Source organism: Cryptomeria japonica, chromosome 3 (genome assembly GCF_030272615.1).
Source record: "Cryptomeria japonica chromosome 3, Sugi_1.0, whole genome shotgun sequence".
Lineage (NCBI taxonomy): Eukaryota > Viridiplantae > Streptophyta > Pinopsida > Cupressales > Cupressaceae > Cryptomeria > Cryptomeria japonica.
The window spans coordinates 596,703,061-596,991,418 of record NC_081407.1 but is presented as its reverse complement, the minus strand read 5'-3'; the positions used below and the strand labels follow the sequence as shown (position 1 = coordinate 596,991,418).

Genomic DNA, 288,358 nt, shown 5'->3' with positions numbered 1-288,358 from the left:
ATTCAATCGTAGCCTGTACCATTTGACAACGAACAAAACTAATTTGAAGGAATTAAAGTCACACTCAAGTATATCATCCAAAATGCCATAGTATCAATTTTGAGACTATTGAGGATGAATGTCATTTCTCAATGAAATATTTGTCACCTCAAAGACTGCAGTGATGCCAAAATCACAAGTTTTCTTCATGTCATCCAACTTTTTTATGCGAAATTTATGACCATTGTAGCACATAGCGTCGTGGTGTTTGACCTGCGATATGTCAAACATGTAAAATTTATTGCATTGTGAGTTGATAAACATATGGGTGATTAATAAATTTATACGTACCTGTTTATCTCTTAAACCATATGCTAAATCAATTTCCCTTTGCGTAACATTGGAATCTCCATTATGATGTGCTTCTTTAACCAATGAAGCCACACCTTCCCATGTCAACGTGCGTCTAGAATGTTGACAATGTTCAATCCATACCATAATCCAATCAAGATTGTTTGCAATATACAAATGTAGTGCATCCCACTCTCGACCAACTGTACAAAAAATAAATAAACGTCTTACAATCAATTTATTTTGAAGATTAAGAATTAATTAACTACAATAACATCTTATAATTACCTCTCACTTTCCTCAATCTACCTTTCCCCATCAAGTACTCCCCTTTGAATTTGTTAATGGTGTTGGGATCCCAAATATGATCCACGTGGATCTTTGCTGCAAACTTAGGAAGATATTCAGAAATGTACACCATAGTCTAGTATACCATATATCCCTCCACCATAGAACCCTCAGGATGTGCTCTTTGTCTAACCAAAGCCTTCAAAAATTTCAAGTGCCTCTCAACAATCCACATTGACCTAGTGTGTACAGGTCCACACAATTCAATCTCCTCAACTTGGTGTATGAGGTAGTGTTCTTGTGCATTGAAAAAAGCTAGAGGTAGACACTTTTGCATTTCACACATTAAATGAGGAATTTTTCTCTTCCAATATTTTATATCGCCTTTATGGATTTCTTTACATGACAACCACCTACAAGGTATTCAAGACGCAAAAAAATATATTACATAAGAAGTAAAACAAATCACAAATATAATATCTATACAACAAACTAAACAAATATCACTACTTACCTTATTTATTTTCCAAAATCATATATGACTTGCTTGACATTATTGTCGAAGTCGTCTGGGAGAGATAGAGGTAGAACGTACTGCAACAATTATAAAATTATCTTTTCATTTTTTTGTAACATAATGAAAAGTACACGTACGCTCAGTACTTAAATACATACTAAGAACACAAGAACATGAATTACCTTAATGAAGGTATGCCAATCATGTGTTTTCATCCCTAGCCCAATTCACTTTTCTTTGATATGAGATTGTTTATGTTCGCAGCAAATCCTGTGGGAAATCGAATTTTTCGTATGACTTCTTTTATAGCATTGCTTTGCTGGTTCGTTAATAACCAAGGAAGCTCACTTATATTAATCTGGTCTCCATGGCTATTTGATTGAATGACATTTATCATTGCATGATTGGAATCCTAAATGTCACTACATATTTTGACAATTTTTTCTTTGTCACGCCTTCCATCCAATATTTTCCATAATATCTCTATTATATTCTTTCCAATATGCATACTATCAAACAAATGAACAATTTGTAACTGCTCGTAGTAGGGCAACCTACTAAATTGTCAGGGATAACTTTTTATTCCCTTAGGAAGGTGGTCATTTATGCCTTCACGACCTTCATGATCATCAATCACATCATCAGTAAACAAAACAAAATAGAAAAGATGTTTTATGACAAACCAATAGATGGAATGGCATTGCCTTGACAATTAATTCTATTATATTCCAACTTCCACAGGTGAGGTGTCATTCTTCTTGGCTTTGATGTATTCTCTTCTTTCCCATTGAAAAGATGTTTTTCAGTATTTCGATACTTATGATTTTTGTGGAGAAAGTGCCTATACAAATCAAACACTTGCTTTCCTAAACTTTTTGAATGATGAGATTTCATCTTTGGACCACAAATAGGACATGCAAATTTTTCCTTTGTTTGAAGACCTACAAGATAATGTATAATTGGATTAAATATGATAATTTTTTGAATTATAATGTTCATGCACAACTTAAACACTATAACATACCACAAAAATGTGTTAGCCCCGGGGCATCATGTATTGTCCATAGAAGCATCGCATGGAACTGAAATTGTCTTTGTCCTATTGGTCTAGAGACGTCATAGATAGTGACACCATTCCATAACTCCAACAACTCATCGATAAGAGGCTCGATATATACATTCATATCTTTAACTTGGTACTTACCTAATCGAATGAACAAAAACATTACATAATTATTATGACCATTTTATTGCAATATTTATAATTAAATTTAGATGACTATATTTAAATGATAAAATACCTGGAACAATCATTTCCAACATTATGTTCTCCCTTTTTATTGACATCCATGGAGGAATGTTATTTTTGATAACAAAAATAGGCCACACTGAGTAAACAGATCTCATCTCTCCAAATGGATTGACACCGTCTGCTGCCAATGAAAGCCTGAGATTACAAGGTTCTTCTTTAAAGTGTGGCCACTTTTCCTCTATGTCCATAAATGCTAAACCATTTGTAGGCATTCAAATAATGCCATCTTGACTTCTATTGCGTGCATGGTAATCTATAAATTGTGCCAAGCTAGTGCACTTGAATAATCGTTGCATACGTGGAATAATGGGAATATAGCGAAGAACCTTGCGAGGAACCCTTTTTGTTATTTGATCTATTCGATATCTACTGATATGACATTTAGGGCATTCAGTTCAAAATTCATGTTGTTTGTGATATATAATATGATCATTGGGACAAGCATCTATTGCTTGATACTCCATTCCAATATCTTTCATAACGACAGATAATTCTCGGTATGAGCGAGGTAGAATATTTGATGGTGGTAACAAAAACTCACCTATCAATCTACAACAACAAAATATAATTTGTTATAATAAAGAATATTAATGGTACAACATGATTCACAGTTTATTATGACATATATGACATGCCTTAACATATGTGACATTGTTATGTTGGATAAACCATTCATAACCTTCAAGTTCACCAACAACAATACATCGAAGAGAAGAGTTTCCTGTGAGCCTTCATAAAGGGCCTCAGATGCCTTCTCAAGTAGAGGGACATCATGAACAACATCAAGGTCATCTTCATCATCATGATCAGCTGCGCAAGTACTAAATGAGTCATGGATCAATGTATTTGTACCATCATCTTCAATTGTGTTTTCTGGCTCATGGTCCTCATCTTCCATGGGATCATTATCTTCAGCTTCGATATTCACACCTCCATGTTCATCCACTTTGAAAACCATATTCTCAGGGTTGTGTTGATCCATACCATGTGCTCCGAGGTGCTCGACCTATATAAAATTGATATACATAAATAAACTGTGATCATGATCTCATCATCACGTGATTTATTATGTATATAAATTGTCAAAATGATATAATGAAAAACTTGCCAATGGATGATAATCATGTCCACCTTCGATGTGACCATCCAGCCTACAATGTTTCTTCAATGTTTTGATTAGAAGTCTTCTAGTCTTTAACCCCTTACAAATTTTGTACGGACAATAACATTTTCCATCACCTTTTCTTTTCAAGTTAGACCACAATCTAGCAATTGTCTCCTTATTTTGTTGTTCGTTGATATTGTCTGACATGGTCTTTCTTCACAAGCAAGAAAATAGAAATTATTGTTTGACATGGTCTTTCCCTTAGGAGCTGGCAGATCCTGCTTCCATACTTTAATTCTATTTTCTCAAAGGACAATAATAAAAATCCATGCATTGCAAATAGATTTTTACACCTTTGTTGGTTGTGGTGGCATCACAAAGAGTTTCCATCAATAAATGAAAAACATGATAATGCTTTTAATGCAGTAGCAGAAGTCTATCTCTTATTCAATATCTCTAGTGAAACCCCCATGATCTTTTGTTGGAGTAGAATTTGTTATATTCTAGAAAGGGTCTTGTCCTTTGTTGATGGGATATTCATCTACCTCAAGAAATAATTGTTCTTATCTCCAACAAGAAGTGGAACTAAATGAAGATCTAGCACCATGAAATTACTCCTCAAAAGGATTACTATAGTTAGTTTTGGTAGATAATGATCTAGGTAAAATACTAATGTGGCTTTACAAAACATTATGTACTAGCTTAGCATACTCTAACAACTTTGGTGCGACATGCTACATCCAATTAAGTCTCCATCGGTATCTCTATTGTGTTTATGGATTGGGATTCAATGTACTCTTTTTATACATAGATTTTACTTTCAACTGAGGAGGTTTGTATGTACTTACTTGTCTTTCGATTGTATCCCTATTTCAATAATTTCTTCTATCAACTAATCATTTGTTGTAAGTTGTACAAGTGGAAGCTTGAACATGCCTTCCATGCTAGCCTTGTTGATACGTTCAACACCATCTTGTGCAAAAAATCTTTAGAACTCCATTTTTCCAAATTGAAGAGTGAGTAGTAGGGGCAATCTAGGACACTTACAGAGGTTTTGCAAGAGAGATAAATAGACCTAAATATTATGGCTTAATAATGATCAATAGGTAAACAGATAAGAAACTCTCAATATCAAAATGACTTTCTCAATTGTCTTTACTAGAAATGGATAGATCTTCTAATAATGGCTTTATGACTATATGTCAACTTTAGACTCAATCCAAGAAGAGCTATAACTAATATGCGATATCTAGATTTATGATCTCTATAATATAGCAATCCCATAATTATGTTTCCACGCATCTATACCACAACACAAACATCATGTTAGTGTTCAGCCATAGCAATTGATATCCTAATTATAGAATGTGAAATATGCACATAACTATGAATAAAGATTAAGAAAAACAAAGAAAGATGCTTATTGCAAACATAAATGACTAATGGACAAGAATTGAATTCATTGTAGATAGTTTTGAATATCAAATTCACTTATTTGTTTGCATTTAGTAACTCATGTACTTGTGGCCAACCATTTATCTCTTTCATAAATTAAACACTTATTAATAACATTAAATGGCCGAGTAATTATGTTTTAGTTGAAATTGAAAATAAAATATTTTATTTCAGGACAGCTCACACTATTACCTATCATATTTTAGATTCTCGGTTTTGTTAGTGGTGGTTTGATGTCTTTGGAGCTGATCATTGCATTTCTTTAGTTAAGTTTGCTAGCCTACTCCCAGCCTGTGCCAAAATGGGAGCTTTGGAATAGGGTATGGACATCCATCAAAGCATAAAAGATAGAGGAATTTTGTTAGATGTAGTTGCAACTGCACAAAATGGATTTGTTGAGAAGGCTTTAGAAACTTTCAAGAAAATGCAATCGGCAGGTGTAAAACCAAATTCCATGACCATTGCTACTATCCTCCCTGCCTGTGCCAAAATGGGAGATTTGGAATAGGGTATGGACATTCATCGAAGCATAAAGGATAGAGAAATTTTGTCAGATGTTGTAGTTGTAACTGCCTTGGTAGACATGTATGCAAAATGTGGAAGCATAGACAAGGCACGTGAACTATTTGATAGAATGCCTAAAAGAAATGTTGTTTAATGGACTGCAACGATTGCTGGATATGCACAAAATGGATTTGTCGAAAAGGCTTTAGACACTTTCAAGCAAATGAAATTGGAAGGCATAAAGCCAAATTCCACAACCTTTGCCAGCATCCTCCCTGCCTGTGCAAAAATGGGAGCTTTGGAACATGGTATGGACATCCATCAAAGCATAACAGCTAGAGGAATTTTGTTAGGTGTTGTACTTGCAAATGCCCTGCTTGACATGAATGCAAAATGTGGAAACATGGACAAGGCTCATGAATTGTTTGATACGATGCCGCAAAGAGATGTGATCTCATGTGAACAATCAACACGTGCGTATACAGGAGGAAGGGATTGATGATACAAAATTGAACGCTCGCTCCTCAATCACAGTTCTATGGTTTTACGAGATTAAACTAAGACAATTAACCACCACATGTATATTTTTTGCAACATGAAATTAAAAACTAGGGTAATTTGAATCTACCTCCTGCGTGGGATTGCCTTCGACGCGAGTTTGATGTTCTTGGGGGTTGAAGTCACCACAGATGCCTACGCGGGATTGCAATTCACAAATGAATTCCCCACCTCTTTTTTTATTTTGTAATGGCCGCTGTCATCGGAATTACGATGAACTCGAGCACTTTTTTGAAAAAAAGAAAAGTCTCATTGCTAATGCCTTCTTCGTCGAAACCAAATGGGTAATTTCCATCGGAATTACGAAAAATGCGGGCATTTTTTCAAAAAAAAATCAAATTTGGCCACAATATACCTTCTCCGTCGGAAACCTCAGTCGAAAATCTAGTCCAAATGTATTAGTGTAAGCATTGAATGAGTCTTTACCTACATATTAAAATAGAAATCATATCAACAAAAGGACAAAGGATTGTCCCACCAGGCGTGCCAAATGAAATATACAAAAATCTAGTCTGAGATCTTATGGGAGAAGATTCAGATAGATTAATTGTCGAACAATGAAGTACCTACAATGAACATACATGCAAAATCCAATGTCTAAGCTAGGACACACACATGCATGCAATGAGAATTTGCCTCCATTGTACTCCTATCTATAGAGGTCTTGTGTTTAAAATGGATTCTCTCAGAAGCACTACACAACATGCTATGAAGAATGAAGATTTGAAAGATGAATGCAAATTATATGAAAGCTATAGTGTGAGAAAACAATAAGTGCAAGAGTGCAAAGATGGATTAAAATACTAGATGGTTGAAATGAGAGAGGGGTTGGGCCTAAATAGTTGTCCTCGGGGATAAATAATGCATCGGGATGAATATGGGATAATAGGAGTTTAGTGGTATAAGAGAAATGAGTGGTAAGGAGAGAAGATAGGTGGTAATGGGAAATGGTAAGTGGTAAGGAGTGTTTATTGAATTTGTTTATTTTATATAACTGGAATGAAGAGAAGTGGATAAATGATAATAATGAAATATATGAATATTAATAATATAATGGAGAACTGAAAAAATGAATATATTATACTATAGTGAATAATATGAATAATGGATAATGGAAATATTGGAATAATGATATGGTATTATGGATAATAAAAATATTATATGACAAAGATCCACCTGACGATGTAGGAATAATTAAGATTAATTAAGAGGACATTTTAATGGAAGTTTTTTATGTTTGCAGTTTCCTTTATCCAATCCAAGTTTAATGTGTCCACATTTGATATAGCAAGACCATTATCCAATGAAATTGTCTGTGTTGTCCCTCCTAAGCATATGTAAGTCCCTCAATTGGAGTTGTACAATAGAAAAGGTGATCCCTTGACTCATGTGAAAACATTTCAAACTTTGTGTAGTAATTTTTCTCATGACCAAAGACCTATGGCTAAATTTTTTAGTCAAACCTTTAGGGATAAAGCTTTGCAATGGTATTGTTCTTTGTCTCCTTATTCTATTACATCATTTTAACAATTATCTAATTCTTTCATTCAACAATTTCACAATAATATTGGTCGTAAAATTACTTTGACTAATTTGAATCATTGTAAGTAAGGAGCTAAAGAGAAAGTGATTGCTTATCCTATGCCTGATCATGATGTTCAAAAAAATTTTATTGCTAATTTACAAAAGGATATTAGGGATAAGATTCTATTTTTTGAGTTTATTTCCTTTACGCAATTGTTTGTAGTGATTCATAATTATCAACATCAAGTGATTCAATTTGAATCATCTCCTTCAATGTCTTTAGTTGATACAAATGGGAGTGCTAAACCATCTTTTATGAAGTTTAAACTGAACAAATGATACATCAAGATAAATAAAAAAAATCAATACTCAAGTGGTAGCCATGACATTAGGTGTGGCCCCTTTATCTAAATACTTTAGAAAACAATTTTCTCCTCTTTTTGAGACTTTGCATAGTGTAATATCAAGTTTGATAAATACTAATTTGTTGAAACTTCCTCTCATCAAGCTAATTGATATCTCAAAACCTTTTCCATCTTATCATGATCCCAAAGCCTTTTTCCAAAATCACCATCAACCTGGTCATGATACTGAGAAGTGTTATACTTTAAGGAGTAAGATTCAAGACTTCATTGATAATAATACGAATTTGTAGCTCCTCCTAATCAAAATCTCCAAATTTTCACCAATCCTTTTCCTTCCCACTCCACTAATGTTGTTGAGTCTGAGTCTCTTTTCTTTTTTCCCGATGACCTTGGTATTAAGTCTAATAATGTTGTGAATCTTGTTCACAATCTACACCTCCTAAGGACCTATGCATTACCTTTGATCCTAGTGAGACTATTGTTGCACCTAATGGCCCATTGTGCATATCATTGCAAAGATCAAAGACAAACTGCCACAAGGAGTACTCATTGATCCAATTTGTATGGTGAATGTGATCGTTGAAGAATATCTTTACATTTTACAATTACATCAAGTAACATATGATAAATTTGATGTTATGGTCAAGGTGTATGATGGTTTCTCTTTCCCTATGATTGGTTCTATTACCCTTCCCATCGAGGTTGGATCTAAGAACTTAGATGTGACTTTTTCTATCATTACTACATAGGATCAATTTTGTGTGAATTTGGGACATCCTTGGATCTCTTCCATAAAATATATCCCTTCTACTATTCATAAATGTTTAAAATCCCCTCATAATTGCACTATAATGACAAAATTAATCATAGCCTTTACCAATCCACTATGAAGCATGGTAATTTCACCCTTGATTACTTTTGGCCTAAACAAATTAAGCCTCTCAAGACTCAAAATGGTGTCCTTTTTCTATCTTATCAAAAGTGGAAGAATGAGATGATCATATCTTTGAGTAAGCCTAGAGACCCTAGACTTATTCCTCATCCTCATGATGGACCTGGTATCCATCCCACACCTTTTATTTCTCCTATATATGTCGCAGTCCCTCTTCCTATATATTACAAAGGAAAACACTTGGCATCTTCTATGTCCCAACCTAATGTGGTTTCTTTCGTTCCTCCTCCTTTAAAGGAAGAAAATAAACCTATGTCCGTTGATCGTCAACCTTCACAACCCTTGACTAAAATGAAAACGAATCATTTTGCAAGAGAATGCTAACAAAGACATCATGCTAAGGATCGTGAACTTTCTTCCCAAACCATTTCCTCCCACAAGACACCAAATGTTGACTTGATCCCATTTTCCAGCCTTCGCCTAGCCCTAGGGAGGAAGTTCAACCTAAACCACCAAGATTAAAAGTGCTTAAGAAAAATTATGGTTCATGCTCTTTTCATGTTAGAGATCCTATTTTCATTAATCTAGATGATGAAATGTATGATGATATTGTCCATACTAACAATGTTGATTATAATTATTCTCATGATATGTATGAGCTTTTTGATGTTAATCGTGATTTATCTTCACATTTTTCAAAATCATTAACCCTAGCTCCTAGTGACAAACAAACTGACTCATCATTAGAGAATGGTCCTTGTTTGAAACTTTCAGTAGCTCCGTCTACCATGCTCAAAGGGGATCCTCTTGCATCTTGTCCACTTTCCCAAAATAATATTTAGCAATATTGGGAGGTGGATGATTTTCTTGATTAGCTTCATTCATTCCATAGATCCTCTCTTGTTTGTTTGCTTGTTTGTGATGTGTTTCCCTCGTGATGTGTTTTTGTGTTATGTTAGGTTCTCTTTGGATGACCCTTTTCACTCTGTTGGTGCAAGGTAATAGAGAGGCTAAATATGTTGTGACATTCTTCTATTTTTTATCTCAATTATTCTATATGTTGTCCCTTGTGTTGTCTACTCGGGGATGATGAAAAACATTGAGATCTCTTTTGGTCTCTTCCATGTTGACTCAAAAGACACATGTTCCCTTCTTCCATTGCACTTGTAGTTCCTCTACCTTTAGTGATTAGGTCAATTCAATATAAATATTCATGATATATATTATTTATCATAACAACATATTGACCCTATAGATAGTGGATCCCTTATATGCTTTTATGTTTTGTGACCATTATCCTTTGATTTGTCCTTTCTTAGGGGCATCTCATCATGGTAACATGCTTGTATTTTGGATGCATTCTACCTTAAAGCAATTGCTCTCGATAAGGCATATGAAATCAATTTAACATGGGGGAATACACTCTACTCAATATTACACTTTATGCACACACCATGAAATGTTTTGATACCCAAGTTACTTTGCAAACTGAGCCTTTTTCTTTGTAATTTGGTATTTTTCTATTTCATGACACATAGTAAGCAAATATTACTAGGCAAGTAGTATTTTTTTCTCTCTTTCCTCTTTCTTATGATGTTCCTTTTATCTTGATATTAGAGTAGTAAGATCCTAAAATCCTCGGGGGCTTGGTGCATCTTTTCTCTTTGATATCTTGGTGGAAGTTTTCAATGCAAACCTTTGTACTTTATTGTGATTATGATTAGTCTCATACTCTCACTAAACTTGGGGCTAAATGTAGCACCCTAAATTGTACTCACCTACAATTTTATCCTCACTTAGGCCTCACTTTGGAATTTTGTCCTCCAAGAATTGATTGCAATATTGATTTTTCTCTCACCACCCATCTACTTCACATTTTCATCAATTTTCTAGCTTAGCCCTAAATTTGGAGTCCTGATTTGCAGGAGTAGAATGTATGACACCCTGGTCCCAAATCAGGTCCAAGGTATATACGCCTTGGGCTTCTTAAATTGGCCCTTAATTGGATCCCTCTAATGGTCATCTTTGGTGAGAGGGAAAACTAGCCTTGTGTTGGTCTATTGTGGAAATTCAATAGAATTTTTGACAAGCAAGTATAAAAGGACATCTACCTCTCTCATTTTAAACGTAGCGAACCTCATTCAAGATCTGGATTACACACTATCAAATTCAAGTGAGCAAGCAATCATATTTTCATCAAGAATTGGAGTAGAAATGAATTCAAGATTCAAGCATTGGAGATGACATTCATGATCTATTTTTTAAGAAGATAACCTACATGAAACCCTAATTCCTTTGTGGAGACAAATAAAACTTCATTATGGTATATCATTAGTGTTTCAATCATTTTTCAGTCTTTCCCTCAAAAGGAAAATATTTTACTACAATCTTTCATTTACATTTTCAATTCAATTTCATGGTTAATTCCAAAACTGGGGTTTGACCTAAGGGAAACTCATATTCCCAACATATTTCACCTTTTCACTATGTGTAGGAATGGGTACAAAGTTGTAGCTAGGATGATGATAGAATTCACAAAGATGAACATGCTTGACTTTCAATGATGGGAAATTCAAAGGACCATGGCAAATTGATACTACCTGGTCCCAAGAAATCAACCTAAACTTCTAGGAACATATCCGAAACATATTTTTTAGCTCAGATCTAGGTTAGTGGCTTCATAGGACATCTATAGCACTCCTTGTGAGAGCTTTCCTGTAATCTTTGTGGTAATGTATAATGGTCCATCAGGTGCTTTACTAGTATTCTTAGAATCAAAGGTAATGCATGGTTTGGTTTGTTCAAAAAGGTTAACAACATTGTTAGGTTCTATATGCCTGCATCATTAGGAGTAAATGTAAGTGGCCTAGATTCCAGAACATTATCAAAATGAGAAGCCAAAGGATTAGTAAAGATTTTTAAATTTTTATTAGGAGGTGCCATGGATTTATTTCCTTTATCATTCATGTCATCCATAGATATGGTATTGAAATCAATAAGGTCTTGGATCTTATGCCTTGATTTGTAACACTTTTCAGTATCATGGTCGGTTTGATAATGGTATTGACACAAGGCTTTATGGTCAAAGAAGTAAGTAAAGGCTTAGAGGTGTCTATAGGTTTGATGGGAGGAAGTTTTAACACATTCTAATTCATCAATCTAAGCATTATAATATGTAAATATTCAAAAAGTGGATTTAATGCTTTTCTAAAGTATGATGATAAAGGGGCCACACCTAGTGTTCTGGCCACCACTTGTGTGTTTATATGATTGGAAGAGTTGTCATTGATCTTGATGAAGCCTTTGTTTTTCTTTTGAAACTTATTGAACTATTACCGAGCACTCTCATTCTTATCAATCAAAGTCATTGAAGAAGAGGATTCAAACTGGCTCACTTGAAGCTAATAGTTATGAAGCACTACACACAATAGTGTGAAAGATGAAAATTAATAAAATAGAAGCTTATCTCTAATATCCTTTTGTAAATTCGTAATGAAATTTCTTTGAACATTCACCATCAAGGACAAGACATAATTTTTTAATGCAAATTTTTATATCTATAGGCCTTTCTCCTTGTAGATTAACCAAGGAAGATCCCTTCATCACTTCTTGAATCAAACTTTTCAAGATATTATTCATATCTTTTGATGTAACATTTATTTCCAAAAAATTTGAAATACTTGATTGGTGGAGGTCTTCCATGCCATAATCCATAAGGAGTTTTAGAGTTATTGACCCTCACTTGCACCATGTTAATAAAAAATACATAAGTATGTACTATCTCTTTCCAATATACATTAGGCAAATTAGCATCTTTCAATATAGTTCTATCCATCTCTTGAACCGTCTTATTTTTGTTTACAACTACCCCATTCTAGTGAGGGGTCCTAGTGGTAGACAAATGTTTCCTAATGTCATGATCTTCACAAAAAAATTTAAACTTGTTTGAATTAAATTCACCTCCTTGATTAGACCTTAGACACTTTATTTTAGCATCTTTCTCATTCTCAACCATAGATTTAAAAGCTTTAAATTTATCTAGAGCTTCTAACTTTTCTCTAAGAAATGTAACCCATACCATTCTAGAGTATTAATTAATATGCAACTGAAAGTGTCTTTCACCACTAAGTCATTGAGTCTTGGTTGCTCTGCATAGGTTAGTATGTATCAGATCCAAAGGTTTTTTGGTAGAGTAATCTTTGTTCTTGAACTTGGTCTTTGTCTACTTTCCCATGTGACATTCCTTGGATAACAGGTTTATATAGGTTTGACGATCTTTGGCATATATACGGGGTTTACATAGGTTTGATGTGATAATATGATGAAACAATAAGGATCCGGTCAACTACTGAGAGGGGGGTGAATTAGTAGATAGAAAAAAACTAAACTTTCACCAAACTTAATCCCAACTCGTAAACAACTTGCAAAACTAAAGTGGTTTAGATATTGTATCAAAAACTACAACTGCACTGTCAAACTTTACTAGTTGATCAAAACATCAATGATACAATGTAACAGATCTGAAACTCACATACCGTTTAACCAAAACATTAAACCACTTTACTAACATCAGTAATAGCTCATTTTAGATCACTTCTGCTCATCTAAACATATCTAAGTTTCTTTACCAGTTAATCATATCAAAACATATCCACAAAATCATTCACCACTTGACACAATGATTTTTCACGTGGAAACCCAAATGGGAAAAACCATGGTGGGGATGAATACCCACAAGTATTCTGAACTCTTCTGAAGTTCATCCTGTTAGGAGCCAAGCCTTGTTAGAAGCTTATACAATAATGTCCTATTAAGAACAGATTTGGTTAGGGACCACGTGGTTAAGGGATTGACTACAATATCTTGTTAAAGGCAATACCCTATTAGGAGTAACCTCCGTAGAGGATTTAAAATCCAAGCTAATGGATCACTTGGTTAAAGGATTTAAACAACACCAAGACTGTTAAAGCTTACCCGGTTAGGGGATTTCACTATTGTAATGGTTAGAGAACAATAAGGTCTTTGTTGATATCGTAATAGCACTACCTTGCTTGATCAGATCCTTTTATGCTCCTATCTGCCTTCAAAACATTCTACAGACACTCCTTCTAGTTCGGCATCAATCACACTACCACACTTAACCAAATTGCCAACACAATTACAAAAACAACTCATCGGCCTTATAAGCAAATACAATAGGTCGGTAACACATCACAAAACCTACAAATCTCATAGAGATTACAAATATATCAGTTCAATCATGACCATTGGATTACATAGAAATCAACTATACATTATTCTAGACAACTTCAACTGCTCCTGGATCACCACACATCAAATCATGTAGCTCATCACGCGTTTTCCAATTCATTCTATGCATTTTCTCATTCCCAAGATAAACAATTATCTTCACATGCCAAAACCACTTTTAAACTCATCATGTACATCATGCTTACGTGGCATTTTCATATTCAATCACCATTCGATCATAGATCAACATAACTGATTCACCATTGAAGGGGACTCTAACAACATCATCAAATGCCTCAAGGGGACCTCTAAGCCCTCATGGTCTATCAATAATATTATAAAGGATGCTAGAGACCTCATTAACACTTTTGAGAAAATTTTCATATCTCATATCTATCATGAAGCTAATGGTTCTGCTGACTGGGCAACCAATGTGGTGGTCAATCAAGATGAAATGATTACATGGAAGGGATAACAAGGCCTCCAAGAGGATGTCAGATTAATCATCTTTAAGGATCAATACAATAGCACCCCAAAGATCATTAATGGACAAAATAATAATGAAATGGATTAAAAGGAGTGCTTCAAGCTATTATAATATTGTCAGTACCAAAATCCAGATTCTAGAAACTAACATTGGAATCCAGATTTTGGAAACTATCAACAAAATCTAGATTCTGGAAACTATCAGCATTGGCAAAGGGAAGTCAATAGCAGATTATTTGGAGGATTTGACCAAAACTATTGATAGAGCCAAAAATATAAGAGACTCATTCAATCCCAAATTTGAGCAAAATGAGAAAGACCTGATTGAGAGGAAAGAAAATGCCAATGCTATGGATCAAACAATGGCGGAAACTATCAGTAAAGTCAATCGTGGAGCAAAACTTAAACAATCTGAAGGCCTCAACTGGCAATACCAAAACCCTCATCAGCAATTCGGAGGAGGAGAAGGATACCCTGGAAATTGACCCTGACACTGAAGGCACAGGAGATGTTCAAGGACCCAGAACAAGAACCAGAGGTAAAAAGAAGGAGAAGAAGCCAAATAAGGACCTAGACGAACTTAAAGCTACTACGGCCAATTACGACCAACTGGTGATTAAGGCGGAGGACCTCCTGAAGGCTTTATAATTGTGCAGTGTTTTCCCTGGTTTCTTCTGTTTTATTGTTTCTTTCTTCTGTTGTCCTTTCTATTTACTGGCTTTATTGCTAGTCCTTTTGATAGTTGTTCTTTCATGGTATAGATACTCTTTGATGATCTATTTTAAACTCCTTTGTTAAAGGTTTCGGGTCCTTAAAACCTGTTTTTCCTATTAATCAGAACATAACTGATTCACCAAGCTCCATCGGTTAGGGTTTGGCATATCAACTGGTTAGGGTTACCGGTTGATCACTCTGCTTGAAATACCAATATCGATTTCAATACAACACCATTACCAGTTACTATTGACATCAATGACAACACTATAGTTCATCAATGCAATCTTCATGCCAACATGATAATATTTGGCATATCTCTTACCACATGTGTAGAGATGATCATTTCTATGTTGTGAAAGTTGATGTGACCCATCCTCTTGTGTCCTAACCAACATTCACTAGACTATGTGAACAATAAAATTTTATATTTATCTTCCTTTAGAAGATAAACATTTCCATTAGTTCTTGTTCCTTCTATAATTAGCTTTCCTGAGCTACCTTTTCTTATTTCACAACCTCTATCATAAAATGTGATATTGTATCCTTTGTCACACATCTAACTAACACTAAGAAGATATGTTTTAGTCCCTTAACATAAAGGACATCCTCTATCTTATGTTTTTCATCAATAGTTATATTTCCTTTTCCATAGATCTGTGTAGAGCCTTCATCTCCAAACTTTACTAATGCTCCATTCCACTTCTAAAGCTTGATGAATTTTATCTTATCACTAGTCATGTGATTAGAACTTCCACTATCAATTACCCAAGTATTTGGTTCTGATTTTGCATGGAAGTTAGTCCACACAATCATTGATTTTTCACTATTCTTAGTCTGTAGGGTACTAGATCCCTTACATTTTTCAGCATTACTCACCTTGTCATTAATTTCATAGCCATAAATATTGTTTCATCATTTTAATCATCACAACCCTCATCTTCAAATGAATAACTGCTATCTTTGGAATAAAGGCTTATTTTATCTTCTCTTTATAATTTCAATCTTCTCTTTATAATTTCAATCTTCTCTATTGCTATCTTCTTTAAAAGTACAAAATTTAGAAGTAAAATGACCAATTTTTTCATAATTAAAACATTTTAAAGGTAACTTACTCTTGTATTTTCTAGTGTCTTTCTTCAATCTTCTTACAAAGCTTGCTTCAAATTCATCAAAATCCTCACACTGATTAGCATCATCTTCAATCTTCTTACTAACTTTGAATGCAACTTCTCTTTTAAGAGCAACTTCACCAAACTCTCTCATCTCAAATATATTCAAAGCACCATATAGAACTTTATCCATTGTATATTTTCCAAATCCTTATATTCTTCAATATTAAATACCTTAGGACACTAAGATTTCAGAAGAGATTTGAGTACCTTTTTCATAACTTCATCTTCTTTGAATATAGCACCAAGACCTTTGATTCTAGGTACTACATCATCAACTTAGAGCATAAAATAGCAATGTTATATTGTGATAGGTGGATGGAAGTTGAGAATATGGAGGTGGAACATTATGGTATGTTGGTAAGGGAGATGGTTGGGAAACAAATGGAAGCCTAATGAAAGGAGGAATATAGGAGTATAAATTAATAGGATTGCCCCATGAATAATATGTGTAGGATTAGTATTTTGTGTAGAGGTAGTCTTGATAGAAGATGTATATGTGGACACATTAGGAAAGGATGTGGGCATAGGAATGGAATGCTCAACTTGATTTGTAGGATTAGAGTAACCAAGAGCTTTGACACAACTTTTTACTGGTATAACATTAGTATCAATAATATGAGAAATACCACGCAACACTTCCACACTAATTTGGCCACTTTGAACCATTCTCTTATGCCCTTCAATCAAGGGGATTGGCTCACTATTCAAGTATTCTTGACCCCATTGTTGAAGCTTATCCAACCCATGGTCAAGCTTGCCAATTGGATAATAGTAACCCTTATTTAATGAGTCTTTCTCATCATGAGAAGTGCAATGGGAATTGTTCTCCATAATGTTCGGTCTGTCTTGTGTAGGGATTGAGGATTTATCCCATGTTCCCATGGACTAGGTTATTCAAAAAAGGCTCACACCCCTTAGTATTTAAACTTTGGGAAGCCATAAGTCTATAACTTCTTCTCACTAAGATGTTGGATCTAGGTGAAAGGGTAATAAAACTCATGTTTAAAGAAGGAAAAATTGAGTGGATAGACTTGAAATTCAAGCTAAATAGATGATTAAAAAAAGCATTTTCCTTATAAAATAATTAATTAACTAATAAGATGCTCTAAATAAATGATAGATGTGATAATTAAATGCTTCTAAATTTGAAAATAACCTATAATAGAAATTAGATCTAAGCATATAAATTAGAAATTATACAACCCACAAGCCAATTTTATCAAAATAAACTAGGGTTTTATGAATTGAACCTCTTGAATTAATGTAAATTAAGTGCATAAATGACATTTTTTAGAAATGAGTGCAAATATGAATTGATTAAATGCATACAAATCAAATTTTGAAAATGAAAATCAGAATTAATACAAGCTCAATGTCAGGTTTACCAAAATGTAATGATGGGAAACATAGGGTTTCACAAGTTGGGCTGTGATTCCACTTATTTCCACCAAGTACAATAAAGGGAGACATAACCCAATAGATCCAAACCTAACGAGGAAAAGGGATGAATACTTATTGAATTCTTCTCATTTTTATTTTAGTTGAGGGTACTTAAGAGATTTGAAATTGAAAGCTAGATCTAGGATATTTGATAGGAATTTGACATAAACAATAAGATAGAGGTACAATATGTAGACTCAGAGGTAAATTTGGGCAGAAGAAATAGAAATGAACACATGCCTAAAAGTTTGGCTTGAAAGTGCATGATTAAGATGCAAAAATTGAGTAGGTCCCTAACTATCAGATGCGGACAAAGAGGAAACTTTCAGAATATCAAAATGTCACTCAAAACGTATTCCATAAAGCTTGTAAAAAAATCACAAGACCTAGATACAAAAATTGACCTAGTCCTTCAATTTCTGCTCCTACGAAAGTTAGATCTGATCATAGTTGAACTATTTGTTGGAATCTCTATCCGTAGCTCTTGAATGTGTCACCTGCACACAAAAATAATTGAAATGGTGTTATTGATAAGGGTTTTCCTTAGTTCAAACCCCAAAAATTAAAATTGAAATGGAATTTGACTAAATTGGAAAAGCTTTCCTTTTGAGGGCAAGGCTAAATCTAAATTGGAATGCTTGAATCAGAAATTGATACCTTGATGAATATAGCTTTAAAGTCTTCATGCATAAGTTTATAATGTCATATGCAATGTATTCATAATGTCTTGATCATGGATGCCATCATGAATGCTTGAAATCTGAAATTGACATCTCCTTCACTACCTTGATGATGCTTGATTGCTTGCTCACCTGAATTTGCAAAGGTGCAATTGAGACATTGATAAAGGTTCTAAAATGAGGGGGTTAGGATTTCTTTTATAACTAACTACACCAAATATGTTCAAAATTTTGAGGTAGGCCAAAACAAAGAATGTTTTCCCACCTCTAAAATGCGACCATTACAAGGTCCAAATTTGAGCCCCCTTTAGGGAGGACCATGGCACCCAAGGCATCCTAGTCCTACTAATCAGGGATCAAATTTGAACAATGTCCCATAGGGGGACAAAAGATATATATATTAGATGAGTGTGAGTATAATCAAAGCAGAATCAAGGCATAGAAGGCTAGAATACAAAAGTGATGCCTAGGTGAGGATAAAATTGTGCAGGGTTACAATTTACGATGGTACAGAAAGTGATGTTAGGAAACTAACACATGTCATTACACCATGGTTTGACTTAGTGAATTCCAATTGTGTGAATCAAATCTAGAGGAAGAGACAACATAACAATGTCAAATATCTCTAGAAGTGACCTAGAGAGTCAATACTATATTTTCAAAACCTCCCATGAGAAAAGATTCATAATAGCTCTAGAAAATAAATCATGGAGAGTATGAATGCCCTTTTGTGAAATTACAAGGCATAAACCCAAGAAAAATGAGCCAAAGGAATCCCTTGAATCTAAATAAGCGATGACCACTAGAGGTTGTGTTGGTTTAAAGATAACCCATCTTGAAATCCAAAATTAGCCCACCAAATCCAGGACTTGATGACTTCCCAAGTACACCAAATTCTTTTGCTAACAAAAGTTACCTTAATATGAACCACATATTTCATCACCAAAAGGGTTTGAAGATCAATCCACTTCTAAGTAGGCTAATTGGCTAGGAAACTAGAGGAGATGTAGTGCCTGAGAAGAATTTTCCAAGCCTTATTCCTAGAAATAGCACACAGAATCCATTTAACACATAGAGCCATCTCTTTCCACTATGTGGAAAGAAGCCCAAGGGTACCCAAGTCTCATGGGAGAGAATACAAATCCTAATAAATATGGTTAAAAACCTTGTGGTCCTTCGAAGAGGCCCACAAAACATCATGAAAGCTTTTCTAGCTTCCTATAATGGCCCAACATAAAGAATAGTACACATGAGTGGTTGTGAGAATTTCAAAGAAAACCTAAAATTTACTAGCTAGTGAAAGTGGCTAGATGATCCAACATGAGATTTTCTTCTCAATTCTCATCAAGACTACATTCAAAAGGTCCACCAGAGAAGCTTGAAAGGCAAAGGGAATGCCTAAACACTAGAAGATATCCCCATGACCAAGTCCACTTCTAGCCATAGATAAGAAGCCACAGAGGCATGAGAAGAATGGATTGACTATAAGACAAAGTTTTATGCCACTAGATGGTTAACCAGAAGGCAAACAAAATATGTCGAGGCATTGAAGGGCCTCTTTGAAATTTTTCTCCTCTTTAATAATCATGAGAAAAGAGTTATACACAAAATGCCCAATAACCAACTAGGTAAATGAATTAGGCAAGACAATTCCGCTAACCCTCCTATAGGAGATAGATCTTTTCAACAAATAACCAAACCATTCCATAGAAAGAATATATAGAGACGTAGCAAGGAAACACACTTGCTAGATGGAACAATAGAACCCAAAAGCATGAGACTAGTGGCCATTATTGGTAATGCATGCAGAGGAATTACCAAAACTCTTTTTCATAGATTGAATGAAGTGAGTACCAAACCATAGAGAACCCAACATAGCTAAAATGAAGGGCCATTCATTTCTATCATAAGCCTTGGCAAACTCAATTTTCAGAAGAAGGGATTGTTTCTTAGAGCATCGGGCCCATTCTATACCTTTCCAAATGGGAATGATATTATCTAGAATGAATTTTTATTTAATAAAACTAGTCTACTTGGGATGAATAATTTAGTGAAGCAAATGACAAATCTTCAAAGCCAAATCCTTAGACATTTAGTAGCATGATCGAACACCAATTATAAATATCCTTAGGGTCTCCTAGTGTAGGTATGAATTTGATATTTCCCTTGTTGGTTAGTTTACCTAAAGAATGGTTATGAAAAGCTTCAAGATAGACCTTATGAACATCGGAACCCATAGAAGGCCATAAGGCTTTATAGAACTTATAGGAGAAACCATCACATCCTAGAGCTTTGTCATCAACCATGGAGCTGAAAGCCTCTTTCAGGTCCTCAATGGAGATCAATTTCTTGTAGAATTCATGTTGAGCCTTAGGAAAGTTACATAGGACAAACTAGATAAAATATAGGATATCTCTATCTTGCTTTGGTGAAGTTTCCTAAGCAATGAAAATCTTTTCATAATGGTGAGCAAGAGCTTGAAGAATTTCTAGTAACTGATCATAGAGCATCGTCTAGATTTTCTTACTTTTTTATACCTAGTGAAGAGTGATGATCATGTAGAGCTCTAAAATAATTCCTTAGAGGCTTGGTCACCCACCTTTAATGAGTGCAATATAGCTTTCATTTGAGCCCCTCTATTGACATGATTGTAAACAATCTTCTTCTATTGGCAGAGTTGAGCCATATAGACTTGAAAACTAGGAGAGAATGGGTTGGCAACAAGCACTTCCATGAGTCTCAAAAGAACCTAATGGAGTGTATTCCATCTATCCTAGAGGCTAATCAGAACTCTTACCTAATTGCTATCCCTTCCAATAATGAGATTCTGAAAGTTGTCAACTCCTTTGAAGGTAACAAGGTGCCATACACGAATGGTTTTCCCATGTTCTTTTTTCAAATATATTGGCATATTGTTGGAAATGATGTTTCCAAAGCTGTGAAAGAGTTCTTTGGTGCTAAAAGAATTTTGAAAGAGATAAATGGCACTTTTATTGCTCTTATTCCCAAAAAGATGGGAGCTGATTCCATGGATCTTTTCAGACCCATAAGCCTATGCAACTCTCTATACAAGATTATCTCTAAGGTTCTAACCTCTATAATCCTAAATTTGCTTCCTTTATCATTTCTCCTCAGCAAAGTGGTTTTATCCCTGGAAGACAAATCTTTGATTCGATAATTTCGGTCCATGAAAACATTCATTCTTTATCTAGTGCTAAAAAAGAAGGCTTTCTTCTGAAGCTTGATTTATCCAAAGCCTATGATAGAGTGGATTCGCATTTAATGATGAAAGTTCTCTCAGCTTTTGATTTTTTCTCTAGAAGTATTAGTCTTGTTAGGCAATTAGTCTCTTTGGCTTCTTTTTCTGTCTTAATTAATGGGTCTCCTTCTCCTTTTTTCAAGTCCTCAAGGGGACTTAGACAGGGAGATCCTCTATCTCTAGTTATTTTTATTATCATGGTGGAATGTCTGGGGAGATACATTGGAAAACTAGTTGAGAAGGGGGAGTTTTGTGGATTGAAACCATCTTTAGTGGATCAAGTTTGCTCCCATCAATAGTTTGTGGATGACTCTATAATTATGGGGAAGGCTTCAGTGCAGGATTCTAGGAGTTTAAAGAAAACTTTGGACAGTTATGGGTCAGCTACTGGGCAACTTATTAATTGGTCTAAAACCTTTGTTTATTTCATCTATACTCTAGAGAGAAGTGTTGTTCACCAAATCTGGTTAACCCAAGAACACCTACAATCTTTTAATGAAATAGCCAATTTCAGTCTATAAAACACATCACAGCTTGGACAACATAACATAGGACCCTAATTGATCCTCCTGCACTTTAGGTTCTGCTAGACCTAGGGGGGGACACCCTTTTGATGCATTAAATACAACAATCACAAACATATGACTGCATCAACAATATGCAGATAGATCATTCCACAAACTCACCCAATTTAGAAACACACTACAGATTGGCTAGATCTATATAAATCATAGATGAAAATAGAGCTTGGAATGAAAAGAAAACACCCCTAAACATAAAGGGAAATAGATTTGTCTTTAATTTGAATTAATTTGAAACTATCCCCAAATCTACAAGATCAGTGCCTTATTCACTGGGCAACAGAGTCACACACAGAACTATAAATGTGCATCCTAGTCACAAATTGGTTCTCCTTAAATGATATTCCTGCATTAATACCTTATACTAATGCATTACTCAATCCATTCACAAGATCATCAAATCTGGGACACATTCCATTATTCATGATTGATCATAGAGTTTAAAACCTTCATTGAAGGATACCCACAAGCAATCACACACCTCCTTGAAATTGACAAATTTCATCCTCCTTGAGGATTGAATTCATAATAATGAAATACATATACAAAGACAATATTGTAAGAAGTTACTCATGTCTGACACAAGTAAGGTCTGCAACTAGAAAACCATCTACTATCCTGCAATGTAATCTCTATACCCTGAAAAGATCCATAGAATTGTACACATTTGGGTCAAGAATTTCAGAAAATGGAAGCCATGAAAACTAGAGCACTTTCTCACAGAATTCTGGAACCCTTACAATGAGAAGAAAATTGGAATAAGAAGGAAGAGGGAAAAGATTAGATCTCATCAAAACAAGCCAAGTGTCTCCTTTGTCCCTAACTGCAAAAATATCTTCTTCATTCCCATAGAAATTGCTCTCGAAATATCCCATATCTATTAAAAGTAACTCCATCACTAGATTCCTCATTTTGAGGGCTTTCCGATGATATAAAATACTTCATATTTTGGAAAAAACTAGACCTCTGGGAGAATTAATTCATTTTTATGCCTCCATCATTTAAATTTTTTGAATTTCTTGTATAGTTTCAACTATACATTTAATTTTAATTTTTCACCCATTTTACATTCCCTGCATCCTGCCACTTGGTGACCTGTGATTCATTGATGGGACCCATTGGGTGCCACCTGGGATGACACATCATCTTTCACCATGTGTCCACCTCGTCATCGCCACTGGACTGCTTGGTGGACTGCTACATCAATTTATATGATATTCATAGCTCTAGGATGGTCCGCGTTGGCCCAAGATGGAAAAATTGTCGATGAATAAATATGTAAGGTGTAGAACCACAAGGTCGGCCTCCGCCAAAAGAATTCTTCTGGAAACAAAATATAATGAGGTGAAAACCTAAGGAAAGGTCAGCCACAAGCCAACGAATGTTTGAGGATATGAAATTAGGCTCCACAAGATTCTCCATTAGCAGATAGGTCCAAGCGGCGTTGGTGTTTTGTGCTAGAAAACCATCTCACATTATGGAAGCAATAACTTGCTGGAAAAAAGATTCAAACATTCCGTGAAATTAGGATAAGATAGATGAACATGTCCACCAACGAAAATCTATCTCCACCAGATCTGGTGAACAAATGCTACAAAATGTAGAATGAAATGCTAAAATTGCAAGTTGAACTGAACAGAAAACAAAATAGAAAAACAAACCGGAATGTAAATGTTTTTGGGTGATGCAAGATTGCCAAGAACCAGGGATTCTCTTGCATCAGACATCTGGGGTTGATGAAAAGTGAGCCCCTCACTTTGTAGGGACTAGGGGAAAACCAAGATGGTCTACCTTAGTCTGAGAAATCCATGATGATTCTTCAACTGGTCTACCCTTCCACTTCACAAGATACTCTTGGTATTGTTTACCTCGGGTGCTATGCCCAATTCTATTATCCAAAATGTCTTCAATCTGGTCCGTTACCAAAGATTACTTTAGTGGCGAATATTTGCCAATGGCGAATATTTTGTACCGACTGGGGGTGGCCATGTTGCCAGAACATTATCAATTTCCGTCAAAGTCACGGCCCAATCGCCATATGTTTTATGCAATTAAATGTTTCTATGCGATGATTTCGCCAATACAATATACGGTGGACACACGGTAAATTTAATTTTTTTGCCTACACTCTCTGAGGTTGCCTTAATAGACGACCATAATTCGCCTATAGGCATGTGAAGATTTGTTAGCCAGGAGGACCCAATTCACCTGACATTTCATTGATGCATGTCTCCATTCACCCCAACTTTCGCCAACTATATTGTATTTTCCAATTATTTGGACGACTTATAATCGCCTCAAAAATTACATGTCGTATTTGAATGACCTATAATCGCCTCAAAAATTACATAAGTCATGTTATAGTTACGCAGGATTTGCCAAATATTTGTATACCATATAAAATTCCCATGGAATTTGCCATATAAGGATTGGTATAAATACATGCAAAGATCAGATCTATCTCAACACAATCTGGTGGGTTCTAGGCTCTGAATTCTAATCAATAGAGAAGTTTCAAACCAAGGAAAATCATTGTTGTTGACTGCATTGGCGACTGCTAGTGACCTAAAGGTGAACGATCTATTAGGGGTCCCACAGATACTGAGAGTGGGGGGTGAATCAGTATCTATCTGGTAATAAGAATTTCTTAAGTTAAAACATGCAGAACATAATATAACAGTGTACTGGTATGCAAGAAATAATGCAATAAACAAAATCAAGAATATCCACATGAAAAGTACACCATAACACAAGATGTTTAAAGAGGAAACCCGGTGTGGGAAAAAACTTGGTGGGATTTTTGACCCACAATATTCACTCACTGGCCAATAAGAGAATATTACTTACAATAAGGGCCTGCACATGCAGAAAGGCCAACTACCTAGAGCTCACTGTTGAATGGGAAGTCACACTGACTTACAATAAGGATTATACTAATCCAATGACTTGTATTGCTTTACAATAGAATCTTCAATGCCAGATTCAGTACTAGTTCCTGCTCTGTTCTTTACATATACCCTTGACCTATATTTTGCACAAAATATTACATAACAAAAATCCTATTGGCCTCTGTGCCGGTATACTTTCTTTCTTCTGTGTCAGTGCCAGCGTAGAGTGTTCTGCTCATGCCGGTGCACTATCTTGTCAATGTAATGCTTTGCCAGTATAATGTCTTGCCAGTGCCATAGGATTGCAAGGTTGCCATCAATGACAAAACCTTCAATCACATACAATGTCTCATTGGAGTGTGCATATGCCAACAATCTCCCCCTTTGGCATTGATGGCAACACTCATGAGAAATTTCAAAAAGTATCAAAAATGTGTAGTCCAAAAAAATGTTACCAAAAATGTTTACCAAAAATGTGAGAGCTCCCCTTGAGCATATGATTCCTGTGTTTTGAATTTTCTCATTCCACTACTCGCCCTTTGGCATCAATGACAAAGGTTGTCAAGATGTCAGTAGAGTTTGTAGGTTCAGCTATCCATAAACTCAACCTTGTAGCTGGGTGGTTATATTCTGAAAAAGATCTCCCAAAATTAAGTTTATACTATCCATAAACTTCTTACTATCCTTTATTGTTGTCTCTGTTCTCTTCATTGTACCGGTGAGATTTTGCAAATGCTCTACCAGTGTTTTGCTTCCCTGTGTTAATGCCTCAAAAATTTCCTTCTGCGGAGATGCTAAATAGTCCAATCTTGGACTTAGTTTAGATCTCAAATGTTTTGCTTTATTTATTGTCCTTTCTTTCTCCCTTTCCAATTTGAGTAGTTCTTCCTCAAAATTTGCTATCTTCTCTTCAAAAATTGATAGTGTATCAGGTGAGTTGACAAAGTTGTCTACAAGTCTATTTATCTCATCCTATGCCTTGCTTATTTTCTTGTCAATATCTACAGTCAAAAAGTTTGTTTTACATGTATCTTTATACAGATTTTTGTATTCTAAATTTCTCTATATTTGTTTGCATTGTTGAGTTCATTTTTATTCAGTGGCGACCCATAAGTGCCAAGTAGTCAGGACTTAGGGGGATATTCAGACCTCAGACATCTAGATTGTAAGTCGTAGGGCCAATGAAACATTTATTATACATTATAGTCTATTATTGCTTCTTCAACAAATTGATATTTTTTTGGCAGCCTTTATTTCATTGGAGATGTCAAACAGGAAGAGGGGTAGGAAACCTAAATGTGGGGAAGGCCATGAGAGGCCAACAAAAAGAAGAACGTTGTCTTCGTACTTTGGCATTGGAAGAGATTGTGGTGAAAATCAGGAAGGTACATCATCACAAGTATAAGTACAAAATTCGCTACCTACACCGCATGTTGAAGACAGCGACAAACTTGATATCTCAAATCAAGATGATCTTGAAGAAGATTATCTGGTAGATGTCCAAGTTAGCTGGAATTATATAATCAACTTGGATGATAATACCATTGATGATAATGCACGGAAGGGGAAAAGAAAATCCATATTAAAAAGGGGTGAACCACAATCAAAAAAGGATCAGAAGTGGGATATGTCAATGAGGAATTTTCAAATTAATTGGGCATCAAAGTATCCATTCATTGAACCAGTAGAGAATCCAATTGAAGATGAGCCTCCAATAGAATGCAGGTGTAAGATTTGCACTTGGAAACATAACAAGGAAATTAGGTTGCAACTAAAATTTGACACCATAGAAAAGCATATGGGTAAAGTTTATGAAAAACAACCTAAGCCTATAAACCTAAACCAAAGGAAGAATTTAAATACCGTGAGCTTCGACGATTTATCTACCAAATGGAAAAGGCTAATTGAAGATGAAAGAAGCAGATATCGTATATAAATAGTTGAATCTCTTGATTGTAATAATTACTTCTCTAACCGTATTAATTTCTTTAAATTTTTTTAAATATTTCGTATCTCTGCAAATCTTTCCCATAAATGCACTATTGTGCGAAAATAGAAACAACTATAAACCAGTACCAAGTTGGCAAGTATCACATTGGAAGTTGTGGGGACAAAGTGGATTGCAATTAGTGAATAGATATATATTAAATGAACTAAATTATCGATCGTGATTCGTGACATTTGATACGTGTGTATTGAATCCAATTCCATTCCATGCACTTTCTGGTGAGCTATGTTCTCTTTAGAAAATTGGGCTGAAATAAAAATTCATCCATTGATCTACGATCATCGAATGGTTTTAAATCATTGATAGATTTTAGGTATGTGTCACCCTTCACGTGTCAAAGAGGCTGCACTTATTGATACATCGTGTAGAGTCCAGACTTAATGTGATGTACTGATGTGATGTGATGTATTGATGTGATGTGATGTGCCTTGTCTATTAATGGCAGTGAATTCATGAAATCGCCAATAAATTATATATTTTTCCATAAATAACAAAATATTCGCCAAAACAAATTAAATAATTTTCAAGCAATGGATAAAAATCGCCAATACATTTAAATAATTTTTCCTTCGGAGTAAAATTTTTCGCCCATATAATTATATGTTTGTTCCTTTTAACAAAAATTATTCGCCTCCCACAATATATATTTTCCCCATAGAACAAGGTATTATTCGCCAGAAATTTATGAAATTTTCGTACCTTAGAAAATAATCGCCAATACAAAATAATTTTTTTCCCTATTTTAAAAATAAATTTTGCCATCAATATGAAATTCCCCCCCGAAAATAATGTCTGATTCGCCAGGATTTTACACAGTTGCTCGGGGGGTGGTTTCTTAAAGTTATCCATGTTCGTTACCCTCTGGGGCATCTGTTTCTCCAAGTCGACTGCACTATCTTCATTGAATTATGCCTCATGATATTGAAGTAGGTCTACATTGTTGAATATAGGTGAAATACCCAAGGTATCAGGTAACTCCACTTCATATGCATTTCCAAAACTAAATTTCCTCAAGATCTTACAAGGTCCAAACTTTCTCATCTGCAACTTGTTATAGGTACCAACTAGAAATCTTTCTTTTCTCAAATACACCATCACTTCATCTCCAACTTCAAATTCCCTTTGTCTCCTATTTTCATCTGCTTTCTCCTTATACTTACTGTTCATTTCCTTCAAATGTTGTTTGACTTGATTATGTATTGTCTTCAAATGATCTGCAAATTATTCCACTTATGCACTCCTTTTACCCTCATTACTAATATTTCTTAACTCTGATATACCTCTAGGGTGTACTCCTATAATAATATCAAATGGTGTTCTTCTGGTACTCATGTTCACTGAATTGTTGTAGGCAAACTCTTCTTGTGCAAGAACCAAGTCCCAACTTCCGTTTTCTCTCCAACTAAGCATCTCAAAAAATTTCTCAAACTCCTATATACTACTTCTATTTGTCCATCATTTTGTGGGTGAAAATTATAACTGAATTTCAAATCGGTTTTCATCTTCTTCCAAAGTGTTCTCCAAAAATATCCAACAAATTTAGTGTCTCAGTCAAAAACTATGCTCTTAGGTAATCCATGTAGTCTCACCACCTTCTTGAAAAATAGGTCATCAATATGAATGACATATGTTGTCTTCTTACAGGGTATGAAATGTGTCATCTTTGAGAATATATCCACCGCCACAAATATAGAGTCATTTCCTCTTTGTGTCTTAGGCAATCTTAGTATAAAGTTCATGCTTATGTCCTCCCAAGGTCTCTCCAAAACTGTCAAAGGCTTATACAATCCAACATTCTAGCTGCTATATTTTACAAGTTCACAAATTCTACAGCTCTAAACAAACTTCCTAACATCCTTATGAATTTGAGGCCAAAAGTAGTTCTCACTAACCAAGGCTATTGTCTTATCAACACTAAAGTGTCCTGCTAGTCCTCCACTATGCTTCTCTTTTATCAGATTCTCCCTCATAGAGATCCTAGGTATACATTGTTGGATATTAAAGTTGTTGGAATGTGTTGTTGTCATTGATGTTAACATATTCCTGTATTCTTGTGCTTCGGTGTCGTAGAGAGTTGGTTTGGTTAGTATATTGCATATATGTTGATGCAAATTTAAAGATTAAGAGATTATTATCTTCAATTGATTCAACATGAGTTTTAGTCTTCCAAAAGGTGATTTGATCAAGTTATGAGGTCCAATGTGATGATTGATTTTTTTGTTGGTTCTATATTGCAAAGTTGTGATTTCTGGTTTGTATTGCCCTAAAATTGATTCATTATATTGAGAAGATTTTGGAGAGTGTTTGGGATGTTTATGTGTGTCCTTGGTCCAAATGGTTCATGATTTGAAACTTCACAAGCATATCTTTCAATTTTTCAGCAAGTTATGTTGGTGTTCTTGAGCTCCAGGAGGGAGATGATGATGATTCTATTAATCTGAGTTGTTGTGGTTGTTGTAGTGGAATTTGTGTTGCTTGTTGATGTTTTTTTATCATGTTTTATTTGTGTTGCTAGTCCACATTAATCGTTGTATGCATTATTGAAGATTTTATTGGTCGGGTGCTATTCTTCATGTTATATGATCTTTTGGCCAACCCAATGGTTCTTGCATGTTGCGGATGGTCTTGGTGAGATATTAAATGGTGTTGCATGTTCAAGGTTTTGATTTAGGTCCATGCTATGTCCTTTCTGACATTGTATTGGTTCGCATATCGATTTATGTAATTTTGTAATTAGATCTTATGAGTTGAGCTGAACTTAAAATTAAGGTTGATGGTTTGTATAAATAAGGGTAATAATCATGTAATATGTGTCTATGTTCTTTGAGAGTGTTATATGTGTGAACAGGGTGTGCGCACCAAGATGGTGCCAAAAAAGTTGACACGCATCAAAAAAAAGTTGAAAAACCAAATAACGTGTACATGGTTTTTGAATTTTAAATAACCTTTTACATGCTTTGGTTCATTTATGTCGAGCCTAAAGGGAAGGGACCGCGTATGTGGTCCCTTAGAAATTAGGACCTTGTACACGGTCTTAGTGTTTTAAGACCGCGTATGCGTTGTCTGTTAATATTTTTTATTTTTACACCGACTGGATCTCATTTTCAACCCGCGGCCGAAAGTAGTTTGGAGAGGCATTTTCTTATGAAACTGCGCACAGGCTCTCGATTTCCACTTCCCAACACCATGGAAAGAGGTAGGTTAATTTTTTTTGTTTATTTTGCATATTTGATCAATTTAATTTACATTTTGAATTTAAAATCACTGATTTCGATTAGTTTTTTAATTTTTTGTTACAAATATATCAAATTCTCAAAATCCAGAACCACAACAACATAAAAACCCACAGAAAAACCCACAACAAAACCCATAAAATACACCTCCATCTCCTCCTTTAGGCCGTACACTAGCTACACAAGAGCAATTTCTTAATCAGTTAGGGCAAAACACTACTAAAATAAGTAAACTGATTAATAAATTGAAAACAGCTAACCTTGAGCATCATTTATCCCTTGCCACTAGCCTAGAAACATTAGCTAGTGGTGCCACTGTAGTTTCCACTCAGATTACAAAATGGGGAAACTATAGGGATAGGTATCGTGCATTTTATAAGAATGGATTATCATATGAGGGAGTACAAAACAAAAACATAATTAAAACACAAATATGTGCTCTTTTTGTTGATCCTAGAACTAGTGAGTCCTTACCTCTTAATGCAAAGAGGTTTCCCATACATTGGTGTACCAATGTGCAGATGAGGAATCTATTTTGGAATAGGTGGTGGATGGTCTTTGATGAACCACCTTGTAATAATCATGAGGTCCCATTGTATTTTTTGAGGAAAGTATATTGTAAGTTTGTCCTAAATAAGAATCCTAATTATTTTGACATGAGAGAGTTCCATGGTAGAGGTGGCGGCTCTGCCCAAGATAGACCTAGAGCTTGTAGGGTAGTAGACCCATAGAGTCGTCGCCCCCTAGCACCCAAACCCAAGGTGCATGTGATTGTCCCAGTAGTCCTAAAAGAGTCAATGGAGATACAGACTCTTCAGGCAACCACAACATTGACTGATGCGATCATCCAGCATGGGACACAGTTAGCATACCCTCTTGTACCAGATGATGAACCATTAGCTAGGGCATCTGGCATTGGTCAACCCATTAAGCATGTGTATCCCACTCGCTCAAGCATATGCATAGGGATGGATGACAAGGCCACTGCAGATGGCTCCACAACCCATTCGTGCACGATTTGTGGGAGTAGATGTCAGACCAACACGATTGAGGATGTGGCGTTGACGAATGAATTGATGGATATTGTTTGATAGTTAGCCACAAACACAAGTGTGTTGATCTGAATTAATAACATTTTATTTATTAGTCACTTAAAATTTGTAATTGTAAATGAATTTTCATTTATAGATCAATTTAAATTGATACAAACAATATGAATTTCAGGATGCAACAATGACATCTAATATTCCTCCTACAGTTATTGCACCTACAACTTCGATGCCTGAAGTATAAATTTTGTAGCATGTTAAAATAGAATAGTACACTTTGAATAAAAAAAAATTACAAGATATACTAACTCTCTTTAATGCTTGACAATTTTTTATTTTGTAGGCATTGTCAAGGACCAAATGTCCTAGATTGACGATGTCATGCTCTCATCGATTGATTTTGGCCTACAGAGCTATGCGGTATCATATTTTGTACACCTTATTTTATGTATTCTTTTGATGGAATTTATGCAAGTCATTTAATTTTAGATTTGTTAAATTATGTTTAATATTATTTGTACTAATATCTCTTTTGTTAATATTGTTTTTTAAGGGTACCCCCTTCGTGTCTAGGCCCAGTCCTCAGCGAAAGAATTTCTCGAGGACACCTAAATGTGGGAAGAAGGTAATTGAACACATTTTTAATTGTACAATTGTTTGAAAAGGTTGAAATTGTCTTAGTTGGAATTTGTAGATTGATTAGTGTTTTTTTGTCTATTTTATATATAGTGGTCATTGAGCTTTGTAGATATGTTGAATGCACCTGATACGCCTGAGGATCGAGAGAGGGCGGAGGTATGTATCTCTACTTTATTTTCTTGATTTGATAATTGTATGCACGTGTACATGTGAACTTGTGATGAATTATAATCTTATCATTTTTCATATAGGAAATATCCATTGCTCCTTCATCAATGGCGATCCCTCCTCCATGTACCGGAGAAGCATCTCAAGCTCTGGTATACTTCTATTTTATATATTACATTAAGTGTTTTTAACCTACAATACTTATCATTATATTAATTGTATTTAATCTTGATCATTTTTTGTACAGGTAATAGCAACAACTGCTCCATCGATGGCGAGCCCTCCTCAGTCTATTGGAGAAGCATCTCAGGCTTTGGTACAATTTTGTTCTCTATATCATAGATTTTTAGTGTTTTTAATGTATATATGTTAGTACATTGTATTAATTGTATTTAATCAACGATAGCCCCCTTCATGGTTCGGCCATAACTTGGAGCCTTTGAAGAAGGTATTCAAGAGAAATCCTAAGGTTGATAAGGAGAAGACAAAGAAGACATCAAATCCAAGATTAGCAGATGAGGTAATCTACATTTCTATTGCAAAGAAATTATAGTTAAATGCATAGTTATGTTGATAATTGTGAACTATTTTCTACAAAAGGATTCTAACTTAGCTTTTGAATTGTGCTTTTGCAGCCATCTATAGAGCCACGTAGTGCATTGAAGAGGTCGATTTCGATGATCCACCACAAGCTTTATAGGATCATATAGTATTAGATGTGGCCATTGAATGACCAATACATGTAGATATATTCTACATTTGAATTGTATACTGATTTGGACATAACATACAAAATTTGTTCATTTTGTTGATTATCGTGCATTTTGGTATATATATATAAATGATTAAATAATTATTGATACAATTAAATGATTATTGTGTTGGCAATTTGGAAGAATTGATTATGTGTTGCATTGATGTTTTGTCATTGATGTCAACACTAGCTACTTTGGTTGTTTACCAGTATCTGGTTGGTCCTGGTAGGATGATTGGTTTCTGGTTGATAAGATCATGTTGATCTAGTATGCTCTGGTATGCTTTGGTCTATGGAATTGGTTTGGATTGGTTATTCATGTATTCCTGATGTGTATCACATTCAGTCAGTTCGGGATTTGATGATCTGGAAGCTATCACTTGTTCTAGTAAGCCTTTTGGCTACCGGTAAGGGTTTTACAGGCAGAGCTTTGTTGAAGATCTTTTGATGAATCCGATAAGTGGTGTTGGTGCAGCTTCTAGAAGGTTATCAGGATGTTGATGGTTATCATGTTCGTGTTCCAGTTGTTCGTGGTGTTTCATTTGGCTTATGGTGACCTATTATAGGTCTGTTGGTTATTCTGCTAGGTTATAGACCGATTTATGTAATATGCAGGTTGATGCTCCCAATGCGTTACCGGTTGGATTCATTGATTAGATTATGTTGTTTTCATCTTAGGCTGGCTTGGTTGATCTTTAGATTGTGGGTTTAAGTTATGAATTTATTGTATTATCTTTTAGGTGGCCAACCTAATTGTTTAGGTCCTTGGTTGGTATACATATGATGTAAGATCTCTTTGTAGATCATGAGATCATGTATGGTATGAGTTATGGGACTATCTATATGCAAACAATGTTGTAATCATATGAAAAGGTTTTGGTCGATCATAGGTGATCGAATTGGGTTTGTGGAAGAGGTTTAAGGCCTTCGATATTGAGCTTAACTGGAATTGTACTCAGGCATGGGAGATGCTATACTTGTAGTTCAATATTCATTCCGTATTATTGTCCGATGGTTTTTGTAGTCAGTGAGACTCCTTTTATGATGAGAAGTGTGATCTAAGCTATTGGCCTTCCTACATGTGGAGGCCCCTTATTGTAATATTTATTCATTTGATCAGTGGATAGATATTGTGGGTCTCCAATCCCACCGTGGTTTTTCCTCTTTGAGGTTTTCCACGTATAAATATGTGCTATTATGGTGTTCATCTTTGTGGTTGCATTGTTTCTTATTGTTATATGCTTTTATGTTTACCAATTGCTGAGTTGTTGTATTAATAAGGTTAAATTTCTTCATTCCGACAAAACATTGATTCACTCCCCCCCCCTCTTAGTGTTCTTGGATCCCAACATATTATTGATCGTTGTATTTGGTGGCTTCCCTTTTATAAAGTTAAATTAATATTTTCCTATGTAATCAATAATATAAATATAAACAACAAAAATCTATGATATAAAGCATTGAGATCGTGGAATATGATTTCATAAACTTTCTAAAATATTGAATTAACCCTACAAAACTCCTTGTCTCAATCAAAATGAAATTCAATGCTAATGGTCAGATTTGATCCATGGTAATGATCACTAGATAATTTTGATTCCTTTCATTTATATTTGTCAATGTGAGTGGTCTGATAGCACCCTCATGCTCGCAATGGTCATATTTCAGTTTTCGTATTGTTATCCATTGTTTTATCTAAATAAGGTGACTTAGGACCATTAATGATTTTTTGAAGTCATTTGTGAAATTTTGGAGTCATTTGGATAAAAGATGTAAAATTTTCTCATTTGTGAAAGTGAGAAGCCGAAAGTTACTTTCTTGTCTACAAATTCAAAAAAGATGGAGATGAAAATGGTGAAAAAAGTTTCTTTTGTTCCCCTCGGACATATTACTAGTGTTAACTTTAGCTTAGACACTTCTGAAGAAATAGTAATTCTCTTCTCTTTTCATTCGACCTTAATTTATGCCAAGAAAATTGAAATATGTTGTCAAAGTTGTTGTCAAAGTTGCTCACTTGTTGTCAAAGTTTCTCAGTTGTTGTCAAAGTTTCTCACTTGTTGTCAAAGTTGCAAGGTAGGCTAGAATTGATTCTATTCATTGTGGGAACAAACCAACATCATGAGTGCATTTGGGTGGGTAGGTTTACACTAGGCATGCTCCTATTGTGCCTCCCAAAGCATCGTAATGTCCAAATCCATACCCTACTGGTACAATCTCTCAAATGCCCTGAGTCCAAAAAGTTGTCAAGCTTTGAAAAATTGTTTCTCCCAATCCATAACACATATGAATGATCTGTTTGAACCTATAGGGTCACATGAGGCTCTTCTACAATGGCCTATCTTGGTTTCTAATGACTCAAAGCCATTTTCAAATGGTAGCATTTTTTCGTCTACTGCAAAAATCATTTATTGCAAGATAGGCTAGAATTGATTTCGTATGTCATGGGCATAAACCAACATCACGAGAACCTCCAAGTGGGAAGGTTTATGCTAGGAATTCTCCTATTGTGCCTCCCAAAGTGTCAGAACATCGAGATCCATACCCTACCGATACGATCTCTTAAGTGCCTTGAGTCCAAAAAATTGTCAAACTTTGACGAACTATTTCTCTCAATCCATGACACATATGATCAAACCGTTTGAACCTGTAGGGTCGCATGAGGCTCTTCTACAATGGCCTATCTCAGTTTTTGATGAATCAAAGTCATTTTTAAATGGTAGCATTTTTTCGCCTACTGCAAAAATAATTCCCTACTGGATACTCAATACCCTCTCTGTCAATGATTGTGGTTGTCAATTTTCTCTTAAATACAACAACACAAAAATTAATTTGTTCCTTCTTCATTGTTCTCTTCTGCAACAACTGCATATACATGACTTGCATATTTTAGAATGATAATTAATACCAAAAATAATGTTTGATGCAACAAAATGAGACAAACAATTCCTGCAATAAAATTAACCCAAAATCACCTAGTTCCCCTAGGTCGGATACACGATCGAAATCAACTAGTGCTTCCATCTGGTTCAACTACAGTTCTTTGGGAATTTGATAGGTATCAATGGGAACCAACAGTCTACAAGACCATTTGTCAACCCTCTCTTGTGATTCACATTCTTCCCACAAAAAATGCATACATGAAGAGAAAAAACATACAATTTGTCTAGTATAAATTACTGGTGAACTTGCATTTGAACTTCGAAATGAGTGCATGCCATTGGATCCTACAATTGTAAAACAATATTAATAGAATGTTAGATTCAGTGATCAACCAAAAATATCTATAAACCATTGATGTAGCTGCATCACCTAGTCCCATTGTAGAGTTACACCATCGCACAATGGTTGCTGCATCTGTCAACTCAGCACCACCTTCGTACTTCAATTCTTCTCTATATAGTGCTCTTTCTATGAATTCTCCTACACCATTGCGCTCTCCCTTTCCATGTCCAGCCTTTGTGAAATTCCTAAAATGGTGTACAACACTTGTCACATTCATTCTACTCAACCAATAGAACATCCTTGCATTCTTGAATTGTGAGGTACAATTATCTGACGATATTAAGTGTTGGTTGTATCGTATGTTCCTTTCCCTTAAACTATCATAGAAAATTTAAAAGCATCCTTGCACAAACTCTGAGGAATGTGTACCATCATCACTTATGTAGAAGTGATGCTCTCTTACAACTTTTCTATCCTCCTCTATGCTATCATTTGCATGCATGAATGCTATGTGTACAAAAATATAAACTTGTGTAGAATGATAATACATAGATTGCACTTCATTTTGAGGTTGTAGTGTATAATTTTCAGAAAAATCAACTATAGAGATAATGGTACCAAGAGGAAATGTGTCCTTGAATACTTGAATTGCACATCTAACCACCAAGCTCTATGTGTATGCATTATGTACTCATAAACTAGTTTCTCTTGAAATATTCTCATAAAATCAGCTACATGTGTCATTTTTCACTAATTCACGTCGTTCTCATGAAATCATATAAAAAAAAATTCACTTACTTCAACGTATAAAACAGTCACAAAAGTGCAGTAACAGTTGCAATGGGGCCTTCAACGAACTAAAAAACTTCTTTTGAGGTTGTTGAGTATGTTGGGCAACTAAAAGTATGTCCCAAAACTGCGTACATGGTATTTTTAGTAACCCTGTATGTGCTCTTAGCCCTAAAAATGTTCAGCAGGCCAACATTAATATTCCAAGCACCCTGTACGCACTTTTAACTCATCAAAACCCCGTACATGCTTCATGTAGTAAAGAAAATGTTAAGGAAGGGAGGGAAGGAGAGGGGGGGAAGGAGAGGGAGGAAGGGAGAGGGAGAGGGGGAGGGAGTAGGAGGGAGAGGGGAAGAGGGGGCGAAGGAGAGAGGGGGAGAGAGAATAGAAAGGGGAGGGAGGGAGAGGGAGAGGGAGGGAGACATGGATAACTTTAAGAAACCAACCCCTGGGCAACTGTGTAAAATCCTGGCAAATCAAACATTATTTTCTAGGGTACAAAAATTTCATAAATTTTTGGCGAATAATACCTTGTTCTATGGGGAAAATATATATTGTGGGAGGCGAATAATTTTGTTAAAAGGAACAAATATATAATTCTATGGGAGAAAATTTTTACTCCAAAGGAAAAATTATTTAAATGTATTGGCGATTTTTATCCACCGCTTGAAAATTATTTAATTTGTTTTGGCAAGTATTTTGTTATTTATGGAAAAATATATAATTTATTGGCGATTTCATGAATTCATTGCCATTAATAGACAAGGCACATCCCATCACATCAATACATCACATTGAGTCTGGACTATGCACGATGTATCAATAAGCGCGACCTCTTTGACACGTGAAGGGTGACACATACCTAAAATCTATCAATGATTTTAAACTGTTCGATGATCATAGATCAATGGCTAAAGTTTTATTTCGGCCCAATTTCTTGAAGAGAACATAGCTCACTAGAAAGTGCCTAGAATGGAATCGAATTCAATAGACATGTATTAAATGTCATGAATCACGATCGATAGTTTTGTTCATTTAATATATATCTATTCACTGATTGCAATCCACTATGTCCCCATGACTTCCAATGTGATACTTGCCAACTTGGTACTGGTTTATAGTTGTTTCCATTTTCGCAGAATAGTGCATTTATGGGAAAGATTTGCAGCGATACGAAAGATTTAAAAAAATTTAAAGCAATTAATACGGTTAGAGAAGTAATTATTAAAATCAAGAGCTTCAACTATTTATATACGATCTCTTCTTCTTTCATCTTCAATTAGCCTTTGCCATTTGGTAGATAAATCGTCGAAGCTCACAATATTTAACTTCTTCCTCTGGTTTAGGTTTATAGGCTCGGGTTATTTTTCATAAACTTTACCCATATGCTTTTCTATGGTGTCAAATTTTAGCTGCAACCTAATCTCCTTGTTATGTTTCCAAGATCAAATCTTACACCTGCATTCTATTGGAGGCTCACCTTCAATTGGATTCTCCACTGGTTCAATGTATGGATACTTTGATGCCCAATTTATTTGAAAATTCCTCACTGACATATCCCACTCCTGATCCTTTTTTTATTGTGGTTCACCCTTTTCTAATATGGCTTTTCTTTTCCCCTTCCGTTCATTATCATCAATGGCATTATCACCCAAGTCAATTATATCATTTCAGCTAACTTGGGCATCTACCAGATAATATTCTTCAAGATCATCTTGATCTAAGATATCAGGTTCACCGTTGTCTTCAACATACGGTGTAGGTGGCAAATTTTGTACTTGTACTTGTGATGATGTACCTTCCTAATTTTCACCACAATCTTTTCCAATGCAAAAGTACGAAGACAACGTTCTGCTTTTTGTTGGCCTCTCATGGCCTTCCCCACATTTAGGTTTCCTACCCCTCTTCCTGTTCGACATCTCCAACGAAATAAAGGCTGCCAAAAAAGTATCAATTTGTTGAAGAAGCAATAATAGACTATAATGTATAATATATGTTTCATTAGCCCTACGACCTACAATCTAGATGTCTGAGGTCTGAATGTCCCTCCTAAGTCCTGACTACTTGGCACTGACGGGTCACCACTAAATAAAAATGAACTTAATAATGCAAACAAATATAGATAAATTTAGAATAATATTATAACACTTCAAAAATATGATTACTCACCTTTAGGTCACTAGCAGTCGCCAATGCAGTCGACAACAATGATTTTCCATGGTTTGAAACTTCACTATTGATAAGAATTCAGAGCCTAGATCCCACTAGATTGTGTTGAGATAGATCTGATCTTTGCATGTATTTATACCAATCCTTATATGGTGAATTTCATGGGAATTTTATATGGTATACAAATATTTGGCGAATCCCGCGTAACTATAACATGACTTATGTAATTTTTGAGGCGATTATAGGATGTCCAAATACGACATGTAATTTTCGAGGCAATTATAGGTCATCCAAATAACTGGCAAATACAATATAGTTGGTGAAAGTTGGGGTGAATGGAGACACGTGTCAATAAAATGTCGGGTGAATTGGGTCCTCCTGGCTAACAAATCTTCACATGCCTATAGGCGAATTATGGTCGTCTATTAAGGCAACCTCAGAGAGTGTAGGTGAAAAAATTAAATTTAACGTGTGTCCACCGTATATTGTATTGGTGAAATCATCGCATAGAAACATTTAATTGCATAAAACATATGGCGATCGGGCCATGACTTTGATGGAAATTGATAATGTTCTAGCGACATGGCCACCCCCAGTTGGTACAAAATATTTGCCATTTCCCAGGTCGCCGACGTGAAAAATTTTCCATTGGCGAATATTCACCACTAAAGTAATCTCTAGAGGGAGAGAAAGGCGAAGAGGGAAAGAGAAAGGGAGGCAGAGAAAGGATGGAAAAGGGAGACATATGGGGGGAGGGAGAGAGGATGGAAAAGGGGGAGAGAGAGAGAGAGAGAGAGAGAGAGAGAGAGAGAGAGAGAAGGGGGGGATGGGAAAGTAAGGGAGATAGAGGAAGATAAAGGGAGAGCATGATGGTCATACTGTTTCCTATTACCCCTTAGGACACCATATGAACCCTTAGGTGTCATTATGGATCATATTGTGTTGTATGACCCCTTAGGATACCATATGATCCCTTAGGTGTCGTTAGAGGTCATATCAGGTCCTAAGGGGTCATGTGGTATCCTGTGACTCCTTATAACACCATATGACCCCTTTGGTGTCGTTATGGGTCATATTGTGTCATATGACCCCTTAGGATACCATATGACCCCTTAAGTGTCGTTAGAGGTCATATCATGTCCTAAGGGGTCATACAGTGTCCTGTGACTTCTTAGGACACCATATGACTGCTTAGGTGTCGTTATGGGTCATATTGTGTCGTACGACCCCTTAGGTGTCGTTAGAGGTCCTATCATGTTCTAAGGGGTCATACAGTGTCCTATGACCCCCTAGGACACCATATGATCCCTTACATGTTGTTATGGGTAATATTGTATTCTAAGGGGTCATATTGTGTTGTATGATCCCTTAGGATACCATATGACCCCTTAGGCATCATTAGAGGTCGTATCGTGTCCTAAGGGGTCATATAGTGTCCTATGACCCCTTAAGACACCATATGATCCCTTAGGTGTCATTATGGGTCATATTCTAAAGGGTCATGTGGTGTAATGTGGGGTCCTAAGGGTTTAAGGGAGAGAGAGAGAGAGATATGGGGGAGGAAGGGAGGGAGGGAGGGAAAGAGAGGCATAAAAAAGGGAGAGAGGGAGATCGGTGGAGAGGAAGAGATGTCACATGATATCGTTAGGGGTCACGTGGGGTCCTAATTGAGCCACGCATGTGTTAAAACACCATATGACCCCTTAAGACACCATTTGGCCCCTTGAGATATCATACATGGTCCGAAGAGGTCATATGGCATCATTGGGGGTTGTGTAGGGTCATAATGGGTCTGCACATGTGTTAGAACATCATATGAGCCCTTAGGACATCATCTGACCTCTTATGACATCATATGGTCTTAAGGGGTCATGTGTGTGCTAAGGGACCTTACATATTGTCATTAGGTGTTATGTGGGGTCCCAAGAGAGAGAGAGAGAGAGATGAATACAATGTACTATACGATATCAAAAGACAATATATATCAATATACATATACATGTACATACACATAATTTATCCAAAGATAATACACATACATACATATTATATATTGTACATGTATATATTATAAACATACATATATGTCTACATACGTCATACACATATTAAATACATATACATACATATTACATACACATGTTTCTATGTGTATATATATACATATTATATATACAAATATATAAATACATACAATATCTATATATTTTACATATTATACATATACATATATGTATGCACACACACACACATTAATATTTTTATGATGGAGTATCACAGAAAGAACCGCGTACGTGTTGTTTTATTCTTAAAACCGCATACGTGCTTCTTATTGAAAAAACACCCCATATGCAATTTTCTTAAAAAAACGTGCGCGTCTTTATACAAAAGAAATCCTGTATGCACTTTTGACTGTTTAGGCTCGTGAATAGAATTGGATGACAAACCTGCTAGTTGGAAGTTTGATTTCCCTCCATTTCCCTCCTTTTTGACATGTTTTGTTTTATCAACTTGGTTTCTCGACTTTGTCATCATCAGGTTTACACCTCATCAAGTGGGTATTTTTTAAATTGCCACCATTTTTTCACCCATCTTCTGATCTTTCTAACCATATGATTTTTTTTTTAAATTTGAACAACAAATATATATTATTATTGAATTTCTTTTACCAGTGTCTCCATAGTTCTTAGAGACATATGTGTACCATTTTTTTAATTACTTTTGATCTACTTATCCAAATTTATAAAACTTTTTATATTATTTTAGTGCACTTGATTCTCTATAATTTTTTTTTTTTTAAATTGCATTTTCGATTATTTTGGTGCAAGTAATGTTTCAAGCACGAATAGGTACCTGATTTTTCAGGATGTGCTCGATTAAAAAAATCATTAAAAAAATTACAAAAAAATACACAACTTCTAGTGCTCATTCTTAACTATCTTTTTGCCAAAGGATTTGTCAAAATACTAAATCTAACTATGACTTTTTTGATGCGCATGTCAGGCACTATGTTATGTTTTTAAGAAAAAAATCAAGGTCTATTTTTCATGTGTCAAGGATTTGACCCCCTTAATATTATCCAATTTTTTTTTAAAATGGTATTTTGGAAACTAGATTTAGAGTACTACAATATTTGTTCTTTGAGTATCTTCATATCTTGAGTGGATGACTCTCAACTTTCTCCTCCAAGTTCAAGTTTACCTGATTTCAAAAAAAAGTGTCCACTTATACCCCCTTTTTGGACACCGTCTTTGTGCACTTACCCACCAAGCGAATTGATCTTTTAGAAGTGTGAAAAAGAGTTGAGAAGAGAGTGACAGAGAAGATAGTGTGCTTAACCGAAATTGTGATGAGGCACTTGAAGATGTTATTCTTTCAGTTCATGTAATCCAGATTAGTGTCTGATCTTTGTGTAAGTTCTGATACTAAAAGTAAAGTACAGATGCAATAGCTAATAAGATGAGAGGGAGGGGGTGAATCATACAAACTTAATCTTCCATACAATCAATAGATTCAACCTCGGTAACTTATACTTCAGCAATATAACCAAAAACTGCTAAACATGCAAACTCATAAACACATAATCATCATAACACATATAACACCAGATTTAACGTGGAAACCCAAATAGGGAAAAACCATGGTGGGATTTTGGACCCACAAAGAAATATACTCTTCTAGAGTATGCTCGGTTAAAAACAAATCTTGTTAAAGATTACAAACACATTGCTAGATGTGACCCGGTTAAGGGATTTCCCTCAGATCTGTTAGGATCTTCACTTTGTTAGAAGTGACCTTGTCAAAGGATTTCAAACACTCATTTATAATGTTACCTTGCTAGAGGGTTTACAAATAAGACTGTTAAGTCCACTCGGTTAAGAGATTTTCTGTCACTTACAAAATAACAATAATAAAAATATATCTGCAACTTCACATCTAAAATGCTAAAGCAGATTCTTATTTGCTCAAAACAATCTAGTCATAGGACTTATCTTGTCCCTCTACTGGGCTCCCTACTCTGTTATTCAAATAGGTCTTCAAGCTTCTATGCTCGGTAATCACTATGTAGCATCCCCGTGCTTACACTTGCCCGCATACATTGTTTATCAACAATTCCTTATTTATAAACAATTGCTAACCGCTTAGTCTCCTTGATCACATTTCCCATGATCAATCTTAGTCGTCGGATCTTCAATCTTGACCAGGTTCAATGTATCCTTCCGATCTGAAAATGTTTTACCTTGCCTAGGGACTTGCATTCCTTTCTTGTAACTTGCACAAGGTTATTGCGGTTCAATTTACGCTGTAGATCTTCCTGTCGATTTTCCTTTGCCATAGATCCTTAACAAACTTCATGCACGACATACCAATCATTTATACATCTCTAGCTAATCATTGTCCTTCATTAAATAATGATTTTATCCATCCAATGTGATCTGTCATAACTCAGTTGCAACTCGGTAAATACTAAACTTTACTCGGTAGACATTCCGCCTTCATTAAGCGATATTGATAACCTTAGGGTTTACCGACTAGGTTCTTTGCTCGGTGACATAGTATAGTATTAACCTTACAATCAACAACATATGTAGGATATCAAAACAATCTAAACATCATGATCTCATCATTGTCTAACTCGGTAATAGTTGCCCATTGAATAACTTATTTCTCCCCTTATTCATCACATTCTTTATGTGTCTTTTACTGACATCTTAATTCTCTTCAAATCAATCTTCTCAAGATATGGCAACATCATACTGAATCAGATAATAAATTTCTTGACATCAATGAAAAAATAATGTTATAAAGATAGTTATCATCCTTTTTTAGTTATATCAATAATCTTCAACAACCTTCTCAATATCCTTAAATGAATATCAATCTTTCTTTCTACTGAAATGCCAACAATCTCCCCCTTTGGCATTGATGGCAAAACCAACAATTAAATGGTAATACCAACAAGATATTCAAATTGATTCGGATTCAGATTGTTGTTATACTTCTCCTATTATCCTTGAGCTGTTAAAATCTTCTGAAGTCTTCTCCCTTTTTCATTAGGCTTCTGAGTTGTTGTCTTTCATTTAGTCTTCTCCATTTTGCAATCTTCTCCCCCTGTCATTAGTCTTCTGTTATCTTCTTCATTTAGGATTTTACCATTTAGTCTTCTCCCCCTTTGACAACAATGCCAAAAATTAAAAGAACTAAATCATGATTTCTTCCTCTGTGAAGTGATTTGTCTTGTTGTGTATCATCTCAGTCTCAGTCATAGCAACTTGTCTCTATTCACTTTTTCTTGCACACCTTTAGAAAACCTTCTAAAGTGCATAAATCAGCATCAATCCACACATAATATTCTGTAGATTCATTGAATTGATGCTTTCACCGAACTCTGTCAGTGAGTAGAAGATAGGGGTAGGACCCCTAACTTGCTTCTGAGATACTCAAAAGTGTCCCTTGGCAATGGCTTTGTGAAGATGTCTACTAATTGCTCCTTTGAACTGATATATTCCAGCACAACTTTCTTCTCTTGAACTTCTTCTCTGAGATAATGATACTTTATAGATATATGCTTTGTCTTAGAGTGCATTACTGGATTCTTTGAAATGTTAATGGCACTAGTATTATCACAGAATATAGTTACTGGCTCGGTAACTTTCTCATTTATACCTTCCAACAGTTGTTTGATCCATGCTATATTGGTATAACTCAATGTTGCAGCAACATATTCAGCTTCTGTTGTTGACTGTGAAATACATCCTTGTTTCTTGCTAAGTCAACTCACTAGTCTTTCTCCTAAAAAGAAAGCTCTACCACTTGTGCTTTTCCTGTCATCTATGTTTCCTGCCCAATCAGCATCAGTATAAACTTTTAAATCAAAATCATTCCTCTTTTCATATACTAAGCCATAATCTTCTGTGCCTCTCAGGTATCTGAAAATTCTCTTGATTGCTGTCATATGGGTTTCCTTGGGATCTGCAGAGAATCTTGCTATAATACCTACTACATGTGCTATATCTGGTCTACTATGCACAACATATTGCAACTTTCCAATCATAGATCGGTAAAGTGTCTCATCAACAGATGCAGATTCATCATTTATCATTCTTTGATAGTTTACAGTTAGTAGTCATAGGAGTACTTATTGGTTTAGAATCCTCCATTCCAAATTTCTTCAAGATTTTCTTTATGTACTTGGATTGAGTAATGAAAATCTCATCTTTCATTTGCAGTATCTGTAAACCTATAAAATATTTTATCTCACCGATTAGTGACATCTCAAATTCTTTGCACATTTCATTTCCAAAGTTCTTGCATAGAGAGTGATTACCACAAAATATAATATCATCAAAAAATATGGCTGAGATTAGTATTCCATTGTCCTCATCACTCTTCATGTACATATTGTTGTTTTCACTTGTCCTTATAAAACCAATTTTGATTAAGTAAGAGTGCAGTCTCTCATACCATGCTCTAGGTGCTTGTTTCAGACCTTATAAAGCTTTGTTCAGTTTGCATACCTGATCTTTAGTCTTGTCTTCAACAAGTCCTTCAGGTTGTTCTATATAAACTTCTTCTTCTAGTATACCATTCAAAAATATAGATTTAACATCCATTTGATATACCTTGAAATTTTTGAAAGCAGCATATGCCAACAATGTTCTTACTCCCTCAAGTCTAGCCACAGGTGCAAAAGTTTCACCATAATCTATTCCTTCTTCTTGAGCATAACCTTTGCAAACTAGTCTTGCTTTGTTGCGAATGACCTCACCTTTTTCATTTAGCTTGTTTCTCAAAATCCACTTTGTACCGATTACATTTTTGTCCTTTGGTCTTGGGATCAGTGTCCATGTGTCATTTTTCTTGATTTGATCAATCTCTTCTATCATAGCATTTACCCAATCTTCACTGTTAAATGCCTCTTTCACTATTCTCGGTTCAAATTCAAATATCAGACATGTGTTATGTCTCAGTTTGTTCCTTGTCATCACTAGATCATCCTTATCTCCTATAATCTGACTTGATGCAAGATGTCTTCTGACGTATTTGGCTAATATAGGCTCGGTAGGTTCTGTATGATCTTCTTCATCACTCCATAACTGGACATTATCTTCATTTTCTTTAGCAGCATTCTCGGCAGGACTTCTCGGTTCAACATAAACAAATTCTTCATAATCTTCTAGTTCTTTAGAATTTCCTTCATCATTTCTTTCTGCAAATTCATCAATTTTCAGATTTGCACTTTCTACTATTTTGTTAGATGATTTGATTAGACATTTAAATGCTTTACTTCTAGAAGAATAACCAAGAAATGTTCCTTCCTCACTTTTCTGATCAAATTTTCTATTTCTGTCATCTTTGTGAACATAGCATCTACTTCCAAAGATTTTCAAATAACTTACATTAGGTTTTTTGTCATACCAGATCTCATATGGTGTCTTCATAGTTCCTTTCTTCAGTTGAACTCAGTTCAGTGTTTAAACTGCAGTGCTGATTGCTTCTCTCCAAAATGTTTGAGGTACCCTTTTTTCTATCATCAGGGTTCTGGCACAATCTACAATTGATTTGTTTCTTCTCTCGGCTATCCCATTTTGCTGAGGTGTTCTTGGTGCAAATACTTGCCTTTTTATACCATGATCATTGTAGAATAAGTTAAATTCATCAGAAGTGAACTCTCCTCTTCTATCAGATCTAAGACATTTGAGTTGTCTTCCTGTTTCATTTTCAACTCTTGCCTTGTACCATTTAAACATTTGAAAAGCTTCTGATTTTTTTTTAAAAAACATGACTGACATCATCCTTGAGTAATCATCCACAAATAATATGAAATATTTATCACCATAATAACTTTGAACTTTCATGGGACCACAAAGATCAGTGTGTACTAGATCTAAAATTATTTTAGAAGTGTAGGACTTACTTGTAAAGCTTGATCTTGTCATCTTACCCATCTGGAATCCTTGACACATAGCATTCTCAGGTTTTTCCAAACTCGGTAGACCTCTTACTCGGTGCTTCTTACTTAGTTTGATCAGATTATCAAAATTTACATGACAAAACCTTTTATGCCATAACAAGGTATCATCTATCTTAGCATAAAGACACTTGTTCCGAGTTGAGTCAAGATGATATGTATTACCTTTTGTTTGTGTCCCGGTAGCAGCTAACTTTCCATTCTTGTCATGAACTTTGACAATTCCTTTCTGAAATTCTATTTGGTATCCTGTGTTGTTTAGTTGTGCTACACTCAACAAATTGTATTTCAATCCTTCAACCTAGTATACATCATCACATTTAGCATTGTCAAGAAGTGTTATAGATCCTTTACCTTTCACAAGACATGGTGCATCATTACCAAATCTTACATAGCCTCCATCATAGTCTTCTAATTTAACAAACTTGTGTTTATCACCTGTCATATGATGTGAGCATCCACTGTCTATGATCCAAGAATCATTATTATTTATGTGAGATATTAGGGCTTTTTCTTCATACCTTTCTTCATCAGATCCATCTTTAATAGCCACATAAACAACTTCCTTTGTATCAATTTCATCAAATTTATCATCGTTGGATTCCTCATCAACTACTAGACATGTCTTTCTATCTCTCCTTATGAAGTCTCGGTGTCCCCTGTATTGGTTGTCTTTCTGCCTGTTATCTCGGTATTCTCTATTTTCACTAAATTCTTTGTCAGGGCAGTTAGAAGCCATATGTCCTATTTTATCACAATTGAAACATTTTAAAGGTAGCTTTCCTTTATACTTACCTTTTCTTCTCGGTAACCTTTTGGCTAATAATGCTTCAAACTCTTCTTGCTTCTTGATTTCCTCATACAGTTTGTGTACTTCTTCCATGTTCTTACAAAATCTTTCATTTGCTCCACTATGATTCCCTTCAGAGTACTTACTCATTCTATCATTGTAATAATCAAATTCACCAATATGAAAAGAACTGAATGCATATTCTACTTTATTTACCGAAGACCCACTGTTATCAAAATTACTTAACTCAAATGCATGTAGCTTACCAATAGTAGCATCCAAAGAAACTGGCATGTTAGGTGCATACCTCAATTCATTGATTGCAAAGACTCAAATAGCATAAGCAGGTAGAAGTGTTCTCAACAACTTACTTGTTATATCCTTTTCTTCAATAGTTCCTCCTACTCCTTTAATTTGATTGACAATCTCCTTTAACCTTGTACTGTATTGGGTTATGTTTTCACCTTCATTCATTCTCATGGATTCAAGTTGTCCTCTTAGACTGTCTACTTTTGCTCTTTGAACATGTTCATCACCGCCATACACAGATATGAGCTTAGTCCACATTGCTTTTGCATCATTATAGCCTTCTAGATCATTAAACTCTGAGTCGGTCAATGTTGATGTTATTTCAATCATAGCTTGAATATGTTCTTGCTTTGCCTTTATCTCTTCCAAGGTCATAGGGTTGGTGCTCAGTGCAATGTAATCATTCTCTAGATAATATGTTGCATATTCTCCAATTCCTGATAAATGAAGCTTCATCCTTTCCTGCCATGTGGAGAAACTTGACTTGTTTAGCTTCGGTGCATCCCTTTTATACATCTTCAGATCTTTGCCTCAAGTACCTTTAAAAATTTTCTTCTGAAGTCCAAAGCTCTGATACTAATTGTAAGTTTTGATACTAAAAGTAAAGTATAGATGCCAATAGCTAACAAGATGAGAGGGGGGGGGGGGTGAATCATACAAACTTAATCTTCCATAAAATCAACAGATTCAACCTCGGTAACTTATACTTCAACAATATAACCAAAAACTGCTAAACATGCAAACTCATAAACACATAATCATCATAACACATATAACACCAGATTTAACATGGAAACCCAAATAGGGAAAAACCACTGTGGGATTTTGGACCCATAAAGAAATATACTCTTCTAGAGTATGCTCAGTTAAAAGTAAATCCTGTTAAAGATTACAAACACATTGCTAGATGTGACCCGGTTAAGGGATTTCCCTCAGATCTGTTAGGGTCTTCACTTTGTTAGAAGTGACTTTGTCAAAGGATTTCAAACCCTCATTTAGAATGTTACCTTGCTAGAGGGTTTACAAATAAGACTGTTAAGTCCACTCGATTAAGAGATTTTCTGTCACTTACAAAATAATAGTAATAAAAATATATTTGCAACTTTACATCTAAAATGCTAAAGCAGATTCTTATTTGCTCAAAACAATCTAGTCATAGGACTTATCTTGTCCCTCTGTTGGGCTCCCTACTCTGTTATTCGAACAGGTCTTCAAGCTTCTGTGCTCAGTAATCACTATGTAGCATCCCTATGCTTACACTTGCCCGCATACATTGTTTATCAACAATTCCTTATTTATAAACAATTGCGAACCACTTAATCTCCTTGATCACATTTTCCATGATCAATCTTAGTCGTCAGATCTTCAATCTTGACCAGGTTCAATGTATCATTTTGATCTGAAAATGTTTTACCTTGCCTAGGGACTTGCATTCCTTTCTTGGAACTTGCACAAGGTTATTGCGGTTCAATCTGCGATGTAGATCTTCTTGCCGATTTTCCTTTGCCATAGATCCTTAACAAACTTCATACATGACATACCAATCATTTATACATCTCCAGCTAATCATTGTCCTTCATTAAATAATGCTTTTATCCATCCAATGTGATCTATCATAACTCAGTTGCAACTCGGTAAATACTAAACTTTACTCGGTAGACATTCCGCCTTCATTAACCGATATCGATAACCTTAGGGTTTACCAACTAGGTTCCTTAGGGTTTACCGACTAGGTTCTTTGCTCGGTGACATAGTATAGTATTAACCTTACAATCAACAACATATGTAGGATATCAAAACAAGTTAAACATCATGATCTCATCATTGTCTAACTCGGTAATAGTTGCCCATTGAATAACTTATTTCTCCCCTTATTCATCACATTCTTTCTATGTCTTTTACCGACATCTTAATTCTCTTCAAATCAATCTTCTCAAGATATGGCAACATCATACTGAATCAGATAATCAATTTCTTGACATCAATGACAAAATAATGTTATAAAGATAGTTATCATCCTTTTTCAGTTATATCAATAATCTTCAACAACCTTCTCAATATCCTTAAATGAATATCAATCTTTCTTTCTACTTAAATGCCAACACTTTGTAAGGCAGTGAGCCTTCCTAGAGTTGTATCCCTTTGTTGTTTTTGAGCAGTGAGCTCTAGGAAGTGTACCTAAATGCATGTGCATTGCCCATTGTAATATTTACACATACTACTGCATATTATTATCATATTGTAGGTATGTTCCCATCGTGGTTTTTCCCTTAACCAGTTTTTACACATAATTTGTGTGTTATGTGTGTTGTTGTTGTGGTGTTTATCTTTGTTATTATTATTCTTGATCAGATCTTAAGGTTAATTTATTTAAGTTTGGTAAAAATTGATTCACCCTCCCCACTTTTAGTTTTTGTGCATTGTTGTTGCCAACAATTGGTACCAGAGCTAGATCCTTTGCAAGAATATTGACCTCTTGAGGAGATCTGGGATGGTAACTGTTGTTTTAAAAAAGGAGAGTCCAAGATTTGATGGAACTAATTATACTATATGGAAGAACTAGATGGAGTGTCACTTGAAATATCTTGGAGAAGATTACTGGAAAATCACAAAGAATGTCTACAATGTACCTCAGAATGGTCTTATTACTGCAAATGGGATCAAGGATGCAGAACATAACATAAGAGCCAAAGAAGCCTTGTTGAGTGCCTTGATTGATTCAAATATGACTAATGTGATGGGATTGTAGACTGCTCATGAGATTTGGGATAATTTTGACCTTGTACGAAGGAGACAAACATGTGAAAGTCGCTAAATTGTAGAGCTTGAAAGGAAAGTATGAGTTGTTGAGAATGGGAGAAGATGAGAATATTTCATCCTTTATGGCTAAAGTGAATGATCTTGTACTAAACATCACATGTGCTGGTGGAATCATTGAAGAAGATGAGATTGTAGCTAAAGTGTTGAGATCCTTGCCTCCTACTTACAAACACAATGTTTCTACTAGTGATGAGATCCAGACTATGACAACTTTGACAAGAGACATGCTGGTTGGTAAGCTTGCTACTTTTGAATTAAGTGAACTTGGAGAATCACATGCCAAAACTAAGACTAAATTTAAATTTACTATATTCGAGAAGTAGAAGTATGATCCAGGAGAGAGTTAAACTAGGGTTTCCAGATATGAAAGGGAAATGAGAGATATGGAAGAATAGGAAAGAGAATTGGAAGATCTTGAAGCACTCATTGCTAGAAGATTGCCTAAGGGAGACGGTAAGTATGAAGGGAAGTTACCTTTGAAATTTTTTTCATGCAATAAGATAGAACATTTTGCTTCTAGTTGTCTGGAAAGAGTGTTAAAGTATGATAAACCTTACAAGCATAATCACAAGTATAGATATCAAAAGAAGTCTTATTATGTTGCTAATGAAGGTGTGATAGATGATGAGTTTGAGAAAGGGAATTCAGAAGATTAATTCATGGTCATTGCTATCAAGGAAGATGATTTGATACCTATTGATTCTACAAGCTACATTGTTGAAGAGAAATCTTTGGCTGCTAAGAATTAAGAAAAAGATGAATGGGTAATTGACAATGGTTGTTCACATCACATGACAAGTGATAAAGGTAAATTTGTGAATATAGAGAAGAATGATGACAGTGTAGCAAGATTTGAAGACAACAAAGCTTGTGCAATCCATGGTAGAGGTTCTATTTCTCTTGATGGTAAGCATAATATTGATGATGTTTTATATGTTGAAGGTTTGAAGCATAATCTTTTGAGTGTTGAACAAATGGTTGATAAGAAATATGATTTATAATTCAAGAAGGAAATGTAAAATATTGAATATGTTCGGTATAGAAATTGCATCAGGAACTAAAACTAAAGGTAATATCTTTCATCTGGATGTTGGTGAAAAAAGTTGTTTGATTGCTCAGATTGATGAAAGGTGGTTATGGCATAGGAGAATGTGTCATGTTAATTTTGACTGCATGGTTAAGATAAGTTTTATCCAAGCTGGTAGAGATTTGCCTAAGATAGTGAAGCCTACTGATCCAGTATGTAAAGAATGTCAATTGGGAAAGAAAACAAGAATTTAATTCAAGAGAAAACAATATACATCTAATGGGATATTAGATCTTGTGCATACTGATTTATGTGGTCCTTCTAGGGTGGGAATCTTGCAGGGTGACAGATACTTTATGTTGTTGATTGATGACTATTCTAGAAAGATGTGGGTCACTTTTCTAAGAGAGAAATCTGAAGCACTAAAAAAATTCAAAAAATTCAAATCTAGGGTGGAGATAGAGACAAGATTGAAGCTGAAGTGTCTAAGATCTGACAGAGGGGGAGAATTCACTTCCCATGAGTTTAATTCCTTTTGTGAAGAGCATGGAATCAGGAGATAATTATCTGCTCCACGAACCCCTCAACATAATGGAGTTGTTGAAAGGAAGAATATAACTATTTTGGATGCTTCTAGGAATATGATGATTGAAGCAAATGTTCTCCATATCTATTGGAGAGAAGTTGTTAGCACTGATGTGCACACATTCAACCGGGTGCATATAAAAGGAGATTCTAGTAAGACCCCTTATGAGTTATGGTTTGGTCTTGTTCCTACAATTAGAAATATTTAGAATCTTTGGAAGCAAATGTTATATCAAAAGAGATGAGGATATAGGAAAATTTGATGCATGATGTGATGAAGGAATCTTTTTGGGATATTCTACTAAGAGCAAGGCCTACCGTTGTCACAACAAAATACTAAGAAAAATAGTGGAAAGTGCAAATGTGAAGGTTGATGAGTGTCATGAGAAAAAAATCAGATCATATGGATATGAATCTAATGATTAGGATGTTAGTTCAAAGTAAGTACAAACTCGGAGCATAAAGAAGAGTGATTTGAAAGAGTCGATAAATCTTGATGTTGTTGGCGGTGAAGAAGTTAAAGAGACTAAAAATTAGAACAATCACAAGAGCCCCAGGTAGGTAAGATTAAATCATTTAGAGAATCATATTATTGGTGACAAAAATAAAAGTGTGATGACTAGGAGAAGAATTGATGCTGAAGAGACATGTCTGATTTCCAAGATTGAGCCTAAAGATGTTGCTGAAGTTTGTAAAGATGAAAATTGGGTAAAATCTATGGAAGAAGAGTTAAATGAGATTGAGAAGAACAATACATGGGAACTTGTTCCAAGACCTAAAGACAAGAATGTAATTGGTACTAAATGAGTATTCAGGAATAAAATGAATGAATATGTAGAATTTGTTAGAAACAAAGCAAGACTGGTATGTAAAGGATATTCACAAATGCAAGGTATTGATTTTGAGGAGACTTTTTCTCTAGTAGCTAGAATTGAAGTTGTTAGATTATTTCTTGCATATGCTTCTTATAAAAATTTCAAGGTATATCAGATGGATGTGAAGTCAGCCTTTTTGAATGGTGAGTTGGAAGAAGAAGTCTACATTGAACAACTAGATGGATTTTCATTGATAGATGAAGGAGACATGGTATGCAGATTGAAGAAAGCATTGTATGGACTTAAATAAGCCCCTAGAGATCGGTATGACAGATTGGATGGGTATTTGATGAAGTTGGGATTCTGTAAAGGTACTGCTGATAATAATTTATACTTCAAGATTGATAATGATAACATTTTGATTGTTGAAGTTTTTGTTGATGACATTATTTTTGGAGGAGATGATGATTTGAGTAAGAAGTTTGTTGATGATATGCAAAAAGAGTTTGAGATGTCTATGATAGGTGAGATGCAATTATTTTTGGGATTGAAAATTACACAAACTAATAGAGGCATTTTCATATCTCAATCAAAGTATGTGAAGGAATTGCTGAAGAAGTTTAGGTTAGGTGATTCCAAACTTGTTGGAACTCCTATGTTAATTGGATGCAAGATTACAAAAGATGATGAATCTTCAAAGGCTAATCAGACCTTGTATAGATCTATGATTGGTGGATTGATATATTTGACTCAGACTAGTCCAGACATTATGAATGTTGTATATCTTGTTGCAAGATTCCAGGTTGATCTTAAGGAAAGTCATGTTACTATTGTGAAAAGAATATTCAGATATTTGAAGGGAACAATTGCTTATGCCTTGTGGTATCCAAAGAATAATGATTTCATTTTAAGGGCTTATACAACGGTTGATTGGGCAGGTGATGATGATGATCGGAAGAGCACTACAGGTGGTGCATTCTTTTTGGGAAAGAAGTTAGTTTCTTGGACAAGTAAGAAGCAAGATGCTATTTTTTTATGTATTATAGAAGCCGAATACATTGTTGTTGCTAGCAATTGTATTCAGGTAATTTGGATGAAGCAGATGTTGAAGGATATTAGAGTTGTTTATAATAAGCCTATTGTTATATATTGTGACAAGTCAAGTGCTATCAATATTTCGAAGAATCTGGTGTTGCATTCTAAGACAAAACACATATCAATCAAGTTTCATTTATTGAGAGAGAAGGTGAGTGAGAAAGAAGTCAGATTGGAGTATGTATCTACAAAGGAACAAAATGCAGATATCTTTACGAAGCCTTTGCCTACAAATAAATTTATATATCTAAGAGAGAAGCTAGGTGTGATTGCCCCTCCTGATGTGAACTAGATGCATTGAGATGCATCAATCCGGTGGACTTCATAGTCTTATCCCAATATCTGGATTGATGAGTGGGTGTTGCTACTCAGAGGGAGTAGTCAGCATGTGGTTCAGTTTGTGATTGTGTGATGAAGGGTTATTAATTTTTGAGAGCCTTTGCATTGATGTCAAAGGGGGAGAAAAACATGTGAAAAATTGTCCTATCTATCTAAGGTAGAGATCTATGTGTGCATGATATCAAGCGGATATTGTTGGAGTTGATTTCTTTCTTTGCATTGATTGTTTTTCATATTCATATGTTGCCATGAATGCCAAAGGGGGAGATTGTTGGATATTAGAGTTGTTGGAATGTGTTGTTGTCATTGATGTCAACATATTCATGTTTTCTTGTGCTTCAGTGTTCCAGAGAGTTGGTTTGGTTGGTATATTGCAGATATGCTGATGTGGATTTAAGGATTTAGACATTAGTATCTTCAATTGATCCAACATGAGTTCTAGTGTTCCAGAAGGTGATTTGATCAAGTTATGAGGTTCGGTGTGATGAGTGGTTTTTTTTTTTTTTATTGTTGGTTTTATATTGATGACTGGTTTTTTTGTTGGTTTTATATTGCAGAGTTGTGATTCCAAGTTTGTATTGCTTTAGAATTGATTCATTATGTTGAGAGGATTTTGGAGAGTGTTTGGGATGTTCATGTGTGTCTTCAATCTGAATAGTTCATGATTTGAAACTTCACAAGTGTATCTTTCATTTTGTCGATAAGTTATGTTGGTTTTCTTGAGCTCTGTGAGGGAGATGATGACAATTCTAGTAATCCAATTTGTTGCGGTGGAATTCACATTTCTTGTTGATATTTTTCGATCATTTCTATTTGTGTTGCTGGTCCGCATTGATTGTTATGTGTGTTATTGAATATTTTATTGGTCTGGTGGTATTCTTCATGTTATACGAACTTCTGGTTGACCCAATGGTTCTTATGTGTTGCAGATGATCTTGGTGAGATATTTGGTGGTGTTTTGTGTTCGAGGTTTTGATTTAGGTCCATGCTATGTCCTTGTCGATATTGTATTGGTTCGCATATTGATCTATGTAATTTTTTAATTAGGTCTTATGAGTTGAGCCAACCTTGAAATTAAGGTTGATGATTTGTATAAATAAGGGTAATAATCATGTAAGATGTGTGTTTGTGTTCTTTAAGAATGTTATATGTGTGAATAAGCGAATTGATGTTTCAGAAGTGTAAAGAAGAACAGAGAAGAGAGTTGCAGAGCAAATAGTGTGTTTAACTGGAATTGTGATCAAGCATTTGGAGATGCTATTCTTTCAGTTCATGTAATCCAGATTGGTGTCCGATCTTTGTAAGGCAGTGAGCCTTCCCAGGGTTGTAGCCCCTTTGTTGTTTTTGAGCAGTGAGCTCTAGGCAGTGTGTCTGAATGAATGTGCATTCCCCATTGTGTAATTTACACATACTACTGCAAAGTATTATCATATTGTGGGTAGGTTCCCACCATGGTTTTTCCCTTAACCGAGTTTTCCATGCAAAATCTTTGTGTTATGTGTGTTTTTGTTGTGGTGTTTATCTTTGTTATTGTTGTTCTTGATCAGATCTTAAGTTAAGGTTAATTTGTTTAAGTTTGGTGAAAACTAATTCACCCCCCCCCTCAATTTTCTTGCATTGTTGTTGCCAACATACACAACTGGATTCCTCTAAACAACATCTCATCTTGAATGAAATAATCTAGCCACCTATTCCTATCCACCACAACAGGTTCTTTACAAGCTTTCCAAGGTTCTACAAAATCAAGGTCATTCTCATACAAGTTCTTCAACTCCTCAAAACCCAATACCTCCACTCACATCTCTATCAACAAGTTCCTCCTTCTACTCAAGGCATCAAAACTTTATTTGAATTCCCACTTCTATGCTTTAAAAAAAAGGTATAACTCTGCAAGAACTCCACCCATATCATGTGTCTTTGATTCAGCTTACCTTGACTGTTCAAATATTGCAAAGTTTGATGATCGGTACACAACACAAACTCTTTAAGTAGTAAATAATGTCTCCAATTCTTCAATGCTTGAATTATTGCATAAAACTCTTGATCATACACATAAAATCCCCTTCTGGCATCATTCATTTTTTCACTGAAATAAGCTACCAGTTTTCCCTCCTCACTTAACACTGCTCCAATTGCATTCCCACTTGCATCACAATCCACTTGAAATACTTTGCTAAAATCTGGTAAAGCCAACATGGGCTGCTCGATCACCTTCTGCTTCAACAACTAAAAAATCTTATTTTCTCTAGATGCCCACTTGAAATCCTTCCCATCTCCTCTCAACACTTCTATCATGGGACTACAAATTGAACTAAAATTTCAGATGAACATTTGGTAGAAACTAGCAAATCCATGAAATGATCTTACCTCTCCAATGCTTTCGGGTGTAGGCAATTCAACAATTTATCTTACCTTTTCAGGATCCATCTTCAATCCATCCATAGATATCATAAATCCCAAATAGACTAGCTCTTCCTTCATGAAACTACACTTTTTAATGTTTATCAACAACTTCTCTTATATCAACCTCTACAAAACTTGTCTCAAATGCAACATATGTTCTCCCTTTGTCTTACTAAATATCAAGATTTCATCTAAGTACACAATAACAAACTTACCCAATAATTTATTCAATACCTCGTTCATCACCCTTATGAAAGTACTTGGTGCATTAGTTAGTCCAAAAGGCATCACCAATCATTCATACAGTCCTTCATTTGTCTTGAATGTTGTCTTCCACTCATCCCCTTCTTTGATCATGATCTGATGGTATCCACTTTTCAGGTCTATCTTTGTGTAATATTTGGCTCCATTTAAACAATCTATTATGTCATCCATCCTAGGCAAGGGAAATCTGTATTTCATTATGATCTTGTTTATTGCTCTAGAGTCAGTACACATCCTTCATTCTCCATCCTTCTTAGGTGTTAATACTACTAGAACCGTGCAAGGGCTCAAACTTTCTCTGATCAAACCTTTCCTTAAAAACTCCTACACTTGTCTATTCAACTCCTCATTTTCTGCTAGTGTCATCCAGTGTGTTGCCTTGTTAGGCAAACTAGCTCCAGGAATCGGGTTCATACAATGATTGATACTTCTCATAGGTGGTAATCCATCAGGTATGTTATTTGAAATGATGTCTTCATATTCTGTCAGCAATTCTTTTATCTCTTCTGGTTGTCCTTCATGCTCCAAATTTTCAGCATTCTTAGGAACTAAAGAAAAACACATGTTCTCATGTCTTATCCCATCCAAGAATTTCCTTCTGTCTACCAAACAAATTCTAGCATCAATACAAACTTCACTCTTAAGAGGCTCTTTCAAGGGTAACAGAGTCCGTTTCATCCCATTTGCAACAATAGTGTATATGTTCTTCCTTCCATCATGTATTGGTTGCATATCGTACTGCCAAGGTCTACTCAACAAGACATGACATACATCCATAGATATAATATCACACAAAACTTCATCATGATATTTCAATTCTACAAAACATTGTTCACCTACTAGTACCGTATGATCATCCTGAATCCATGCTATCTGATAAGGCTTACAGTGCTTCAATCTCTCCAATTTCAGCTTACTCGCCATCTCCTCTGAAAAAAAGATATCTAAACTACCACTATCAATTATAACTTTACAACACGTACCAGCTACTTTACATCTTGTCTTGAACAAATTATTCCTCTGCAAAGGTTCCTGCTTATCTCTGGTGTGGCATAATGCTCTCCTTATCACCATCAATTCTCCATCTTCAGGTCTATTAGCTTCTCCAGTAGGTTCTTCTTCCACCAATGATTCTCTTCCACTATCCTTTTCCTTCTTACATTCAAAAGAACGATGTCCTTCTCCTCCATACTTAAGCAAGTTCCTATAAACATTTTATTATCCTATCTTCTGTCTTCCTTTCCATAACCCTCATTGTAGTAACCATCATGTTCTCTTCTCCAGTTAAAATTTGTATCATCCCTCTGGTATGAACTACCATCTCTTCTAGATTCCTTATCTTTGTTTTGATCCGCATAGGGTCCTCTTCCTCCGAGATAGGTCCTTCCTCCCCAAAATCTTCCTCCTCTACCTCTTTGCTTCTGCTCATGTCTTTTATTTAACTTATCCTCCTCTTCAAGGCATAATGGTAAGCTTTCTCAACACTCTACAACTTGATTAGACTGAGTTCATTCTATATAGACATCCGCAACCCATTCAAGTATCTAGTGACTTGTTCAATCTCATCATTAGTGTGTTCGGATCTGATATTCAACTTGTAGAATGCTTCATTATATTCCTTCACATTGGATTCATTCTAATTCAGCATCTGCAACTTTTAGAACATATTCACTTGATAATCGGCAGGCAAACATTTTGATTTCAACTTGTTAACCATGCACTCCTAAGATTTAATCTTCTCTTTACATCTCCTCTTTCTATCTACCTGCAAATGTTCCCACCAAAGGGAGACGCATGTGCTTTCAACTTGGTACAAACATATTTCACCTTTTTGTCTTTAGCCGTGCTCTCAAAATCAAAATACTTTCCCATCTTTGTAATCCAATCGAGCAATTCGTCTAACTCTAACTTGCCATCATAATCCGGTCCAGGTTAAAATATGGTCTGGTATTCTCTCGGGTCAAAACTTTTAAGAATCTCTCTTCTTCTGGATCAATTGCTGGTGGATTTACTCCTTCTCCCACCACCTCTTCTTCTTCATCATTGCTCACATCTTCAACATGTCAACCTCTTCTCTAGACTATTTCAGCAACTTCCAATCAAGCTACAATTCCTCTCAACATTTCCATCACAACAGGGTCTGTATTTCCATGTGCTCCACTACCTATAGCATTTCTCCGGACCATTTACGCAAGTCCTCTACAGCTATAGGTCGGATCCTCACTCCACTACCCCATAACATATAATTCTTACAGGACTCTACAATCTCCGGAACAAAAACTCGCTTTGATACTACTTGGTGGAGTCACGAATAGGAGAGTCCTCAAAGAGAACAGTCTGGACCATGTAACAAGAGTGACACAATGTGATTGAGGCAATGTAGAATCAAACTTATCTTATAATCAAGAAATTCAAATACAACTTGGCCAACAACATGTGGGCTTGCAGGCTTGGCACATGGGCCTGATTACAAACATGATCAAAGTATAATATCCGGGCTCAAGCAAGAATGCAAGCCAATTTTGGATCTCCTAATCTTTAAATTAATCTGCTATATCTAAAGATCTATCTTCCATATGCTTAATTACATCGATTTATATGATATTCATAGCTCTAGGATGATCTACGTTGGCCCAAGATGGAACATTTGCCGATGAATAAAGATGAAACATGTAGAACCACAAGGTCAGCCTTCGTCGAAAGAATTCCTCTGGAACTAACATATATTGAGGTGCGGAACTTTAAGGGAAGGTCGGCCACAAGCCAAGGAATGTTGGAGGCTATGAAATTAGGCTCCGCAGGCCACGAAAAATGATCCGCAAGATTCTCCATTAGCAGATAGGTCCAAGTGGCTCTGGTGTTCTGTTTTAGAAAACCATCTCACATTCCGGAAGCGATAACTTGCCATAAAAAGATCCAAACGTTCCGCAAACTTAGGATAAGATAGATGAACATGTCCACCAATGAAAATCCTGCTCCATCAGATCCGGTGAACAAATGTGGCAAAACGCATAATGAAATGTTGAAACTGCAAGACGAACTGAACAAAAAACAAAACAAAAAACAAACTGGAATATAAATGTTTTTGGGTGATGCAAGATTGCCAAGAACCAATGATGCTCTTGCATCAGGGCTTTACAAACATAGAAAAGAGGCCATACCGATTTTTGATACTAAATGATTTGTTTACTTCCCCGATGAAAATGGAATATCATATTCTTCCCATATGGGGTTCTGATCATTATTTTGCATTCTTAAGTCTAACAAGGGAATGCCTCCCCTTAAGGATATAGTTCCATTTTGAACAAATGAGACTAAGGAAGCCAAAAATAAAAGATTCAGTTAGAACATGGTGGACCAAAGTAAAAGTATTTAAGGGATCCAAGATGTTTATTTTTCATCAGAAACTACAACATATCAAAGGGAGATTAAAGATTTGGAACAAGGAACCATTCATAAACATATTTGAAGAGGAGTGATTGAAGAGGAACTGACACCATTGAACAAAAAAGTCATTGCATGTGGTTTGTTTTTGGAGGATTGTATCAAGGAAAATGAATTGCTTAGAGATAAATGAAATTAAGAATCATCCATGTGAAAAATTGGCTCACCTAGTGAAATTAACCTACCATTAATGGGCATAAACCTTTTGACTTACTTTTAAATATACTAATAACATTAATTTTTTAATTTGGTTTTTACTGCCCCCAAAACCAAAATTACATTTAAAACACTCATCATTCAAAACTAAAAGTTTACAAGTTGTAATATATAAGGTCATCTATTAAATTTATTCCAATTCTTTTTCAAATTGAAATCTAATTTTCTAAGACAAGTAATACATCAAAATTATAAAAGATTTATCCTTTAGAAGTTACAATATATTTTCAACATTAAAAGATTTATCCTTTAGAAGTTACAATATATTTTCAACATTATGCCTTTTGAGATTGGAAATTTATCATTGATATTCTACACTACAATTGATATAAGAAATCTAAGAAAAAAGAAATGGGGAAGAGAAAGGGTTAAATATTAAAGAAAAATTCAATATTGTTTTCATTCTTACTATGCATCATCATACAAATGCATAGGTGAAATCTAGGATAGTGTTCAATTTGACCCAAGGGACATCAACACAAATACAAGAGAACCAAAGGTTTTGCTCGTGAAAGGGAATGCACAAGAAGAATATGAGAAACCAGTTGGCCTCCTTTACAAAGAACTCCCATTTTTTGCAACATTAAACCCCTCTAGCTAAAAATGTCCAAAGTTAGAATGTTATTATGACTAACAAGCCAAATAAGAATGTTGATATTTGAAATGAGATCCTTATCCCAAACAAGATCCCAAGAAGAACTCTATAGCTATGGGATCAACTCAAGAAAATAGCTACATTTGATGTTGTAAGACCCATCCATCAAGGTAGATCAAACCAATTCATCCTCTATATGAACTTATTTGATATGATAGCCTTTAATAGCTCATTTTGAGATTTTAAGCTACTTCAATGGAGGGGTTTTTATAGGCTAAACTAATGGATTTCCAAGATGAAAACCCAAGTGTAGACTCAATATAATCCAAAAAACACTCTCTACAAGTTGTTTTGAATAAACTATTGAGCCTATCCCAAGGTTCCAAAGAACTTAAGGGGCAATTGTGAAGCCAAGTGTCATCTTAAAACAAAGCTTCGTCCCCCCTCCTAACATTCAACTTACATCACTTCCCTAAGTGCTTCCTACATTTCACCAAATTGTTCCAAAACATAGATTCTTGAAGGGGGACTCCAAAGAAAGGAAGTTAGAATCTTAAAGGGATACTCTGAAGGAAGCTACAACCTCCTTGTTCACCATATATTTGACTTTCATAGTGTGTCCACAGGTTATCTTCAATCATCAATCTCCAACCTATTTTAGGGGGAGGGTTTTACTCAGCTTTTATTTTCTTTGTATCTTTATTATAAATGAATAGGTAATTGTTGATAATATATGTAGCATCAGGAGGACTCACTCCTCTACATACGCCATGAAAATGGATCCTTATAATTATAATTTATGGTCACGAATCTATCATGAAATAAGTGCATTAAAGTTAAGATAAAGTCTTAACTAATCAAACGATTATTTTTTTTGATCGGTAAAGGCGGAGCCAGATTATATTAAGAATATATAGAATTTATAGAGCAATAGTTTTAGCAGAGTCCCAAAAAGTGCATCCAATTCCTTCTTTTAGGAGAGAAGGAATACAAGCAAACACTCCACATGAAAGTCTGAGAAAACCCTTAAAAAACAAGAGATTAAGTCTAAATGACATAAGCTTACTGCCCTGTTTACAAAGATTATAATGGAGTAAACAAAAAACCGCTCGAGAGACATAATAAAAACATAAGGGAGCTAGAGGGGCCTAGCTTGCAATTTCCTGTTGAGCTTCAAATGACGGGTACTCCTTCCTCGCTCGACTACGTCCTCTGCTCGGAGGGCGACCTCTACCATGGCCAATTCCATTCCCACGGTGACCCCTGCAAGCACGACCCCTGCTAGCCTATTCCAAATGAGGGTTTTCATCTTTTGGTTTTGGAGGCAAAATACCGTTGAGTCTTCCAAACTGAATAAGATCCTCCTCCCTTCCAAGGTCGTCTGAATTCTCTCCCCCAGAAACCGCCATTTGAGATAGCCAAGACCAACACCCGCAAAAACTCTGTGCCTATCCAAGTCCTTCCCTTTCAAGTCAAGCAGGAAGGGATAATACTTAATTAGTTCTCCATGAGCATTGAAGAGGATTCTATCCCTTGGTCGAGGGGCCCCAGAATCATGAATTTCTTTGTTTAGAATTTCCTGGAGCTCTTGAGTGACTTCCTCCAGGAAGAGCTTCTTGGTGAGGGACCAAACTGCCCGCTTGGCGAGTTTTAGGTCAAGCAGGGAGGCAATGAACCTTGAGGAAATGTTGGTGTTGTCCCGAGGATATTCATCTTTGTTGAGGTGACCACTGCCCAAGATCATCTACATAGCCAAAATGAGGGGAAAATCTGAGAAGAAGAGGAGATGCTTGAGCCTTAAGTCTATGATTTTCCTGAAAGAAACTTGGTGCGTAGACACCGAGAGAGAGAGATTGGAGTGTCTGCTCCAAAACAGCAAGTGTGTCTAGGATACATGCTCACAATTGCTTATCTATGATCAATTAGTATTCAAACTAAATAACATTAAGTTCACCCTTCTTAAAGATCAATAATCATCATGAAACATTGCGTCCGCACATGGAGAGACATTGATTGGGTGAATTGTCGTAGCCTTTGAGGAACTTCAATCTCTACTTAAGAGATCGATCGGGCTTTGGAAGGTAAAAAATAAGAAACATTTTTTACATTCATTGTTATAAATTAAGTGACACATATTCAATAGATCTGATCGATTATAATACTATATTCGATCTATTTACTCAGATCATTATCGATCTAGATAGACTTCAAGATAAAACACAGACCCTGCAATAATACCAACATCACAAGTGATATTTATTCAAACATATATTCTAAGTTTTAAGATCGATGTTGAATAAAGTATCAAGATAAAATTGAAACAATATATTCAGTATTGATATCAGAATTAAGAACATTTGCAGATCGATCATATTGAGAAGAAAAAATCTAATCCATTAAACTAAAGCAGAGATCGATCTTTAGATTTAATTGATATCATCTATTGATATCAGATTGTGATCAAAGTACAAGTAAAATTTTAAAATTACCTACTTATTCAAATGTGATCAAAATTTAACATGGTATCAGAGCAGGCTTAAGAAAAGATCAGATCAAATTCATAGAAGCAGGGTTATCCTCCATTATTGCCTTCGAGTTTGATTGCATCTATCAACGTCAAGATGGTGAATGGACTTAAAGTTGAAGACAGACTTGAGGGTGCATCAAACTTCATCTCTTGGAAGTTTAGAGTTATGCTTTCCTTGGAGGAAAACAAATTAGACGAATTCATGGAGAAAGCAGTACCAGAACCAACCGAAGAGGATGAGAAGCTTCAATGGAAAAGAAAGAACACCAAAGCAAAGAAAATGTTGGTTGACTCTATGAAAGATCACATTGTGCCAATTATCTCCAAGTTGATGACAACATATGACATGTTCAAGACATTAGAGGAGATGTATGAGATCAACAATATGAGTCGAGCTCTTGCATTGAAGCAACGACTTCACCACATCAAGATGACAAAAGGAGAATCCATCATCTCATACTTCATGAGGATTACCGAATTGAGAGATCAACTCTCTACCATTGGACACATTATAGATAACAAAGAATTAACCATGTTGGCACTTAATGGTCTTCCTTCATCATGGGAGTCATTTATACAAGGGATAAGTGCAATATAAAAAATCCCTAAGTTTGATCGATTGAAGACAGACTGCATTCAAGAAGAGTCAAGATTGGCTATGAGAGGCATTGGTCAAAGCTCTACAAATGAAGATATTCACGTTCTTGCCTCTCACTCCTCAAAGAAGAAGGGTAAGAAAGGACATTTCAAAAGGAAGAAAGATAAGGAATCCAATGGCGCTCCTACATTCAAAAGAAGGAAGAATTTTTCAAAAGTCCAATGTTTTAGATGTGACAAATATGGTCACTATGCAAAGGAATGTCCAACTAGGCCTATGCCTCAAGCTTCCTTTGCGAATGTTGGTGAGACTCTTCCACAAAAGGATTCAGATGGATTCATATTCTATTCAGCCCTTTCAAGTAATGTGCCTACTGACCACAATACTTGGTTAATTGATAGTGGTGCATCTCGCCAGATTACCGGATTTAGAGGACATCTAAATGATTTGGTGGAGACAAATTCAAATGAACAACTGATCATTGGAGATGATACTAGTTACTCCGTGAAAGGAGTCAGGGCCTCCTCTCTTCACTTAAATTCAAGCATTTCCTTGCAATTGAATGATGTACTATTCGTTCAGGGAATTAAGCAAAAATCTTGTCTCCATATCAGCCTTGAAAGACAAAGGATATCGAATTGCATTTGTAGATGGCAAAGTCCTTGTATGGCCAAAGAAATCAAAAATCAAGATAGGTCAAGTCATTGGAGTTCGTCATGGATGTCTTTACAGATTTTGCACTCATCCTCCTCAAGACTTACTTCATGACTCATCTAGTACTTGTGCGATTTGGCATAGAAGATTGGGTCACCTTCACTTTCGTGCACTACCTACAATGGAGAAGATGGTTACAGGCCTTCCAAAACTCAACCGGGAGCATGAAGGAACTTGCAAAGGTTGCACATTGGGTAAAAATACTAAAGGTACATTTGATAGTAGTGAAAGTAGATCCAAATGCATTTTAGAGCTCATTCATTCAGATTTATGTGGTCCTATGTCTTTTGCGTCTTTGAGTGGTTTCTTGTATTATGTTATTTTTATTGATGACTACTCGAAGAAGACTTGGATCTATTTCTTGAAGAGTAAAGAATTTGAATAGGTACTTATGGGATTTAAGGAATTCAAAGCTCAAGTAGAGAACATATCTGACAAGAGGATCAAAGTCTTGAGATCCAATAATGGAGGAGAGTACACCTCCGGTAACTTCCGTAATTTTTGCATTGAAGTCGGGATTAAGAGGGAGTTTTGTGTTCCCTATAATCCTCAACATAATGGTGTAGTGGAAAGGAAAAATAGAACTATTGTGGAAGCAACCAAAGCCATGATCCATGATCAAAATCTTCAAACTTATTTTTTGCGCCAAGGCTTCTAGAACTGTTGTCTATGTTCAAAATAGATGCCCTCACCGTATTTTGGAGAATAAGACACCCGAAGAAGCATTCATAGGGGTGAAGCCAGATGTAAGTCATTTGAGGATCTTTGGTTGTCCAGTGTATATACATATACCCAAAGACAAAAGGACAAAGTTGGAACCTTCTGGCAAGAAGGGAATATTTGTAAGCTATAGTGAAACATCAAAAGCCTACATAATCTATATTCTAGGTCAGAAATTGATTGAGTTAAGTAGGGATGTGACATTTGAGGAGGATGTTGCATTCAGAAAATCAAAGGGGATCCATAAGATGGACAGTGAAGATCAAGAGCTGCCTCAAAATATGGAAGATGACCATACTCCTGATATTCATAGGGAAACTCATGAACCTAAAGAAGATGATGATCCAAACAAGCCCTTGAAACCTACTGATGGGCCAACTGACATTGTGATTGGTAAGAAAAGACCTCTTTGGGCAAGGGAAATAATGCAAGAGGCTGCAAAACATTTAGAAAAAGTAAGATACCTCATAAGTTCTCTAGCTATGTTACATTGATGAGTCAAATCATTGAATCAGAACCTACCAGTGTTGAGGAAGCTACTGGTCAACAGGTTTGGAAAGATGCCATGATAGAAGAGTATCAATCAATTCTAAAGAATGATGTTTGGGACACTATACCTAGACCGGAAGGTAAATCTGTTATTTCTTCTAAGTGGCTCTTTAAGATCCAACATGTTGCTGATGGTAGTATTGAGAAATACAAGGCTAGGTTTGTGGCTAGAGGATTCTCTCAGAAGGCAGGAATTGACTATGAGGAAACCCTTGCTCTAATTTCCTGATATACTTCAGTCAGGACCTTCATTGCTATTGCAGCATCTAAAGGATGGAAGATTCACCAAATGGATGTAAAGACGACTTTTCTAAATGGTGTAATCGAGGAAGAAGTATATATTGAGCAACCTAAAGGATTTGTGGTACATGGGAACGAGTCTCATGTTTGCAAGTTGAAGAAGGCATTGTATGGCCTTAAATAGGCTCCACGTGCTTGGTACGAAAGGATTGATCGTTACCTGATAGGCTTGGGCTTCTCCAAGAATGATGCAAATTCAAACTTGTAATTCAAGGTAATTAATGGGGAAGCATTAATCCTAATTCTTTATGTTGATGAATTACTTATCACTAGAGAAGATCATCTTATTATCAAATGCAAGGAGTTAGCTTTTGAATTTGAGATGAAGGATCTTGGTTTATTGTAGTACTTTCTTGGGTTAGAAGTTTGGCAAAAATCTGATGGGATCATTCCAAGTCAAGGGAATTACACCATTGACATTCTAAAGAGATTTGGTATGATGGATTGTAAATCCATGTCCACGCCTATGGAGACCAACTTGCATAAGTGTAGCGTCGTAAATTGTACGCACTTGCTAAAGTGGTACAATTTCACACCTAGTTTAGCACCCGCCTTGGCGCATTTTGCATCTTGCATTACATTTCCCCTTTAGCACTTAATTAATCAAATTAATTAGGCCTAAGGTTCTATTTTATCATCTCCCACATCATAAAGTTGGGCCCTTTCATTAAGGTGTGCCCCTTTCATTTTATTCCTCCAATACATCATTTAATCATAAACCCTAATTAGGTCCTATTTTGAACTTGGGGGCTTGATTTCGGGGGTCAAAACATCTCGAAATCACCTGTAACTTTGGGATTCTCTCTAAAATCATCATATCCGACGGCCCTGAAAATTTGGTGAAAAGTTGTTGGGACCATGGCGCCCGGAGTGCACATGGTCCCGGACATTTTTCCCGAAATTTTAGGAGCACGATCCAATCATAAAATAAAGCTTAACCCCAAGAAATTGGCGGGATATTCAATCTCTAGGTCGGCCAAAAGGTGAATTTACGACCTAGGGTTTCATATATAAGAGCTCTCTTTCTTCATTTGAAAGGATCCGAATTTTGTTTTCAGGGACCTTCTATGCAGCGAAAGAGCAGATCTTTGAAGACTTCAACAACAATCAACATCCATCCATCAAGAATTCATCAATTTCATTCATTCATTTAGGGCTTGGAAGACATTGAAGAACAATAGGAGATTACCGACTGAAGATTGGCTTGTACCCCTCCCTTGAAGGTTGGGTATGATTTCATGTTGTTTTCATGTCTTTGCATAAGCTTCAATATATCATTTATTCATGCTTTAGATCATTTTTCATCTTGATTTAGAGCATTTACATTATCATTTACAAGCAATTAGGGTTTACTTTCTAGGTTGCTCTAGTTTGCTTTCTTGCATTTAAGGACCTTGCACACACACTAGGTCTGCACACACAATATATTTTACAATACAACTTGGCTATTCGTGGAGGTGGAAATCACTGAAGCGGGGGTTTGACTAAGGCAAAACCCTATATAGCCGCCCAAACACCTTTTCAGATATAAGTGCAGGTTTCGGGACTCGGACGACGCCGCAAGTTGCAGATCCGGGAGAAACAGACTGAGACTGACCTTCCCAACAAATTTCAGAGCAAAAGACCAGGACAGGGGCGTGGGGCGCCCTGGTCCTGCCAGGACAGGGGCGCTGGGCGCCCTGGTCCCTGGGACAAGGGCGTTGGGCGCCTTGGTCCTCCTGACAGACAGCATTTTCAGCATTTTTGACAGCTTTTCAAGTTGCAAAAACAGCAGTTTCCGGAGCACTTTCAGGGGCAGAATCAGGACAGTGGCGCCCGCGCCCCCGTCCCGAACATTTTCAATCAGATTTTGACTCCGGGTACGCATTTACATTCTTGTCTTGTCCTTGTGTTTACAGCTTTCCATTGTTTAAGTTCAATTCTGCAATCTTGTTATTAGTTCGTACTTGCACTTTGGGGTTAGGGATTGAACTTGCATCATTTTATCTTTCAATTGCAACAAAGGAATAGAAATCCTAATAGGTATCCCGTGGCTCTCTCTTCCACAAAAAGAAGTAGCCAATTGTGTGATACCTCTAGGCTCTTTCGTATTCCACAAATGTGTGATTGAAAGTGAGATTAGGGCATGTTTGCTTAGTGTCACTTTTTCTCCCACACAATAAGTTAAGAGAGGCTACAGCTATTTTAGATCTGGTGGATTCTACACTATACATGCAGATGATTGGGTCTTTGATGTACCTAGTCAATACTAGACCAAATATTTGCTATGCAGTAAGTGCACTTAGCCAATTCATGTGTGAACCAAAGAAAATACATCTAGTTGCAACAAAACATATTCTGAGATACTTGCGCGACACAGTTGGATATGACCTGAGATATTCTTCTGATGTGGACTTGAAGCTGCATGGATACACTGATTCCGATTAGGTAGGGTGTGTCACTGATCGGAAGAGCACCTTTGGTTGTTGTTTTAGTTTGGGTTTTGCCATGATTTCTTGGTGCAACAGGAAATAGTCTTTAGTGACACTAAGCTCTACAGAGGCCAAGTATATTGCAGCATGTGTGAGAGCACAAGAAGCGGTGTGGCTTCAAAAGCTTCTTGTAGGATTGTTTGGGCAATCCTTAGAGCCTACTATTATCTATTGTGATAATCAAAGTTGTGTAAAGCTTTATGCCAATCCCGTGTTTCATGACAAAACAAAGCATGTGGAGATCAAGTATCACTTTCTTAGAGACATGGTGGAAAGGAATGCTATTCAATTGAGATACATTAGTACTGATGAGCAGATGACAGACATTCTCACCAAGCTTCTCTCAAAGATAAAGTTTGTATCCTTTCCAGATAAGCTTGGTATGGTGGAGAATGATGCCCTAGCTAAGATTGAGTCTCAACATCATTGATATATTTATATTTTATACTAATGCATTCATCTCTTTGAGAGAGAAGTTTAAATTGTAAGCTCTTGCTAATGCATTTCTCTTTGAGAGAGATTTAAGGTGAAAGCCCTTATTTCCACCCTTTGGGATGAGCCATGGTGGATCCACCCTCTGGAATGAGTCAATATGGTGGATGTCATGTGTGTGACACCATGACAACATCACGTGAAAGAGTCTGTGAGGATTTTCTTGTACTTGTGTGTTCACCCTCTGGGATGAGCCATGGTGAATCTCATTGTGAGGTGACAATCTCACAATGATGAACACTTGTGCATTTAACTATCATTGTGAGGTGATATCTATTCTTTCACCATCCATGGGAGAAGCCATGATGGTTGACATCACGATGAGGTGATATCTTTCCTTTCCACATATGGGAGTAGCTATAGTGGTCAAACATCACGATGAGGTGATTAGCTTCCTTCATTCACAAGAGTGTAGTCATTGTGTTAGTCATCACGATGAGGTGATGTGACTTGTAGAGATTGAGAAGGATTCCTCCCTAGCTAAGAGGGAGTGTTGATAATATATGTAGCGTTGGGAGGACTCACTCCTCTGCATACGCCATGAAAACGGATCCTTATAATTATAATTTATGGTCATAAATCAGTCATGAAATAAATGCATTAAAGTTAAGATAAAGTCTTAACTAATCAAACGATTATTGCAATTGCTTATCTATGATCAATTAGTATTCAAACTAATTAACATTAAGTTCGCCCTTCTTAAAGATCAATAATCATCATGAAACATTGCATCCGAACATGGAGAGACATTGATCGAGTGAATTGTCGCAGCCCTTGAGGAACTTCGATCTCTACTTAAGAGATCGATCGGGCTTTGGAAGGTGAAAAAAAAGAAACATTTTTTACATTCATTATTATATATTAAGTGATACTTATTCAATAGATCTGATCGATTATAATACTATAGTCGATCTATATACTCAGATCATTATCGATCTAGATAGACTTCAAGATAAAATGCAAACTCTGCAATAATACCAACATCACATGTGATATTTATTTAGACATATATTTTGAGTTATAAGATTGATATTCAATAAAGTATCAAGATAAAAGCAAAAAAATATATATTTAGTATGGATATCAGAATTAAGAACATCTACAGATCGATCATATTAAGAAGAAATCTAAAACATTAAACTAAAGCAGAGATCGATCTTCAGATTTAATTGATATCATCTTTTGATATTAGATTGTGATCAAAGTACAAATAAAATTTTAAAATTACCTGCTTATTCAAATCTGATCGAAATTTAACAGTAATCAGTTAATTGTTATAATTCTCTATGTTGATAACATGTTGATCAATAACAACTAACAGATGGCTATGGTTTTAAACTATCAATTTTCTTTATAGTTTGATATGAAGGATTTGAAGGCAAATAAGTTAATTTTAGGGAGAAGATCAAAAGGGATAGAATGAACAGTTTTTGGGGGGTCAATAAGAGGAAGCATGTTAACTTCATTTTGTAATTGTTTGGAACGTAGGATTGCAATTTAATGTTTTCCCATTTGCATGTGAATAAAACAATCAATTAAGTACTATCATTTTATACCAAATCCAATAGTCCCCTATGTAAGTGTATTTGGTACTCTTATGTATGTTATGGTATACATCAAACTAGATATTTTTCAGTGTTGGGAGTCCTAAACATGTATATATCATATTTAGACAACAAGCATTAGATTGTAGTGAAGAGTTTCTTTAGGTATCTTCAATACACATCTTAGTGTTCAATTTGATATTGGGGAGGTCTAGACTTGAGCAAGAAAGTGGATGCAAAGACATTTATAGATTCTAATTGGAAGATAGATGTGTATATCATGAGATGTGCCATTTAGCGTGTCTTTGCAATTTTTAGTGGTGGGATTAATTAGATGAGCAAGAGTTACATTATGTTTTCTCTTTGACTACAAATATAGAGTATAAGACAAGTACTCATGCCTATAAAGAATAGTGGGACTTTAAAGATCGTGTTTTGATGTTAGGTTGAGATAGGATATAGTGTTGATTTAGTGTGATAGTTAAGGTACCACTAGGTTGGAAAAGAACCCTAACCTTCATGCATAGACAAAGCATATTGATATACAATATCATTGTGTTTGTAACATGGTAGATGGAAAATGGGCTATGGTTTAGAAGGTGGATACTTTTGTGAATGTCGTTGATGCATTGATGAAGCTCATGAAAACATAAAAGTTCAAGTAGTATAGGCTTTCCTTAGTGATCAACACTTAGCATTATATTACTATATTGAGAACCCCTTTTGGTTCTCACATATTGTGCATCTTACAAGTTCTAAGTTCAAATGAATAATATAATATTAGTATAATATTGTAAATAATTTGCCCACATGGAAAAAGATACCACACTTGGATGGAGTCTTGAGATTCCATTATTGTCACTCTTTGTCAAACATCATTGGTCTTATTAAAAGTAATTGAATAAGGGGTTACTTTATGGATTATGACTAGCATCTTTGATCAACTCTAAATGGTTGTATGCATAAGATATATGTAAGAGATGGGGCACTCACATAAGGCATTTGAGAGTTAAACTAAACTTCCTTACTCATAAGAGTCAACCAATCAACCAAGGAGTTACTCATCTAGGAGAAGTTACAGTTGAAGAAAGGCACATGGATTGGACTTGAACTAGTTGATCCAAGTATTCTCTTAGAGGTTTGAGCCCACGATTTGCTAGATCTTGATATCCTATATATTGAGAGGTTAGGATGGAAATTATATGTTTAGTTTTATGTAAGGTTATGCTATCAAAATTACTCCTTATTCAAAATGTAGATCTCTTGTGAATCACTAAGGCTATGTAAATCTTTTGTAGCCAAATTTGAAAAGGTAATGCATTCGATGTGTGCTTTTGGTGGGGTTTTCCATTAGTGGAGTTTCCCAAGGCATATTTTGTGTTGTGTTGTGTTTAGTTTATTTCTCTTCTCTTCTCATTATCTTTCTTGTGTTGTTACTCTATTGAAATTACTTTAAATCTAGTATACTTGTATTGTTCTCCTTACTAGATTGACTAGGAATTTGTCATAATTTTGCTTTCAATGGCTACGTTATACACCAAACAATACAAATTAAGTGTTGGTATCCTATATGATCTCCAACTGAAATATTTTAGAAAGTCATCAATTGCATTTGAATGCCTACATTCAAATTAACTTATTTTGTAACACTGTGTCTAAGGAGTTTCTCGCGTAGATCTCAATCAAATCTTCCAAAGGCTCTTGGATTCAATCCTTGGATTATGAAGGTATTCCCTTCAGATATAAACGATGTTTTAAACATGACATGTGGCTACTCAGTGTGGAGTTTGGAAAAATAAATCTTCGGCTTCATGGTGGAAAGATGCTTTTGCCCATCATTATATGGTTGTTAAGAAATTTGGCTCTCCTCGGAGTTTCTCCCAGGTGGTTGCGTAGGATCCTCTCTACTTTGTGACTTCTTCTCAATCGGCTCCGATTTTTGATGGTGGGGTTTCTACGACTATTGTGCCTCAGTGTTTGGCCCCCTCTCAAGCAAATTTGTGTCATATTGGTGTGGTTGTTGAGGCTGGTTCGCTTCCTCCCGCCCTTCTTATTGTTTATTCGATGGCGTTGGGGAATACTTTTGGCACTGTTATTGTTTGTTCCCCTGCTACTTCTAATTTGGTGGGTGGAGTCGGCCTACCTTCTCATGTTGGGGCCTTTTCTGTGATGAGTTCTTTTGATCGACAGGGGGTTGTTGCTAAGGTTGAAGAGGGTTGGATTACTGTAAAAGGAAAAAAACCCAAGACATATGGGCCTTCTTTTGACACAACTCTTTGTTCCCACAAGGGTGGAACTTAAAACAAATCTTGATTTTTCTTTTTGGTGGGTTTCTGGCTGGAGTTTCTCTGGTCTTCTCTCTAATCTTTGGCTGCTTGTTGGTTTTTTGGCAGCTTTTCTTTCAGGTTGTGGGAGCCTGTTGGTAATACCCATTTTGTGAACTTGGTCCCATTTTTGTTGGGCTTTAAGGTTTTATCTTTAATTTTCGCCTTGGCTGGATTTTCTGGTCTTTCTCTAGTTTTGGTTTAGGTTGTAGGAGCCTATTGTTAAAACCCATGTCTTTGTTTTGGGGAACTCTTTCCTTGGTTCGCTTTGTTTCTGCCCATCGGTATTACATTGTATTTGTCTTCTATGGGACTGTTTTATTGTTGTGATCAGTTTGGACTTAATGTCTTGTTAAGTCTAAATGGATCTTCTTTTGTAAAGGATTTTGGGTCCCTTCAAAACCTGTTTTTGCCTTAATCCAAAACTTATTTTGTAACACTTATAAATTAAAAATATTTAATTAGTATAGCTTGACTCTGACATTTAAGTTAATTTATATTGAGACACCTATATATGTAAGGGAGGTGGTGTTACAATATTTATATTATCACAAAACTTCAAACAATGTTACAACTCTCTACACTCCAAACTACTATTATAAGAACACCTGTCAACATTTAAAATATTAAGAATTTTCAAAAACCATTTTACCTATAACTATCTATTAAAGTAAGGTTGTTACCTAAAATAGTAGGGCATACTGTTGTTTTCTACTTAAATTTTCATTAAAATGAAATTTATTAATTCAAATAATTATTTTCGAAATTTCTAAATAAATCCATTGCAAGTGATTGTTTTTTTTTAATAATTTCTCATCCCTGATTCTGAGATTGTATGGATACATATCAACCCCCGCCCCCGTCCCCCCCGCGCCCATCATTGATATGATTTTCTTCTTACAAATAAATAAAATCCTGGAGCATGTGTTTTTGTTTACAGTTATGGATATCAATGCCTCTTAACTCTTAAGGCTCTTTGGCAAGCATTGCATGCATTAATTACATTTGATGGAGGGAAAAGTACAAAACTGCCATCATATACGGCTATATGTCTGAAATAAGTATGATATAATTTCTTTGTGATTGCCGAAACTAAGACCTGTGTTGGGATCTATTAGGTATGGTACCTACAATCCAAGAATCAAGTTAGTTCAGTTAGAAATCGACAAAGAAACTCATGCATTTTTGATAAATATATAGAATTGGTAAGAAAAAATAAAACAGTTGTAATGAAACTTAGGGCATGCGACAAAGATCTAGCCATTGATGTTAAGATTTCTTCCCAGACAGATGGAGAGAATACCTTGTCTGAACCTGCAAGCTGTAACAAAATTTGGGTTCTTGAAGAACCTTTTCCCACATTATGAAGAATGTATGGCAACTCCAATTCACAAAGGGCCTCTCGAACTAACCTTGAGTTCTGTAGTGCCAAAGAGTAAATTTTAAAAACAGTCAAGTAATTTGAATTTGTTCAATTTCGTTTTCAACTCAGAACAGTTAATCAATCACTAGTGCAAAGTGAAACGTGAAAGGACACCCATGCAAAGAGGAAATGTCACAAACTATTCAGTCTGCTGCGAGTTTTATCAGAATTGATCTTCATTGCTTCAGTAGTTTATTTGAATTGTTTATTCAACTTACTTATTGAAATACTCAGTTAATGTGCAATTGATTGAATTTAGTTTGAATAAAATCACACAGTATAGTGATTGAATGAATTTGCCGATAATGGAAGATCTATATAAATAGACGATTGGAATTAATTACAGATTTGATCAACCATCCAATTATGTTTGGTTGTATCTGATCAATTGTTAAAGTTCATTAACTACTTAATATGAGTTACTGGTTCAACTAATATTTTAAGTTCATCTACCACATCTGTTTGGTCTTCGAGTAATGATTTGTTTGGATTTACCTTTTGATTAATTTAACTAATGGAATCCTTTTTCCTAACTGATGAATTGGATTGGTCATGGAATTTATCCACCTAAATTTAAATATTAAAAAAATTAATTAATTTAAATAATTAAATAATTTATGAAATAAATTAGTTAATAAATAATCAAGTTGGTTTTGATGGAACCATAAACTCAGTACACAAAATAGAACAGTTAAAATCCAGCACAATAAGTTTCTAGACAAGACAAAAGCAAAACAACTGTAGTTTAGCTGCCAAGCTAGAACAAACATAAATACAACCAAGTTGCTAAGGATGAAACAACAATTGATATAGCCTAAACAATGCTGGATCCATCTCCATCAATCTTACAACCTTTACTCTAGTGTGTGATTGGAAGACAAATTTGGGAATGACATTTCTTCCAGCTTTAAACAATTGTCCAAAAAATGTTAGCTTTTAAGTGCTACACATAATTTCATCGATAAGGGTTTAGTGGCCCGAAGTGGGCTTAAGACTGAAGGATTTTATGGTTTTAGAGTGAAAGTTGCAGATGGTTTCACTCTCACATGCAATAGAATGATTTCCAACTTGACTCTCCAATTGAATGACCGTGTTTCAGGCTGATTACTAAGTAGTGAGTATGGGAGAGATGGATATTGTGTTGGGTATGAGATGGCTACATGAGATTGGGGAATTCTACTCAACATGCGCACTATGGAGACGAGGTTCGAGGTAGACAACAGGAAACATGTTTTGAGAGGGATGTCAAATGGGAGTCTTAGCATGGTTTCCTTGAGGAGGATGGAGAGATTGATTAGACATGATTAGGTAGATTGGGCTGCACAGTGTGTTTTGATGCCTACAGTAGCGGAGCAGAAGACGCTGGATTATCCTCCGGACATCCAGAAGCTCTTGACTAAACACAGTAAGGTGTTTAGTGATATTTTACCCGGTATACCTCCAGATGGAGGCATTGAGCATATTATTGAGTTGGAGGGTGCCATACTGGTTATCATTAGCCCATATAGGCACCCTAAGCAGCTTAAGGATGAAATAGAGAAAACAATTAAGGAGCTGATTGAGATGGGTCATCTCCAGCCTAGCAAGAGTCCATTTGCATCAGCAGTTGTATTGGTTAAGAAGGATGGGACTCTTTGCATGTGCATTGACTACCATGCCTTGAACAAGAAGACAATTAAGAACCGGTACCCCATACCTCACATTGATGAGCTGATTGATGAGTTACATGGAGCATGTTACTTCTCTAAGATTGATTTGAGATCCGGTTATCATCAGATACAGATGAGAGAGGAGGATGTGGAGAAGACAGCGTTCCGATGCCATTGTGGAAACTTCAAGTTCTTGGTTATGCCCTTTGGCTTAACCAACATGGACACTTCAAGTTCTTGGCTATGCCCATTAGCTTGACCAACACACCAGCCACATTCCAGTCCTATATGAACAGGGTTTTCCAACATTAGTTGAGGAGGTTTGTTTTGATCTTCTTTGATGACATTTTGATATTCAGCTAGACTTGGGGTCAATATTTGAGACACCTAGAGGAGGTGTTGAGCATTTTGGAGAGGGAGTCCAAATGCGAGTTTGGGATGATAGAGTTTCTCTACCTGGGGCATATTATCAGCTTAAGAGGAAGTTAGGGGTGATCCGAATAAGATCCGGGCTATCATTGATTGGCCTCCACCCAAAAATCTTACCCAGCTCAGGGATTCTTTGGGCTTTGTGGTTTCTATAGACGCTTCATCAAGGGGTTCTCGCAACAGGCAACACCTCTCATAGACTTGGTGAAGAAGGGGGATTTCATTTGGATAGAACAAGCACAATAGTGTTTTGATTAGTTTAAGCAATTGATGAGCTCGTGCCCGATTCTTGCTATACCCGATTTCACGAGACCATTTGAGCTACAATGTGATGCTTTAGGAGAGGGGATTGGTGCAATATTAATGCAAGACAAGCATCCTATAGCATTTGAGAGTCGGAAATTGAGGGGGCCAAAGCAGAGCTACAACATATACGACAAAGAGGTGTTGGCTATTATGCATGCATTGGCTAAATTTAGGTAGTACTTGGTGGGGAGCAAATTTGTAGTTAAGATGGATCATAACAACCTAAAACATTTCCTTAGTTAGTGGGACCTCAATGACCATCAGCAGAAGTGGGTGAGTAAGCTACAAGCTTACAATTTTGACATTGCTTATATGAAGGGCAAAAACATTGTTGTTGATGCCCTATCAAGGAGACTCCATTTATGCTCTATTGGGGAGATTGTCGATGATTGGCAAGGGTTGATTTCTGTTGAGTATGCTAAGGACACGTGGGCTGTTAGTATTATTGATGGGGCGGTATAGGATGATAGATACACAGTTGTAAATAAGATCATCATTTACAAGGGGAGGATCTTCTTAGCCCTAGGATCAGAGATGAAGAAGCAGATATTGAGAGCTTTCCATGATGCCCCTATGGTTGGACACCCAGGGTACTTTAAGACATATCGGCAGATACGGGAGAAGTTTAGTTGGAAGGGGCTCAAATCAGAGGTCCTTAGATATGTGCGTAAGTGTCCTACTTGTCAATGGAATAAATATGAGCACACTTTTCCAATAGGTTTATTGCAGCCCCTACCCATTCCAAGTAGGAAGTGGGAGTGTATCTTGATGGATTTTATCACGAGCTTGCCCAAAGCCCAAGGCAAAGATTGCATCTATGTAATGTCCCCTTCTCGTTGATGTACTTCCAGTGAGCCGTAGGCTATGTGGAATGAAGAATGAGGGTCAAACATTGATGAGGCGAGAACTTACTATTTTTAGTAAGTCAGGGGTTGGTTGTTTTGGTGATACTGTCCTACTGAGCTTTCCATGCTCTGTCACTAGGTGCGAAGATCATGCTTTTCGGAGCAGTAGTTCATGACTTACTATTTTTAGTAAGTGGCAGTATGGAGTGTTTCTATTTTTGGCAATGGACAAGGTCCTGATCCTACAGCAGTTCATTGGTCTTCCTTGCTCAGCTTCATCCTGGTTTTTGTTAATAATCAGTAATGGAGTCATAAGTGATGTAATTAAATATTATTTCCTTATCCTAAGGTTTAATATTTAATTAATTTGATTATTTTTATTACTGATCAATGACTTTGGAAATTGTGCATAACATGATGTCTCCTAAGTGCTAGGCGAATTGTTTATGCCTGGAAGGGGGACGCCAATATTAAAATGGGAGATGTTATTTTATTCAACAAAGTATTTGCTAAGTCGTAAATCGTGGTCCTTGCTTGCTTGGCGTGATTTTTGACTTGAAGTATGGCGCCATCCTTGGATCCACTTGGGTAAATGAAATGCAAATGGGAAGGATGAATTTGGGCGTATTTGTGAGCATTTGCATTTGAATTTGGTGGAGTAAGAAGTTATAAATAAGAGCCTTGGGCTCTCATTTTGTTATCTTATGAAAATTGCATCGTTATGCTACCGGTTTGGCAACTGAAAATCTGAGCTTCAAAGTGTGGCTTCCTAGCTAAGTCTCAGTTTCGTACTTGGAAGATAGTACCTAGCTATGTCCTGGTGTTTCCAGTGCTGTTGGTGAGTGAGTTTTGCAGATTGTGGAGTGTTTTGTGTGGGATTGGAGTGTTTTATGGTTGCTGGTTGTGGAGTTGCTGAAACTGTATTTTGCTCATACCTCTTGGCTTGGCGATTCTATCATTCTAGGTACCGGCTCATTCATCTTTACTACTACTGGCGATACATTTTGTAAGTTTGTGGCCCGTTTTATTGAGCATTGAATTTATTAGAGTTAATCAAAATTCTCTGGTTAGGTGTGGGGTTTAGGATGTGCATTGGGATGCATGCCAAATAAATGAGGGTGTTTTGATGGCTCACCTTGGGTTTGTTTTCATCGTTGCTGGTATAGTGTTGGTTTAGAACTGTTTTGGGGTGAATTGGGTATGAATTGAGAGAGATATGAGTGTTTTAGTAGGTTCATAGGCTGCTAGTTATGCATTTCCAGCCTGTAGTTTTGATGTTAGTAGAGTTTCATGTTTATTATCTCTGATGTTCAACATTACTCTTCTACTCTCACTCTCTTTGTTATTGTAAGGTTAAGTAGTAGTACTACTAACCCATTCTGGCTTGTAAACTCTCATCCTGCTGAAAAGTGGAAGAGACTAGCTTGCCGCCTACATCGGTTAATTGTAATTCAGTCCTCCTGCTGCATAAGCGGTCAAGTGATGATTGGTTGTAATGGTCCTCCCGCTGCATAAGCGGTCGAGTTGAATTTGTGTAATTCAGTCCTCTCGCTGAAATATTGCGGTTGAGTGATTTGTGTCTGCTGTATGCTTCTCTTGGCTGGTTCACCGCCAAGTTTCTTGCTTTCCTGCTGGATAAGCGGAAGGGGTTGGCTTGCCGCCCAGTATTGTATTTACTTTATCATTTCAGCATATTTGTGATCTAACGATCCCCTCTTCACTGTATGCTCTCACCTTCCCACATTGGGCACTTGGTGATCAGAAAGTGGAAGGGTTGTTTTTTCAGCAAGCTTTGAGTTTATGCTTTCTAACCTTAACGGGTTCTATGTTGGTTGATGATTCTGATTGGTCTTTAAAAAAGAAAAAAAATAATCGGGATATTACAATCTATCTTGTGGTGGACAGACTTACGAAGTTTGCACACTTTTTCCCGATGACCATTACATATACAACAATATAGGTGGCAAATTTGTTCTTTCGGGAGGTATTCAGACTTCATAGATTGTCTAGGAGCATCATCAATGGCAGGGACAACAGGTTCATGAGTCACTTTTGACAGGAGTTGTTTAGACTCAGCGACACCGAGCTCACCCTGAGAAGAAGTTACCACCCCCAGATTGATAAGCTAACAGAGATTGTCAATAAGTGGGTGGAGGGATACCTTCGGAATTAGTTAGCGGGGCAGCAAAAGGCATGGGTTAGGTGGCTCCATTTGTGCAAGTATTGCTACAATACAACCTACCACATGTCCATCCAGATGTCACCATTCATAGTACTATATGGGTATGACACGCCCAACTTATTGGATTTGCTATTTGGTGGCAGCAGAGTGCCTAGCGTCAAGGACCTATTGCAAGACAACTAGAATATCATGAGGCCCTTGAGGGAGAACATCCAGAAGGCACAGAACCAGCAAAAGTAGTATGCTGATCAGTGCAAGGTTGAGCATTCATTTGAGGTCAATGATATGGTATACCTTATGTTCCAACGTTACCATCAGTCCACTCTTAGAAAGAATGGTGTCGAGAAACTCAAGCCACAATATTATGGACCGTTTAGGATTATCAAGCGCATTGGTGAGGTGGCTTATGAGTTAGAGTTGCTAGCAAACGGCCAGTTACACAATGTCTTCCATGTGTCTCACCTCAAGAAGGCAATTGGGCACAATGTGATTCCTTCTACAGTGCTACCACCCCTTGATGAGGAGGGTAAATCAATTCTTGTCCCTAAGGCCATTATTGATGCTCGAGAGAGGAGATTGAAGAGGAGGGTTATCAAACAGTATTTGGTGAAGTGGAAGGATCTACTAATGGAGGATGCCACATGGGAGAGTAAGCAAATTTTGCAGCACTCGAAGTTTAGGTTAAATTAGTATAAATTAGTATAGAGTCCACATTCCAACAATGTTCAAGTAAAACGTAAGTCCCCTTGTGATTCCAACAATATCACATCATAAATAGTGAGTCTATCCACAACAATTAAGTCACATTTTTTGCATTGTAAACCTTGGAGTCATCTCATTTGATTACGTTGTATAAGCATATGAGGTTTCTTTGATCAAGAGAGGATAGAATGTTTGGTATTTTATTCTATGTTTGAAGTGTCCTAAAAAACACATCAACACTTACTCACCTTGGAAAATAAAGACAAAACGAGATAAGGGTTAAGAGATCTAATCTAATCCTATGGACAATGACAATAAAAATAAAGGATGATGTTGTGATAGTGGAAATTAGTGTTGTCCTCATTTTTGTTTTCAAAAATGAAGGACCATTACATGAAATTTTTGTGAAAAAATGAAAAAATTTACTCTATGGCACGCTTCCCGAGGCAGAATTTCGACTAATCCTTGGACTGGCTTAATCCTCAGTCCATCCTCGAACTACGTTTCGAATTTCGTCAAATTCTGGGTTCATTTGCTATGTCTTTCCTTCAGTCGGGTTTTAAAACCCCAACTGCAGGTGGAGAATTTTCTTCAAACTGCAAGTTTTAATGATATTCATTGTTTTGGTCTTTGTAGGGGAATTTTTGACCAATTACAAGTGCAAACTTGTAGTTACCCATTACACATATGAAGTTGCATGTTTGTTCCCACATTTGCAAGTTAATGCTCTTGTTTTTCCCACACATGTAATGCAGCTTCCAAAACCCGAAGTTCACTTGTGAGCCCATTTTCGCATCAATTTATCCCTTCCCTTGTCAGTCCGGTTTGCACACACGATCTACCAAATCAATGGATTAAGGCATGGGCCTTATTTTGCAAGAAGATTTCAAGAATGAAGGATGATACAAAGAAGAGATACAACAACAATTCATGGTTGAGAGCATAGAATGCTTTCAAGACAAAGATGGTCATGACATGAAAAGAGGAAGGCAGCCCGTTCCCTCTTGAAAAGCTAGTATTACCCCAAGCAAGAAGACAAGGATGCAAGTTCCCGTTCCGGTTCAAGATGTCTTTACCAATCTAGAATACTTCAAGTTCTAGCATCCTGAAGCGACATGAAGATCATCACAGACAAAGGATGATGCAGTTAGAGTCGTGTCTTTAGACACATGGAATAGTTTTAGTTATGCATTTGTAATTTCGTTTTGACAAGTTACATGTAAAAATATTTTTTGTAAAATGCAAGTTACACATTACTTGCATTTTTGTAATTACATGTAAGACAACTACAAGTTGTGTCCGATTAGGACTGTAGTTGGAATAAGTCTTAGTTAGTTGGAGTAACTCTTAGTTAGTTAATGAAGTCTCAGTTAGTTATTGAATGAGTCTTGGTGGTTGAGAGAATCTCTCAAGTTAGTTAGGATCCTCCCACCTTTTTCTCAAGGCTCCTCTTCTATAAATACTGGAGGAGTCTATTGTAATATTTATCTTTTGGAAAGCAAGCAAAAACTCTGCCAAATTTACAGCAAGAAGTCTTTGAGCTTATGAATGTGAATTGAAGGTTTTGGAAGAATAATAAAGAAGGATTACTCAAGTTTTGAGTCTTTGAGCCACATGTTTGAGTTTGAATCTTTTTATTTCTTCTATGCAAAGTATTTCTAAAGGAGCTTAGTCCAATCTGATTTGAAGTCTTTGAGCTGCAAGTAGAGAAGATTAATTAAAATAGGAAAATCTCTAGAAGGAGCAGCAAGTCTTTGAGCTTGCGTCTATTCTTGAGGAAAAGTTACTGTTTGATAAGAAATAGCAGCAAGTCTTTGAGCTTGCATTAGTTCTTGTCTTTGTGTTAAAAGAATAAATTATTCCAGTCTTTGAGCTGTTGTCGTTTATTCATTGTAAAATTTAGTATAGAAAAGGGTAGATAGGACTTCCAATAGTCAAGTCTTTGAGCTTGATATTGTTGTCTCGTCCCGAAGGAAGTGACGGAAGTCTTTGTGCTTTCAGGAAACTTCATTTCCTTTCTCTTATTTCACTTGAAAGTGGTTACTGCTGTTATTCAATCGCTATCCTTTTCTGTGAAGAGAAAAGGATATTGTCTTTCTTGAAAAAAGAAGAAAGATTGTTGTCCCATCCCATTTTATTTTCCAAGTTGTAGTTAGATAGGGGGAGCCTTCCCTTAATTAGGAGAGTTTTTACTCGTGTGCTGTGGTTGAAACCACAATTTTGTATATTTCCCCAAGTGTACAAAATTTTCAACCAACAGTTTTTTGGCGACTCTGCTGGGGATACGGATGCATTCGGAAGCCTCACGCTTTCGTTTGAAGATTAGTGTCTTGTTGGTAAAAAAAGAAAAAAAAAGGGAAATAACTTTTCTTGGGTTTCCTGCTGATCGAACGAGATCTGAAGTACTTTGTTATTTCTGTCTATATAAATTTGTTTGGCCCATCCGAGACACCAACATTTTCTTGGGTCTCTGCTGGGGACACGGACGCATTCGGAAGCCTCAAGCTTTCGTTTGAAGACTAGTGTATTGCCGATTTAAAAAGGAAATAACTTTTCTTGGGTTTTTGCTAGGATACGATACACATTCAAAAGCCTCACGCTTTTGTTTGAAGTATACCGGTATGCTATTCATTGTAATTCCTGTTCTTGCAGTTTCTCAAACTTTCACCAAGGATATGTTAAATGGCTGTTCAAGGTCCTTGGGGGAATGCTTTTGGTCCGTTGAATTTGACTCTGCCTTTGCATGCTCTTCCTGATGGTTCGAGGAAGAACTTTCCCAAGTTCTTTGGAGATGGACAACAACAACCTGATGAACACATTGCTGCTTTCTACATAGCATGTGGTGTTCATGGTGTTGAACACGAAGATGTATCTGTAAGATTATTTGTGGATACTCTCCAAGGTATTGCAGCTGATTGGTTTTATAACCTTTCTACTGGTTCGATTATATCTTGGGCCACACTTAAAGACAAGTTTGAAGAGAGGTTCAAGCCTGTAGAAGATGTGCATGCGTTGATAGCTCAGTTGGCTCAAACGAAAAAAGAGTCACATGAATCCATGCGAGATTTTGTGGCTAAATTCAATAAGTTGTGTAACAAAATTCCAGTTGTTGCTCAGCCTACCGCTGCAAATTTGAAGTGCTTCTTCATCAATGCTCAAGTGCCAAAAGTATGTTTTTTGTTGAGAAGGGAAGTCCCAAGAGACCTTGCAGCAGCACAAGCCTTGGCAATTGATATTGAAGATGATCTTATCCTTGCTGGTAAGATAAAGATAGAATCAAATGGGTCCAAAGAAATCTCTTCATTGGGATCATGGGCTACCAAGAGAACAGATCCTATGGTGCAGAAGTTGGCTAATGAGTTGATTGCCTTCAAAAGGCAAATAGCTCAAAGTGTATTCTCTTCCCCTTATGAAGACATTCCAAGGAGTCCATACCCAAATATTGCTCCTAGTTATGTAACTGGAAATCAAGATAAGTTTCCTTCATCATCAGAAGGGCTTGCTATTGAAGCACCACCAAAAAATGCAGTAGTGGAGGATTCTGAATTTGAACAAAGTGATCTTGCTGGTCTCTTCCAAGAAGATGAGGAAGCAGACGTAGCTGGCGACTCTCAAATCTGGTTTATGCAGTTCCAGAAAGCTGATGAACAAAAAGAATGGACCATGTCGGATACCATGGACAATGCACAACAAGAGGTTGAAGGTAATTCTTCCAAGGTGTCGGTAAAGGAGGACAATCATGTCATGGTATGTGAAAAGATGATTTATGAACATAAAGACAATTCTATTTTGAATTTTGGAAAGTTTGATGAGAGTTGTCATGAAGCAAATTTCAGCTCTCCTATTCAAAAGAGTAAAGAAGATATTGAAGAGGATACATTTTGGGATGAGATGGAACTATTTTGTTCAAGCTTTGATGTTAAACCGATATCTCATAAGTTAAAAGATCATGAGAAGCTTGAGAAAGATGAAAATCAAGAGTCTATTTTCGAAGATGGAGGTTTTGATATTGGTTCAGGTCCTCAAGAAAGTTCTATAGAAGAATTCTCTTTTTGTATGAGCATGCATGAAGGTCCCAGTCAAGTTGAAATGAATGCATTCGTGTTCCAAGGTCATGAACTTGGACATATCATGCATAAGAGATCTACCCCAAAACTTGATGAGGATCATTTCATGAGTACTATAGAAGAGTTTTGTTTAAATCTTGTTGATGATTCTCTCAAATCTGAAGTTTGTAAACAGCATACTGAGGAATGCAATGCAGTCATGGTTTCATTTGAATCACATGAAGATCTTTCTGTCCAGCATAAGGTTATGATTGAAGAAGCAGCTGATAAAGATGTAATCAGCAAGAAGAATTATGTTTTTGTCCCATCAAGAGGATGTCCAATCAGACATCTTTCTTGGTTGGAAGCCAATGGGAGGACAAAGGTTTCACTTGTTCCTGAGCCGGTAGATACACTTGTTGAAGAGTCCAAACATGCATTTTCAGCTAAGCAAGAGCAGTCTGGCATCAAAAATCTACTTTGGAGCAGCAGTACATATGATTCATTTCAAGAGGAAGGTGAATTTGTTCATCTTTTCCAAGAGTGTTGCATCAAGTTCTGGTGCAATCGATTATTCTTCAATTGGTTGTGGCTGCTCATGATCATGCAAGGTACTATAAGTTGTTGAAAAAAGGCAATTATTTTGCTGAGCCAGTGAATGGTTTCATTTGAAAAGTTTTCATTGTGGCTAGTTTAGGATAGGTAGGTTTCTATTTTCAATAAGTGCAGTTGCACAAGTTAGCGTCGTAGTTAGTTGCTTTGCGTCAGTCATATCATCCTTTGGTTGTCTGCGTCTTTTACTTTTGGTCTTTTGTCTTTTTGTTTTTGTTTTTGCTTTGATTGACTCTGTGGCCCAATGGATAAGAGGAAGGCACTTAGAGTTCTGGATTCTTTTCTTTCACAATCTTGAAGGATAAATGAAAGAATTCCCCAGTCAGAGCCAGTTGTTGTCCTCATTTTTGTTTTCAAAAATGAAGGACCATTACATGAAACTTTTGTGAAAAAATGAAAAAATTTACTCTATGGCACGCTTCCCGAGGCAGAATTTCGACTAATCCTTGGACTGGCTTAATCCTCAGTCCATCCTCGAACTACGTTTCGAATTTCGTCAAATTCTGGGTTCGTTTGCTATGTCTTTCCTTCAGTCGGGTTTTAAAACCCCAACTGCAGGTGGAGAATTTTCTTCAAACTGCAAGTTTTAATGATATTCATTGTTTTGGTCTTTGTAGGGGAATTTTTGACCAATTACAAGTGCAAACTTGTAGTTACCCATTACACATATGAAGTTGCATGTTTGTTCCCACATTTGCAAGTTAATGCTCTTGTTTTTCCCACACATGTAATGCAGCTTCCAAAACCCGAAGTTCACTTGTGAGCCCATTTTCGCATCAATTTATCCCTTCCCTTGTCAGTCCGGTTTGCACACACGATCTACCAAATCAATGGATTAAGGCATGGGCCTTATTTTGCAAGAAGATTTCAAGAATGAAGGATGATACAAAGAAGAGATACAACAACAATTCATGGTTGAGAGCATAGAATGCTTTCAAGACAAAGATGGTCATGACATGAAAAGAGGAAGGCAGCCCGTTCCCTCTTGAAAAGCTAGTATTACCCCAAGCAAGAAGACAAGGATGCAAGTTCCCGTTCCGGTTCAAGATGTCTTTACCAATCTAGAATACTTCAAGTTCTAGCATCCTGAAGCGACATGAAGATCATCACAGACAAAGGATGATGCAGTTAGAGTCGTGTCTTTAGACACATGGAATAGTTTTAGTTATGCATTTGTAATTTCGTTTTGACAAGTTACATGTAAAAATATTTTTTGTAAAATGCAAGTTACACATTACTTGCATTTTTGTAATTACATGTAAGACAACTACAAGTTGTGTCCGATTAGGACTGTAGTTGGAATAAGTCTTAGTTAGTTGGAGTAACTCTTAGTTAGTTAATGAAGTCTCAGTTAGTTATTGAATGAGTCTTGGTGGTTGAGAGAATCTCTCAAGTTAGTTAGGATCCTCCCACCTTTTTCTCAAGGCTCCTCTTCTATAAATACTGGAGGAGTCTATTGTAATATTTATCTTTTGGAAAGCAAGCAAAAACTCTGCCAAATTTACAGCAAGAAGTCTTTGAGCTTATGAATGTGAATTGAAGGTTTTGGAAGAATAATAAAGAAGGATTACTCAAGTTTTGAGTCTTTGAGCCACATGTTTGAGTTTGAATCTTTTTATTTCTTCTATGCAAAGTATTTCTAAAGGAGCTTAGTCCAATCTGATTTGAAGTCTTTGAGCTGCAAGTAGAGAAGATTAATTAAAATAGGAAAATCTCTAGAAGGAGCAGCAAGTCTTTGAGCTTGCGTCTATTCTTGAGGAAAAGTTACTGTTTGATAAGAAATAGCAGCAAGTCTTTGAGCTTGCATTAGTTCTTGTCTTTGTGTTAAAAGAATAAATTATTCCAGTCTTTGAGCTGTTGTCGTTTATTCATTGTAAAATTTAGTATAGAAAAGGGTAGATAGGACTTCCAATAGTCAAGTCTTTGAGCTTGATATTGTTGTCTCGTCCCGAAGGAAGTGACGGAAGTCTTTGTGCTTTCAGGAAACTTCATTTCCTTTCTCTTATTTCACTTGAAAGTGGTTACTGCTGTTATTCAATCGCTATCCTTTTCTGTGAAGAGAAAAGGATATTGTCTTTCTTGAAAAAAGAAGAAAGATTGCTGTCCCATCCCATTTTATTTTCCAAGTTGTAGTTAGATAGGGGGAGCCTTCCCTTAATTAGGAGAGTTTTTACTCGTGTGCTGTGGTTGAAACCACAATTTTGTATATTTCCCCAAGTGTACAAAATTTTCAACCAACAATTAGGGTTAGGGTTAAATTAAGATAATAAAACCACTAAATGACCTAATTAACCATTACATTAATGAGGGGACGAATCTAACAGATCTAGCCTTGATAGACCAAGATTCTAATCAAATTCCAGGCTCCTTTAATAGGGCTCTATCCTCCTTAAATTGAATTGATTTGGATTGTAGAAGATTAGGGCGAAATAGGTGATTCTATTAAAATTATCGGGCAGAAACAGTGAGCTACATATGTCATACAGAGACACCAACCTGAATCTAGGCAAAATAAGATGTCATGGATCTATTCCCAAAAGTTCAAAACCAGATTTTTTGGGACCAAGTAGTATCAATTTGCCATGGTCCCATGAATTTCTTGTGGTCGAAAGCTGAACCTATTTGTCTTTGTGAAGTATGTCGATCCTCTTGAATGCAGCTCTGTACTTGTTTCCTGCACACAGAAAGAAGGGGGAAATTGTTGAGAATAGGGGTTTGCCTAAGTAAAACCATGGTTTAGGAATTAACCTTGAATGAAATAATGCAAATACTGAAATAAATGTTGAAGAGATATACCTCAGATGTGCAATTGTTGATGATAATGCTTTTCTCTTTGAATGTAGTCACATATGTTATATGAAATGGCATGAACATAACAAAACCCTAATCACACACATGCTTGCATGATAATTGACATGACTTTACTCCACAATGCTTGATGATGAATATGCAACCTTGAAAATCTCTGAAAATGCCTAATTATGAATGCTTCATCTCCAATGGTCATGCGGAGCCCCAAAGATCAAATCTTAACGATGAGATAAAGCCTCGATCCCTTTTCAAATTGGGCCCTGATTGAGCGAGACCATGGCGTTTTGGGGTGCCATGTTCCAAACCAAGGTGTTCCCTAGTCCCACCACAATCAAGACCAAAACAATGTCAAAATGAGGTGGGTATCCCATGGTAGGACCCACAAAAGGTTGTTCATGGCCTCAAAGATGGAGAATAGACACAAACGGACCCGGAAAGGTGATGAGGATAGGACACGCTAAAGTAGGGGCACAAACATGAGGTGCAAATTGGTCCAGTGACAATTTACGACACTACATTTAACCCCCACTTTAATAGGAGTAAGAGCCTATGTAAATACTCGTGGTAAAAGTAGATGAAAGATGAGAGAAAAGAACAATTAAGAGTGCAAATAGGACCTTGATTGAGCGAGACCATGGCGTTTTGGGGTGCCATGTTCCACACCAAGGTGTTCCCTAGTCCCACCACAATCAGGACCAAAACAATGTCAAAATGAGGTGGGTATCCCATGGTAGGACCCACAAAACGCTGTTAATGGACTCAAAGCTGGAGAATAGACACAAACGGACTTGAAAAGGTGATGAGGATAGGACATGCTAAAGTAGGGGCACAAACATGAGGTGTAAATTTGTCCAGTGACAATTTAGGATGCTACGTTTAACCCCCACTTTAATAGGAGTATGAGCCTATGCAAATACTCGCGGTAAAGTAGATGAAAGATGAGAGAAAGGAACAATTAGGAGTGCAATCACAAGGAGTATAAGACATCACTAATTTCGAGGAACCAAGCCCCCAATCTTAGGATCTTAACTCACACAATCGCATGCAAGGGCACACAAAACAAGACAAACAAGGCAAAAAATATAAAACAAAAACAAGAAAAAGGCAAAAGACACACAACACAAAAGCTAAAAACCAAAACAAGACCTCAAGTCAACTAGCCGAAGAGACCTTGATATCAAAATGTCTCAACCACTAATATCATTCTTGAAATTCCATCACAAGAACACAAACAATCACATAAAAAGAGCAAGGGCACTCATCAAACCAAGAACTACAAATAGCAAAGCTATGAGCTTATAAAGAGAAGAAAAGGGAAGACATTGATACACATTCTAGTTGTGTTTTTCTAGTTGATCAATAAGAAGAGTGAAAGAAGACATATATAATGCATTCTAGTTGTGTTTTGCTAGGTGATCCATGTTGGGGAGGAGAGTAGGAATAGTCTAGTTGTGTTTTGCTAATTCCACTCATCCTGCTGTGTGTGCAACTATCTGGTTTCAGGTGTTAAGCATCCCCTATAAGAGTTTGTTTTCTCTGGTTTTGAGCATGCAACAACCTGTGTAAGACATGAAATGAAAATGCAAATGTGTGTCTGGCTTCGAGAACATCTCGTGTAAGAGTTTAAATGCTATGGTTTCGAGTATGTGTAAGCCTGTGTTAAACAAATATGTTTGGTTTCGACGACATCTTGTGTAAGAATTTGTTTTCTCTGGTTTTGAGAATGTGCACCCCGTATAAGACATATATAAATGATGTGTTTGGTTTCAAGCATGAAGCATCTTGTGTAAGAGTCTATTTGCTTTGGTTTCAAGAATGCAAACCACATTTAAGACATGCAAAAATATAGTACGAGGACGATATGTATGCCCCCCCCTTAAGATGTCAACATAGCCCTATGTTGATGTCTTAAGGAAGCTAGAAACAAGAATACTCACCTTCAACACCAAGAAGATGTCCTTTAGGCAATGATGTTCATAAATCCAAGCTAAAGAGGCAATACTCTTGAAAGCAAGGATAAGATAGTTGAAAAAGAGAAGGGAATCCTTGGAGGAGTAGAGATCTTTGCTCAAAAGACATCTACCTCCAAGAGGAGTTCTTGAACAAACATAACATTTTCTACTAAAAGAAAGGGGAACAAGAATGCATACCTTCCTCCTAATGCCAAGTGTAAAAGAGGTTGTAGTCAAGGATACACACCTCTTGCATAAGAGAGAATCCTTGAGAAAACAACAATTTCACACAAGGAATGACATCAAATCATAAGCAAACACCACCCAACAAAGGAAAAAGTGGATCCTTAGAAAGAAAAGGAAAGATCAATGCCCCCAAGTGTAGGGACAATGAGAAGGATTACAAAACCTCTAAGAAGAGATTATACATAAGGAAATGCGCTATGTACTCACATGAAGGAATATTCAATGCAAGAAAAGACATCAAGATATGCAAAATGCAACTCTAAAGAGGAGGTAATCTTCAAAGAATGAAAGATTAAGATGAAGGATCACATATCCCCCTAAGGAGTGATTACTCATAAGAGATGTACAGTTTCATGCAAGAAAGGACATCAAGTTATGAGGAATGCAACCCAAAAAGGAAATAGTGAAACCTTAGATAGAGAGATGAGATAGGACAATATTTTTGCCCTCCAAGCATAGAGGCAAGAATGAGTTATGATGCTGCCCCAAGATGATTGTTATTGAAAAAGCATCACCTCTTATGGCAAAGAGCCCCTAATGAAGTTAACTAATAATGTCATAGGGCGAGGAGCAACATGGAGGGTGAATGGAATGCTAAGGCACTACCCCTTCACCAAGGAAGAGTGCAAGATTGGTTGTAAGAGCTATGTGACATCTATCATATTGGTCTTGAACAAATGTTTTAAATGCTTTACAATTTCCAAGAGAATGAGAATAACTACAATGAAAAAGACAGTGTGCATCACCTTCCTTGTGCTTATGATTGTGATTAATTTTAACAAAAGGAAAAGCAACATTCTTATCATACTTCAATCTCCAAAAGATTCTAGTAGCTAATTTCTCTTGGTCGTCAATAGGAGTAGGTCTTGTCTCTTGAGATGTAGGACAAGGGTTGATAGAAGAAGATGGATTGTTTTCTATGATTTTCACTATGCCATTACCAATGAGTCCTTGCATTCCATTTTGAAAATCCGGACAATCATTGGTATCATGGGCATTAGTTTGATGATGTGAGCAAAAAGGAGTGTATGAGGAAGAAGCACCTTTAGATGGACAATAGAGTTTATGTCTTGCAAAGTACTCCTTAAGCTTTTGAACCTTGAGGAGATCATCCATAGGTGAATGATGAGGATGTCCTAGACCTTTGGTGTGTAGGAGGGTTTATAGGGACTTGGATTCCTTGTTCAAATTTTCCAATTCCTTGTCCTCTATAACCTTGTTTTGATATTATGTTATAGCCACTCCTATAAGAGCTTTTTAATTGAGTATTATAATTAATTTCTTTAAAATTTGTAGTGTAAGTATATCTATAAGGAACAAAGGGAGAAGTAGATGAAGAAGGAATATCCTTTGTAGGGAGATTCTCCTTTCTATCATCATGCATATCCTCTTTGATGGGTTGGGAAGGAAAATCCTTATCATCTAAGGCCTCATCTTTACTTAATGTTATGTGGGGAGATAGATCATGAATGAAATGCATAACATCATCTTCTTTACAAATTTTTTGATGATTAAAATAAGCTCTAGGAGAATAAGGGGGATCTAGAGAGATTGAAACACCAATATTTTGACTTTGCCCCCCTTGCACTAGGGTGTGTATGAGAAGAAGATGGTGCCATGTTGCTCTTCAATGTTGGCTTTCCATTAGAAAGATCATTGATAGGAGTATCGACTCTTTCTTCATTCACATGAGATACCCTAGGAGAGGTACAAGTATTAGATTTTTCATAAGCATCTCTAGGATTGTGATTTACAAAAGCTTTTATGTGATCTACATATGTAATGCATTTGCCCAAAAATATCACCTTAAAACAACATGCATCATGGATAAAAGCTTTGAGATTTAATTGATTAATAAGAAGCATTTTCCAAATTCTAAAAATGCAATATGCCGAAGTGTTATGAATGAAAAGAAGCAATGTAAAGTGAAAGAAACCATTATCCAACACGTGATTATGATAAATACAAGTGAAAAGCAATGTAATCATATGTGAAATGGCAAACAAATCAGATCTATTAAGTGCCATTATGAATGTCTAAGATCAGATCTGAAAACAAAAGTCACAAATTATGCAACCCACAAATCAATTTAACTAAAAATAAATCAGGGTTTTTATGAATTTAACCTCTAAATTTATGTAAATTTGATTAAAAATAAAATCTGAGTGCAAACTTGAAACATAACATGCCTACAAATCAAAAATAACAGTGTAAGGAGTCAGGTTCACCACAATGTGATGGTGGAAATTAGGGTTAGGGCTATATTAAGATAATAAAACCACTAAATGATTGAATTGATTTGGATTGAAAAAGATTAGGGCAAAATAAGTGATTATTAAAGTGACTGGGTAGAAACGGTGAGCTACAGATGTCATACAGAGACACCAACTTGCATCTAGACAAAATAAGATGTCACGGATCTGTTCCCAGAAGTTCGGCCCGATTTTTTGGGACCCGGAAATATCAATTCGTCATGGTCCTCAGAATTTCTCACAGTTGAAAGCTGAACTTGTTCGTCTCTATGAATTATGTCAATCCTCCCAAACACAGCTTTGCACCTATTTCCTGCACACACAAAAGAAGGGGAAATTGTTGGGAATAGGGGTTTGCCTAAATCAACAGTTTAGGAATTAACCTTGAATGAAAAAATGCAAATACTAAACTAAATGTTGAATAGATATACCTCAAATCTGCAATTGTTGATGATGATGCTTTGCTCTTTGAATGTAATCACATATGTTGTATGAAATGGCATGAACATGACAAAACCCTTATCACACACATGCTCGCATGAAAATTGGCATGACTTTGCTCCACAACGCTTGATGATGAATATACAGCTTTGAAGATCTCTAAAAATGTCTGATTATGAATGCTTCACGAATGCTAGGGAGTAGACATAGAATGCTTGTTGTGTTAGATGAAAACATATTGATAAAATGTCATTATATAGGGGCTTCTAGGTAAATTACCGATTATGCCAACCTCCAATGGTCATGCGGAGCCTTGAAGATCAAATCTTACCGATGAGATAAAGCCCTAACCCCATTTCAAATTAGGGCCTAATCGAGTTGAACCATGACGTTTTGGGGTGTCATGATCTAGACCAAGGCATTCCACGCCCTAGTCCCACCACAATCAAGACCAAAACAATGTCAAAACTCAAAATGAGGTGGGTATCCCATGGTAGGACCCACAAAAGGTTGTTCATAGCCTCAAAGCTGGAGAATAGGCACAAACGGACCCAAAAAGGTGATGAGGATAGGACACGCTAAAGTACCCTGGGCACAAACATGCAATGTAAATTGGCCTAGTGACAATTTACGATGCTACAGATGCTTTGATAGACGGATTCCATAATCAAGCCTTGCTTCGCCATGCGAGAACAGCTACACAAAATTGAGGCAATCTCCTAAGGGATACCGAAGGATTTTCATATCATGAACATTCATTCAAATACCCAAGACTACTGCAATTGAAGTGAACATTCACAATTGAATTTGTGCATAATGAAGTTCAAACTAACCATGCACTGCAACTTACAATCAGCAAATTACAAATGGTATGAATCGAGATTCCATGAAACGCCCTTGCATTTCTCCATTATGATCAATGAACTTCATATAAATTTGAGAAGTAACAAGAAACCTTGCAACATGTAGAAACAACACAAAAATCCACCATGCTTCAATGAAAATCATGTATTAACTCCAACAAGTCTTGGCAACAACTTTGAGCTTCCTCCTCCTACTCTACTGCTACTTTTATTCGCTACTGATCAACTATTAACTATCAAACCTTACAAATGAGAGGTTTGAGCCTTATATAGAAGTCTCTTTACAATTCAATGACTCAGATTGATTCGAGATCAATGGTCGAGATTACAAGATGAAACCTTAATTAGGGTTAGTTACAACTAACTTCCTTCGACCAATGAAAAAATTACATTATTTAGAACACATGTCCTTTTTTGAATTTGAACCAATAAGAAACGAGGTTAGGTATGTGAAACAATCTTCAATGCAGTGCCCTGTGTAGCTTGTTGATGAGTTAGGTCCATTGAACTTGGAGACTTTGACTTGGAATAACTTGATTGGTTGTTGATGACTAAGTGCCACATCAGCATGTTCATCTTGTAGATCGTCACGAAGAAGTGTTTGTGTTGGAACAATATCTCTTGATATTGAACATTTCCAATTGCCCAATGTGATGATGATAAATCATATTCCCAAATTGTATCATCTTTGTGATCAAGTTTCTAACTTTGATCAACTCTTTTGAAACTATCTTTCATTTCTTGATTACATTTCATCTTCATGTTCTGAAATTGACCTCCTTGTGATGTTCGTAATAGCATCTTTTCTTGATCTATCCAAGAATCATCATCATTCTCTTGATATTTCGAATGTTCCTGACTTTGGTCTGGGATTTCCAAAGGAAATTCAAGATTGCTATAAAATTTCTTCTTCAATCTTGCAATGTCCTTGAATTACTTATCCTTCATTATGTGGACTCCTTTGTTTATTCCTCATGGCTTGAGCTATGTCCATAGTCTTTGATGGCTTTGTCATTGACCCGGATCATCTTGTTCTTGTTGGATCTGTCCTTTGTCTTAAGCATCCCTACAGTTTTTTGTTCAACACCAACCTCTTTGAAATTATTCCTGCAAAAAAAAAATGAAAGTAAATGAAAATATTTAATGAAATGCAAAACTTATTTAGATAACAAAATGAAAGCTTAGCCCTGCATTCTTAATTCTTTCATAACAATCAACCTTCACATAAAATGCCTATTTGTGACTTTACGAATGTCAAGACCCTTAACAATTTGGAAATAAAGTTTTTAAGCCTGCAAATGCACTATTTTAGGTCTGATCTGCATTTGTTTGATCTGAATTTGACTTCTTGCAATTTTGAGGATAAAATATGCTTAAAATCTGGAAAATTTCCTTCGATATCTGATATTTCTTTTTCAATTTCGACTTCTTACAGAGTTTGATTTCTCCTCTTAAATTTGGATTTATATTTCTGTTCCTCTTCTACAGGTCTGCTCTGCCTTTCAAAATCAGAACTAGATTAAATTTGTGTTTGGATGTGCAGAATGAAAGATTGATCTCCTCTTTATATGGTTCTCATGATTTGCAAAGGAGGTCGGCTAGCACTATTTTCCTTCAAATTTGTTTTATTTTTTTTTCCCTCATCCAAATTACCTCTTCTCAAGGTCAGCTGAGCTACATCTTATTAGATTTTGCTACAAAGAGGCTGACTTTGAAATGTTTAATGATTAAAAAAAAACTTTGGATCGGAATTCCACCTCTCATGCAGACTTTTTATTGTTTGATCAAAAAGTTTCAAAGGGAAAAACAATGCTCATAAGGATAATTTGGATGGCTTTAATCCCCATTTTAAGGTGCTTTTAAGGATTGAAATTTCATCTCATCATAGGAAATTCAATTTGCATAAGGATAATTGATGATAAAAAATCCAATTTTAAGTAAAAAATGAGGACAACTTAAATGATAATAATGCGTATTACGGAATGGTTTTAAGGATTAAAGTTGTAACTTTGTTGCTCACAAGAATCTTGATTTGCATAAGGAAAATTCGTGACAAAATCTAGATTTTTCCCCCAAAAAATAAGGATAATTTAGGTCAGAAATCTAGGTCTCATGGGGTATTTGATTTTCATAAGGATTCTTGATTCAAAAATTCCCAATTTTATGCCCAAAATAGGGACAAAACCAGATCAGAAATCCATGTTGCATCCGGATTTTACTTGCATATCAATATGGATTTCATGAATTAACGTTTTCCTTGAAAGGAAAATCGATCCTATAAAATTTTATTACAATTCTGATTTTAAGGTGGTTTTAAAGACTGTAAGTGGATTGGAAATACACCTTCCATCTAGAATTTGCATAAGGAACAAAGGAAATTCCAAAAATAGGGATAAAAACCCATTGGAAATCCCTCTTGCACTTGGATTAAAAATGAGGATTTCATAATTGAAGGGAAAATCAATTTCCATAGGGACAATTGAAGAAAAATCCAAGAATTTCAAGAATTTGGTCAAAAATAAAGGATTTTTCTTTAATGGATTTTCAATTGGAAACAAGGAAATTAATCTCAATGAAGAGGGAAATTCAATTTCCATGTGGAATTATAAGACAAAATCCAAGAATTTAAGGAATCATTGATCAAAATCTGGATTTTTAAGGACAATTAAGATAAGTCATTGATAACTTGTCCAAAAATAAGGATTCCATAAAATTTGAATTCAAGGATTTGGAAATCAAATTAAACCTCTGATGTGGATTAGAGGGTAAATTAAGAATTATTCAAGGATTTGAAATAAAATCATCAAAAATTGAATCTATGAAATCTCAAAAACAATCTTCCATCTCACAAAAGCTTTACATTCTTAATTGAAATCCATAAATCAGGAATTCCATAACAAGATTTTCATCATACATCATAAAATATGGAATCCCCAAAAAAATTCCAACCACTGTACTGATATTCTGAGTTTTGAACTTGCTGTTTGAGGTTTTTTGTGGAAGTTTTAAGTGGTTTTGATTTCTATTTGTTCCCAAAGGATCATTTAGGGTTTATGCTTGCTTATTTGCCAACGAACAAGTGATTTTGAATGCAAAATATAATGAAATAATGGATTGATAAACTATTTCAGAATTCTAATTTTTATAACAGCACAATAATTACTGCAATTTTGAAAGATTTATTTCATTAGAAGGACAAACGACATACCAAGGCTCCAAAACCTAGCTTGGAAATGAGTGTTTTATTGGATGAATTCTGATCTACTACAAAACAATGGCGTCCAAGCAGAAATAATGCCTCCAATGAAGTTTATTTGCTTCAACTATAATTATCAAAAAAAATTATTGAAAGAATTGACACATCTGCTACTGATTCCTCCAGGCTCCCAAGCAAGATCACTGAATTTGCCTAATTTTCCACAAAGAATAGCTCATATCAATCACATATACCTAGATAAGTCTGATAAATCACTTTATTTGTTGATTGCTGATGCTAACAATGAATTTCCTTCCTTATTCCAACCTAATCACTGCTGTATGAAATATTTGATATCTCAGCTACCTCTAAAGTGGTACGGCTAGCTAGGAGAGGCCAGGTAGGTGTTGGAAAGGTTGTGGCTGCCTTTGATTGCTTCCAAATATTGATTCCCTTTCTGTTATAGGTCTGCAATTGCTGATAAAATCTGATAATTGTAGCCCAAATAGGAATTCTGGATGAATTCCTCAGTTCTGTGACTTGGGGTTTCGTCCACGCTCACCTGTCTTAGAGAAGTTTTCGTTTCCCAAAGATGATATGTTGCTGTTCTTATTGGCAAAGCTCCAAATCTCAAAAGATTCAATAAAAATATGATGAAAAGAATGCCAAAAGTTGTCATACAACTTCTTTTATACCTCTCAAAACCCAACGCCCAAATTAGGGTTCCAAAATATTAAATTTAATAAACTTTAATCAAGTTTATTCCCCTCCAATAATTCGATCTTCATGAAGCCTTTATTATTCATTAAGGGGCCATTTTTTATAAAAATAACTTAACACTTTGGTGCCTAGGGAAGTGTGCCAGGGGCCCACTTTATTATGTTTTATTATAAGGTATAAAGTGATTATAATAATTCACTTTATCATTATTTATTTAAATCCAACTTAGGAAATATTAAATATTTCCCAAATCATACATAAAAGGCTCATCTTGACTTAGAACTGAAATTTGACTGAAGACACTTGATCATAGATGATGTCTGCGTCATGCAGGCCAATTGACAGTTCCCCCTTAAAAATAGGGATCCTCCCTAAAAAATAGGAACTACCTCCAAAGTCTCCAAAATGATCCTGGAGGTCCCCTAATGCATCCTAGTCAACTACCAATCAACCCCTAAAAATAGGGATCCCTACTAAATCTAGGAAACTGTCATAAACTGCTCAAAACTGCTTACAAAGCCCCTGCAATGCTCCAAAGCCTCTGAATGAGTCCCCTATTGTAATGTCCCCTTCCTTGTGATGTTGCATTCAGTGGTCCATTGGCCTATTCCAAAGACCCGTAGGCTATGTGGAAAGATGAATTAAGGGTTCCCATGTTCCTTGGAATTCCGACCAAACTTGTCAGGGGTGGAAGGTGAACTTACTAGTTTTAGTAAGTTAGGGTTTGGTTGTCAGGAAGGTACAAAGTTGCTAAGCTCGCCAAGCTTTTTCTCTACTTGCGAAGATAACGATTTTTGGAGCATTATTTCATGACTGACTATTTTTAGTAAGTAGCAGTTTGGGGTATTCTATTTTTGGCAGTCCTGGATTTGGTCCTGTCCCAGCACAATTCAGTGATCCTCATTGTTCAGCCTCATCTGGATTGCGTTAATAATCAGTACTGGAACTATAAGCAATTTAATTAAATATTATTCCTTATCCTAAGGTTATTATTTAATTATTTTATCACTTATTGATGCTATGGGAGATTGTGCAAAATATAATATTTTTCCTAAGTCATGTCTGGGCGATTTATTTGGAAAATTAAAGGGAGACTTCATTCTTTATATTTTAAAGGATTTATAATGACAAATAAAATCATGGCCCCTCTCCTTGGCGCGATTTTGACTTGGGAAAGTGGGTGCCTCTTTGGGTCCACCATGAAATGAAATGCAATTGGAATGAGGCGAAATTGGGAGGCAATTTCATTTGAATTTCAGATGGGAAAAGCTATATAAACAGAGGGTGGGCTCCTCATTTGGCATCCAGAGAAAATATATTGTTATGCTGTCGGAATGACTCCAAACATTCTTCGAGGGTGAATACCTCCTAGACCCTTCCTTCCGGTTTCGAGTGTGAGACATCACTCCTAGCTGTGGTGCGTAGTTGTGAGCTTCTTGGTGATATTTTGGGTGTTGGCGAAGATTTGAGTGTGCCGCTGGTTTTTTTGGTATTGCTGGTGTGTGCCGGCTAAAAGTGTATTTCACTCATAGCTCCCTGTGTGTTGAGTGCATCATTCTGGGTGAGGGCTCGTTGGAAGCGTACCGAAGAGACGATAAATCTCCTATATTGGCATGGCATTTGGAGAACTCTCCGATTTTTAGTTGCACATCGAACTTTTCAGCAAAAACGCCATTTCCAGAATTGCATTGGGATGCGTGCCTTGCTGTTGGTGCTCTTCATTTGCAGTTTCGAGGTATTGTTTTGTTTACTTATGTCATACGCTTCATTTGCCTCTGATTTGACATGATTCTGTGGTGTTTTGAGTGAGTTACAAGCAATTTAGTGGGTTTCGGGATGGTTGGTTCTGCATTTTCCTTGTATTTGATTTCAGAACAGCAAGTAGTATTATTGGTGAAAATGTGTTAGGGAATTCATAAGATATGTACTTCACTCTATCTCCTTTCACATTTCTATCATTGTAAGAATTGCTTCAGTAGTACTGACCAATTCATTCTATGTTGTATTACCCGCTGAACAAGTGGAAGAGGATGACTTAGCCGCCTGTATGTTTGTAATTCAGTTTTGTCCTCCCACTGAGCAAGTGGTTGAGTGATATTGTCCTCCCGTTGAGATATGCGGTTGAGTGATAGTTTCATTTAAAAGTCCTCCCGCTAAGATATGCGGTTGAGTGATAGTCATTTAAAAGTCCTCCCGCTGAGATATGCGGTTGAGTGATAGTTTCATTTAAAAGTCCTCCGGCTGCATAAGCGGTAGAGTGATTTGGTTCTATTATGCTTTGTTGCCTTGGCTGGTTTACCGCCAAGTTTATGTTCTTCATCCCGCTGAAAAGTGGAAGGGGCTGGCTTGCTGCCCAGTTTTGTAATTGCATTGTAATTTCCAGTGGATTAGAAAGCTAACGAACCCCTTGTCACCATATGCTCTCACCTTCCCACATTGGGCTCTTGGTGATCAGAAAGTGGAAGGGTTACCTTTCAGCAACATTTGGTTTTCATTTCCTAACCATAACAATTGTTGTGTTGAATGTAATCATGGAAAAATTCAAAAAAATAAGAGGGAATTTTATACTGGTATCAGAGCTGGTTTTTCCTGCCAGCCTGTGAAGTTAGGGTAAACAGAGTTCTCCATGAGTGACAGAGATGTCTGCTACTACAACAGAGAACAGAAACGCCAGCAGTATCAGATCCCTACAGTGCCTTGTGAAGAGACTTTTTCAGAAGTCTTGAGAAACAAAGATAAGGAAGTTGATTCAGTAGACTCAGCAGATTCAATGGGGGAAAGATTTTTTGGACACAATGAAACAGCAATGGCTGTAGAGAAAATAGAAAAGAAATTTGACACAATGATGGACATGATGTCCCAGATGATAGCCACCTTTAGGCAGAATGCTGGAGGAGGGCATAATCATGATCCAAATCAGAATGAGTGGTAATAATGGCAGTACTTCCAACAACTTTGGTGGTTATGGGAATGGCAGCAACAATGGCAGCCATGGAAATGGAATGCCTGTTGGATCGGTGACTAGACCATTGCAACCTGTTTTCCTTCCAAAGGAAACACCGCCTCCTGAAGTGAAAGTTCTTGTGGCTAAGGAGATTCGGGCCAGCTTTGTGGAGTATGCAGCATTTCCCCAAGAGATTCGAAATGCTATGTCTCTTGACCAATACATGAATCAAAAGAAGAGAAGGGAAGGGAGATATGATAATAGTTACTCCACTCCCAGAGATTTCCAACAAGCCCTTGGGAAGGTCACTCTAGCACACTTCGATGGAAGCAGTGTGAGCACGGCTAGAGCTTGGGTGCAGAAGTTGGACAACTACTTGTCCTTGAGACCCATGCTCGAAGAAGAGGCCATCAAGTTCGCCACCTTGCACCTAGATGGAGCTGCTCATGAATGGTGGTACCATGGGTTGATCACCCTTGGTCACAACTTGATCCATACCTATGCTGAATTCACCAACAAGTTGATAGAAAGATTTGATACCAAGGATCCGGAGGTGAAGTTTAGAGAGCTAGCACAACTCAAACAGCAAGGTTCTGTGGACACCTTCATAACTGAATTTCAGAGTCTTTCGGTTATGGTTAGTAGTATCTCGGAGAAAAGACTGGTGGTCCTGTTCACTGAAGGACTCGAAGAGCCATTGAGAGGTTGGGTAAAAGCCTTTGACCCACCCACCTTGGCTGATGCAATTAAGAAGGCTAGAAGCATGGAGTTGGCTGCCCCTAAGTCTAAATTTCAATCAAAGCCTTTCCCATTTCGTAAGGACAAGAAGAAATTTCCTAATCAACCTAAGAAGTTCCCCTCCCTGGATGGATGATGAGCTCCGTCAAGAACTTCGGAGGAAGAATTTGTGTTACTCATGCAAGGAACCTTGGGTTCCGGGTCATAGATGCCATGGAAGGGGTAATGCTCGGCAAATGGAAGCATATTCAGCTGATGGATCAGATTCTGAAAATTCAGAACAGCAGCTTGACTCGAAGGAAAGTGAGTATGAAGAGGCTCCAGAAGGGCCTGAAAGTGATCAAGATGATAAGGGTATAGTTGCCCAACTCTCTAGCTTCCACAAGAATGAATCATTCAGAGTTCAAGGAGCATTGGGAGAGCACCGACTTGTTGCTCTAATTGATACAGGAGCAACTCACGACTTCATTGATGCTAGGATTGTTGCCAAGAGAGGTCTTATCACTAATGATGTTGAAGACTTCAAGGTCATGGTGGCTGATGGATCAACAATTTGTTGTAAACGGATGGTGTCGAACATGTCAATGAAGCTTGGTAATTATGAAGTCAAGGATGACTTCTATGTTGTCAATATTGGAGGGACCGATGATGTGGTCCTAGGCATTCAGTGGCTGCGATCTCTCGGTGAGATCACTCTTAACTTGCAAACCATGGAGTTAAAGTTCATGACCAAAGGGAAGAAGGTGGTTTTGCGAGGAATGTCTAATGGGGGTCCTTGGATTGTATCCTTGAAGAGGATGGAGAGGCTGATCCGTCATAACCAAGTAGAGTGGGCTGCAGAATGTGTGTTAATGCCATCAAACCCATTAGAAGACAAGGGCAGCTACACTACTGATATTCAAGCTCTAATCACAGACAAGAGCAAGGCCTTTGGAAATCCACCACTTAGAAGATCTCCTGAGTATATGGTCATGCCATCCCACTCATCTGAAGAAAGGAGAAGCTACCCTGAAGACATCCAGGCTTTAATTTCAAAAAGGAGCAAGGTGTTTGAGACTCCGCCCCCGGGTAGGCCGCCTGAGCGCGGTACTAAACACATCATTGAGTTAGAAGAGGGTATTAAGCCTATCATGATTACTCCTTACCGTTACCCAAAGAAGCAGAAGGATGAGATTGAGAAAGCCATTAAGGAGCTTCTGGACATGGGTTACATTAGGCCAAGCAAGAGCCCCTTTGCTTCGGCTGTTGTATTGGTGAAGAAGAAGGATGGGACCATGCGTATGTGTGTGGATTACCGAGCCTTAAATCAGAAAACCATCAAGAATCGGTACCCCATTCCGAGGATTGATGAGCTCATTGATGAGCTACATGGTGTCATGTACTTCTCCAAGATAGATCTCAGATCGAGCTACCATCAAATCAAAATGAGGGCTTCTGATGTGGAGAAGACTGCTTTCAAATGCCACTTCGGGCATTTCGAATTTCTAGTCATGCCTTTTGGTTTGACTAATGCTCCAGCCACATTTCAGTCCTGTATGAACAGAATCTTTCAGAAGCAGTTGAGGAGATTTGTGCTCATATTCTTTGATGACATTCTCATCTTCAGTAAGTCTTGGAAGGAGCACTTACAAAACTTAGATGAAATTCTTAGCATTCTGGAGTCTGAATCATTGTTTGCCAAAGAATCTAAGTGTGAGTTTGAAATGAGGGAGTTGCTCTACTTGGGGCACATCATCAGTGCAAAGGGTGTGAAGGTGGATCCCGAAAAGATTAGAGCTATCCTTGATTGGCCACCACCTGAGAACATAACTCATTTGAAGGGATTCTTGGGTCTATGCGGGTTTTACAGAAGGTTTGTGAAGGGTTATTCTCAGTTGGCTGCCCCCCTCACAGATCTCAAGCCTTCGAGTGGTCTGCAAAGGCACAAATAGTGTTTGATCAGTTTAAGGAAATCATGAGCTCATGCCCGGTTTTGGCATTACCAGATTTCACCAAGCCTTTTGAACTGCAATGTGATGCGTCAAGGGAAGGTGTTGGTGCAGTTCTGATGCAAGACAAGCACCCTATTGTCTTTGAAAGTAGAAAGCTTTGAGGGCCTGAAAGGCTATATTCAATCTATGACAAGGAGATGCTTGCCATAATGCATGCCCTTGTGAAATTCAGGCAGTACCTGGTGGGAAGTAGGTTCGTTGTTAAGACTGATCATAACAATCTTAAGCATTTCATGCACCAAAAAGATTTGAATGAAAGGCAACAGAAGTGGGTTAGTAAGCTTCAGGCTTATGACCTCGACATTGAGTATGTGAAAGGGAAGAACAACATAGTGGCAGATGCCCTTTCACGGAGACCCCATCTAAGCTTTATATGTGAGCTTACTGCTGATTGGAGGGACCTAATGCTTGCTGATTATGCCAAAAATCAGTTTGCAATTAGCATTGTTGAAGGCACTTTTCATGATGAAAAGTACAGTTTGGTTGATGGATTGATTTTGTATAAGGGAAGGATCCTTCTTCTACCTGAATCGAAGTTGAAAGAGAAGGTATTGCAGACTTTTCATGACATTCCCCTTGCTGGCCACCAAGGTTTTTTTAAGACTTACAAGCAAATCAGAGAGAGATTCTCTTGGAAAGGGTTGAAGAGAGATGTCTTGAAGTATGTTAAGGAATGCCATACTTGTCAGAAGAATAAAGATGAACACACAACACCCGTTGGTTTATTGCAACCATTGCCTATTCCCAGTCAAAAATGGGAAAGTGTCTCTATGGATTTCATCACTGGGTTGCCAAAGGCTAGTGGGAAGGATTGTATCTATGTGGTGGTGGATAGATTGACTAAATTTGCTCCTTTTTTTGCCATCACTAGCTCATTTACAGCAGCTCAGGTTGCTGATTTGTTCTTTCGTGAGGTGTTTAGGCTGCATGGGCTGCCTAAAAATATTGTGAGTGATAGGGACAGCAAGTTCCTAAGCTCCTTCTGGCAAGAGATTTTCAGGTTATGCGGTATTGTGCTAATCCCAAGCACAAGTTACCATCCCCAGACAAATGGACAAACAGAGATAGTAAATAAGTGGTTAGAGGGTTACTTGAGGAACAACGTTTCAGAACAGCAGAAGGCTTGGGTAAGATGGCTACATCTTGGTGAATACTGCTACAATTCCACTTGTCACATGTCCATTAGGATGTCTCCTTTTATGGCACTCTACAGTTATGAGGCCCCTAGCTTTGCTGATTTGGTGTTCGGAGATAGTAGAGCACCTCAGGCTAGGGATATGGTTCAACAGTGTTAGGACATTCTGAAGGCATTAAAGGACAACCTCCAGATTACACAGAACCGGCATAAGTTGTATGCTGATCAGCAGCGTATTGAGCGCTCATTTGAGGTTAATGACATGGTCTACCTAAGACTTCAGCCCTTCAGACAGTCTACTCTCAAGAAGAGTGGAGCGGAAAAACTCAAGCCACGTTTCTATGGTCCATTCAAGGTCATTAGGAGAGTGGGAGTTGTGACTTACGAGTTGGAGCTACTAGCAAGTAGCCGAGTACATAATGTCTTCCACGTGTCACGCCTCAAAAAGGCGCTTGGGCACAATGTGATAGTCTCTCCTAATTTGCCTCCTTTGGATGAAGAGGGAGAACTGGTGCTAGTTCCTGAGGCCATCCTTGATGTCAGGGAACGATTGTTGAGGAGCAGAACCATCCGAGAGTATTTGGTTAAATGCAAGGACCTACCGGTGGAGGATGCTACTTGGGAGAATGAGGAGGTCTTACAGTATTCTGGCTTGCGATTGCTTGAGGACAAGCAATTTTGGGAAGGGCGGATTGTAATGTCCCCTTCCTTGTGATGTTGCATTCAGTGGTCCATTGGCCTATTCCAAAGACCCGTAGGCTATGTGGAAAGATGAATTAAGGGTTCCCATGTTCCTTAGAGTTCCGACCAGACTTGTCAGGGGTGGAAGGTGAACTTACTAGTTTTAGTAAGTTAGGGTTTGGTTGTCAGGATGGTACAGAGTTGCTAAGCTCGCCAAGCTTTTTCTCTAGTTGCGAAGATAACCATTTTTGGAGCATTATTTCATGACTTACTATTTTTAGTTAGTAGCAGTTTGGGGTATTCTATTTTTGGCAGTCCTGGATTTGGTCCTGTCCCAGCACAATTCAGTGATCCTCATTGTTCAGCCTCATCTGGATTCCGTTAATAATTAGTACTGGAACTATAAGCAATTTAATTAAATATTATTCCTTATCCTAAGGTTGTTATTTAATTATTTTATCACTTATTGATGTTATGGGAGATTGTGCAAAATATAATATTTTTCCTAAGTCATGTCTGGGCGATTTATTTGGAAAATTAAAAGGAGACTTCATTCTTTATATTTTAAAGAATTTATAATGACAAATAAAATCGTGGCCCCTCTCCTTGGTGCGATTTTGACTTGGGAAAGTGGGGGCCTCTTTGGGTCCACCATGAAATGAAATGCAATTGGAATGAGGCGAAATTGGGAGGCAATTTCATTTGAATTTCAGATGGGAAAAGCTATATAAACAGAGGTTGGGCTCCTCATTTGGCATCCAGAGAAAATATATTGTTATGCTGTCGGAATGACTCCAGACATTCTTCGAGGGTGAATACCTCCTAGACCCTTCCTTCCGGTTTCGAGTGTGAGACATCACTCCTAGCTGTGGTGCGTAGTTGTGAGCTTCTTGGTGATATTTTGGGTGTGTTGGCGAAGATTTGAGTGTGCTGCTGGTTTTTTGGTATTGCTGGTGTGTGCCGGCTGAAAGTGTATTTCACTCGTAGCTGCCTGTGTGTTGAGTGCATCATTCTGGGTGAGGGCTAGTTGGAAGCGTACCGGAGAGACGATAAATCTCCTATATTGACGTGGCATTTGGAGAACTCTCCGATTTTTAGTTGCACATCGAACTTTTCAGCAAAAAAGCCATTTCCAGAATTGTATTGGGATGCGTGCCTTGCTGTTGGTGCTCTTCATTTGCAGTTTCTAGGTATTGTTTTGTTTACTTATGTCATACGCTTCATTTGCTTCTGATTTGGCATGATTCTGTGGTGTTTTGAGTGAGTTACAAGCAATTTAGTGGGTTTCGAGATGGCTGGTTTTGCATTTTCCTTGTATTTGACTTCAGAACAGTAAGTAGTATTATTGGTCAGAATGTGTTAGGGAATTCATAAGATATGTACTTCACTCTATCTCCTTTAACATTTCTATCATTGTAAGAATTGCTTCAGTAGTACTGACCAATTCATTCTATGTTGTATTACCCGCTGAACAAGTGGAAGAGGATGGCTTAGCCGCCTGTATGTTTGTAATTCAGTTTTGTCCTCCCACTGAGCAAGTGGTTGAGTGATATTGTCCTCCCGTTGAGATATGCGGTTGAGTGATAGTTTCATTTAAAAGTCCTCCCACTGAGATATGCGGTTGAGTGATAGTCATTTAAAAGTCCTCCCGCTGAGATATGCAGTTGAGTGATAGTTTCATTTAAAAGTCCTCCCGCTGCATAAGCGGTAGAGTGATTTGGTTCTATTATGCTTTGTTGCCTTGGCTGGTTTACCGCCAAGTTTATGTTCTTCATCCCGCTGAAAAGTGGAAGGGAAGGGGCTGACTTGCCGCCCAGTTTTGTAATTGCATTGTAATTTCCAGCAGATTAGAAAGCTAACGAACCCCTTGTCACCGTATGCTCTCACCTTCCCACATTGGGCTCTTGGTGATCAGAAAGTGGAAGGGTTACCTTTCAACAGCATTTGGTTTTCATTTCCTAACCATAACAATTGTTGTGTTGAATGTAATCGTGGAAAAATTCAAAAAAATAAGAGGGAATTTTACACCTATCCATACCATTGACCTACGGAAACTCGACTAATAGGTAAACCATTTGTCATCTGCCTGTCTCCTAGAAAGGGGACATTACACAATTCCTAAATTCCACTCTCAAATAAGGACTTTTATTTATCACAAATTTTAGAAATTTCCACAGAAATAAGGCCTTAGAATCAACATTCCATATCAAAATGAGGATTAGATGTTCAATTTGATCATCCTTATTTGAACTCAAGACTCCACATTATAATTCCAAATTTTCGCAAGGTTGAACTTTAATTCAGGAATTCCACATCTCAAATCCGGATTTTTACTTGGATTCCAAAATTTGAACCAGCACTTAGCATTTTTCACAATTCACTTAACTTGACAACACCTATTTGACTCAAGACTCTCCCTATCCTAGACTGACAAGACAAAACCCCTCTCACAAGCAAAGGCTAAAGGCCTAAAAGCTACTGCCAAGCTAAGACAACTTAAGCGAAAACACCAAGCCGGAAAGCAAAAAAGTTGTATCCCCATTTGCAATGGCGTGATGTGTGAAAACATCACGACACCACTAATGATTCTAAAGAAAAAAGTTTGGAACTATTTGTCAAGAACTATATGCCATGTTTCTCCAACTATCCTCACTACAAGATTGCTAATCTCTCTATCATTCACAAAATTGGGTATTTGATTAATAATACATGTCTTTAATCTTAACATTTCAAACAAATTTAGGCAAAGAAAGTCTCAAACTACTCCAACCCATTTACTATGCTTAACATGAGTGCTAAGCTTATAGTGACCTAGGCATGCATAGCAAGAAGAATGAGACTAGAATTTATAATTTATGCAAATGTTCTAAATTATATATACATTGTCTCTACACAATATTAAAATTATTAAAAAGCAACCTTATAAACCATTTATCACTTCAAAAGAAAAGTGAAAAATGAGAGCAGCTTAAAAATCTATTAATATGTGTAGGAAAATTTAGCATTTTGGTAAAAAAACTGAAATTTGGAACCAGCCAAGGTAAATATTTATTTACTTAAGATACATATGCTTATGTTCTTTAATACTTAGGGATTAACTAAACTTTCCTTGGGTGTTGAGCTTTATATCTCCATATTGATTGTATGCTGTATAAAAAACTACTCACTCTTAAGATACAAGGGCATAACTCTCATCATTATAACATAATTTTTTTTTATATTTCAGATCGTTTACAAATATTTGTTCATACGAGCATCAACTTGAGACCATTACATGACACTAATATTTGCTCATATCGAACAACCACAATCATGACACTAATACTAGCTCATTTCGAGCAACCACACTAGAATCAACCTATGGAAGACCAAGAGTCAAAAATTAGAATCCACTTATTAGAAACCACCAATAGCTCATTTCGAGCAACCACACTAGAATCAGCCTATGGAAGACCAAGAGTCACAAATTAGAATCCACTTATTAGAAACCACCTAGAAGCCAACTATGGAAGACTAAGAGTCACAACTTTGAATTCCATATTAGATGTCCCTTTGGACTTTGAACTTTGATCTCCACAATGAGAACTCAATGCTTTAACCAATAGAACACAACCCCTTGGACTTAACATAAATTTCAAAAAAGGGCATTATGAATTAAGGAATGCGCTATTGGAAAACAGGGATCCGGTTGAAGTTTCATAGTTTTCTTGGAAATGTAATTGCAGAAAATCATAAATTATACTCTAGATTGATTCTTATGATGTAAGACAGACAAGATGAATGGAAAGTAGATGGTTGGAGTAAACATCCAAGGAATTTTGCTGTTCCATAGTTTTCTTCGAAATGTAATTACATGAGAAAATCATAAATTATACTCTAAATTGATTCTTATGATGTAAGACATGAGATGAATGGAAAGAAGATGGTTGGAGTAAACTTCCAAGAAATTTACCCATCCTAACCTGGTTGTTTTCATAAGAAAAGAGTTCCAATCTCTTTGCAGCAATTTCTGGTTTGGCCCTTTCCCATAATGTCATCCCTCGACCAGCTCGAATGATGGTGGGAATCCATCCAGTAAACAAAGTGCTGCATCCACATAAACAACAATCACCTCACAAAACTTTCTCTCAAGATACTACAAAGATAAAAAGACTTTTAAAAAAGCAAGTCTGTCAAACATTGTGCAACAAAATAAGATGAGAGATAACTTGCAAAACAGAAATGATGAGATCCAAAACTAGTTTGGTCTTTGCAGAAACTTCAACAGGCTTTTTAAGAAAGAGTTGACTCTACCAGAAATTCAGTGTTTCCATCTAGAGGTCAAGTCCTTGTCCCATAGCATTAGATGTCATATAAGGTTAGTCAATACTTTGTAATATGTATCCATAAGCATTTATGGCTTATGTTAATGGTATATCTTACATCCACATTACTAGATATTTGTTTTCTTATTAGTTATTTTTCTTGGTCTTTGGCACAACCAATGCTTATTCATTGGCAGGTAGCAAAACATGTGTTCCAATATAACAAAGGTATTTTTGACTTTCACCTTGTCTATATGAACTCTGATTGGGCTAGTTCAGTGGATACTTGGAGATTCACTCTAGCTACTCTTTCTTTTTTGGATCAAGAGTTGTTTCATGGTAGATTAAGCTTCAGCATGTTGAGTTCTGTAGTTTTGTGTTCCACTAAAGACAAATACAAAGCAGCTGCTAGTGCTGGTTATGAAAGCAATATAGTTATGCTGAGTTTTGGGTGATCTTAAACTTCCTCAGACTATAATGACTCCACTTTTTTATGACAATCAGCATGTCTGAAGTTGGTGAAGAATCCATTTTTTCATGTTCACACCATGCACATCAAAGTTAGTAATGACTTTGACAACTGGTTGATACTACAGATATTTTTCTCTTATATTGCACATCTCAAGAGAATCTGTTGACATAATGACTAAACCTCTTAGTTATATTCATTTTGTTAAATATTGGAACAAAATGACATTGTCTCTAGTTTTTTTATAAAGGGCTTCTATATATTAGACTATACTTTGTTCACACAAGCATTTATTGTTCGAGTTGATGATGTAATAAAACCACATTAGTTATTTTTAAAAAGTAACTTACACAATGTAAGTTACAACCACCAATGTAACTTCATCATACAAAAATAAATATAAACATACATATATTGGACTGTGTGACGCACAATTCTCGCAATATCAGTGTGGTCATTAGCTTTTTTAGTTTTCATAGGAAGACATTTCCCTTGTATTCCTCTCCAATTACTTTTCATAACCCAAAGTCTTTTCACCCTAGTTCTCTCTTATAACTGATTGTTCTTTTTGAGTCCCACTGACCTATATTAGTTAGTAATTGTAAATGTATTTCAATTTTCAATTCAAGGTGCAAGTTATATTCAAAGTAATTTTCCTTTCAAGTATACGTTATTTCACAATATAATAAATCTGATTTCTTTTCTTTGTTGCAGGTGGAGAGAGAGCATTAATGTTTTCTATGTTCTCTCCACAACATTTTATCGGTGTATATATATCATGGAGGGGACTGATCAAGTGGTACCTTGACCAAGATACCCCTTGGTCATGTCCCTCCATAACCGATTGCTTAATCGGTGCCATCACATATGCAAATGAACCGATATCATTTCGGTTATCAATATAACTAGGCCGATGGTAAACGTTGGCAATATTAATCGGTGGCAATTAAAGCGGTTTAAACCCGATAACTTAAGTTAGTCGGTTATCAATTAATTTACCCCGATAACATTAGTTAGTCGGTGGAATGCATTAAGCCCGATCATTGTAAATTCGGTGGCTATTAAAGTGGCAACCCGATAATGAATTGGGAGGGTTAGAATAAGACCCAATCATTATCGGTTTATCAGTTTAATAGTTTGCACTCAATTTAATCATCAGTTTGCATGAGTAACATATTTGATAAATGCTGTAACAGAATAAGGAGAGCAATTATAACATAAATATCAGATAAGGAATAATCAGTGAGATCTGAATTTATCTATCGATGAGATAGATGATTGAATGGGAGACTTCATTTATCTCCCATTCAATCATTTATCTTACCGAAGCTATTATGTATCAACACTCCCTCTTAGCTTGGGAAGATGAATAACAGACAAAATGTCTAGCATCACATTTCTCTTGATGACTAGTATTCCTTATATAGTTTATAATCTCATTCTCCAAGGGTTCATATCATCTAAACACATGACATGAAGTATCATCAAAACATATGATACAAGTAACCATATCACCTAAGCACGTGACATGGAGTATCACCTAAACACGTGATACAAGAAATTCATCACCTTGTGATTATATGATATCACCTAAGCACGTGATATCAGTATTGCAAAACAAGCAATACTAAGGATTAACACATGAGAATAATTAAATTCTCAACTTATCCACATTGTGGTATGTGCACTAACATCTTTCCAAATGTTTTACCACAACATAATCATGGCACATCCATGACATCAAAAATCACACATGATAACTGGTTTGATCATTATAAGATCGTCACCTTATAATGTCTATATACAAGTGTTCACTATCTGAGAGATCGTCACCTCTTAGAAATGAACACAGGGGGTTGAACCCATAAAAGTCCTAATATGACAAAGAAGTTTACACATTAAACATCTTATTGATATGTAAGTACAAATTACAAAGCAAATTACCTTTCTATCATACCCAAGCCTTTTCTGAAGTGTTCAACCTTTACTCTGGAAAATGGTTTGGTAAGAATATATGTTGTCTGATCTCCTGTATAGATATATTCCAACTGAATCACATTTCTGTCTACCATATCTCGCACATAATGGTATGGAATCTCAATGTGCTTGGATCTGTCATGGAACACCGGATTTACTAAGAGTTTTATGCATCTCTGGTTGTCACAATGGATAACAGTAGGTTTCATTGGTTCACTGAATAATCCTACAAGCAACTTCCTGAGCCATACTACTTCTCGGGCAGCCATGGAAGCTGCAATGTATTTGGCCTCAGTGGAACTCTGTGCTACTGAAGACTGCTTTCTGCTGATCCAAGATATCATGGTTGAACCTAAACTGAAACAACATCCTGAGGTGCTTTTCCTGTCAGTCACACTTCCAGCCCAATCTGAATTTGTGAATCCGTGTAGATCTAGATCAACTCTCTCATATTTGAGACCAAGGTTTTGAGTACCTTGTAGATATCTCATAATGTGTTTTACTGCTATCAAGTGTATCTCCTTTGGCTCACACATAAACTGACTCAAAGCATTAACTGCATAACAGATATTTGGTCTTGTATTTACCAGATACATCAAGGACCCAATCATTTGCCTGTAGTGAGTAGGATCAATGGGTTGTGACTCTGTTGCTGCTTCCTTAAGTTTATGAAGATTTGTTTCCATTGGAGAGGTCATGGGTCTGCAGTTTATCATTCCAAATCTCTTCAAAATGTCCAAGGTATACTTTCCTTGGTTTAGTATAATGCTACCAGAATTTTGCCATACTTCTAAGCCTAGGAAGTAATGAAGGAGTCTGAAGTCCTTCACATCAAATTCTTTAGAAAAATCTTTCTTGCATTGATCTCTAAGGTGATCTTCTCTTGTGACTAATAAATCATCAACATATAAAATCAATATTAGCATATCACCTTTGTTTTGCTTATAGTAGAGATTAGGACCTGCATCATTCTTAGAGAAGCCTAGTTCTGAGAAGTAAGTATCAATTCTTTCATACCAGGCCCTGGGAGCCTGTTTAAGCCCATAGAGAGCTTTCTTGAGTCTACACACATGAGACTCTGCATCATGAATCTCAAACCCTTCAGGTTGCTCTAGGTATACTTCTTCTGAGATCTCACCATTAAAGAATGTTGTCTTAACATCCATCTGATGAACTTTCCATCCCTTTGTTGCTGCAATGGCTAAGACGGCTCTTACTGAGGTGTATCTGGCTACAGGTGCAAATGTTTCTTCATAATCAATTCCTTCCTTTTGAGAGAACCCTCTGGCTACAAACCTGGCCTTGTGTTTTTCAATACTGCCATCTGCAGCATGTTTGATCTTAAAAAGCCATTTGGAAGAAACAATAGATTTTCTAGTTGGCCTAGAAACAATTTCCCAAACATCATTCTTCATTATGGACTGATATTCCTCAGTCATGGCATCCTTCCATATTTGATGTTTAAGTGCATCTAATACATTGTTAGGTTCAACTTTTGAAAGATCATTCATAAGGGCAACATAGCTAATGAATTTGTTAGGCATTTTGCTTTCTCTGAAGGTTCCTGAAGGAGCAGCATACTTCTAAGCTTCTTCTACAGTTTTGGTGGCCCATAGTGGTCTTTTCTTGAGATTTTCTCTAGGTGAGTTTTGAGTTTCATCTTCATTTTCCTCAAGATTCTCCCTCTGAAGCTCAGGAGCAGGGTCTTCATCTGTGTTGGGGGTAGGGATATAGGCTTCAGGTTCTATTGAGCTTTGGGCTCTTTTGAAGGCCAAGTCTTCTTCAAAGATTACATCCCTACTCAGTTCAATATTCCTCTAACCAGGTATATAGATTCTATAGGCCTTGGAGGTTTCACTATATCCTACAAGTATTCCCCTTTTTCCAGAAGGCTCTAATTTTAATCTTTTCTCCTTAGGTACATGAATATAGACAGGGCACCCAAATATCCTAAGGTGGCTGATATCTGGCTTTGTTTTAGTAAAGACTTCCTCAGGGGTTTTATCTTCAAGATGAGAGTGAGGACATCTATTTTGTATATATACAACAGTGCTGGTTGCTTCTGCCCAAAGATTGGTATTTAGATTCTGATCAAGAATCATGGCTTTGGCAGCTTCTACAATTGTCCTATTTTTCCTCTCAGCTACCCCATTTTGTTGAGGGTTATAAGGTATAGTAAGCTCCCTCTTAATCCCAGTATTTTTACAAAAATCCTTAAACAAATCCAAGGTGTATTCCCCCCCATTGTCAGTTCTCAAGGTTTTAATTTCATTTCCTAAGTAGTTTTCTATTAGTGATTTAAATTCCTTAAACCTATTAAGGATCTCTTTTGATTCTTTACATTTCAGAAAGTAGATCCAAGTTTTCCTAGAGTAGTCATCAAGAAACATTACATAATACAAATATCCCCCTAAAGAAGGTACGGACATAGGTCCACAAACATCAGAATGAACTAACTCTAAAACTTTGCTTGTTTTCCTAGTACTATTTTGAAAAACACCCTTAGTACTCTTACCTAGGGCACATCCCTTGCATGTCTCTGAATAATATTGCTTTAACTTAGGTAGACCTATGACAAGGTTTCCCATTGATGACAAAGCTCTAAAATTTAGGTGACCTAGTCTTCTATGCCAAATTTCATTAACATTTGTAGCTTCATGGATTATGGCTAGGTTGGGCTCTATGCACAGCTCATACAAGTAGCCTTGTCTTTGAGCAATGGTTTTAGCTTTCTTGATAGATGAATTCCTTGGCCAGGCCAACACTCTGTTGTCCATGAAGATCACTTTGTACCCATTATCCTCTAGTGCTAATATAGAGACTAGATTTCTCTTGATGCTTGGGACATATAGTACTCCTTTAAGTTGAAATGATATGCTTGACTTCAATTTCATGGTGCAGGTTCCAACTCCTTTGACTGGATGTGTGGAGTCATCTCCGATTGTCACTTCCTCATCATTCTCCTCTATCATGGAGTCTAACACTTCTTTAAACCCTGTAATGTGTCTGGATGAGCCACTGTCAATCACCCAAGAGTTAACCTTGTTTGATGCTTGGTTTGTAAGTGCTGAGTAGAGTACATACTTCTCGGAGTCGTCTTCCCCTTTAGATTTTTCTGCTTTGGCAAATGTGGCTTGTTGTTTGGTTCTTTCCGGACATTTGGCAACATAGCGTCCAAATTTGTCACACCTATAACATTGAATATGTGAAAGATCCTTCTTGGAGGTGTTCTTGCCTTGACGACCTTTCCTCTTCCTAAATTGTTTCTGCTTGCTTTTTTTATTGGAGTTTGTATTTAGGACTTGAAGATCTTCAACTATATTCTTTTGTTTGATCCCTTTCTTATTTAACCTTGATTCTTCTTGGAGACAGTCTTCCCTTAGCCTTTCAAACTTTGGATATTTAGCCCTTGCATTGATGCCTTGGACGAATGTTTCCCATATACTAGGCAACCCATCTAGAGCAATGAGTGTTAATTCTTTGTTTTGGATCTCACATCCAAGGGTTGCTAGCTCATCCCTTAGGCTGATATCCGCATGAAGTAGGCATTGACTGACTCCCCTTTGATCATTGCTATATGATTTATTTCTCTCTTTAAAGCCAACGTTCTACTTGCATTGGATATCTCGAATGCATCTTCAAGTGCTTTGAACGTGTTGTAGGCCGTTTCATGTTTCCTTATGATGGGCATAATATTATTCCTCACCCCATCAACTATGATTTTGATGGCTTTTTCATTTCCCTCTATCCAAGTAGCTTTGTCAGGTTCAGTATCAGGTTCTGTAGTTTCAGCTTTTACAAATGATTCAACTTTATTTTCTCTTAGAATCATCTTAATTCTGAACTTCCATGCTGAGAAATCATCGCCTCCTCCGAGTCTATCTTCGAATCTGATAGTGCTGGCCATTTGGAGAAATGTGATGTTGGATATATGCTTGTCTTGAATTTTCCACAAAATTGAATAGCCTCAGGTTCAATTTAACTATAGCTCTGATACCATGTAAATGTATTTCAATTTTCAATTCAAGGTGCAAGTTATATTCAAAGTAATTTTCCTTTCAAGTATACGTTATTTCACAATATAATAAATCTGATTTCTTTTCTTTGTTGCAGGTAGAGAGAGAGCATTAATGTTTTCTATGTTCTCTCCACAATATTTTATCGGTGTATATATATCATGGAGGGGACCGATCAAGTGGTACCTTGATCGATCATGTCCTTTGGACATGACCGACCAAGATACCCCTTGGTCGTGTCCCTCCATAACCGATTGCTTAATCGGTGCCATCACATATGCAAATGAACCGATATCATTTCGGTTATCAATATAACTAGGCCGATGGTAATTGTTGGCAATATTAATCGGTGGCAATTAAAGTAGTTTAAACCCGATAACTTAAGTTAGTCGATTATCAATTAATTTACCCCGATAACATTAGTTAGTCGGTGGAATGCATTAAGCCCGATCATTGTAAATTTGGTGGCTATTAAAGTGGCAACCCGATAATGAATCGGGAGGGTTAGAATAAGACCCAATCATTATCGGTTTATCAGTTTAATAGTTTGCACTCAATTTAATCATCAGTTTGCATGAGTAACATATTTGATAAATGTTGTAACAAAATAAGGAGAGCAATTGTAACATAAATATCAGATAAGGAATAATCAGTGAGATCTGAATTTATCTATCGATGAGATAGATGATTGAATGGGAGACTTCATTTATCTCCCATTCAATCATTTATCTTACCGAAGCTATTATGTATCAACACTAATTAATAGTAAAATTACTTTTTATTTCATCTGAAGTAATATAAAATGTATTCTTTTAAAAAAGAAGTAATTAGTTGTGTTGGCCGTTAGCCTAGTTTGGATGCCCGTAGGCTAGTCGGGAGCAGAAATTAGGGTTTCCTATTTTCTAGGAAGATTATTTGGTGTTTTCAGGGGGTATATGTGGGAGTTTGACAGTTTGGATTCTGGATTCCTTCTAGGTTTTCAGAGAGCTTTGAGATGGTTCGACATGCATCTGCATTGAGTGACTTTTTCCAGACTTACTATTTTTAGTAAGTGCGATGGCTGCTCAGAATGTTGTTAAAATCACTTTGGAAACACTTACTATTTTTAGCAGTATGCTATTTTTAGTAAGTACTATTTTTAGCAGTTCTATTTTTAGTAGGATGTCAGCGGGCCTGTTCAGATGGCTATTTTTGGCATGTCAGTTTGAGCAGTTGGTCTTCCAACATTTTTTGGTGCTATTCTTGGCAAGGATTCTGCAGCTCAGCTCAGTGGCTATTTTTGGCAGTATTATTTTGGCAAGATCCTGTATTCACTCAGATGACTATTTTTAGCAGTTTAGTTCAGAGCCCCAACTCACTTCAGTTTTGGTGATTTCCAGCGCTTCAGTCTCCGACTCAATTTGGCAATAACCAGTATTTGAGAAGAAGGTATTTTTAATATATTAATACCTTAGGCATGAGGTATTAATATTTGATTATTTTATGGATGGACGACTTAGGAAGGGAGAAAATATTAATTTTATCCTAAGTCTATTTGGGCGAAATTTGCATATGACTTCAAGGGGGTCGTCATGGTGTTAATAATTAAATTATAACTCAAGGCAAGTGGGGTGATTTTCTAAGTATATTACCTTAGTAATATTTTTTATTTGGAAGTCATAGTTGGGTGCCCACTTTACACTTTATTTTATGACACATTAATTAAAAGGGGCGATTTTGGGTGAATGTGAATTGGGCGAACTTGTGCAAGGAAATGAAATGAAATGCAATGCCAAATGTGGATGAAATGGAATGGCATTTGGTTTGGGCGTATTTGGAGTGCATTTGAATTTGAATTTGGTTGGCAAAAAGTTAAAAATAAGTGACTTGGGACAATTTACACTTTTATGCTGTCGGATTGACTCCAGACAATCTTCGAGGGTGAATACCTCCTAGGGCTCTTGACAAACTTCGAGTGTGAGACATCACTCCTAGCTGTGATTGGATCTTCTGAATGTGGTTCGATTTTAGTGTGCATTTTCAAATTTTCAGTGTGGCGTGGATTTCAGTGTTGCTAGTTTTTGGTGTGGCTGTAGCTCGTTTTAGTTTGTAACTCTCAATTCGTGTGTCAGATCATTTTGGGTAGTGGCTCGTTTTCTTCCTATGCCATAGGCGATCAAGTTTGTAAGTTTGTAGAGCTTAATGTTGAGTATTTAATTTTTAAATGCAAATCGTACTTCTTTCTTAGTCGTACTACGTTGGGCTGCCTGGGAATGCGTGCATAAATTCATTTGGGGGTTTTGGGTGTAGTTTGTTGGTTCTAATCTCATCGTCTGTCTTGTATCTCTCATTTGCATCCGTTTGGGGGTCATTTCGTTGAGTGTGAATAGAGTTATGAGCATTTTTGTGAGTTTCTAGTCTGTTGGTTTGTGTGTTTCCAGCACTTGGGTTGCATATCAAAATCTGAAAAATTGTTAGTTTGGAGTGTTTCCTTGTGTGGAGTTGGTTTTAGAGTGTGTGAGTTGTTTGGAGTGTGTTTAGAGATAATTTGTGTGTGTGGGGAGTGATTTAGAAGTGTTTGTGAGGATTTTAATGTTGCTGGTCTGTATTTCCAACCTAATGTTCATTCAAATCAGATTTAGTTTTTTTGGAGTTGAAGCTGGTTTTCAGGGGTGTGAGTCTATGGGTGTGGTGTGAAGAGTCTTGGTAATAAGTTGCAGCTATTAGTTTGGGTTTTGGCATTTGAATATCCATGATGAATCATATTGTAATGCTTGTTAGTAGTACTAACAACAATTTATTTGAACTCTCTTAGTCCCACTGCATAAGTGGAAAAGGCTGGCCTTGCCGCCTAGTTTGGACAATGATTCTAGTAATTTTGTAATCCATGTTTGCATTGTAGAGCTGATTAGTGGTACTAGCAGCTATATACTTGGATTGTTGTTCTTTGGCCCTTTGCATAAGTGGAAGAGGTTGGTGTGTCGCCTTCTTATCTACTATAATTCTGTCCTCCCGCTGAATAAGCGGTTGAGTTGATTATAATCTCATTTTCAGTCCTCCCGGTGAATAAGCGGTGGAGTTGATTGCCATTTCATTTCTAGTCCTCCCGTTGCATGAGCAGTAGAGTGATTGTTCTTCAGTTGCTTGCATTCACCTTGGTTGGTTTACTGCCAAGTGATTTTTAATATTCTCCATATCCTGCTGAAAAATGGAAAGGGCTGGCTTGCCGCCCAAGCATTGTATTATTTCCAGTTATTTGAAGCTAACGATCCCCTCAACACCGTATGCTCTCACCTTCCCATATTGGGCACTTGGTGATCAGAAAGTGGAAGGGTTACACTTTCAGCATTATTGTATCTTGATTTCCTAACCTTAACAGGTTCTTGTTGTGATTGTAACTCGAAATAAATTGAAAAAATTGTGGGGATATTACAGTGGTCATTAGCTTTTTTAGTTTTCATAGGAAGACATTTCCCTTGTATTCCTCTCCAATTACTTTTCATAACCCAAAGTCTTTTCACCCTAGTTCTCTCTTATAACTGATTGTTCTTTTTGAGTCCCACTAACCTATATTAGTTACTAATTAACAGTAAAATTACTTTTTATTTCATCTGAAGTAATATAAAATGTATTCTTTTAAAAAAGACGATAGAAAAATTCAATATCAGGTGGAAGGATCATGCAAAAAGAGAGTTGTAACTTGACAGAATTTAGATTATTTAGAATAGCCAATAAACACTCATTAGTACAATATTGAGCACAGTGTGAGGAAGTAGAAAATCAAACACTCTCTTGGGAGTGCAAATTTGCAAGGTAATTGTGGAATTTAATATACTCCTGTAATTTTCCCAACATACCCAACACACTCTTGGAATGCAAATTTGCAAGGTAATAGTGGACTACAATATTCTCCTTAAGTTATTTTGGAGTTTTTGTTAGAATAGTCAATATAATGGTCACAAATGTAAAGCATATGTGCTCATAAAAGTATATTGACAGAAAATAAATGCACAACATTAAAAAATAACATTGTGCTCAATGAAAATCAACAATGACGGAAGATTCAGTAATTAACTCTGTTATTAATGATTATTTGAGAATTGGTTAGCCATCTTCTCACTCTATTTTGATTAATAAATGAGAATCAACCATGGATCATCCATCCAGCTAAACAAAAACAAAAAAATAACAATGTAGCTCCAACTAGCAAAGAGTACACTCAGGTTAGCAATACACTAACTAATTACATATAAAATCTCCAACTGTCTTAATCAACTCATCCATTCTATGCATAGTGAACCATTATTATTGTCCATGAACCAAAGGTTTCTGATGCAATTTTCCCATCATTCCATTAGGCTTTTGTATCCTGTCATATTATTCATACATGTCTGGTATGGCTTACCCAGCCACGGTAGCCAGCAAACCCCTTCAAAAAGATCAAAAATAATTGATGAAACACAAAGCTCAATCTTAAACTCCCAGATTTTCCAGGATCCATGATTCTAGCATTACACTTGCCAATAGCCAGTCTTTCAAAATCTTAATATTTCATCATCCAACTCAAGTTGTGTTAAATCCTATGATGCCAAATTCACCCAGAACCCTGATTGAACCCAAACCAGTCTGAACGCCAAATTTGAATGGAATGTTGAAGTTTCTAACCCTTGTGTGTAGCATTCAATGAAAGGAAATTAAAAGGAAAGTTATCAATGTACAATGTCACACCCAATTGTCCCTACCTTTCCAACTACAGCAGCACTGTGTCCACATGTTTTCTTCAAAGAAATATTCCCTTATCATTTGTTATTCTCTGTTTACTTTAGTTATGCATGTATGATGTTTGTTTTTTAAAGTTGTAAAGTTTTGAGTGAAAAAGAAATCCAGTTAAGGGACTTTGGGAAGGTTGAAATCATTCAGTATTAAGAGGTTTGTCCCTGCCACTTTTCAGGAGAACCTCAGACACCAAAAGAAGTCATTTTGTTACTGATGGAGGAAAGAAATTAGTGGAAAAATGAAGTGTGGCATTCCCTTTGGAATGTTACTGGTCATTGAAAACCGGAAATCATTAGGCAATCTTGTGAGTTAAGGTTTACACATATAGCTGAAACAACAAAATGTTTGTGACGGCTTCCTCTCTCTTAAAAATGTGTAAGAAGAATTCCATTGAATTGCCTGTTTCATTCCACCTAACCCTTGAATAGGATGGAATTTCTATATAACCATTAACATCCTATCGAAATGTATTGGTTATATGCAAGTCTATTCTTGAGCAAGTCAATTTTTCACTGTCCAATCAACCAGTTAAATAAGATATGTGCAATTAAAAAAATGCTATAAATACCTTTCTAAGAGACCTAGAGAGGGGCCTCTACCTTCACCATATTGTTGGAATAAGTATTTCACTATGTCACCTGTCAAAAATCAGACCAACCACAGCATAGGATTACTATATAATACTGTTACAGTAAAATCAATGCTATATTTTGTGCAATTTTAATACTTTTCTTCTGTCAGAACAACTTTGTTTCAACACAAGACAAAACCTTACATTTTCTAAATCATTACCCTATAGAAAAAAATCTTTCAAATACGCCTGCACCAAAAACTATCATTGTTGAGCATATGAATACATAGACAGGAAGATAATTGTATATAACTTATTTCACACCCAAAATATAAACACACACACTTGATTGTTAATGCCTTGTAAGATAAACATATGTGTATATATGTGTGTGTGTATTTATATATGTATATATGCATGTGTCTTTTTATATGTATATATACACGTGTGAGTGTGTCTATATCTACATATGTATATATGTGCACACACACACACACACACATATATATATATAGAGAGAGAGAGAAAGAGTCATCAGTTCTAGAGGATAGAATTATAATGCATAAAAACAAGGACAACAGATAATACAACATCATAGAAATCAGACCAGAATCTAGCCAAAGACTTAAGGAGTATACCACTTTCATAAAGAGAAACACCCGTATTTGGATCCACAAGATATGGGAACCTGCAAAAATTCATTTGTATTAAACTGTTTGTGGCATCATAGACTCCATAGCAGATAAATTTTGAATTTTCATGTTTGTGTGAGAACAAGCAGAAAAAGTCAGGGTTCTTTTGCTAACATTAAATAATTAGGTCTTTTGAAGATTAAAGATTCTGCTCCTTAACGCTGATAGAAAACTTTCAAAACAAGATTTTATCCATTTTATATGTTTCTTTAGAAAGTATATGTTTTATCTCAACAAGAAAAGAAGTAAAACGTACTGTTCCTTGCCACCAGAACTTCTGACCAGGTCCCGATGCATCAAAGAGCCTTTGGGACAAGGGTAGACCTACATATATTCAAATTGTAAAAGAAAAAGAAAATTCAGAAGTGATAAATTGAAACAAATAAGACTGATTATCAAAATAGAAGTAGAACACACAAAATAATACCACTCAATTATCAACATTGTTCAACTAGATGAAAATTATATACAATGGCCAAAAGAAGAACCCAGGCAGGATTGAAAACATTCTGAAATGGTCAGACTAAATGACAAGCTAGGAGCCTAATAGGAATATCTTCCGTGGTAAAATAAAGTACACATTTTTATAATGTATTAATTGTCAACAAAGTTAAACAAAAAAAATACTCCTAAGGAAGCCTGCAGTGTTGCACAGAGAACGAACTCAGCTGAAAGACTACACATAGGCCTTGCATATCTATTAATACTTCCACAGTGAAATAATGTTTTGGATGTAAAGATAAAATACTAGCATATTATTTATGAAATAAGAAACTTCTAACTTAATTTTTTTTCTAAGTTTACACAAAAAGTACAGAGGGAAATCCCAATTCTATATTTGCTTGTTTAGGAATTTGACAGGCACGTAGGTACATAGGTTCCATAGGACCATTTAATAAACTGACTAACCATTTCTACTCTTAAACCAATCAAAACCAGAAAAACATAGATGTATTAATCTTGATAAATCTGGATACTTTGAGGAATATTCGTAACACCTACCCCATGAATATGCTGATGCAGATACTTTGCAAAATTGTAGAGAATCGTTGTACTACTCAAATTTGACTTTGGAAAATTTCATAGTGAATGGACTCACAAGCTGGTCCTGAGTGAGGCAATACTGGAGCTCTATCTCATCATTTTGCAACTTCTGTTTGATAAAGTGCATGAACCTCAAATTTACTTGGATCTTCATGCATAAGTGGATCTTCACCATCCTCAGAGCACTTTGCTTTGCGTTGAACAAATTTGTCAGCTAACCTTATGGTATATCCATATCATTCTAGATTTTGCAAGCCAAATTGATTTTGATTGCTCAAGCATCAACATTCCTGTGAATGCATCAAATGATGGTGTAGTGAATGAACTACCCATAGTCAATCAATGGGTTTGGAAACTCGAAACAAAGGCCGCATACTCTGATGGAAGCTTGTCCAACAAATTGTAAACCAATTGTGCATCCTTCTTGTCAATGCCACAATCCTTGAGTTTTTCTCTTAACTCATTTGCTTTAGTTACATAGTCTTGGATTGTATCAAAACTCTTAGGATCCGAATTTGTGAGATCATTGTCAAGCTTATAGCACCTAATCTCATCAGCTTGGCCATACAATTGACCAAGTTTTTCCCAAGCATCTTTAACTGTCTTACACTTATCAATGTGAAAGATAAGATCATCTGATACATAATTCCTCAAAGTTCCAAGAACCATAGTAGTTTTAGTTCACCATTCCATTTGAGCATTTGGATTAGCCTTAGAATCTAATGGTGCATCAATAGTGGCATCAATGTAATGAGTTAGTCCTTTTTCCTTTAATTTACTCCAAGCATGTATTTTCCAAGATGCATAGTTATGTAGAGTTAGAAATGGAATTTAGGAGAACCCATAACTAAACATGAAAGAGCACAAGGGGAGAGAGAGAGAGAGAGAGAGAGAGAGAGAGAGAGAGAGAGAGAGAGGCACAATCACACTAGACATGCTCCCAAATCCACTCAATCGAAGAACCCCCCCCCCCCTCGAAAAAAAACAAAGATGATTTGGCACTTTTACTTAGTGCATGTACAAAAGGCCACTTGCGAACCAAGGCAAAAGCGGACTTCTAATTTCAATATTTACAACTAACTAAAGTAGGCTATAGCAGACTCAAATTACTGATGCAAAAGACCTAACTGAGATCTAAGCATTACATATGCCAAAATAGACCTAAAAAGATCAAGTTCTAAAAGAAATATTTCTACTCACAATGATGAAAAACTGATAGCACCAAAGCAAAGTGGATGAAAAAATTATGCACTTTCAAAAAAACAGCACCTGAAAAGGAGGTCATATGAGCATGAACAGAGCTCCAAAAGTTGCAGAAATGAGGATTGGACAAGTACAATTGTAAAAAGCTCAATTTTTTGGAAAATTTGTCCACCAAAATCAGAAAATAACCACACCACTGTGGAGTACATGAAAAATTAGCCCAAATCAAAAAAAAAATTGCACTTAAAAAGGCCTCAAAATGACCAAGCTGTGAGCCTTCAAACTTGGACTCCAAATCTAAAAATCTCAACGGAGAGGCATCTGAATTTTTTTTTTAAATGTTGATAGAGTGCTAACGTCAACAAAACACTAGCTTAAATTTGATGGTCAAATGGCTATCATGGCAAAAAATACCCGCTATGCAGATGCTGACGTGATTGCTAGCTAGGTGTATGGAAAAGTCTGACTGGGCAATGTACAGTTTGTGGCCAAAGGGCAATTTGTCTGCCATGTGGCAAATATCATTGGATGTGACTTGTCTTAGTCACTGGCATGGCAGAAATCGCACCATGTGTCGTCTTTAATTGCGCTGCTTTGATGACAAGGACAATTCTTGCTATGTGGGAAGAGTACCATGGGTCAATGGCCAATGATCAATTGCCGAGAGTGAGTAGACAAAGTTGGGAGAACAAAGAGCCAAGGGTCTGAATACCATCAAAATCTAGAAAGAGATGTCAGGGGTTAACCATGAAACACAAAACAAGTCCGTGAACACCGGAGAGAGCTGAAATAGGCTGCAATAACAGTCAATGCTCAATTCATCGCTGCCCCGACCTAGCACAGATACACTGCCTCCAATATCAAATATGAAATTGTCAAACCAATGAACAAGCAAGTTGTGCACTCCAAAAGCCAATAAGAAATCACCAAACCAATGTTTGAGACAAGATCGACCAAGAGAACAATCTGATAGGAATGTGCTTTCCACACAGGCCATGGTCTGCTAAAACATCAACCTGCCTTGACACCCCGCAAATCAGCCAAGAAGGTGAAAGTACAGGCTGCCTAATGCAGATCCATGAGCTCGGCAATGGAATCTATTGAAGATAGATCTTCTAGTCATATAATGCATTGGGCAAGGATCAACGCCAATGTAATCTAAGTGACCATGTTCGAATTCGAATTCGAGTTCAGCAACCATAAATTTTGGCATTGAATTTGACTTATACAATTTTATTTTATTTTTTAATATAAGTAATATATCCAATAAATTACCAAATAGTTTAAGATTGCAAAATAGATTTGAAATCATTATAAAAAGAAGTCACATTTATAAAATATAAACCATAAGAAACATGTGAAATCATGATTACGGAGATGTTTTTTGTCAAAAAGATGCAATCAAAAGTCGAAACTTTAGAACTTAAAAAAGGCTATAAGTCATCAAGAGTGCGAAGATGTCTTTTAGTCAAAAAAGTACAATCAAAAGTCAAGATTATAGAACTTCAAAAAATTTCCAAGTCATCAAGAGCACATGGCTGAGTTGTTGTAGCATCATCATCAGTGTCACTACCCAATTCATCATCCAAAAAGTCGGGCTCATCTACAACTCCAACTGCTGTCTTCTAAAATTTGTTGTTGTGAAGAAGATGAGGGGTCATTTGCTGATTTGTTCATGAAAAAGTTTAGATTGTTGCAAATGTAGACAAGATCTCCCAACTTTTTGGACAGCAACTTGTTCCTCTTTTTGGAATGGATGTGGTCAAAGCAACTCCAATTCCTCTCACAAGCTGATGAACTTGCTCCTTGACTCAAAATTTGAATGGTAAAGCATTGTGGTTCAGGAGTTTGTGCTCCATAGTTCATCCACCATCTATAGGCAGATACCTCAGCTCGTATCATATCATCTTGGGGTGTGTTGTGACCTTTTCACACATCGCCCCATTGCATATGGGGACCCCCTCTTTTTTGCCAGTAGTCTTAGGTTTCGGGCAATCTAGCTGCAGTCAAGTGTCTCGTTAGGTCAGATTGGAGTCATCATAGCTCTCGATGCTTAAGTAATGGATAGAGGTCAAGATAATAACCAAGGATGTTTCACAGTGCAACCGTTAAGTCGAGTAAAGGTTAGTCTTAGGTGTGATGAACAATCAAGTGAGAGAGTGGGCACCCTTAGGTTAGAGGGTAGAAGCGAGGATCAATCAAGAGGTGATGATCAATCAATTGAGATGAAGTGCTTGATGAAGATGATTCAAGGTCCAAGCGATGATGAAAAGAAAGAATACACCAAGTCAACCCTACGAACAAGTTATTGAACACTTGGTGAAATCGATAAGTGATGAGATCAAAGTGAGTTATCCATGACTCACCAAAATCCATGACCTTGAAGGTCTTGATGATGATGTTAAATGGAAGTGGCAATGATTGATTTTACCCCTATAAATCCTCCAAGTTTGCAAGCAAAAGCACTAAAATGATCAACTTAGACAAACGATCAAGCAACTCAAAGTGCAAGTCATTGAATTTATCCTTTAGTCACGAAAATCCACAACTCATGGAAATCCATGACCCATGGAAATCCACGACCTTGCCAAATCCACGACCTAGTGATGTCGACTACAACTAGTCATTGAATGCAAGAAATTCACGGTTGGGAGTTGTTGAAGGTGTTGATCGAGTGAGTTGCATCATCCTCAATTGTTGATGAGAAATCTTGAATGAAGATCAAATTGAGGTGGAGGTCACACTCGCAAAAGTTTATCCTTGAGTTTCCAAAATCCACAACTTGTGGAGGTCCAAGGCTTGAAGAACTTTGAAGGAAATGATGAGTGAGAGTGATGCTATCCTAATGCCTTGATGAACAATAATGAACATGCCTTGAAGTGAATTGAATGAAAGATCTTGATGTTGAAGGTGAGTGACGACAATCAATCAATGACTTGAGTGCATCCATGACTTGAGTTCATCCATAACTTGAGTACATCCACGACTTGAGTTCATCCATGACTTGAGTACTTCCATGACTTGCTAAAATAAATGCCTCAAGCATGAAGATGACAAGGTTGATCCATGAAGTGAAGGTGAAACAATGAACTTACTCAATCCTTGACTTAGAGTGAATTTAATGAAGATCAAAAACATGATGAAGGCGAAATAATTGAATAAGGGTTGAAGTGTACAAGCTTGAACGATGATTATGACTATCCTCCACTTGCAAAAATCCACGACTTGGAGGTGGAAGTGAGCAAAAAAATCCTCGAGTTTGTGAAATCCACGACTTGATAAAGGTGAAACAATGAACTTACTCAATCCTTGACTTAGAGTGAATTGAATGAAGATCAACAACATGATGAAGGCGAAATAATTGAATTAAGTGTTGAAGTGTGCAAGCTTGAACGATGATTATGACTATCCTCCACTTGCAAAAATCCACGACTTGGAGGTGGAAGTGAGCAAGAAAATCCTTGAGTTCACAAAATCCACGACTTGATAAAGGTAAGTGCAACATCATGATATTTGATCAAGTAAATGACTACGTGTGATGAAGAAGTGAAGTGATCAAAGCAACCATGACTTGGAGAGGCAAGTGAATTATCCTTGGGTGATGAAAATCCATGACCTAACAAAATTCACACCCTCAAGAAATCCACGATGCGACCAAGGGTTAGGTGGCAATGAGTAGTGCAAAGGCAAGTAAGTCGGCATTTGAAAAATAAGCGTTTTAATTCAAATTTGAAATAAAGGAAACAAGTTGGCCTGTATTGGAAGTTGAAACATTGCAAACAATTAAATGTGAAGAGTTGGCCTTTCATAGGGAGTCGAATCACCAAGGGTCACACCTATTGGATGGAGTGCTTATATATGATGGATTGAACATCTCATTTGCTCAACCATCCCAGCAATTTCCTTCATAAACAAAAGTGATTTTTCCATTTTCAATCAGCAGTGACTTTCCTCCATCAAACAGCGATTTTTCATCAGCATAAGGGAGACTTTGAGCAGGGATTTCCTTCAGCATTCAAGCAATTTTCGTTCTCCAAGCAAGACTTATCCTCCAATCAGCAATCAGCAGGCCTGAAGCATTAATGTGAGGGCGAATTCCATATCAAGCAGCAATTTTTATCAACATCACAAGAAGAATTCAGCTAACTGATTTCAATAATCAGCATCCAATCGAAATCCAAGCAACATTCAAGGCAATTTTGAGCATCAGCATTATTTAATTATCAGGCAGGGCTTACAAAGGTCTGATTTTTGTGATTTTGAAGCATTTTATTAAAAATCAGGCCTAACTGTAGGTAGGTGCAGGCTCAAATCAGTGTTGTAGGGTTTTGAATTGTAAAATTCCTTCATGATCATTCATTTTCAAGCCCTTAAATTGATGAATTCTGCTCTTAACTCACTGTTCTTGCATTTACATGATCATTTTTTTTATAGTAAATATCAGTCAAAGAGGGTTAGGGTTTGAGTTTGAACCTAGAATTATAGCAATTCATTAGATTGTATGTTGATTTTCCAAGTTTTTCAAGGGTGAATTACTCTCTTTGCTAATAATTTCAAGCCTTTGCACTTTAATATCCTCTCAAAACCCTAAGACGACTCTCACAAGTGAAAGATGGCAGCCCCAAAGACCAGAGGAGTTTCAAGGAAAACTCTCATCAAGGAAGATTCAAAGGGAGTGCTACCAGAGTCGAGGATCACTATAGGCTAAAGTTGGAGATAGCAACCTAGGCAAGTTCGACATGAAGAAATTCGAAGAACCATTCTACAAGAAAAGACCTTTTGGAGTATCAAAGAAGATGATCAAGAATGGAATTGTGCAAGCAGCTGGTTTTGCTCCAAGTATCCAATGCAATGAGCTGATAGTGGAGTGTGCCAAACACTACAATGCCTACACCAAACAGATAGTGGCACCTAATGGCAAAGTCCTAGCATATCTATTGGAGGTTGCCATCAATGAAGCATTCAACATACCTAATCATAAGAACATGATATACAAAAACAAGGAGCACAGATGATCTATGATAACGACTTGGAGAAGTGCTTGGGCATCATCAACAAATACTAAATATCAAAGGCTAGGTCTCATCCCTCAATGCCTAACAAACTTCACCGAGTGGACTTCAAGAAGGAATATGATGACTTGATCACCTTGCTCAACCGAATAATGGGAAGCCCTCAAACCTCTTACTTTAAGACTTGGATGTTTTACTATGTGGAAGCAGTCACAGCATATGAAGAGATGGTCAATTGGGTAAGGATCATAAGAAAAAACATTAATCAGCAGTTGAGGAGGCTAGAGCACACCGAGCAGTTCTACATGAGTTCCTATTAATGCATGGTAGCTTCGGTAAGATAAATGATTGAATGAGAGATAAATGAAATCTCTCATTCAATCATTTATCCTATCGATAAACCATCAAGAAAACTTCAAGCTATTTCATTTGATAATCCTTCCTCATTTATATATCAAATATACTTAGTCGATCAATATCGATAATCATGTTATAGCATGGCATATCGGTGATCACCGATGGCTATCGGGTTAACCATGTATAGCGATTTACATTGGATTTGTTCCTAGCGATAAACAAATAATGATTATCAAGTTTCTTTCGGGTGGCAAAGTATGCACCGCTTGGCATATATAACCTTTAGTCAGTGATCGATGTCGGTTAACTTAGACACCGATTCACATTGGTTAATATGCCACGCAAACATCGTTTGGCATACATTGTGAATACCGATTGGCATATACACTAAGTTACGTGGACCCCGATTAGTATCGGGCTGGTAATTAAAGAAACACCGGTTGATAATATATATCAAAGGGTGTGATTAAGTAGTGTCTTGATTGGTCACGTCCATAAGACATGACCGGTCAAGGCACTGCTTGATCCTCCTCTCTTGAATATATATATCATTTGATATTTGTGAAGAGGATATTGAAATCAATAAATATTCCTCTCACCTACCAAACAAAGAAGATAGTCAGAATTATAATAGAGATGGATAATACATAGATATAGAGAATATAAATTAGAATACATCTTGCATATTGAATTGAAAATTGAACAACGTTTACATGGTATCAGAGCTATAGTTAAATCGAACCTGAGGCTGTTCAATTTTACGTAAAATTCAAATCAAACATATATTCAACATCACAATTCTCTCAATGGCTAGTGCTATCAGATTTGAAGACAGACTCGGAGGAGGTGATGACTTCTCAGCATGGAAATTCAGAATTCAAATGATTCTAAAAGAAAATAAAGTCAAATCATTTGTAAAGACTAAAACTGCAAAACCTGACACTGAACTTGACAAAGCAATTTGGAGAGAAGGAAATGATAAGGCTATTAAAATCATAGTTGATGGGGTAAGAAACAATATCATGCCCATCATAAGGAAACATGAAACAACCTTCAACATGTTCAAAGCACTTGAAGACGCTTTTGAGATATCTAATGGCAGTAGAACCTTGGCTTTAAAAAGAGAAATAAATCACATAGCCATGATAAAAGGAGAATTAGTCAATGCCTACTTCATGCGAATATTTGCCCTAAGGGATGAACTGGCAACCCTTGGATATGAGATCCAAAGCAAAGAATTAACCCTCATTGCTCTATATAGGTTGCCTAGCATATGGGAAACATTCATCCAAGGCATCAGTGCAAGGGATGAATTCCCAAAATTTGATAGGCTAAAGGTTGACTGTCTCCAAGAGGAATCAAGGCAAAATAAGAAAGGGATCAAACAAAAGAATATAGATGAAGATCTTCAAGTTCTAAATATGAACTCAAACAAGAAAAGCAAGCAAAAGCAATTCAGGAAGAGAAAAAGTCATCACGGCAAGAACACCTTCAAGAAGGATCTTTCTCAGATTCAGTGTTACAGATGTGACAAATTTGGGCACTATGTTGCCAAATGTCCAGAAAGAGCTAAGCAAGCCACATTTGCCAAAACAAGAAAATCTAAAAGGGAAGAGGACTCCGAGAAGTATGTACTCTATTCAGCACTCACAAACCAAGCATCAAACAAAGTGAACTCTTGGGTGATCGACAGTGGCTCATCCAGACACATTACAGGATTCAGAGAAGTACTAGACTCCATGAAAGAGGAGAATGATGAGGAAGTAACTATCGGAGATGACTGTACACATCCAGTCAAAGGAGTTGGAACCTGCACCATCAAACTAAAGTCGGGTGTATCATTACAACTTAGAGGAGTACTATATGTTCCAGGCATCAAGAGAAATCTAGTCTCAATATCAACACTGAAGGACAATGGATACAGAGTAACCTTCATGGACAACAAAGTATTCGCTTGGCCAAAGAACTCATCCATCAAGAAAGCTAAAACAATTGGTCAAAGACAAGGCTACTTGTATGAGTTATGCACAGAGCCCAACTTAGCCCTAGTTCATGAAACTACAGATGCAAATGAAATCTGGCATAGAAGACTAGGCCACCTAAATTTTAGAGCTTTATCATCAATGGGAAACCTTGTCACAAGTCTACCTAAGGTAAAGCAATATCATTCAGGGGCATGCACAAGATGTGCCCTAGGTAAAAATACTAAGGGTGTTTTTTAGAATAGTACTAGGAAAACAAGTAAAATTTTAGAGTTAGTTCATTCTGATGTATGTGGACCTATGTCCGTACTTTCATTGGGGGAATTTTTGTATTATGTAATATTTGTTGATGACTACTCTAGGAAAACTTGGATCTACTTTCTGAAATATAAAGAATCAGAAGAGATCCTTAATAGATTTAAAGAATTCAAATCACTAACAGAGAACTACACAGGAAATAAAATTAAAACCCTAAGAACTGATAATGGGGGGGAATACACATCAGAATTATTTAAAGAGTTTTGTAAAAATTTAGGGATTAAGAGGGAGTTAACAATACCTTATAACCCTCAACAAAATGGGATAGCTGAAAGGAAAAATAGGACAATCGTTGAAGCTGCCAAAGCTATGATTCTTGATCAGAATCTAAATATCAATCTTTGGGCAGAAGCAACTAGCATTGTTTTATATATTCAAAACAAATGTCCCCACTCTCATCTTGAAGATAAGACCCCTGAGGAAGTCTTTACTAAATCAAAACCTGATATTAGCCACCTTAGGATATTTGGATGCCCTGTCTATATTCATGTACCTAAGGAGAAAAGATTAAAATTAGAGCCTTCTGAAAAAAGGGGAATCTTTGTAGGATATAGTGAAACCTCCAAAGCTTACAGGATCTATATACCTGATCAAAAGAATATTGAACTAAGCAGGGATGTGATCTTTGAAGAAGACTTAGCATTCAAAAGAGCCCAAAGCTCTCTAGACCCTGAAGTCTATATCCCCACCCCTAGCATAGATAGAGATCCTACTCCTGAGCTTCATAGGGAGAATCCTGAGGAAACTATAAGTGAAACTCAAAGTCCACCTAGAGAAAACCTCAAGAAAAGACCACTATGGGCCACCAAGACTGTAGCAAAAGCTCAGAAGTTTGTTGCTCCTTCAGGGACATTCAAGGAAAGCAAAAGGCCTAACAAATTCACTAGCTATGTTGCCCTTATGAATGATCTCTCTAAAGCTGAACCAAACAATGTATCAGAGGCTCTTGAACATCAAGTATGGAAGGATGCCATGTCTGAAGAGTATCAATCTATTATGAAAAATGATGTTTGGGAGATTGTTCCTAGGCCAACTAAGAAATTTGTCGTTTCATCTAAATGGCTTTTTAAGATCAAACATGCTGTAGACGGTAGTATTGAAAAACACAAGGCTAGATTTGTAGCTAGAGGTTTCTCACAAAAGGAAGGAATAGATTCTGAAGAAATTTTTGCACCTGTTGCCAGATATACATCAGTAAGAGCTGTATTAGCCATTGCAGCAGCAAAGGGGTGGAAGGTACACCAGATGGATGTTAAGACAGCATTTCTAAATGGTGAGATCTTAGAAGAAGTCTACCTAGAGCAACCTGAAGGGTTTGAAATTTATAATGCAGAGTAGACTCAAGAAAGCTCTCTATGGCCTTAAACAGGCTCCCAGGGCCTAGTATGAAACAATTGACACCTATCTCTCAGGACTAGGCTTCTCTAAAAATGATGCAGATCCTAATCTCTACTACAAAAGAAATAAAGGTGATATGCTAATGTTGATTTTATATGTTGATGACTTATTAATCACAGGAAATAATCATCTTATAGATCAATGCAAGAAAGATCTATCCAAAGAATTTGATATGAAGGACTTAGGACTCCTTCATTACTTCCTAGAATGTCCCCATTTTGCGAGCATCAGAGTTTGTAAGAATTAGCTTATCATTTGACCCTCGTAGGCTAACAATTATTGATAGAGGGCCTCGTGTGGCAGTTACTTGGTGATTAGAGACATTACTCTTCAGCTGGATTCAAGTTTTGGCCTTTGCACAGGTTTTTTTGACTCAGATTGGCACACTTACTATTTATAGTAAGTCACTATTTAGGGTTTCTATTTTTAGACAGGCATCCAATCACATGGAGAACAGGGAGAGTCGACTCCTGGCTCAGACGGCTTAGCAATCAGACAAGTACATCAAGAGATATTAAAGTTTAAGTGACTTAAGTGATTTATTTAATATTTTAATATTATTATAAAGTTCTAAAGTAACTTTATAATAATAAAGTCACTTAAATATAATAAAGTGCGTTAAGTGAATAATTTAATGTGGGAATAAATCTTTTATCCTACATTGGCCAGGAAGGTGTTTGAGCTCTCTTAAGGAAAGAATAAAAAGAAAGGCAAGAGTTCATTCTCGGCATCCAGTTGATGAATAGTATTTTGATTGATTTTTATTGTGGAGCCTAGGGCTTTCGCAATTTTCTTCTTTGATCATAGGAAACGGAAACTTCCTATTGATAGCAATTTTGAAGGTGTGAAATAACACCTGAATTATTGCAGTTGTGGGAAAGAATACTTCAGTTCTTTCATTTGTGCAAATTGGTGGATTTTTCTTCAAGGGTTTGAAGTTTATTGTTGAAGAACATTTATAGTTGGTTGTGAATCATCCTTCTTTGGCACATGGAGTTATATCATTCTTGTTGGGAGAGATTATCAACAAATTATTCAAGGTTTTAAAAGCAGATTGCAAGTTTCTTCATCCACTGCTACAGTACTCGCGTGAATAGTACCCGCGTGAATAGTGCCACGCTACAGTAACTCGTGAATAGTGAAACGCTACAGTGATGCGTGAATAGTAAAATCGCTACAGTATATTGCATCTTAGTTGAGTCTACTCAAGGGTTCTTCAAGGGTTTTAATTGCTACTCATTTCCAGATTAGTTGCTGCTGTCATGACATTGAAATTTGGGCAGAATTTATAATTGTTGGAGGCCGTACTATAGCAGCAGCAGCCACACATGTTGCTTCACAATTTACATGGTATTTGAGTTGCTACATTACCCACAACGTAGGCGCTTCATTGGATCAGGTTCTCTTGCATTTAATTTCAGTATTTAATAGACATTCGAAGTTGGTTGTATGCTGCCATTGTATTCAGACCTGGGTATTTTGTTACATATCATATTCAGCTGTCAGCCAAGAGTCTTGGCCCGTTCATATCTGTGGTAATTGGGACATCAATAAAAAGGAGTTGCATATGATATATTTGTAGTATTTATTTCAGTTTGCAAGATAACTGTTTGTCTTAATGTCCCTAGCTGAAAGTCAACATTTCATAATAGGAATTGCATGGCAAATGTTCGATAAAATGCTTATGGTTGTAGCTCTCATTTCCATACTCTAGTTTGCAGCATATGTTATTTGCACTTTCTTTATTCCTTGGTGAAACATCATTGAAAACTCAAGCAAAACCCAAACACTGAAAACATTGAAAAATCAAACAAAGGCAGAAAATTGTGGTTGGTTAGAGTCCACCAGGTGTGGGTTCTTACAGATTGGAAGTATGGCAGAATTCTGACAACATTATACTAAACCAAGGAAAGTATACCTTGGATATTTTGAAGAGATTCAGAATGCTAAACTGTAGGCCCATGACCTCTCCTATGGAAACCAATTTACATAAACTTAAGGAAGCAGCAGCAAAGTCACAATCCACTGACTCTACTCAATACAGACAGATGATTGGGTCCCTGATGTACCTGGTGAATACAAGGCCAAATATCTGTTATGCAGTCAATGCCTTAAGTCAGTTCATGTGTGAACCTAAGGAGATACACCTGGTTGCAGTAAAGCACATCATGAGATACCTACAAGGTACCCTAAACCTTGGTCTCAAATATGAGAAAGTTGATATAGACCTACATGGATTTACAGATTCAGATTGGGCTGGAAGTGTAACTAACAGAAAAAGCAGTTCAGGGTGTTGCTTCAGTCTAGGTTTAGCCGTGATATCTTGGATCAGCAGGAAGGAGTCCTCTGTAGCTCAAAGCTCCACCGAGGCAAAATACATTGCAACTTCTATTGCTGCTCGAGAGGCAGTATGGCTTAGGAAGTTGCTTGTGGGGTTATTTAGAGAACCTATGAAACCCACTATTATACATTGTGACAATTAGAGCTGCATAAAACTTTCAGTTAATCTAGTGTTCCATGACAGATCCAAGCATATTGAGATCCCATACCACTATGTGCGAGATATAGTAGATAGAAATTTGATTCAATTAGAATATGTTTGTACAGGAGATCAAACGGCAGATATTCTGACCAAACCTCTTTCCAGAGTGAAGGTTGATCACTTCAGAAAAGGATTAGGTATGATAGAAAGGTAATTTGCTTTGTAATCTGTATTTACATATCAATAAGATGTTTAATGTAAACTTCTTTGTCATGACAGGACATTTTGTATTTTATCCCCTGGGTTCATATCTAAGAGGTGATGATCTCCCAAGATAATGAATACTTGTATGGAGACATTATAAGGTGACGATCTTATAATGTCCAAACCAATTATCATGTTGGATCTCTGGTGTGTCATGGATGAGCCATGATTGTGTTGTGGTAAAACATTTATATGAGATGTTAGTGCACCTACCACAACTTGGATAAAGATGAGAATTGAATATTTTCTCATATGATTATCCTTAAGTATTGTGTGCTTAGACAATACTGATATCACATGCTAAGGTGATATCCTATCATCACAAGATTGATGTGATAGACATTTTGTATCACGTGTTTAGGTGATACTTCATATCATGTGATTAGGTGATATGATTTCCTAGAAAGTTGGATTGTGTAAAGAATGCTAACTATCATTTGAATTGCGATGCTTGATACACTGTTCTCATTTATCTTACCTAGTGTTGTGACCATTTCACACATCGCCCCGTTAGAATGGGGACCCCCTCTCTTTCGCTTTTGTTTTGCTTGTTCTTCTCTCTGCTTTTAGGGTTTTGAGTGAGTGAGTTGTCTATCTGGGCTAGGGCTAAACCTTAGGGGTTTCTTTTGGGTGTTATTCAAGCTGAGTCCAGTCAAATTTTGAAAGTTATTAAGTGTCCTCTCGAAGAGTTGAGACGATTGAGGTAAGGTAAGCCTTTCGGGGGAGTCAAGTAGGTCTTAGGTTAGGTTTAATCAGGATTTTTTAGGGTAAAATCCAATTTTGACTAAGTGTTAGCATTTTGAAGGTGAAAACTGCGTGTTCTTGCCTAGGTAAGTTTTGATCAAATTTTGGAAGTAAGATGATGCCTTAAACGGAGAAATCGCTCCTAACCCTTGCTGAGGGCTCAGGGCGAAATTTATCCTGAGTGCAATTTCTCGTTTTTGATGGGCTTGCTAACTGGTTCCTAACCTCGAAAATGACCTGACTCTGCCTTGTGAAGTGATTGGAGACTTAAATTTTATATAGTTTAGCCAGAAAGGGTAAAATCGCTCCTGACCCTTGCTGAGGGTCCAGGGCGAAAATGTTATTTAAGGCATTTTTGTCACTGACTTTTCTAATTTGTTTTGTGCAGGGTCTCTAGGAGGGATGATTGGACGTGGTTTGATGCTTTTGAAGATATTAAGGCATGAAAAATGATGAATTTTGAAGGCTAAGGGAAAAATCACTCCTGACCCTTGCTGAGGGCCCAGGGCGAAATTTTGATTTCCCTCATCTTGTAGTGAAAAAGGAATCAAGTGTTGGACATGAATGGAAAATGAATGACTTTCTCCACCTGCCTGAAGGAGTTTTAACTTAAAAATGATGAAGGATCTTGTTGGAATCATCGAAATCGCTCTTGACCCTTGCTAAGGGCCCAAGGCGAAAAAGCTTACTGGAATCATTCCTGGCCTTATTTGGTCGGTTTGAGATGTCAAAGGCATGGTGGAGGATGAAGCGAACATGATAAAGTATCCAGACTCGATTAAAGATGATGAGATGAAGGAGTTTTGCCCAGGAAAGGTAAAATCGCTCCTGACCCTCAGAGAGGGTCCAAAGCGATTTTCTTTGTGTGCACATTTTTCGACCTTTCTTGGACATGAATTTGTATTCACAACATGAAACAAGATGACATCTTCCTTAGCAAAGAAATTTTGAGATGAAAAGTGAAGTATTTTGGTCCAGATAGCAAAAATCGCTCCTGACCCTCAGAGAGGGTCCAGAGCAAAATTTTCAAATGTGTAATTTTCTTGCAAGGACAAAGCAATTTTATGATTGAAATAAATGAGGAAGGGTGTGTTTTGCCCGTTGAAGATAATTTGGAGGGCTAACAAAAGATGGATAAGCTTGAATTTGCAAAATCGCTCCTGACCCTCAGTGAGGGCCCAGGGCGAAAAATCTAATATTGAGCCTTTCTCTCCAAGTTTGGACAAATCTAAGCCAAGGCATGAGTTTGGAATAATGTTTAATTTGCCTTGAAGTGAAAAGGGATTGTTAAGAGTAAGGATTTTGAAGGCAATTACAAAAATCGCTCCTGACCCTCAGAGAGGGCCCAGAGCGATTTTTCATGATTCTCTCCTTTGTTTGTGGAATTAAGACAAAATCTTGCTTAGACAGGAGGAGAACGCGATATTCTACACCTTGAAGGTAATTTGAAGTTGAAGTGATCAAGAATTTGTGCGAAAAGACTCAAAGTTGCTCCTGACCCTCACTGAAGGCCCAGGGCAAAATTTACAAAACCAACAACTTCCCTTCAAGATTGCGCTAAGGCAAGGTTGTGCTAAGGTGGAAGGGTCCTCCAAAATGTGATGAACAAGGATTTACCTCCAAAACTTGATGATCCTAGTCTAAATTGCAAAAGTCGCTCCTGACCCTCACTGGAGGCCCAGAGCGAAAATCTTTGGAGCACCTATTTTGCCTTACAAAACAAATTAAACATGTATGGAATGGATGAAGGAGATCATCGCTTACCCCACAAGGAGAATTGACAATTAAAAGATGAAGGATTTTGAGCAAAATTGGGAAAATCGCTCCTAGCCCTTGCTGAGGGTCCAGGGCGAAATTCCTCCAAAAGACATTTTTGCCTTCAAGATTTTCGATGAATTTACTCAATTGTGCAAGGAAATTGATCTTGGAAATAACGATGAGGGTTCAACAATCAAATTTAGGTGGATTATAAGCCTAAAATGGAAAATCGCTCCTGACCCTTGGAGAGGGTCCAGGGCGAAATCTACATTTCCACCTATTTTCCTCATGCAAAATATCAAAATTTGAAGTGCAACACCTTAACTGGATATCGATTTACCTTCCAAGAGATTTTGGAGTCAAGATGCGAAGTTTTCAAGGCTAAAATTGCAAAATTGCTCCTGACCCTCAGAGAGGGTCCAGGGCGAAATCATCATGAAATTTCATTAAGCCTTGTTTTAAAAAATTAATATCCTCCAAATTGCATTAGATCGCCAAAATTGCTAATTTTGAGGCATTTGAAAAAATTAAAATTAAATTGGCATTTAATAAAAGACATTTTGGCATTTAATAAATTAATTTTAAGCCTTAAAAATCGAACTTCTATCTTGGAGGCATTTAAAATTAATTTTTTATTAAATCAAAATTAAATATGGAGTGCTTAAGGTCTTATATTTATTTATTTTGCCAAGTCAGCCCCTCCTTTTTGGAATTTTATTTATTTTTTAACCTCTTTTTGCCAAGTCGGCCTAGAGGGAGCAAAGGGGTGAGCGCTCTATTATTGGAGGTGTTTGTTCACAATTCAAATCATTCAATCATTGCTTCAAGTGCGAATTTGGAAGGCTGATTAAAGGTGCGAAATCTGGTTTGATTGGAGCGATTTTCTTTCAAGTGTTGGAGGCTAGAAGGAGGTGGAGTTGATTCTTGTGAAGGCTAAAGGAGGCGCATTTTATTCAAGGGAGAGCTTTGATCTACATTTTGCCTAGCGAAATTCACCTATTTTTGCATCATTTCTTAGAATTAGTACTCAAGAGGAGGTAAGGCGAAATCATCTTGACACCATTGTTGAAGATTTGAATTTTGAACTTTGTTTTGAAAATTCTAAGTTTGGCGTAGTTAATTAGGAAATGATAACTCAAGATTTATCATGAAGTTTCCTAATTAAAATCTTAAATCTTCCTTTCTACCCTATATTTCTATGCTTCAAGATATATTACTAATTATGAAATGTTGTGTAGGTGTCAAGATGGCGACTCCAAAGGCAGGAGCATCTACTAGTCGTCCAGCTCTCATGAAGGAAGATCAGAAGAACGAAGAATTGGAGACCAGGATCGTGTCCAAATGGAACAATATCGGAGATACCAACTTGGGAAACTTCAGTGTGAAGAAGTTTCGAGAGGTCCCCTACATTGGCAAGCCATCACCTGTCACAAAGAGGATAATTGAAAGTGGCATCATCAAGGCGGCCGGTTTCCCTCCAGCAGTCGAGTGTCATGAGCTGATGATCGAGTGTGCCTGCCATTATGACTCACAATCGAGATCGATCGTATCCAAGGAAGGAAACACTTTGGCTTACCTTTCAGAGGAGGCTATAAGTGAGTCTCTCCATCTTCCAGAGCATAAAGATATGATTTACAAAAGTTTAGAAGGAGCCAAGTCAATGTATGAGGATGATCCCGACACTTGCCTGAATCTCATCAATAAGAATTGGTTGCTCAAAAGTCATCCTCGCCTGAGCAAGATTCCCAACACACCACATAGGATCGACTTCCAGGAGGAGTACAGAGATTTGATAACTTTGCTCAATCGAGTTACAGGGGCTCCTCAGACCTTCTACTTCGAAAAGTGGATGTTCTACTTCATCCAAGTGATAGTCCAAGGAAAAGGAACGATTCATTGGGCTAGAATTATTAGCCATTGTCTGGATGTGCAATTGAGAAGGCTAAGACCTACTAAATCATTCCACATGAGCTCATATGTCATATATGGCCTGATCCGGAGTTTCGAATATGCTGGGCTACCTCACAGAGGAGTGATCGGAAGAGGACCCCAAGAGGTGAGAGTTTGTGACTCTTATGTTCATTTGCATCATCCTCCTAGAGGTGACTACAAGTTAGTCAATGACACCTTCACGATGAACATCACTAGGATATTGCAAGGTGGGATTCATAATCGACTATCTCTGGATGCAAAAGAACTTGTGAAGAAGTATGGTGCATGGTTCATCCAGTTTCAAAAGTTTACATATATCAGAATTCATGGGTGTCCTTCACCTCCCTACATGTTGTTGAGGTATCCGACAAACAGGATAGTGCTACTTGAGGTGACTAGACAGTTGGCAGCTTATGCAAAGGCATCCAAACACAAGCATGGACATGGAGTTCCCGTGCCCATCATATTGGGGAATTCAGTTGAGGTATGTCCTATTACTCAAGCCTTGGAGGATGCAGAGAAGGAATTGGCTTTATATTCATTCACATTCTTTGCCTCGAGGGAGAATTTTGATCCTCATGGTTATATGGAGGAGACAGTTGGTAAGAAGTACAAACACGAATTTCAGGTAGAGGACTTTTGGATGAATCTCTCAAGTGATTTAGAGGTTAAAAGAAAGATGCATTCCAGGCTACCCTTAGATCTTATCAGGAAATGCAAAGTTTATAGGGTAGCTGATCAAGCACAGGATAGCGGTAGACATCTCCAGTCATCTTATGACAGAGAAGACAAAGCAGTGAAGATAGATTGGAATGAACCTGAGGTTTTGGACTTGAGAGCTTTGATGGCTCCAGTTTTGTCATGTACTTGCAGATGGGTGGATCTACAACTTCAGAAGCTAAGAGAGCAGAACATACCAATGACTTTTACTTTGGAGGAAAGACCAGAAGAAGGAGGAGAGAGCGTAAGTGAAGACAATTCTCATCCTAGAGGCGCAAAGAGGAAAGAAAGACCTGAGAAAAGAGAACCCTCCAAGAAGAAGCAAGAGGCCAATCGAGATCGCTCATCAGGCACATCTTCTTGACATGGAAAGAAGGCAAGTCAAGCTGAAGGACAAGAGAAGACGGTGCCTGAGGTTGATGAATCTATGGAGTCCATGGTACAAAATGATAAGCCTGAAAAGGGGCAGACACCTCAGCATTCATCAAGTCAATCTCCCCAAGTTGATGAGCTACATGAAGAGAAGAATGATGATGAAGCGACATCTCCTCTCCGAGAAGATGAACCATTGCCTAAAGAAATACAAGAGAGACAAGATCTGCCATTCCGGATTGGTTAAAGGAGAGACTGACAAGGGTGATTGTGATTGAGGATGAAAAAGATGTAATTGACTTAGAGAGCCTTATAGGAAATTCTCAAGAAGTAACGGAGAAGAAGAAGGCCACTAAGATGTCCAAGGTGATCAGAGATGAGACAGGATCCAGGAAATTCCAGATAGCTACACCAGTAGTGGACAAGTATGAAGGTGACATTCTTGCAGAAGAGTATGATGTAGAAACATTTGAGCTTGGTCCGCTCACTACTGAACAGGCAATGGATGAGGCAACCGATTCATTTGAAGCACTTAAGGGCAAACTTAAAGAAGAAATGGAAAAGAATAGGAAGCTTGAAAGAGAGGTCGGTGCTTAGAGAGGTTACTTTAGCCATCTCAATCAGCCCTTGGGACGTCAGGATCCAGCAGTATCTCCTGTGCAAGCACTTCCCCTTGAATCAATTGGCGAGGCAGAAAGAGTCAAGAGCTTGATTCAGCTTATGAGCTCTTGGATTGACAAATCCAACACGGTAGATGTTGAATTTACAACAAGAATGATGAAAACAATCCACCGAGCTATCCAGGTCCTTGAGATCGTCCACAATCTAATGATAACTGTAGCCGCTTTTGCTCACACTAGAGATGTTATCATTCCTGTTCTGCAAGTAATCAGGCAAACACCAAGGAAGATCCTAGCACAAGAAAAGATAATGGATGGAGGAGCTCATAACCTACTTCAGTGGTCAACTCTACTCCAGATGAAAGAGGTTCTTTTCGAGGACATCAACACCAAATGCAATCAAGTTGAAGGCGTCATCCATCCAATTCAGGATAAGGTGTTTGAAGTGTTGTGTACCATTCTTGGCAGACGGATTGAAGTTGAGATGGATGTAGACCTCCAAGAGTTGGAAGAGAGAGTCAAGGTCATCTTTTGCAAAGATGACAATGTCATCACAGATGAGCAACGGGATCTAATGTTCACTACTATGCTCCTGATTGAGAAGATCAAAGAACTCGAACCTAGATGGGAAGCTGCCCTTCTCACTGCCTTTGATCAAGTTATCCAATTGGAGGAATGCATGAAGAATCTTCCTGAGATTCCCATTGCTGAAGTTGAAGGAATTGTGTCCAGATTCGTTGCATATGCTAAGAAAGAACATTGGAAAGGGAACAAGGTTCTAGAAGAAAGGTTGTTATAGAATGATGTGGCATCTTAATTATCATTGGTCTATGTTTCCTCGACTTTTGTGCCAATTAAATATTTGGCTATGCATTTAATAATGTTCATCTAAAAAGGGAAGTTTTTGTAACAAACCCTAATTAGGGTTTAGGTGTCAGAATCTCAGCCATTGATCTTCTTTTGATCTGGGCCGTTCATTGTAATTGAGGATGCTATTTATACCCTCACTCATTTTCATTTTGTCATTAGAAATTAGATATGAAGGAGATAGATAATAGTTAGAGCTTTGGAGAGAAGAAAGTTATTTTGTAGCAAGATTGAGTAGTGAAGAAAGAATTTCGAACAATTGTTGTCTATTTTGGCTTTGAGATCAATAAAATATTGAAGTTATGGTGTTTTATTGCAATTCTTGTGGCTATTTTCATGGTTGTTTACTTTCTTGAATCATTCTCAGTCGAAGTAGTATTTAAGTTCGAAGGACTAAGTGTTGCGCTTGATCTTTGGTGAGATTCACGTTCCAAACCACTAGCCTCTTACTGATTGTAAGGACGCCTTGTGTGGTCAACTAGAGATATTGAGATTGCTTGAACCTTCAATCATTATTGAACTATTGATATGTATCTTTATGGTAGTATCTATAATTCTTGATGATTTGAAAGTCACTAATCACCTTAGAAGATCGCATCAATTTCAGTGAAGTTGTAATTCCTTGGCAATACTGAAATTGGTAGAATCTTACCAAGTCTAGCCTACATTGAGTCACTCTTAGGATTAGATTAGAATTCATCTCTTGCAAACCCTATCTTTTGATCTTTTTTTTGAGAATTTGTTAGTATTAGGAAAATTCCTGTTCCTGCAGTCAAGTAAGAGTAACACAGACCAGCTTTCAAAGTGCGTAAGACCCCTTGAAGAAACAGCATTCACAACGACCACTGGTGCTTATCCACACGTAGAGATCCTACAGCGAAGAACCTTGAAGTCACCCTGATTGATCCTTTTTGCGATATCTTCAGCATTCAGAGGCTTTATTCAAGAGAGGATAAGGTACCCTTGGGTATTTTATTCTGTGTTTGATAGTGTACAAAATACACGTTAACACCTAGCTAAGAGGGAGTGTTAATGCATGGTAGCTTCGGTAAAATAAATGATTGAATGAGAGATAAATGAAGTCTCTCATTCAATCATTTATCCTATCAATAAACCATCAAGAAAACTTCAAGCTATTTCATTTGATAATCCTTCCTCATTTATATATCAAATATACTTAGTCGATCAATATTGATAATCATATTATAGCATGGCATATCGGTGATCACCGATGGCTATCGGGTTAACCATGTATCGCGATTTACATTGGATTTGTTGCCAGCGATAAACAAATAATGATTATCGAGTTGCTTTCGGTTGGCAAAGTATGCACCGCTTGACATATATAACCTTTAGTTAATGATCGATGTCGGTTAACTTAGACACTGATTCACATCAGTTAATATGTCTCGCAAACATCGTTTGGCATACATCGTGAATACCGATTGGCATATACACTAAGTTACATGGACCCCGATTAGTATCGGGCTGGTAATTAAAGAAACACCGGTTGATAATATATATCAAAGGGTGCGATCAAGTAGTTTCTTGATCGGTCATGTCCATAAGACATGACCGGTCAAAGCACTGCTTGATCCTCCCCTCTTGCATATATATATCATTTGATATTTGTGAAGAGGATATTGAAATCGATAAATATTCCTCTCACCTGCCAAACAAAGAAGATAGTCAGAATTGTAATAGAGATAGATAATACATAGATATAGAGAATACAAATTAGAATACATCTTGCATATTGAATTGAAAATTGAACAACATTTACACTTCCTACATAGTCTACTCACTTGCAAGAGCTTATGGATACACAAAATTGATGTATAGAGGCTCTGATACCATGTAAGAATTCACTATGGAGATAACCACCCAAGATCTAGAGGCCTATCGAATTGCACAATAAGAAGAGGGAACAATAGAGACAAGAACAAACTGTATTCTCATCAATGATACAATAAACTAGACTAATGTATATAGGAGACCCCTTGGTTATATAGCCACGGTGAGTGAATGAGACAATGACAAGTGTCATTTTCTCATGACATGATAAGTAGAGCGACAAGCTATCATCCCACCTAAGGTGGAAATGTGATCACATGATAACACCACTAAAGGTGGGTCATGCACGAAAGGTGGAAAAGTGCAACAACGAAAGGTGGATATGATAATGAGATAAAGTGATAAGTCCACCTAAAGTGGAGATACTCCAACTTCTCCTATGCAATTCCCTAAGTAAGCTTAAGTGTAATTAGAACCTAAGAAAGAATAAACCAAGGTAAAATGCCTTAATTACACAAATAGTGACAAACTATCATATGTCACAAGACATCTTCAAGATTTTCTCAAATTTGGAGTTGTTGAATGTAAATTCAGTTTATACCGTATTTGCTTACATTTTGATGTATTATTCACTTATTTTTTACACTACATTAGGCTGCTATGACCCAATTCGCATCACGTAATTTTTTTGAGACAACTTGTGAGGGTGCAAAAGGCAGTAGGTGCCATGGTCATTAGCCACTAATAGAGTATTTGAAAGAAGTCAAATTCAGAGAGGGGCCAAAATGTCAAGTCATTGATCCTAGATGATGATTGGTGGGCTCATTTGGACTGTCTTGAGTTTCACCAAACCTATCATAAGCATGGCCATGTTTCCTCATACAAATCAGCCATGTTTGGGGGGAATCTATGATGGCATCAACTCCATTATATAAAAAATAAAGGTCATAATAGCACAAAAGGAGAATGACCTTAAGGAAATATTTTTCTTAGGTGTTGAAAAAATTATTCATGACCACTAGAACAAAATGTGCACACCCTCGCATTTCCTTGCATATGCATTATCCTCTAAATATTATGGCAGAAAGATACCTTTTTTGCCAAGGAGAACTGCATCATATAGAGATAGTGAAGTTGCTAAGGGGTACAAGATATTATTCTAAAGAATCTTCTTGGATCTAGAAGTGATGGATAATGTTAGTAAAAATTTTGGCAAGTTCGTCCCTTGACAAGATCATACTATTTGTGCTCTTCAAGACCAATACAAGGAATACACTTGTACATGATGGTACCTCCATAGGAAGAGTATTTGTTCCTCCAACCTCTTGCAATGAAAATTCTATCACAAGATTTTTTTATAATATTTCTAGTACTTACCATCCTTTTGCATTTTTATTTTTAAGTTGCATTACTTTCTCTCCAACTTAAACAAATTGCAAGTTCTTCTTTGACTAAACAAAGGTGGAGTACATACTCTTTTTTCCACTCAATGAAGAATAACCAATTTGCTGCAAAAGAAAGTAGAAGACTTGGTCAATATCCATTTCAACTCATGTCTCCTATGGCATAAGGAAATTGACCACGAGGAAGGGGCAAGGAAGGGACAATGAAGAATTGAGATATAACCCCTAAGTGTGCCAACTTGGATGCATCTATTGTACAACTTGCCAAAATTAATGTAGATAATGACAAAACTCCTTCCTACACATGATGTAGCTAGTTGGAGTGGCACTCCATTAACTTGTGATTCAAATGTTGTCAAATCAAGCAATGATTTCATTCTAGATGCTTTCGATGAAGATTTAAGACCAAAATACATGCTTTTTATTGTACTATTTTTAAATGTTGTAAATGTAATGATTTTAATTTGAAGCTTGGAACATATATGATATATGAAATAAAATTGAAATTTTGATCTATCAACTGACAATTAATATTATCTTTATCACTATCATTAATCAATGATGAAGTATCATACTATCAAAGATTCAAATGTCATTATTATATGATATATCATATGTATTTTCAATTTTGTATATTTTTAAATTTTTTGCATTTATATAGCCATACTCAGCCGTACCATATCCAAGGAAAAAATATTATCATATCAGAATTACCCAAACCCTGTACCAAACCAGCAACTTAGCTAAACTCCCTACCCACAAAGGGAAGTGTAACACCCACCACGAATATTAAATAATGTACCAAAGCATTATATAGAATTCAACCCTAAGTAAAAGTGTATATAAGTAAGCCTAACCTAAAGTGGAGAAAATGCATGAGAAATACATATGAAATGCATAAATGTAAAAATGCAAAAACAGTGCATTCCCAACAGCAATCTGGAGCTGACAAACATAGATATTTGAACCAGTAAAAAATCAAGCTCAAAATGGGAATGGGGACCAAGATTTGGGGAGTTCCTGCACAAACTGTGTATGCAAATTGTGGGTGTGCAGTGACTGACTTGTGAGCTGCAGAGAAATTGTGGTCTTTCTAGGCCTATCAGAGCAGGTCAGCTGGGCCATAATGGGTTTGCTGATAGATAAATTTTAATTTTTTGAAATTTTAAAAATGAAAAAGAAGTATTGTCTGAACCCAAACAGAAACAATTCAGTCCATCAAGAAAAGACAGATGATCAGTCAACATCGAGCAGGATTTAACAACTATGAGACACTTAATGAAACAAAACCCAGCAAAAGTTCACCCCTTGAGATAAAAGCCAGGAGATTTCATCTTTACAATAATATATAACTCTCAAAAAATCTAGTGATCTCTCAATAAACAGAAGTGAAGGATGAACAGGGATGAATTTCATTCTCTTGATATAACACAGAAAGATATTTGTAAATTGAATTTCTTCAACAATTGGAGGGACGGAAATGTGCAAAATCATTTTCTATGATAAACAGAAGTGTAGCATGAACAGATGCAAATTTTATTCATTTGAAATATGGTGGACAAAGATATTCACAAACTGAATGTCTTCAACAATTGGAGGGACGAAAATGTGCAAAATCATCTCCTTCGAGGTGCTGCCCAACCTGCCTTGGCCCCCAAGTGTAGCAACAAGGAAAGAATAATAAACTAGGAAGGAAGGATGATATCATGGATTATTAATTGGGATTGTTCTACAGCAACATGGTACATCCTTTTTGCTCAGAAGCTTCAGATTCTGTGGCTCAAGGTAAGTGGCCTTTTTCATTTTCCTGAGCATGGTTGATAAGGTTTTTCTTGGAAGCCTGTGGCTAAATTTGCTCCTCTGAAAAGTGAGATTAAGTTGAAGACCCAATTTAATATGGCTTATGAGGGAAAATGAATTCAAACAAGGAACTTCATGATCTTGAATTATATATATATAAATTACTTTTGCTGATTAGGATAACAATTGAGGACTTTTTACTACTGGAGACAACAGAACTATAAGCATCTGGCATCGCCATCAGACACCCTTCCCTTTGCCCCGTTCTGCCTGTCAAAAATGGCACAATGCCTTCTGTTTGGGTATATGGTCATTGCATCACAAGGCTGTGTGAAGAAAATATTTGTCCCACTACTTACTAGCAAGATGTCAGTGACTCACTTTATTTGCCTTGCAGCCTCTACATTACCTTGCGTGGAGCATACCTATAGATGGTCTTCTGTAGCTATTTTCAAGGTTATACCCTTCTTGGATTGCTCAGCTTTCATTAACTTTAAAAATTAAGTAGGAATACCTTTAGCAGATATGGAACTCTTAACAGAAATAAACTGATTCAGATCCTCCTATGACTAATCTTTGTATTGACAACATTTACTTTTTCAGATTAATGATTAAAGGAAAATATCCTTTGATAATAAAAATAAAACCAAGATTGCAGCATCTACTTACTTCTGCAGGAAGATCTAATTCAGTCAAAGCCTCTCTCACTCGCCTGCAAAAGGGGCATGCCTCTGTTCACAGAACAAATAATCATTCTCCTTAGCTCGGAACAAGTATCCCAATTTTTAATATACAAGTTAATTTGAAAACAGTTTTCTGTTGTCAGAATCTACAGTTAAGATTGAGATATATATAGCAATATTCAGTAAACTCCAGTAAGTTTCAAAAATTATCACCCAAAATAACATGATAGTCGTCACTCCAAAAAACAATTTGGCCATGAATTAAATACTAAAATAATCGGTTTATTAAGATCATGTGAAAAGCATCTTTACTTGCTCCTTAGACATAATGATATCTACATCATTGTCATCCAGTCCAAAAGCATTTGCAGGAATAATTGACAGGCAAGAGAAATTGGGTTAATCATCTTCCTACAACCTTTTCTTTCTAAATGCCATTGGTTTGTACTTTGTCCTACAGAAAAATCATTTTTTTTGGTAATGAATTACACCTCGGAAACAGAAGTTTTCTATAAAGAGATCCAATTCTTGAGATATTCAATAACTTGAGTTTTCAGATAGTTATTTAAATATACTCTTTTTTTTCCTAGAAGTACTTCATTTTTTGCATTTACCTTCATTTTTACACTCAAGATTCAGAAATTTTCATAGCCTGGGTACATGAAAGAATTTGTAAATCAAACATTCAGAGGATTGTCAGCATCAAAAGTATTTTCTTTAAAATTCACATTCCATCTATAGCCAAATGTCAGATGAAAATTGTGTTGGCACCCCTATAAAACTCCATGTTCATGCCTCTTATTGTCAATTTGTTGTCAAATATGTATATCAATTCATTTAAATTCATGGTCCTTTCAAAATTTTGTCCTTTCATATTCTTTTCCACTAATGATTTTGCTGGGAAAATATGACCACCTCGAGCCCAACCAGAGAATAAACCATAGTTCACATACTCAGCAATTTTCCAAGTGCTCGGAAGTTTTTTTTTGCTCCACAAGCACTCACAAGGTTTATTCACTAATTTTTTTTTCCAAGTATTTCAAAGTTACCCCGAGTTTCCGGGACGGGGACGGCAGGGGACGGCGGGACGCGTTTCCGGGACGGCAAATTTTTTTGCCAAATTTGGGGACGGCGGGGGACGGCAAAGGGGACGGCTATTAAAATATAGGAAATATTTAAAATATATAGGAAAATTTCAAAATTCTAAATGTTCATATGAAAACATGGATAAAGCATGCATACATACATTATATTCATATGAAAACAATAAAACATGGAAATGGCATGTGTATGATACTATGAAAAGTTGAAGACATTTTAGAATGTAAATTCTGAACATACAACATTGTTAATACTCAATAGACAATATGCAATTATGCATTCATAAATCAGAATTTCAATTCATTCACATTGTCAATATGCATATCATAATAGATATTAAAGAAATAACATACAAAATGTCAAAACAAAGAGGTTAAATTTTCCCTACTTCTATCGACGCGGTTTCCCCCCATATTTTTCAACGGGGGTTTGGGGGCAGCGCCCCCAAGGTGGGGTCAAGGGGCATCGCCCCTTGCGGGGTCAAGGGGCAGCGCGCAGGCCAAAAAAACTTATTCTTTCATAAAGGTGTTGGGTGTTATTTTTCTATTAACTCGCCGAGTTTGGCGATTTTTGGGCGATTTTCTAATCTCTGTGTCAAAATGCCCAAAAGCTACACTGCTGCCATATAGTTTCATTGTCAAAATTATGAATTAAATTAATGTTATCTTTTAATTTTTTTATTTTTACTAACAATTTGAATTAATAAGGGGCCTATATTAGAAAATTTTTTAAAAAATTTGAAAATACAACTTTTTTTAGTTTTTTAATATTTATTAATGGCCTTAGATAAGGGGGACGTCTAGCCGTCCCCGGGACGGATTGGGGACGTCCCAGCCGTCCCCAGCCATCCCCGGGACGTACGGACGTCCCCCAAGGCTAGGGCAGGCGTCCCCCCGTTTCGGGGACGTCCCCTAAAAATATAGGGCAATTTGGGGATGGGGGGAAACGTCCCCTGGCCGTCCCCAAGTCCCCGAAACGTCCCCGAGACGGGGACGGGGGTTTTCAGGTCGGGGACGCGTCCCCGAGTAACTCTGAAGTATTTAGAAAAACTCAATAAGTTTTTGGTGAGTGCTTGCTGAGATTTGCCAAAAACTCGGCAAGTCTTTCCAGTTGGCTTGCCATGCCAGCAACATGTCAAAATTGCAGAAAAAAGTGTGGGTTAAAGTTTAATGTGTAAACACTCCAAAAACTCTGTTTTTTCAGCTTTATAAGCATTTCTTTTTGCCTTCTAAAAGATAATGAAAATGGTGTACTCCCTGAAGATCTGTGTGGTTTTGAAGGTCTTCATTTGGGCCTGGTAGCAGGGGCTCCACTCCTCAACGCCACCTTGTACTACAACAAGGAATGTGTTGGGGGTGTTACCCCTTGAACCTGTTGAAGTTGCTGCCTCAAACCCTCACCAAACTCATCTGATAGATTTTGTAGTTGTATTTTACACAAAATTTATGTTTTTTTCAAATTACGTTATTTTTTTTTTTTTAAAAATCAAAAAATTTAAGTGTTTTTTAAGTTGCTCAGTACTCTGCGAGTTGGAAATTTTTGGCTTGCCGAGTACTCTTTGAATGAAATTCTGCAAACTATGGTATAAAAAATGATGATATTCAAAGACAGATCCAAGAAAAAATAACAGCCAGTCAAGCAGAGGTCTGAAAGCTTTTCAGTCATCTTTCAAAGAAAAGATAAAATCAGAAAAAAGATACTTTGTCTTCAAGGAAAAATGACAAACAGCTTGACAAAGTGCAATTCGGACATGAAACAAGGCAGAGAGGCGAAATCCATGCCAGAACACAAGAGAATGTGACCAAGCGTTAAGCAATCTGTGCATAAAAGAAAAAGGGGGCGAATGTATCACCAAATTGTGCCTAAATGAGGGCAAAGACCTAAGAAAAGCACACCAAAGCATCATTAGAATGCTTAAGTGTTCAAAGCCAAGTCTTAGGTTAGCACACAATTGAACTGGCAATGCCACATGGAAAAGATACCCAAGATGTGGCAAAGGGATTAAGAAACTATGCCTAACAGTTGAAAATGTGGCCAAAAGGTTCTTGGCATCCTCTTATGGTGGAAAATCCACAAGAAAGTTCCATCTAAAAGTGGGAAAATACATTAGTGAATTCCATCTCTATCTTTAAGTCAAAACTCAGACTTTAAATCAGCACCTTTATGTGTGAAACAGGGCACATAATTAGCATGGCAAAACCCTTTGTGAAATGTGCCAATAGAGGGCAAGAATATTATGAAAGAACACCAGCAATTGAAGGGCAAAATCTGTCAAAAAGAGGTACAGTTTAGAGTGGCAGAACCCAACAAAAGTTCCACCCGGATCATGGCAAATTATGGCAGAAAGATTAGTAAGGTACACCAAGATAATGAAGAGCGGTTCCAAGTTACGTTAGGCACTTTTATAGTGGAAAAGACACCTAAAAGCTCTACCTAGAACATCATCAAGTGGCTAACCCATTAGAAAAAGGTTCTAAGGGTTTAAGCAGTATATGATAAAGATGAGAATGCATTTTCTAACTGAATTTGCCACCTAATATTTCCACCCTAGCAGTTCAAAACTGACAAATACATCTAGAAATTCTGCCCAAGACTTGAATGAAACATTAAAAACAGGTCAAAGTGCACTTTTGTGAGCGTTTGCCATTGTAATGGTGGGAAAATGGTGAATGATAGATCAAGAAAGAAACTACCCTTTCCCTCAAAGAGAGATGAGAGTCTTGCTATTGATTACCATTCAAGCACTTTTCACCATGTTACATTAGAAAGGGGGGAGGATAATTCACTAGATATAATCTCTCCACACGAAGATGGTAGATTGAATTCTGAATGAATTGAGAATGCTAAATTGATCCCCTCTTGTTTGAAATGGAAAGGATTTGATTGAATTATGTAGTGCAAAAGTAACAAAGAATTGATTATAACTTGAGATCAGAATATGGGATGAAGCTGTGCACCTGGATCTGACTGTAAAATGTTCAGACTAAGTTGCCCTGCGAATTTGAGGAAAAGTTGCTCAGACCATGGAGGGTATGTACACGGTCCTCCAAAAAACCCACGAAAAAAAAAGGGTTTTTCCGTCTCTGCAAATGGAGCCCAAATCCGAAAGTACAACTGCGCACCTGCAACCTACACATAGAAAAGAGAGGAAAATGGGTTGGGATTAGGGGTTTGCCTTTAGGTCAAACCCCAGTTTTGGAATTAACCAAGTAATGAAAGAAAGTACTTGCAAGTAGATGTAAATGAAAAACTGAATTGTAAATCACCTCAAGGGAGGTTGTAGTAGCAATGTTGATAGAAATGCTTGTGTGTAATTGAATGTTGAAATCAATCTCCTCTTCAATGGTTGAATCCTTGACTTGAATGCAACACCTAGCCTTGAAGGGAGACTTGAGAATGCTCAATGCTGGAAACGAATGCTTGAATGCTTGAATGCTCTTGAATGCTTGATCGCTTGTGCACACTCCAATCTTATCCAACTTCAACTTATGCAAATGAGAGGACAAATGCCCCCTTAAATACATGTTAGTGGATCTGAATTTCGTCACGGGCCGACATCAGGGTAGTTTCCTGCCTGAGGCACAACCAACAATGCAACCCTAGGAAGGGTCCTGCCCCAAAATAGGGCAAGGCCAGGGGCGCCACGCCCCTGTCCTACCCCTTTCTCTAGGGCAGAGTGCGGACGGGGTGACGCAGAGACCATGAAAGAAGTTGTTTCCGCAAGCTGAGCAATCTCCGGTCTCCGATCAAGCTAGAGGATTCGCATTTGCATGCGTGAGGACCCTAATGCAGTCGAAAATTGCTAGGGTCACAATTTTATGACGCTACATTTCGCCCCCACTTTAGCGGGAGTATAAGCGTACGCCAATACTGCCGGTAAAGTACAAAGAAACAAGATTGAAAGACTTTTACCACGTCAAGGAGGCAAGACGCGCCAAGCCCCCAATGGACTTAGGATCTTACGACTTCGATTGACAAAGTAAAAAGGAAGATCAAGAAGGGGAGAACCATGACTGCAATTAGCAAAGTTCCCTTCACACTGAGTCATGAAAGCAAGGATACCAAAGATTACAAAGCAAAACAAAGTTCACTAAGTAATTCTAAGTATCACAAGAAAGAAAATATGAGCGGAGTGTATGCCCCCACGTTAAAGGGATCGCGCACGCCTTATCGGGAGCGATTGCTTTAAGGTAAGATACACCCAAGAGAGAGAGAAGAGAGGGAGCACGTTATCACAAGGATTTAACCCCAATCGAGGTATAAACCCAAGGATAATGAACACGGAACACGAGGTAGTGTCGCTTTCCTCGAGGTCAGTATGCTGTATGATAACCCATGTATATCATGTATGTATATGCATATAATAATCTTCATTCCCCAAAGGACACTACCTTAGAAGAAAGGGAAGAGAGGATGTCATTTGAGTCAACATAAAAGAGACCAAGAAAAGGTCTCAATGCTTTGCATCGTCCCCAAGTAGACATTAAGGGAACAATAGAAGAACAGGGACACACATAGAAGAATGGTCACAAAAGAGAAAGAAAGGAGAGAGAGAGAAAGATCTGAAGTGCTAATATTGCTAATCTAGCAGACATCCACCTGCCGATCTTGCTGATCACTATTTTGGGAAGGCGAGCAACAAGCCAAAGGAGCGATATCGAGCACAGCAAATGGAGCTATCACAAGATCCAAACAAGGACTATGCTCATGTTGCAAGTCAATTTGTTCGATTCTAGGAGCTAGGATTAGGGTTTGTGAAAACTCATCCGATAAATGCTTGTCCACATTAACATACTCATACTCACTATCAAAAGCATTAGGAGTTGTATTGCCATTATGAATAACATTTTCACCCATTTCTTCATCAAAGTTTAGAGAAAGAGGAGCAAGAACACGAATAGGAGTAAAACCATCACATGTTTTATGCAACTTATGATTTGGAGATGTTGGTTGAACATCTTGCTTAGGAGAAAAGGGAATCATGTCAACTGTCAGAGTCTAAGGAGATTGAGTATTTTGAGGGATAGCTTCACGAGCTCAAACACAGCGTCTTCGTCGCGTTCTCTCGCACAACGATTTCGTCGAGTCTTAGTGGAAGGCTGAAGAGGAGGAACACTTGAAAAAGTAGGAATATTTCTCTCCTTGATAGTTGAAGGTTTAGGTTGAGGTCTTTTTGGTTGAACAATAGGAGAAGCAGACCTCTTCTCTCAATAAGAGGAAGGAGGTGGAACTCGGCAATAGAAAGGAGGAATATTAGGTGTAGGAAGGAGACTAGGTCCATCATGAGGAGGAGGTATAGGTCTAACCTTAGGAAGACTATTGTTATTCTCTTTAAGAGAAGGTAAAGTCACATCCATAGGAGTAGGTGGACAATTTTCCTTAGGAGGAAGATTAGTTCTATCCGAGAGGGGAAGAACCTCATCTTGAAGAATAATAGGAATGCCAATTGTTGGCGATCTAGGTTGACTTAAGGATAAGATCATATTGTTCTTCCATTTTCTATAAGATTGAAAAAGAGCATCGCTCCTTGATGGAAGAGATTGAAATTGTTTAGGCCAAAAGAGATCAATAGGAACACTGGCGCTTCTTTCGAATGGACGAAATAAGCTATGGTTCACGGTTATGATTTCTCCATTGTGAGGAAATTTAAGACACTTGTGGATTGGAGAAGCAATAGTCTTCATGGAAGATAGCCAAGGATAGCCCAACTTCACACGGAATTGCTCAGAAGAGGGTATGATAACAAAGTTAACATCTATGGATTTAGTATGGACTTCAACAGGAAGAGTGATAGAGCCAATGGTAGGACAAGAGAAGCCATCAAATAACTTCACAACCACATTAGAAGCATCATATATTGGTTTATGCAATTGTAAAGAGAAAAGATACTCTTCAGTTATGGCATTAACCATGCAAGAGGGATCAATCAGGGCACCACGGCAAGGGATATCCTTAACCTTTGCAACTATGTATAAAGGGTCATTGGGTGCTCTAATGGTCTCACTAGGGTCAAATGTAATACAAGAATCCTTAGGCGTATCTTGTTTTTCTACCATATTAACCAAGTTTGGAGCCATAGAGGTGAATTCCTCAGAAAAGAGAGAATTAGGCACAATCCCAATAACGCTAGAGGTATGAGATGGCAAGGTATCAGTGAAAATCTTAAGATTTTGATTAGGAGGAGCTACTGATTTATTCCCTTTATCATTCACACATGCCACAGATATAGTATTATTATCAATCAAGTCTTGAATCTTATTTTTCAATGCAAAACGTTTCTCAGTATCATGACCAAGTTGACGATGAAATTGGCAAAAGTAATTGTTATCAAAATAAGGAGATGCAAGTTTGGAAGGATCAATTTGTTTTATAGGAGGAAGTTTGATAACATTTATGTGCAACACTTGAGACATAATACTATGTAAAGATTCATTCAAAGGAGTGAATTGTCTTTCTCTTTGGAAAAATTTAGAAATAGAAGGCACACCTGCTGTAGCATTCACATGGTTGTTGTTGATTGGATCATTGAACTTGATGAAGCTTTTTGTTGGTTTGAACTTCGCAAACAGTTGTTGAACACTCTCCCCCTTATCACTCGGAGCCATAGGAGTGGATTGCTCCATTTGACTCACAGCCAGTTGATAATTGTGGAGTGTTGCGCACAACTGCGGAAAGGAAGTAAACTCAGACAAAAGAAGTTTTTCCCTAATATCTTTTTGTAAATTAGAAATGAAAATTCTTTGAATATCATTATCAGGCACATGAAAAGAAATTTGAGCACACAAATGCTTATATCTACCAATGAAATCAGTCACTTTTTCTTTAACACCTTGTTGACAATGCATTAAATCAGTCAAAGTGATTTTAGGACCAATGTTGTTTTGAAATTGTTGGATGGAAGCATTTGCTAGTTGTTGAAAGGAAGTGATAGAATAAGAAGGCAGAGAGCAATACCATTGTAAGGCTTTATCTCTTAGTGTTCTTGTAAACAATTTTGCAAGCAATCGTTGATCATAAGCAAAATCAGTACACAAGGTTTGAAATGTTTTGACATGCGTAAGAGGATCACCTTTTCCATTATAGAGTGTTCTAATTGAGGGATCTCCACATGTTTAGGTGGCACGACTTTAACGATATCAAGAGAAAGTAGACTCGCAACATCAAAGGTGGGCACACTAAACATGGATTGACTCATGGAAGCAATTTGTTGTTGTAAGGAAGACACGGTTTGAGCAAGATTGTTAATTGTCATTTTGGTAGAAGAATTGATGTTAGACATAGGTGATTGAGAAGGTGGTGTGATGTTATTGAAAGAAGGCATGGACTGAGAATAAGGTGGTGGGACATTATGATAAGTAGGCATAGGTGATGATTGGGTAGGAAAAGGGACATTTAAAGGAGGAATAAAGTTGTTGAAGGAATTGCCCCTGTGTGTCACACTGATTGGTTGAAGAATAATAGGAACACTCATGGAAGTCATAGTTAACGATGCAGGATTAAATGAAGAAGAGGGATTGCCCCCATGACCTATGGTTGTAGGAATGACATTTTGAGTTGAAGTAGCCATGATGTTGGATGTGAAAGTAGGAATACTAGTCATAGGAGTAGTCAAAGGAATCGAAGGATTGACTTGTATTGAAGGTTGTGAGTAACCTAGGGTTTGGCACAACTCTTGATAGGCATGACATTAGAATCAACAATATGTGCAATGCCACGCAATTTATCAATTCCATTCTTATCACTTTGAATCATGTGCTTAAGACCTTCAATTAATGGAAGAGCTTCACTATTAGGGTATTCTTGGGACATCCATTTTTGAAAGCTATCAAATTGATTGTCCAATGCAGAAAGTTGATCTAAAGAAACCCTAGTTAAAGCTTCTTCTTCATCATGGGATCCATCAATGGGGTGAATAGGCACATGATTAGGATGGGAAGAACTAGCATGATCCTCATTAAAGAAGTCACCCAAATTAAGCTCCATCTTCTCGGTAATTAAACCTTGGGAAGCCTTAATTCTAATACTTCGTCTAACAGGGACAGGATAGGTAGGACTAATAGTGGTAAAACTCATGCACTAGAGGGAAAATTTGAATTTTGAATTGTGGAACAAAGCTTAAAAAATTGAGTAATGCAAAATTTAAGAAAATAATGATTACACAATTTTAACTTTGTTGGAGGAAGGGGATGACACAATTTCTAAAAATTAAAGGAAATTGCAATTTTAAAATTAAGGCCAAGGGAATACCACTTAATTTTCAAATCAGAATTTTTAAAATCAGGGCAGACTATAATTAACCTCTTAATTTTAAAAAATTTCTTGAAATTTGAAATGTTGAATTTTGAAGGTATTTCAATTCTAGAGGGATCAAAACTCGATGAAATCAACGAATCTTCTGGATTTAGGCTAGTAAATACAGTCATAACAGTCTCCCGAAATTTCAAGAAAAAAGGCAAGGACCGTGGCAAGAACGCACATGGTCCAACCAACTTATTTCAAAATTTTCAGGGATGGATATTACGATGATTTTAAAGCTAACCCCAAAAAATTGGCGAATTTTACGATCTCTAGATGGGCGAAATGAAGACACAAATGTGAAAATAGGACCCTATTAGGGTTTTGAAGAAAAAGAGGAATTGAATTGCAATTTTTAAAAGGGTCAAACCTAATGGATAGGGACACCTTGGAAAATGTTTGGAAATCTTAATGTAAATGAAATTGATTTGAAATTCACACAAAATCCAATTAATTTTAAAAATTAGGGTTTGATGACCTAACCACTTAATTTTGAAAGTTGAATTTTGGGAAAAAGGGGGGAAATTGAAAATTTTGAATTGTAGGATTGAAGACAAATCTGAGAACAATCAAAAATCTGAAAATTAAGTTGAAATCCAATTTTTGCACAAGTTGAATATGATTTTTGAAAATTAGGTTTTAACAAGTAACCTCTCAATTTTGTAAATTTTTTTAATTGCAAATTGAACAAGACAAGGAGGAAATTGAATTTGACAAACAAAACAATTTTCAGATCTAAGATAACCACAACAATTTTAAATTTAAAAACTAAGGTTTTTAATGATTTAACCACTAAATTTGCAGAAAGTTGAAACTTGTAAATGAAAAATATGCAACTTTGTTCAAAGGAAAGCATGCAAGATGTCGGGTTCACCAAAATGTAATGGTGGGAAAATGGTGAATGATAGATCAAGAAGGAAACTACCCTTTCCCTCAAAGAGAGATGAGAGTCTCGCTATTGATTACCATTCAAGAACTTTTCACCATGTTACATTAGAAAGGGGAGAGGATAATTCACTAGATTCAATCTCTCCACACGAAGATGGTAGATTGAATTCTGAATGAATTGAGAATGCTAAGTTGATCCCCTCTTCCTTGTTTGAAATGGAAAGGATTTGATTGAATTATGTAGTGCAAAAGTGACAAAGAATTGATTATAACCTGAGATCGGAATATGGGATGAAGTTGTGCACCTAGATCTGGCAGTAAAATGTTGAGACGAAGTCGTCTTGCAAATTTGAAGAAAAGTTGCCCGGACCGTGGATGGAACGTACATAGTCCTCCGAAAAATCCACGAAACAAAAAGGGGTTTTCCGTCTCTGCAAATGGAGCCCGAATCCGAAAGTACAGCTGCGCACCTGCAACCTACACACAAAAAAGAGAGGAAAATGGGTTGGGATTGGGGGTTTGCCTTTAGGTCAGACCCCGGTTTTGGAATTAACCAAGTAATGAAAGAAAGTACTTGCAAGTAGATGTAAATGAAAGATTGAATTGTAAATCACCTCAAGAGAGGTTGTAGTAGCAATGTTGATAGAAATGCTTGTGTGGAATTGAATGTTGAAATCAATCTCCTTTTCAATGGTTGAATCCTTGACTTGAAAGCAAAACCTAGCCTTGAAGGGAGACTTGAGAATGCTCAATGCTGGAAACGAATGCTTGAATGCTTGAATGCTCTTGAATGCTTGATCGCTTGTGCACACTCCAATCTTATCCAACTTTAACTTATACAAATGAGAGGACGAATGCCCCCTTAAATTCATGTTAGTGGATCTGAATTTCGTCACAGGCCGACATCGGGGGAGTTTCCCGCCCGAGGCACAACCAACAATGCAACCCTAGGAAGGGTCCTGCCCCAAAATAGGCCAAGGACAGGGGTGCCACGCCCCTGTCCAAGGGGGAACAGTGGCACCACGCCGTTGTCCTACCACTTTCTCCAGGGGAGAGTGCGAACGAGGTGATGCAGAGGCCAAGAAAGAAGTTGTTTCCGCAAGCTGAGCAATCTCCGGTCTCCGATCAGGCTAGAGGATTCGAATTCGCATGCATGAGGACCCTAATGCAGTCGAAAATTGCTAGGCTCACAATTTTATGACACTACAGCCATATGTTTTCTCTGTCCTATATTTAGTCATCCTTAAAGCAAAATGTAGCTATCTTAAAACATGTAGTCCAACATCTATTTGATGGTAATTCATCATTCAAGTGTGGACTTTTCTTCTTATCTCTGGCATATCTGTAGAGGTTTTTGGAGCCATTGGAAGGGTTGTCAAGTCTACTTAATGCAGCTGCCTTTTGTCTCAAGTGTTTGCATACTTACGATTTGTTTCCATCAATGGATTCACTATGAAGGTTTAGAATTTCTACATATATCAACGAGATCTTGGGGCCAAATTGCAGGTTTATAGTGTGATGATCCCAATTTGAGGAAAGGCCTTTGGGCCCAAAGGGTGTTTCGCAACACCCATTTTCCTTTTGTTTCTCATTTTCAATTCTAATAAATTGGGAATTTTAAACAAATGAAATTATTTAAATTCCCTGTATTGGCTTTGGGCTGACCTATGAGTTTTAAGTTTAGTTGATTAAACAACTTTTAATAAAATTGTATGGACAGACCTTGCATCAATGTTCTCCTAACACGGTGCAAGTTTTCTATAAATTGAGCATTTAGTTCATTTTTACCATGCTTAGATATTGGTTATCACCTCAATGCATGAATGGGCTATGGGACATGTTGTGATGTTTTCACACATCGCCCCATTGCAAAACGGAACCCCCTTGTAATGTCCCCTTCTCAGTGATGTGCATTCAGTGGTCCATTGGCCTATTCCGGAGACCTGTAGGCTTATTGGAAAGGAGAATTAGGGTTTCCAACTTTTGTGGAGTTCTGCACGAGCTTTCTAGGGTTTGTCAGGAGGGAATTCTTCAGTTCTGCTTATGCTTTCCTTCTGGGTTTTCCATGAACTCCAGGGTGGCATAACATGCATTTGTTTCTTTGGTGAAGTTAGAACTTACTATTTTTAGTAAGTTAGGGTTTGGCTGTTTGGTTGATGCAATTCTACTGAGCTTTCCAAGCTCTTTCATTGGGTGCGAAGATTATGTTTTTCGAAGCAGTATTTCTTGACTTACTATTTTTAGTAAGTGGTTGTGTTGAGCATTTCTATTTTTAGCAGTCTCGGACAGGGTTCTGACTCAGCACAATTCAGTGGTCTTCATCGCACAACTTCATCCTTGATTTTGGTATTAATCAGTATTGGAGTTATAAGTTATTTAATTAAATATTAATTCCTTATCCTAAGGTTTGATATTTAATTATTTTATTACTGATTAATCGTGTTTTGGGTGAATTAGGGAAAAGGATAAATATATGCTACTAATATCATTATTTCCCTTAGTCAGGCGGTGCTGAGAATGATTAAACATGTCATTTTCATATTGTTTTAATATTGCAAGTTGTTCACCTAGCAAAAGTTCGAACTTTGCCTAGGGAGTTGGAAATAAGTGGACGCCATTTTGAAGGGACATGTTTAATTAAATTCAAATGTGTTGGGTGCATTGGAGGACATGTAATTTGGGCAAATCTGTGTGCATTTGCATTTGAATTTGGTGGAGCAAGAAGTTAAAAATAAGAGCCTTGGGCTCTCTTTTTGGAGCATCTTTGAAAATTGCATCGTTATGCTGCCGGTTTGGCTATTGAAAATCTGAGCTTCGAAGTTGGCTTCCTAGCTGAGTCTCAGTTTCGTACTTGCAAGATAGTACCTAGCTGTGTCTTTGTGTTCCCATTGCTGATCGGTGAATGAGTTGCAGATTATGGAGTGTTCTATGTTGGATTTGAGTGTTTCTGGTTGCTGGTCGCGAGACTACTGAAAGTGAATTTTGCTCACCCCTCTTAACCAGGTGACTCCATCATTCTGGGTACCGGCTCATCCTTCCTTCCTAGCCATGGCGATACAATGTGTGAATTTTTAACCACTTTAAATGAGCAATGAATTTATTAGATCAAATCGAACTTCCCAGGTATAGCGTGGGTTTTTGTATTTGCCTTGGGATGCATGCCAAATGATTAGTGGTCTGTTTGGGTTGTAATTTGGTTGGGATGTTGTTGTTAGAGTTATATTGGGGGATTGGGATTGATTTGAGTTGATTCGGGTGAAAAATGAGTGAGTTATGAGTATTTTGATGTTTCCATAGGCTGCTGAAATTGTACTTTCAGCCTGCAGATTAGTTGTAACAGAAAATTACAGTCTTGTTGTAAAGTCTGCAATTACTCCTCTCATCTTGTCTCTATTTTGTAAGGTTGTTTCAGTAGTACTGATCATCCCTTCTTTCTGATATTATTTGTAATCCCCACTGCATAAGTGGAAGAGGCTGGCTTGCTGCCTTCTAAGTTTTGTAATTCAGTTTTTGTACTCAATCCTCCTGTTGAATAAGTGGTCGAGTGATAAGTTCAATACAATGGTCCTCCCGCTGAAATATGCGGTAGAGTGATAGCTTAATGTAATGTCCTCCCGCTGAAATACGTGGTAGAGTGATTGAATTTCAGTTTCTTGTCATTTTCCCTTGGTCGGTTTACCGCCAAGAGTTTGGTTTCTATCCTGCTGGATAAGCAGAAGGGGCTGGCTTGCCACCTAGGCATTGTAATTTCAGTTTGATTATTGTTGCTAACGATCCCCGAAACACCGTATGCTCTCACCCTCCCAGACTGGGCTCTCGGTGAACAAAAGGTGGAAGGGTTCCCTTTCAGTAGTTCAGTTTATTTCTCTAACCTTAACGGGTTATTTGTTGTGGATGAATTGTTATTGGTCTAAAAACAAAAAAACAAAAACTACTAGGATATTACAGTGGTATCAGAGCTGGTTTTCCTGCCAGCCTGTGTGTTCAGTTGATTAGATCATAAGTTCTTCCTTCCATCCTATTGGGTCGTGGTTTGTTGGTTGCATATCAGAGTTTGGAAGAATGTCTACTATAGATAAGTCTATTTGTGAGTTAATGCAAGGATTGATTAATTTGAGGAAGGATCCAGATATTAAAATGGGGTTTGTAAAGGTTCTTGTAAATTCCACACATAAGGAAGAGTTTGAAAACAATATTTTTAATAAAAAGACAAATGATGGAGTTGGTGTTTTGACACCTAACTTTGAGACAGTGCTTCATGAAGACTCTTTGTTGATGCATGCACCTACCATTGATGAGGTTGTCATTCAAGAAGAAGAAAAAACAATATTTGAGGTTGTGCATGATAAATCTCTTAATGTTTCTTATGGAGCTAGAGACAGTGTTGAATGCACTCATGTGCTTCTAGAGGAAGAGCAGATGAAAATTGAAGATGTTGAACAAGAGGAAAAGGTTAACAGATTATTGGATGGAGATTCATATGAAGCTGAAAATATTGCAGCTAATGATGAAGTTCCTAATGAACAAGAGGCTGTCCTATTTTGTGAGTTTAAAATATGCCAAAATGATGACATTCAAGGGGCAGATTTAGAGGACCAATTAGAAATTGCATTTCAAAACAATGGTGTTGAGACTCATAGTTTGAAGAATGAGCTTGACCAAATTCTGAAAGTCTTTGAGCAATGTCCTAAATTGGAATTTTCGGATTTAGGACAGCAAGATTGTTGGTCTAAGTTGGACAAAGGAAATACTTTTCAGATTGTTGATAACCCATTGTTTGAGATGGGTAAAGTGAAAACATATGACAATGCACTGTTTGAGTGGGAAGATGGAACATTACTTGGTTCTAGCATTGCTCTTGGTGAGAATAGCAATGTGTGGAAATTAAGAGAAGATTCAAGATCTAAGTTGGATGATACGTGGAGCTATGGTGAGCACTTTTTAACTAAACACAGTAATCAGCCCTTTAGCACTTGGGATTCGGGTATGATGGTACCTAGCGATGACAAGGAACCTGTGTGGGATGAATTTCCCTTTGATCCTGATGAAGCTCAAAAAGCAGATTGTGTTGTAAAGTTAGAGGACCATATGGGTTTTGATGCTGGAAAGTTTAAAGAAGTTTTAAAATGCAAATCCGATTCACCTATTGATGAAGTTGGCAGTAAGCAAAAGGTTGAAGATTTAGTAGAATCTGATCCTCTTCATCATATTGAGCAATTGCAGCTAGTTGGTGGAGTTAGACGAGAGTCTTGGAGGAGCTATGGGGGCCGCGCTTGCAAGAAACAAAGTTCTGATTTTTTCTTGTTGCCTATCAGCAGTACACCATCTCTACATTCTTATGAGTGGGATGGTCAATTCAAGGTGTCTGTTGAAAAATAAATGCAAGCTCTATCCCAATTTGATCACACACATAGTTTAATTGAAGAACTCTATTGGAAGGCTCAAATGGATGAGAAACAGAAAGGGGTTAAGGATGAAGTTACTCTCCCTAATCTGCAACTTATCAAAGACTCTTTGGAAATATTGAAGTCAAATTACATACACTTGATTAAAGATCGAGATTATGCCTTTGAACTTGCAAGGGAGACCACTAGTGCATTCCAAGGGGAAGAGAAGAAAGTTGAAGAGCTTACTCTTGAGTTTGAGTCAACAAAGGACATGTTAGGAAATACTCAATTGGCTCTAATGGAGTCAGAAGATCAGTTTGCTGATTTCAAACTTCTCAAGGAGCAAGAGAATGCACAAAGAGCTGAAGAAATCGATCAAGTTATTGGTGAACTTCATAGCCTTCAAGAGGAGTTTGATCTTGAGAACTTCACAAGAAAAACAAAGGTTGCATGTGCAGATTCGGATCAGCAAGATGGAAGTCAGCAAGAAGAAAGGGATGGCTTCCAAGTTCTTGAAAACCCTCTCTTTGTGATGGATGGTTTCAACTTCTTTGGCATCAAGATGTTGTCTAAACACAGTTTAGAAGTCATCCAAGGTTTCATCGCAGCAGCAAGGAGTGAAGATTTCAGATTTGTTACTCATGAAGTAGGGGAGAAAGGACCAGAACATGGTGATTGCATGCTTGATAACCCATTTCTTGGGTTGAATAATAATAAGGCTCATACTAGTCCATTTTGGGAGTTGGATTTTGTTGATGTGTATTTTGTACACAACCAAACACAGAATAAAATACCCAAAGGTATCTTACCCTCTCTTGAATAAAGTCTCTGAATGCTGAAGATGTCGCGAAAAGGATCAATCAGGATGACTTCAAGGTTCTTTGTATGTAGGATCTCTACGTGTGGATAAGCTCTCTGTGGTATGATGTAATTTGCTGGAATCACAAGGGGACTTACACTTGACGACCTAAACGTCTGATTTGCTTTGAATGTTGCTGGAACACCGGATTTTACTGGCTTAGATTTGAAAAAAAGGAAAAAGGACAAGGTCGAGGAAAGGATCTAATTCTGACACTAAGAATGTAGGAGCAATGAATGATCTTTGATGAAATTCTAACTAAGTCTTGTTTTGACATCCCAAGACCATCTCCACAAGGTTAGTGCGATCTTCGGAGGAAAGCTTTATGATGTTTAGATCATCACTACAGGCATAGACACCATCAGGCTGATGCATATCAATGAAGAAGCGACAATTGAAGTTAAGCTTAAGCTGAATGATTCCAGTTGACTACACAAGGCAAGTCTGCAATCAACAAACTGCTAGTAGTATGGATATACGAATTTCACCATCAATCAAACACATTTCTTCCACTCATCTAATAACCTGAAATCAAAACTGAGAAGTATAGAGACCATGCAAATTGTTGAATCGACCCATAGATTTCACCATTTCTTCAATGAAGTTTTACAAGTCTTTTACAACATCTTGGCAACAATCTTTACCTTCTCTCTCTACTCTACTCTAATTGCTATACTATTAACTACCTATTCACTAACTATTTACCCACTATTTTTCCACTATTCACTAACTACTTGCTATTAGCCTTTACAAATGAAGAGTCGAGGCTTATATAGTGCCCTTAATACAATTCAATGGCTAAGATCAATTTGAGATCAATGGCCAAGATTCTACAATGAAAACCCTAATTAGGGTTTGTTACAACAAACTCAATTCTGACCAATGAAATAATTGTATTAATTGGACACATGTCTTCTCTGGAATATTCAACCAATGGATAGCTGGGGTAGGTACATCGAAGTTTGTGCCACCTTTAATGAGTCAAGTACATTGAATCTGGACATGCTGAGGTGGACCAACCCGACTGGAGGAGTGATGACTAGGATGCCACCTTGTCTGATACTTCCAACTTGGTAGATATCCAATTCGATGATGCCGAGAAGCTAGATTTAATTAATTCATCTAAAACTATCTGCTTCTTCAATGAACCCTTGCTCTGACTTCTTTTGTCTTTGATGTGCAGGATGATGATGTACCTCGCCTTGGAATGTTGGATTGGAAGAGGTTATTCCTGATGATGCTTGACCGAAGAAGGCCGTCCTTGTCGATGCTAGACGGGAGGAGGTCGCCCTTGTCCTTGCCCGATCTTCTTCGTTGAGAGTCTGCTAAGTAATAGATCCTCCGGCTTTGGGTGGTTATTTGAAACCTACACAAAAACTTAAAATTAGTCTTTGAGCATCATACCTTAAAGCATGAAATTTAAGACCTTTCAAGGGTATAACTTAAGATATTAATTTGAAAAAGACATGATAAATCAAGAATTATACATTTTCAAATTAATTATGAATGGAAATTGGATTTTCAAGACTTAGACTTTACAAAATTGCTATGAAATCACAATAAGTCTTGAATAAGAACTTTCAAAAAAAATGATTCTTCATACCTCCTCCTTGAATGCTTAACTATGAACCTTGAAAAAATGGAAGAAAGAAACTCAAAATTTGCTGGAAAAAGATTGAATTTCTGGCCTTCTTTTGGATGAAATATGCCTCAATTAGCCTTTTCGCCTTCCACTAGCCTCCAACCACTCAACAATTTCTGGAAATTAGCCTCCAATCTAAGAAATTCGCTCCAATCTGCCAGAATTTGCTCCTCCAATCCGCTCTTGAAATTCGCATGAGAGGAATAATGAATGAATGATTTGAAAATGCTACAACACTCCTCTCTTATATAGGGCACTCGCCCTAATCAACCATGAGGCTGACCTAGCAAATAAACAAAAAATAAAATAAAATCCTTTTTAGAAGGAGGCCGACTTGCTTGTAAAAGCAAAGAAATGAATTTTGAGCACTCACCTTGATTTTTTAAGTTTTAAAATTAATTCCAAGGCTTCAAAGGTGGGTTTTTTCTTTTTGCTTTAAGGCTTGGAAATTAGTTAATTAAATTATAAAGGCCTTAATTCATGCGAACTTGATTTAGCTTCCCAAATGTCTTGAATTTGGCAAATTTAGTGAAAATTGTGGGCTAGCTTAGGAATATTAAGGTTTGATCAAGACTTAATGAAACTTGTTTCCTCCTTAAGCATCAAAATATCCAAAGTGATGGTTTGAACCCCTTGTCTAGACTTGCTCACTTGATAAAATTGAAATTTTCTCAACCAATATTTGCAAATTTCCATGTCTTTGTATTCTCAATCTTGCAATTTGCCTTAGACTCAATCAAACAAGGTTGAATGATAGATTTTTTGATATTTTCACCCTAGACCCTTTGGAAGGGTCAGGAGCGATTTTTCCAATTAGGTCTCGAATATCTCATTTCTTTCACTCCAAAATCTCCCGGAAGGCGAGCTTATGCTTGTTTTGACCTAATCAAGTCTTGCATTTCAATTTTTTATGAGGAAATTAGGTGAAAATGTGAATTTCGCCCTGGACCCTCTGGAAGGGTCAGGAGCGATTTTTCTTGCTTGAGCTTACTTCTTCATCATTTTGTCTTGAATCCACCCCTCAAGGCTAGGCAAAGGTCTTCTTCTTTCACTCCATCCAAGCTTGGTTCGTTCCTGCAAGGCAAAATAGGGGATTTTGAGATTTTCGCCCTAGACCCTTTGGAAGGGTTAGGAGCAATTTTCCCTCTCTGACCTAGAATCATCAAGTTTTGAAGCAAACAATTACTCATTAATGGTCTTAAAGGTCATTTCTACCTTAGTGCATCCTTGCCTTAGCAAAAACTTAAAAGGAATATGTTGATTTTATGATTTTCGCCCTGGGCCCTCTGGAAGAGTCAGGAGCGAATTTTGAGTTTTAGGCATATTCCTTCATGCTTTTAACTTCAAATCACTTCTAAGGCAAAGAACATCATGCCTCTCTCCCATCCAAATCATGAATAGCAAGATCTTGTCTTAATTTTGCATGAAAAGGGGAGAACTTGGAAACTTCGCTCTGGACCCTCTGGAAGCATCAGGAGCAAATTTCCTTCTTGGCTTCAAAATTTTCACTTTTAACAATCCCACTTCACTTCAAGGCAATCCAAACATCGTTTTAAACCCATGCCTAGGCTTAGCTTTGCTCAAACTTTGGAGGAAAATGTAGGTTTTAGGATTTTCGCCCTGGACCCTCGGGAAGGGTTAGGAGCGAAAATGTAGGGGTTAGGATTTTCACCACTTATACTTTAAGTTATATTCCATATATACTTTCAGGGTGTTTGAGAGTGGTTTCAGACCTCCAGGAGCTATATTGCAAAATCTAGTTTTTGGAGGATTTTCAGTTTTCCAGACTTAGTCAAATTTCAGGATCAGGACATTCCAGACTTAGCCAAATTTCAGGATCAGGACATTCCAGACTTAGCCAAATTTCAGGATCAGGACATTCCAGACTTCATCACTCATCAACTTGACCCCACTCAAGCAAAACCCGCTATCCAGGTGATCCCCTTGGCGACACTCGAAAGGTAAAGGCTAATAGACAAAACCCTAAAAGACCTAAAAAACAAACCCTAGAAAGCAAAAAGCAGGGGTCCCCATTTGCAATGGGGCGATGTGTGAAATGGTCACAATAGATTTGAAGACAACATTTGCTCCATACTCCAATGTTGTTAGAACTTTCATGGTTAAGCTTCAAGGGTTCACTAAAGAAGACACCAATTTCTTAAGTATGCACTTGGTCCTCACTAGTACTTGGGGATGTGTTGAGTTTTCTTTTCAATGTATTGAAAATTACCTTCAGTTGGGAATCCAAGCTCGAGATCATCAACCTAGTCTGATTAAGCTTGTTACATGTGGAAAGGACCTTTGGAGGGATAAGGAACAAATTTTCAGTCTTAATGGTGTTGTTCCCTTCTTTACCAGCCACTTGATGATTCCTTTTGCTCATCAACTAGTGGATTGGGAAGATATTATGAGCAAATGATGGTTCTATGTGGAGTCGGAGTCACTAGAGAGGATATTTCCAGCCCTGAATGTGAGCATATGTGTTGTTTTGGATGATGATTTCTTATGTTGCAGCAGTTGTTCATCTTCTTGGAAGCTGATTTTTCTAAAATCAGATCTCAAGACAATCATTTCAGACTTGGTGGGCTGTTGGTGTACTCTTTTTCAGACTTCACAGTCTCTTGGCAGAATTGGTTTATGGTCTCAGATGAGAGGTATGGCAAGTTGGGGCTATCAGTATCTGTATATGGGAAGTGTTCAAGCTTTAACTAGTGGTTATTCTTATGCCCTCTCTTCTACTTATGATGGGGACAACGAGCCTTTGCTTTCTACGGTTCATCATTCTGAGGTGCTTCGAGTGGGAACTATAAGAGATTTCAGAAGTCTCTATGGTTGTATCAGAATAATTCAATTGAGGCCTAGTAGATTCATGCAGAGTTATGGGGATGAGGTTGTTGAGCTCTTGCAAAGGATTGTTTTCATCTTTGCAGGGAGATTTGGAGAAGTCACATTTACAGTCATGGCTCTGCTTGACACCTTGGGAAGATATGTTGTGGAGTTTGATCGTGAGTTCAGTAGGGTTTATTTCCTATTGCCAAGGCTTGTGATAGACAGTGGCATTATTGATATTGATTACTCAGAGCTTTATGGGCATGAGATGCTGCATGATATTGATTTCAGTCCTTCAAGGTTTTCCAGTTTGAGTATCATGAATGGTAACATTTTGGACTTACCAGGGAGGTTAGTGCAGTTTGAGTGTGATGTTTTCCTTGATGTGATCAGAGTGGTGCAACATCGACATGGTCGGTTCTTCTTGAGACAGGCATGGGAACCTGGGATCGTACTTGCTTTGATGCGGATCAGTTTAAAATTTTTGGGAGTTGTGATGGCATTGCTTGAGGACAAGCAATTTTGGGAAGGGCGGATTGTAATGTCCCCTTCTCAGTGATGTGCATTCAGTGGTCCATTGGCATATTCCAAAGACCTGTAGGCTAATTGGAAAGGAGAACTAGGGTTTCCAACTTTTGTGGAGTTCTGCACAAGCTTTCTAGGGTTTGTCAGGAGGGAATTCTTCAGTTCTACTTATGGTTTCCTTCTGCGTTTTCCATGAACTCCAGGGTGGCATAACATGCATTTGTTTCTTTGGTGAAGTTAGAACTTACTATTTTTAGTAAGTTAGGGTTTGGCTGTTTGGTTGATGCAATTCTACTGAGCTTTCCAAGCTCTTTCTTTGGGTGCGAAGATTATGTTTTTCGAAGCAGTATTTCTTGACTTACTATTTTTAGTAAGTGGTTGTGTTGAGCATTTCTATTTTTAGCAGTCTCGGACAGGGTTCTGACTCAGCACAATTCAGTGGTCTTCATCGCACAACTTCATCCTTGATTTTGGTATTAATCAGTATTGGAGTTATAAGTTATTTAATTAAATATTAATTCCTTAACCTAAGGTTTGATATTTAATTATTTTATTACTGATTAATCATGTTTTGGGTGACTTAGGGAAAAGGATAAATATATGCTACTAATATCATTATTTCCCTTAGTCAGGCGGTGCTGAGAATGATTAAACATGTCATGTTCATATTGTTTTAATATTGCAAGTTGTTCACCTAGCAAAAGTTCGAATTTTGCCTAGGGAGTTGGAAATAAGTGGATGCCATTTTGAAAAGACATGTTTAATTAAATTCAAATGTGTTGGGTGCATTGGAGGACATGTAATTTGGACAAATTTGTGTGCATTTGCATTTGAATTTGGTGGAGCAAGAAGTTATAAATAAGAGCCTTGGGCTCTCTTTTTGGAGCATCTTTGAAAATTGCATTGTTATGCTGCCGGTTTGGCTACTGAAAATCTGAGCTTCGAAGTTGGCTTCCTAGCTGAGTCTCAGTTTCGTACTTGCAAGATAGTACCTAGCTGTGTCTTTGTGTTCCCATTGTTGATTGGTGAATGAGTTGCAGATTATGGAGTGTTCTATGTTGGATTTGAGTGTTTCTGGTTGCTGGTCGCGGGACTGCTGAAAGTGAATTTTGCTCACCCCTCTTAACCAGGCGACTCCATCATTCTGGGTACTGGCTCATCCTTCCTTCCTAGCCATGGCGATACAATGTGTGAGTTTTTAACCACTTTAAATGAGCAATGAATTTATTAGATCAAATCAAACTTCCCAGGTATAGCGTGGGGTTTTGTATTTGCCTTGGGATGCGTGCCAAATAATTAGTGGTCTGTTTGGGTTGTAATTTGGTTGGGATGTTGTTGTTAGAGTTATATTGGGGGATTGGGATTGATTTGAGTTGATTCAGGTGAAAAATGAGTGAGTTATGAGTATTTTGATGTTTCCATAGGCTGCTGAAATTGTACTTTCAGCCTACAGATTAGTTGTAACAGGAAATTACAGTCTTGTTGTAAAATCTGCAATTACTCCTCTCATCTTGTCTCTATTTTGTAAGGTTGTTTCAGTAGTACTGATCATCCCTTCTTTCTGATATTATTTGTAATCCCCACTACATAAGTGGAAGAGGCTGGCTTGCCGCCTTCTAAGTTTTGTAATTCAGTTTTTGTACTCAGTCCTCCCACTGAATAAGTGGTCGAGTGATAAGTTCAATACAATGGTCCTCCCGCTGAAATATGCGGTAGAGTGACAGCTTAATGTAATGTCCTCCCGCTGAAATACGCGGTAGAGTGATTGAATTTTAGTTTCTTGTCATTTTCCCTTGGTCGGTTTACCGCCAAGAGTTTGGTTTCTATCCTGCTGGATAAGCAGAAGGGGTTGGCTTGCCGCCCAGGCATTGTAATTTCAGTTTGATTATTGTTGCTAACGATCCCCGGAACACCGTATGCTCTCACCCTCCCAGACTGGTCTCTCGGTGAACAAAAGGTGGAAGGGTTCCCTTTCAGTAGTTCGGTTTATTTCTCTAACCTTAACGGGTTATTTGTTGTGGATGAATTGTTATTGGTCTAAAAACAAAACAAAAAAAAACTACTGGGATATTACACCCCCCTACTTTTTAAGCCCTCTTGGTCTTTTTTGTTTTCGTTTTTTGTGTCTTCTTGTGGCAATCTCGTCGATTGCTCTGAGTTTGCAAGTGAGTGGGATCAGTTTGATCAAGCTTGCTTTTTGTTTGAGCAATTTTGGCTAAGTCTAGGGCTCGTTTTGTCAGTTTTAGGGTTTTTTCCTTGAGTCCTAGATTTTAGGGGTTTCCTTTCAGGGTTTTTGAAAACCGAAAGTTGCAATGGAGTCAAGACCCTCTAAGGATCCGACACGTGAAATTTGGGCGAATTCTGAGCAACTTTCTATTTTTAGAAAGTTCCTATTTTTTAAGGATTTCACTGCCTCCTGAAATGTCTTCATTTCATCGAAAATCAAACTTACTATATTTAGTAATTTCTATTTTTAGAAAGTGTCCCTGCTTCCTGTTTTGCTCTAACACTGACATTTTGAAAAAGTTCTTATTTTTGGAAAGATTATTTGTGGCAAGTCCTTGCAGGCAGACACTGAAGACCAGACATGCACAATCATTTCTAAATTCAGAGAACTGGAAAAGCAAGCTAAATTGACCCAAAAAATGGCTAAGTATGGACATTCATTCCAAGAATGGAAAGCTTGAAAATCACTAGAGTCTGGAAAACCACTTCAAATCCACACGTCATCCAAATCTAGAAATGACCAAAATTGATTAAATCTAGAAATTTCTTCGTCAGAGTTGAAATTGTGAAAATCCATCACTTAGTGAATTCCACACCCAAGTTAGTCTGGTGGGCGCTAAAATGGGGTCATCATGGAATTCATGAAAAATGAAGAAATCCCCCAAAGCAAAACAGTGCCCAGGTAGAGAGTAGGGTGCTAATATGGAGTGCTCATGGAAAATCAAAAAATTTGTAGGGCGCCAAAATGCCCATGGCATGGAAAATGTGAAAAAAGTGAAATTCCTTGCCCAGTGGAAAATTCCGCCCAAGGATGAGTTAGGGCACTAAAGGAGAGGGGTCATGGAAAACCAAGAAGAACCAAGATTCCACCACAAGAGAAAAATAGCGCCCAAGTCAAGGAGAAAATGTTAAAATGACAGAGGCATGGAAATGATGATATTTCTCCACTTAGTGGATTCCACTCTCAAGGTTGGAAATTTTCCAAGGCCAAGGGGAATTCGAAGGGTCAGGGATGGAATGAAGAAGCAAGAAATCCCCTCAGGAAACTTTTAGAAAAATCCATTTTTAGACACCAAATGTCATTTGAATTTCAATTTTTTTGCAGATTTGGAATCGTGAGAGAATTCTCTCTCTTGGACCTAGGCCCTAAATTTTAAGAAAATTCCTAAAAAATAGGAAATGTGGCAAATTGATGAAAAAGCCTCCTCGGGACAAGATGAACTCAAAAGGCACAAAAATTCCTTCCTCAAGGAACAAATTTCCAAAATTTCTTCTCCAATTCCGAAATGTGCCCAAGGTTGGAAGCAGACCGTGAAAATCAAGGTTCGGAAAGGAAACTTCAAGAATTCAAAAAATTCCTTCCTTGAGGAAGAAATGTGCCCAAGGTGAAGAATTCCAGAAAAGGTGAAAAAATGACTAAGTGTTGGAAATTCCTTCCTTCAGGACAGAATTCCAAGAAAGTGGAAAAGTTGACTAAGTGTTGGAAATTCCTTCCTTCAGGATAGAACTCAAGAAAAGGAGAAAAATTGACTAAGTGTTGGAAATTCCTTCATGGTGAAAAATTGACTAAGTGTTGGAAATTCCTTCAGGACAGAATTCTTGGAAAAGGTGAAAATTTGGCTAAGTGTTGGAAATTCCTTCCTACAAGATGGAATTCCAAACAAGGAAGAAATCACACCCAAGGATGAATTGAAGATAAAATTAGGCAACGAAGAAATCAAGGATGAACTAAACAAGAAATTTCCTCCAAGGAAAAATTTTGAAAAATCCATTTTGGGGCATCAAATCGTATCCAAATTTCAAAATTCTTTTAGATTTGGATTCGTGAGAGAATTTTCTCTCTTGGAACCTAGAACCCTATTTTGGAAAGTTCCTAAAAAATAGGAGATGGTGGAAATCATTAAAAATCTCCTCCAGAGCAAAGAAAGTTTCAGAAACTTCAAGAAAATTCTTCATGGATCAATTTTTTCTCTCCTGAAGTTTTCTCTCTCCAGGGGTTTCTCGCCAAGTGACAGTCAAGTCAGCGCATGTTAAGTCAATGGAGCATCTTTTTGCATGCAGTCGTCGCGTGAAGGCATAGTGGTGCATTCATTGCTGGAATATTTGACCATGGTGGTGGCTAATTCATTGCATGGCAACCGTCATACTTAATGCAATGGTGGAGCATCTTTCGCATGTAACTATCATATTCAGGAGATGATGGAGCATTTATTACACATTGGGCGAATTTGAAAGTGGTGCATTTAATGCACAATGGATGCCATTTTGGGCATGTAAAATTAATTGTATATGGGCATGATGGGTCATTATTGCTGATTCCCACCTTGTTGCATCATGTGTGGGGAATCTTTTTTGGAAAACCTTAATTAGGGTTTGCATGTGTCCTCAAGGTATGAAGCCTATATAAAGGGGTGACCCCCCTCATTTGTAGAGGGGGGAGATTTGTATGAAATTGTTGTGATATGTTTTTGAGATAATAACAGTGAAACATTGTTCTCTAATGGTGTCCACTTAAGTTATTTTTTCAAAACTTGCATGGTTTCACCTTCCTCACTTAGAATAGAAGTAGTATAGTGCTTTGATTTCAATGGAGAATGTAATGGTGTTTGATGAATTTCCATGGTTCATACTTTTTGCATCTTGTTGATAGTAAGTTGCAGTGTAAAGTTGGCCTGAGCCACGAAATTTGTGCTAAGTTTGATTGTGGATAGTTGTTTGGATTGCATCATTTTGGGTATTCAAATGCACTTTCTCGATCTGAAAATCCTTCAACATCCTCAGAAGATTGCACCGGTTCTTGAGGAGTTGTAGTTAATCTTGGCAAAGCAGAACTTGGTTTGTTTGGAATTTGTCCACCAGAGCACTATCCATTGATATCACTGCCCTTAGGAGTAGATTTAGATCCTCTAACCCTTTCCCCTTTAATTTCAGTCAGTTTGAAGGAGAAGCATCGCAGAATTGCCATATCCGATGATGAAGTTCCACACCACAGCAAAGAAGTGAAAGAACTATCCAAACGTAAGGCCCCTTGGATTACCAACATATCACATCAGGCCAACTGAGCCATGTCTGTAGCATAAAGGAACCTTGGAGTCAATGGTCTGAACTTTCCACAATCTTAGCATACAATCGCACTTTAATCAAGGGAGAGTAAGGTGACCGTTGGTAACTTTAGTATGTGTTAGACGTTGTCATAAAAAACATGCCAATAGAACGATCACCTCCCAGTTAGAACAAAGTAGGAAGGACATCCTAAGCTTGTTCACCAATATTTTGGGCACTACCTTATAATTCGATTATCTGATTGCAATAATCACTCTTGTTAAAAAAACTCAGTCGTGGAAGAGAAGGATAGGAACTGTAGAGGAACAACAAGGCACCACTATATAAGCAAAAGGGAAAATTCAATAGTTGAGGCCAGTGATCAAGGAGAAGGTGCAATAGGCGAAACACCATCAACCTTTGCTTTGTCTCCGACAGGCAAAGTCCGAGGTTCTCTAAACTTAGGCATCGAAGCAAATTTTATAGGAGGACGCCATTAAGGGAGTTTCACGATAGCCAGCTAGTGAGGGGCAACAATCATCATCCAGTTTGCAAGGACTGAGTTGCCGTTTGCATTGATAGGAAAGATTAGATAACGGCATTTGAAGAAAAATCTTAGATTGACTTGCGCCTGGAAGCACAGGTCATAGTGACCTTATCGATTGAATATCAATAAGGAATGTGGGAGATTTGTATGTAAGGTTCCCTTCATATTCTACAATTTGTTGCATTTAATATTAATTTTGAGTCCTTGTTTTACCAATATGTGATAGTCTTGTGGATCTAAAGAGATAAGTGTTCTGATGAGTCCTGAATCCGTTCACCATATTGTTTTGAGTAATTAATACAGACTACTGTTTTATTTGTCTTAACTTCATTTGTATTTGGGAGTTTGATTCAATTTGTGTTGTCAAACCAAGCAACATCTTTTAGTGGCATCAGAGCATAAGTCTTGCCACTCGTGGTTTTGTTTGATGAGTGAAAGAGAGCAAAGGTACTAGCAAAAGAAAAAACAAAAGAGTACCAACATGGGTGACACTGACGATGAAGCAAGGGCCTTTTTTAGGAGGTCTAAGGAGCTACATCTCAGCATGTCTGAGACATTAAAGGAAGTGGCCTAGTTGTTGAGAGGATTCAATCAAAATCAAGGTGGTGATAAGCTTGCAAATGATGGGAATGAAGGAAGCATTGCCAATGGAGGGAAGTTTGTTGCTAATGGAGAAGGAAGCAATTCCAATGGAGAAAAAGTCTCAGCCAATACCAAAACATTCAGAGCTAAATTTTTGACAAATAAAGAAGTTGGTGTGTTAATGTTATAGCTTCTGTCGGATTAAAATGAAAATCATTATGTTTAATTAACCATGCACCGAACCTTCATTAACCCGATAATCATTATTGATTAAAGGAATCGATATTAATCATAAGATTAAATCAAACATTGCTCATGTTATATTATTGTTGTTATCGGTGTTATACTATCGTGGTTATATTAGCGAACGGACATGTCTCATGTAGAGGCACATGGACATGCTTCTCCGTTCTCATACTTATATCTTTTCCGGTCTGCATTTGGAAAACACAGAACGTACAAAAACCAGTGCCACTACAAGTGCAGTCATCTCTCCATTACAAGTGCTTCAATCCTTCATCAGTTCAAATCGCACTTACCTGTTCATATCGTAGTAAATCTGAATCAGTATTGAATCAAGGAGTGCATATATCAAATAAAAAGGTACTATAATCAGATCTCATTTCCTTAACATGGTATCAGAGCCACGTTGAAAATAATACCAAGAGCAAATATAATTACATAAAATCCAAATCACATTCAAGAAGAAAATAGCAATCATGGTGAATGGACTTAGATTTGAAGACAGACTCGAGGGTGCCACAAATTTTGTCTCATGGAAACTCAGATTAATGATGACACTTAGAGAACAAGAATTAGATACATTTGTGGAAAATACCGTATCTATACCATATGATGAAGATGAGAAAATCCAATGGAAAAGGAGCAACAACAAAGCCATGAAGATCATAGTAGATGCAGTAAAAGATCATATAGTTCCTGCTATATCTAAGCTGGACACTGCACATGCCATGTTGACCTTCCTAGGAGACATGTATGAGATTAACAACACCAGCCGAGCTCTCTCACTAAAACAGAAATTGCATCATGTAAAAATGAACAAGGGTGAATCCATTACATCTTATTTCATAAAAATAACTGAGTTAAGGGATCAATTATCTACAATTGGACATACAATTAATGACAAAGAATTAACAATGTTGGCACTCAACGGACTTCCTACATCTTGGGAAGCTTTTATTCAAGGGATAAGCGCACGACCCAAACTTCCAAAGTTCGATCGACTAAAAACCGACTGCATTCAGGAAGAGTCTAGACTAACAACCAAAGGTATTGGGCTAAACAATACCAATGGAGAGATTCAAGTACTAAACACAAATTCTCACAAGAAAGGGAAGAAAGGAAACTTCAAACGAAAAAGGGGAAGAGACAACAATAAACATTCATTCAAAAGAAGGAAGGACATGTCTAAGGTACAATGCTATGGATGTGACCAATATGGACACCTTGCCGTGAGGTGCCTGGAAAGACTCAAGAATCAAGCCTCATTAGCTGACAAAGATATAGAGAAAATGATATTCTCTTCAGCCCTATCAAGTGAATTAACGGCTAGCAGGAATACTTGGGTCATTGACAGCAGAGCATATCGTCATATAACGGGATTCATTGAACAACTGGATAGTTTTGAAGAAAACTCAAATGAGGAAGTTACCATAGGAGATAACTCCACATAACCTGTGAAAGGAATCGGGACCTGTACAGTTCATCTAAAATCTAGAGTTTCTCTTCAACTAACAGGAGTACTATTTGTACCAGGCATCAAAAGAAATCTGGTTTCTATCTCAGCCCTTGAAGACAAAGGGTATCGAATCACCTTCTTGGATGGAAAAGTTCTAACCTGGCCTAAGAACTCAAACATAAAGAAGGCATACACAATAGGGATTCGGGATGGATGTTTATACAAACTTTGCAATGTTCAAACCCAAGCCTTAACTCATGATGTTTCCACTACTAATGAAATATGGCATAGAAGGTTGAGGCATCTTCACTTCCATGCCCTACCTTCCATAGAAAAACTTGTTACAGGACTACCAAAATTAAATCAAGAACACCAAGGGATATGTAAGGGTTGTGTTTTAGGAAAGAACTCTAAGGGGACTTTTTATTGTAGTGAGAACAAATCCAAAAATATACTTGAACTTATTCACACTGACTTATGTGGTCCAATGACAATACCCTCCTTAGGGGGATTTTTGTACTATGTTATTTTTGTTGACGACTACTCTAGGAAAACCTGGATTTACTTCCTAAAACTTAAGGAATCTAATGAAGTACTATCGAAATTTAAGGAATTTAAGGCCTTAGTTGAAAACATGACTGGGAAAAGAATTAAAACTCTAAGGTCAGATAATGGGGGAGAATATATCTCTGAAAACTTTAAAGAATTTTCTAGTGCAGTCGAGATTAAGAGGGAGTACACTGTTCCCTACAACCCTCAACAAAATGGGGTAGCTGAAAGGAAAAACAAGACCATAGTAGAAGCAGCCAATGCTATGATGCATGATCAAAACCTTCACACCTCATTTTGGGTTGAAGCCTCTAACACCGCTGTTTATATACAAAACAGATGTCTTCATTCTATTCTTGACAATATAACTCCTAAAGAAGCATTCACAGGAAATAAGCCTAACTTAAGTCACTTAAGAATATATGGTTGTCCAGTCTATATCCACATTCCTAAGGAGAAAAGATCCAAACTAGAGCCATCAGGAAAGAAAGGGATATTTGTTGGTTATAGTGAGACATCCAAAGCCTATAGGATATATGTTCTCAGTCGGAATATAATTGAGCTTAGCAAAGATGTAACCTTTGAACAAGACATTGCATTCAAAATTTCTAAAAACACTAATCAAGCAGATGATGAGTCTTCTCAAGACATGACCAAGGATCTTGGCACTGAGATTCAGAGGGAGATACTTGTAGAAGATAATGAACCAATGAATTCTAAACCTGAACCTCTTGAACCTGCTACTAACAGAAAAAGACCACTCTGGGCAAGGAAAACAATTGAAGAAGCAGAGATCTATGCTGCACCCAAGGGGACATTTAGAGAAAGCAAGAAACCAAGAGGTTATTTAAACTATGTTTTTCTTATGAGTGAACTCATTAAATCCGAACCTTCAAATGTTGAAGAAGCCTTAAAAAATCAAGTTTGGAAGGATGCCATGATTGAAGAGTACCAATCCATTCTGAAGAATGATGTCTGGGATATTGTGCTTAGACCTAGAGGAAAATCAATCGTTACATCCAGATGACTATTTAAAATCAAACATGCGGCAAATGGAAGTATTGAAAAACACAAAGCTAGATTTGTTGCTAGAGGGTTCTCTCAAAAGGCCGGAATTGATTATGAGGAAACATTTGCTCCAGTCGCTCGGTACACTTCAGTAAGGACCATAATTGCTATTGCCGCCTCAAAAGGATGGAAAATACATCATATCGATGTAAAGACTGCATTTCTGAATGGTATCATAGAAGAAGAAGTATGCCTAGAGCAACCTAAAGGTTTCACTATTCATAATAGTACCTCTCATGTTTGCAAATTGAAGAAGGCTCTCTATGGGCTCAAACAAGCCCCTAGAGCCTGGTATGAAAGAATAGATAATTACCTCATCAAGTTAGGATTCTCCAAGAATGAAGTAGATCCTAACCTCTACTTCAAAGTAACAAATGGTAACATGTTAATTCTCGTCCTTTATGTTGATGATTTATTAATCACAGGTGAAGATCATCTAATCATAAAGTGCAAACAAGATCTGGCTTTTGAATTTGATATGAAAGACTTGGGTCTCCTACATTATTTTCTGGGACTAGAAGTATGGCAAGAAGACAATTATATCATACTGAATCAAGGTAAATACACTATTGATATTCTAAACATATTTGGAATGATGGACAGCAAACCCATGTCAACACCCATGGAAACGGATCTACATAAACTAAAAGATGCAGCCTCTGAGTAAGAATTAGTCAATACTACTCTCTATCGACAGATAATTGGATCACTGATGTACTTGGTAAATACCCGGCCAGACATTTGTTATGCAACAAACACTCTCAGCCAATTCATGTGTGAACCCAGGAAAATACACCTTGTAGCTGCAAAACACATCATAAGGTATCTACGTGGAACTATTGGACTAGGACTAAAATATGATAATGTAGATATATGTCTTCACGGATATTCTGACTCAGATTGGGCTGGTAGTGTTGTTGATCGTAAAAGTACTTCAGGATATTGTTTTAGCTTGGGATCTGCCATGATATCTTGGTTCAGCAGAAAGCAATCTTCAGTTGCTCAGAGCTCCATGGAAGCTGAGTACATTGCAGCATCAATGGGAGCTCGAGAAGCAATATGGTTGAGGAAACTACGGGTAGGATTGTTTGGACAATCCAAGCCCCCTACTATTATACACTGTGATAATCAAAGTTGTATTAAGCTTTATGTGAATCCAATATTTCATAACAGATCAAAACATATTGAGATCCCCTACCATTACATCAGGGATATGGTGGAAAGAAATGTTAAACAATTGAAATATATCAACATGGATGAACAAACTGCAGACATCTTAACCAAGCCTCTCTCCAAATTAAAAGTGAATCAATTCAGAGGTAAACTTGGTATGGTAAAAATGTAATTATATTTTCTAAGGTTGAGTCTCAGTAATGTCTTAATGTTAAAAGATATCTATGTTATTTTATCATGTGAGTTACTACATGATTCTGTAGAGACATCATGGAAGGTGACGATCTTTCACTGATGTCTGATTATGGTTACTATTGTAAGGTGACGATCTTATAAATAGTTTAACCTGCTGTCATGATGGATATGAATAATGTCTATGGAGATCATGATAGTGTACATATCTGAGTTACTAAGATATGGCAGGATGGATACTATGAGATTTAGTATCAATGGAGACATCATGTGCAGATATCCTCCTTGATAGGCATCATGAGACTTGATGCCAATGCACATATCAAGGAAGATATAAGTATGGTGAATATCCTATGGTTGATATTCTTAAATGTACCATACTTTAATGATACCGTAAGGTAACATTTAAATGATGAATAGATATTGCTATCCCTTATTTTTACGTTATCATATTGAGATGATCATTTCCTCTCTCATAGCTTGAGAGTACAGTTTACTGATCATACCACAATCCTCCCTAGCTAAGAGGGAGTGTTAATATTATAGCTTTTGTCGGATTAAAATGAAAATCATTATGTTTAATTAACCATGCACCGAACCCTTCATTAACCCGATAATCATTATCGATTAAAGGAATCGATATTAATCATAGGATTAAATCAAACATTGCTCATGTTATATTATCATTGGTATCGGTGTTATACTATCGTGGTTATATTAGCGAACGGACATGTCTCATGTAGAGGCATGCCTCTAGGTGGACTTAGTCCATGTAGAGACATGTCCCTATATGGACATGCTTCTCCGTTCTCATACTTATATCTTTTCCAGTCTGCATTTGGAAAACACAGAACATACAAAAACCAGTGCCACTACAAGTGCAGTCATCTCTCTATTACAAGTGCTTCAATCCTTCATTGTTTCAAATCAAACTTACCTGTTCATATTGTAGTAAAAATCTGAATCAGTATTGAATTAAGGAGTGCATACATCAAATAAAAAGGTATTATAATCAGATCTCATTTCCTTAACATGGTGGAGTTCAACCAGATCAGGTCAACAAAATGGACCACCACTTAGCTGAATATAATGCCATTGAGTGAAGCAGTCAAGAACAACATGACATACACTGAATAGTGTGGACTAAAATCAAAAGGCGGACATAAGAGAAAAGGGTATGAAGAAAGGAAGCATATCCAAAATCATTTGGGAAAAACCTTAATCCCTAATTTTGAAGGAACAAGTAGCACAACAGCAAGGTCGTGGTTACAAAAAAATGACATTATTCATTGAACCCAATGACGAAGGAAGAGGCCATTAAATTTGCTACCCTACACCTAGGAGTAGCTCATGAGTGGTGGTACCATGGATTAGTGACTCAAGGACATGACTTAATTTCCACCATAGAATAATTTAGTCAAAAGTTGAACGAAAGATTTGATAGGAGAGACCCAAAAGTGCATTTCAGGAATCTAGCTCAACTGAAGCAAGAAGGCAAGGTGGAAGATTATGTAGCTGAGTTTCAAAAACTTGTTGTCATGGTGCTCAATATGACAAATAGGAGACTGATAGTACTCTTTGCTGAAGGTTTAGCTGAACCTCTCAAATGGTTACTCAAAGCCTTAAACCCTACAACTTTCCAAGAAGCCATCACAATAGCTCTCAAATTAGAGGATTTAGTGGCAAGGGACAACTTCAATAGGAAGAGGATAGCCCCACCTATGCAATCCAAAATGCCTTTTCAAAGAAGTTTGATACCTCCAAGGATGCCTACAGCAGAGACCAAGCAAATGGATGTAAGTAGAAATGAATTGAGGAGGAAAAAGTTGTATTTCACATGCAAAGAACCGTGGCAGTTGGGGCATCAATGTTTAGGAAAAGGGCAAGTGCATTACATTGAGGTAATTTCCAATGACAATACAGAAAGTGAAGAAGTTAGTTCTGGAAATGAAACAAAAAAATATTGAGGCACCTAAAGGAGGAACACTTGCAACTCTCACAAGAGAACCACGTTGTAGTGCATTCCACATAAAAGGGGTCTTAAAAGGACAGCGAGTAATCATTATTAATAGCGGAGCCACTTACAATTATGTTAAAATGGGGAATTGGTAAAGGGACTTGGTTTGAACACGGTCCCAATTGAAGGGTTTGATGTAAAGGTAGCTAATGGAACAACTCTCTCATGCACTCATAAGGTACCCCAAATGGAGTTGGCAATGGGTAAATATAAATTGAAGAATGATTTTTATGTGATTGACATGGATATAAAAGTAGTTTTGGGATGTCAATGGCTGCATGCAATTGACAAATATGAGACCAGCCATTAAAAAATGGATCTCCTTCCAACACGATGGAAAAAGGGTAGTGTTACATGGGTTATCCAGCAAAGGGCCAATAGAAATATCAACTTAAAGGATGGAACGAGTGTTCCATAAGAGACAAGTAGCATGGGTAGTAGAATGCCTCTTCACCAATACAAGTGTTGTGTAATGTCCCCTCCCTAGGTGATAGGCAAATGAGCAGGGATTGGCCTCTCATCGGGTTTCCATAGGCCAGTCGAGTGGAAAGGGGACCCATTCTGAGGCTTGTGGAGCTATGTAGGGGCTTTATAGGCCATTCTAGATAGTCTGAGGCAGTCTCCTGAATTTTAGGAGGGTGTCCTATTTTTTAGGGAGTTGACTGGGAGTTGACTGGAATGCAACAAGGGGCCCCAAGAATCATTCTAGAGGTTTTTTTTGCAATTTCTAATTTTTAGAGGAGATCCCTATTTTTAGGGAGGCACTAGCAGTCAACGTGTTGACCTTTCCAAAGCTAGTGGATTGTGGCAGAAGGCTTCATGATTCATTTTGGGCGATTAGGGATGATCTCCTACTTTTAGGGGAATCCCTATTTTGTAGGGGTTGACTGATTGTGGCCCTGCTATATTTAGACATCAGCCTTGGACTGGCAGAAGCACTCAGTTTTCAGTTCGGAGTCCAGGTGATGATTTCAAGAATAAAATGGAATATTGAAGTTATGACTTTAATGTTCTAAATAAATTAATAAAATAAACATCTAATAAAGTTACTTTATATTATTTTAATAAAGTAACCAATAAGTGGACCACCATGGAGCATGATGCCTAGGAGGGCTTAAATTAAGTTGTTTTGAAAACAACTTATTATTATAAATAAGGGAGTCATAACGGGTTCAGTCTTGATGAGGTGCTATAAGTTTATAAAATAAACTTAATTAAATAAAGTGAAAACCCTAAAGGGTTTGATTAGGGTTGGGAGTCAATAAAGCAACATGAGGCATCATTTCATTATTCAAGCATTCATTTTTGCAACAGAAAACTTTGGAATTGAGCTCTGAGGAAGAATTTCAGCAGCAGATAGACTTCTGGGAACGAAAACTCCTTGGAGATTGGAAGGTTGGACGAAACCCCAACATTTCTTGGAGGGTGAGTTCAGTTTAGAATCCATCATTGAGCAGATTGGCATCATTCTTCAGTACTATCAGCAGATCAGACATATTGAAGAGCAGATTTTTGGAATCAGATCGCAAATCTAGATCATTTGGGCCTATATATTCATCATTCAACAGCACACCAAGCCTGTCGTACCTTCTATACATAGGAATATAACAAGCTACAGCTGGGCATTAGGGTTTGGAGCAAAAATCAGACCTCACATCAGAAATAATTAAGACTGATTTTGCACATCAGAATTATACAAGTCTGGACCATCACTCGAACTTCTGCAATAAGGGCCTTCTCAACATTCATACAAACTATTTAGGGTTTATATCACAAATCGGCCTCCTATAGCAGTCTGGTGGCATTTTCTTGTACCTTGCATTTGCACTTTTCTCAATAAAATTCCAATAAGGCAGCAATGGTATTTCCAGGTATGAAGACTCTTATGGTTTCATGTTCTAAATGCTAAATCTGAATTTGCATGTTGCTGTCCTTACAAATCAGTATTCTGAATTTTATATCAGTCATATATAATATATATTGTGTTAAGAAGCATAGTAAATGTCAATTTATTGCACTAAAATTATATAAAACCCTTGCATTCAAATTGGTATCAAAACTCAAGCAAAAACCTTTCAAACAAACTGATTCAAACACAACCAGCAAACCACATAAATCAGAAATTCAGATCAAATTTGGCTGGGGATCTTTCATGTTGCTAAGAAAGAAGGTGTTGCCAATGTGCAGATCCAATCTATCCTAGATAAGAATAATAAAGAGTTCAAAGACATTCCCTTATGACTGCCTCCTAATAGGGGTTTCAAACACATTATTGAGCTTGAGGAAGGGGCAAAACCAGTTATGATCACTCCTTACCGCCATCCAAAGGTGTATAAGGAAGAAATCGAAAAGACAATCAAAGAACTGCTGGATATGGGGCATATAGTTCCAGCCCTTTTGCATCTTCACTAGTGCTGGTCAAGAAAAAAGATGAAACTATGAGGATGTGTATTGATTACCAAGCTCTCAACAAGAGAACCGTTAAGAACCAATACCCAATACCATGAATTGATGAATTGATTGATGAGCAACACGAAGCTAGGTACTTCTCCAAGATTGATTTGTGTTCAAGAAACCACCAAATCAAGGTCAGGCATGAGGATGTACACAAGACAGCATTTCGGTGTCATTATGGGCACTATGAATATTTGGTGATGCCCTTTGGACTAAGAAAAGCTCCAACAACTTTACAATAATGTATGAATCGGATATTTATTCTACAATTGAGGAAGTTTGTTTTGGTCTTCTTTGATGACATCTTAGTTTAAAGCAAAAATTGGGAAGATCATTTAAAACACTTTGATGAGATGCTCAGTATCTTAGAGCAGCAGTCCTTTTATGCCAAAGCATCTAAGTGTGAGTTCGGGTTGCAAGAAATCTTATATTTGGGATTCAGAATTAGTGTGCATGGAGTGAGCGTAGATGAAGAAAAAATCAAAGCCATCCGAGATTGGCCTAGGCCAAGCAATCTAATGCAGCTGAGAGGATTTGTTGGGTTATGCAACTACTATAGAAGGTTTGTAAGTGGATTGTTTGCATGGACTCCACTTACAAATCTAACAAAGAAGGGAGTGTTTGCATGGACTCCATCAGCTTAACAAGCCTTTGATAAGCTGAAAGAGGTAATAAGTTTGTGCCCCATCTTAGCAATTCCAGATTTTTCAGTTCCTTTGGTTTTAGAATATGATGCCTCCGATGAAGGAATAGGGGCTGTTTTGATGCAAAATATAAACATTCCATAGCATTTGAGAGTAGGAAGCTCAAAGAAACTGAGTGTAAGCTCTCAATCTATGACAAAGAAATACTGGCAATAATGCATGCTTTGACCAAGTTTAGACAATATTTGGTTTGCAACAAGTTTTTGGTTAAGACTAGACAGATTGAAATAATTTCTTAATCAAAGAGATTTGAATGATACAGATAGACAGCATAAGTGGGAAAGCAAAGTTCAAGCCTATGACTTTGACATTGTGTTGGTGTTGGAAATAAGCCACACCCAGACCGATGATGGACTGGTCCAAGAGGGGCCAGTAGCTCAGTGGTAGAGCACTCCAGCAGCATATACACAGGTCCTAGGTTCGAGTCCTAGCTGGTCCATGTCTCAACATGGTATCAAAGCCAGGTCCAGGCTAGAAGCCCCAAGCACACGAGAGGTGTGGCTTAAGGGGGGGTGTTGGTGTTGGAAATAAGCCACATCCGGACCGACAATGGACTGGTCCAAGAGGGGCCAGTAGCTCAGTGGTAGAGCACTCCAGCAGCATATGGAAGGTCCTAGGTTCGAGTCCTAGTTGGTCCATGTCTCAACACATTGAATATGTAAAGGGGAATAATAATGTGGAAGCTGATGCATTGTCTAGAAAATCTCATTTGCATTCTATTTCTGATAATTTTGCTGATAGGAGGTCATTAATTACAGCTATGTCAAAAACTCATTTTCTAATGATATTTTGAAAGGCAAGGTGCAAGATGACAAGTTCAAAACAGCAAATGAGTTGATTCTTTACAAAGGACAAGTGTACATTACACCTGAATCTAAAATGAAGGAAAGGATTTTACAATCTTGCCATGATACCCCACTTGCTGGCCAGCTAGGTTTCTACAAAACATATAAACAAATAAGGGAACATTTTTCTTGGAAAGGATTGAAAAATGATGTAATGCAGCATTTAAAAGATTGCAAAGAATGTCAACAAAATGAGGAGCATGTGTTCCCAGCAGGTTTATTGCAGCCTTTGCCCATCCCGAATTGGAAATGGGAAAGCATATCTATGGTTTAATCACTGGATTGCCTAGGGTCTAAGGCAAAGATTGTTTATATGTAGTGGTTGATAGACTCACAAAGCATGCACATTTTCATGCGATAGCATCAGATTTTAAAGCACCTCAAGTGGCAGATCTGTTTAAAGAAATTTTCAGACTTCATGGGTTGCCAAAAACAATTGTAAATGACATGACATTAGGTTCCGTACTCTGTTTTGGCAAGAGCTATTCCGTTTGACAGGGACAGAATTGACACCTAGCATCAAATACCAATCCACAAACAGACGGGCAAACTGGAATAGTAAACAAATGGATTGAGGGTTACTTGAGAAACTATGTTACAGGTCAGCAAACAACATGGATTAAGTGGTTGCACTTGGGTGAGTATTGCTAAACACCACTCATCACATGTCGATCGGTATGTCTCCCTTCAAGGCACTCTATGGCTATGATGCTACTTCCTTTGTTTACTGATAGTAGAGTTCCTAATGCTAAAGATGTGGTCCAACAAAGCAAGAATATTATGGCAGCGCTCAAGGAAAAATTGCAACATGCTCAAAATCAACAAAAATTATATGCTGATCCGCACCATACCAAAGGAACATTTGAGGTGGGTGACAATGTTTTTGAGGCTGCAGCCCTATAGACAATCATCCATTAAGGGAAGTGAAGACTTGGTTCTGTGAGATCAAACTTGGTTCATATCAGCATCCCTATAGAAAATCTCCTCATTTTCCCATGTAGCATCCTCTGCTGGTAGATTCTTCCATTTGATCAAGTATTCCCTGATAACCCTTATCCTCAAAGATCGTTCCCTAAATTCAAGGATAGCTTCAGGAACCAAAACCAACTCACCCTCCTCATCAAGCGGAGGTAACTCAGCTGAAGCAACAACATTATATCCCAGAGCCTTCTTAAGGCGAGACACATGAAATACATTATGGATCCTACTGCTTGCTAGCAATTCCAACTCATACGCCACTTCTCCAACCCTTCTGCTAACTCTGAAAGGCCCATAGAATCGTGGCTTCAACTTCTCAACCCCACTCTTCTTGAGAGTAGACTGTCTATAGGGCTGGAGCCTCAAATAAACCAAGTCGCCCACCTCAAAGGTGCGCTAAATTCGCTACTGATCAACATACAACTTCTGCTGATTATGTGCATGCTGGAGATTGTCCCTCAGAATCCTCAGAATATCCTGACTCTGCTGCATCATATCCTTTGCCTGAGGGGTTCTGCTATCACCAAATACCAAGTCCGGGAAGCTAGGAGCTTCATAACATATAGTGCCATGAACGGTCACATCCGGAAGGACATGTGATAGGAGGAATTGTAATAATATTCCCCTAGGTGAAGCCATCTCACCCATATATTCTGCTGCTCCGAGACATAGTTTCTAAGATAACCTTCCAACCATTTATTCACTATCTCGGTCTGCCCATCAGTTTGAGGGTGGTAACTGGTGCTTCGAGTGAGCATAGTACCACACAATCTGAAAATCTCCTGCCAAAAAGCACTTAGGAACTTGCTGTCCCTATCACTTACAATGTTCTTCGGTAAACCATGTAATCTGAACACCTCCCGGAAGAACACTTCAGCAACTTGTGCTGCTGTAAAAGAGCTAGTGATGGCGAAGAAATGAGCAAACTTTGTAAGTCTGTCCACCACCACATAGATACTATCCTTCCCTTGAGCCCGAGGCAACCCTGTGATGAAATCCATGGAGATACTCTCCCATTTTTTACCGAGAATAGGCAAGGGTTGTAACAAACCGGTGTTTACCCTCTCGGGTGAATAACTTAAAGTACACAGATAAAACATGTAATGCAGAATAATAATGCCATAGATATCAGACAAGTATATGTGGTATTATTCCATTCATAATCATCCTCCCCTTACAAGTTACATTCGGAAGTATATAAAGATACCGAGGGGGTGCGAGCGCCAACCGTCGCACCGCAACGACCACCCCTCGGTTGCCAAATAACCAAAACAATTACACATAATTAACTAGTCTTATGTTTGTGTACAATAATGCCGCTAACATCATCCCCCCCAAAAGAAAAGAAGTCGTCTCCGAACGACTTAATACAAAATAGAGATGACATTAAACAGAACAACTGATGCCAGTCGAGCCCGGAACTTATACGCCTGTTGCGTCCTCGCCTGAAACCCTTTTCTGCTACCATCCGATGCTCAAGTGCAGATTTCACCATTAGTGCTTCCTTTGACATCACAATCCTCCTGTGCCTAAACCAAACTTGTCTCCAAAACATGCTTTTCAATCTCAGCCTCCACCAACTGCTACTCAAATGACACTATCTCCCTAGCCAATTTGTCCTCGATAGCCACCGACGTTGCCCTCTCGGCATCCAACTCCTGGGTACGCTAAGCTAAGTCTCACGCTAGTACTGCCTCCAACCTAGTGGTCAGCTCCTCCCGAGCCCTCTCTGCATCCACCAAGGCAACCTCACGTCCAGCCAAGACATACTCCAAGTTCCTCAAGCGTACCATTCCTGCCTGGAGGTGGCCACAACCCGCTGGCACAAAGGCTAGGAGACACCTCAAATCCTCCATCACACTCCCCAAAGGTTAATAACTGAACTGAATAACTCCCTGGTGTCATACAACTACGTGGACCTGGAATGCCTTCCCTCAAACCCTATTTGTTCCCAACCTCCAAATCCGTCTCCCTCTACGGCTTATGGCTTCCCTGCCAATGCTTAGCTGCAGGCTTCTTTCTCACAGTACGGACAACCACAACACTTACCGTGACATCTCTAATGCCCTTCGCCCAACTCCAACAAGTGTACTGTAGCTCAAAAATAAACTGGGGTCTTGGGGGCAATGCCCCCAACGGGGTCGAGGGGCAGCGCCCCCGCCGCCAACACCAATTTACAACCCTCAAAACCACACGAAAGTCCATGGTGCGCATCATTTTTGTGATATTTTAAGATGTCAAAACCCTTCTTCTCCACTCTAATATTTTCAGCGTCCTGGCTCCAGATGTCATCGAATGATTTTTCAATCTAGTCGTCGTCGTTGTCGTTTTTTTTTGTTTCCTCTATAATGTCCCTGATGGCACCCCGGCCATACAACCTCCCCGTACGGTCAACAACAGCACTGATACTTCCAATCATACGACCACCTTCCCGTGCAGTCAACACCCCTCCACCGTACGGCTGTGTTTGTTTGTGCGGTGCTGCATTATGGCTTTGTTGTTGTGCGTGTCTCTCTTTTTCGCTTCGTCCTTTTTTTGTTTGGTGTGGGCTGGGTGTCTTTCTTCTTGCGGGGTTTTTATTTCTTCTCCTTTGCGTGTGCAGACTTATGCGGGACTTTTATGTGTGCGGGTGTCCACCGCACGGTGGCAACCACCACACGGTGGGCCCACCATCGGTGTAACCACCGCACAGTGTAACTACCACACGGTGGTTCCACCTTCGATGGTCCCACCGACGGTGTTGCCACCGTCGGTGGTTCCACCATTGGTGGTCCCACCGCCGATGTAGTCACCGTATACTGGCCCCACGTCTTCCTTTTTTTTTTTTTTACGTCATACGGTTGTCGTACAGACCGTACGTTTTTTGTTTTTTTTCCTAATTTAGTTGTCTAGAGAGTCTTCGGCTCGGGTCCCCTGTCTCTGGGATCGCCCTTCATCCTTCTCGGTTTTCCTCGCCCAAGAATCTCCCACTTTGCTCCCGTGCCTCTCAAGTCGCCTGCCCAGCCTCTCGAGTCCCCTTCCATCCTATCGGGTCCCCCTCTGGCCTCTCGGGTCCACTGCGCTCTTCGCGTGGTAGGGATTCAATTTGGATCCGTTGGTGGCAAGTCTATTTTCAATGGCCATCCAAAGACCTGGAACCACAAATTCTACAGGGACCACGATCTCCTTCCCGTACATAAGAAAAAGAAGAATAATAAAGATTTTGAAAGCTGCAGCCTTCCACACAGGGTTCCAATCGTTGCCGACACAATTGATCTTCAGATTATCTACGTCACCGAGGTTTGTGGCATCTCCCTTCCAATATTCTATGTATTCTGGCAGGTGCACCTCCTCTGTTACTTGCTCTGGTTCCTCTACTTCGAGCCTGTAGCTCTGGAACATTTCATAATCCTCCATCTGCCAATGGAAGAGCCCGTTCAATGACCCTGTCTCATCCTCGAAGCACTCTCCTAGTTTGAGAATCCCTTCATCGTAGGGCTCCCTACAGCCTCGTCCTTCATTCCTCGGATTGCCTTCTCCTTCACCCTCTGATTCCGAAGATGATGCCAGTTCCTCACTAACTAACTGTGTCCCGAGGTCTATGATAAACTTCCTTCCTCCATTCTCCGTAGACAAAGTGTTCTTCTTCCAGTTGTGGGTGGCCTTGGCTGCCACCAGCCACTCTCTCCCTAAGATCGCATCATACCCTTTTTTCTTTAGTGGGATTACCACGAAGTCCAGTATGAAGGGTTGCGTCCCGATGGTAACTTGTTGGCCCATCAATGTCCCGATGGGTTTGATTCCATGCTAATCTGTTCCGAGCAGATTGAATGTAGATGGCCACAACGTCGGCTTTCCCGGCTTCCGCCAAGTTTCTTCTGGAAGAACATTCACTCCTGATCCACCATCGACGATGGTATCGGTTAGAATGGTGCCAAGGATACCCATCTCCACAATGGTCGGGTTCCTTCCAGTGTTAACTGCCAGCAACATGGGGTCTATTGCAGACCCCCCAGGAACATCTGTGCGGTGGTTGGTATCGGTGCGTGGTTGGGAGAGATTATTCAGCAACGCCGTTCGTAATTGAGGCATCGTCTGGAGGAGGTAGTGTACCTTCACAGGCACCTCCAGTTTTAATTTTAAAATTTGATTTAGTAGAGCATCCTCCGCCTCTGGTCGGCTGGAAGTACTCGTCGTACCCTTCGCCTTCGCCCTTTCTTGTATCTCTTTCTCAATTTCTTCCCGTGCTTCCCGTGCCCTTCGCTTCTCCATCTCCGAGTCTAGGCGCATTGCATGTCTGGCTTGGGCGCAGGTTACGGCCAGCACTTCCTCTTCTTTGGTTTGCTCGACATTGAGCAAGTTGACGCCAGACTTCGGGCAGGTGGCATCTTCGTGGTCTCCCGGTCCGCACCATTTGCACAAATATTGTGTGGCCTCTCCCTTCAGGCAGTCTCGGGCGAAGTGCCCCCACTGGCTGCACGCTCTGCATTGTACCATCGGTCGACCTTTGGAGTCATATTGGATCCGGCTCCTTGTGTTGTTATTGTTGTTATTGTTGTTTCGTCCTCCCCACCGGTTATCTCGATAGCCTCCCGAGGTTGCATTGTTGTTCGCTTGTTGGCCCGTACCCACTGGTGCGGACGTTGTGGCCTGCTCCATGAACAACACCTGGTTCATTTGCGTATTTCGGGTTTTCATGTTGTATGGGCACTCCTTGGTGGAGTGTCCCATCACTTGGCAAATCTCGCAGAATGCCTTCTTCGGGCAAGTACCCTTTGTGTGCCCCTCCTCTTTGCACTCAGTGCACCATATGTCCCCTTCAGTCCGACCGGTGCTTCTCATTGCTTTGAATTCCTTCCTCATTTGCTCCATGTCTTTCTGGAGCGCTTGCACCCGTTTTCCAACCTCGTTGTCGTTGTTGCTTTCCTGTGACGAGTCATCCTCCTCAGACAAGTTATCCTTCTTTTTCTTCGATGTCTTGGTCTCGCTCTCGAGATCCATCGCTCTATTGTATGCGTCTTCGTACGATGTAGGTGGAACAATTTTCATCTTCTTTCGGAGGGAATGCTTTAGTCCCTCCACGAACCATCGCTTTTTCAACCCATCTGCTGGTTGACTCTCCATCTTTCCCAGTAGTTCCTTCAGCCACCGACTATAAGCTCGCACTGTCTCATTCTTATTCTACTTCGTTCCATAGATCTCAGCGACTATTTCGTTGTCATCTCTCAGGAGGCGGAACTCTATCCCAAACTCCTTCTTCAGGTCGGGCCATGTGCCGACTTTGACCTTATCCATGTCTGAGTACCAGTCTATGGCCACTCCCCTTAAAGTTGCTGGGAACTGTGTTACCCATTCGTTTTGGTCGATAACACCGTTCACTGACCATATGGTTTCGCACGTTCGACAATGGCAGACGAGATCTTCCTTCCCATCGCCATTGAACTTCGGCAGTTTCTGTTTACTCCCCATCGATGGGGATCGTCTTCCTAGAGGTGGCTGTGGCTGTGTCTATGCCCCTGTGCCGCTCCCTCCGGTGTCGGTGGTGTGTCCTACGTGGGTGACTAGAGGTACAGTGTTTTGCCTACTGAGTGTGGCACCTACCATACGGTTATCCTCCCCTTCGTTATCACCTGCGCCCACTCCTGGCTCCCTTTGGTGATCCTCACTTTGTGGTGTAAGGGATAAGTTTCTGAACCAATCCCGGGTCTCTTCGACTAGATCTCTCCTTAACCTTGTTTCCTCCAAAAACTCTTCGTGGCTCCCTACCCTACGGTGTTCTGGCAACGCATAGAAATTTCCGTCGGCTTCTGCACCCTCCGTGACACCTCCTTGGTTCCCCTCGGGCCACCCTTTGGCAGGTCGTCCTTCGGCAAGTTGCCTCAGCCTCCGTCTACGTTCTACTTGCTGCTCCAGAATCAAGGCCCTCTGCGCGGCCTCCCACTCGTCCGTTTCTTCTTTTTTATTTCTATCTTTATTCAATAGATTGGGCATTAATTGCCATACATTTCCATAATTCGCAATACATTTCCTCAGATACAACTCGTGTCAATGACACTTTTATTTGAATATAGGAGATTCAAGGTTCAATTCCTTCCCGATCTGGCGCCATCCCGCACTTCCAACGCTGTCCACACGGCACTTGGTGGGATTTCCGCCTCCGTCGCCTCTCGTTGGACGTAGGTCTGGATGGCTACCGGAGCAGAATTGAAAATTCTCTCGTTGCGGTGTCTTCTCCTGTGTAAAGTTTTGTTCGCGCGTCATCGGCCTCTGGGTTTATCTCACCAACGGGTAGGCCCATCGTATCCATGCGCCATCCGCGGTTTCCATTCCCGAGTACATCTCGGCAACAGCGCCAAATGTTTACCCTCTTGGGTGAATAACTTAAAGTACACAGATAAAACACGTAATGCAAAATAATAACGCCATAGATATCAGACAAGTATATGTGATATTATTCCATTCATAATCGTCCTCCCCTTACAAGTTACATTCGGAAGTATATAAAGATACCGAGGGGGTGCGAGCGCCAACCATCGCACCGCAACGACCACCCCTCGGTTGCCAACTAACCAAAACAATTACACATAATTAACTAGTCTTATGTTTGTGTACAATAATGCCGCTAACAACCAGCTGGTAGAATGTGCTCATATTTGTTCCTCTGACATGTATGACACTCCTTAATGTACTTCAAAACATCACTTTTAAGTCCCTTCCAAGAGAATCTCTCCCAGATCTGCTTATATGTTTTGAAATAACCTTGGTGACCAACAAAGGGATGTCATGGAAAGTCTTCAAAATCTTCTCTTTTAACTTAGATTCAGCTACTATGAAGATTCTTCCCTTTTTACAGGATCAATCCCTCAACCAATTTGTACCTTTCATCATGAAAAGTACCTTCTATAAGGCTGGTTGCAAACTGATTTTTGGCATAATCAGCAAGCAACAACTCTCTCCAATCAACAGTAAGCTCGCAAAATGAGCTTAAATGGGGTCTTTTGGATAAGGCATCTGCCACAACATTGTTTTTACCCTTAACATACTCAATGTCGAAATTGTAAGCCTGCAGCTTACTCACCCATTTTTGTTGTCTCTCATTCAAATCTCTCTAATGCATGAAGTGTTTAAGACTATTGTGATCAGTCTTAACAATGAATTTACTCCCCACCAGATACTGTCTGAACTTTGCAAGGGCATGCATTATGGCAAGCATTCCCTTGTCATAAATGGAGTACAATCTCTCAGGACCTCTCAACTTTCTGCTCTCAAAGACTATGGGATGCTTATCCCACATGAGGGCCGCACCAACACCTTCTCCAGAGGCATCACACTGTAGCTCAAATGGCTTGGTGAAATCAGGCAATGCTAAAACAGGGCAGGAACTCATGATCCTTTTAAACTGCTCAAATATTGTCTGTGCCTTTTCGGACCATTCAAAAGCTCCTTTCTTTGTAAGATCTGTAAGGGGGGCAGCTAACTGAGAATATCCCTTCACAAACCTTCGATAGAATCCACACAACCCCAAAAATCCCCTCAAATGTGTTATGTTTTCGGGAGTAGGCCAATCAATGATGGCTCTAATCTTTTCAGGATCCACCTTCACACCACCTGCACTGATAATGTAACCAAGGTAGAGCAACTCTTCCATTCCAAACTCACATTTGGACTCCTTGGCAAACAAGGATTCGGATTCCAATATGCTCAACACTTCATCCAACTGCTGTAAATGTTGTTTCCAAGATTTGCTAAATATAAGTATGTCATCAAAGAATATCAGAACAAACTTCCTTAGCTGTTCTTGGAAGATTTTGTTCATGCACGACTGAAATGTAGCGGGTGCATTAGTCAAGCCAAAGGGCATGACTAGGAACTCAAAATGCCCAAAGTGGCATCTGAAAGCAGTCTTCTCCACATCTGATGCTCTCATTCTAATCTGATGGTACCCCAACCTAAGGTCAATCTTGGAAAAGAACATTGCCCCATGTAGCTCGTCAATGAGCTCATCAATCCTCAGAATAGGATACCGATTCTTGATGGTTTTCTAGTTCAGGGCTCTGTAATCCACACACATGCACATGGTTCCATCCTTCTTTCTCACCAAAACAACAGCCGAAGCAAAGGGGCTTTTGCTAGGCCGTATGTAACCCATGTCAAGCAATTCCTAAATTGCTTTCTCAATCTCATCCTTCTGCTTCTTAGGATATCGATAAGGAGTAGTCATGACTGGCTTAGCTCCTTTTTCAAGCTCAATAATGTGTTCGGCACCTCTTTCAGGAGGCTTGCCAGGAGGTGGATTTTCAAACACCTTGCTTCTCTTGGTTATCAAAGCTTGAATCTTCAGGATAATTCTTGTGCTCCTTTTGTGGTTCTGAAGGCATGACCATGATCTTGCTTCTATCCTTGATCATTGCTGAAATATATGAGGAATAGCTGCCCTTATCTACCAATGGATTGGAAGGCATTATCAAACACTTTGCTGCCCACTCCACCTAATTATGGCGGATCAGCCTTTCCATTCTTTTCAAGGATACCACTTTAAGTCCCCCATGCGACATTCCTCTCAACACTACCTTCTTCCCTTCAGACATGAATTTAAGCTACTTGGTTTGTAGGTTTAGTGTGATCTCACCAAGAGATCTCAGCCATTGAATCCCGAGGACTGCATCATCAATCCCTCCAATGCTCACCACAAAAAAATCATCTCTGATTTCATGATTCCCCAACTTCACAGACATGTTGGAAATCATTCGATTACAAGATATAGTGGAGCCATTTGCTACCATGAATTTGAAGCCCTCAACTTCCTCTGCCACTAGTCCCTTTTTTCCAACAATCCTCTCATCAATGAAGTTGTGTGTTGCACTTGTGTCAATGAGAGCAATGACACGATGCTCTCCAATCACACCCCGAACTCTGAAGGATTCATTTTTGTGAATGCTCGAGAGTTGAGCAACCACTCCTCTATCTTCTGACCCAAATTCAGGCCCTTCAGGAGCCTCTTCATACTTGTTGTCCTCAACTTCAGTTTGTTGTTCTAAAATTTTAGAATCTGATCCATCTTCTGAAATAACACTCCATCTGATGCAAATTCCCTTTTCCATGGCACTTATGTCCGAGAACCCAAGGTTCTCTACAAGAATAACAAAGATTCTTTCTCCGGAGCTCTTGACGGAGCCCATCATCCATACGCGGAGGGAACCTCTTGGTCTAATTCGTGAATTTCTTCTTATCGTTTTTGAAAGGAAAAGGCTTGGACTGAATTTTACTCCTTGGGGCAGCCAACTCCATACTTCTAGATTTTTTCATAGCTTCTGCCAGGGTGGGCGGATCAAAAGCTTTGACCCATCCTCTCAAAGGTTCTTCAAGTTCTTCAGTGAAAAGGACAACCAACCGCTTCTCTGAGATGCTACTCACCACGACTGATAGGTTTTGGAATTCAGTCACGTAAGTGTCCAATGAACCTTGTTGCCTGAGTTGTGCAAGTTCTCTAAACTTCACCTCTGGATCCCTGGTGTCGAATCTCTCAATCAGCTTGTAGAAAACTGAAACATAATGCAATGCTTGGGCGGCAAGCCAGCCCCTTCCACTTATCTAGCGGGAGAACAAGGAAACTTGGCGGTAAACCAGCCAAGTGAGATACACAAAATAAGAATCACTCAACCACAATATTTCAGTGGGAGGACTGCAATTACATAATAACCTCAATTCGACCGCTTATGCAGTGGGAGGACCATTACACAAGCTATCACTCGACCACTTATTCAGTGGGAAGACTGGAAATTACAAAGTTGCTGAATATTAGGCGGCAAGCCAGCCTCTTCCACTTATTCAGTGGGATGAGAGTTACAACAATAGAACTGGTTAGTAGTACTACTACCTAACCTTACAATAATAGAGATGAGAGAAGGAGAGTAATGCAGATTTCCACAATAAGAACATAAATTTCTGTTACAACCAATCTGCAGGATGAAATTACAAATCAGCAACCTATGGAAATGCCAAAATGCTCATAACTCCCTCATTATACATCCGAATCAATTCAAACCAGTCCCAAACCCACAATATATCACTCACAACAGCAATCAATCAAAACTACAACTCAAACAACCCCTTATTTATTTTGCACGCATCCCAATGCAAAAATAGAAACCCACGCTATACCTAGGAATTTCGATTTAGCACAACAAATTCAAAACTCAAACAAACATGCTATAAACTCACAAATTTTATTGCCAGTGCTGGGAAGGAAGAAGGAGATGATACCCATAATCGTCAGTTGCTTCAGCAGAGAGGTATGAGCGAAAAGATACTTTAGCCACAAGCAAACCAGCAAGTCTCCAGCATCACTTCAATACCAAAAAATGTCTAAGAAAACTCTGAGAATGTAGAAAAATACAACGCACAGCTAGGTACCATATTTCAAGTACGAAACCGGGAAGCACTAGGGAGATGCACTCCGAAGTCTTAGTTATGTTGCCAAACCAGCAACATAACATTACAATTTTTCAAGATAATGCAAATGGGAGCCCAAGTCTCATATTTATAACTCCACACCCTCAAATCCAAATGCAAATTCACTTCTCTCATTTGCCTTTCATTCCACTCTACGTGGACCCCAAGAGTGGCGCCATATCCTCAACACAAACCTCAGGCCAAAAAGGCATGGGCCCACGAAATTCACTTGGCACATTAGAGATAAGTCATAAAATAATATCTCCTCCAATAATTTCGACATCTTTTTATTTAACATGAAATTTGCCAAATACTTAGGAAAAAATAGACATTAATCCCAAATTCAATAATCAGCAACTAATAATTAGATTAATTAAATATTAAACCTTAAGATAAGGAAATAATATTTAATCATGTCACATAAGACTCCCGTACTGATTATTATCACAACCAAGATGAAACTGAGCCAGGAAGACCACTGTATTGCTGCAGAATCAGGACCCTGTCCACTGCCAAAAATAGAATTATGCCATACTGTCACTTACTAAAAATAGTAAGTCAAGAACTAATGCTCCGAAAAGAATGATCTTCGCACTCAGAGACTGAGCATGGAGAGCTCAGTAGGACAGTATCACCAGAATAGCCATTCCTTGACTTACTAAAAATAGTAAGTCCTTGTTTCATCAATGTTGGACCCCTCATTCTTCATTCCACCTAGCCTACGGGTCTTAGGGATAGGCTAATGGACCACTGGAAGGTCATCAATGAGAAGGGGACATTACAGTAGCACAAAGACTCAAAGCTTGAGCAATTTCCTTCTATTCCTTTCAATTCTTGGATTTACACATGAAAGCTCAAAGACTTCTTTACTGTAAATTTGGCAGAGTTTTTGCTTGCTTTCCAAAAAGATAAAAATTAAAATAGACCCCTCGAGTATTTATAGAAGAGGAGCCTTGAGAAAAAGGTGGGAGGATTCTAACTAACTTGAGAGATTCTCTCAACCACCAAGACTTATTCAATAACTAACTAAGACTTCAATAACTAACTAAGAATTATTCCAACTACAGTCCTAATTGGACACAACTTGTAGTTGTTTTACATGTAATTACAAAAGTGCAAGTAATGTGTCACTTGCATTTTACAAAAAAAATACTTTTACATGTAACTTGTCAAAACAAAATTACAACTAAAGATTACAAAGGTGGAAAAATACAACTAAGTGTTGAAAAACACTTAAGTTGCATTACGTGAAGACACGAATCCTTTAAACTTCTGGATGCTTGTTTGTAGTTCCTTGAGATTCGGTTCATGGGTGTTCTTAGCAACAATCATGGTCTTCACAATAGTGTCATGACACCGGAGAAGCACAGAGTTGTTTTTATCCAGGATAGACTGGATTTCATGCAAAAAGGCTTGGTGTTTCATCAATATCTGAATTGAAGCGGCCGAGAATTGTTCGCTCCTCCATTCATTATGAATCCTCATCTGTAAATCAGCAAGAACTTCTTCTTCTGGAATCAGCTCTCCATCCTAACTTACTATGTTGCAAGAAGCCCTTTCACAATGTGAGACAATATCTCGAAAAACTTCACCCCAGAATCTCTTTGCATCACCGATCTTCTCAATGAGGGATTTAAGAACAAGGGCCTTGTTTTCCAGAAGCTCTTCAAATTCCAAGTACATGACCCTAGAAGAGATGATGGAATGCTCCTGCAAAACACTCAGCTGTTGTTGGGGCATGGTACGCCAGATTGTCAAACTTTCTTCAACACTTTCCAGATTCTATTTGAAAGTATCAGAAGTCTGATCCAGTTTCTCCTCAATGGTCTCTAACTTAGACATCATTTGAAAAATGTCTTTCATTACCTGTGCACATAGATCATGAAGCTGATCAACCCAAAAATCCAATGCTTGTACCTTCTGAGCAGCCCTTTCCACTCCACGAATTGATTCTTGGGAACTAGAAGAACCTATGGATTTACTCCCTTCAGCAGCAGGTTTTGTGATTTTACGAACGGCTGCCATAAGTTGTCGGTTTTCCTCTCCTAGCTTGTCTTTCTTTGCTAGAAGTTCATCACACCTTTGTACCAGCGAAGCTATAGAAAACTGAGCATCATGTTTAATGACCTCATGCATTTGTTTGCCCAACTCTATCCTTGTAACCTTATAATCAGCAGTTGACATTTCTTCAAGCGGCTTATCTGCAATAGGTTCCACAATTTCAGCTACCTTCATCTTGTTGATGTCAACAGTTACTCTGGAGATAGTCTTGGCCTTCTTAGCAACTTTGGATCTGGACTGTTTCAGTTGCTGATAATCAAAGGCATCAAGTGAGATTTCTTGCTTCTTCCTTTTCGGAGTAAAAGAACTGAGCCATGGAGGCAACGTCATCAACTCCCCTTCAGTAGCAGCTATATGCAAAGGAGAAGCAGTCTCTGTTTGAATCACCGTGGTCATCTTGGGAGGAATATTTGTTTGGACAGCGAACACGTTTTGCCCAGTTACCAACGGGCAGGCAGATTGCCTCATAAATTCTTCAAAATCAGAAGTGGAAGTATCAATATCTGATAACTGGATGCAAGTAGGAATATCCTCAGGAACTTCCAACACACTTTCTTGTTGATGATCAGGAGGTGGCTCGTATGCTGAAATGGGAATGGCATTCTGAGAAGATTCATCCACAAGCAAATCAGGAGGAGAAAGAGGCATCTCAATGGAAACTGGGGGAATGATCTCATGAGGTGAGTCTGAAACTGAAGACTTAGAAGCATCATCAGATTGCTGCCCTTCTTCTGGATTATCCAGATCGATCACCTAAACATGAAATCGTGATTTTTCCTTCCCACAAACTGTCGTCTCCTCAGGAGGAAGCACTACTGCCCGACTAACTCGCAACTTGATCCTTGTGCCCGAAGATGATGCACCTTCCTTGTTGTCAACCTGAATCTCAAACTTACGTCCAAGAGGCCCTGTACAATCATCTTCTTTTCCAACCTTGATTTTTATAAGTCTAACAACATTTGTTTTCAGCCATGTGTTGGTGTTAGCCAAGATAGGCTGAAATCTCTAAAGGATGGATATGCACTCTTTGTGTGACCATTGGATCAAAGGAAGTGGAGCTTCCTCAACCCTCCAAGAAATGTATTCAGGATCAAGTATGTGCCCATCATCAATCATCCCTTGTGGGATATCCACCAAGTTCAAATCAACAAATTGCTCAATAATGAGCCTGCAGTAATCCATCTTCAAAACTTTGGCCTCTGTGCAGAGATCTACCCAGATGTCTTCGATGCAATGCATGTGCACAAAGGATTTCTTGATCTACTCCTTCATACCCCTGTAATCAAAATCAGCTCTAGGTTTAAACCTTTTGAGCTTGATTTCCTGCATTTCAGTTTCCATGGCCTTAGCTTTTACAGATGTGACAAGGAAATACCGGCCAATTTTCAATGGATTTGTGGTAGAGATCCCCATTCCAACCTTGTGTCTATCAGACTGAAAAGTGTGGACAGCCATGATTTGTTTTCCCAACTCCATAAGAATGATCTTATCAATTGGGTATCTGGGAAGCATATATGGCTGACCACCATAGCATCCGATTCTCATATAGGTGAAGGTGGGAAACTGTAGAAACAAACATCCATATTCGCACACCCTTTCCCATGCCTCATCTGATACTCTTTTGTTCCTCAGAGTCCTGTCAAACTGACACATGAAATATCCGAAAAATGCATCTTGGACTCTTCTAAAATGCAGTCTATTGGGTCTCAACGGCAACTGGTCATAATATTCCCAAAATGGTATAAGTGAGCGATCACCCTTGGTAGAAAGACCTGGAAAGTGCTAAATGATGCTGCCAAGTATATCAAATATGAGTCCATGAAGAAAGTCATGGTGGAAGGGACTGCTGCAAGTTGTTCGCACAAGGCATCGTTGATGACTTCTCTTCATGATATATGGTGTGATTGCCTTATGAACATGATGAACTGGTACATCCATAGCTCAAAGACATTAGAATACTCGAGGCCCATCATCCTGCTGTGAAGGGTTATGGTGTCTCCTATTTCCCATTTGAAATCGCAGCGGTACAACTTAGCCCACCTAGAGAAGGAGGCTCATGGCTCTTGGATCCACCTGTTGATATGTCACTTGCAATCTTTTTCCCTCTTCACGTAATACTCTGCTGCACTTTCTTTGGAGATTTCCATGTAAACAGGTGCAAAGGTATTCTGAAGACCTTCTCGATCGTATCTGCATCAAGACCAATTATTGCTTCGCCATCATCATTTTTGATGACTCTTGTCTCTTTGTCAAAATGATGGGCGCAGGCGAGAACAAATTCAAGTTCTAGGGCAGCCACCGGGAAGGAAGATGCATGATGGATATGGCTGTCCAACAGCTGCTGCATGTTATTATCCTATGGATCTTCCACCCTCTAGACAAATTCCGACATATCCACGTGCCCTATTTCCGTGTCTCTGATACGATCCAAAGGGGAAGAAACTTGGGAGGGTGCTACCTCATTCTGATACTTGTCATACTTGTACTTCATCTTTTTTGAAACTGGAGATGCCGGCAAATCTAACATTGATTGAAAACCTAGAATATTGTGATGAAGACTTAAAAGAGTTAACGCAACATCATAGTTAGCTGCAAATATCATTCTTCCTTCTTCAAATGGGAAAAACTTCGATTCTTGAACTTCACAATTTTGTGAGAGGAAGAGGGGAAATATATGGAAATGGGAAAAACTTGACTTTGACCAATTTCGGATCTTGGGGAAATTTTTGCAAGTATACAAGTTGGAAAGAACATACATGTAATCGGGGTTTTAAAACTCGAGTGCAAGTACACTTGTAAATATGCAAATGGAGAAATGGATGGAAAATGAGAATTTGACTTGCGAAAAATGACGGAAATGAAAAGTACGGATATGGGAAACATGAATGGATAGAAATGGGAAAATCCAGGAATGTCATTTTCATGAAAATGGGAAGAACTTTTCAACATGTAATCCGGTTTTTAAAACCCTAATTTGAAAGGGGGGGGTATTTCACACTTTTCAACTTGGAATTTTAACCAAAAAATGGTTCAATTTCTTAACCGTAAGGGAAGAACAAGAATTTCCAGCCAACTTGTAATCGGGATTAAAAATCCCGAATACAAAAATGGTTAAATTTCTTAACCGTAAGGGAAGAACAAGAATTTCCAGCCAACTTGTAATCGGGATTAAAAATCCCGAATACAAGTAAAGAGGAAATTCAGGGAAGAACAATGCAATTCAAAAATTGCATACCAAGGGGAAGATCTCTCTCAAAAAAACCGATTGTTGGGGGAAGAACAACATATTTACAAAACTGCAACTAAGAAGGAAAACTAAGAAAACAAGAAAATAATAAAATGAAACAAGAAAGAAAGGAAAACATACCTTGAATGAAACTGAAAATGCTTCTCCAAAAGATGCAACCAATCTTTGGAATGAAGAAGACAAACCAATAAATAGAAACAATCCGCAATGCTAAACTCTTGTCATGTTTTTGCAAAAATGTCTTTAGAAGCAAAAACGTGTTTATAGATGCAAGAAAATAGGGCCAAATCCTTAAGGAAATACCATGTATGAGAGTCTCAAAGCCAAACGCCCAAGGATGGAGGGAAAATGCGGCATCAAATCCTTTCAATACGCAGCCAAAGGAGGGCCACGTAAAAAAAAACATGGCAACAAATGCATCTTGAATGACCCATTAATATGACTAAAAACTTGTCGCAAACTCCACGCCTAGGTAAGAGAGGTAAAAACGAACTAGGAGATTCCAACTTCGTGGAGTCTTGATCCCCCAAAATATGGCTTCAAAGAAACACATGGTTGCTGATTTAGACCAAAACATCAGTAAATGCAAACCCCAAATGGCGTGATAAGTGTTTACAAATGCATAAGAATAGGGTGAAATCCAAAACGCCTCTCCTTCCTAGAAGATCTCCACAAAAATCGCTTGAAAATTTCAACAAATTTGCTTCCAAATGAAAATCGGGTTTTTTAGAGACAAAGACAAGTTCGAATTTGCATAAGTGAAAATCGGGTTTTATAGAAGATATAACAAGTTCTAATTTTCACTTTTTCCTCAACAAAGCCAAATTCAGGATTTTTGGAACAAAATGCAAGTTTAAAACGGTCTAAAATGCACTTTATGAGCAAAATCGGGTTTGTTAGACCAAAGTGCAAGTTTTAAATTGTCACTTTTTCACTTACAAGGCAAAATCGGGATTTTTGGAGAGAGATGCAAGTTTTATTCACTTGTAAAGGGGAAATAAAACCCCTACAAGAAGTCATAATTTACTTGCACACATGTAATAGGGGTTTAAAATCCCTATTACATGTAAAAACCATTAATGTAGGGGTTTTTGGAGAGAACTACAAGTTTACTTGTAACTTAACCAAAAAATCCCTATTTTAACTGAAAAAGCCAAAAAACAATAAAAACAATAAAGGAGAAATTCAAAACAAATTACAAGTATTCATCTTTTAATAAAAGTGCACATGTAATAAGCTAAAAATTTCCCTACAAAGACCAAAACAATGGACATCATTAAAACTTGCAGTTTGACGAAAATTCTCCACCTGCAGTCGGGATTTTAAAACCCGAAATTGAAGGAAAGACATAGCAAATGAACCCAGAATGCGACGAAATTCAAAACGTAGTTTGAGGATGGACTGAGGATTAAGACAATCCAAGGATTAGTCGAAATTCTGCCTCGGGAAGCATGCCATAGAGTAAAAAAAATTATTTTTTCACAAAAAATTTATGTAATGGTCCTTCATTTTTGGAAACAAAAATGAGGACAACACAACCATTATTGTGAGATCGTCACCTCACAATGATGGTAAGATGCACAAGTGTTCATCATTGTGAGATCGTCACCTCACAATGATATTCACCATGGCTCATCCAGAGGGTAAACACACAAGTACAAGAAAATCAAGAAAATCACCACGGACTCTCTCACGTGGTGTTGTCATGGCGTCACACACATGACATCCACCATGAACCATATCAGAGGGTGGTTCCACCATGGCTCATCCCAAAGGGTGGAAATAAGGGTTTTCACCTTAAATCTCTCTCAAAGAGAAATGCATTAACAAGAGATTACACTTTAAACTTCTCTCTCAAAGAGAAGAATGCATTAGTATATAAATAGATCAATGATGTTGAGACTCAATCTCATCTAGGGATTCATTCTCCACCATACCAAGCTTATGTCGAAAGTACACAAACTTAATCATGGTAGAACCCAAACTAAAACAACAACCAGAGGTGCTCTTCCGGTTAGTGACACACCCTGCCCAATCGGAATCAATATATATGTCTGAGTTCACACATGAACTAACTAAGTGCACTGACATCAGTGTAGACATAGACTTGTAAGCCAACATCCCAAATCTCTTCAGAAAATGATGTGACTCCCTGTGAACCTGATATCAACCTTTTGACCTCCTTGTCCAAGGTTGCTTCTGAAGCTGAAATGTCAGGCACCCTCTGAATCTGAAATGCCAAGCTCCCTCTGACTGTTGATTCTTCCTCTTCGAAGAGACGTCTCCAACCACCAACTCAATTTCATGGCAGCAGCCTGTGATGCTTCCTCACAGGATTTATCAAACTCATCCACCCTTGAATGCAATCTCTGTCCTGGCCAAAATGCCAAAGCATATCTGTGAGCATTATAGAAAGATGAAGCAGTAGAAAAGTCCATCCGAGTAACTTCATCGAAAAACACTTGAGCTTGCCCCCATATTTGGTCCCTAAAGCCCATTAGCAGCCCATGGGCAACACCATACACACGACTATCAAATAATCGCAACCAACAACATGGAAGCTTCTTTGAAGGATCGACAACGACTGCAGGCATTGAGAATGGTAGAAAATGTGACTATATTTGGTTTGATTCCCAATTCGTGCATTTTATGAAACATTTTCACTGTGTACAAAATCTCCTTAAAACTATGTTTCATGTCCTCGGCAAGAGATAGAGGAAGACTTTTCTCGATTCCAAAGTGCTCAAACATTACTATTGCATCATAAGCCTTGGCTTTGTCTCCAATCGAATTTTAGTTTTATTTTTTTGTACCCCAGCTTCTCACAACCTCTAAAGAACTGTTGGGCACATTATTCTCTATAGGCAGCACACTGGAACCATCGCTACAACTTCTAGGATGGATCTGACTATTCCTCCCAAAGGCATCAATTATAGAATTATAAGTGACAACATTTGGCATCACGCCTTCTTTCGTCATATGATTGAGCAGAGCAAGAGCTTCTTCCACAGCGCCATTCTTATATAATGCATCAATAAGCACACTATAAAGCACCACATTAGGCTTCAAACCAGAGCATTTAAATTCATCTAGAATTTTCAAAGCCTCAGCCTGCAGTCCTCCTTTAGAATATGCATTGATTAGAGTGGAGTGAGCACATTAGGAGACGAAATGCATTTTCATCTCTTGAAATAGGTCCTTGATTTTATCATACCTTCCCTATTTTTCGTACCCACCTAGGAGAGCGTTGTATGTTACAGCATCCTTGTTAATACCATCTCTTTCCATCTCCTAGCAAACAGCAAGAGCCTCCTCAAACCTTCCCAACTTGGCATAAATAGACAAGAGTGTATTGTAAGAAACTCTATTAAGATTAATGCCACAATATTTCATTTCATTGTACATGTCCAATGCCTCGTAAGGCATCCAGCCTTTGCATAGACATCAATGACAGTATTGTAAGTAACCACATTAGGCAGAATGTTCCTTTGAGACATGCCAAACATTATGGAAGCAGCGAGGTCCATCTGACCTCCTTTACAAAGCGCATCTAAAAGGGTGTTATAAGTGAAAATGTCCTGGTCAATTCCTCGATAAAGCATCTCCTTGAGCATGCCCTGCGCCTCTTCCCACAATCCCCCCAGGCTGCACACGGCAATGAGAGAATCAAAGGTGATTCGGTCAGGCTCCATGCCTTCCCTTATCATTTCATCAAACACAAGCAAAGCTTGCTTGAAATCGAAGCCGCCCTTTCCACAAGCATCGATAACAACATTTTAGGTAACAAGATTAGGTTTGCAGCCACAACACTTCATGAGGCGAAAGACTCGAATGGCCTTGTTGCAGAGGCCACTGCGATCGTACGTGCTGATAAGCGCAGAGAAGGCATAGACAGTGGTGCCATAGCCCTGCGCCCTTGCCCGCTCGAACACCTGTTGAGCCACATCCACTCTGCTCAGGCGGCCCATCACGCTGATCAAGGTGCTCGCCAGCTTCTCCTACTCGCTTCTCTTATGTTTATATAGGGATGGTCCATTTCCTTTAATGATCGATTCCCTGTTCTCTTCCATGTTGCTACTGTATCAGGCCGTTTCCCAGGTTTCGTACCCGCTCTGATTCCATGTTGATTTGCGGTGTGCTCGATTAATCATGGGCACTGATTTGCCCTCCCAACCAAAGAAACGAGACTTGGACTCGACTCGGACTCGGCAAGGCCGACTCGGACTCGAACTCGAGACTCAGCGTCAGACTCGGCTCCAAACTTAGCTGGACTCGGGAAAGTGAAAAACTCAAGAAATTTAGAGATTTTTAAAGATTTAAAACTTGTTTCAAGCACCCTTTATTGAATACACCTTAAAGACACAATAACATCATCAAACTCAACTCATTTGATTACATACACAAGTATACATCAATCACATAAGCATAAACGAAAAATTGTAGCTAAAGGAAATAACAAACATAGATATATAAATATTGTCAAATGTATACAATATTACAAAACTCATGGAATAAAAAATCCATGTCATCATATGATCATCATCAAATGTTTCATACAAATACCAAAGGTAAATACAACTACAAGCCTATGGCTCAGAGGAGCCTGCACCCTCCGGCCCCCTGCGAAGGCATCTAAGGTGGGTCCTGGATGATTCGACAGCCATAGCTGCTCCCCATGACACCATGCCATGCTTACCAACATCAAGAACATCTGTAATATCCCACTAATTTTTTTTTTTGTTTTTAGGCCAATAACAATTCATCCACAACAAATAACCCATTAAGGTTAGAGGAATAAACCAAACAACTGAAAGGGAACCCTTCCACCTTTTGTTCACCAAGAGCCCAGACTGGGAGGGTGAGAGCATATGGTGTTCCGGGGATCGTCAGCAACAACAATCAAACTAAAAATTACAATGCATGGGCGGCAAGCCAGCCCCTTCTGCTTATCCAGCAGGATAGAAACTAAACTCTTGGCAGTAAACCGACCAAGGGAAAATTACAAGAAATTGAAGTTCAATCACTCTACTGCGTATTTCAGCGGGAGGACTGAAAATTACAAATTTGTTGCATATCAGGCGGCAAGTCAGCCTCTTCCACTTATTCAGCGGGATGAGAATTACAAAGATAGAACTGGTTAGTAGTACTACTACCTAACCTTAAAATAATAGAGATGATAGAAGGAGAGTAATGCAGATTTCTACAATAAAGATATAAATTTCTGTTACAACCAATCTGCAGGCTGAAAGTACAAACCAGCGGCCTAGAGAAATGCCAAAATACTCATAACTCCCTCATTTTAAATCCAAATCAACTCAAACTAGTCCCAAACCCACCGTACATCATATGCAATGGCAACCGATCAAAACAACACCCCAAACAAACCCTTATTTAATTTGCACGCATCCCAATGCAAAGCAGATAACCCACACCTAGCCTAGGAATTTCGATTTGGCATAATAAATTCAAAACTTAAACAAACATGCTATAAACTTACAATGTTTATCGCCAGTGCTGGGAAGGAAGATAGGGCTGATACCCATAATTGTCAGTCGCTCCAACAGAGAGGTGTGAGCAAAAATGTGCTTCAGCCACAGGCGAAACCAGCAAGTTTCCAAAATCACTTCAACACCAAAATGTCTATGGCAAACTCTAAGAATGTAGAAGAATACAATGCACAGCTAGGTACTGTATTTCAAGTACGAAACCGGGTAGCACTAGGGAGACTCACTCCGAAGCCTCAAGTTCTGTCACCAAACCGGCACCATAACCTTACAAATTTTCAAGATGTCCCAAATGAAAGCCCAAGGCTCTTATTTATAACTTCTCACCATTCAAATTCAAATGCAAATTCCACTTCCCATTTGCATCGCATTTCATCTTCATGTGGACCCAGTGTAGCGCCCAATGCAAGAGTCAAACCTCACGCCCAAGACTTGGACCCACGTTAACCACTTTTAGCGAAATTAGAGATAAGTTACAAAAAAAATATAACATCTTCCTCAATATTTCGATATCTCTCTAATAAATATGAATTTGCCAAGAACTTAGGAAAATAGGCATTAATCCCAATTTATAATAAATCAGTCGTCAATAATCAAATTAATTAAATATTAACCTTAGGATAAGGAATTAATATTCAATTATTTCACATATGGCTCTGGTACTGATTATTAACACTGCTAGGATGAAACTGAGTTGGGACACTCACCAAACTGCTGCAGAATCAGAACCCTGTCTACTACCAAAAATAGAATTGTGCCACACTACCACTTACTAAAAATAGTAAGTCAAGAATCAATACTCAGAAAAGCATGATCATCGCGTCTAGAGGCGAAACATGGAGAACTCAGTAGGATAGTAACATCAGAATGGTCATTCCCTGACTTACTAAAAATAGTAAGTCCTCATTTCATCAAGGCTAGATCCTCACTCCCCATTCCACCTATCCTACAGGTCTCAGGAATAGGCTAATGGACCACTGAAAGAGCATCAATGAGAAGGGGACATTACAACATCCGTGTCACTATCTGCCTCTGAATCTCCTGTCTGTGCTCGTGCTCTCCGCTCGTCCTCTGCCATGGCTACAGTCTCGGCCTCTATATCTACCTGGCCAATCCAATCAGTGTCAGACTTGGAGCTTAAATTTTCCCTACTTCTATCGACGCAGTTTCCCCCCATATTTTTCAACGAGGGTTTGGGGGCAACGCCCCCAAGGTAGTCAAGGGGCATCGCCCCTTGCGGGGTCAAGGGGCAACGCCCCTTGCGCACTCCCTGTCACGATATAGGGCAAGGTCGAGATATAGGGCAAGGTCGAGGGGCAGCGCCCCGTGAGGCCAAAAAAACTTATTGTTTAATAAAGGTGTCGGGTGTTATTTTTCTATTGGTTGACATGTTGTAACCCTAATTTTTCTCATTCTCAGGCAAAGGTTGTAGTGAACAAAGACAATACCATTCATTTAAAAAAAACTTTTTAAAATGTTTTTTTTTGTCATTTTACTAACCCAGCCAGTAGCCGAGTTTGGGGCTCGAGACTCGCCGAGTTTGGCGAGTTTGAGCCAAACTTGCCAACTCGGCGAGTCTGGTGAGTTTGCTCGCCAGACTCGAATGAGTCCGTGTCCGAGTCCCAGAGACTCAGCGAGCATGACTCGGACTCGGACTCGGACTCGCTAAGTTTAGGCGAGTCTAGGCGAGTCCCGTTTCTATGCTCCCAACCATAGACAATTCGCAACTTCTCCCCCGAGCATCCTGGTATGTCAATCTGCAGTTGTATTACATTGTTATCATCCCTTATTGAATGAGATCACATATCTCATTATATATGCGAGAGGTGACTTTTCACCAAGGGTGACCACACTTCACATGTGACCCTATTAATTTAATAATTATATTATTACATAATAATATATTTTATTATATCTTACAATAATAATATAATTATTATATTATCAATATAATTATTATATTATCAATCACAATAATTGTATCATCAATATAATTATTATAATATCAATAATTATAATATAATTATATTATCTCAACCTTTATGTTATCTATGTCGGCCTGAACGAATCCGACCATAGCTACAATAACATTAACACTCCCTCTTAGTAGGGAGGAATCCTTCACGATATTTATATTTAATGAAGCGCTTCTTCATTAGGTCGACCCAACCAAGGATTCAACTTTAGCTATAAACATCAAAACCAATGTCTAGTGAATAGGAAGTTAGGAGTAGATGTACATAGCCAATTGTTAGTAGAGGAATAATAGAATTTAGGAAAATCGTAAAGTCTTATAAATAAGACGATTTTCCTTAGACAGATAGTGATCTGTAATGTCCCCACTTTAGCAATTGACCAAGCATATGTGCGTTAGCCTAGCTCTACATGGTCCCGAGGGCTAACAAAGGGTTTAAAGGGATCCTGGAGTGTTTTGGCCTAGTCATTTCCAGTTCAGGCCAAAACGGAGTTGATTTACTTAGTTTCAAGCATACTTACTATTTTTAGTAAGTCAACAGGACACAACGGAGGCTAGTTCTGGTGATTGGATTCGATACTCCTTGGCGAGAGCTTTCCAACGAGTTATCAGTCGCACTATTCGGAGTCCGATTGCTAGTATATTTTAATGCCTGCAGTGTTATTAAAGTAACATTTAATTTAATTGTAAAATATTAAAGTGTTACTTTAATATTTATTTTATGGGGATGTGTGCAAATTAAAGGGGCATCCAAGGGAGACATAAGTGAATATTTTAATATGTTTTATATTGCACATGTTTTATCCCACATTGCTTAAGTGAGTTGGGCCGACCCTTGGAGAAAGAATAAAAGAAAACTTTTGTGGCTTCATTCAGCATGTTGAATTTGAGAAGAAATTGATGTGTGAGTTGCAGATCCTTCCTTGGCATTAAAGGACGTCTATCCTCTCGTGTGACATTCTAGACGTCATTCCCTTAGGATTTGGCCTTTGGAATCCACTCCTTTCAGCTTCATTAACAGGCAGATTGGGTGCATTCTGGGTGCATTTCCAGCTACAGGCCACAACACTATTCACGCGGGTACTATTCACGTGGTACTATTCACGCAAGCACTATTCATGTGGCACTATTCATGCGACACTATTCACATGGCACTATTCACATGGCACTATTCACGTGACACTATTCACACAGCACTATTCATGTCATTGTAGCAGCAAGATTGGAAAACATTTGATGGAACATTATTGCTGGAGTATTTAGTGAGTTGAAAAATCTGCTATGTATTTGATTAATTCTGAAAATAATATCATATTAGCAGTAGTTCAATTTCCAGTTGCATATTATTGTAGTTTCATTCTTGTTCATATTCTGTGATTTCAATTCCATGTAAAACAAACCAACATTTCATTTCCGGAGCCATAAGGGAATTTAAAACATTAAACAGAGAAATAAGGAGTTGGATGCAAACTATTTGATAAAATTCCTAGCAGCAGTTGGTATGGTTTTTGGGCATTCCGGGGTGTCCATTACATGATCACCATCCAAAGTGATGATCACCAACATATTCACTACATCAAGCAAGAAGTGCATCATCCATAAGTAATCAACTACTTCAGATCAAACAAGACATGTAAAAGATTCATCCAATGAAGGATAATAATATTTATGAAAACTAATCACATACATCGATGGTTGATAGGTGACAAGAATTACATCAAGGATGGATAGGGACGATGTGATAAGGAGATTAATGGACAGATCAACTAAGTATGAGAAGAAAACATCAATAGAGTCTAGATCATAATCGACATGAAGGAAGAGTAATAATCACAGCGACTTGTATAAGTGTCAACAGTCCATAATAGTATTGACAAGTATAATCAAGCATCTTTAATCAATGAATAGGCCAATTGGTATTATGCAATATCAAACCACTAATGATTGTCAACTAATGGATCTCTTAATGAAGGGGCACAAGGATAACTAACTGTCAATCAAGACACCAATTGTGAAAAGGTATGAAGGCAGAGATTAATTATGGCAACAATTGTTATGAAGAAAGTTCAATTCTAGAAGAGACATGACTCGCCAACTCCAAGGATTGCAACCCTTTTGATTTGGGAGATATAAGAGTTGGATCAAACTCATTCAAAGATCATCCTGGAGTTTATATCTTCTATTCTTATCCACTTTGAATCTCTCTTATTGAGAAAATGATGTAGGCACAAAATTGGATGCACAAGCCAAATCGATTCTAAATCAGAGAGCCCCTCCAGTTGCAAACACATAGATTCAAATCTGAAAGAGCAACATATCATTCATAAGCAATATGTCATATTTTGCATATACTTATTGTCATATCTGGAACAGCAGTCCATCATCGTGTGCAAGCAATTATCCTTATATCAGAATCAGCACCTTCAGGTCTGCAGATATTATTGACTATATCAGACATAGCAGCAAGACCAACAAGTTCATTACATAGTTCATCATCGTATTTGGAAAAGCAATTGAAGTTGCAAATTGAAAGATGACAAACAGCATATACATAAGAGGACATACCAAAAATAGCATTCTATCCAATCGATATCCCTCATAAGTATCAGTGAAAGGGAAAGTTTAAGGACATATTTCATACATTGTATCAATTAGATAGAGCAAGTGACATTGAAAGAATCAATATCTATATACATTTGTGTCCATACTATTGATTATATTATATATAATTCATAATCTAAATCTGTTATTATAATCTATAATAAGTTTAAAGATTTGAAGTAATTGTCTCTTACGAGCCAAAAATCCTAGAAGGGACATTAGAAGTGGTATCAGAGCAAGAAATCCTGTCAACCTGTGAATGTTTATGAGTGATAAAGAATTGAAAACCTATCAATGCAAGAAGTCAGGCCAAGACAACAAGAACAGCCAACGAGGAGGAACAAGCATGGGTGACGAAGACCTTGGTAGGAAGATAGATCAGTTCTTTGCTGAACAAAGAAATACTCGACAAAGAATGGCTCAGCTAATTGACATGCTCTCACAAACAGCAATAAACATCTCAGCAAATAATAATAATAATAACCAAGGAGGGAACGAAGGACAATCAACCAATGGAAGTCCAAACCATAGGACAACCACAAAGAGTTCCCAACCCATGATACCAACCTTTACATAAAGAGTTGAACCGCAAGAAGAAAATGGACTTTCATTAGTAGATTTCCAAGATCAATTCCGAGAAGATTGGGCCGATGGAGGACTCCAAACTGAAATGTCATTAAAACACTATATGGATTTGAGAATAAGGTATTTACCAAGGAGAGGCAATCGAGACAACTATTCTGAACTAAAGCAGAAGGTGGGAAAACTCAACATTCCATATTATGATGGAAATACTATAGCCAGGGCATGGGTGCAAAAGTTGGACACCTACTTCCAGCTAAACCCAATGACCGAAGAAGAAGACATCAAGTATGCAGCCGTACATTTAGATGGAGTAGCACATTAATGGTGGTACATGGAATGACCACCATGGGTCATGCAAGAATCACATCTTATATGGAGTTTACGGAAAGGCTCATTGAAAGATTTGATAGCAAAGATCCCAAACTACATTACAAAGAATTGGTGCAACTCAAACAAAAGGGATCCATAGACAATTAAATAATGGAGTTCCAAAGGTTACCAGTCCTTGTCACAGACATCTCCGAAAGGCATCTCATAGTCCTATTCATGGATGGGTTGATGTATATGCTTAGAGGGTGGGTGAAGGCTCTAAATCCTAGCACATTATAAGAGCCATAAAGAAATCTAGGGACATGGACCCTGGATCAAACAAAAGCAAGACACCCTACTAGAGCACTCCAAAGCCCAAGGAACAACTCAATACACCATTACTATTACATAAGGGATCCATAGACAATTACATAATGGAGTTCCGAAGGCTATCGGTCCTAGTCACAGACATCTCCGAAAGGCATCTCATTGTCCTATTCATGGATGGGCTGATGGATCTGCTTAGAGGGTGGGTGAAGGCTTTAAATCCTAGCACGTTATAAGAAGCATAAAGAAATCTAGGGACATGGACCCTGGATCAAACAAAAGCAAGACACCCTACTAGAACACTCCAAAGCCCAAGGAACAACTCAATACACCATTCCAAAGGGAGGCTCCTAGAAGAAACCAGCTAGATGAAGGAACTCGCTAAGAACTAAGAAGGAAGAAACTATGCTTCACATGCAAGGAGGCATGGGAACCGGTCATAGATGCATGGGGAAGGAAAGATTGATTATGTTGAAGTAAGGCCAAATAGTAATGGGGAAGAAGATGATAGCCTAGATAGAAATGAATCAAAGGATGAAGCTAGACCCCCTCATCCGCCAAGAAAGGTACCCTAGCCACCATTATGGGATCTTATGATCCTTCGACATTTAAAGTCCAAGGATACCATTATCATCCTTATCAATAGTGGAGCTACACACAACATTATAAACTACTCTCTCCTACAGACACAAGAGATATCCACTTATGAGCAAAGATAATTCCCCATAGTCTTGGCAAATGGAACCAGTATGAAGTGCCACACCTTAGCACTAAGGCTGGAAGTCACCGTCGGAGACTACAGGCTGTGTGATGATTTCCATGTGTTGGAATTTGGAGACATTGATATGATCTTGGGAATACAATGGATGAAATCCATTGATCCATTCACCGAAGACTTCGGATCTGTGATCTTTAAATTCAGGGTTAATGGAGAAGAAATCAGATTAAGAGGGATACAAGATAGGATTCGACACAAAATAACAACAAGAGCAGGCCATGAGGTAGTGAGGGAAAGAAAAAGGGAAATGACCAACTTTTCCCGGCACTATATACATCAACAACTTGAGGAGAATAATCAATTCATAAGTAAGGATTCTTTTCTAAGTACATCTCTCAAACCTATCCAAAAGATTAAAGAAAGCATGCAAGAACTTCTCAAGGGATGTTGGAAATCCAAAGGACCGAGCATAAAGGAACATGATGAAACCTTAAAGAAAGAAAGAGGACATTATGAAATGCTTGTAGACAAGCATCTCCAAGAAGTGCCAATGATACTATGATGCCCCCATCCTTACACCAATGATACCAAAACAATTAAGTACTTCTGTGATCAAGGAATGGCGGTCCTTTGATCACCAATGTCCAGTTAATAGGAAGTTAGAAGTAGATATACATAGCTAGTTGTTAGTAGAGGAATAAAAGAATTCAAGAAAAATTGTGAAGTCCTATAAATAAGATGATTTTCCTTAGAGATATAAAGGATAAGACAAATAGTGCTCACCATCCAAAGCGATGATGAGCAACATATTCACTACATCAAGCAAGAAGCACATCGTCCATAAGTAATCAACTACTTCAGATCAATCAAGGCATATCGAAGAATCGTCCGATGAATGACAATAATATTTATGAAAACTAATCACATGCATCAATGGTTGATAGGTGACAATGATTACATCAAGGTTGGATAGAGACAATGAGATTACAAGGAGATCAATGGATAGATCGACTAAGTACGGGAAGAAAACATCAATAGAGTCTAGATCATAATCGACATGAAGCAAGAGTAATAATCACAGTGACTTGTATAAGTATCAACAGTCCTTAATACTATTGACAAGTATAATCAAGCATCTTTAATCGATGAATAGACTAATCGGTATTATGCAATATCAAATCGATAATGATTGTCAACTAATGGATCTCTTAATGAAGAGGCACAAGGATAACTAACTGTCAATCAAGACACTGATTGTGAAAAGGTATGAAGGCAGCGATTAATTATGGCAACAATTGTTATGAAAAAAGTTCAATCTAGAAGAGACACGACTCACCAACTCCAAGGATTGCAACCCTTTTGATTTGGGAGATATAAGAGTTGGATCAAACTCGTTCAAAGATCATCGTGGAGTTTATATCTTTTTTTCTTATCCAGTTTGAATCGCTCTTATTGAGCAAATGCTGTAGGCACAAAATTGGATGCACAAACCAAATCGATTCTAAATCTGAGAGCCCCTCCAGTTGCAAACACATAGATTCAAATCTGAGAGAGCAACATATAGTTCATAAGCAATACACCACATTTTGCATATACTTATTCTCATATCTGGAACAGCAGTCCATCATTGTGTGCAAGCAATTATCCTTATATCAGAATTAGCACCTTCAGGTCTGCAGATATTATTGACTATATCAGACATATTAGCAAGGGCAGAAAGTTCATTGCATAGTTCATCACCATATTTGGAAAAGCAATTGAAGTAAGTTGCGGATTGGAAGATCACAAACAGTATATACTTCAGAGGACAGACCAGAAATAGCATTCTATCCAATCGATATCCCTCATCATTATCAGAGAAAGGGAGAGTTTAAGGATATATTATTCACTTGGTATTCAGACATTGTATCAATTAGAAACAGTGAATGACATTGAAAGAATCAATATCTATATATGTTTGTGTCCATACTATTGATTATATACTTCATGATCTAAATCTGTTATTATAATCTATAATTAGTTTAAAGATTTGAAGTAATTGTCTCTTACGAGCCTATAATCCTAGAAAGGACATTACAAACAGTTGGTGAAAGACATTGATAGTACTATTGTAGAAAATTGCAAAAAGTGGGGTACAAGCTGGGACTGGTCATTACACAGAGAACTTCCTGCAAGTTAAATCTGTTATTTTGAAGAAAACGGAGTCAGAAATTGACTATATTGTCTGTGTAAAGTCTGAACTTAATTTATTAACAGCTCATAAATATGAACATTATTTACAGCTGTTCAATGAATGAAAACACTCAGTTTCAGTTCCATTACTGGTACTTGCTCTTTTTCATGAATAATTAGTTGGAATCAATATATTTCTATGTGCTGATCATTAAACAAAAAATGCACATTATCATATCTGCAAACTGAAATCTCTAACCAGCATGCAAGCAAATTGTTTGTCATAATGTCTTTCAACTGAGTTGGGAAAGATTGGAAAAATTTTGGCATATACTATGCACAGGATCTTAAACTCTTCAGCTTTCTCTTGTTATGCCTCAAAGACCCCATTGGCATTATGAAGGTGAGCCCAATGATGACTTCATCAAATCAAATGCATCACCTCAGAAGACAGGCAAGCTAATTGATAACTCTACAGCAAGGCATGCCCATTATGTTCTTTTTGCATATCTTTATCATATGCCTACTGTCATGCAAATAATTCTTCCCATTTTTACACATCCCAAGGGGCATATTGTAATTTAATAATTAAACCTCCAGATCCGTCCAGTTTAGTCATTAAGATGGATATTAAAATATTAAATCAACGCTATAATAAGTTTGTGTACACTAGTCTATAATATGTAGTTGTAGTAACTTTTATCCATTTTTAGATGTAATCACTTTCTATTTTTTGCATATGATCAATAATATAATGTGATGCTCTCAACCTAAGTAAACACGTCATTTTCTCTCAATCTCATTCTTTAGTTTTTACCAACAATTTCAAGGAGAAATTACAAGAAATAGGCATAATATATGCCAAAATTACAAGTTTGAGAATATCTTACAAAATCTCAATGCGAAATACAATTGGGAGAAGTATTAACCAATAGCTAAGTTAGATTAACCTCCCAACAGCTAGGTTAATTTTTTTTTACCTTCTACATGAATGAAAAGAGGAAAGTAATTAGACTTTAGATTATAAACCTAGTCTAATTTCTCTAATTCCTACATTATAACCAATGAATCCTCATCATTATCCCAAAGGCAACTCAAGCTGAATCTATGGACCAATATAGACTAAATGCTTTATGCAACATGGTCTACAAAAGGCTTACTCAACTCACAGCCAGCTGGCTGAAATGCCTACTTTGCAAGCTCATTTGTGACAGTCAACCTGTCTATCCCAGAAAGACAAATCACAGATAACATCATCTTTGTTCAAGAGCTACTCCACTCCATCAAATAACAATACCAGCCATGTATGGTATTAGTATTAGATGTCAAAAGATTTTTAGTACATGTAAGTGAGAACTCATCACAAAGACAACGGAAGCTTTTGGTTTGTGTTATCTAAGACTCTGCAACATCAGAAATTTGTACCAGTTCCTTTCGAAAGAAATTTTCTTTGCACTTAGACAATTTAAGCCTCCGTACTAAGGGAAGTGTAACCAGGTTCATCGAGCAGACAGGAATTGATTTTAATAGACATTATAAACTAAACTCATCCAGCCATTGAAAGCCATATGTTGATCAAGTCATCAAGCTTATTCATCATTTTTCATTTCAAATTCTCCCAAAAGGATATTGTTTGTTTGATATCGAGTAGAAAACCAAGAGAGGTGGTAGGTCAACGGTCTTCCCTATATTCCAAAATTTCTTGAATCTAACTTTTCCTGAATGCACAAAGAGCATCAAAGATCAGAGTGGATTTGGATTGGTTAATGAGTTATCCACATGCATATTAATACAGATCCAGCATAGCTTTGAGGCTTCATATCTATTTTCAGGATCGGGGTAGAGAATAAGAGTGTCATCAGTGAATTGAAACCCAGGTAAAATTGTCCTTACTCAGAGGTTGGTAATCCAAAAACAAGACCATATTGTTATTCCTGGTGAAGTAGAAGCAGATGTTTATACATTATGATAAAAGAATAGGGACTGAGGGTACCACCCTGCCTCAGGCGTCCAAATAAGTGGAACCACCTTCCCAGTGTCGATTAATTGCTAACATGAACGATTAGAGTTGTGATACACCTTTGGCTCCATTGGACAACATGCCAAGAGAATCTATAGGCAACCAGAGTGCAGAGGACAAGTGACCAGTTACACTGGTTAAGAGCCTCTGAAGTCTCTGGTTTGAGAACCCCAAGTCATTTATTCAAACAAATGGAATGAATGATCTCTTGGACAGCAGTAATGTTATCCATTATTTTCCTTTGCAGGACAAAATTGGACTGATTTGGTGATGCCATTTTCAGAAGTTCTTTGAGGTTTATCACTATGCTATTTTACGTATGCATTCGGGTACACAAATTAGATAGGAAGGCATTTTGTTGATTCAATGTTGTGTCTTACATATTTGATGTCAAGGGTTTCAGGCCATAAGATTGACTCTCATGAAAAAGATAATAACTGCCTAATTGACTGGACAAAGAATTTGAAAAAATATATATTTGTCTGTTCATCTTGTACCTAAACTAGCAACTAAGACAAGATACCATACCAGAAAAGAAAAATAATGAAACAACTTTTCTTTCTTATATTAGCAATGGGTTGAAAGATTGATAATCAGTATATCAGGGTAACATGCATTCTATTGGACACAAGAGATGTAACTAATGCTGATCCGTAGTAATTATACAAATTCTGCTGATGGAGCTGAGAGTTTAAGTTGGCAACTACAATTGAATGCCAGAATTTATGGAAAACAGCTTCTATGATATAGTGCATAAACAAAATTCAAAAGAAATGGGAATATGGATCCATATTGATAACATCACATTTCTTGTTGTATTTCCATGTTAAATTAAAAGGAATGTTAAAAGATACAGTTTTCCTATAAAACAAAAAAGATTTGTATTAACAAAAGTACTTTAATGAAAAAATCATCAATCAAATAGAGAATGGTCTGATTTTACATAAAGCTACTTTAAGGTTTTCACTAAACAATGAAGATATGTCCATTTAAAGAAGTCAAGTACAAATTTACTTGGTAAAAATGTTACCAAATTCATACAACTGCAATAACCTCATTGGCTGCCCTCTTTCCTCCCTCACAATTGCAACATCAGGTATAGCTTGTGAACCCCATGGAAGTCTTGAAATACTTGCCAAACCAGAGGTTACCACCTACAATGACCAAAATCAAATCTCTGCTGCACTGAAACAGATCTCTGATACACAAAAACATAGAAATGACAAATATGATGTGAACTTAATATAAATATCACATCATAACAAATGTTTCAAAAGTGCACTGCATAAAAAACATAAATCTGTTCAAAGCAAATCATATGTATTAATGAAACATGCATTTGCAAAAGAAATTTTACATCTTCAACCATACGGAACTGTAATCCCATGAGGACAAAATAATGCATTAGCATAAGGTTGAGAATTAAACTTATATAGCATATCAACAAAAGCCTCCATAGTCTATTTCATTTAATTCTCCCTCATTATCATATGAAGCATCGTAGCAATACATACTAGAGAAATTTTAGAAAATACGGAATCTACCAACATTAAGAAAATCTACTCACATCTAACATGGGTCACTCATATAAACACAACAGGTCTGGTTTAAGTGGAGAACACCACCGCAACACAAATTGTAAATGAACATCCAATGATGTTCATTGCATAAGGAATCAAAATTTGGGACACTGTCCAAATCTCTCTCCATCAACCAGCCAAACCAAGATTACAAACTCTAGAGGGTAAATAATATCCATGAGTAACAAATATCTAACAAACATGAACCTTCCAAACATCACCACGCCACAAATTGTAAATGAACATCCAACGATGTTCATTGCATAAGGAATCATTAATTTGGGACAGTCCAAATCCCTCTCCACCAACAAGCCAAACCAAGATTACAAACTCTAGAGGGTAAATAAATATCCATGAGTAACAAATATCTAACAAACATGAACCTTCCAACATTCATGGACAATAGTTGTACAAATAACATGAATCTTCCACTTATAAATGATCATATAAAAGAGTTGCTTAACAAACATGGATCTTTCACATATTATACGTAAAAGTTAATATCCTTTTCAGAAAAGGATACTTCTAAATATTCAGTCAAATTAAACCACAATTACAATGCTTGGATATTTACATCTAAAAGTAAGAATTGAGCCACGTTTGGTGAAAAGAATTCTACTACCTCCCAAAGAAATCAAAAGAAAAGTTGTATACCTTAGTAAAAGCTGAAAATTAATACTTCTCTTCACTCAAACTCATACTTACAAGTCTCAAACTTGGTGAGTTGATTTTGATTGATATTCAAACTCAGCCAAAACTTGACAAATTGACTAAAGCATGAAACATAGAGATTTTACGAATTTAAAGCTTTTATTATGCACCCTTCAATAGATAAATTTTGAGACATAATAAACTAATCAAATAGAAGCTACTTTGACCACATATACAAGTATGCAGTAATCACATGAGCAAAAAATGGGATTTTATCTAAAGGAAACAACATTTTTAAGTATATAATATTTTTACTATTGTCAAGTCTATACAAAACTCATGGATTGTGAAATTTATGGCACCAAAACAAAATATCTAAACTAAAAATATAACTATGGCTAAAAAGAGTTTACACCACTCATCCAACATCTATAGTTCTATGATGACTCTTGCGTGGGCATGTAAAATAGGTCCTTGCTGATGCAACCATCATATCTAAGTGTGTATCAATGACACTTGATATGTTTTTTAGGACACCTTGAACACAGAATAAAATACCAAGTATTCTATACTCTCTTGAACAAAGAAACCTCATATACTAAATTATGCGATCAAATAAGGTGACTCCAAAATTTACAATGCAAACAATCAACTTTAAGTTCTTGATAGACTCAGTGTGTTTGATGTGATAATGCTGGTAATCACGAAGGGACTCACACTTTGAACACGACTGGAACGTGGGATCTCACTTAACTGACTTGGAAAACAAAAGACAAAAGGAAAAGGGTTTTGAGAGTTTATGCTAACACTTATGGATGTAAGAAATAATTGCTGATGGGATGAAACCAAACCAAGCTTTGCTTCGCCATGAGGAAACAACTACACAAAGATGGTGCAATCTACTAAGGAAAGCAAATGATTTTCATATCACCTATGCACACCAACACCATGTACAATGAGCATAAAATAATTGAAGTTAAGCTTTTAGATAAGTTCAGTCTAACCACACACTACAACTTGCAATCAACAAATTCCAAGTGGTATGAACATTAGGCTTCGCCGTTCATCAACAATAATATTTTCCATTCATCTAACACATCTAAAACTTGAGAAGTAGAGACCTGTTGATGCGGGAAATTGTACTGCTACTCTTTCGGTCAACATGAAATAAAATACTAAGTATCCTATCTTCTCTTGAATAAGGAAATCCCTAATGTTGTCCTAGATGATCAAAGGGGACAACCTCAAGGTTCCAACCATCAGGTCTTGATTGCTTAGGATGACTCAGCGGTAATGTGATTTGCAGGTAAACACGAGGGGACTTACGGTTGCGGCAAGCTGGCATCTAATGACGCTTTGAATCTCAAGCTGGGAAAATAAATAACAAAAGGGATAGGGTTTAGAGATCCTAAGGACAATGGTAGTAATGATTGATGTTACGGGTAGACAAATTTCACATAAACTAACCCCTTCTTAGCCAAAGATATACTCACAACTCCACAGGGATAGTGCAAGCTCCAAGGGAATGAAAGATTTTCAGACTGTAGATACTCATTCAGGCACCCAATTCTGGCACAACCTAAGACAAACACCTACAGTTGAACTCAGAATAGTTTTGAGTTCAGACTAACCATACACGGGAACCTACAATCAACAAGCCCTCAATGGTATGAACCTGAAAATCACATCAAATACGCTCGCATTTCACCATTAAAATCATGAACTCTAACTAATCAGATGAAGAGAAACCATGCAAAAAGGAGAAAACAAAATGACAAGCACCATACTTCAATGTTTATTTATTTGCTTTCAACTGCCATTACAACAATTTTTGCTTAGCAATCCTTCTTTACTCTTACTCCTAATTTGCAGACGGCCTAACTATCTAACTATCTAGCCATCTAACTCCTAAAAATCTAACCCTTTACAAAAGAGAGGCACTAGCCTTTCATAGATTTTACAATTTGAATTAGTGGCCAAGATTGAAGCCATCCAATGGCTGCAATCTGTCTTCTAGAAGCCTGTCAGCTTTAACCCATACATAGTAATTCCCATAACTTCCCAACTACCTCTTCTCAACCACTTTATCAGCTACCTACAACTATTTGACATCAATTTTCTAGAGCGGGTAGTTGAGAAATAACTAACTTGTGTCCCCTTTGTTTTAAATGCATTAATGGGGGCCCATAGGTAGTTACATTACAATAACGCAATTTCTGTTGTACACAAGCTGATTTTTTTGGAATTTCCAATTGTACATTTTCTAATTATGCTTTTTCTAGGTAGCATTCTATGTTTGCCACTGCTCTCCAAAGACTTGGAACAGCATCGCTTCGGTCTTTTCGTGTTGTGGTTGTATCTTTCATCTGATCGAATTGATCCTCGCCATTGTCGCGCTTTGCCTTTACGCTATAGCATGTTTTTGATCTATGGTCACCTTTTTGATCTTCCGTGCTCCTTCCAGTGGCATTGATCTACGAAAAGAAAGTTCAACCCGAATCGAACACCTTGAAAAATTTAAATAGTTGCAGCAAATATTAAATGCCTCCAAGGCAACATCGGTATAAACTTTAGTATATGCAAAAGCATTTTGGTCTTTTGAAATCGCACGGTCTATTTTATTTGCTCCAACTGAACTTGACCCCCCTTCTCAATATATTTTTTGGTGATTTCACGCAGATGACAAGGTGCAACTTTGGAATATATCTGTTCAATCCATGAGCCGAATTTGTTAAATACAAATTTAGGGGTTTCATCGGCTTGGATAGGGACATCAAAAGAAATGAATGAACCCTTGTTTGTTTTGATTTGAGCCCAAACCTTATCATTGTTTCAGCTCCTTTTATATCCAACACCCTTATGAGCCTTTTCTCGGTCCATGAGGAAACGCATAATTTGGCCAAACATGAATTTGACCAAAGAGCACCGAAAATACATAATGCCAAAAAAAAGAATCGCCAAACTTTTAAATGAGTTTTGATTTTATCCTAACCCACTTCGGTATTTTACTTGGCCTTGTAAGGCACGATAGGAAAGGGTGCACTTTTAAAACATACAGATTTTATTTAAATGACCCCTGGTGCAGGGGTTTTGGATTTCTTTTGTTGTTTGTGTGTTGGATAGGTGGTCTTAGATCCTAGGATGGTGTTTTGGATCAGTTTGGATCCTATGGATGTAATAAAGAACCCATTTGTAAGGCCAATTGGCTCTAAGGTCATTTATAAACCTAGAGACCAAATTAGGCCATGGGATTCATATAGTATAGGAAGCATGTTGACAGGTTGTCTTGAGTTGTTTTAGGCCTAGGATAGGTCTACAAAGTCCATTAGGGACGTTGGCACGTCAAAAGTGTCAAAAATGCAAAATTGTCAAAAGTTGAAAAAATTGCTAAGCAACATTTTCCACCGATTGGGAAAAGAGGTTCCAACGGCCATAACCAATTGAAAAACAATTGTAGCCATTGGGGGAAGGTCTATTTAGGCCTCTAAGATCATCCATGTTGGTGTTGGATGAAGCATGTAAAGATTTGGTGGTTTGAATAACAAGAAACTCAGATTTTACCCAATTTCCATTGTTTTCCGTACTGCACGATCTGAAAAAGGATTTACTTACATGGAAGTTTGAATTTGTTGGATTGTGGTGTGAGTGCAGGTTCGAATGCAAGTGATCTAACTCAAATTGATAGAGTTTGGAGCAAGTTGTGAGCAGTTTGTCAAAAACTATCATTCTAAGACCCCGTTCATAGGGTTTCACCAAAGATGTGGCCCTAACTTGCAAATTCCTTTGTGGAATTCAACGGCCTCTTGGAAAATGCAAGTTGGGGGTGTGTACACTGAGATTTCCAAAGGGTGGAATCTGGAAGTAAGGGTTGGTGTGGTTGCCACCAAAACCTAGGCTAGACAAGACAATGTGTTTAGTCTAGCCTATGAGGAGGAATGAACAAACAGTCACCTAGGGAGTGTTTGGTGACCGGTCAAATGGTGGATTTGATCTATTAGAAGCCTAAGGAACATGTCCAAGTGGTGAGTTTGGTTCTGCAACCCCATCCTCAAGTATTTTCTTTGGAAAACAGGCCTAATTAGGCCTATTAGGTCTGCAAACTCAGTAGGTGCTTAGGGGTGCTGGAGCAGAGTCAAATGTCAATCTCTTGGGATTGGATGTAAAGTCCAAAAGGGTATTCAAATTTGTAATTTGTTCTTGGAGTGTTTTGAGAGAATTTTGAATGATTTGGGAAATACCGGTCTGGTAGGGCTACTAGGATTAGGCCTAAATAGGGGTTTCTTGACCCGGGTGTAAAAAGGAGACTTCCAAACTTGGTTGGAAGGCTAGGGTGAGTGAACTTGGTTGTCAAATAGTCCAAACCCTCCTTAGGAAGTGCAGTAGGTGACTGGTTGCATTGGTGTGTGTAGAACCCTAGTTGTGGGGTTGTAATAGGCCTTAGAGAAGGCATAGAGGGGTGATTTTGGGTCTTTTGACCTTCTAGTTGCCCAGTCTGCATCAAGTGGTATCAGAGCCTAAAGGTTCTTGAGGGTGGAAGAAGAAGATTGACAGGATGTCGGAAGGAGAAGACACTAGTGATGGGAGAAGGATGACCAACGTTGAACTGGCCAAGTTGGTAAGAGAGCAAGCAGCAGCAAACACAGACATGAGAAAAGAATTGGATAAGTTGAAGGGTAAGATGGACAAGAAGCAAGAAGACTCTGATGAAAAAGAAGAAGAAGGGAATGATGATGATGCCATTTTGCAGGCAAGAGAGAGAATACCTGCAGATCAAAGAAGTTTCCTTGAAGCCCTTGAGAGAGTAGGTAGCAAAGATGACAAAGCAAGCTTACCTATGTTCACTGGGAAGATGAACCCAAAGGAAGTCATGGATTGGTTGGAGGCCTTAGAGAACCACTTTGAGTGTGAAGATGTGCCTGAGAACCAAAAGATGAAGACTGCTAAGTCTAAGATGAAGGGATCCGCCCTTAGTTGGTGGAACTTCTTGCAAAATGAGAGAGAAGAAGGGAAGAACCCCATCTCATCATGGAAGAGGATGGTTGCAGAGGTGAAAAAGCAATTTGTACCTGAGGATTATGAAATGACAATGCACAAGAAGTTGCATAGCTTAAGACAAAAGGATTTAGATGTGAGTGGATACACCGAGGAGTTCCACAAACTGTCCTTAAGAGCAAAGGTACCAGAGAGTGAGAAGCAAAAGTTAGCAAGATACATGAATGGCCTCAAGTATGCCCTTCAAGATGAACTAAGTCTCTTTAATCCTGAGACGGTTCATAAATGCTCTCAAATGGCATTAAGAATTGAAGAAAAGTTCAGAAGAAAGGGAGACCAACAAGGTAGAGGAAGGGGACGAAACTTTAGAGGAAGAGGCAGATTTGGTGGAAGAGGAACATCTCCTAAACCACAAGGAGAGTCAAGTAATCAAGAATCAGAAGGAGAACCAAGTCACAGGGGTAGTTTCAGAGGAAGAAGACCACATGGCCGAGGTAGATTTGAAGGTAGAGGAACCAATTTGTTCACTGGTAGGTGTTTCACATGTAATCAAGTTGGCCACCAATCATTCGGATGTCCGGAAAAGCAAGGTTCTAAAAGTCAAAGTGGAGAAAGAAGAGTTCATTTGGCACAAGAGGACACCCAAAGTGTGAAATCACCTTCAAGACATGCAGATCCGCAGCAAGGGGAGTGTCTAATGTTCGAAAGGACCCTCTTGAAGGTACCAACCGTCAAGGAGCCACCACAGAGGAAGTCATTGTTTAGAACTACTTGACTCAGGGTCAATTGATAATCTTGCTTCAATAGAGATGGTTAGCAAACTTGGATTGAAGAAACTTCCTCACCCCTGCCCCTACAAAGTCTCTTGGTTGAGCAAAGAGCAGCACGCCTTGGTAAGTGAATAAGTTTGGGTTGATTTTCAGATAGATGAATATAGAGACAAGATTTTGTGTGATGTTGCAGAGATGGATGCTTGCCATTTACTCCTTGGGAGACCATGGCAATATGATGTAGACTCAAGGCATGATGGGAAGAAAAATGTCTACAAATTGACCAAAGATGCTGTGCAATACACTATGACCCCACTACCGGATGATGGTAAGGACAATCATGTTGTGACTAGTGTCATGTTAGTAGGTAGGGAGGAGTTTATGCAGACAATCAAAGAGAAGGATACCTCATGCTTTGCCATAGTGGTGAAGCCAAGAGAAGAAGTGAGGAAGAAAGAGGAAGACAAGATACAAGAGAGGACTGTAGGTCCTAGAGAAGTGAAAGAGTTGTTGGAAAGATACAAGGGTATAGTTGCAGGAAGCAAACCAAAGACCCTACCACCTTTTAGAGATATAAGTCACTGCATTGACCTCATACCAGGCTCAACATTGCCCAACAAAGCAACATATAAATTGACCCCTAATCAAAATGAAGAACTTGCAAGGCAAGTACATGAGTTGTTAGAGAAAGGATTCATAAAGAAGAGTATTAGCCCTTGTGTTGTCCCTGCAGTATTGGCCCCAAAGAAGGAAGGTACATAGAGATTATGTACGGATTCAAGAGCCATCAACAAGATCACAATCAGTTATAGGTTCCCTATGCCTCGGATAGAAGATTTGATGGACTGTCTAGCAGGAGCCAAGTACTATTCTAAGGTGGATTTGAAGAGCAGCTACCATCAAATCAGGATAAGAGAGGGAGATGAGTGGAAGATAGCCTTCAAAACAAATGAAGGACTTTATGAATGGCTGGTTATGCCATTTGGCCTCTCAAATGCTCCTAGTACATTCATGAGACTCATGAATGAAGTCTTGAAACCCTTTATCAATCATTTTGTTGTTGTGTACTTAGATGATATATTGATTTTTAGCAAGAATAGGGATGAGCATCTGATGCATTTGGATTTAGTGTTGAAAAGGTTGAATGAAGAGCAGTTGAAGATCAATTTGGAGAAATGTGTCTCCTTGCAGGAGGAGTTAGTATTTCTTGGTTTTGTAATCTCCAAGAGAAGCCTCAAGATGGATCCATCCAAGGTGGAAGCAATCCTCAATTGGCCTACACCTAGAAATGCAAGTGAGATAAAGAGTTTTCATGGTCTTGCAAGCTTCTATAGGAAGTTTATTAAGAGTTTTAGTGGTGTATGTGCACCTATGATTGACACTATAAAGGGAGGTAGAAAATGTCAGTTTGTATAGACTAGTGAAGCAAATAAGTCCTTGAGTATTTGAAAAGAAGGGTAGCAGAGCAACCTATATCAGTTCTACCTGATTTCCATAAGGTTTTCACCATAGAATGTGATGCAAGTAACAAGGCAATAGAAGGAGTCTTGAGTCAAGAAGGTAGACCAATAGCCTTCTTTAGTGAAAAATTGAATAAAGCCAAACATAAGTACTCAACTTATGACTTAGAGATGTATGCAATGGTTCAATCTTTGAGGAAATTGAGGCATTATTTGTTCCCAAAAGAGTTTGTAGTCTATATTGATAACCATGCTCTGAGTTTCTTGAATAGGTAGGACAAGTTGAATCACCGACATATGAAGTAGATGGAATACCTTCAAGCATTCACTTTCACCATCAAGCACAAGAAAGGAGTAGCAAATAAGGTAGATGATGCCCTTAGCAGGAGGAACTTGATAGTGAAGGAGATTCAGTTGGAGAGCATAGGAATCACTTCCATGAAGGACATGTATCAAGGAGATGAGGATTTCAAAGAAGCATACCAAGTATGTAAGGAAATGGGTGACAAGTACCATAAGGAGTTCTCAGATTTTATTCTGCAAGAAGGTCTACTTTTCAAGGGAAGCCAACTTTGCATCCCTAAAGGCTCCATGAGAGAAAACATTGTGAAAGAGAAGCATTGTGGGGGCTTGGCAGGTCATTTTGGGATTGACAAGACCCTTGAGTTGGTTAGAAGATTCTACTTCTGGCCTAAGATGCAGACTGAGATCAGAAAGTATGTGGAAGGTTGTATGATTTGTCAAAAGGCCAAGGGTAGCTGTTCAAATGTAGGTTTGTATACTCCTTTGCCCATACCAAACAAGCCATAGGATTCAGTCAACATGGACTTGTATTACGACTCCCAAAGACTAAACAGGGTTATGACAGCATCTATGTAGTTGTTGACGGGTTTTCAAAAATGGCTCACTTTCTACCTTGTAAAACCACACATGATGCATCTCACATAGCAGGTATATTCATTAAGGAGGTTGTAAGATTACATGGTTTGCCACTATCAATCATCTCAGACAAAGATTCTAAGTTTATTGGGCATTTTTGGCGAAATCTTTGGAGGAGGTTGGGTACCAATTTGTCATTTACCTCACCTTATCATCCCCAATCTGATGGACAGACCGAGCTCATCAATAGGTCACTTGGAAACCTATTAAGGTGTCTAACCAAGGATCAAGGAGCTACATGGGATTCAATACTTTCTCAAGCAGAATTTGCTTATAATGACTCAGTGAATAAGAGCACTGGTCATAGTCCCTTTGAAATAGTGTATGGGTCACACCCTAGAGGTGTATTGGAGTTGAGAGATGTGAAGGATTTGGATAGAAGAAGTGCACAAGCAAAGGACTATGCAGAAGTGATGAGGGATATCCATCAACAAGTAAAGGATAGGTTAAAAAAAACCTCAGACAAGTACAAGCATGCAGCAGATAGGAAAAGGAGAGATTTGCAGTTTAAGGTTGGAGATACGGTGATGATTCATTTCAAGAAGGAGAGACTCCCTAAGGAGAAATACACCAAGTTGATGATGAAGAAGATAGGTCCTTTCAAAATCATTCAAAAGTGTGGCACCAATGCCTACAAGATTGATCTCCCACCGGATATTGGTCTCTCTAACACTTTCAATGTTTCAGATATATATGCATATAAAGGTCCTGTTAATGATGTGTGTGATGCAAGTCAAGATGATTCTAGCAGGGAAGAGATGTTACAAGACCTACCTAAGCAAACTAAGCTTGAAGTTGAGCATGTACTTGACAAGAGGGTGAGTAAGAAAACAAGGAGGCATACCTACTATGAGTACCTGGTCCAATGGAAGGACAAGCCCTTAGAAGATGCAACCTGGATGACAGAGAAGGCTTTGGAGAAGATTGGGTGCAAGGTTCCAGATTTGCCAACTCAAGAGACTTGAGTTTTTTCTAGCCCCGAGAGTATGGTGCAAGGAACCCTCTTGGTTTTGGATTTCTTTTGTTGTTTTTGTGTTGGATAGGTGGTCTTAGATCCTAGGATGGTGTTTTGGATCAGTTTGGATCCTATGGATGTAATAAAGAACCCATTTGTAAGGCCAATTGGCTCTAAGGTCATTTATAAACCTAGAGACCAAATTAGGCCATGAGGTTCATATAGTATAAGATGCATGTTGACAGGTTGTCTTGAGTTGTTTTAGGCCTAGGATAGGTCTACAAAGTCCATTAGGGACGTTGGCATGTCAAAAGTGTCAAAAATGCAAAATTGTCAAAAGTTAAAAAAATTGCTAAGCAACATTTTCCACCAATTGGGAAAAGAGGTTCCAACGGCCATAATCAATTGAAAAACAGTTGTAGCCATTGGGGGAAGGTCTATTTAGGCCTCTGAGATCTTCCATGTTGGTGTTGGATGAAGCATGTAAAGATTGGTGGTTTGAATAACAAGAAACTCATATTTTACCCAATTTCCATTGTTTTCCATACTGTACGATCTAACAAAGGATTTACTTACATGGAAGTTTGAATTTGTTGGATTGTGGTGTGAGTGCAGGTTCGAATGCAAGTGATCTGACTCAAATTGATAGAGTTTGGAGCGAGGTGTGGGCAGTTTGCCAAAAACTATCATTCTAAGACCCGGTTCACAGGGTTTCACCAAAGATGTGGCCCTAACTTGCAAATTCCTTTGTGGAATTCAACGACCTCTTGGAAAATGCAAGTCAAGGGTGTGTACACTGAGATTTCCAAAGGGTGGAATCTGGGAGTGAGGGTTGGTGTGGTTGCCACCAAAACCTAGGCTAAACAAGACAATGTGTTTAGTCTAGCCTACGAGGAGGAATGAACAAACAGTCACCTAGGGAGTGTTTGGTGACCAATCAAATGGTGGATTTGATCTATTAGAAGCCTAAGGAACATGACCAAGTGGTGAGTTTGGTTCTGCAACCCCATCCTCAAGTAGTTGCTTTGGAAAACAGGCCGAATTAGGCCTATTATGTCTGCAAACTCAGTAGGTGCTTAGGGGTGCTGGAGCAGAGTCAAAACTCAATCTCTTGGGATTGGATGTAAATTCCAAAAGGGTATTCAAATCTGTAATTTGTTCCTGGAGTGTTTTTGTTAAGGAATTTAGATCAGAGATAGAGAATGCAATAGTCTAATAATATGTAGTGAGGATAGACTTTAACAAGATCACTGCAATAAATATGTTTTACCTCCGATGTGTATATATATATAACTCTAACTATTAATCTTCTATGATAATATCGACAGCTTGCTGGTTCATGGAACTGCCACAGTTATTGGTTTCAGTTCACAGCAAGTGTCGATGCCTATAAATAAAAGGATGAAGAGTCATGTCCACATAGGGGCATGACTTCTACGTGGCTTCATATGCCACGTAGAGTCATGACCCTACGGGGACATGACCCTTCATTCAATGTTGTTATATATTACTTGCTTCAATCCGAATAAAGCTATATCCTTAACACTCCCTCTTAGCAAAAGAGGATTGAATTTCATAATTAAGTATTAAGGAACAACATTCTAGATATACACATTTATTTGACATGATCATTCACTTAGTAACACTTACTAGTGAAATACTTCATATGGATTATCTAATATCCAACACTCTGGGACAACAACTACTTGAAGTCTTATCAAATTACAACCTTGATTCTAGTGACAATTGTAACATTGTTATTATCACAGGTGAAATAATTTTAGTATCATGATATCCGGCACATTCCGGGACAGCAAATTAATGTAGTCAATCATGATATGATTGTTATCATAATTTCCGACATATTTCGGAACAATAATTTAATGATAACAATTCAATAACTCATCATAGCAAATTTAGTATCAAGATTTCCAGCACATTCCGGACAGCAACTTAATGTAGTCAATCTTGATAACAGATCAGGCTATTGTGAAAGTCGTCACCTTACAATAGCGATCTTACACTTACATCACATGAAAGATCGTCACCTTCCATGACATAACACATACATGCAATTTTGCATTCAAGATATTCATGAATATATCAATTACATATGATTAAGATTAATATCAGAAATTTCCATTATAATTTGGTCATACCAAGTTTACCTCTAAAGTACTCCACTTTCAACTTTGCAAGAGGTTTGGTGAATATGTCGGCACTTTGCTCTTCAGTGCTGATGTAGGTCAATTTGATGACATCTCTGTCTACCATATCTCTTATGTAATGGTATGGGATTTCTATATGCTTGGATCGATTATGAAAAACTGGATTTACAGAAAGTTTGATGCAGCTTTGATTATCACAATGAATCACGGTGGGGTTTAGGGGCTTCCCAAATAGTCCAACTAGCAATTTCCTTAACCATACTGCCTCACGTGCTCCCATGGATGCAGCCATATATTCGGCTTCACTGGAACTCTGAGCAACTGCTGACTGTTTTCTGCTAAACCAGGATATCATAGCTGATCCAAGACTAGAGCAACACCCTGCTATACTTTTACGATCAATGGAACTTCCTGCCCAGTCGGAATCAAAATACCCTTGGAGTTGTATCTCAACATTTTTATACTTTAGGCCAAGTCCAATAGTGCCACGCAAGTATCTCAAAATATGCTTAGCAGCCATTAGGTGAATCTTCTTAGGTTCGCACATGAAATGACTTAACACATTGGTAGCGTAAAAAAAATATCAGGGCGAGTGTATACTGATGAATAAATGATGAACAGTTAGTACCAAACCGGTACTGAGAGGGGGGGGTGAATCAGTACAGGCAAAAACACTTTTCCTGAACTGGTTTGACTACAAACACTGCACTTTGACTGAAAGCACTAAGACCGGTCTAAACCAGATTACTACCGGGAAAACACAGTAAGAAAACACAGTAAGAATGTCAAAGACATAAACCGGTAACCCTTAGCTTTCCATACAATCTAATACCTCATTTCCACATCACCCTTATGCATAAACAAGTAATCTATCATCAGAAATATAATGACTGCTAGTTCAACATATTTTACCAGTTTGACATAAAACACTAAACCATCACATGAAAGGCATCACACATGACACATTGATTTTTCACGTGGAAACCCAACTGGGAAAAACCACGATGGGGATGAATACCCACAAGCTGTTCTTGAACTCTTTTGAAGTTCGGTTAGAGACTTTTACAATAGGTTCTGCTAGAAACCAATCCTGCTAGGGATCACCTGGTTAAGGGATGGCTAAATACCCAGTTAAAGGTTAGAAACCTGTTAAAGGTTACCTCGCAAGAGGATTTGAAGAACTCATTGAATTGAGTCACCCTGTTAAAGGATTTACACAAAAGCCTGTTAAAGCTACCCGGTTAAGGGATTTTCCAATTGTTGAAATGGTTAGAAGTCAATTGGTAATACACTGATCTGATAACAGCACTCAATGCCAAGGCAGATCCACTTTAGCTCCTTTTCTTCTGCAATCACACTCTACAGGTATCAACACACTTCTCCGGTCTGGCAAGAATCAAGTATCACTCACTGGGATACACACATAACATTTGCCAACAACTTCAAAATGAAAAACATCATCGACCTTATAGGAAACAGATAGGTCGGTAGCATAAACCCTAAACCCTAAACATTTAGGTTTTACAATCCAGTCAGTTCAATCCTGACCGTTAATCACACTGCATCGAATACAACAGTCTTGAACAGATCTCAAGACGTTCTCCAACGTTCATTCTTTGTCGCTTCAAGAAGCTGATAACTCATCACGCGCTCTCCACCGTTTACAGAGACTTCGCACATTCCCGAGGTAGATAGGATCACTCTCCATGCAAGATCCTCAAGGAAATCCTTCACACGCACAAGGCTGACGTGGCAACACTTATCTGGTCTTCATACAATTCTAACTCATCACAAGATGTTATTGGTTGAATCGCACAAGCTTGGAATGCATCAACCGGAAACCTTGAAGCTGAGACTACCAACCGGTAGTCATGCCAAATGAAACCCCAATACAAAACTTCCATTTACCGATTCTTATTCCAACATACCGGTTCACCTTGAACAAACATACCGCTTCACTTTTTCACAAATACCGGTTTACATCATCATACTGGTTCTCTTGCCAGTTTGCTTACTACACCATACCAGTTCATACTTCAGCATATTGACATCAATGACAACATACAATATCATCATGTCATCATGCTCTGCACATATGCCAACATGTACCATGTACATAAGAGATCCAATAATTTGTCTATAGTATGTAGGATTTGTAGGTTTTGAATCTACTGCTTCACTTTTGAGCTTATGAAGATTTGTTTCCATTGGAATGGATAGAGGCTTACAATCTATCATACCAAATCTGGTCAGGATATCAGTGGTGTATTTTCCTTGATTTAGGAAAATATAATTCTCTTTTTGCCATACTTCTAGGCCCAAAAAATTGTGCAGTAGACCTAGATCCTTCATATCGAATTCAGCCACAAGATCTAGTTTGCATTTTGCAATGAGGTGATATTCTCCTGTTATCAACAAGTCATCAACATAGAGAACAAGTATTAACATGTCACCATCTGATATTTTGAAGTATATGTTAGAGTCTGCTTCATTTTTGGAATATCCTAGTTTGGAGAGATAACTATCTATCCTTCTGTACCATGCCCTGGGAGCTTGCTTAAGGCCATAGAGAGCTTTTTTTAGTCTACACACAGAGATTTCTATCATGCGTAGCAAAGCCTTCAGGTTGTTCTATATATACTTCTTCCTCAATAACAGCATTCAAAAATGCGGTCTTCACATCCATTTGGTGTATCTTCCACCCTTTGGAAGCTGCAATGGCAATGATGGTTCTTACAGAAGTATATCGGGCAACTAGAGCAAATGTCTCTTCGTAATCAATTCCAGCCTTTTGAGAGAACCCCCTGGCAACGAATCTGGGTTTGTGTTTTTCAATACTACCATCTGGTGCATATTTGATTTTGAATAACCACTTTTATGAGACAACTGATTTGTCTTTTGGTCTAGGTACAATATCCCAAACATCATTTTTTAAGATAGATTGGTATTCCTCAATCATTGCATCTTTCCAAGCTTGACATGTTGAAGCCTCTTCAACATTTGATGGTTCAGATTTTGTAAGTTCGGTCATGAGGGCAACATAGCATGATTGACTTCTTGTTTTCTTATTCTCTTTGAATATTTCATCGAGTTCCACATTATTTTTTTCAATCATTTTTCTTGCCCATAGTGGTCTTTTCTTCTTGTTAGGATTTTCAGCATTCTCGAAATTAGGTGATTGAAGTTCATGATTTTCTATGCTATTCTCCCTCTGATTTTCAATTGTAGGATTTTCATCTGATTCTGCGGTTAGATCATCTTCTACACTTAGAGATAGTTTATAAGTAGCATCTTCTTCAAATTTGACATCTCTACTGATTTCAATGGATCTTCGCCCTGGAATATAGACTCTGTATCCTTTAGTGGTTTCACTGTAGCCAACAAATATGCCTTTCTTCCCGGAGGGTTCTAGTTTGGTTCTCTTTTCTTTAGGTACGTGAATATACACGTGGCAACCAAAGATTCTTAGATGGCTTAAATCTGGTTTATTTCTTGTAAAGGCTTCTTCAAATGTTATATTCTCTAGGATTGAATGAGTGCATCTGTTTTGAATGTACATAGTTGTATTCGAGGCTTCAGCCCAAAATGAGATATGTAGATTTTGATCATGCATCATGGCTTTAGCAGCTTCGATGATGGTTATGTTTTTTCTTTCTGCAGCTCCATTTTGTTGAGGATTATAAGGTACAGTACACTCCCTCTTAATCCCAACAGAAATGCAGAATTCTTTAAAATTTTCAGAGATATATTTACCCAGATTATCTGATCTTAGAGTCTTTATTTTCTTCCCAGTTTGATTTTCCACTAGGGCCTTAAATTCTTTAAATTTCAATAACACCATTTGATTCTTTGAGTTTTATGAAATAGGTCCAAGTTTTCCTAGAGTAATCATCAACAAATATCACGTAATACAAGAATCCCCCTAGTGATGGTAATGGCATTGGATCACACAAATCAGTGTGGACAAGTTCTAGTACAACTTTTGATTTGTGTTCACTTGAGGGAAAGGACCCTTTTGAGTTCTTCCCTAGAGCACATCCTTTACAAGTTCCAACATGATCAGATTTTAGATTGGGTAATCCTGTGGTAATTTTTCCTATAGAAGGTAGGGCACTAAATCGAAGATGTCCTAATCTTCTATGCCAAATTTCATTAGAGTTTGATACTTCATGATTTAGTGCTTGTTTTTTAGTATTACATAATTTGTATAAACTACCATCTCTAGATCCTATAGGAATGGCATTCTTTATGTTAGAGTTTTTAGGCCAGAGTAGAACTTTATCTTCATGGAAGGTGACACGATATCCTTGATCAGCTAGTCCTAAAATAGAGACCAAATTCCTTTTGATACCTGGTACAAAAAGAACATCTTTCAATTGTAATGTAACTCCTGTTCTTAATTGAATTGAGCAGGTCCCAAATCCTTTCACTGGATAGGTAGAATTGTCTCCTATTGTAACTTCTTCAGTTGAGTGGCCTTCAAAGGTTTCAAATTGATCTCGAAAACCAGTTATGTGTCGAGATGCTCCACTATCGATTATCCACATATGTTTTTTTGAGTTTAGTTCGCTTGATAAGGCTAAGAAAAATAGAGGATTCTCTACTTCCTTGGCTTCAGCTATGGTTGCTTGAGCTTTCTTTCTTTCTGGGCAAAACCTGTGAGTGTGTCCAAATTTATCACACTTGTAGCATTGAATCTTGGAGAAGTCTTTGCTTTTGTGATTATTTCCTCTCTTCCGTTTGAACTTCCTTTTCTTCCCTTTGTTGCTTGTGTTAGCATGTAGTGCTTGAATTTCTCCCCCTTTGTTAGGACCCAATTCTCTTGTGATTAGTCAAGATTCTTCTTGAGTATAATCATTCTTGAGTTGATCGAATTTTGGTAGTGTCAGACGAGCACTAATGCCTTGAATAAAGGATTCCCAACTGGATGGTAATCCCTTAATTGCTATTAGAGATAGCTCCATATCATCTCTATTATTCCCAATAGTTGACAATTGGTCTTTTAATTCTGAAATCCTCATGAAATAGGATGTGATTGTTTCTCCTTTGTTCATGTAGATATACATTAATTGCTGTTTTAAAGTGAGCAATATGCTTGCATTATTTATTCCATATGAGTTTTGAATGGTCTTGAACATATCATAAGCTGTAGTTAGTTTTGAGATGGTTGGGAGAATGTGATCTTTAACATCATCAATTATGATTTTCTTAGCCTTGTTGTTGTGTCTTTTCCAAGTTGTTTTCTCTGGCTCGTCTTCGAGCATCTTAGTGTCTTCTTCTATGTATGCATCTAGTTCAAGTTCTTGAAGAATTGTTGTTATTCGAATTCTCCATGAGACGAAGTTGGATGTGCCTTCGAGTCTATCCTCCACTCTAACAATGTTCACCATGATTGATTTTCCTTTGATTCTGAGTGCAAGTCTGAATTTTTTTTAGAAAAGAGGTGTCACTATTTTATTATTTCTCTACCAACGTGGCTCTAATACCATGTTAAGGAATTTAGATCAGAGATAGAGAATACAATAGTCTGGTAATATGTAGTGAGGATAGACTTTAATAAGATCACTGCAATGAATATGTTTTACCTCCGATGTGTATATATATATATAACTCTAACTATTAATCTTCTATGATAATATCGATAGCTTGCTGGTTCATGAAACTGCCACAGTTGTTGGTTTCAGTTCACAGCAAGTGTCGATGCCTATAAATAAAAGGATGAAGAGTCATGTCCACGTAGGGGCATGACTTCTACGTGGCTTATACCACATAGAGTCATGCCCCTCCAGGGACATGACCCTTCATTCAATGTTGTTATATATTACTTGCTTCAATCCGAATGAAGCTATATCCTTAACATTTTTGGGAGAATTTTGAATAATTTGGGAAATACAGGTCTGGGAGGGCTACTAGGATTAGGCCTAGATAGGGGTTTCTTGACCCAAGTGCAAAAAGGAGACTTCCAAACTTGGTTGGAAGGCTAGGGTGAGTGAACTTGGTTGTCAAACAGTCCAAACCCTCCTTAGGAAGTGCAGTAGGTGACTGGTTGCATTGGTGTCTGTAGAACCCTAGTTGTGGGGTTGTAATAGGGCTTTTAAAAGGCATAGAGGGGTGATTTTGGGTCTTCTTACCTTCTAGTTGCCGACTCTGCATCAACCCCCCACCCTTACTATTACATTACCATCTTTATTTCGGTATAAGTTTCCGCAATTGAAGGCGAAAATGTTCTCTCTTTTTAAAGCATACGAATTTGATTTTTAATTGACTCTCCACTTTAGCGCTTAGGAATTTTTTGGCATTTTTTAGGTATTTTTATCGTTGCTTTTGAGGGGTGATGAAAATATTCAATCCTCTCTTTTTTCTTTTATCGATCCCCTTTGCTTTAAAATTTTGCTTGCTAGCTCAGGACATTCTCGTCATTTGTAGGGATTTAGAGGGGCAAAAAGACTTGAGATTTTTACCTTTTTGAAGCAAGAAAGCCCAAACCAATTCCTTTCCTACCCTAAGCGATGGCTTCTCGGCATTTTAACGGGATTTGAAGGCCCGATGGCAAATGTTATTCACCAAAAAAAGGGGGGGCCCAAACTCTTTCATCTTGGACTTACATTTTAAGCGCTTGGTGTCAGTATATTTCACGGTGATTGCAAGGGCTGATGGCAACCTCATTTTGAGTGACTATGAAGCATAAGTCGGGGTTTTGACAAGATTTTACGACTTCCACAGACTCATGCTCAATTTATGCGCTCAAACCTAAGTGTTTGCCTGAACTTCATCGGCATTTAAATCATCGGCTTCAACTAAGACATATGACTTTGTAATTTGTAAAAGAAATGTCAAACTTATCATTATTCTCCAGTGCCCTCATTGTTTTGGAGGGGTTTCCTCAGTGCTCATTGTTATCGGCATTTTGGTGGGTTTGGCAAGGCATATAAAAGGCCACAAGAAGTTTGATGTCATCCGGACATTTCTCTCATCCAAGCAGGCAAACTACAAGCAAACAAGGGTCCCCTATCTAAGACGGGGTGGGGATGTGCAGAGCACAACAAGACCGTGCAACAAGTTGAAATAGCACACAATATCCACCATCTCTTCAATGAAAATAGTATGTTTAATACAACAAGCGTAGGCAACAATTTCCTTTCCTCCTACTCTACTGTTGCTGACTATCATCTATTAACCTTCACAAATGAGAGAACCGAGCCTTATATAGAGATCTCTTTAGAATTCAATGGCTCAGATCAATTCAAGATCAATGGCCGAGACTACAAGATAAAACCCTAATTAGGATTAATTACAACCAACTCCCTTCAACCAATAATAAAATTACAATGTTTGGGACACATGTCCTTTAAATGTGAACCAATAAGAAATGAGGTTAGGTATGTTGAACAATCTCCAATGTGACGTCGTGTGTCACTTGTTCCTTCATGAGATGAATCGAGTATATGATGGGGCATATTCCCAAATCGTATCATCTTTGGTGATCAAGCCTTCTAACTTTGATTAACTCTTCTTTAACTATCACCATTCCATGATTACGTTTGTATAATTTCATCCCCTAACTTGGGAATCTTCCTTGTGTAATGAACTTCACCTTGATGGTGCTTGGTCTTGACTTCATGATGCCTGCACTTGATGTAGGGGTATCTCCATGTTGCAACATATCCTTTCCATAGCCTATCTTGATGTAGAATCTTTCATTGTGAAGCAATCCCAATTGATCTCTCCTTATTGTACTAATTGTAACCTTGGATTTCCAAAGGAAATGCAAGGTAATTGCAAAATTTCCTCTTTTTCATTGCTATGTCTTGAAGTTATTGAATTTGTAGAGCAATCTTCATGTAATGGTTGTAATCCTCGCAATTATGATTCTTGAGTCCTTTGATGTTGCAATGTTGAATTCATGGATCTTGATGTGATTGACCTCCTTGAATCTCCCTTATGCTTTTGAGTGTGTTGATCTCTCCTAGCCTTCAATTCCCACTCCAAAACCTGAAAAGAACACAATTAGGAATCAAGAGTAAAATAAATTCAACTTAAAACTTACCATTATAATTATCATGCTTCCAAAACTTTCCTAATCTGAAAATGGTGATTCCATAGGCCTGATTTTATCCCTTCAGGTTTGATTTCCTTTGATTAATTTCTGATTTTGATTAGGTCAGTCCTGAATTCACACCAAGTCTGACCTTGCTCCTAAATCCGATTTGCTAATTTGCCCTAGTGTGCTGGTGAAAAACTTTAGACCTGCTGCTCTGTGCTTATTCGCGGGTCTTGAATCTGCCTTTTCATGTTGTTTGAATGGAAATTAATCCCCTTCTAATATGCCCCTTTACCTTAGACTTCATCTCACCTCCACAAGTCGGCCAGCCTTAAGAATTGTTTATTTTTCTCATTAGAATCTTGAATTTACCCTCCTTCTAGCTAACCTAAGTCTCTTTCCTCCTTCGGCAAGATTTGGTGGTAAATTGTTACATGAGTCATTGTTCTCATTGATATCAAATCTATTGATGTGGTCTAGTATGTCAAATCTATTGTTAAAGTCCCAGGTATTGCTTGTATTTTTCTTTTATTATTATTATTATCTTCTTCCCTCAATGAGATCACAGATCTCATAATATATATGCAAGAGGTGCCCTTTCACCAAGGGACACCATACTTTATTATAATATTAAATAATTAAATATTAATGATTATATATATATATATATATATTAATATAATATTAATATATTATTATATTATTAATAATTATAATTATAATTATATTATCACAATTAATAATATAATAATTATAATATTATATTATAACATTATATTATCTCACAACTAATAATATAATAATTATATTATCAATATAATCACAAGCTTTGTGTTATTTATGCAGGCCTGTGGATTCTGACCACAACTACAATAAAATCAACACTCCCTCTTAGCTAGGGAGGAATCCTACTTGACATCTTCAATAAGTAATAACACCTTATAGTAAACACAATAGCTCCATTTATTGTGTGAGAGAAAGATATCACCCCACCGTGATATCAGAGGTTATGGCATATCCACAAATATCACATCACATGATATCCACCATAACCACATAATGTAATATCCACCATTCTGGCTTGTCCACAGATATCACGTCTCATGATATCCACCATTATGGCATTTAAGGATATTACTTCATGGCATGTCCACGGGTATTACGTCACATCATATCCACCATGAATATCTCTTTATGTAATATCAACCATCATGGCTTATCCACAGATATCACGTCTCATGATATCCATCATGATGGTATGGTCAATCAATATTGCAAGATCGTCACCTCTCAATAATGTTCATAGGGGCTCAACAAGCAATGAACCAATGAAGTCATGGAGTCACACACATGACATCCACCATGAACCATATCAGAGGGTGGAGATAAGGACTTTCACCTCAAGTCTCTCTCAAAGAGAAATGTAATATCAAATCACAGAAGATCACTAATGTTGAGCCTCCCTCTCAATTAGAGCTTCATTTTTCCATATCTCCAAGCTTGTCTCAAAGGTTTGCATCACCCTTGGTGAATCCCAAGCCCACCAAGTATCCATACATCCAGGGATATCACATGGAACTCTATCTCATGAATCATAGATTCCTCTAACTGCTGCAATTTCCTGATCACTAGAGAAACCATCTTGACATGGTCTACTCCCTCTAAATCAATATGATCAATATCCTTGGAAATCAAAGAAAGCAGATCCTCTAGCCGCTCCCTCTAAAGCTTAAGTACTAACCTCAACCTCCTAACCTTCTCATCCAAGGTTGCTTCTATAGGTTTGTCAGACTCCCTTTGAATGTTGATTCTTCCTCTTCGAAGAAATGCAAGCAGTTATCAAGATTTCCCTTCCTTGAATGCAATCTCTCATCATCCTTATGCTCCCCAGTCCATCCCGAAAGCATTAAGAGAGATTATTAATAGTTCAAGACTATCTCAAAGAGAAATATCAATGCCAGAATCATACATGATTCACTATCCCAATAGCATGAATTAATAACAGCATAAAAAATTCATGAACATTATTCAACCATAAAAAATACTCATCTCTTATAAGTTAGTCTTCAACATTCTTTCCTAATTTCGCTTAGCAACGAAATTTCCGTCCATACGAAAGCATCTAGCAATGATCTGATGGTTGAGTGGCCTTTGGCCCTCGCCATCACACATCATCTACCTTCAGCTTAGCGACGACATATTCACGATATCGGCTCCATGCATAGCTTAAGCATCATCACAATCCATGCGCATAGAGAATGAAATCGATGTGACCAACCAATCACAATCGAGATTGCAGTTCTCCTTTCATTTTTGAGACACACTCAGAAATCTTCACAATTAGCATGAAACAACTTACAATGAGTGAATAGTATCACCAAGAGATTTTATGTCAACAATCACCATAAAAAGTAACCACGACCTCAGCTAATCACACAATCCAAATAATCGATGTTAGATAAATTGAGTTTCAGCCCAGAAAGGTGATTCCAAAGATACAAGCAAGGAATACTTATCTCACTGTACTCAATATGATCAGAACCTTTGTCCACTTCCACTACAGAAAGGACACAAATGGAGCGATCAGCACATAGCCCAGCAGATTAAGATCGAATCATTTGCAAATCACCAACATTACTATATACAACTGATGATACTTGTAATCTTGTATACTTAGCAAACTTATCTAGTCTCTGTCACAGATTTTCCTTGCTGGATATTACTCCTTCCAGGTGCGCTCCTTCTACAGACTTACTGATATGTAAGATGCGGAATCTGATTGGACTGGCTCATTTCTAAACAAACAAAATTGGTGCCATGGCAAAGCAGCTCCAAATACTTCCATTAATTGTGCAAAAAATGATTTGGTCAAACTTTTCTTGGTTCCAGACCATGCGGTCCTTCCCTTCTTGACTAGCTCATACAATGCTTTGTATGAAGTGTGAAGACACCAGCTTCTTCATCATGCGGTCTGGAAAGACGCATATGATCAACATATGATCGACATACTTTCTTCAACACACATCCTGTCAACGGAACAAGGGTATTTACTTTAGCCTCGATCAGCTTCCGCCTCAGTAATAGCAATCGCAAATATCATATCATTGCAGCTGAGACACCCGCCTATCCATTGTAGGAATAAATCTCAAAGTATTATTGATCAATACTACTTACCTCTAACTAATTTGAACTCGCAATCATCGGAGACACACTCTACACTTACAAGCCGAGCTTGAAACATGATGGCAGAAGTAATTCTTAAGCAGACACTACTCAGAGACTTATCTATTATCTCCTCCTCTCACGCCTGTCGTTCAAGGCAAGAAGCGGAGATGTTCTCCTGTATGTTGGAAGCTAAGAGAAAGCACGATTCGATTAAATAGTTAGCTTTAGATGTCTAACTTGGCACTGTCGTTGCTCTAGCATTTAGTTGTTGGTCTAAATAAGTCACCAATGTCAAATTCAAAGATCACCACCTTTTAAATTCGATCAAGATTTAAATCGCTAAGTATCTATAATAGAATCACTGATGCATAGAGATCGAATTAAATTCAAACCACTGATTCCTCAAGGAAAACTCCTTTGGCAGCAAGGATCATAGTCACTATCTCCTGTGGAGTCAATGTACTCCCTTGATAATACCCACTATTCAACGGATATGTAGTTGTTCCCATCACAACCACTGCAATATTTCATCAACACCCACATCTCCATTTGGTGGAATGTGAGGCAGCGTAGGAGGGTTGTACATAGGTGCCGCAAATGGCCATGCGCATTGTCCCAAGCACCGAACTCCTGAAATCCCAAGCCACCTCAAATTTTGTCACTTTCTGAAACTAATGCTGCTTGATATGAAATAGGGGTTCTAATGACGAATTCTAATAATAGAAACTGCAAATATTACTCCTTTGGTAAGAGATCCGTTATTCTAGTTGCATATCAAAGTAAACCTCGTTTATTGATATTTATCCAACACTTGTCCAAGACAATGATCCTTTCTCGCACCTTTCCCATCTTGATAAAGCCATTCCCATAGTCGTTTTGAGTCCCCCTTACCGCATAGTGTACTTTACTATATCCTTCCCCTTTCTTAATAGATACAGACACCAACGTGCGTCATAAAAGTGTGATCTTTAAATGGAAAGCTTTCTCCATCAAATTTCACTAAATTCTATTGCTTCTCCACTTTTCCTCTATAAATTACCACAGCATTTCTTTTTCCCGAGCTGCATCACAAATCATCCTTTTTATGGTCAATGTTTGGAAGATCTTGATGGCAGGCATACATCCCCTAATAGTTTAAAGCGCATTGGCCAGAGTACCATGAAAACTATCAGCTGAACACTGCCCCCTTACTGATGTTATGCTCATAAGATATGAATGTCCCAACTATATGTCATTGTACCAGGGGCGATCTTCTTACAAGCATTTCATCAACATGCTCAATTGCTTCTTTAACAGTAATATGAAGGGACATCGATTATGAATGTCGATGGTATACAAAAAGACATTGATCCTTTGGATTGTAAACTAAAGGACCGAATGAACATTACACATGGAATAGGTAAGTTATTAAAATGATTTGTTGTTGGTGCCAGAGAGGAGGATGTGAACGGTGACAAAGGGAAGCACTATAATTTGTTTGACTTGCAAAGCTCACAAACATCATTTAACCAACCTGGCTCTGATACCATGTTAAAGTCCCAGGTATTGCCTATATTTTTATTTTTTTATTATTATTATCTTCTTCCCTCAATGAGATCACACATCTCATAATATATATGCAAAAGGTGCCCTTTCACCAACGGACACCATACTTTATTATAATATTAAATAATTAAATATTAATGATTATATATATATTAATATATTATTATATTATTAATAATTATAACTATAATTATATTATCACAATTAATAATATAATAATTATAATATTATATTATAACATTATATTATCTCACATCACAATTAATATATAATAATTATAATATTATATTATAACATTATATTATCTCACATCACAATTAATAATATAATAATTATAATATTATATTATCTCACAATTAATAATATAATAATTATATTATCAATATAATCACAAGCTTTGTGTTATTTATGTAGGCCTGTGGATTCCGACCACGGCTACAATAAAATCAACAATCTGCTCTAGTTGATTTATTGGTGGTCCGGTTATTGGTTTGGTCTGTTGGTGCTATTGGTCCGAGAGTGATCTAATGTAGAAGTGTATGCTGAAGTATATGGTTTGACAATATATTCTGGTTAAGTCCTTGATATTGGTTGTATCTGGTTGTTGGTCCAGATGTGGTCCGAATGTCAATCAGTTGGTGATATGATGTAGAGTTGTTTGCAGATTCTTGTACAAAATGATGTGATGTTTTTAGGAATAGATGGATATGCTATGTTAACTATATGTAAGCTTTCTGGATGGCTAATTTTGATATGTTATGTTTTCCGAAAGATTAATGTCTTTTGTTTGGTCCAAAAAATATGTTACTATCTCTGCTGACTGTTCTGGTGAACAATATATTTGTTTGGAAATGTATGGATGCACCAGATATATATCAAATAGCTATGTGAATTGAAGTAGAATTATTATGGTAGCCCAATCTAAGTTTCTCAGTTGGATGGATGTTTGTCTATGAGCATCATTCATTTTTGTGATCATTGTTGATGTAGTTTCAAGACTTTGTGGAGGAATGTGTTGCATCCTCGTCTTGCTATTGCCTTGAGGTTGTTGTGGATCATTGGATATTGTTCCTAGCATGCCATGCTTCTTTCATGGTGGACCACGTATTTTATTTTTGGGTCTAGATTAAAATATTTTAAGTAAAATAGATTGATATAAACCGGCTTGTGTTTCAGTCTGTGCGGTTGTGTGTAGAATCTTTATGAGGATAATTGGAAGGTGTGTCGACTTGGTCTGAATCTTTACACATCTTCTTTGCCTTCGACATGCAATGTTTTGGGGTCGATGATGAATATACATGCTACATCCTTAAGCCAACCTACTAGAAATTAATGATGATCAAGTGGATATATAAAGATAGAACAATTAAGCTATTTCGATATAGATAAGAAGAATAGTGTGTGTGTGACATGGAGATGAAGTAGTAAGATATATAATGCGAATGTGATGTTTGTTTGAAGTGAAGCAGAGGTTCGGATATGTTATTGAGCAAAGATGAAACATGAATCGGATGAGTATTAAGCTATGAACTATTATCTACATGTTGGTAGATGTTATCTCCTTTCCAATTCAAATTTCTTATTCTCATTATTAGGACAAATGTTTTGTATTTTACCCTAAAGAAGTGATCTTCAGTTGCGCAAGTCTCTCTTTTGTATCTTGCCCTAAGGTTGTGCGCCTTAGTCTACAAGTCTGGAGTAGTGAACTCCCTGGCCTATGAACTAAATTGTTGTAAACACTTTTTATACATATTGTGAGTTTGATTCTCACTGTGGTTTTTCCTAGATTGGATTTTCCACGTTAAATCTTGGTGTTCTTGTGTGGATGTATTTGTTAATTCACTTATTTATTCTCATGGACATGTGATGAATAGTTGATGTTGAATAAATGTTTTAATCTAATCAAATTTTAGTTTATGTTGATTAACCCAACGCTCCCCCCCCCTCCCCCCACTCTCAACCTCGGGTAGTGTTCAGCAATTGGTATCAGAGCTTTAGTTCCTAAAGAGACAGTTTAACCACTGAGGTAGATTTGGGATTTTGAACACTATGTTTGGAGAAGAATTGAATGACATGGATGCTATGGGTCAGAGTGATTGGGATGATGTTGATGGTGTTGTTGACATGGAAGGAGAATTAAAATTTGCATTGGCAAACCTAGATGAAAGCAGAGAAAAACATAAAAAAGCAATTGAGAAGATCTCTTATTTAAAAAGCCTGCTTGATAAAGGAAAGAAGGTCATTGATGATTTTGAAACAAAGCTTGATGAGAAGACTAAAGAATGTTCAAGCCTTGAAGAAAAAGTAATCAGATTGAAGAAGAAATTGAAAGATCCAAAGGATGAGATCGATAATGGGTCGAAACTTAGAGGTGGTAGTGAGGTGCTTGATGTTATGCTTAGTTCTCCAAAACAAAGTAACGATAAAGGTGGACTTGGTTTTGAAGATGGTGAATGTTCTAAGTCATCTAGCAAGAAAGATAAAGGAAAAGAAAAGGTCAAGGATGATTTGAAGAACTCTAATAAAGATCAAAAGGATTTCATTTCAAACTGGAGCTTCTGAAACTTAAAGAATGTCAGGAAACCTCCTCATGTTCTTTCCAGGTATTCACCTTTTAATGGTAATTGTTTTTCATGCATTAGATTTGGACATACAGCTAGTGAATGCAGAAGTCAAATCAGGAATCAATCTTTTAATAGAAATTGTCACTATTGTAATAAGTTTGGACACAAGAAATTGAGTGCAAAAGTAAGTTAAATTGGAATAGAAGTGGAAATTCGGGTTTTGGCAAAGTTGTTCAATCTATCAATGGATACTATTATGTTTGCAATATATATGGGCACAAAGTTGTTGAGTGCAGGTTAAATGGGAATGTTCAAAGAAGTGGAAATGGCAAAATAAATGGAAGTAAATCTCAACAAGGTCCGGTATGCTATAACTGTAATAAAATGGGACATATTGTGAAACACTTTAGAAGGAATGAGAAGGCAATTGATTCGAAAAAGAAAATTGATTTTAATGAAGAGAAGGAGAAAATGAAAATGACATGGGTGAAGAAATCAAAAGATAAAGTTGAAGAGAAGATTGAAGATGGATTCGCACCTACTGTTGGTGTTGACCCTTCTTCCAAAAACTAATTCAGATAGCCTTGTTTGAGGGGGAGAATTTAATGCAGATCTTTTGCACCCCCTTATGGTTCGGATGCTGAGTTGCTCTCAGCAAGGCAAATGTTTGGAAGGTGTTTCCGGTGATTTTTTAATGGATTTGCTGATTTGAAACTTTTTTTGTGGTCTCTAGTGTATAGTGTGTCATCTTTTGAGGAAACCTTTCAGAAACCCTAAGTGGCAAGAATATATTGCTTTTCGAAATTCATTTTGTGTAAATGTGATTGAGGAGTTGGTGAATGCAAAGAGGAGAAAAGGCATTGTTGCACTCGATCAAAGGTATTTTTCAAATTTGTGATCTTCCAAATGGCAAACTCTAAAATTATCAGTGTTCATAATGAGGCTCAACCTATTTTCGAGATCGTCCATCTATTCCTATGGTAGAAGGCCTTTTTTGTGCTTTTTCTTATGTTCCCGACAAGGTTAGACATAAAGAGGATATCCGCTTTTACATTCATGTTTCTATGGAAGAATACAATCATGGCAAGATCAATGATTTTAAGAGAACTAATCTAGTCGACAATTTGCAAAGGTTTAAATTTGATTATGCCAGTCTAGGTTGGATACATGGAGCAATTTCCCTATGTTATGTGATGAAGAAATAATAAAGATTGTGTTGAGCAAAATACATGAAGATTCTCTATGGTTGGATCAACCACACTTGATTTCCAAGGAAGCCCTAAGGGATGTGACCGACTTGTGTTCTACCAAAAAGGTACCCGCTTTGAAATCTATAAAGAATGAAGAGGTGAACAAGCTAACTAGAGTTGTATTTGATAAGCGAGCTCTTCAAATTGATAGAATTGATTTGAGTGTAAGGTATGTGACTATGGGCATTTCATACAAAGTATATTTCAAGAATTGGGAAGGATAGTATTCCTCTACACCAATCTATGTGGCCTATCAAATGGTGAAGGAGAACCAAGATTATGATCTGTGTGAGCTTTTGAGGCATCAATTGCTGGACAATCTCCGGATGACAAAGGATGAAATGTACCCCTTTTGGTACGGTTTTCTTATTGTTTGCTTGGTATTCTATTTTCTTAATACTTTGCCCAGAATGTCGTTGGTGCTCAAATTAAGGAGTATTTGGATAGTTTGGATTATAGTAATGCTGCTTGCTATAAGTTCTTTATGGATCTTCGAAGGAGATGGTTATCAAGAACCGGATTCCTCCAAATGTTGTGAATTTGTATAAGAATAAGAACACTTTCATGGTAGACAAGGACAATTGTTTTATGGAGGCAGTAATTCTGAGGACTTCATGGGTGCCAAAGCTTCCCTATGAAGTGTCTAAAGACGAGTGCATGAGTATTGCGGAGATACTGTTTAAATTGCCTAAAGATTTAAGTGAAGAAAGATTTGGAACATTTGATGAGATTATAGGAAAATCTGACGAAAAGAGAATTTGTAATGTTGGAAGTGTATCAAAAGCTAAAAGATCTAGGAAGTTATTTGTAGAGACCTCTTCCTCTATCTCTAAAGCATTGAAATCTGAGCATTTGAGTCTAGAAAAGACAGAATGTGCAGACACTGTAATTGTGGAAAGTGATGAAGAAGAATCGAGAAAGATCAATGTGCAGAAGGATGTTGAGAAAGAAGAAAAGTTAGTTGGCTCCCCTGTTCCTTCTGAGGATACTTCTTTTGACGTTGATATAGTACTTGATTTGATTCGACAACCTAATGGTCTGAAGGATGTTGGTGACCTATATCTTACTATTCCTACGTATGACCAAGAGATTAATGAACAAGCTTTTGTGACATATCTGCTCCGAAACAATCTTGTTCCTAAATATGTTTCTGACTTACTTCTGAAAGTGCTAGTAGAAGTGTTGATTGAGCATATGGCTTCAGTTGGAAATGATGGTAGTGATTTGGATGAACCATGTACAGAGATGAACTTAACAAACAAGAGGACAAAGAAGTGTCTAAGGGCACATCAAAATCCTAAACTTAATTTGATTGATTTTAGAAAAATGATGGATAATGTTTCATGGTTATATCAGTATTGCTTGGGTGGCCTGCTGCTACATAGAAATTCAAGGATGAGATAAACTCCATTGAGTCTCAACTTACCGAGTTGGCTCACTTGTTTGATATCTACAAGGATGGTAATGGTGCTATAAGATCTAGTGTTCAATATCTTCACTCTTAGTTATCCCTACAACAAAGACAAAGAGATGAGTATATGAGATTGTTCTGTGGTCCTAAGGATGCAATGGAATTACGAATGTCTTCATTTATCAAGATTTAGCAGATGTTGGAAAGGTAGAACGAAGTGTGATAAATGCTAATATTTTTTATATTGCGGTAAATTTGTATCTTTAGTGTGAGTGTTAGAATAAAATACTTTCTACTACTATTCATGCATGGAACTCTTCTCTTGTGGATCTAAAGAAACAGTTCAAGGATATTTGGCCTAGTAATGTATGACAAAAGGTTACATGAAGGTATTTGTACTCAGTTTGTTCTTTTTCCTTTTTGAAGATTTTTTATAGGGAGAGTTACTTTTATGATCAGTTCGTTTTGGCAAGGAGAGTTGCCCTTTGTCTTTGGTGTCAAAGGGGGAGAAATATTATGTATATGAGGAGAGATATTTTTGTTTTGCCAACAATGACAAAAGGGGAGATTGTTGCACATATGAGTTTTTGTTGTCATTGATGTCAAATCTATTGTTGTGATCCAGAATGTCAGTCTATCTAGTCTGGTTGACTTGTTGGTGGTCCAGTTATTGGCCTGGTTATTGGTTTGGTCCGGTTGTTGGTGCTACCGGTCCGAAAGTGATGTAATGTAGGTGTGTATGGTGAAGTATATGGTTTGACTGTATATTTTCGTTAAGTCCTTGATATTGATTGTATCTGGTTGTTGGTCTAGATGTGGTCTAAATGTCTATCAATTTGGTGATATGATGTAGAGTTGTATGCAGATTTTTGTGTAGAATGATGTGGTGTTTTCAGGAATAGATAGATATGCTATTAACAATTTGTAAGCTTTTAGGATGGCTAATTTTGATATGTTGTGTTTCCGAGAAGATTAATGTCTTTTGTTTGGTCCGGAAAATATGTTACTATCTCTGCCAACTATTCTAGTGAATAGTATATTTGTCTAGAAATGTATAGATGCACCGGATATATATCAAATGGCTATGTGAATTGAAGTAGAATGATTATGGTAGACCGATCTCAGTTTCTCAGTTGGATGGATGTTTTGTCTATGAGCGTCATTCATGTTTGTGATCATTGTTGATGCAGTTTCAAGGCTTTGTGGAGGAATGCACAACATTCCTCATCTTGCTATTGCCTTGAGGTTGTTGTGGATCATTGGATATTGTTCCTAGCACGTCATGCTTCTTTCCTAGTGGACCACATATTTTATTTTTGGGTCCAGATTAAAATATTTTGGGTAAAACAAATTGATATAAACCGGCTTATGTGTTTCGGTCGGTGCAATTGTGTGTAGAACCTTTATGAGGATAATTGAAAGGTATGTCGACTTGGTGTGATTCTTCACATCTCTTCTTTGCCTTCTGCATGCAATGTTTTTGGTTTGATGATGAATATACACGCTACATCCTTAATGTTGATTTTAAAATCTCAGATTAACAGTATGAACAAAAATCAGAATTGTATCTTTGATAATGTTAATTTCCAGCTTATATTAACCTGTAGTTTAAATGATTAATAATGAACATTTAAACAAACATAGTAGAAGTGGAATGCATGAAACAACATAGACACATAACACAAGTTACCCTGGGAAACCTCCCTCTTGGAGGAAAAACCTACCATGAAGTGATCCTCAGATCTGATTATAAATTAGATGTAACATTATGAGTACAACACTTATCTCTTAGGGCTGATGAAGATGATCAAACAGCAATCTGTTTTATGCTCCTTTGATGGCTAGGTCTGCACACAAGATAGTCTTAGATTTGCACTTTTATCCGCACCAGATCTGCACTTTTGGTGCACTTTAGGTCTGCACCAAATCTGCACTTTAGTCGCACCTTAAGTCTACACCAAGTTGCGCACCAAGTGCGCACCGATCTGCCCTTCATCCTTGCATCTGCACTTGCCTGCACTGTACTCTCTGTGCACTGATTTGCATTGCACCAGCCCGCACCAAGGTGTGCATCAAGTGCACATCCATATGCACTTCTTCACACCTGGGCTGCTCCAAGTGCATACACAGTTCGCACCTTTGGAAGATGAGATTTGTGCTCCAAGTGCACACACAGTTCACACCCTTAGAAGGATAATCTCGCACCTTTTCTGGATAACTTTGCACCTGCTAGCTGAGATGATTCGCACATATGACTGAAGAAGTTCGCATAGAGCAGAGAGGTATTTCACCTTGATGAATGGTGTAAATGACTTGCAATTGTTGCTTGTATATATATGCAAGATGTGAGACCCGTCTTTTGGGTCGGCTCAATAACTTTTGGCGCCAAACAATATTTTAGTTTACACGCCACATATGGGTCCTATCTTTGGTGCCTAAGTTACATGCTAAATGATATGACTTTGGGTCCATACGTTTGACTAGGTGTGGCCTTTAGTTTTGGACATAATACAATAAGGATAGGGTCCAGCCCTATAAAGATTCACATAATATTGGAATAGGGCCCAGCCCTATTTATAATGAATTCTAATGTTGCCTTTGGCAATTAGAATTCACCTTTTATTTTGCTTCCTAGTTACAAAAAAATCAACACTTAAGTCGACCTAGTAGAGATCAATGATGATCCGATGGATATATATAAAGATAGATCAATTAAGCTATTTTGATATGGATAAGAACAGTGTGTGTGTGCAACATGGAGATGAAGTAGTAAGATATATGATGTGAATGTGATGTGTGTTTGAAGTGAAGCAAAGGTCTGAATATGTTACTAAAGATGAAAAATGAATCAGATGAGTATTAAATTGCGAAGTGTCATCTGCATGTTGGTAGATGTTATCTGATCCTTTGGAGTTCAAATTTCTTATTCTCATTATCTGGACAAATGTTTTGTATCTTGCCCTAAAGAAGTGATCTACGGTTGCGCAAGTCTCTCTTTTGTATCTTGCCCTATGGTGGTGCACCTTAGTCTGCAAGTCCAAAGTATTGAGCTCCCTGGCCTATGGCCTAAACTATTGTAAACGCTTTTTATACATATTGTGTGTTTGATTCTTACTGTGGTTTTTCCCAGTTTGGGTTTTCCACGTAAAATCTCGGTGTTCTTGTGTGAATGCATTTGTTGTTTCAATTATTTATTCTCATGCACATGTGATGAATGATTGATGTGGAATAAATGTTTTAGTGTGATCAAATTTTGGTTTATGTTGATTCACCCCTCTCTCAGCCTCCGGTAGTGTTCAACAATATGCACAAGTCAAAGTTGTTGGGTGAAAATTTTGTACACCTGGGGGATGTGCAAAATTGTGGTTTCAGCCATAGTGTGTGAGTATGAGACTCTCCTAATTTAGGGAAGGCTCCCCCTATCTACAAACTAAACTAATCTAATATGGGTGGGACAGCAGTCTTTCTTCTTCTTTCAAGAAAAACTATATTCTTTTCTCTTCACAAAAAAATAATAGAAATTGGAAATAAATAACAGCAAATACAGAAATGAGACTTTTTTGTAGGATTTTTGAAACATAAAGGGAAGCAAAGTTTCCATGAAAGCACAAAGACTTCCGTCACTTCCCCGGGACGGGAAAACAGAAATGAAAGCACAAAGTCTTCAACACTTCTACTATCCTATCAACCTTCTCAAAATGATAACAATGTACAACACATAGCAGCTCAAAGTTTGTCCATATGGTGCACAACTTATGCACAAACATAGAAAATAAAAGCAACACAAAGTCTGCAAGTTACCCCTTTGCTTGAGTGTCCTACAATAGTTTCAGACGTGACAAACAGCTCAAATTCTGCAGTATCAAATCTTAAAACCAATCTAAAATTCCAAACACAATAAGCAGCTCAAAGTCAGCAAGATTGAGCTTGAATCCCTCTTGTATAACACCTCAAAACTCACAATCAATCTCTAGAAAATATCGTCACATAACACCTTGAATCAACACAAAGTTTGAAAGCAATTTGCCTCTTTTAATTGATTGCAATCCGATTTACAACTAAGCTCAAAGTCTTAGAGTGTACATAAAAACTGACAGAGTTTTGTTGCATTGCCAAAAGATATCAATTACAATAGACCCCCTCAAGTATTTATAGGACAGGAGCTTTGAGAAAAAGGTGGGAGGATCTTAACTAACTTAAGAAATTCTCTCAACCACCATGACTTATTCCAACTACAGTCCTAATCTAACTCAGCTTGTAGTTGCCTTACATGTAATTACATTTTTACAAAAGTACAAGTGAAAGTGACACTTGCAATTACAAATTTGACATTACATGTAATTTGTCAAAAATTACAAATGCATAATTGAGATTATTCGATGTGTCCAAAGACACGACTCTAACTACATCATCCTTTGTCTGTGATGATCTTCATGCAGCTTCGAGATGCTAGAACTTGAAGTATTTTGGATCGGAGAAGACATCTTGAACCAGAAATGGGAATTTGCATCCTTAATGATCTTTGTGTCCTTGGCCAATGAACTTCAACCTTATCTTCTCACTTGGGGTAGTACTAGCTTTTCAGGAGGGAAGTCTTTTGCAAGGCTAAAGTAAGAAGCCTATCTCTGTCTTGAAAGCATTCTATAATTTGCATCCACGAATTGTTGTTGTATCTCTTCTTTGTATCATCCTCCAATCTTGAAATCTACTTGCAATATAAGGCCCGTGCCTTGATTTGGTAGGTGATGTTTGCAAACAAGGCTGGCATGGGAAGGGATGAATCGATGCAAAAAAGGGCTCACAAGTGAATTTCAGGTTCTGGAAGCTGCATTACATGTGTGGAAAAACAAGAGCATTCACTTGCAGCTGTGGAGAACAAACATGCAACTTCATATGTGTAATGGATAACTACAAGTTTGCACTTGTAATTGGACCTTTAAGACTCTTTTTCAAGTGTTTTTGAGTGCATTTTGGACCAATTTCGGGTTTTGGATGGCTGACTGCAAGTGAAGACACAACTGCAATCGGGTTTTAAAATTCCGACTGCAAGTAGACTTTAAGTGGGAAAAATGAATGAAGGTGAAATGAATGGATGAAATGGGGTTTTGACATGAGGGGAAAATGGAAAGGATGATACCAACTGGTAATGGCAAACTTGGAAAATGGGAAAAACTCTTGTTTGCAATCAAATTTGTAAAACCCGAAATCAAATGAATGGGAAAAATCTGAAAGAGGGGAAAATCATGCACATTTACAAATTGCATTCAAAGAACTTATCCATTTGGGAAGATCACTTAGAAACCCGGATCCTTGCTTGGTCAAAGGCCCTAGACCAAAACAAATGAGCTTGGGAAGAACTAAAATGCTCCATAAATAGACATGCTGAAAACCCTTGGCAGCCAAAAACAGATTTTGATTCAACCTCCTTCAAAAACGGCTTCCAAAGAGGAAGAAAATCGGGTCAATATGCCCAGCAAACCACGTATGGAAGCAAGGAATCCAAAAACGCCTCCATTAATGTTGTAAATACAGATTGATAGGGTGCCAAAAACTTGGCGAAAAGGGCCACGACTTGCTGTTTCAAAATGCCTAAGGGCGGGCCAAAACATGGCAAGAAAATCACCAAAAATGGAAGCAAAAACTCCCACGCCTCTTTCCCTCAACACTTGGCACCATCAAATCCGGATTCAAAGCAAAAGAAATGGATTCAAATTTGAACTTCTTGGGAAAAACTTAGGTCAGGTTCTTGGAGAGAAGGAGCAAGTTTAAAATGCAAGTAAAGACATGCAATCGGGTTTTAAAAACCCTTCTACAAGTTTTAATTGTCTCACGTTTCAACTCCTAAGGCAAATTCAGGTTTTAGGGAAGAAATGACAAAAAGAAAGAGCAAAACAACTTGTAATAGGGAAATAAAATCCCCATTACAAGTTTTAAAAAAACACAACTTAAAAGAAATAAAAACTTAAAACTTGTAATAGGGAAATAAAATTCCCACTACAAGTGAAAATAAAACAAAAAAGACTTAAAAAAACTCAAAAAGACTTGTAATAGGGAAATAAAATCCCTATTACAACTAAAAGCAACACATAAAAGCTTGTAATAGGGAGATAAAATCCCTATTACAACTTAAAATCACTTAAATAGGAACTTTTAAAAGAAATTACAAATTCTTTTTAAACTTATAATTTTAAATTCACTTGCAATTTGTCCAAAAAGTTCCTGTTGTCATTTTATGACACCCTTGGTCCATCAATGAGAACTGATCAGAGATATGTTCCATGGACCAACGTTGCCCCAGTTGATCAAGGAGAAAAGCAATGGAATTATGAAGTGTGAAGTGTTGTCTATCAGAAGGAAGTTCCTTAGTCTTCTTCTCCGGAACTCCTAGACCCCGAGGTTCCGAGGTTCTTTCTCTTTGCCTTCTCTCGCTTTTCCTTCTTCGAAACTTCGGAACCCCGAGGTTCCGAAGTTCCTTCCCTTTGCTGCCTCTCCTTTCTTTTCCTGGAACTCCGGAACCTTGAGATTCTGAAGTTTCTCTCCTTCTCTCTTTTTCTTTTCTTCTCCCCCGGAACTCCGAAACCCCGAGGTTCCGAAGTTCCTTTCTTTTCCCTTCCCCGGAACTCCAAAACCCTGAGGTTCCGAAGTTCCTTTATTTTCCCTTCCCCGGAACTCTGGAACCCCGAGGTTTCCGAAATTCCTTTGTGCGGTTCCTCGAAACTCCGGAACCCCGAGGTTCCAAAGTTCCCATCTAGCCCTTTTTTATTTTTTCTCCGGAATTCCGAAACCTCAAGGTTCCGAAGTTCTCTTCTTTGCTTCCCCTTCTTCTCTCCGGAACTCCGGGACCCCGAGGTTCCGAAGTTCCTTCCCTCCTTACCTTTTCTCTCTAATTCTCCCGGAACTCTAGAACCCCGAGGTTCCGAAGTTCCTTTCCTTCTCTTCCTCTCTCTATCCCGAAACTCCGAAACACCGAGGTTCCGAAGTTCTTTCCTTAGCCTTCTTCTAGTTCTCCGAAAACTCTGGAACCCCGAGGTTCCAGAGTTCCCTGCTGCTCTCCTTTCTCCTATCCCGGAACCCCGAGGTTCCGAAGTTCTTCCCTTGTCTTCCTCACTTCGGGAGCCCGAGCTTTCGAAGTCCCAAGACTTCCTTCCGACTGGCGACACTTATGGATGGCGTGATCAACACTCAAGGCTTTAAATGCTCCGATAGTTTTGGTGACTTGTACACTTTCTTTTGTGGAGCCACGAGGGTTCATTTAATGATTTTGGCAGAGTTTCCATCAAAGGAGGTACGGGGCCATGCTTGGTGACTTGTGTCATGACTGCATACTCTGACTTTGGAAGGTCAGTCAATCCACCTTCTCAGGATTGCCTTTTGTGGTGACTTGTGGGAATCCTTCTCCCCTCTTGACACTTAGCAAATTCTAACCTCCATACATGCATTGGAGTCGCTCATGCAACTGAAGTTTGTGCATCTCCTAGGTGTTTTAGTTACTTCTTTGTGTCATTTCGGTGGGAAGAGGAACAATCTCTTCTTGGTGCATCACCTCCTTCTATTTCAAGCATTCTCTCTTCCCTTTACCTCTATAAGTTGTTAGGATAGGCCTAGGAGTTAGTTTTGAAGTGTTGAGTTGGTTCAACACCTACACTTGGAGTGAGAAGGAAGTCGGCCTTCTCCGAAGATTCAACCCCCTTGCGCAAAGTCTCACACTTCGGGGTTGTTTCCATGTTTCACAAGGTTGCTGAGTTGATAGCTCAGCAAGGGTGCAAGCTTTTGTGATAGCAGTTCCTACAATGACTTAAAAGACATAAAAAGCAAGGGGGAAATAAAAAGTAAGTTACAAGTGACAAGTTTTAAATAAAGCGCACTTGTAATTGTTTTAAAATTTCCCTACAACACTAAAACAAGAGAAAAATAAAACTTGCAATCAAAGGAAAATTTCCCCCTGCAGTCAAGAAGAAAAAACCCGAAATTGAAGAAAAAATATAGCAAACGAACTCAAAACATGATGAAATTTGAAACGTGAATCGAGGATGGACCGAAGATCAGTCCAGTTCACCAAGGAGAAAAAAATTGCCTCGGGAAGCATGCCTTAAGAGTAAAATCTTCAACCTACAATGACTGCTCTGAAACCCGAAATTGCACAAAAAGGTAGGAAAAAGAAGACCAAAACTCACCAAAATTTGGACAATGATGGCAAAGACACCCCCAATATGAAATTTAGGCCAATCAATAGTTTTGAAACGAGAATGGAATCAGTGAGCTAAGACTAAGGCAAAGTAGGGGATGAGGATGAAAGAAGTGAATAGGAGCAACACTTTTTGGCAAGATGCCAAATACATCACCTTCATTATATCTCCAATTTGCATGTTGGTTATATATTGGAGACTCTCATGCTCCAAGCCATGGGGAGATATATAAATGCATCAATAGCATTCTTGGGCAAATGAATGTCCTTGTATGACAAAGAGACCCCACTTGCAGTTGTACGATAAGTACATTTAGCAAAGGTGGGATAAACTTGAAACTCCTTTGCATATGGCTGCCTTGCATCAAACCTAAAGTGGTATGTGCATGGACCTATTAGAGTTATCCCTATCAATGACATGGAGGTGAAAAGGGGCTTCATGAATGTTTGTCAAGACAATGTACAACATACACAAGGCCTAATTGATCGCACATAAGTAAACAAAACTTGCCAAAATTGGAGGCTACATGAGTTTGGCAAAGTTAAATAGGAAGACTTTGGGGTAAATTAACCCAATAGCATGGTGGCCATTGTATGGGCCTCTATCACTAATAAGCACACAAACCATCCACCTATTATCATAGGTTTGTAGTTCCTCTACTACCAAGAGGAACTAGTCTACATATAGCTTCATCCACTCTTTCAAGACAGACATGCTTACCTCTTGGAGGGCAGAGAGGCTTGTAGTTGTACATGGTACCTTGATTTTCATTGATCACAAGACAATCAAGTATAGGCAGAATTCAACAACACAACACAAATTGACGTGGATCAAGCTACACATACAAGGTTGTTGGCATCCAATTGTAGGAGCTAGATTAGTCTAATACCTAAGCAATGTAATATCCCTTATATTTTGAGTATTTACATTCAATTTGAATAGGGTCTAAACTATTTATTTTGTTCATTAACCAGCATTCACAATAATTATTAAATAAATACTGATTTGTATTTATAATCACAATCAATATCTATTAACTAATATTCCCAATAATTATTAAGAGACACAATAAATATTAACTTGCATTAATAATAATTACTGTTAAGTAATAACTACAATAACTATTAAATGTATTGCTAATCGGTGCTTGTCTTGATCATTGATTATATTTGTTAAACCAGGGAGTAAAACACATAATGGCAGACCATGTCAGATCTGTCTGCCTTTGCAAACAAGTAATTACCAATACAAGTATAAAAGAGGCAAGCTAAGCTGCGTTAGGAGATATAATAACTAAACAAGAGGGTACTCTATCACAATGAAGCAATAGTCAGCAAAAAATCGCAAATATCTGATTAATCCTAAATCCTGGAGCTAGCCGATTTATTCCCAGAAAAAAAATCCTGATTCATGAAAAAATTATTGACCAAGCGTTGACCCAATTTTCAAAGATCTTTTGCATTTAAATCACGTTAAAAAACACCAAAAATGGTAAAAAAGTGAAAAAAAACATTGTAAAAACTTGCAAAACCCTAGAAAAACGTGTGAAATTACTGAATTGCTTAGAAATAGGGTTGGTCTGAGACAAAATCAGAGTCAATGTGGAATCAACATTGAAAAAGTTTGTTATTTTGTCCATTTTTGGGGGGTTCATCACTCCCCACACTTCACTTGTTCAAATCCACAAGCTCAATGACCCAACAAAGGTAGAAATCCCACGAGCTCAATGGCCTAGTAGGGGTTTGAACCTTGGTGGCTACCTCACCAATGGGGTTTTTCTACCACAACACTAAACGTTCAAAGACATATTTAATATATGTAGATATAGATATATGATTTTTAATTTTTAATTGATATAGTTAATTTTTTCTCAAACAAAGACATACAATTCATTATGTGAGCAATACATCTAAAGTGCTCCACGAAATAAATCTGAATGACAACAAACAAGCTTACAGAGTTGTAATAAAAGAGCCTCCAACACACAATCATTAAAATTTGTCTCTACCTAAAATAGTAGTTGCAAGCTACATATTGCCAAAACCAGTGGCTTGCTAATCTTTTACTTCAGCTAAACAAATGCCTTTTGTTGAATTCTACCCCATATAAAAGACTTACCAATTGCCATCAGGGAATATAAAGCATTGCAACTATGGAATATGATTTGATAAGCTTTCTTAAATATTGAACTACCCCTAGAAAACTCCTCGCCTCAATCACAATGAAAGTCTTGGATCACTTCAAAATGGCTTCCACTTTTACTAAATTCCTAACGATTGTTGGATTTCTATCTGATAAATTTTAATCTCAGCTACTTCAGAGACTTAGCTAATCTTTGATCTCAGACTTAGCCAACTATTTGGTGTATTTGGTGACTGCCCTTTTAAAAAGTTAAATGAATATTTGCCTATGTAATCAGCAATATGAATATAAACAACAAAAAACTATTTTCTACAATTCATGGGTTAAACTCCTTGTCTCAATCACAATGAAAGTCTTGGATCACTTCAAAATGGCTTCCACTTTTACTAAATTCCTAACAGTAGTTGGATCTCTGTCTGATAAATTTTGATCTCAGCTACTTCATAGACTTAGCTAATACCCCTAGAAAACTCCTTGCCTCAATCACAATGAAAGTCTTGGATCACTTCAAAATGGCTTCCACTTTTACTAAATTCCTAACAATAGTTGGATCTCAGTTTGATAAATTTTGATCTTAGCTACTTCATAGACTTAGCTAATCTTTGATCTCAGACTTAGACAACTATTTGGTGTATTTGGTGACTGCCCTTTTAAAAAGTTAAATGAATATTTGCCTATGTAATCAGCAACGAATATAAACAACAAAATCTATTTTCTACAATTCATGGGTTAAACTCTATTTTATTTAATCTCTATATATCTATGCTATGAAAATGCCCTTAAGTTTTTTTTAAAAAAGTAGTTTCTGTCTATTTTTTAACAAATTTTTACGATTTTTTAAAATCCAATTTCTTACCCATCTTTTCAAAAAATCTTATACTTTTTGTTTGCCGATTTTTTCCCCAAATGATTTTTGTTACTATGATATAAAGCATTGCAATTGTGGAATATGATTTGATAAGCTTTCTAAAATAGTAACCCTACAAAATTCCTTGCCTCAATCACAATGAAATTCTTGGATCACTTCAAAATGGCTTTCACTTTTACTATTTGTCTATTAACTTTTGATCTCAGTTACTTCATAGACTTGGTTAATATTTGATCTGACTTAGACAACTATTTGGTGTATTTGGTAACTGCCCTCTTAAAAGTTAACTGATTATTTGCCTATGTAATCAATAATATGAATATAAACAACAAAAAATTATTTTCTACAATTCACGGGTTAAACTCTATTTTATTTGCTCTTTATATCTCTATGCTATGGAAATGCCTTGAACTTATTTTTAAAAAAAGTTTTTGTCTCTTTTTCTACAATTTTTTATGTTTTTTTTTAAATCCGATTTTTTCCCGAATTTTTTCAGATTTTTTCAAAAAATCTTATAGTTTTGGTTTGCCGATTTTTTCCCTAAACGATTTTTGCTACTATGCTCTATCATATCCCCGTGTCATCAGTACTTGATTAAATAATAATATTTAATTACTTTGGTCATCGATGATTGCTTATTCATTAACTAGAATGAATACCTCAATATTAAAAGACATTAAGAAAACAAGATCGTTGCCACTAACCATTGTATCTCTTGAGCGTGGCTATTGACCACGAAAGGAAAGGGATAAATACGTCCAAAAGGAATCAGCAGAACATAAGGATAGAAAACGGAAAAAAACTACTTCAATAATCAGACCAGCACTTGGAAGGAAGACACCCAGGTACGAACTCTCAGCAATATTCTGCACTATACATATATATCTAAATAGCTGATTCTGGTAATAGTATTTACAAATCTCATACAGATGTGGAAATGATATTCTGTATACTTGAATATAGTTATATTATAAGGCTGTAACGATCCAAAGTCTGATATGCTTAGTCATTCTGGATTTCTGTGCACATTAATCTACATTCTGAAACAAATCTGTATAAGCACATCACTGTATCAAATGCATATATATTTCTGCATACCCCGTATGGTGAATACCAATGATACTTGGAAATCTTATGTTAGATAATACACTCAATTCCTGTTGGTTACTTAGACTCAAACTATGTTATAATACTTTGAAACTGTTCTGAAGTAAGCATGATGGAAGGGGGAGTTATAGTAAGGAGAACGGTGCTGGGGTCACCTTTTAAGGCACGCCACTTCATGATTTAGGACCAGGGAGTCCCATGAAGCCAAAGGAGCATGAGGGATGCTGCCTTTGGGCCTATAAAGGAGGGACTTCCTGGGCACCTTGCTGTAATAGACCACATATCTTCTCTCATACTGACTGAATCCTCAACCTCAGATTGTGGAACACGGATGGTGAGTGGAGGAGAACGGTGATAGGACACCACGTTGGGTAGGCCACCTCATTGATGACATGGGCCACTTGAGGTCAAGGGGGTTAAGCCGCCCTTGAGCCCAAGGTGGATGGCTTCTTAGGCACCCCACTTAACCATCCTTCCCCACAATCTGCTCCTATAATTAGATCTGAAAGAATAGGTTCATACTGTTCGAATACTAGGCTTTGAATCTACTATGATCACTTATCTTATAAATCTTTATCTTCTAACTTGTCTGCAGGACCTCGCCTCAGCATATCAGGTGCTTCCTTATCTCCTCTACTTTTACTTCAGTTATATCTTAATGGATTCTTCAAGGTTTACAGTCCCTTGAGTTGCAGTTACCATAGCAATCTGTGATCATCTATTTTCAGTTAATTTTAGGTTTAAGATTAAATCTGTTATTACTGCTGTTGCTTTCAGTTATATTTAAATAAACTTGAGTTAAAAATTGATGAATTATTATCAGCATAGTGGGCCTAATTGGGGAAATATCAGTTAGGAACATTACAAGCAATGAGAAGTTTCTACAGCATTTGCATCAAACAATGAGTTTAATTAGCCCTTGGCCCATAATATTTGTAGTTTGAATTACAAACTTGATGAAGTCATGAAATTGAATATTATAATAAACAGTCAGACTTTTGGATTAATTTTTTGTCAAATTGTTTATATATATTATAAAACATAAACTGCAATTTCTTTTACAATTTTGTGTAATTAATTGTTCCAAATATTAATTGTTATATTTTAAATTTTTGTCCCCAAATTTTAAGGAAAATTTTGTTGTCCCTAAAACTTGTCCCCCTATCCCAAAGACTCTATGGAACGATGCTAAATTAATTTCTTAGTATATATTTTTCCTAAATTGAAATATAAAGTAAACTAAGACATACCAATCTGAGAAAAGAAAAACTAAATAATTTTTAATTTGTCTAATTTTGCCAGAAATCACAAAATTTGCAAAATTTGTTGGAAACAAAGAAGAAACGGCATACAAATAATACATTTACAAACAATTCATACCTCAAAAGTATCACTACGAGGTAAGGATGGGTCTTTAGCCTGCCATTGTATAGACACAAATTAAAATTTAGGATTAACTCATAATCAGCAGCCACAAAAATCATTGCATAAGAATGTTTATAACCAAGGAATATGAACTGGTTGATCTATAAAAACAAAAACAAATTTATTTTCATCATATGGAAAAAAGATTATGAATATTCAGAATGATATCAGTCTTTAAACTTTCTGATGGAGACTGATACCTATCAAGAGCATATAATGCATTTTTCAGTCAAGCAACATTTCATATAATAGTTCATTAAAGGCTATATATTCTAGTTGAGGAAATACAACCTTTCACCTAGACATAAAAAAATTAATTTCATTAAGTAAACATAATAAAATATTGAGATTCTGAAGGAATACATTGGGTGGTCCTTCTAGTTAATTGTCCCAGAAAATTCATGAAACAACCTTATATAGCTAAGAAATTCAATAATATATTTGTGTAATACGCGTGTTTTGAAGATTCACATGGAATCACAAAGACTCAAAGCAAACTGCAAGCCTATGAGAACATGCAGCAAGTCACCAAGAACCATGAACCAAGTCTAATCTGTAGTTTCACCAAAAATGCTAAGGTTTCTCCAAAACTGCAGCCACCTCTGTCACAATTTTGCAATTTTTTGCATCGAACTCTCCTGCAACATAAATATAAAATAAATACACCCAAATTTGTTTTTCCATTCTTTTTTTTGCCCTTTTTGACCAGCAGATCTATAGATTCGCAAGATAACCTAGAATGAAATTTTAAATACTCTTGGAGGGCATATTTGAAGATTCAAACAAATTTGGTATGTATCTATTTTCCCTTCAAATTTGAAAATGACAAATGCTAAAAACCTAGCGCATTATCATTCCCAAATTTTTTTCCTCATTTCCCAACCCTATCACATTGTGTTTCATTCCATTTTATGTTATAAATTTGTCATAACAATTTCTTTTTGAAACCCAATTATTATTTTTTCTACATTAAAATCAGCAATGGCAAGTTCAACACAAGGTAGCAACAAGAAAGACCTTGAATGTTTGTGTGAAAGAGGTAGATTAGCTAACCAATTTTCCCCTCAAGTTCTTTAGCATTCTTAGGGTATTCGCTTTTATATCTCAAGTCATAAGATTAAGACACATGTCATCGTCTCATGTTGTCCTATGTCTCACCCTTGCTTATATATACAAAGGTTTCTCATTGTAAATAATATTATATTCTATATATTTACATCCTTATATAGAATAGAATCTCTCATTTTGGGTCTCTCTTGTGCTTTCATTGATGCTTTTTTATCTTGAATGATTATCTTCATCTCCAAATCTTGCATGGTACTAGAGTATTCTATACCAAGTACCAACTCTTATATGGCATGTTGGGTGATGCCAAGGGTTAAATCAGCTATATTTTTTGCCAACATTTACTAACAAGAGGAATTAAAAGGTTGAAATACCACCTTGCTCAGATACCTAAACATGATGTGAAGACGTGTCCTAATGTGCCTAATGAGATTAGGAGAGAAATAGATGCCCTAATTAAAACTTTTAATATGGAAAAGAAAGAAAGAAAGAGGACAAGGGAAGCAATGGTAGTGGTGACAATACCAATCTCGATTCATCTACAAATTCCTTTATTTCCCCACACAGTTGTCATGCACTATCCTATACTATTGAGCCTCACGAGAATTCCAACCATTGTCTTTACCCAATTTCTTTATTCCTCACAATGTTTCATGAGCACAACCTTCACTTGAAGGTAGCACTTGAAATAAAGAGAAACATGATGAGGCTAGGATGGCAGCACCAATTGTTTGGTACTACAATAATATACCTCTCAATTTGGCAAACAAATCCATACTGAGGAGGTTGCTATATGCATTGAAAATTGTCAATAAGGGGTTCCAAACTCCAATGGCTATGAATTTGAATGGAACATTGCTTCAGGAAGTTGTAAAAACTACACAGCTAGTGGTTGATAATTGGAAGAAAGTTTGTCAAAAAAAGGGCTGCATCATCTTATCAATTGGATGGATGGATGGTAGAAATAGGATTCAACTTTTTAGTGGCTTCAAGTTCGACTTTACATTGATGTACTTGAAGTCCATAAATGGCTTCATAAAGAAAAATATGTTGAGGCTTTGCGCAATCTATTGGATGAGGTGATCCAAGAGATTGGGGTTGAGAATGTTGTCCATATTATCATGGACAATGCAGCAATATATGTTGCCACAATGAGACTTATTATGGAGAGGCATCCCACCATTTATTGGAATCCTTGTGGGACACATTATTTGGATTTGATGCTAGAGGACACTGGGAGGATTGGATGGGTCAAAAGTGTGATTGAGGATGCTAGACAAATTACCAAATTAATCTACAACCATAATTGGGTCTTTTCTTTGATGAGAGATCACATGAATGACAAGGGGCTTGTGCGAACAGAGGTGACATTGTAGCTGCAATTCCTTCTCTCAAGTTAATATTTGTAATCAATGCCTCGATGAGCTCTCTATATTCCAAAAAATCCAAGGAGAGAAGGCCGCAAAAACTGCTTTTAATGAGTAGTTCATCAAAAATCCAAAGGACTTACTTAGGGTAAAAAGCAATTACAAATATAAATTTTATAGAGAATTAACTACTTGTCTTTTATTTTTAGTTAATTATCTAATAAATTAAAATTTATTTTCAATTTGCAAGGTGGCAAAACCTTTGATAGAGGTTTTGCATTTGATGGATAGGGATGGCATGTTGATGGGTTACCTCTATAAGGCAATCAATAGGACCAAAGAGGCCATATTGCATTACAATGTTGACAAAAAATATATATATGAGATCATTTGATGCATCATTGATCACCTATAGATGAAGCAATTCCACCAACTAATATATGCCTTGGCCTACTACCTAGACCCAAAGTTCTATTTCTCTAATACATTTAAGGCTGATGAAGAGGTCATGGCAAGTGATGTTTTATGCATAGATAGGATGATATGAAATGATAAGGTTAGAGACAAAATTCTTGATGAATTGGAGGTCTACAGGAATGAGTAGTGAAGGCTCTTTTCTTCAGCTCAAGCCATTCAAATGAGGGGAAACCAAACAGCTAGATAAAAGTAATAACCCTTTAACGTTTAGCTTAATACTTGAAACTTTGAATTCAAGTTTTGGATTTTTTACTTAATTCTCATATTTTATAAAATGTTTTATTTGTAGATTTATGATGGGAGAATTATGGTGCTAGCATGCCAAATGTTTTGCCCCATCCCTATAGTGCTTTTGAGTGTAAACACAACTGGTTTCTATTTGAGAGCCTTAACTCCAAGAAGAGAAACAAGTTGACCCAAGAGCCTCTTGATAACCTTGCTTTCATCTAGTACAACTTTTTCCTTCGAACAAAAAAAGTGGAGGTTCCTTTTCATGATACCATTGACTAGGATGACATCAATCCATCTGCTAATTGGACTACTCAAGAAAATAATGACAATATCCGTTGATGAAGATATTGCTAAATTGGAGAGAACAGTAGAGGTAGATGGATTGGAGGAAGATGAAGGCATTTTTGAGGAAACAATTGGTCCTCATGTTGATAGCAACTTACCTTCTAGTTTGAGGCCCGAAAGTTTAGGTTACACTAGGTGGGGGAAGATGAGGATGTAGATTGTATGTGGCTGCTTTTTGACAAATGACATGTAAATAGTTATAGTACTATTGTACAATCATTATTTACAATGTTTTTTGTAATACAATAATTGTGAGTTTAAAACTTTGAAATTTCATATTTTGAGCATTTAAGGGTCCTGTGACATGGAATCTTTGACTTATGACAAATTGATGAAAAGAATAGACTTATTTGTTCTCTAAATGCACAAATTTCTTCTTTTTTTCCATGTTTTTTTGCTGAGTCTCAGGTCCAAATCAAAATTCTGAGCTGCCAAGTCTGAGTTTTCCACCTATGGGGTAATATTCACATGCTAGTCTTCAATTGCCATGCCTAACATTCCCACACTACTCCAAGATTCTCTCATGTAAGATAAAAATGGTGATAAATGCCAAGATAAAGCCAACGATCTAGAAATAGAAACAAAACCAACATTCTCCTTTGTGAATAAAGTGGAATGTATTGAACCTATACAACATCAACTCTGATAATTTATAAGAATATCAGCCGACATTACAAAAGACTATTGACAATGTTTCTTATCAAAAGATCATAATCCCAATCCTTATAATGTAATCAGTGCCATTCTAGATAGATTCATTTTCTTTAGCTTGCAGTCATCAATTTGTTGTGAAGCTTGCAGTCATCTCCATCATCTTTCAAGAACACTAACAATAATAACTTCCATATCAATGTGCATTCTCTAATCTAGCTTCTATTCAAACATGTAATGTCTCCTTCCTAAGCACTATCAGCTTGGTGACTGTTAGCCTATCCAGCGGATCCCCATAGGCTAATGAGTTAGGGTTAGGGGACTCAAGGTGACCAATTCAATCCAATTTATTTGGCGATGACAGGTGTTGCATTGAGACCAGTTGGTTGTGATTTACATTACAACCTTTTCAGCATTATGACCTAATCTGGAGGGAATTCAGACAATGTCTATATTCACTATTTTTAGTAAGTGACAGGCTAGCCACCGACTTGGTCAGTTGGCAGGATTTCTAATTTGGGAATGTCGGTAAATGCATTTAATGATGATATCTTAGCAATTAATATGGTCCAGAGCGATTATTTTAAATAACATTAATATTATTAAAGTTGAATTAAATATTTAACTTTAACATTATTTAATTTATTAAAATGACTAAGTGGGCACCTAAGGTGACATAAGGTGTTTTTCCAAATATTAAATAAAATGTTCTTTTAGAAGTGGGCACCAATGTTTGGAGTCATAAAGTAATATTAAATTAAATTAAAAGGTGCAAAACTCAAAAAAGGGAGTGGGTTTCTGGAGGAATATATATTAGGTATTTGAACTCATTTTTCATTATGTATGGATGTGATATTGAAAACAAAACTTTGCTGGATTGAACTTGTTCTTCCTGTGGCTTTGTGAGAACGAAAACCCTTGCAAAGAACATCTTCTTCATTGGTGAAAGATCTAAGAAGATTGACTGGTGGTTTCATTCAAGAATCACATTCGGGTTTTATTTGAGATTTATTTGTCAGTTTCTTCAAAGGATTTCAAAGTGCAGATTTCTAAGGGCAAGAAGAGCAGAGATTATTGAAGATTTTATTGTTAATTTGCTTCATTTTCCCAGCCATACCAATTTCCTTGCTGGTCGTACAAACTAGGAGGTGGCGTGGGAGAAGAGTGACGGCTAGGTTTTGAAGAGGGTTTACTGCTGTTTAGAGGCGTCTAGGGCCTTCCCAATCAGAGATCCAATACATGGCTTCTAGATGAGATTTTGAGGAGTGGTGTCCAAGTTTATTGATGCCAGTTTGCAGATTTTAAAGTAAAATCAGACATATGCATTTCCAGAATTAATGGGTATGCTTGTATTGTGTATTAGAAGCGTTTTGGCTATCTGGGTAATATTCATTTTGATGATATATTGTAAACAAAATTCTGAAATCAAATCTGAAACTACTTCTAGTTGTGGGTATTTCTGAATATTGTATTTTAAAGAGTTGTTTATGTTATTTCATTGCTGCAATATTATTATCCCTGCAATATCTATTCGCATTGGTTTCAATCCAAACATCTTCAAGCAAACAGGAAATTAAAGAAAAAATGAGGGTCTATATAACAAATATTACTGAACATCAATCTCACAAAGATGATTTTGAGATGTCCTCCTAAGGACAACTATGAAACCTTACATATATCTAACCTACGTGGATGATCTACAAGCATCACACAAGTCAAACAATCCTACATGTTCTCCCTCGTACATTTTACAAATGTCACCCTCTACAAGGACAACTTTAAGTCTTTAAGACATTCATAAGGTATCAAATCTTTTCAACAATTTAAAAATATCCAACTCGTGTAGATGATCTACAAACATCTCTAAAGAAGTCCCAAGAATCCTCTAGGTCAGATCTAGACATTCTAGGTGTAAAATTCTAGATCTAGACATGTCCTTTGTGAACTTGTTTACATTGGATTGCATCTTTGACCAGTAGACACACCTCTCAGGTGGAAAAGTGTATTCCTGACTCCAGATTCTCCCGCTACTCTGAAATTATGAGCATCTATCATAATGATAGTCTTCTATCTCCATTAGGGATACAGATCATATCATGGATTCACAGAAGCCCATATTTCAAGATAAGATCAATCTTCAGCTCATCTGTATCACAAAATTCCTTGTATTCATCAAACGAAAGGCTTGCAACTGCATCAGAACAGTATAGGCTACTAATCATCTGAGGAAACTCTAGATAACATGCCTGCTATCTTGTAAGTTACCACCCCTACTTGCATTTGATGACTAGATTTCTTCAAATAAGAAATTCATTTCAAGAGATGTACCTGCTGCAACTTATTTGTGTTTTCAGGAACTACAATGGGTTATGATTTGCATAGATCGCTCTCTTTAGCCAGAATGTTGGCCTCCAATACTTCTATACTTGATGCAGGGCACAGATATATGAGATAATTTGTATCGGCTCTTTAGAATATTCCAAGTGATAAAGTATACCTATTTCTTCTTGCACATGGACTGTCTCCGAATGGCCAAGGCATCAATCTCAATCTCAAATGCTTCTGAAGATTTAGAAGTAGTACTTGACATATCATCTTCTTTATTGCTATAAAAGCATCTCCATGATTCTTTCAAGATTCAAGTTTCACTCCCTTTTTTGATGCCTGTGATGGATCTGCCATGAAATGATAAATAAATTTGTAGAGATGCTAACATATTCCTACAGAACTTCTGAAGTCAGTAAGATATGTCACCTGAGTATTGACATTATTGCCCCCAAATACAAGTCCCAAATACACAAACTGTTTCTCATATGCTCTATAGGCATGACATACATAATTATGACGTCTTACTGAAACTAGAAAGTCATTAGGATGCGTAATGGCAAAAGAATCGAAAAAATTGTATAAATCTCAGCATCTTGTATTCATATTCTTTACATATATGATAAATTGCAACTTCTTTTCCTATTTTTAGTAATTAAGGTTTCAAACATCTATTTTTATATACTATATTAATAACTGTTCCCTGTGGTCTCCACAGCGTCCCCAAATTATGGGAAAAAATATTACCATCCTTGAAACTTATCCCCTCGTCCCAGAGACTACATGGACCATTGATATAAGTACAACATATACATTTCAAGTATCTTCCAGTCCTGCTTCAATTAGATACTAAAACTCAAAGTGAACCAAGAGGATTCTTCAGATTAAAGACTCTCTGGACCAGTTTGTGATTCTGGCGTTTCAATCTACGGCAACAGTATGATGCATGGACTAGTATGCGAAGTATTGTTTCATGATCATCTAAGCAGACACAATGTAAAATTCAGAAATAATATTTCAATCTACCTTTCAATTAATGCTAAAATTAAAAAAAATCTTATATTCTGGTTTGCCACTCTTCTCAGAAACTTGTTTTATCTTTGGGGTAATTGTCATCAATCAAGGAAACAAAGAAATGACAATGATGCTCCACTAAGTCCTTCCCGTTAACAGAAACGTGACAAGCATGCATCCAACAACCAGTATATACAATGAAAGCTGCTTGATTTGTTGAGGAAGTAATCTATGGACCTTATTCTTTTCTCTTGGTACTGGAATCTAGACATAATGAGTGGATAAGGCCCATTCATCTGTGGCTGACAGGTGTCAGCTCACAACCAATTTTCAACGTGCTTTCACGAGGTGCAACTAAACTATAAAATCAGGGCATGAACCACACAGGAAAGATTGATTTTGTTATTATTTTGCAAACTCAGTTCATATTTTCTTGGTGTCCAATTTCAAAAAGTACTCTTAACTATTTGAAATTGAATGCTGATTATAGTTTGAAACCTGCCCTATTGTGGAGTGAAGCCTGAGCATGAAAAGGGGAGATGGATGATGCAACTGGAGGCCATTCCAGACATCAAGAAAAGCAATAAAGAGGCACGATAAATAATCTTACCACTAGGAAATAACTTTCCAGCAGAATCATCTCCAATCATAAACCAAACCTCTTACGGTAGTGAAGTCCATTTCTCGTTTTAAGTGTTTCGTACAGTCACCAAGGGCAAAGCATGTCCAAAGAGCAGATCTGTACTAATTCTTCAACTAAATGTATATGTCATTTGTCTCAAGCATAGAAGCCATGTCAGTAAAGGAGAAAATATGAGAGGTTAACAAAAACATAATATGTTTTGAGAGAGGGAGAGAGAATGATACACAGAATTCTTTCCAGGAAATATGCAAAAGCATTTAGAACCTGATTTTCGATTTTGATTCAGTCAAGCTAAGAATAAGTGGGTAACGTCGATCCACTCTCTGCAAGAAATAGGTTTTCACACATTTCACCCACGAAAATAAGGGATAAAATATGTTTGTTTTTTTCTTAATTCATTTATTTGGAGGCTTTTCACCAGTAAGATTTCAAGATAGGCATATTAAATCCTAGAGAGATAGCAGCAGTTTTAAGAGCCACATCCAATTCTCAAAAACCTCAATCTAAATTTGAAAGCTTTACTGACATCAATTTCCCACCTTTAGACTCCTACTCTAACAAACTACCAGAAGTGAAATTATCATGGCCAGCTCTCTAACAGACTGTTAGTAACGTACTTATGCATTTATTCATTAATTCTAACAAGGTAGAGAAAAACTTAATTTAAATAATCGCAATTCAATTTCAGTGGACATGAATTCAGGTCGAAGGGGAAGATAAATTTGAAAATATCTTACTCGTGAAGATTACACTAGGAAGTAATGGTATGAAAATTTGACCTTACCCCGACAAGTTTAAGCAATGGACAGAGGAAAGACAAGATACTTTTGCTGCTGTTACCGGCCTGGTTGGTGGTTGTAACAGGGTCCTCTGCCTTAGTGTAAAAGGTCTCTTGAGGTCCCTCCTGTGACCCACCTGCTTTGGTCCTCACACAACATCTGCCATGGTGCTGAATTCCTACAGAGGAAAAAGATTGGAAACCGTTGACTGAAAAGTGTGATGGAGTGTAAGTGGTAGATTTTATTCTACAGCATTGCAACTGTCTGGTTGAAAGGAGGGGATAGGAAGTTGCTGCAATAGACATGAGTGATATATTTTGTCCACTAAGCAAGACAATGCACGTAGGAGGGCGTGTTATGTTGATTGAAATCACGCAGCTCTTGTTTGTGGGTGTGAATTGTCCATATCAAATGTCCTTCTGTATCTGCAATGGATTTGCCCCAATGTTCTATTCAGTAAGCGCACCATCTACCAATTACAAAACTTTTTTTTAAAATATTAAATTGTTTATAATGTATCGAAATGATTTCACTACAAATAAAAATAATTAAACAATAATAAAGAGTTTAATAATATTAGTTTGGACTGGAAAATTTTAAAAAAATTAAAAGTGAAAATCAAATAAATTTAAATGTGTTACTTTATTAAATGTTAATGGTGAGAAGATAACGTTAATGGTGGGAAGAGGATGTTGAAGATACCAAGAATACATACAATAAGGTAGTATAATATTAGGATTTTATTATATGATTATGTTTTAAAATATAAAAATAGATAATAATTTATTATAGTTCAAATCTACATAAGTAAACTTGATCAATATGACTATCCAAGTAAATTGTAACTTGTAAATCACATGATTGATCTAGCAATATTTAGTAGCCTAAAACTTGTTCACCTCTATTTTCTGATGTGTAAATCTATTTAAGGAATGATAATATTTATAAATGCTTATAGAGAATGTCTTAAATTATGAGGATCACATTCCCCTAAGTCAAACTATAACAAACTAACTTTACGGTTTCAAGTGAAAGATCAAAGATAATAAGCAAGCACATAGGTTCAAAACTTGTTTGTACACCTAAGTTGACCTAATGGTGGGGAACTTATACAACTTGTACTCTTGAAAGAGAGATCTCAGGTTAAAATTCTACAAGGGATAAGGTATGTGCACTTCATTTGTAGCACAGTTAGGTGCCCCCTGCATGGAGTACAAGGTAGTCATATATATTCTAAGTCATCTCCAGACCTAAAAATAGATCACCTAATATTGTAGACTATAAAAGGATCCATTTCCATGTAATGTCCCCTTCTTAGCTAGCATCAACAGATCAGGATCAGTCTATTAACGAAGTCCTCGTAGACTAGTAAGGACAGATAAAGGACATTGGACTGGTGATTTTCTCTTATTTTAGAGGGCACTTTAGAGTAAACAATGGTGAATTAAGTCAACAATATTATTACCTCCAGGTCGCCAGTTTAAAACTACAATAAATCCAAATATAACGCCCTCAAAGGCATACATGAATCTAGTGAGAGAGTGAGTACTTGGAGGAGAGAGAAAAAGTAAGAATGAGGAAGGATCTTTAAAAGGTTATAAAGGTGATTTTTCCAATAAATGGGGATAAAGATTAAAAAGGGCAAATATACGAGATACTAAAAGTGGAGCCTTTGGTAAGGGTCTTAAAGGCAAGTAAGTGAAAGATTAAAAGATTTTATTAAGACCATAAAAAGTGAATATTATGAGTTTATTTATTTTAAGTGAAGTCAATATTAAAACATAGAGTGGGCTCCCACTTGAAAACCCTAATTAGGAAGGGTTTTTTGGAAATCATTTGTTATGTTATTGTTGTCATTTTACCTTGCCTTCTTAGAGGAGCTTGTTGGACAAAGTTTGAGGAGCTTGTGAAGACAGAAACCTTCACGAGTAATCACACTTTCATTTGTGAAAGACCAACCTAGAGTGTGCAAGGGAATTCCATTTGCAGGGATTTCATTTGGCCTTCAAAGAAACTAGTTTAGAGGTTAATTTGCTAGTTGAAATCTGAAGGAGGTGCTTGCTTGAGAGGCCAACCCCTTTCTTTTCTTGTTTGAAGTGAAGAAGAGACATATTCTTGCATTTCAGTATTGGGGTCATCAAGTTTCTTCATGTCTAGTAGATTGGTTCAAGATTTATATCAGTTTGGGGAAGTTGGAGCAATCTATGAACCATTTTATGAGTGAGTAGCTTGTGTGCTAGGCTGACCCCCTTTCTAGCTTGTATGGGGTGAAGAAAGGCATCATTTTCCATTTTAAGAGTTGGTTTTACAAGCATTTATCAATACCATCAGATTGGGATAAGTTTTAGATCAGTTTTGGAGTGATTCTAGAGTATTTTGAAGAGGATTTTCTAAGTGTGCGGCTTGCTAGTTGGGCCACACCATTCTTGGGTGTTCGGAAGTTGTTGGAACCTTTAGAAGGCTATACAAGAAAACTTAAGTTGCAATCATCATCAAAATCATGAGCTGAACATTACCTAGTTGTGAGAACCACCTTGGAGTGGAAGAAGATGATTAGTTGTTTTTGCAAAAATAATTATTGAGTAACTTATGTGGTTGTCTTTTACTATATCAGACTTGCAAATAGCCTTTCTAATCCATTTTACTACAAGGGTTTCAAGAGCAGTTCATGGGTATGCCTAGAACTATATTGTAATTTTGCATAGTAATCTAGACTACATTTTATACTTCAGTTTATGTATTTCGGACTTTTAGACTAATCTGAAAACTCTAATTTTAGAAGGCAAATCATCTTGTTAAGTTTCAGATTTACTATTTGATAGCAACATCAATTCCATGCTCTTATATATCATTCAAATTCTATAAACACAACAAACTATTTTGCAACTTCAGTCTAGCTCTGAAAGAACACAAAAAGAAAGAGAAAACATAATATGTTTAATTAAAATAAACAAGTAGGTTGCTACAAAGAAGTTTTCTAGTTTTCCACCTAGGGTGGGACATTACATTCAACATCGACTTAGGATGATATGTGTTGATGTAATCCTATAATAATGTTCTATGATGCTCTATGATAATTTATTTAACCTTAGCATGCTCCTATATGGCTTTTAAATGAGAGAATAAATATACTTAAATACTATAATCAAGGACACAAATCAACACAAATGTAGACTATGTTGGTTCACATTGGTTAATTGGAGGGATTCAACAAAATATATTTTGAATTTAAATTTTAAAATTTTAAGGTTCAAATCTACAACTATGGAAGTGACCTACATCAAGTCCACACCTATAGATCTAATTTCAGGTCATGAATGACGATATAGGGATAAGTGATTATTAAGTGAGATACAACAAATTGTGGATTGAATTTATAAAAGAATATACTACTATGGACTTATTGTTGCATTTAGTACACTTTAATCAAAGTAGGCCCCAAAACACAAGGAAAGGACATGGGTATGCAATTTTTGCCATTATTTTTTGCCCCTTCTTTTGACGCACTTGCATACTATTGATAATGCATGTCAAAGTAAAACAAATAATCAACATGAAAATTGAATAGCTTTTAGACACTTAAGGATATAAATCTACTCAAAAGTGCATAAATCATTCTTCATTTTTTTTCTCTCAATGAACACTTCACAAAAACCTACAAAATTAAAAAATCATGCACTAACATCTATCACTATTTTAAAAAAATATAATCACAATTTGCTAAAAAACTATTTTCAAAAATAGTAAATGTAAAAGGATAAGGATGAGATTATTTCATTCGTATGAAAAGGGATCAAAGCCTTAACTATATATAAAGGACTTTGACCACATTGATAAATGTAAAATGTTCTATTTGGATATGAAATAGGATCTAACTTTACTTATAGATGATAAGGACTTCAATTATGTAAAAATACATATATCATTTGAATATGGCAATGAATCTTTCTCTAGTATAGAAAAACATAACTATCATAAGTACAATACTATGACAATAACCATGTTCAAGAAGTGCTAGTGATAATACATGCCCCACCCTTAATTGGCCACATACAATGGATTCGAGGAATTATAGGTAAGGGGAAAATATTTTATCATAAAATACACAATATATATATATATAACACAATTTGTAAACTGAAATCCATGGGAAGCCCGAGACTAAGGAATCTACAACCCTTTAACAAAGCTCTTATTACTAAAATTGGGTGGAATTTGATCTTCTAAACAATAATGAGACCACGATTGCACAAGAAAAATACTTAAAGGAAGAATGTTTCTTGTTTTTCTCCCCACCTAAAAGGTCGGTAATTTGGAACAACATTCTTAATTTGAAAAAATTCTAAGACGGGGTATAAGATGGCAAGTTGGTAATGTGCTCAAAATCAACTTCTAGGAGGATACCTAGGTTGGTATTGATTGCTATCTATTCCAATCCATTATTTAGAGACTTTGTTGAGCTTATCTCTCTTGATACTTTGGGGTTAAACTTTTTCACTATGAAAATTGAAGAAAAGAATGACCAAGTGGAAGTTTATCCCACTTCCGTGGGGAAATGGAAGATCAATTTATAGAATTTATTAGGGATTGATAATTTTTTGACTTACAAAGAAAGGATGAGGTTATATGGTGCCTTATGCTAGAAGACCAATTTTTGGTATCCTCTTCCTGCTTTATGGGGGAACTTGATATATCCAAAGTAAGGAATTTAGTTGGAGATTAGTCTAGGATAGGAATATTACCCTTAAAATTGCTCACTTTTGGTGGATAGTTATGCATAACAAAAACTTTGCTACACATAATATAATCAAATGAGGGTTTTAATTAGTTAATATATGTATTATATACTACTAGGAGGAAGAGTTGGTGGAACACCTATTCATACATTGTAAATTCACTAATGAAATCTGAGAATCTAAGTGTTTCCTTCTTTGCATGTTAATTGGGTTGTTTCTAGTACCATTAGAAAACTTATTGAAGCTTAGAGAGATAATTCTCCCTTGAGGCATTTGGTGGTGTAGAGGAGGGGATTTGCTACCCTTGAAGTGATAAACCTTTAAAGAGAAAACCAACCTTCGCTCTACCTCACTTTACAAGCGCTCTGGTGAGCTAGGGGATACAAACTATAAATCTCAACAGGCAGGCTATGGAGACCTCTAAATGACCTCTACTGAGCTTCTATTCTTAGGACAAACGCACAGAACTGGGACATCAGCACAATGCACTAAGGTTATATACGAACGGAGTACAAAATTCGTACAACAAATGCAAATATAATAGAACTAGTGAGCCAAATATGCTATACTAAATGAAATAACTAACACAAAATGATAGCAGCTAAAAGGAGACAAGGGGAGATAAAGAAAGCTCGCGGCTGGTCCATGATTGAAGCCTCCAACAAAGCAATCTTCCTCTCTTGATAACAAACCTACACACAAGCAAGAGGAAAAATTTTTGGGGTTGTGTTAAGAGGTCTACCTTAGTCAAACCCCTACTTTGGTGTTTCCACCTCCACGGATAGCCAAGATAATAGTCATGGATAAAGAAAATGATAAAGATACAACTAGACAAACAAGATAACATATATTATTAATGGAAAACAATGAATATGATATTGTGAAATGCAAATGAACAAAGGGAGAGAACTCCCCTTCAACACCCAAGAAGCTATCACTCGAGGGAGTTGAGCACCAAGGACTCTCCAAAGATGTGATAATGGTGGATTTTGAATGCTAGAAAACCTATGAAAGATGAAGAGCAAAATTTCAAGAGCTCTAAAATTCCCAAAATGATCAAGAAGACCCCAAAAATAGGCTCAAATGAACAAGATATAGAGCCCAAGGAAGAATCTTGATGTCGGTGGTCGCGAACATAGGCGTTACAAATTCTTCCAAGCACAGGCGTAACACTCAAATGGCCACATGTAGACTAACATATTCACAGGATGCTTGTGCACGATGCACAAACATCTTCGCAATGTGCTCACATCCATAAGTCAAATGGTCAACATGGTTGGAAAGGGCCAAATTCTAAGCTAACAAGGCAGTCTATGCAGACAAATGGACAAATAGACAAAGAAGGACTCCAATCGACTTAAAATGAAGACGCTTATGTGACATGGAATTGCACTAGGTATATTTTATCCCCTTTAGTGAGCATATCATTATCGAGATAAGTGAAGCTAAAGTAGAGAGATGTTACTGAGATTGCACAAGGGAAGCAAAATCCGTCAATCAAACGAAGTTGCCCCCAGTGAGATAAACTTGAAATTGTGTTATATTTTGCTAGGTTGTTTCATCACAAACATGTTAGATGCAAACAAATGTGTTAGACGAGAAATCAAAAATAAAGTAATTAGGTATGAAGCAGACAAGATAGTGTAATAGAAATAAACCTCACTTAATGGAGAACCCCTATTACAAAAGACACAAGATAGTACCAGTATGGGTAGCAAGTTGTGTTATGCTAGATAGCCATACGATAGGGCAACAATTTACAAGATTTTGTCAGTATGGGTAGAAAGTTGTGTTATACTAGATAACCATATGATAGGGCAACCATAGATTGATTTGATAAGCTATTGATTGGCCCCCTCAAAAGGTGACAAGATAAATAGATAAAGTAGTTTGGCCCCCACCAAGGCAAGAAAGATGCCAAGATAAACAGATGGAAATTCAGATATGCAGATATGATAGCCCCCCATTAGAATGGTATGCATGAAGGAATGTCATTCTAAGGAGAATAATTGTTGTGTCATGTCAACATAGTGAGATTTTTCTATGGAATGTCACCTTTGACAGATGACACATAAAACCCACAACATCAACAAAAATGTAGGAGCATGGGAGGATCCGATTATTTGGCATCATAGCCCATACTAGTAAGATAAAATAAATGATATAGCTGCAAATGGGTGTTCATCATAATGCCAAAGTCCTCATATCTAAAGAAGGAGACATGAAAACAAAGATAAAATAAAAATTTGGGTCAACATGGAAGAAGGCCTAAATGCTCCCAACGCTTTCCATTGTCCATGAATGTCGAAAAGAAAGATACGATAAAGAGAAGAAAGAGATTAACAAATAGAAGAAGTTGCACAATGAAAAATCCTCGATTTCCAAGAACCTACAAAGTAACTCAAGTCCTCCAGGAGAGAACAACATATAAAGACAATCAACCTCTCGTTTCCAAGAACCGACAAAGTATCTTGGGTCCTTCGAGAGGGAGAAAACATGTAAAGAAAGCACTAGGGAACACAAACATGCACACACTCTAAGACACAAGATAAGAAGGGTATTGTCCTAGAGGTTATCCCTTAGGAGATCATTGTCCTCCCAATCTAGATCATATAGAGAGGTGGGATGAGCCCAAAGAGGAACAACTGGAAGGGCAACACCAGACACCTCACTAGCAACTAGAGCTAAGGACGAGGCAGTTGTAACATCTACGCCCACAAGCTTAGAAGAGGCAAGAGTCGATGATCAAGTGAAGATCATAGATAGCACTGAGATCTCTTCCAAAGAGTTAAACAAACATGCCTTTATAGAGGAAGCAGGTTCAATGCAATTCAAGGAGGTGATACAAGAGTCGAACTACCAGCCTCCATGAGAGGAGCAGTGACAAACTTAGGAGAAGGCAGGGCTTTCTCAACAATGCAAACAGAAGCAAGTAAAGAAAAGAACATTGAAGCAATCAAAGATATAGGTGAGGAACATACTTGAGCCGATTTGTAGTGATGAAACTCTGAAGCAGGGCCTTGCTCTAACTTGTTCTTAGGTTGTCAAGGAGGCGCATGCCTCCCATCAACTATAGTAGGAAGGAGGACCCCAAGAAAGCTCTAATGGAGAAGCGGTTGTGAAATAGGAGGACCAAGCAAAGCAACACTAGAGACCACCTGTGTGTGTAGCATATCCAAGGGTTGAGACAACAGAGGTCCCTTAAGAAATAAGGTGAAGAGAGGTGGCTCCAAGGACGATGCAATGAAGACTTGCACCCTCTTAAGGTGAGGTTTATCAAGAGTCCCAGAATCGGCTGATAACAACACTGAAGATGGTATCGATGTTGAAATTGTTGAAGGAACGGGAACAAATGTACAATAGGAATATCAACTTTTAAGGCAACGTCACGTTCCTGATCCATCGCTCGTTGGTGGCGCTTACGCTCACATGCACACTGATTGTGACAAAGATGGGGAATAGGGGCTAAAGCCCAGGAATGTTCAAGAGCATTGTGCTCTGTAGGAGATGACTCTGAGACCGTGTCTAGCACAAGAGAAGGCCCCACTGATGAAGCATGAGGTGTCCTTGAGATGAGCACCACATTCATAGCCATGGGTTTCCTTCCTTGTTTTGCTTGAGGAGCAATTATTTTCATGCTAGACTAAACTAAACATCTAAACAAGCACAAAAATCGAACACACCCATGATAAAGACGCTAAAAGAGAATTTCGAAAGAAAATTAAAATAAATAAGTCACAAACTCTCTTGAAACCCTTGATTTGATTGTCTTTTGGTTTGATGTGTGCTTGCTATGTTGTAGATGCTTAATTTCGCTCCATGATGGTTGATGCAAGACGAGGATTACGCTAAATGGGATGCAAAATGGATGCTAAAATGATAATGGATGTAAAGATGATTGAGTAATTCAACATTATGATGGTATGAAAATGAAAGTGGATGGATTAAAAAGGAAAACAAAGGGATTAAATAAGCTAAGATGGGAGATGAGAAGGCATAAAATGAGACACTTACATCTTTGAGAAGGGCAAGTGTCATGGATGGAAATGACACGTGTCCTTGAGAAGGATAAGTGTCACGGGGCATAATGACATGTGTCCTTGAGGACACATGTCTATTTTGGAGAGGGACACACAAATAGGAAGGTTTCATTCCAAATATGGGGATATTTCCAAATGTCAAGGTAATTAGGATACTTTCCCAAATTTTAGTAAATTTCCCCAAATATTAAAAAATGCAAGATATTTTGGAATGTGCACACATATGGTGAGGAAAAGAGGATAAGGTTGACTAAAACCTATGGTTAGCCAAGGAGGTTAGATTTGGAGGAAGGGTTAGAGTTAGGAGACATGTGGGGCAAATAGATTTAATTAACTAAATTAATTAATTCTATGAGAGAATCGGGATAAAAGGGCAAATGAATTAAATAATCAAATAATGCATTTGATTAATTAATAGAAGAAAGAGGGGAGACTTAATTAATTAAATAATTTATGATTATCAAATAATTAATTAAAGGAGGACTATAATGTAATTAATAAAATTAATTAGCTAGAAGGAGGGTACACTAAGTAATTAAATAACATGTAATTATTTAATTAAAGGCATTCAAGATGGCTGAATTCAATTAATTAGATCAATCAAATTTAGGTGTCTACACATACCTACATCTTACAATCATGACTATGTTTGTTTCATTTGTCATTCTTTTCTATCGCTTTCTCTATGTCGTTATTGACCCAAATGTACCAAACGAAGAATAACAAATTGAAGGGAAGGATCAATAACATATTGAAGGGAAGGATCCATTGTAAAAAATGTTGGCAAGGAACAAAGCATAATCATTATGGAAAAAAGTTGAAAGACAATCCTAACATTTCCTTTTATGATACTTTTCAAGAAACAACAAGAAGCTGAAAATAGGTTTCAGTCAAAGATGGTAGTTAAATAACATAGAGGGAAGGTAATAAATTGGAATATTTTGGAGAGCATCTTTCAATAGTGGAAACTTCCCCACTTGAATTAACAATTTACCTTTCTAGCTTGTGATTTTTTTCTAAATCCTTTCCACAATACCAAACCAATAATTATGAGGTAAATTTTTAGTAGACAGAGGCAACCCCATATAGGTCAATGGGAGAGTGTCCTTTTGACATTATAGGATCTTCATGAATTTCTCCTGAAGCCTCTCCTTAGTGTTTAATAAATATATCATACTTTTATTGTAATTGATATGTTGCCCTAAGATTTTGGCATACCTATTGAGAACCATCTTACATTGTCTAGCTTCAAGAACATAGTAGGAACCAAACAAAATTGTGTCATCCACCAATTGTTGGTGACATGTCAAGGGGGGGAGGAAGCAACTTGCACCCCTTTAAGATTGTTCTGGGTGATGAGTCTAGCAATATTTCTTCCCTATACCTCGACAACAATTATGAATAAGTATGGGGACATGGGTTAAACTTGGCGAAGGCCTCTTTCATTATGAAAAAATCCTTTATCCATCCCATTAATTAGAATCAAGAACCTTGATGTAGTGACACATTCTTTAATAAGTTGAATGACATTGTCTTGAAACCCAAACTTTTCAAGGGTAATGAATAAGAAATCCCAAAATATTCGATCATATGCTTCATAAAATGTCAATCTTAAAGGCCATCCTGATTTATGGATATAAGTCTTGATAAGATATGCTTGAGGAGATTGACAAGCAATCTAGATATGACCTTGTCAAAAGTGTTGCATAGAATAATTTGTTTGAGTCCATAAAGTTGTCAACCTTCTCTTTCTTAGGAATTAAGGCAATGATAGTAGTATTGATCATTTTAGAAGCTTACCTTTTTTTGATAAATCCCTCATAGAAGACACCACATCATTTTTAACTATATCCTAGTACTCCTCAAAGAAGGCCAAAGGAAACCCATCTGGACCAGATGCTTTATAAGAAATAAAGGAGAAGAAGATCGATGGCTCCCACTCACTCAAGTTTGAATGCAGCTGCCTACAACGACTATGCCCATTTGAATGTGGTTGTTGGTTACGGCTTTGCTCACCCATCTCTCACTCCTCCCTCTAGAGGTGCTAGCCCACCTGTGTTGCCCTCATTGGTGGGTAGCCCTACCCCTATGGATGCCCTTCCCGAGAGTTTTACTGCTCATGTCGGGCAGAGGTGGTCTAGTGAGGCTCTGAGGTCTCGATAAGGGAAATAGTCATTTGATGGTGGGTTCATTCCTATTGCAAATGTCATTTCTGTTAATCTGAAAGAAGAGACGAAAGAGGAATTAGATCATAATACTTTTGTTCTTTCCTTGTCTGGTGTGATTTGTCGGTTTAGGGTTTTTTGGCCTAGCCTCCCTTAGCTACACACCTCAATCTCAGAACAGTGGGAGCCTCTTATTACTGGTAAAGTTCACATTTTCCCCATGGCTAAGGGGTTTTTTATTGCTAAGTTTGATAATGCTCAGGATAGAAAGAAAATCTTATGTGATCACTATTTTAGCTGGGAGGACAGATTTTTGTTGATGATTAAGCCTTGGCACTCTGATTTCAACCCTTCTTCTGAAACGTTTAATAAGATCCCGATTTGGGTTCGACTTCCTAATCCCCAACTTCATTTATGGGTTGATCCTCTTTTAGAGGAAGTGGGTGATGCCCTTGGAGATTTTTTGATGGTGGATGATGAATCCTCTGATATTTTTCACTCCACCTTCGCCCGCATTTTGGTTGAAATAGATGTTTCAAAAGGGCTACCTGCTAAGATTTTACTAAAAACTTCTAAGGGTTCTAGGGTTCAATCGTTGGACTATGAAGGGATTCCCTTTTGATGTAGAAGAGGTTTTAAAATAGGTCATGTGGCTGTACTATGTGGATTTGAGAAAAAGGCAATGACGACTACATGGTGGAAAGATGCGTCTCAACAACATTATACGGTTGAGAAGAAATCTGAGAAACATAGGAGTTTTTTTGAGATGGTTGCGATGGAATCACAGGGTCTTGGGGTATCCTCTTTGGATGTCATAAATGGTGGGGTTTCTGAAGCTATGAAAGATTATCATGTTAAAACCCCGAGAGAGAGAGAGAGAGAGAGAGAGAGAGAGAGAGAGAGAGAGAGAGAGAGAGAGAGAGAGAGAGAGAGAGAGAGATTGGGCCTCAGGCTACAATTTATGGTGATAGTGTTTTAGCTATCAAATTAGGTGGCTTTTCTGATAAGGCCATGCTTGAAGGGAGGAATACTGTTGATACCTCTAAGATAGTGGTTGCAAGCATTCATTCTCAGGATAATGGTGTGTTGGCTTGGCATGATAAGGCAGTGCAAGTGGAAGAGGGTTGGATTTTTGTTAAGAGCAAAAAAGCTAAGTTCTATAAGCCTTCTTTTGACATGACTCTCTGCTCCCACAAGAGTAGCTCTAAATGTAAATATTGATGGGTCTTGGTTGGGGGTTGGTTTTAGGCTGGTTGTTGTTTGTTCTTTTTGCAACTTTGTTTTAGGTTGTGGGAGCCTATTTTTAAAACCCATGTATTTGTCTATGGGTGCTATTTTTACCCATGGTTGTCTGGTGCTTTCATGTTCCTTTTATTAGGACAACTTTCTAGTTAAGGGTTCCAGATCCATTCAAAATCTGATTGTAAAGGGTTTTAGGTCACTTCAAAATATGTTTTTGCCTTAATAAAAAACAATTCTAACCTTAGCTTTAGAAATAATATTAGTTGGGTTGTAATTATCTTGATCAGTACAGACTTTTGGGATGAAATCAAATAACTCATCCTTTTGATCTATAACTCCATTCAAATCCTTATATGTATCCCAGAAGAAGGAGACACACACAAGACCAATTTGTTCTTCATCCTCCCAAATGTTATCATTAATATTACCATTTCTCCTGATTGTGTTCCTTTTTCAATGTTTTAAGGTGGACCAATGAAAAAAACTTGTGTTCCTATCACCTTCTTGGAGACATTGAACACTTGACTTCTACTTCCAAT

General features: G+C 37.4%; 1 protein-coding gene and 1 pseudogene across 1 annotated transcript; both read right to left on the bottom strand.

Annotated features, from left to right (window-relative positions):
• Positions 1–75,056: 75,056 nt before the first annotated feature.
• Positions 75,057–276,087, bottom strand: LOC131035728 (uncharacterized). The gene is made up of 10 exons (XM_057967466.2): positions 275,642–276,087; positions 266,695–266,733; positions 222,551–222,674; positions 149,955–150,016; positions 123,472–123,539; positions 123,162–123,211; positions 122,521–122,590; positions 110,394–110,517; positions 75,571–75,687; positions 75,057–75,394 (listed from the first exon to the last, which is right to left on the bottom strand). Exons 1-10 carry the CDS (start codon positions 275,939–275,941, stop codon positions 75,302–75,304), a joined length of 1,047 nt encoding a protein of 348 aa, XP_057823449.2. The 5' UTR covers positions 275,942–276,087; the 3' UTR covers positions 75,057–75,301.
• LOC131035725 (pentatricopeptide repeat-containing protein GUN1, chloroplastic-like) lies at positions 207,612–209,379 on the bottom strand (annotated as a pseudogene).
• Positions 276,088–288,358: the final 12,271 nt, after the last annotated feature.

Coding starts and splice junctions, on each gene's coding strand:
- LOC131035728 (XM_057967466.2), bottom strand. CDS start 275,941: ATGTCTATTGCAGCAACTTCCTATCCCCTCCTTTCAACCAGACAGTTG. Junction 150,017..222,550: donor ATTGCAGTTGTATGAATTTG/GTAACATTTTTA, acceptor TTCTGTGAACAG/AGGCATGCCCCTTTTGCAGG. Junction 122,591..123,161: donor TGTTTCTCTTTATGAAAGTG/GTATACTCCTTA, acceptor GATTTTTGACAG/GTGACATAGTGAAATACTTA.